The 288358-nt window shown below is 41.0% G+C and overlaps 13 protein-coding genes across 35 annotated transcripts; 3 read left to right on the forward strand and 10 right to left on the reverse strand.

The window, feature by feature from the left end:
- Positions 1-1542: 1542 nt before the first annotated feature.
- Positions 1543-14752, reverse strand: kansl3 (KAT8 regulatory NSL complex subunit 3). 7 transcript variants are annotated; one of them, XR_015842803.1, is made up of 23 exons: positions 14337-14475; positions 11830-12104; positions 11400-11570; positions 11226-11316; positions 9919-10104; positions 9710-9838; positions 9512-9628; positions 9314-9412; positions 8055-8126; positions 7900-7974; positions 7652-7809; positions 7517-7580; positions 7223-7411; positions 6658-6811; positions 6301-6378; positions 5461-5634; positions 4588-4675; positions 4240-4367; positions 3799-3905; positions 3337-3541; positions 2727-2822; positions 2525-2640; positions 1543-1752 (listed from the first exon to the last, which is right to left on the reverse strand). XR_015842803.1 is itself a non-coding variant. In XM_088292849.1 (22 exons), exons 2-22 carry the CDS (start codon positions 12039-12041, stop codon positions 1750-1752), a joined length of 2616 nt encoding a protein of 871 aa, XP_088148975.1. In that variant the 5' UTR covers positions 12042-12104; positions 14494-14752; the 3' UTR covers positions 1543-1749. The 7 variants fall into 7 exon arrangements, 6 of the variants coding, with proteins under 6 accessions (XP_088148975.1, XP_088148967.1, XP_088148984.1 ...); XM_088292849.1 differs by lacking the exons at positions 2727-2822; positions 14337-14475 and adding an exon at positions 14494-14752; XM_088292841.1 differs by lacking the exon at positions 2727-2822.
- A 681-nt stretch (positions 14753-15433) lies between these two features.
- On the reverse strand, positions 15434-31865 carry camsap1b (calmodulin regulated spectrin-associated protein 1b). 2 transcript variants are annotated; one of them, XM_088292904.1, is made up of 19 exons: positions 31427-31865; positions 30712-30875; positions 28037-28299; positions 26827-26988; positions 25387-25467; positions 25149-25181; positions 23564-23705; positions 23214-23353; positions 23008-23104; positions 22764-22887; positions 22296-22381; positions 22130-22217; positions 19107-21402; positions 18743-18879; positions 18452-18669; positions 17667-17766; positions 17479-17591; positions 17282-17400; positions 15434-16830 (listed from the first exon to the last, which is right to left on the reverse strand). In XM_088292904.1, exons 2-19 carry the CDS (start codon positions 30872-30874, stop codon positions 16534-16536), a joined length of 4659 nt encoding a protein of 1552 aa, XP_088149030.1. In that variant the 5' UTR covers position 30875; positions 31427-31865; the 3' UTR covers positions 15434-16533. The 2 variants fall into 2 exon arrangements, with proteins under 2 accessions (XP_088149030.1, XP_088149037.1); XM_088292911.1 differs by lacking the exon at positions 25149-25181.
- Positions 31866-34169: 2304 nt separating this feature from the next.
- On the reverse strand, positions 34170-35539 carry LOC148344090 (beta-microseminoprotein-like). Its single transcript, XM_088292923.1, has 4 exons — positions 35384-35539; positions 34798-34882; positions 34588-34693; positions 34170-34516 (listed from the first exon to the last, which is right to left on the reverse strand). The coding sequence occupies exons 1-4, from the start codon at positions 35402-35404 to the stop codon at positions 34387-34389; spliced, it is 342 nt and encodes a 113-aa protein (XP_088149049.1). The 5' UTR covers positions 35405-35539; the 3' UTR covers positions 34170-34386.
- Positions 35540-36510: 971 nt separating this feature from the next.
- On the reverse strand, positions 36511-37708 carry LOC148344091 (beta-microseminoprotein-like). Its single transcript, XM_088292935.1, has 4 exons — positions 37611-37708; positions 37371-37455; positions 37149-37254; positions 36511-37060 (listed from the first exon to the last, which is right to left on the reverse strand). Exons 1-4 carry the CDS (start codon positions 37611-37613, stop codon positions 36931-36933), a joined length of 324 nt encoding a protein of 107 aa, XP_088149061.1. The 5' UTR covers positions 37614-37708; the 3' UTR covers positions 36511-36930.
- Positions 37709-38717: 1009 nt separating this feature from the next.
- LOC148344092 (potassium channel subfamily T member 1-like) lies at positions 38718-100094 on the reverse strand. 13 transcript variants are annotated; one of them, XM_088292949.1, is made up of 36 exons: positions 99843-100093; positions 95238-95286; positions 93836-94003; positions 73594-73632; positions 68243-68322; positions 67440-67545; positions 67224-67289; positions 66429-66477; positions 65891-65950; positions 65010-65084; positions 64777-64860; positions 63186-63280; positions 62043-62223; positions 61800-61964; positions 61571-61707; positions 59950-60013; positions 59658-59766; positions 59115-59223; positions 58286-58435; positions 57885-58120; positions 57704-57724; positions 56263-56476; positions 54256-54361; positions 54008-54180; positions 53557-53628; positions 52892-53026; positions 52695-52806; positions 52514-52615; positions 52034-52117; positions 51824-51952; positions 50829-50849; positions 50420-50720; positions 47498-47560; positions 47263-47313; positions 42160-42244; positions 38718-41754 (listed from the first exon to the last, which is right to left on the reverse strand). In XM_088292949.1, exons 1-36 carry the CDS (start codon positions 99907-99909, stop codon positions 41634-41636), a joined length of 3879 nt encoding a protein of 1292 aa, XP_088149075.1. In that variant the 5' UTR covers positions 99910-100093; the 3' UTR covers positions 38718-41633. The 13 variants fall into 13 exon arrangements, with proteins under 13 accessions (XP_088149075.1, XP_088149094.1, XP_088149103.1 ...); XM_088292968.1 differs by lacking the exon at positions 50829-50849 and having other exon boundaries at positions 99843-100094; XM_088292977.1 differs by lacking the exon at positions 73594-73632 and having other exon boundaries at positions 99843-100092.
- A 195-nt stretch (positions 100095-100289) lies between these two features.
- On the reverse strand, positions 100290-134157 carry LOC148344093 (uncharacterized). Its single transcript, XM_088305765.1, has 8 exons — positions 134084-134157; positions 109512-109648; positions 107619-107802; positions 105024-105167; positions 104635-104768; positions 102705-102916; positions 102492-102598; positions 100290-101502 (listed from the first exon to the last, which is right to left on the reverse strand). The coding sequence occupies exons 2-8, from the start codon at positions 109615-109617 to the stop codon at positions 101445-101447; spliced, it is 945 nt and encodes a 314-aa protein (XP_088161891.1). The 5' UTR covers positions 109618-109648; positions 134084-134157; the 3' UTR covers positions 100290-101444.
- On the forward strand, positions 123902-126502 carry LOC148344094 (ribonuclease inhibitor-like). The gene is made up of 4 exons (XM_088303652.1): positions 123902-123921; positions 124104-124297; positions 125112-125335; positions 125932-126502. The coding sequence occupies exons 3-4, from the start codon at positions 125121-125123 to the stop codon at positions 126500-126502; spliced, it is 786 nt and encodes a 261-aa protein (XP_088159778.1). The 5' UTR covers positions 123902-123921; positions 124104-124297; positions 125112-125120.
- A 5699-nt stretch (positions 134158-139856) lies between the features above and the next one.
- Positions 139857-191559, forward strand: LOC148344095 (uncharacterized). The gene is made up of 61 exons (XM_088293100.1): positions 139857-140199; positions 142492-142550; positions 144890-146142; positions 149819-149872; positions 153134-153187; positions 155268-155321; positions 156810-156863; positions 163558-163602; positions 165637-165690; positions 166973-167017; positions 167390-167443; positions 168802-168846; positions 170272-170325; positions 171650-171694; positions 171789-171842; positions 171950-171994; positions 172773-172826; positions 172951-173004; positions 173461-173514; positions 173627-173680; positions 173756-173809; positions 173887-173931; positions 174335-174388; positions 174473-174517; positions 174597-174650; positions 175429-175482; positions 175643-175696; positions 175879-175932; positions 177387-177440; positions 177811-177855; positions 178137-178181; positions 178263-178316; positions 179073-179126; positions 179201-179254; positions 179539-179592; positions 179676-179729; positions 181445-181552; positions 181629-181682; positions 181866-181973; positions 182066-182119; positions 183360-183413; positions 184120-184176; positions 184479-184532; positions 184623-184676; positions 184754-184807; positions 184923-184976; positions 185836-185943; positions 186019-186126; positions 186239-186346; positions 186421-186474; positions 186649-186711; positions 187334-187387; positions 187466-187501; positions 187916-187933; positions 188038-188073; positions 188150-188176; positions 188260-188325; positions 189622-189793; positions 189879-189988; positions 190109-190327; positions 191049-191559. Exons 1-61 carry the CDS (start codon positions 140153-140155, stop codon positions 191193-191195), a joined length of 5037 nt encoding a protein of 1678 aa, XP_088149226.1. The 5' UTR covers positions 139857-140152; the 3' UTR covers positions 191196-191559.
- A 185-nt stretch (positions 191560-191744) lies between these two features.
- Positions 191745-196974, reverse strand: LOC148344096 (uncharacterized). 2 transcript variants are annotated; one of them, XM_088293086.1, is made up of 9 exons: positions 196845-196974; positions 195893-196066; positions 195644-195822; positions 195481-195574; positions 194647-194716; positions 194536-194572; positions 194395-194458; positions 192301-192468; positions 191745-191760 (listed from the first exon to the last, which is right to left on the reverse strand). In XM_088293086.1, the coding sequence occupies exons 1-8, from the start codon at positions 196866-196868 to the stop codon at positions 192310-192312; spliced, it is 801 nt and encodes a 266-aa protein (XP_088149212.1). In that variant the 5' UTR covers positions 196869-196974; the 3' UTR covers positions 191745-191760; positions 192301-192309. The 2 variants fall into 2 exon arrangements, with proteins under 2 accessions (XP_088149212.1, XP_088149203.1); XM_088293077.1 differs by lacking the exon at positions 191745-191760 and having other exon boundaries at positions 192165-192468.
- Positions 196975-198990: 2016 nt separating this feature from the next.
- On the reverse strand, positions 198991-203420 carry LOC148344097 (uncharacterized). Its single transcript, XM_088306266.1, has 8 exons — positions 203345-203420; positions 201683-201856; positions 200175-200353; positions 200006-200099; positions 199743-199812; positions 199623-199659; positions 199481-199544; positions 198991-199381 (listed from the first exon to the last, which is right to left on the reverse strand). The coding sequence occupies exons 1-8, from the start codon at positions 203369-203371 to the stop codon at positions 199211-199213; spliced, it is 816 nt and encodes a 271-aa protein (XP_088162392.1). The 5' UTR covers positions 203372-203420; the 3' UTR covers positions 198991-199210.
- Positions 203421-204945: 1525 nt separating this feature from the next.
- On the reverse strand, positions 204946-208874 carry ppil3 (peptidylprolyl isomerase (cyclophilin)-like 3). The gene is made up of 6 exons (XM_088305469.1): positions 208602-208874; positions 208364-208438; positions 207432-207525; positions 207278-207345; positions 206413-206531; positions 204946-205233 (listed from the first exon to the last, which is right to left on the reverse strand). The coding sequence occupies exons 1-6, from the start codon at positions 208602-208604 to the stop codon at positions 205107-205109; spliced, it is 486 nt and encodes a 161-aa protein (XP_088161595.1). The 5' UTR covers positions 208605-208874; the 3' UTR covers positions 204946-205106.
- Positions 208875-209617: 743 nt separating this feature from the next.
- On the reverse strand, positions 209618-225916 carry lrrc8ab (leucine rich repeat containing 8 VRAC subunit Ab). 3 transcript variants are annotated; one of them, XM_088293121.1, is made up of 4 exons: positions 225765-225916; positions 224781-224906; positions 212750-214868; positions 209618-212289 (listed from the first exon to the last, which is right to left on the reverse strand). In XM_088293121.1, exons 3-4 carry the CDS (start codon positions 214859-214861, stop codon positions 212014-212016), a joined length of 2388 nt encoding a protein of 795 aa, XP_088149247.1. In that variant the 5' UTR covers positions 214862-214868; positions 224781-224906; positions 225765-225916; the 3' UTR covers positions 209618-212013. The 3 variants fall into 3 exon arrangements, with proteins under 3 accessions (XP_088149247.1, XP_088149238.1, XP_088149258.1); XM_088293112.1 differs by lacking the exon at positions 225765-225916 and adding an exon at positions 225412-225574; XM_088293132.1 differs by lacking the exons at positions 224781-224906; positions 225765-225916 and adding an exon at positions 224196-224422.
- Positions 225258-232346, forward strand: hscb (HscB mitochondrial iron-sulfur cluster cochaperone). The gene is made up of 6 exons (XM_088293143.1): positions 225258-226028; positions 228548-228644; positions 230836-230925; positions 231024-231168; positions 231923-231970; positions 232131-232346. The coding sequence occupies exons 1-6, from the start codon at positions 225664-225666 to the stop codon at positions 232223-232225; spliced, it is 840 nt and encodes a 279-aa protein (XP_088149269.1). The 5' UTR covers positions 225258-225663; the 3' UTR covers positions 232226-232346.
- The last annotated feature ends 56012 nt before the right edge of the window (positions 232347-288358 follow it).

The following is a 288358-nucleotide window of genomic DNA, read 5'->3' on the forward strand; positions in this document are numbered from 1 at the left end:
GTAGCATATTTGAACGTATTGCTAAACGTAGGCTAAAATCAGCATTTATTTCCCCAAAGTGCCACAGGGTATTGAATTCCGCATGCACACTTATGCTCACGCGCAAGTCAATACCCTGTGGAATTATGGGGGGGGGATGCTGTTTTTAGCAATTAGCCAACGTATTACCAATACGTTCAAACAAATTTTCCCATACATTTAAACGACTTTGCGGTATGTTGGAATGACACTGCCCAGTCCAAAATGTTTGACTCACATTGGCAGGACAACGCTTCTGTAATGTAACGTTTACGGCTGTTCGATATTGGAAAAACATGCCATGTGGATGTTGACAATAGCAATATCAATATTCTTGGGATATTTAACATGTACCTAAAGAAGTAACATTTTCATCACCTAATGAAATTTTTTTTTTTTAATGCGGCAAACTAAGCAAGCTCAATGAGTTCTTAGATAATTAATGCGCATTTAAGTTTGCATCTGACTGGTCAATTTCAGATAAAGGCACAATTCCATAAAAAATACTGCATGTCTTTGCGTTACGCATAGGCCATTTTTGTTATATATATTTTCTTAATGTATTGTGCAGCCTTACTAGTTATCCATCTATCTATTCGGGATGGGCGACTATTGATTCCAAATATCGCTATCAAACTGGTACTGCCCTTATGTTATCGGCTGGTCCTGGAGGCTAACGACACCAGCCACAGATACTTAAGGCAAAGAATTAAAAATCTACCATTGAATAATTCCTCAACTGCAGTAGTTGGCACGATACTGCGGCAGTTTTGACACATCGTCGAATCATCAAATGCGTCAGAAATAAAGGCTTTGTTCACAATTCTTTGTCATGTTCAATAACATTTTATACATGTAAAGTACTAGAGGTATCATCAGTAGTCACAGTGAAAAAGTGGAATTGAACAACCCTACTATCTATCATCAGGTCAACCTATAGTATACTTTGGAGGTTTCAACGATTGCTTTGTAAAACCAGAGCACGTTCAGCGATACAGTATACGGTTGCGTGTAGGCCTCTATAGATTAAACTACAACAGAAAACAAAGATGCTTTCAGTAATAAGAGAGGCTTGAGACGTAACTGCCAGCAGGTTTGCCAGCAGTGACAAACAAAGCGTGGCTTATATAAGAGGGAAGGCACTCAATCTTCCGAGCCTTATCTGCGTGCAGAATTTAAGACAGGATGTCTGCTCAGATGAGTGGGCTGTATTTACGCTGCTGTTGTAAACACGCCACTTGAGCATTAGATCAGGCTTGAGGGGAAAACACACAGGATGGCCTATGAAGAATGGTAAATAGTAGGCCAAATTGGGTGGGGTGGGGTGGATTTTTACTGAACAGCAAAAAACAAAGTACATATGTATGCAGGATTTTAGACAATCTGTATTAAAGAAATAGTAAGAGTCTTCAGTGAACATAACAAGCACGTTGCCACTAGAGACAAATATTCTCCTGTTTTTAAATGACAAAAAAAAAATGCTGTGTAGTCAGGCAACATAAGTTACACCACACAAAACTCCTGTAAATGTGACAGGCTTTTAATTGTGATTAAGCTTACAATCTACATAATCGTCCACTACAGTTGTGACGTTTCCGGAAGCTCAAGTGAAGCTTTTTGTATATGCAGACAATAGCTTGTTGAAAGAACGCTGTAGCAGGGGCCCCTCAAGTACATCGGTCCCGTTTGGGCGCTGGGGTCACTTGTAGGGAGCAGCAGCAAAACACTTGATTACTGCAAGAAAAGAGTATCAGAGATATGAATTTAAATCACCTCATCTGATGCAGCAATACTCTGGGCATTTTTTTTTTTTTTTTTTTCTAAATGAGCATTTTAGAAAAATCCCACTAAGGTTTTATTTGCAATTAGGAATGAATGGCAAATCAAAGGTTCTCCATTGATTCTGAAAACAAGGCAAATTATTTGTATCCACATCATTCAAAAAGCTTCCGAGGTACAGCTCACAACAGCCAATTAAGACAAGTTCAGATAACATTTAGCTGAAGCGATTTTTTTACTTGCCATAATTGTCTTTTTTTCCCCCCGCGCATCATAATTGCACCCAGCGAAACAATGGCAAAGAGCGACTACATTAGCACTTATCTGGATGTTTTAAAGCACACATTTTCTTTTTGCCAGTGAAAAATAGCAACACTCAGTGAGTGTCACTCACATTGTCATCCGTGGAAGCCCTCATTTTGCATTTTTCTACATTCCCGCACGCCTCTGTCCCATTTCTATAGGGTTTGTCCTCATTCGGGTCATCTGGTTTTGAGAAAGAGGAGGACCGATATTGACAAACCACCAATCCACATTTACGCCAATGGACAATTTAGTCTTCCATGAAATTAATAATTATCAAGAAGCCAGATTGGACGCAAAAGTCTGGGGCAGTGACCCCTACCTGAAAGGGACTCGCTTGCCACATTAACAATTTTGTTGTGAAGAGTAAACCGCATGTCGGCAACCTTATTACTTTTGAAGACATTCAACAAAGGAGACGCACCTGAGACTCAGCGTTCTGAGCAGGTGTCACCCCAGCAGGTTGGCTGAGCGATCCTGCTCTGCTTGCAGACTGCGCTCCTCGAAGCATCACTGTTATGGATGTGGGGGCTTTCTGCCCTAATGACAACACACAATAAAACATGCTCAGCACAAAATGCAATCAAAATGCAAGTGTGCCAATAAGAGGACATGAATGGTCTTACTGTTCCATGCAAGTCAAATTGGGAGCTTGACAAAGAAATGAGGACTACAGCAAATGTGTCGGGTTTAGTTTAGGGGGATGGCAAATGCAGTTGAAACTGAAGACAAAAGTGGGGGAAAACAGAAGCATTTAACAGCCAGTATGATTCCAGTTTTTATTGCAACAGCCACAGAGGTCGTGTCATGTCAATACATGTCAGCATTTGTTGCATTGATGGATATTACATGCGGGTGATTGAATGGAGCATTTACAAAACAGTATGGCATGAAGAGACAAAAATAAAATGGCAGCTTCAACACTTAGGCCAAGATCTAGTAGTCTTTCACACACCAAAAACAGCTGACCGACTTGACACACAATTATTTTCCATCATACAACTTAATATATTTGTACTATCTCCCAAAACAAGGCATGTAAAAAAAAAACTCTGCAAAGTGAAGACTTTTTGAAACGTCTCACAGTACAAATTGTATTGTACTGCTAGTCTTTCCCCAGATGTTGTCTTGGTCGCCAGAGCTGCCCTCTTACACTAGCATCCTCGCTCAGCGAGTGTTGGCTGAACACTGCTGCCAGTCAGCGTGGTCGTCGCCCTTTGGCAGTTCGAGACATACCAGCGCTCTGGTTGCTGATGTGGGCCAAGCCTGGCAAACTGCTGGCAAGCTTGGCCAGTCCGCCATTTGTGAGCAGTTGGTGGATCGCGTTGGTTTTGGCCACGCCACCCGCGGTGACCACGGGCACTGCGCGGAGAAGAGTGCTGCTGTTGGTGGTGGTGGAGACGGCGCTCAGGACCTGACCCTGCGGCTTGCCGCAGAATGCCTGGAAAAAAAGCAGTACAATGATGATTGTCTTCATGTACAGTACACATGCCGGTGTAGAGCAGTGACTGTTTAAGTGTGGGACATGAAAAGATCCACAATCCGCAAAAAATTCAGAGAGCCTCGATTGCAAAATGAATATATAAATATTGTCATAATCGATTCATCAGTTTTGAGATCTTGTTTAATTTGAAATTGTCCAAATCCTCAGAAGTTCAGCCTCTCTCCAGTAAATCTCAGATTTATACCTTGACATACCTGTGTGCTTCCAGCGACGGCTTCCGCAGACGGCAAGCTAGATGCTTTGGTGACGATCTCCTGAAGACTGAAACTTAGGCCTTGTAGCAAACTGCTGGCGGAAGATGCTGCACACACACAGGCACAATTATCATTATCTATCTATAAAAACTATTCCCGCCCCAACCCATGCGGCCCTCTGGCAGGCAACCTCAAACTGGGTGGACACACACAACACGCACCACATGTCCAAAGAGGTAAATTCAGGACAAGTGACAAACAGTGATGGTGTAAGAGGTGATCGATGACATTTGCTTAAAAATGCTCTCACACACAGCTCGATGTCAGAGGCGCTTCTGGCGGTGAGGATGCTATAGCACTGCGCGGCAGAGGCTATAAGCGGCACCGTTGCGAGTACGATCAAGCGTGGGGGGGGGGGGGGGGGGGGCAGAGCAAAGATACCTTGGGCAGTAGCCGGAGCTTGCGCTTGGATTGGTGCGGACGACCCTGACACCATGCAAGGCTGAGGGCTGTTGAAGGAGCTGGAGCCTGGGGACAGGGCACCAGACACCTCTGAGAGACTAGCAGACCTGCAGTGACACACATAACCACCAGTCTACTCAAGAGCCACCTCAGAAAGGGCTCTGTGGTCAAAACTCTCAGTTTTCTTAATTGTGCGCTAACAGCCCCTTTTGCACCAAAGAAACTTTTTATTTTCCCCGACTAGGTGGGAATGGGACATGGGTGTGGTTACGGGTTTCGTAGTATATTGATTATTATGGCCATTTACAGCTGGGTAGACGAGCTTACCGTTGGCCTGTTAGAAGTCCAGAGAGCTCCACTGCGCCGGCCACAGTCTGCCCCATTCTCAGTGCTAGAGGCTTTCCAGAAACACCCACTGCAAAAAGACAATATGCAATGTGAAAAATTCGATTGGTTCAGCTGCACACACAAGATTCACAACCACTTATGTGTGGCTGAAGAGGCAAATAATGCATCTTTTCTTCATTTGCCGATGACATTAAAGTAATGTGACAGGATCTATTAAATGCTCTTCCACCAGAAACTGCACTTAAGGTGGACCTGCTGCTATTTATGCAGCAGATTAAGTCATGGCTCCCTGTGAGTAGAACAGTTTTGTGTAACTGCTTCTTTTGTGACATGTTTTTTTGTTTGTTGTGTGCATGCTGGAAAAAAATACATAGAGGAAATCCACACACTGGGTTTGTGTGTTATGAACTGTCCCTTGGCTGTAGTTCCGCGTAACTGAACTGGTAAATAAATAAATAATAGGCTACCAAGGTCAAAAGTGTTTTTTTTCCCCTTTACAAAATTAATCTCAATAGTATGTGGTCAGTGTTATGGAAAAATATGCAGCCTGTCAGAGTTTGTCGCCAAAGGTTTAAAAATTCAACAACAAAATAGAACAATACTTATCTTAACATATTTTCTTTTAATGAGAAATAATACTATGACAGGGGTAATGACAAAAGTATCATCCAAGAAGCAGTATTGAAGAGAAGGTATCAACATCGGCGTGTTTATTGCACAGTTTGGATCGCTACCCAGAGATAGCCTCAGCGTAATAAAAGCTGGACAACACGATCTATCTAATGTGTATATTGTCTCTATTCACCGTCTCATACAGTATATAATATAAGCAAAGATAATGTTAATTTGTACCTTCCTGTACAGCCGGACTGATGGTGGCCCCGCCCGACTCGCTTTGGGAAACAAGCGTGACCTTGATTTTGGCCCTCTTCGAGGCTTTGCTTGGGGTAGGGCTCGGGGTTAGTCGCCTCTTGCCGCGAGCTCTCAGTTCATCTCTGTCCAATGCCTCCATCTGATCACTTGTCACTGGAGAACAAGACATGGTGGGTTCATGAAGGGATAACATTGTAAATATTTAAAATTTAAGTCAACAGAATGGATATGAATAAATCAAATCGGACCAAACAAGATTCACAAAGGAATGGAGATTTTTTTTTTTTTTTTATGTAATGCTGTTGGGGAAGGCAAGGCAGTGCTGATATATAAAATCTCATATATATTGAATGATCATACATTGCATCATAACGTGGAGCAATTATACACTGTGCTCCATCATGTTATGTTGTATTGCAGTGAGAGAATTACATTATAGTTGAACTCCATGTGTCATGTCAAAACGTATTGTACAAATACATCAGAAATAATTAATTTAGCATTGGATTATATACCTACCTAGTGGCACGACTGCTTTTTTGACGAGGGAATAATTGAAAGACGGTGGTCTATTAGAGCGCAGGGTAAGGAATTTCATCTCAACTCAATCACTACCAGCCGAGTAAAAAAATAAAAAAAATAAAAAATTCGACCTTTGATGTCTTTAACCGTCAATGGCAGTAAATGAGTTAAGAGTTGATATTCACTGACATGTTCTTGTCTTTTTGGAAACAGTGGGGCCCTATGCGGGCATCGGAAGACAAAGAGAGGAGGGGGAAAAAAGAGAAAACAGAGAAAGGAAGAGGGATAGCCACTTACCAAAAATACAAGGAGGAGTACCAGGAGGAAGGTTTTTCCTCACAAGCATGTTTTGTTTCATAAAAGCAGCGAACTGAGCTGTGAATGAATCGGGAAAAGAACGGGAAGGAGGCCACAGAGGAAAGTTGTAGAAAAGGAGACAAAGAGTATTTCAGTCACGCTCCATCTTGCCCCATCAAGATGTTGTGACGTTTAGAATATTTATACACAAATCACGCCTTTATTGCTCTTTGCTTTGACAACATCTTCAGTTGTCTACCCAAAGTTGCATGTTTATAATAAGAACTTGGTTCAGAGAGAAAGAAGAAGCTCTGCATGTGTGAGAATGTGCTTTTTCACTGCAGTTTCTCTTCTAACCTTGAGCCTGCTTGTGTGACAGCACGGTGCCAGAGCGTTGCATGTGGGTCTTAAGGAGCTGTGTGGCTGTAATCAGACTGGATTTCTGCGCTGGAGAAAGACCAGTCTTGGTTTTGGGGCTTGAAGTGGGACTGCTGCAGACACTGGACAAATCCTGTAAACACAAGCGAGAGGACATTTACTGCACAGTGTTCTCCATATAATCAAGTTCTACTGTCATATCTGTGACTTTGAGTGTGCATGGCTTTAAAAGGATAGGCCTGGCCGTGTGAGCGACGTTGGCATCTGCGAAGGACAGTGTAGAATTGGATGGCTGTCAACTGTCAAAACCGTTAGGCAGTGTGCGCGCGTGCAGTGACTCGGCGTGAGTGCTAACCGCTAGTCCGCCTCACTGTACCACAAAGTAACACATCTTCTGAAAAGCATCGACAAAAACTGCCATTGTACAGCACTGAAGGAAGAACTTTCATTACTACCCGGCAGTTGGGCTTTTCTCTGCCTGTCCTGAAAATCCTCACCCCAAATTAATTTTGGATGTACACTTATGCCTTGGTCATTAACTGACCTCTGAACCTGATGGAGAGATCGGGAGTCTGAGCGCAGGCGAGGAAGGCCGTCCTCGCTCCATGTCAAAAGGGAACTCTCGTCGAGGTCTCCTTTTTTTCTCTGTGTCTAGTTCCCTCGTTTCCCCTGAGCCATGACTGTGGCTTTCCGCCCGTGTGAGGACACCAGACAAGAAGTCTGCAATCTCGTCCTGCGGATCAGTGAAACAAAATCAAACAACAGTGGCAATTTGGGTTTACGTTTCACCCCCCCCCCCCCAAAAAAAAAACACAAGAAAGAGATTTCAAGCACCAACCTGAATGCAGCGGTCAACCATCGTCTGCGTCAGCCCGTCTGATTTCATCTTTGCTGAACTGATTCTGTCAAGAGAAAATTGATTGAGCGCACATGTAAATGTATTTGACGGCCATTGAAGGACACCAAGACTCACCTGACATTATCATCAGCTCCTCCAACGACCACCATGCTGTTATCAGTCCTCAGTTTCTCTCGGAATTCCTCCATTCCTTCCACGGTGCACTGCAGAGCGTGCTGACCAACCACGAACAACACTGGGGTCTTCATGTCCAGCAGCGGGTCATCTACATCCTGTAAGTCCCAGACACACATCAACTATAGACTACAAGCAATAAACAGAAAAAAGCCAGAAATTATTCAACAAATTCCGTGAAGGCTCACCCCTCTTGGACCATTGACTGTAAGCAGGGGGAAGCCGAGACAAACAACGGCGGTCAGGTACTCCATGAGGGAAACCTGTCGATTAGTCACCATTAAATCATCCATCAACCCACAAAAGCAAAACACTAGAACTTTAGAAATATGGGAATCCTTACATGACAAGCTATGAGTGCACCAGCGTTCCAGCCAACCAAGATGATGGGTTTGTGGGGGAAGTGCCTGCGAACCTGTAAGTTTGAGTGGCACAGTCAATCCTCTGGAGGAACATCGGAAGTGTACGCGGTACTACTTTTTTTCATGTTGGCATTACAGCAAAGTCTGGACTAGGGCTAAATAATTCATTAAATTCAAAAACAACATTGCAACAAAGTAGAACACATTTTTCAATTCCACTCTGCTTCATTTCAGTCAGTTGGTCGACTTGATAGTCGATGCATATTTTATGTTAATTTCAAAAGATACATCTCTTGATAGTGTTTACATTATCATTGTTTCATGAAAGTTGAGAAGCTCAGCGTATTTTCACGACCATAATGGATGGCACACCGGGCGGCGCGGCGGACCTAATGATGCGACGCGCCTAATGTGCGCAACGAGTTCTAAAATCTGTAAAAGTCGTGTGACTTTGATGACCGCTCTGCTTGACTGACTGGGAGCATTTCCTGCTGACACGCGGCTTTTATTGAAGAAATGCGGACGTGACTGAAGGCGTTAAAGGGGGAAGGGTGCGCATGAGGATGTTGGACATCAGTGTAAAACGGGCATTCAAAGTGGAGTTCTGAGCGGCGTGTGAGCGAAATCAACTTTACTAAAACTGGGAGGCAGCGCTCATACTGTATATCGTAAATACAGATTAATTTATTTTTTGCGGTTGTTAAAAAAAACTAGAAGGGAAGATGACCTTGAAAATAATACAAGACTAAATCGCAATAATTCACATTTGGAATAAACTCATGAGCCTTAGTCTAAACGGCTGAGGAACTAAAATGATTTCATATTTCATCTTTACATTCAAAATCTTGAGGTGGGATGATGCAGCACAAAAATTACATTATTGTAGAAAACTAATTTCGTTCAGTAGGAATATACAGAGGTACCTTGACAAGGTGGAGTTTAAGTATTAGCATTGCAATTAATATGAGCGAGTCGGGGCAGCGATCTTTTTCAAATGATGATTCAAAATGATTTTGAACAATATTTACTCAAGCTTTATGTATACAATGAAAACAAACTCAGAGCAGACACTCATTTTTAATGATGACCATTTTTAAGGTCATAGCATAAAACAAAGCAAAATATGTTCTGAAAATTGTGTGTGGTATAAGAAAACTACCATAATAGTGATAATACTGACATTAGCACAAATTGAAAACCGCAAAAAGAATTAAAATAGAGAAAAAAACATGCCCTCTACCTCAATGACCTTTGCTCGAACGGTTCCCAACATGTGCTCCAGACATTGGGTAATGCCAATATTGGCACCGCTGGTGACATGAGTGTGTATGGGAATGACCTGACACACAGAAACAGCTGTTATCAGCAAGGTTTGGAAAGACGACAAGAGCAGAATTACTCGGAAACTGAGTAACAAGTAAGAATATGCATGTGACACCTTGCCAAAACAGGAGAGCTGTGACTGCCAGAATCTCATTCGTCGTGATGTTGACACGGCTGGATTGGTCGGGCTTGTTGGTGCTATTAGGATGAGGGGTGATCCAGGGAGCTTGCTCTGAAACATTGAAGGACAAGCAGTATGTAGTTATTTTTCCATAGCGCACTACAACGAGTTTTCATAAGTGTGTAATCGTACCGGTTTGTTTTGAGCGAGAACTCCAACAGCCGGATCCCACGGCCGCTTCAGTAGCAGTGAGAGGGCCTCGGCACTGGGCGAACCCGTCTTTGCCGCCGGAAGCAGCATTCTGTCGATCAGCGACGGCAGCTTCACGGACAGAAATGAAAATGACACGTCGTCACAAATCCAATAGCAGAGAGTCGTGCCATCGTCTGACATGAAGTAACCTTGCTTTTGAGAGTCTGCAGAACATCCAAGTAGGCGGCCAGCATGGCGAGACTCAGCGACTCAATCAGAGTGGTGTGCAACCACTGCGTCAGCTTGGTGTCCCAATTCACACTGGCTAAGGCGTGCCGCACCCTTCTGGCACATTTGTCCACTGCTATCCTGCGCAATATTGGCTCATTGGATGCCTTTTGAAGGACGGAACACACATACACAAACACATACAGAGTTCAGCTTGAATGAGTAGATCCCCTGAGAAAAGTGAGCTTTGTATATATTTCTCAGTCAACATAGATGTTTTTTAAGAGTTAAGACTCGGCTCTGGTTGAATTCTGACATTTGCTCTATTTATTACTCATTGTGCCAACATTAACTGAAATTTAAATCATCTTTTGATCTGAGCACTACTAATGGCCCACAATTGTGGGAGATTTTTTTTAAGTGTAAAGTACAAGGTGTCCATAAAGTATTGTCCCAACTTAAAACAGTTATTACAAAAGCAAACGGCGAGACAGCGCTGTGGAAACAATTACATAATTTAAAACCCATTGTTTTTCCTTGCCTTTCAACTCAGCATGAGAAAATGGCTTTGTTTAAACTTTGTTCTATGTTTGATTTTAATCAATAGACAGCAATTTGTTTGAACAGCTTTGGATTTTTTTAAGTACTCCATAAAGCTGAAGTTGAGATGGGAGTACATGTAGATGTTTACACATCTACCAAATATGGGCACCATTAGTTGCTTGAATACAAGTCGGAGAGCTATTAAACCAAACTTTACAGACATTCTTTATAACATGGAAAATGCTGATTCTGGGGGGAAATTATTTTATATATTTAACACTGCACATGTGTAATTTTCCTGAGGGGATGAATAATCTATCAGACTTTTGCAAGTTTAGAAAATATGTCAAACTGACGATACACAAAAAGTCCACAATAGGTACTTAAAAGATTCAGCGGTTTAGAAGTGAACTTCTCATATTGTCCTGATCTTGTTGAGCACTATCAAAACCTCAATATGACATTGTGCATTTCAACATGACTGCAAACTCGGAAACTACGATAGGACATCAAAATATTTTTGACAAGGCCACACAAAAGTGAACATTGGCCTGTTGTGTAAAGTATGTCAAAAATGCAAGTGTACCGAATGTACTGTCTGGCGAGTGTTTTATGTCAAGCTGGACCCACAACAGGACTAAAATGTCAACAGTGATGACAGTATGTCACTCTCTCTAGAAAACAGCACAGTATGTGTTTCAAATGCATTGGCGTCGGCCTTGTTTTGAATGATAGCTCAACTTACATGTTCATTGGCCAAGCGGGCTAATCTTTCAGCCTGAAGTGCTTTGAGGACCTTATTGAATAGCTTGGTCTGAGCGACGGACCACATCGTCCTAAAAGAACAATAAGGTTGTAAACACACACATTGTGAGAGAGATGCTTTTTGATGTTGACATGCTCCATGCAGCTGCCTTACTTGTTTATATGTTCCTCCCAGTCATCAGGAGGAGGGGGGCTGTCCGCAACAGTGCGAGCAAACAGGACGTGCCGCTCGCACTCCTTCATCACGCTCTGAGCTTTGTGGTTATCATACAGAGGAACTGCTGTGGGGGTGACCGTCTCCACATCGATGACAGCTTCTGAATCTCTGCAACAGGAGACAAAAACAAAATTTAAATTGTTGATGACTGTTGAGAACACCGTTTAGCGTTACCGTTTGTTCAGGAGTGAGATTAAAATTGCAACAGCTTGTGTCTACCCTGGACTAACTAGGCTACGTTAAATTAGCTAATGACATTTTACTTAGCCGTGTCTTGGAGTTCATAGACATACTGCTGTAGTACATGAGTTAGTTCTGCTTTAAACTACAGTAGACACGATACACCGTTCTAACAAGACTAACTCACGGAGAGACTTCTGGCTGGCGACGAGGGGTGACAAACAGTGTTCTTGTGGGCCGTGCGCTGCTGGCGTCCGGGTGAGCATTCCATGGTTTGGCGTAGCTGTGGTCAAGACACACCAAATCCAGCTCCCGATCGTGAGCCGACAGCTGGAAGAGCAAGGATGTCCCCATCTTCCGTGCCGAAATCTGGTAGTCCTTATCCCAGCCGCGATGCATCCTCCTCCTGGGCCCAAACTGACCCTGGGAAGGGCTCCAAAACCTCTTAGGCTTGAAACTCAACTAAAGGAGGAGTGACGAAGCATAAAAGACTAGACTTGGTTTACGAGGTTTTGATGTGACGAACACAGCGTGATGAACTAGTTTTGCATCACAAGAAGACACGAAAAGACGAGAACTGCCAAACTTGGGATTGGCAATTAATCAACTATACGAATTATTTTTTGTCAGTAAGGTTGCATTGGGATGGAAAATTCAGGCAAATTTCCATGGGAAGTTAAGAGGTATTTTGGAAAAATTTATAATTTCAGATTTTTACATGACTTAACTCGAAATTCAGGGTAATTTGATATTAATGTAAAATGTAAAAAAATATATATAACCATTTTGTTTTGTCATTAACAGCAATGCTATAGAGCTAGCTCTCTTTGCCTGCAAGCATACATGGACATTACTAGGGCTCTAGACTAACATTTTGCACTGGTTGCATCGATGCGCGCAACTTTTTTCATTTGGTGAACTAGCACAAAAGTTAGGTGCACCCACATTTTCCATTGCATCACATTCAACATCACAGCTTTGTAAGTTGATTTTCTTTTTATTACTTCTTCCTGCACTTTTAAGCAATAGCGTGTGTTAAATGGTAAACTAACAATCTGGTCATCATGAAGTTCACAATTCCAATAAGACAGGCGACTTCTTAAGGATTGGTGCCTGAAGAGCTCTGTGTCAGACTGTTAGTTAAGACTTTTGAACATTTAGGGACTCATCCGGCAGTATTTTCACACTATATCGGATGGGCGTAGGCCACTCACCTAGGCTGGTCCCAATAACACATTTTAGAACAATATGTTTTCTCAAAAGCTATCACGATAAATAATAATATCGCTAATATTTCTTTTTTTATATGTTGCTAATATTATGACGGCGCATCTTAAAGCAAGTATATCCTTTTTAAGAGGATGGATTTTTTATTCTCAAGAAGATTGAACATTGCCATTGAAACGTGGAAGAATAAGTAAATATCTGAGATCACTAAAACGTACCTCCCCCCACCCCTGGAAGGGACGGTTGCACCATGGCAACCTCTTATAGTTTTAGGCAAACCATTAAGAAATTAGGGTGGCTGGGTGCCTAATTTGGTCTCAATTTAGCGCCCCGATTACAGTACATTAGCATTGGGAAAGCTCAATTTCAAGTTCAGCTCACAAATTTATGAATAAACTAGTTCAGTTCACAGTTCAAACTTCAAATTACTGAAGTAAATGCACCATAACAAAAATGAACGAATTCAGTTCATAGTTTGGGATTATAATTTTAGAACACTACTGTTTAAAAAATTAACTAATTAACATCGTTTGTTTTTTCCCCCCAAATTACCCTTACAATATTGGCATTTCCCCATTTTTGCCACCCATTTAGTCCACATTAGAAGCCAATTGCAACTTTCACTTCTAGAGAATGCACTAGAGCACATAAAAATAGGTGCTAATCAGTTATGTTTTAGGGACGTAGAGTTGCGATATGAATTGCATTGGAGGCTCGCAGGCTGACTGCAATGCCAGCCATTGTGCAGTTAATGTTACACCGCCTCCATTTCTCCTAGGGATAACAAGAAACCTAACGCAAAGGGTGAAATATAAATTATGGGAATATTGGACGACGCCATCCGCCATTTTTTACAACACAATAAACCTAGAAACATGTCCAAAATGAACAGTTTAGTGAAGAACACACGTGACGTCACAGTGATTACGTGGAGTGGTTCAAAATGTCTAACATGGGTATCTCATAGTTTTGATACTTAATTGATTTAAACCGTTTTGCAGGAAATTATATGCCATCGATGTTTGCATTTATTCCTTATACACACCAACTAATGGAATACAGGAACCGGTGTGTTCCTTTAAGACATCATTGACTGACAAAACAAACCTTCAATAACATAACAGTAATTACATTATTAATACTGGGAATAAGGACATTTGAAGGGATTTATAGTAACTACCGTACTTGCCGTCATCAATTTGTGAACATGACGCAGTTGTTTGTGCATATATAAATAGTTCATATTAAAAGGCAATGCAGTACAAGTGTACCTATGAATAAAACAATTATATGCATAAAATATAATTCGATTAAGTAACAGAGGATGGAAAACATTCACGTTTGTGAGCTATAATCATCAAAAATCCATCTTTAGAAGCTATGCAGGTGCTTTGTCTTTTTTTCCGAGCACCTCCCACGCCATTCGAATTAAGATGTTACGTTAACTCTTTACGCTCTTTAACGTACATCGCAAGGCATCACTAAATCAGACAGCTGCCTTCTATATGTTGCTCAACAGTCACTAACCGCCACAAAGAAGTGTCTGTTGTGGGTGGGCTGGCCTAGCATGCTAATGTTAGCTCGGCTAGCTAAAAGCTAACAGAAAGCAGTTGACGTCACTCACCTTTTCCCCTATCGATCCATATATAGGCGTAATGGTTTAAAGTCTTCTTGCGCGCATAACTAATACGAGCCTGTACATATTTAGGCGCAATTAATATACGTTACAAAAATCGACACAGGCAGTGCGCGCTAGCTTGCCTTCTTGCTTTTAGTGTATGATGTGTTGCCATATAAAAGCGACAGTCCCCCTTCTAGGTTTCGTGTGAAAATCACGTTGGCTAATTTGGCTGCTTTCCGACAAAACTGGCAATCCAGATTATGGCGCGTAAAAGCTACCGCAAAACCGGGACTGGATTTCACTGGAATGGAGTAGAATGTGCTCTCCCCGCCCCCAAAATACATTTTACAAGAAAGACGGACAAAATGTGGCGCTCAAGGGCTACATTTGATTTTTAAAATGATATAATTCGTAAATGCCGTTAAATATATATATAAAAACCTTCAGCCCTTAATCACACTGAATTTGAATTCAAGTAATTGTTGAACTCTACTGTCAATGTAAAAAAATATATATTTGAGAGCGTTTGTGATCGATAATAGGTCATCACCTGGTTGGACATCCCTGGCACACCAGCACGTATATTTTAAAAAAATTCAGAAGCATTTAAACGTACCTTTCTTGGCGGATGAGATGCAGGTGCATACCTGGATGTTATCAAGTAGTGAAACAGTTGCCATGGGAGAGCAGTGGTCACCATGTTTACGGGAGGCAGCACGCAAGCCGCTATTCTTGTTGGTGGAGGTAGAGAAGCTGAGGATTTTTGCTTGCACAAGATTGTGAGAAGACAAATAAGGCAAAACCATTTAAGCAAGCGTGAGGAATCTTTTCAGTCAAAGCCGTGGGCCATATTCAATTGTTTTCAGAATTTCATGGTACACCGTAGATTCCACACCCTTGCTCCAAACCATGTGTGTGACAAAAGCAAACGGACAAAACAAGCCATGAGAAAAATAAAAATGTGACTTTAATTAAATTTCAACATGCTAGCATATCAAAATAAATAGATAGCATGAGCTCAAGGATGAAAATCAAAAAGCAGGATGAAAATAAAAGAAAACCAGTGCAACACAAATGGCGAACTCATGCCCATACAATCCGTTTCGAAAACACACTTGCAGTAGTGCGAGACCTCTTGGCCTCTCTAAGTGTTTGATACAAAAAAGTAAAGTGCTGGTGGTGGTTTGTTGTCAAGTGAAGAAGCACTTATAGAGACAGACGACCACGTGGCAGTGTGCGTCAAACCTTGGAGGAATGTTCTTTAATGGCGGCGCTCGGTGGTTTACATTGCATGGTGTGTTCGTATGATTGTGTGTGCACCTTTTGTCTGGGTGTGGCCCGGTGGAGAGGCGACAACTACGCTCTACACATCAGACATTTGTTGTAACGACAACACGCACATCAGTTCAATTTTGACAGCAGCCACTTTGCAAAAAACAAACAACCAAAACAAATCCCCCCCCCCCAAAATGCATCATGTCTGCACTAAAGATCCATAATCTCCCTTATTAGACACCCCATGTAAAAAAAGGGATTCTTGGATAAATAAAAGTAGCTAAAATTACAGTTGTTTATGTCTTTTCTTTGCTATACACACACGCACACAACCAGCGGGCATTTTAAAAGGCGGTTTGACCGGTAGACGAGAAGTACCACGACATGTTCAAGGCCAAATAATTCCCAGATCCTGTTACCAAAACTAAGAAGCATTTCTTTAAAGTACTTTCTGGTTTGACAGAAGTGTCGCCGTGATTCCATGAAACAGGAAGAGAATGTCCAATTAAGACTCAGTGACCCTCTTTCCTTCAGTGCTCTGGCAGAGCTAATAAATACGCAGTGTAAACCACGCATGTGCCTGAACGCATCACACAAGGCAAAGAAGCCAATCCAGGTAGCGATTCTCTTGTTCAGCAAGCAAGTTGTTCCTGCGGACTCTCCTTAGTAAAACCGTGCACGCCGGCGAGCTGCAAATGTGGGAAACAAAGCAAGATGGCGCAAGATGATTTGGGGTGAGGAGTGAGGAAGGATCATGGGTCCCGCCTGCTATTTGGCGCTTTTCTTAGACGCCGCACTCCTCTTGGCCTGCCACAGGTGGTTGTGGATGGTCAGAGCGTCCACGCTGACCGACACGGTCTTGGCGGGGATGACGGTGAACTGCTTGCGGTCCGAGCTGTACTTGTACAGTTTGTCGATCATCTTCTTGGTGATGCTCTTGGGCCCCGTGCCCGTCAGTTTGTGGATCTCCTCCGTGTCCGGGAAATAGGAGTAAAGTGCCCGGAACTGGCAGCCGCCATCACGGAAAAGGATCATCATGTGATTGGACTCGCACTTCTCCAACTCCTGCAAGGAGAGCTCAGTTACAACGAACACAACACAACAGGCTTTATATTAAGGTAGCGCGTGGTCATCGAGGCTGCCGATACCAGCCGCTGATACTAAAGGCAAAAACAAAAATGAATCTGATATCGAGTAGGTCCTTCTCGGCAGTAGTTTGCGCTATATTGAGGCAATTAGACACAGCGGCGAATCATCTGCGTCAGAAAAATCTGTATTTGTTCACAATTTTTTGTCTTGGTGTTAAATTTCATATTAAACACACTACTCGATATCGATGCATACTCAGAGTGAATACTCGTACTGGTATCTGTCTGAAAAAAGTGACATTTAAGAATGTTCTTGTCTTATTATAAAGTTAATAAAGGTTTTACGATTGTGACAGTTAGAACCTGGTACACATTAATTCCCATTTTTGATTCGTATCGTATTAAAATGAGACGAGAAGTGGACTGACCTCGAGGATCTGATTCTTCTGCGGTTCGTTAACTTTTCCGGCCAGACAGCAGTGTGAGATGGCGTTGTGGATGATTGGCTTGTTGGATTTCGCACTTGGCTCCTTAAAAAGTTTTGGGCCTGAAGGACGACAGTTGAGAAGAATTAACACCATGGGAGAAAGACTGGATAGGAAGAGGATGAATAGTATCGACTAACCAGTGTACTCAGCCAGGGATGCGATGGAAGACGCAGTGGAGCCATTGTCCCAGTCTCTTTCAGCAGCCCGACTGTGGTTACGACTTCCAGGGAAAGACTCCACGGAGTCACAGCTAAACGCACAACAATAATGACTGTAGCGTGACGATACAAATGCGAATAAACGTAACTGAGGTGGAGCATTTTACCGGTGGGAGCCTGCGCCGGAGTTGACACTGTCAGCCTCGTTGGTAGCAGCGGAGGCCAGTGACAGACTAGATCCGGATTGGGCCGTGCTCAGGTTGTCGGCTGTGAAAGAAAACAGAAATTTAACTTCAGGAGTGACGTTTGACTATTTGGCCAAAATGAATTGGAAAAATGAGATACATCCTACTCACAAAACGTTTGGCATATAAGGCTTTTCAGGTGAAAGTTCATGATGAAAATTATGTCGGGATCTCAACGGCCGTTGAATGTTTTTGAATGTTTGCAAAATTAGCAAATTTTGTCAGGGTTTGTATATTGGAATTTGTTCACTATGAAAATATTTGCTCACAAGCTAAATGTAAAGATAATTTGGGGAGCAAAAAAAGTTCTCAATGTACAGAATGCGTACGGAGAGATTTAGGGATCATACTAGGGGTTACTAAAATGAATACAGTCAGTATGTGAGGAAATGTAATTTTCCCATACTTTATATCATCAACAACAAAAAAACCAAAGTCAACTCAAATGTAAATGTGCCACTAAGATATATGTTCAAAAACTCTCATACAAAGGTAGTGGAAACAATGAGGACCAGAGATGAGATCCAATTAAGTAGGTTTAGTTGGCATGCTTAATAGAAGTGTGCGAAGGTGTGTATCGCATTAGTGTTCAATGTGATGTAATGGACTGGACACGCCACCAGAGGTCAGTGTCTACATGTGGTGGTTGGTGACGCCAAAAGGAAGAAGAGCGGCATGTACTAAAGTGAAACAGGAGTCAGTCTTACGCGTGGAAGAAGAGCACTTTGAGACGTTGTCGCTGGACGACTCCTCCCTGAGGATGGTCTTGGGTCTGTGTTTCTGCTTGGGTATGGGAGTCTTAGGCTTGACCAAACCTTTCTCCTCAAAAATCTCCTGCTGCTTCCTCCGCAGGTACTCCTGCTTTATCAGCTCTCGCCGCGTCTTCTCATCCTCCTTACGCAGGCGATCCTCTTCGGCCTTCCGCCTGGTGTTGATCAAACGCATATCAGCGGCTGTTTCGAGGGACAACGCAAACAACTGATCCGGAGGAATATTACCTGGCCTCGTCGCGCTTCTGCTCCGACTCTGCTTCCAACTGCTGCTTGCGGAGACGGGCTTCCTCTGCTTTCTTTTGCTGCTTCAGCAAGAAAGCCGCCCTCTTCTTGGCAAGTTCATCCTCTGCTTTCTGCTCATCCTGGAATGTTGTAAGAGAATGAGAGGTGAGCTATTAGGAAATTGTATTTTAAATAGTACAATTTAAAAATAAATAAACATCGCAATTAATCCAGGCTAATGTTGATATCAGCATTCTTAAACAAATGTAAACAAAATGCATGCAATGGTAACTATTGGTTAGCCTGTAGTATAAATATATATATATTTTTTGGGGGGGTAAATATCACTGTTTGTGTCGGTAGATACCTTGAAGAAGAAGCCCATGACAGACTTTTGCTCTCCATCCCCTTCATCTGTAGTTCTGTCAGTAGCCTCCTCCTCCTCGGGGTCCTTCAGCTCCGACATATCGACCTCGATTAGGTGAGCTTTGCTGCGCTGCATTTCCTCCGACGGCATGTTCTCTTTCCCCGAGCTGTCTGAGGAGTTTAGCTGCGAGTCTTTCAAGGTGCTGGACAGGCAGTCGTCGAAGGACACTTCAGGAGCAGACAAAGAATTCAGGTCCACTCTGGTCGGTAGTCGCATGTTGGCATCGTCATGAAGCCTAAAAACCGTGCTCCGTGCCTGGCTTGAGGCCGTTTTGTTGGCGATCTCTCCCACCGGAGCGTTTCTGAGGCTTTGTGGATCGGGATGCTCGTACCTGGGGGACCTGCTCCCAGCTGATTGCTTCGCATGCATTTGTGTCTCTGACAAACTTTGGGATGGGGTCATGGTCCTACTAGCATGCCGGCTTTGCTCTTTGCCCGCCTTTGACTCTGTCGGCTTGGATCTGGAGCTTCGGCCTGAGCTCAGTTTGGGGGGTTTCCTCGTGGGGGCGGAGCCAGAGAGATGTTCCGCATAGTGTGTAGTGTCTCCGGCTTTAGTGTCACTATTTTTGTCAGTTGAGAGGGAGTGAGGAGCAGCACCGGGAGGGGACAGTACATTCTGCTTCATCATCATTTCCTGCTGAAGGGACAGTTGCATCATCTGCTGCTGGATGCTGCCAATAGCTTCATGTAGCAACTCAATGGAGCGGTTGCACTCATTGAGGTCCAACTCTTCTTCTTGGTAGAAGCTGCCATTGTTTCCCTTCTTGTCTGCTTCTAAGGCACCTGAGGGGTTGGGTCCCTCCAGTTCTTTTTCCCCTCTAAGGGCATCAACACACATATCGTCTTTCGATGACGAAGTTACTTTCTCTCCATTGAGCTCGTCTTTGGTGGGGTCAGCTTTAAGTGGATTGGGCAAAGTGGCGCCCTTGCCGCCGCCTTTCTTCACGATATGGAGGAAAGCAGCCTTACCAAGCTTCTGCCTCTGCCGGGCTGATAGCACTTCCATTTTCTTCTTTTGATGCTCGATGGCACGGCGCTTCTCTTCTAGCTGCATGCGCAGCTGTACAATTTCAGATGCAAGGACATTGGCACCGCCGCTCCCATCTCCAGCACGAGCGCAACCGCCCAGGGGTGATGAGGGACTCTGGTCTCTTTTGAGCCTCCAGGATGACGACAGGGGCCCGCTGCTCTCCGATCCATCTGGGGTGGTCCTTTGCGAGCTGGAGGCACTGGAGCGTAGGTCGTGGTTGCTGCCGAAGCGCTGCTGTTGGGCTTTACGCTCAGCAAAAGAGGTCATGCGCACACTTCCGCTGGCCACGCTGCTGGCCTGCGAGTAAGCACTAAGGCATGGGCTGGAGCGACCACTGCAGCCATTAATGTCTTTGTCCTCGTGCTCCTTGACATTCATGTCCTCCTGGAGTTTGGCGGATTCCTCTTCATGATCCTCAATGAAGCATTTCCTTGGCCAAGCTACATCTTTTGTCGTAACAGCCTCATCCAAATCCTCATCTTCTTCGTCCAGGTCTTCAAGATCCTGATCAAGGCTTGGGCAAGGCTTTGTCTCCACACAATCTGAATGCAAGTAGAACCCTCCACTGAGCTCTTTCGATGAGGGGTCCACACTGCTGCTGGCAATGGGTCTGAAACCTGCCTGACCCTGAAGAGGCTCATCTGATAAGTCAGGCTCGTCAGCCGTGGAGGTAAATGTTTTGTTCAGGCTAAGGGGAGCTTTCTTATGAACTGCAGGAGAAGATCCATCTCCCCTACGTGAAAAGCCCTTGCCTGAGGACCGGAGCGCCTCTCCACTCTCCTCCTCCTTGTTCAGGCATACAGACTTCTCTTTAGCTGGTTTCAGCACAGCAGGCATCAGTGGTTCTAGGTAAAAACCATCAGGCGCAGGTTTGGACTTTGACTCTGGTTCCACTGCGGCAGACCCTTGGCTCCCATCAGGTTGTTTGGGGATGGAAGCAACCTCCGTCCTGGCCACTGCTACCAGTGATTCTTCTTCATAGTCCAGGTTAGCTTTTCCCAAGAGGCCATGACCATTAATTCTGCGCATTTGGGCTAGCGTGGGTTGGTGAACTGAAGTCTGGTGTTTTGGCGTTACGTTGATGACGTTGGACGCTAGGCTGTCTTTACTTATTGAACGGGCAAGGCTGACACTGTCACCGGAAGCAACATCTGCATCGCTGTCAGCAGCAGAATGGCACATGAAGGGGCTCAGCGTGGACACTGGTCTGAAGGAAAATAAAATACATTTTTAATTTGAAGTATTTCTAAAAGTCTAGTGGTGCAATAGATCATCTTTGATCCATAACAATCAAGCACCACAGTTTGGGCCGGGCACGATTCACGTAATGTTTGGGGGGGGGGCAGGGGATAAATAAATAACTGTGCTCGTTCACATTGAAGTTAGAAGGGAATGTGCCTTATTTTATGAAAGACTTGTTCATTAAATACTTTTAAGAAAACATTCCACTCAAAACGTCTGGCAGGATACCTTATTATTTTATACACTACACCACATATGAAAACAGAAAGTATCCTGCCTTATATTGCGTTCTTAAATCCTTAACGATTGTATTGGACATTGGGAATTTTTTTTTTTTTTTTATACAGGCAAAACCCTTTTATAAATTATATAAAGACAAACTTCTATTTATCTTTTTTTGTTTGCTGATCTGAAAAACAATCCAATCTGTGACACCAAATCCGTGATCCGATCCAAACCGTGACTTTATGTGATGCGTTACAACACTACTTCTGACATTTTATACCTCACTTTTTCGTTCACTTTTTTTTTTAAATCTACTACCGTCACTACTGTTAGGGTAGTATGGTTATGTAGTCTATATATAGTATATAGTCTATATGTTAAGATAAGGACAGAGATATATAAATTCTCAACGCCTGATACATCATGCAGGAACGGTGCTTGACAGTTCAGAATTATTTTTTATTTACCTCTTTTTTTTATTTTCAGGCCAAGCGACACCAGAACCTCTGGCTTGTCTGTCCATTTGCGTCAAGGAGTTGGAGCGGTTCCTTAGACCTTAAAGGAAAATAACAGATTTCAAATGTTACAAAGAGGATTCTGGCTCTCACCAATTCTATAATGTAATGCTGTTACCTGCGCTATCATCCCCTTGAGGCTTCTGTTGTCTGTGGCGCAAAGGCAAGAGTGGATGGGAAGGACTAAAGGATGGACCTCCTCGACTGAAATAAATACATAGATCTTTTTTAGTTTTGGTATCAGGCAATATCAATTAGTATAGTGTCTGGATAATCCAACAAAAGCCGCGACAGAGCTGAGCAAAAAGACAGAGGAGCCTAAGGTTCTGAGCTAAAACTTTTCACTTTCAAATGTCTTCTACAAAAATGTCAACAAAATGAACTAACGTCCGCTATCTGATTCTTATTGCGAAATATGACAATGTCTAATGGAAACAGCACATAGTGACAGTGCAAGTCCGCTAAGAAAACAACGAAAGACTAAAAGTGATCCTGGCAGGTTGAAACAAATAACTTTACCAGCGATGAGAACCTCACTCCAGTCACTTAACACTCGCCAATGTCAGCAATCTAATGTTGAGGTTACCTGCTACAGATTTCGGTGCCGCTCTGATTTTCCGACACGCCAGGACTGGCAAGGAAGCTCCGCTTGGTGGCATTAGAGATGGGCACTGACGGACGAGAACTCTTTGGCTGAGCAATGGCTCGAGCTACAGGCATTGGCATTGAAATAGTGGTTGACTTGCATTAGTAACGTTTAAGGTTAAGATTACTTCTTAGTATTGATAACATACAAAACACTTTCACTTGCATCAATTGGTCAAACATACCATCTTTCGACTCTTGCAGATCCCTAGGTAGGACAAATTCTGGCTTGACGGTCTCAAACCACCAGAAGAGTTCGGCAACGAAAACCATCACATTGTGCTGCGTGCAGAAGTAAGAATTACTGTAGGCGGCTATTTTTTTTTTTTTGCTGCAAGTTTGATTCTTTTATTTTATTGTGTATGTATGTTAAAACAGAGAGTCGTTCTACCTTGAGCACAGGAGGCGAGTAGAGTATGTCTTCTGTTGTCAGATAGAAACTTTTATTCAGATACTGATTGGCAAATTCTCTGAGCAGCTGGATGTTGTAGAGGCTATCGGCCATGGAGGGAACTTCCTTCAGGCAAATATCTGATCAGACAGGAAAAGAACAACTGAACGGCCCACTGGGAGTTTATGTCACGCTTCTGGAAAAAAATAGTCTTGTCGAATAAACAAACGCAAAAAAAAATCATTTTGTTAAACACAATTTCTCAATTTTGATGTAGCCAATTTATAAACAGTGTGTGTCTGAATGAGTCTGAATTAGCTACTGTATATGCCTGTATGTTATGGACATACCCTCCAGCTTCATGAGGTCTGGACAGTAGTAGTGGACAACCGTGAGCAACGCAGCTCCATCACAGACATCTCTCATCAAATCTTCTAGCAGCGGGAAGAAGGGAAGATGGCGGCCGGATGCATGCTCTCGACGATACCGTACCTGAACATAAGATAGCCAAAATTGAATCAAAAACAAATACTACCACAATACTACCAACGGAAATATGATCACAATCGCAAAGAGCAAATCCTTTGCACTAAGATGCTAGTCAAAGCACATTTGACTCAAGGATGTTTGACATGTTTTGTCTGAAGCTTTCTAGTTAAACATCCTACCAAGGTTCTCCCTTCCAGAGCACAAGGTTTAAATTGTACTGTATTTAAAAACCATTGAAATTCGAGGATGTCGTTAAATGAAAAGGCCCTGTGGCATCAGTTGAGGGAGAACCCTGAAGAGAGCAGGTTGCTGATGGTGAGATGGAGGAGTTAAAGCAGTGAACAAGAAGGGGCCTTAAGCTTTTGCGAGAGGGTGGCCGGTGATGGAGCCCAGTCAAAGACAGCAGAAAAACAGCATAACAGAGGCAGATGGGTGATCACAAGTCCACTTATGTAAAACGAGTGCACAGTTTCAACTTAAAAAAATATATACATCTCTCAGCTTCACCTAACTGCGGTACCTTCAGCATGCAGTGAGACTGCAATTGGAAGATATAAAGGGCAGAATCAGCTTCCAAAGGCATCAAATACTGTTTATCCAACTGAAAAATCTTTGTTTCAAGACAAAAATACCGATCCATTTACTGCCATTAGGTTTTAACTGCACTTACAAAGGCAATGGGATGTAAAGATAAGCAACTTCAACAAAATACAAAGCAACCATAACCTTCTGGTAATCATTGTAAATATACAGTATGCATGTTTACATGTTCAGTGTTAAGACAAAGACACCACCCAGTGACACCCTAAACCCTAAAGGAGATAATTTTGTTAAAAATGGTAAGACATCTTCAAATTCGCCCTGTTACTTGTTTGCATTTGATCTCATCATCCACCATACAGACGTTAGTCTTAAATTAATTGTATCCCAGACTGCCACAGTCAAATCTAAGATTCAAGACATGGCCAGCTACGAACATTCGGATCCAACCAGTCCTGAAATTCTTAATGAGCAATTTATCAATCATGCTCATGCCAAAATAGTTAAACTCTGATCAGTAGAAACATTGTGTGAGCAGAAAAGTGAGCGGTGATTACAAATTAGGTCAGTGCGAAGGGTGTACTGCAAAGAAAAGTAGATGTGCCAGCAATGGGTTTTACCAGTCTACTGAAGCAAATCCAAAAGAACAAAAAACAACAGGGTTAGTTTAGCTGAAGCTGAGCTATCACACATCGCTTCCTTCAAATAATGTCATAAAACACTTTCCTAAAGGTGATTTTGAATTTTAGGGGGGGGGGAGCTTTGTACCTCCTTGGCTGAAAGAAGCATAAAATGAGCTTGGACAAGCCTTGGTGAGGTGCACACACATCAACACAAAACTATGCGTGCATGGGGGGGAGAGGGCGGATGTGTGGAGGGATGGGGAGGGGCCGACTTCCAACTTACAGGGACAAGTTTCCAATACCATTTGGAGGGAGACTATCCAGTTTGCAAGGATAAGAGAGGGAAAGGAGGTATAGATGGGGAACAGGAGCAGAGACATTAATAGGTCAAAGGTATTAGACAAAGAGCAGGCGTTGCATCCAAGTTGAAAAGAGAAACACAGAAAGGGGTCAGAGCAACACTAAAGTATAGTTAAGGAGCTACATAAATACTAACTCCTATTTAGGAGACCCTCGTTTACCTTTTGGTGACTGGGGGATTCCAGAAGGTGGTGCTTGACTTTGTGCTCCTTCTCGCTAATTTCTCTCATTTTAGTGTTTACCTGGAGACATTGTAAATCAGCAATTAACATGATTTGAGAAAGAGTTGCACTCTGCTCATGTGTTTGATATCACTCAAATGCACCTGACAGATTTTCTTTCACACTGCAAATGTGTCAGATAAGATTTTGTGGCTGGCCAAAATGGTAAAAATTTTATCAGAGCTGGTCACTTGACCCTTTTTTGTCGGTGTGTCCCCCTCTGGCCTCGAACCTTATTCATAAAAACTGCCGACCCCCCCATAAAAAAAAAAAAAAAGCGACGATGCATGACGCCACTGCAGAAGTTATGCAATCGGCAGAGGTTTATTGAAAGATTGTTAGCTGGCTAATGTACTTTTCAAATGCGTTTAAAAATATTTTGGGCTTATTATGGTCTTCTTTGTCTCTTTTTTTATCTCATTCTTCTTCTCCACGAAAGTGCCCCCCAATGTGTCTTGTCTTATGTTGATAAAGTCAGCCAATCTCACATAGGTCGTGCTGCCAACTGCACTGCTTTATTCAACTTCTCTGTCGCAACTACTGGGCATCTCACATGGAACAACATAACATTTCACTCAACCCGTAACATGAGCATGTGCGCTTTAGGGACCACACGGAAAACATAAACTCAAAGAGTATTACCCAATGCAAGTCAAGTGGTAGTGGTGTTTTTGACGCAATTTTTGTCGGGAATTTGGAAGCGGCCACATTACACGCCCGAGGGTCGATTCGTGGGCCGGACTAAAATCCACCTACGGCCGTGATTAATTGACCCCCCCCCCTTTTTTTTTTCTTTAATTTGTCAACCGCGCCCCAAAAATGTCCGCCCGGCCGAGCCAGAATGTTCCGGCCCCGTGACTAACTGCCCAGCTCTGTTGTTTATTTCAAGCCAACCTGATTTCTCATAAAAATCTTAAACCAGCATTACAACCTATGTTTTGGGCTCTTTAGAGAGAATAAGTGAGCATTATTCAAGGTGAGGCGGTGACGAGGACAATCATGAGTGTAGGTCAAAAATTGCAGATAATTTAACAAGCAGACCAAAAAAAAGTGCCGCCTCACACAAGCTATGAACCCATTATTCACTTATGCATTTGTGCTTGGAGTGCGCTTATTTTGATGGTTCGAATGTCAATTTGCTTATTCAATTACATGGCTGTTAAACATCTTGATGTAATAACTTTTTAGTGTAATATATGATTTAAGAATTTTTTTTTAAAATAAATAAATTTATTTGGAAAAAAAGAAGAAAAAAAGAAAAAAAAGAAATGGTGTTTATTTGAGATGTGCTGATCAAAATGGGAACACCGCTGCTTCAGTTTAAGCCATGAAAAACCTGGTTAACGTGTGCCTTCTTGTGCGACACAGATTTGTTTCTACCTTATTGATCCAGAAAACCATAGCATCCTCCAAGTCAAAAGGGAGCTCCTTGGAGGGATTGAAGGTAGAGAAGCGCTCCACAGAGGCTACTACTTTCTCGATGCTGATCATCTCCACTGTGTAGGCCATCATCAGGGCATCAATCATGGGTATGTGGGCACTCTGGATGAGGACGAGAGGAGCGGCTGATTATTTTGCGTAGTGTCAAACACACAGTGAAGCCAAGCAGAAGGCTTGCAAGTAGCTGCTGTGGCACTAAAATGCTGACAGGGGGACTGTGGGCAGGAGAAGCTCAAAGTGTCTTTCAGATTTCTATGAACATGCTTTGTCAAGTCAGCAAAGTGGGAGGGGCTTTGAATCCGATGTGGGACAAGCGCTGTCCTGCACAGGATTTTCCATCCTCTCACTGGGCTTTGTGTCTGGCTGAGTGGATTATTACATCATGCCGCAAGCAGCAAAGGCATACTCACACTGGTCTCCATAGTAACAAACAGCAAGGAAGAGTGCTCAAAGCAACTGAGCTGGTGGTCAGTATATTCCATTCTGTTCAGTGATGAATTCCCTTGGCTTAAGACAAAATTATGGAACCTCCACAGCCGATCTGAATCTAGTTTCGCGACGCGAGCTGAGTTTCAAGTTAAACTAAGATCTTGTTGAAACAAAACAACCCATACGAAATAATGCTGAGTGAATTCATTTGTTTCAGGCTCAAACCAGGCTGCCATAAACGCTTTCAACTGCACAGGCCATTTTAACTAACTTAAAACTCCTGTCAAGCGTTAATTCTGATTTATGCTGAAATTCGGGTTGTATCACCAGCATAGAAAGAGAACTCATTCGCAGCCCGAGGAATGCCTGCAATAATAAAACTAATAAAAACAAAACAGCTTAGAAAAAAAATAACTGCTCTAGAAGCTAATTAAAAGTGAATATGAAAACCAAGTCCAAATGAAATAAACCATCATGAAAACTGCAAAACTGTTATAAAAGTATAAAGTTACCCACGCTATACAACAAAATAAAGTAAAACTACACCTCATAGCAGAAACAGTAAAGAAATGGAATTTTGCTCCTCTGATCATTTCCATGCTGTAATTAGCCTTTTGTGTACAACTGTGTGCTATAGGTACAATCACAGTTGTGCATGGATCAATATATTTGTTATTGTATCGCACAGATGTGATCAACTTTTTCCCCAGGTATTACTCACCATTTTAATAGGCATACCAGCCAGGTCCTCTTCAGTGACTGCCGTGTCATCGCTCTCCACAACATAAATGCCTTTCCTGTCCAGAGACTGGATGACGGAGTGGTGCGACTGCAGCGATGCGGCCTGTTCTGTCTTTAGGATGAGGGCGCAAACACGGCAGTAAAGCTCGCAGGACAGCAACAGGTGGATGACGGGGGGCTTGATGTGTTCCTGGTCATACTGGTCGGTGTAGAAGGGGTCCCGTAAGTCCTCGGGGATATGGTCTGAAATTAACAGACAAATATTAGTTTGGATATGTTTAAATAATGTTAGATTTATAAGAGCGGTTCACAGTGCAGGCGGAAAAAAGGAGACAGCACTTCTCCACCAAGGCAACCTGAACTGGAACAACTTGTGTGAAACAGCTACAGAAATGCAACACACTATGTGGCCTTAATGAGCAATACTTGTTCACATCCCATTTCGGTTTACTCAGAGCAAACAAGTGCAAGTTGCAACTCAAGTGACGTTTCAATTTTGCTCACGATCAAAACAACTGGAAACATAGACTTAAGAATAGATTCCATTCTGTGGATGTAAAGTCACACAAAATCCAGACAACACAACCTTATAAGGAGCTGGAACAAAGCATTGGACTTTGTTCTGCCAAAACCAAATAGTTAAACTAAACAGGGACGCTGTTGGCCCGTCTATTGTGTTTAGCATTGTGTGTTAGCATTAAGCTAACAGACTTTGCCCGGGCACAGTTATGTGGTTATTTAAATACATAATGTGTCATTCTTTGTTTTGTTTAGTTGTACAGTAAACTACAACTGCAAATGGTAGTGGCAATTAACAGTTTGAAGGCTCCTTTTTGAACGATTGTTCACTATCCACAAAAATGCTGCTCATTGTGAAGCAACTTGAGTTTGCTGCACTCGTGATTCCAAGAAAGTTTGTATGTCTATAAACACTGGACGTGTGTGATCGATGTATGCGATAACAAAGGAGTCTAGACGGGAAAGTGTTTGACTTAATTCCATAGACGATGACATTGTGTGGCAGCTGCACCCTCCCCTTTTTGATCCCATTAGGACGGCGCTGAGCTTAAAGTGGAGCCACTAACTGGGATGGGGCGGAGCACAAGATGCGCTTCATGAGAGGTAGCCAGCCGTATTAAGAAGCACAAGCAGGGTACAAGCAACAAGGCTCTAAGTGTGACAGGTGCACACTGTGCCTGACACCGTGCCTGGCTGTCTGCCACTCAGGCTTGGGAGCAGCTGTGGCAGCCTGAGGGCCAGCCAGACAACATGAGTACACGAACACTCAAATACAAGTTACACACTGTTTGTTCTTAAAAGACACACAGTATCATCGGGCACTACAATTTACATAAAGGAAAGTATTTCTGCCCAATGGGATCTTGCTCAGCTGTGTCAAGAAAACAACGGGCATGTAATGGCGACTAATGACATTAACAAACGCCACATGAGCCACCAGGTGAAAGTAAATAAAATATATATTCAGTTCCCAAAGGAGATCACTAAAGCTCCAAGGGGTACTGTAGGCTTTTAAAGTCTCCCAAACCTGGAGAAAAAAACTAAAACAATTGCTAAATGAAAAATGCACTAATTTTAAGGAGAGAAAAATAATTGCTAACTCATGTCATTTGTTATGGATAGCCAACATAAAAAATACCCCCCATTCCTATAATGTGTTAACTATGCTGAATATGGGTATCCTTCTTATTTGTCTCTTCATCAGCCAATCAGAAAACTTGGCAGGTAAGGAGGTTTTGTTGCTATCAGACAAGAAGTAAACAGCATTCATACAGGTCCACGAAGACACTCATTGGGACTATAGGAAAAGTATTCATTCAGTAGAACAATGGCTACATAGTGAAATGCTATGCAATTTGATTGGAAATTCTGGCAAGCAGTCAATAAATATCACTGGTTAATGGGTGAATGTGTTTTGTCAGCAAAGGCTCAGTAAAAGTAGGCTAGCTCATTCTCACAATAGGTTGATTTTCCATTATTATTGGAATGCAGGTATAAAAAATGCTGCTCCATATTGCGCTTGCCACATTGAAAAAGAAAATTGTGTTGAGGCGACCACTGCGTTTTATTGATGTTTTGTGTTAATGGGACAAACAGAACGGTGGAGCAGCTCAATTTGCACATGGATAGATTTTTTTTCCAATTTAATTACCTCGTACAAAAGTCTGCTCAACTGTTGCGTAATTCTTAACCCGATTTAGATGAAATTCCACTGACCATGTTACAAGTATGAAAACATTGCCAGCCAGGCATTGGATGTTTCAGAGGGAAATAGTGTTGGCTGCAGAGTGTACACATAATTCCTTCCATTGTACTCTTGCTGTCAATGTTTCACGAGTGAAGCTCAACATATTCTGCTGACTGCAAGTGTCTTGAGAAGAGCGTTTCTATTGGTCCAACACCAACGCACCGGAGTAAAAAATGTATGAAATTGGACTAAACAGCTGTCAAACCCAATTTCCAAGGCTATGTGACACTTCTACACCGGACGTGAGAATCATATTAGTCGTTTGCTCTACTAAAGTACAATTTTAAGCCTGTGAGGACACACTGATGTTTCAACGGGGAGGAATGCAAATGACAACACAATCTACATGCCAGTACAATTTGGTGTATGGTGTATGGTGAATTACCCACCAATGCCGTAGGCTTTAGCAAATAGCCACTGCAGGTTGGCAGCTATTTTGGCTCTGGCCGAGTCATACATCTCCAAAGGAATGACATCCATGGTGCCTTCTGCAGACCCGGTCAAGTCCACCTTCCTCCTTGTACTGTCCCCCGCACACAAATCAACATCCATCCTTTGGAATAGAAATGACATTATCACAGTTATGCTAAACATACTTAATCATCAAAGTACTTTGTGAAAAAAATGAACACTGTTGTAACGTCTCAATAAAGTTTATAAATCTACTTGTAAAAAGTAGATGACAGTAGTATGATCATTAGAAATGGTGTGAGGTGGTGCAGAGTTTCAATAAGAGCTAATTTAGGACACATTAGGATCATGTCAATGTCCCACAATTGGTTAAGTCAAACCAAGTTCCATAACCTGTAGCGTAAACCCAACCCAACCCAACCCAACGTATATGTTACCATGAACGGCCCACCGCTAGCTTGACGAACAGGTTGTCATTGCTACGGAATTAATTCAGCAAAACATCTAAGCATTTGTGTTTTACCTGAATTCTGAGACGTGCACGGATCTTTTTACCGACGATACTGCAAATTGGCTAACAACCTTATTGGCAAAACATTCGCATGCATGCAAATGTGCGGCTAGCTAACGCAGCTAACCACAATGGTGGCTCGTTAGCGGATATTATATTTTAAAAATGTAACAGTATTTTACTTTCAGACGTGAAGCTCCAAGTCACCCTTTGATCCAATTGGGGTCAATAATCAACCAAGAACCCGCCGCGCTTTCCAGTGGGCCGCTGCGTAGAAAAGCCCCCGCCGCTTGCAGCACATCGTAGCCGCTAGCTAATGGTGCTAACAGGGGAGGCAAGTCAGAATGGTCTCCCAGCAACAACACCCCATTCGCGGCCTTATTGACAGCGACTCCGCGGTAAAAAAAAATGTACGATGAAAAAGAACCGCAAAGCAGGAAAAACAGGGGCACGACTAACAATGGGCTCAAAATCTAGTTTTGAGAAAAACGACGACGCATGCTAGTCATTAGGCAATTTGTGTTCACATAACTTGAAGACTGGGGTAGAGCACAAACACAAGCCGTAAAGCAGCAGGGCGTTCGCGCTCTGCTACTGAAAAAAAAAACCGTTATCATAGTTGAAACTGCGCATGCGTGATGATTACTCCACCGACTCAAAATGAGCCACGATATCACATATTAGTATAGTTAGTAGTAGTTATCAATCAAGGACTGAAATACACCATTAAGTATGCAGTTAAAATTGTAATTAATTAATTAATTAATTGTTTTATTCGTTCATTAAATATGGAATTAAATATGAGCTGTCACTTGTATAGCACAATCAGATAAATAAATGAATAAATGTACCATTAAATAAAAAAATAAAAGTGTCATTAATTAAATGTTTCATTTATAAATTAAATGTGGAATAATATAAATCAATGTGTCATTAATTAAAATTGATTACCAATGATTATATACATATTATATAAATATATTATATTCGAAGGTTCTCGACCTGTCTGTTACATATATCATAAACAAAGTGAAAGAGTTATTCCAAATACTTCGTAGTCGTTATCCATGCAAAGGTTTCGTGTTATCTTATTTATTTATTTTTGGTAAAACAATTTTTTTTAATTCTATTGTAATCCATTGCTCTTCTTGTGAAGGCTCTCCCGAAGACGTGTTTCGTTTATTTTCTGTAAAGGTTTGAAAAGATATTTCTAATTTTATCTTTGTCCTGATGGAAACACTCTTTGTTTAGAAAATAATTCTTTGAATTCAGTGGTTATTTTTTCTGAAAACAAAAAACATTTTATATTATTAATCATTTTGTATTGTTGGCTGAATGGCATATTCATAGATTCATCAATACATAATCATTCACATTCTTATTCACGCCTATGAAGTGAATCAAAGTCAAATCAGACACTCACGTAAAACCCGTGTTAACTCTTTGAGCAATGTGCCTAGCTACATTTTAGCAAACCACCGTACAAGTATAAAAATAAGTAAAACAGTAAACGTGTAAAAATACAACAAAACACCAACATGGGATGGAATGGGAACAATGTGTTTACATAGAGCAATACTGTCATCTTGTGGACATTGGTAGAGTAGGTAAACATGAAAATAATAAAGCCTTCCAATATTTTTCGAAATATATTATCGGTAATACTTTATAATAAGTACACACTAATGGGCATTAGCTAAGCATTTGTAAATAAAGTCATTGAAGTCATCATTGAAAAAATCATGTTTCAGACATGAATAATCATTAGCATTTGTAAAGACATTATAAAGTGTTTTTCGTTATTTATTGTTATTTTTGCAAGGTAACACCTTTTCCTGATATCCAACGACAGTATACAGCTGCACATTGATTTTTTTTTATCTTGCAGTTTTTAATATGATGTGAATCTCAGCATTACCTTTGTTCTGTTGATACCATTTATCTAAATGACAAATGAAAACACTTTGAATTAAGTCATATTAGTAAGGTATTTACAAACTATATCCAAATGATTATTCATGTCAGAAACAGGCTTTATAAATGATGAATTCAGTATTTACAAATGCTTAGCTAATGTTTATTCGTGTGTAATTATTATAAAGTGGTACCAATATTATCTTATTAAACTAGGAGATATTTTAAGAGCTTTAGTTAAGTTGTTTTAAGATGTAAAAAGAAGTGAGCAAACAATTCAAGGTTAAATGAACCCCACAATTATTGAGTAACAATGAGCAAACATTATATGACTACATCAAGCATCTTTCTTACAATATGTAGAAGTAATTGTGTTCATATTTAAACTCCTCCTCTTTTTTTAGCCACAAGTTCACATTTTTTGTCTCCCTACACTGTCAGTCAATAACAAAGTCCAGAGAACAGGTAAACAAAAAAATCAAGGTGATTTGAAAGAGCACTCCAACTAATTTAAAAAAGTAACGCACTTGGTGATGCAATTTGTACAAAAACAAATCAAAACAACAAAAAAAAAAAACACAATTAAATACTGTATCAGTTACATGTGAACAAGTACATTTGACATTTCAAAGTTGTTTCATAACTTCAAAACATGTTTTACTAACTTTTATAACCTTAAATTTAAGTCATTTTTTCCCGGTTCAAAACTAGTCGGAAGAGATTTATGAAATGTATGTGCAGGGCTTTAAGTGGTCGCACTATATCAACTTCCTGCATGAATAAACCTTGACTAGAACCCAGATCTACAACTTTGCTCAATATATTTTGACCAAATGATAGTTGATAGTTAACATTTATAAAGGCAAGTCTTGCATTCAAAGTTATGTGAGGTAAAAAAAAAAAAAAAAAAAAAGATCAGATTAAAGTGTGTCAACAGTCTGAAAAAAAGCTCAGGGTCACAAATGACAACAATGGAAGAACCTTTGGAATTAAATACGATGAGGTCAGGGCTGGTCACCAGGTGGTCATAACCTCTTTATGAGCAAAAACAGAAAACATCACACATTATACAACATTTCTGGCACTTGATTAAACTGTTATTAACATTTAATACAGTAAGGGATTGCATGATTTATTCATTTCCACTTTCAACCTTAAATGTGTAAATACTTACATGAAATGCATCATGAGAGTAGCATTGTATTTTATTTATTTATTTTTTGCATCATCACTTTCCGACTAAACCTCTAAATGGACACTCAACAGTCGGGTCGTCCCTCCTGTGGACTCTGTACATACATGCCGGTTTGTTAAATACAGCCACGCAGTCTTCAGGGAATCCTCTGGGCGTGCCAAACCTATATTAGACATAAGCACGCAATCATCATTGAGATTCAAATGCTCATAAAAGTGTGACGTGTCAACTCACGCAGCGCAGCAACGGGTGCAAGTACAATCCATGCATTCACTGTTCCTCCAAGATGATCCGACCGGGAACCATTTATTATCAGTCTGGTCCAAGCAATGTGTCGCGCCTGCATGAGTAGAAAGAATGAAGACAATATGACCAATGTGTTTTGAGTCACAATTTAGCATGTGGAAAAAATGACCATGAAGACATTTCGAGCATTGTCTTTACCTGGTTCCAACTCTTTAGAAAAGCATTGACCATTTGTCAGGGACAGCGCTGCACATAGAAGCATAGCCAGAGACACGCATGTTCTCTAAGAGCATCAGAAAACAATGCAATCAGTATCATTTGACACAAAATTAATAAATGATATTTAATTGCTGACATTTTAAACATAAAAATGGGATATTTGCCATTTTAAGTTATTCATGGCATGAAAAATAAATACAAACAACAACTTTATAGGAAAAAAAATAAGGACGAAGAGTCAAGATTTTTTTTTAGGCCGTTCTGATATAGAGGCAGGATAAAAATTCTGATCCACGATTAATCAATCGGTGATTTAAAAATGTTTGAAGGATTTAAATAACTTGTTTTTTTGGTGTCTTATGCCTACATTGAATTTTTTTTTTTTACAATACTGAGTCCTTCAGTATTTCATTGTTTTAACTTGTTTAACAACAAAGAGGTATTTTCAAGTACTAGACTACAGAACCCCCCCAACAAAGCAGGAAATTATTCATTTAGCTTTAGACTTCATTAAAATATAATTGGTTGGACGCTAAAAAGACACACACACACAAATCCAACTTACCATTTTTGCGACAAGTGTCATCAGATCTAAAAGAGGCTCAGGTTACAAGGCAACGACAGAGGAAGAACAATCGGAATTTCGGTAAAGCTGACAATCTCAGGGTTTTTATCCTGGTGGTCACTGACTCATTTAAAAATAAGCAAACATTGGAGAGATTGTTTTGGAATTGGTATTCCAAAGATTTAGAAATAGCAAGAATCAAAGTCCCTTTGGCTGATAATTAATTCTGCATGGAACTTACTTGTCAATACTGGTAGTAGTACATTAACTGGATACCTGAGTAATTTAGCAAAGTTAATATTTTGTCTATCATGAATTTGACAACTTCATTACTTTTCCTGACAATTAATACTTTTAAAAACACATTTTGCTACTTGTTGTCGACTGGAAATGACATCTCAAGTGTTGAGGGCTCAGCTAACACGAATTGTGGCTTAGGCTGTGACACCTAGTGTACGGGATATTGGCACATAGGCTCACGAACACTTGAGAAAACCATTGTCAGTTCATCGCTACATCTACGAATGAAAGTTACAATTCTCCAACTCCCAGAAATACCACCAGCATCTTTGCGGGTCGAACTCATCTGAGTTGGGCTGGTGCAAAGTGGAAAAATGTGTTGTGGTCTGACGAGTCCACAATTTAAGTTGTTTCGGGAAATCATGTATGTCATATATTGCAGGCCAAAGGGGAAAAGGACCATCCAGATTGTTATTAGTGCAAAAGTCATAAGCCAACATTTGTTATAGTTTTAAAACCTTTATTTGGTATGGTTAATAGGAAATGTGATACAACCCACTGGTAAACATGCCCTGTCAGAGCTTTTTTGGAACGTATTTCGAGCACCAAATTCAAAATGAGTTTATATAAAATAAAATAAATGAACATAGCATTGTTCAGTTTGAATCGTGAACATCCTGCCATTGGAGTGTTTTTCATATGAATACACGAAAAGGATTTACAAATCAGTGTATTCTGTTCTTATTTGCGTTTTGCAAAATGTCCCAACTTCAATGGAATTGGGGTTTGTAAACGTCTGTGTATACTTTATCCAAATAATTTATTTCAATCAAGCAAAGTCTGAAGGATCTGTTTCGTGTAACAAAAAATGAATACAAAACACAAAACACTGTTGCATGTTTTATTCCTTTCCATGTTTGACCTTGTGAAAATATGTCACCTTCATTCATTCATCTTCCGTGAGTTCAGTTCCCTGCACTTCAAATCTACTACAACTATATTGTTTATATATTGGTCATTCTTGTTGGTTTTTTTGGTGTGGAATATCATTGCTCACTTATTGAAAAAGAAAATAGTTAACTTTTCAGCTGCACATGAGTAAATTGTGTAAATGTTTCTGATTTGCATTTCTTGTAAATAGAAAATACAAACACAGACTTGTAAAGCTATTGATGTTTCGTTTGTTTGACTTTTGACTTTGTAAATATATACTCATTTTATTTTTCCATTATTTTAGCAAACATACCACAACTATTGCATAAGTGACGTTGTTTTACGAGGCATCAGTGAGGGATGTCATTGCTCGGTCATTTTCCTGTGGCACCATATATTGGACATTCAATAGATGGGTCATCCTTCTTGTGCACTCTGAATTTACATGCTGCTTTGTCAAACACAGACATGCAGTCATCAGGGAACCTTGTGGGGGTGCTATACCTGCAAATAAGCAGTGCACATGAAATAAAAGCATTTTTTAATACAAAGATATTATAAACGCAACAAAAAATGTGATCCTTCAACTTACGAAGAACAACAACCGCTGCATGTGCAATCCATGCAATCACTGTTCCTCCAAGATGATCCCACCGAGTACCATTTATTATCAGCAGAATCCAGGCAATGCGATGCGCCTATGCAATGGAAGAAAGAGTTAGAACAAATATCACCTCTCAAGTTTGGAAATAATTGGAAAACGAATGTTGCTTTGTGAAAACAGAGCCACAAAGACTGACAGTATTGTCTTTACCTAATTCCATTTGTATTGGAACACAGTAGCTGTTTGCCAGGGACAACACTGCACACAGCAGTAAAGCTAGACACAGGAATGTTCTCTGAAGAAAACAGCATGAAAAAAAATATATAATTGCATTTGTTAGCACGTTTCAAGGGCAAACATCATGGCAGTCATTTAAGGTTCAGAATATTGTGTAAAAAGTAGAACAAACAACAATAATGTATTCTTTTAATTAATGTAAATCAAACTTACCATTGTTGCAAAAAGTTTCACGAAACCGAAGGGTCCCAAAAGGGAAGGACAGCTGAAGAACTTTATAGGGCGAAGTTGAAGGTGTTTCTGGTCACCACCTCTTTATGTAAATAAAGCATCAGCCACTGGGCAGCATGTTTGGCAATAATGTCTTTCGTGTAGTTGAACATTAACATATCATTTAAAACGCATTTTCCAACTATTGAAAAATGATCGCGTGCAATGCAAGAAATTATTCGAATTTCCATCCCCCAACGTGATTTTATTTGTTCGACTAAACATATACTACTTACCAGCGGCGAGTCTTCGCCATCTTTAGTTTGAAGACGACTTCATGGGGGCCAGTGACGTCACGCACGCACTGCATCGAACAGCCACTAGGCGGACCCAGCTCCCGAAAAAAAATCAAGTTTTCTTTTTCGAGGCCTTTTCCTTTTTTTTTTTTTTTTTTTTTTTTTTTTAAACCAAAGTAATCATTGGAATCTCGTGCGTACTTTTTACAGTTTATAGGGAAAAATTTCTTTCGTTACAACACACACTATAATAGCATATTGATAAAGTAAAGTTTGAGTAATTTGAGGATATCCTTTTTACATTTTTAAATGGAGGTGACCTAAGATTATTCCCAAGCAAAATATGTCACACATCCATATAAGTTGGGAAACACTGCACTAGTAGAATTAATTTTATTTGCACATTGATCCCTCTATGGTAGATAGGCGACCCCCAACGCCCAAAAGAAAAATCAGCAAGACCAATATCACTGAAAAGGGCTGGGAAAAAAGGGGAGAAAATAATGTTCATATTTGGTCAATATGTTAAGAATTAAGGAAGTTACGAAATATTAAAGACTCAGAACGTGGGCAAAAACGACCCATCCATCCATCCATTATCCGAGCCACTTCTCCCTATGAGGGTCGCGGGCGTGCTGGAGCCTATCCCAGCTGTCTCCTGGCAGTAAGCGGGGTACACTCTGAACTGGTTGCCAGCCAATCGCAGGATACACAAAGACAAACATGGACTTGGCCTAAAAAACTGTCCAGGCTTCCACGATTCACCAAATCAAATGTGGAATTTGTGCGTGAAATAAAACCATATTGACTGGACGTGGCTGCATGCAGCTTTTATTTGTTCATGACCTTCAAACTTGACCTTCCCATCATAAGAAAAATAGTACAAAATGCATGTAGTTGAACACTGAGGTGGCAAACATGACACGCAGGCTGCTGATACGTAAACAACATGCTTGCTCCGTTCATATAAGAAAGACGGCGTATCAAATGGTGGTTTCGACATTGGGTAACGGGTACACTTATTTGTTCTTGGCAAGCTTGTCTATAAAAACTAAAACAAAACAAAATAAATAAAAATAAAAAAAACATGCTGTTTGTTTAAAATCTCTTGAACATGCCCTTATAAGACTGTGGAGAGAAGCACAGGTGAAGTGGATCACTGTGGAATGTTGGGAGGATTTCAACCCCTTCGGTCCCTAAACTTCGGTTAAAATGCACCCACGGACAAAGTTGGGCCTTTTTCCAAAATACAAAAAAATGAAATAAAAAGTCTCACATGCACGCTTGCGTGTTTGTCGCTGCTCACATTTGTCTGCAAAGGAAACTAAATGTGAAAAATGTTTCACAAAGGACCACAGTAGAGATGAGTTGGGAGATTAAAGGGTCATGCCATAAATATTCCATTAGTGCAAAAATAGTCATCTTTCACGTCTCATCGCAGGACAAACGGGCGGGGGTAGGGCATGAGTGCGCGCATCAAGTTAGGTACACACACAAAGAAAGCAATCAAGGCTGAGATTTTGGAGAGTGTTTCATCACAGTAAATAAGACTAATATGTATATCTTTCACTTTTTTTGGGACTACAGTGGAACCTCAGAAGTAAGAAGTTCTTCTGTCCTCCACTGCAGTTCAGCGCCAGTTTGAGAAGCCACGAAGGTCATTGCCATTATTTGAATATGAATGTTTCTGGATCCTTGTTTCGATTCATGTTCTCTTAAGGCATTAGGCTAATTAAAAAAAAAAAAAAAGCATTTACATATGCTCGAGGAGTTTGGTTGTTTCAAGAAGGGATCCTGTTTCGAGAAACGTGCCATGGATAGTCTAAATTGGAGCTATGTGGCATCCATGAACCTTTTCAGAATACAGCTGAACTGCAGTCAGGGGAAGAGAAAAACATCTTGCCTGGTGGGAAATTTAGTGAGTGACGAGCAGAGAAATGATATGCTTACAAAACTGTGAAGCCTAAAGCCGTCAAATACAGATGACCTCACGCATGTCACAAAAGATGCATGAAATGAAAAAACAAGGCAAGCGTATAGTGACTTGTGGGACACCTTGTACTTGTAGGATTGAAATGAAATGCTACCTAAAATATTGCCGCCAGTTAATAGTTTTTATGATGGTGACAATTTAGAATCTGGAACCAGTTTGAACCTGGAATGAATGACGTCACATTCATTTTTCCATAGGAAACAAATTTTAAATTATAGTTTGGAAGTCAACCGGCTAAATTAAACATGAGGTGCGCAACTTCAGGGGTTCCACTGAATTGATTTTGGCCAACTGTAATGGCGATAAGGAAAAAAAAAAAAAAGATCAAGAAGCGGGCCTGGCCCTGATATTTCCAAAAAGAGAGGAGAAATGGAGAAATGGCACATAGTGTACAAAAAAGTATTTACAAATAAATAATGGCAGAAACAGCAGATCATTTGAGGACACTTAAAACATTGAAATCAATAAATGACCTTTTTTTTTTTCCCTCGGCACAGCAAAAAAATATGTTTAGAAACACTTAAAAAACACACAAGATGGCTGATAAGCGCCACTTCTTCAAAAGTCTTTCTCTCAGACGCATGCATTCTGATAGCCAGCGGGGGTTTGCTGAGAGAGTTCCGTAAACATTTCCAGTGCTTCAACACCGCTCTTGTCGGGAGTCGGTTACAGCAGGTTGTTGCCGTGGCAACCAGTCAGTCAGTCACCATTGTATCAATTCATGGCACATAGTCTAACAACCTGCCATGACATCATGGCAGCAATGTCCACTTCTTTGACGGTCAACGGCGCCCCCTACAGAGAGGTGGCGTAAGACGCTTGTGCTCCCGAACCGAAGTGCTTACGACAAAGCAAAGTAATCGTTGCAATTTTAATAGAAACATTAGCAGAGAATGCAGGAGTGTTAGAGTGAGTGAGTTAGGATGTTGGCTGCCCTGATGGTTGCACCACCAACACAAGGCACAAGGGCAAAAAGTGTGCGTGTGCACTCGAAATAAATCTAATATACATTACTTACAGAAAGGTAGCGGTGTTGGACTTTTGGGGGACATTTCAGCATGATGCACCATCTCGACTCATGTACATAGAAACTGTGACAGTACTCACAGTCATGTATTCTTTATCTTTTGTGAAGTACAGCGAATATTAGCTCCGCTCTGAGCGGAAAGAGTTGAGTTGGGACATGACAATAAACAGTTTATCCATCTGTTTGTGTGATCCTACCCCCTGGGTGGCCAATCTTGGCACACCAGAAAGAGCAGCACAATTCATTGCCATTAAATTGATGCAATGTGGAAAATATTTTGAATTGTTTTAAAATTCTAGTTAATTATGTTATTACTGTGTTTTTTGTTTTTAGCAAGTAAAATATTTTTGGAGTGTTACAAATAGCCCAGTATCTCTAACCTTGTGCGAGTAGTGTATATTGAGGAGCGGTGTGTGTGTGTGTGTGTGGGGGGGGGGGCTTTTCATAACAGTATCTCTGAGGTTTTACTTGTTTTTCGAATAGCACGGTGGGCCAGTTTAAATGCCGCATACAGCCCACGAGCCCTAAATTGCCCAACCCTGCTGTCCTCCGGTGTTAGTTGGCCATGTGAAGTGTGTTAACGACACGTGAAGATAATGAGGCACTCTTCATGCATCCTCCCGCAGATGTGTGCGGCGGCTCAGTGGAAACAAGCGGCAAACGTCAGACTGCCACGTGTGCGCGTGTGTGTCCGTAAGTGTGTGTGTGGCTCATAGGTGCGTCTCGTCTCGGGTTTCTGAGACAAAGTGCATCTGGTTCCGAGTGCTCCGACTCTGGCCCACTTGAGACTCCTCGGGCATGTGCGCCAGCGGGTCAGAGCGGATGATGTACCTGAAAGACACGTCACAACACTCAGTTTGGCATGGATTTAAAAAAAAAAAAAAAAAAGAAAGCCCATGAGTTGTGCTCAGAATTGGGAGGCCCATGTGCAAACCACCATCTCACAGGGCAGTGTTTATCTTGGTGGAATATCTGTTAATATTTCTTGAATTGTAATAATATTTGTGCAATGGTGATGAGATGATTTATCGCCAAATAATTGGAGCGGCTAACCCTTCGCATAAATTCAGAACCAAGAAGTAGAGAAGTAGCAGCATGAAGTACCAACAAAAAAGGTAGTGGTACAAAGGCTCCCTCAAGTGGTATGTGAAAGAGAACATCAAATGAAATATCCAAACTGTGCATATTGTTACAATGATTACAATATGTAAAAGCGGAAGAGTATTCGCTTCTTACACAATGTCGTTGAGCTCCAGCATGGTGTCCGGAGGCGGATTGATGAGCACGTAGGACAATGTATTCTGGTGATCATTCATCTCATCTGTGGACAGAAACCCAAGACAGGTTTTAGGGCTGGGTAGGGTGGTGTGGGGAAGTTTTGGGGGTTCATTGCCCCGCCCCCTTCCAGCTCGAGAACAGTAATGCTCGTTTGCAACATGACGGTGCAAATAAACCAAAGTGCCAACATTCTGCCATTAATGAACCTAACTAAGGAGTATTAGAGAGTACTTCACGGAATGGCAATATCACAAATTATTTTTTTCAGAATATTCATTCATATCAGGGTGGGAAAAATGTGTATTTAAAAAATAAGAAAGCAAAAAAAGTCAATTCAATAACAAATCAGATTTTCTGATAATGTATCATCAGTTTTTTTTAAAGGTTTATTGCATTGTATTGATTTTTTTTATTGGATTTATTGGGATGCTGTAGCTTAATTTGACGTTATTTGATTGTTTTATCGGAGTGGAAGGAGCTTCTCTGAACGTTTTCAAGTGTGATTTGCCATTTTGACATGTGTCAAGTTGGTTCCACGACAACCCACCTGCTTGTGGCTCTTTACAAAGACAAAAGGTGTAAGGGGGCGGGGTGGGAGAGAGAGAAGGGCCAAGCGTTACTGACGGGCACTGTGACGAGAATGGGGGAGCTGGGGTGGGGATGGGCGAGAGGGATTCGGAGGCGCATGCGCAGCTTCAAACATGCACTTAGCGCCTGTAGCCGCACAACATCGTCATCATCGTCATGACCTCCTCGGCATTCCACGCGAGACCCGACTCCAGCTGGTGAGGCAGGAGGTTGCCATGCCGACACAGCCGACACACACTCACGCGCACACATGTAGAGGACATGCTCCAGCATCCGTCAAGACTGACCCAAACGTAGAGAGCGGCTCAAAACACAAGCTGGCGGAGCAGAACGCATCTGGAGTGCGAGGGCTGAAGACGCCGTGTTGGACCTGAATGTGTAACCTCAGTGAGCCGCACGGCTTCCACCAACCACAACACTAAATTGGTTTGATATCAAACCGTTGTACCGAAAATGGTCCACTTACAACAGGTTGTTCTTGTTTTGCTTGTGAATTTGGAGATGGGATTTGACAATTTTAGTAACATACAGTGCCAAGGGGGACCCCAAAATCATGGACTATTGTCCTAGTCACTGTTGATACCAAGTGAGGTTGTAACAGTTTTTCAAATTAACCGTAAAAAAAAATACAACTCCCTGATGGATTAGTGATAGTGTGTTCGACACATTCATTCACTGAAATTCAAAAGTTTACTGCTACCGTTAACAGCGAAATCGCAATTTAACGGACCTGGAACCAACGGACAGAAAACAGTGTCCAGCCCAGTGACAATTCCTAGCTGTTTGAGTCTGTTCGTTCCAGAATTAGACGCAATTTACCGTCAACAGACAGACAGGTAATAGATTTAGGCCTCTTTGGCACATAATTGGATGGTGACTACATTTACATTGATTTATCGCTGTGACATTCCCTAGTTTGCAACTTTTCGCATTGATTATTAAAATACTAATACATTGTTTAGGCTAAGTCATCCCTTGCGTGCGAGTGGCTAAGACAGTGCAGTATTTGGACATTGAACAAGGAATCATATCGGACAGGTTAGACCTCTTTCTGCACCTGAGTGGTCGGTAAGGCTCCACGGCCGTGTGCCGATCTTTCTGGCCTCATTCAAATAAATTTAGGAGAATACACAGAATATAATAGCGAATACACCGTTTGCTGGTCGTTAATGTTACTATAGCAGACGTTCAAAGAAAAGATCCAGAAGGAACTTTACACGGGTTGTGCTGCTCTCGTCATAGATAAAGAGACTGACGGTAGACGAGAGCAGGTTAAAATGCGCCAACGTGGCGGTCATGTTGGCAGGGGCAACCTTCCCATCAAAAGCAAAGCATGGACATAAGAGGAGTGGCGGCCATGTTAGCAGGGGGGAGAGTCCCTCCAAAACTATGTAAAGCATAGATTAGCGTTATCTTGGGCACACAGCTCAAAAGGAGCATGTCATATCGAGCTTGTCGTATCTTAGGAGATTCTTTTTACTCAGGCACTACTTGTGTACTTATGTTTCCTGAACATGCTATTTTTGGTAAAGTGCACAGTTGGTTTTTTTTTGTAAAGCCCTTATCTATGGAATACATTTAAATGAGATTATATAAAAAAAAGTGCACAGAGATCGTGGCTCAAGAGTCCAGCTGCATGCCAATAATGCGTTTTGACTGATCATAGTGCACTAAAATGGCTGGCAGTGAATGAGTTGACAAATTAAAGTTAAAGAATTTAAAAGTGGCCTTTGTATCCTTCAATTTTGCCGTCCTCAGAGGAAAAGTTTTGACACAACATTATCAAGAGTCTGAAATGTCTGTGTTCATTTACTGTAAAAAAGAAAAAAAAAATGCCTTGTTATTTTTTTCCCGAGGTGAGAAGTGTGTTTATTTGGGTTGTGGCGTAGATTTATCCCGGTGGATGACCACCTCCTGTGTGTATATGGCATCTCCCCGTACTCGTGTGGAAATTCTCCAAGAACTCCGGCTTCCTTGCACTTTTCGAAAACAGGACTTAAATTGCCCATAGGTTTGAATGTGAGCATGAATACTTGACGGAAAACCAGTCAATGCATGTTTGTGTATGAGATCCAAGATAGGCGCCTCCATCCACAGACAATTATGCGTTCTGCTCCAGTAAACAAGCCAAAAGGACGCCCTGCGGGACTCCAGCTTTTTCTTTTTTGGGGGGGGGGAACGCCACCTCACTCAAGTGAGCACGATGCAGAGAAGGCCAAAGAGAGAAAACGAGAGAGTGACAGGAGAGCGAGAGGCTGGCTGCTGAGCTAACTATGAAAGACAATCGGGGACATAATTCAGGATTACCTCTCAGACACACGACTGAAATGCTTTCACACACACACACACACACACACACGCAACTAAAACACATTTTCAGTATGAGCGCATTATGACAGCAGTTCAGTATGACGTGTGTGACGTATTTCAGAGGTAATTGAGACAGAGCTTTTCATTCCTGTGTGTGTTAGGGTGAATGTTTTTTGCGTTATCGCATATTTTATTCTGATAGTATTGCAAAGGAATTGTTCCACAGTGTGATCTAGGTTTGGGCCATGGTGATGAGAAGACCCTCAGGAGATGAATGCAGGAGGACTGGATCAAGGCTGCAACAAAAGAATGTGGCGAAGACACCTCTGAAACAATGGATTTTTGTGCTGAGACTACAAAAGTCACGCTGTCGGCTCACATCAGTCTACGAATGCCATTTGTTACGCGTTTACATTCATGACTGCCATGATTACATTATTCCTACCCTTTATCTTTCGGGCAAATACATTGTTTAGCTAGGGATTCACCAATAAAAAGAGAGGGTGTGACAGAGTGGGTTTCAGAGCGAATTGAAAATTTTAACTGTATGCACTTTGTTCTCCTCATGAGAGAAAAAGATAAACTCTTGCCTTTCTTTTATTTATTGTTTGTGTTCAGAAACGCTTAGGTGATTAAACCTGACAGTTTGCGAGTGAAAAAAAATTCCAATTGCACAAGAGCATTTTCAGACTGCACGTGAGAAATTGCTTTCTGTTGTGTGTGAGTGCATTTCATTCGTGTGTCAGCAAAATATGTCGCTAAAGTGTGAGAGAGCACTTCAGTAGTGTGTGAGTGTTTTAGGATCTTGCCTGTAAACAAATTCAGTTGCACGTGTGAGAGCGTTTAAGTAGTATATTTGGGAGTGTTTTTGTAGTGAGTGTGAGTGTCTCAGTCGTGTGTGCCAGCATTTCAAGTTTGTCTGTGAACAAATTCAGTGCAGCATGTGAGAGCTTATAAGCACAGTTTTTGAGAGCATTTTAGTAGTGTGTGAGAGCGGGTTTTAAGGTTTAATAAAAACATTAAAAAATTATTTTACTCATATGATTAACATAAAAACTAGCAGAAGAGAGAAACATTCCTTTTTGTATTCATTTATGGTTTTATTGTTCAACTCTGTCAAGTGTATAGTTTTTGTTTCCATTTTAAAAATATTGTGTTAAATATTTGAAGCGAAAAATTTTAAAGCCACACTCAGTATTGCCTTTAATTTAAGTTGCATCATCATTTATAAGCAAAACCCTGACCCGAACCCCACTATGCTAACACAAGTGGCAAATTTAATAAAAGTTGCATATAGTATCATCTTAATTGTCTTAATTTTTATTTCACATCCATGAAAGTATGGGTGTCAAACTTATTTTCCTCACAGGCCACATAGTTTCGGCTTCTTTCATTGGGCTGTTATGACGGAAAACCAAATGTTTAATCATCTAATCATATTAATACATTGATTACTAGTTTTGAAATAAGTCAATTTATTAAATAGTTTTTGAATTGTTGACTGATTGCTGAAGTTACTGTGAAAAAGATAACAACCTCTTTCAAAATTCAACATTATTTATTACATGTAATTCAATTTTTTGGTGCAGATTTAAACAGGGATCATGGAAGTTGACACATATGATTTATTTTTGCGGACCACATAGAATTATGTGGCTGGCCAGCTCTAGGCCCGCCTTAAGTTCGATACATATGTTTCAAAGAATTCCATTATTTTTCTAATGACGTTTATTCAAGACGAGTGCGATATGCCGCGATTGACATACTGTATGATCCGATCAGTCAAATCTGTTCTGACTAGTCGATGAGCAAAACACTTATTTGTGGCAGTCTCGTTTGAAATAATTTAAATAATGTATTTGAGAATGTTCTAAGTAGTGAGTGTCGTCGAATTTGACAGCGTTCCAGTAGTTTGCCAGTGGATATACTCAGTTCTGGTGTGAGAGCATTTGAGGATTGTGTGAGTGCGTTTTAGCTTTGCGGCAAGAATGTTTCAGTAGTGTGCCTGAGTGGAAAAAGAACATGTGAGGGGTGACCCTCAATGATGTCCCCGATTGCCTCTCACATTGTATCGAACACTCATCCACATTGGACACACACTGACTCTCACTCACGCTCACGCTCTCACACATGCATAACAATAGAGCGGATGGACCGGCTAACCTGACGGCCGGCTCCCGTCTGTAAACGGCTGCTCTGATATGTCCTGCAACTCTGAGCAACGGTATTCACGGTTAACTTGACCACACAGTGTCAACGTGAAGCACACACATCTAGTAGAAAGGAGGATGCTGGTGAAAGGACGAGCTCCTTTCGCCCACACGCCCGTGACCTCAACAATCACGCTGCAACGCACCGACTGGACAAAGACACACACGCACGCACGCGCACACGTTACCTTGCAAATATCCTAGATTTACTCGATTCATCACATCGCTCGCAGTGAGATTAGAAACATCCTCTATGAGCCAAAAGGGGGAGGAGAAAAGTAAGAGAGAGCGAGAGAGAGAGAGAGAGAAAAGGAGGAGGGGAAATAGAAATAAAAATCAGGCAGGCAGCGAATGCATTTGCGCTTTGACCAAAAGAAATGTTCAAGAGGTGAGAAGATGCAAAAAAAAAAGTGAGAAGAAGTCATGCTTTCATATGCACAATAACTTCCAAATGATTCATCTGTGGTGGATGCTCACTCAGAAGGTCAGGAGCGTTTGGGCTTCTCCCTGGAAGCAGTGTGAGCGACACAAGTACAAAAGATTCAGCCAGCGCAACACATCGGGATTCGGAGTCTTTTTTTAAATTTTTTTTTTTAAACCTCTTTGGTTTGGAAGCGTGACGTGACAACAAGTGAAAATGTGAGCAGATGCAAGGGCAAAGCAAACAGAGCGGCATGAGGCATTCACATGTTGCAGGGTTTCTACAGGTATCAGCGGTGGAAGATATTTTCATTTTTAAGAAATTGTCAAATGTTCTACATTGCAGGTCAAATTGACCCAAACTAAACTTTTGTTAATAATTATTTTTTTATATTTGCAATGAAAAGGTTATTAATAAAGTCAATAATGAGGATTCGGCCAGCCCTGTTTCCGAGACTTTTAGATAACTCAACATGCCAAACTTCAAATTTACACATTGACATTTTTGCTTACTTTATTGCGTTTCTATGTTCGTTAACTAATACAAAGCCCCCTAAGCACAAATCACATTTAAAATGAGACAGATGGTATACATTTTGTTTTTTGTTGTTTTATAAAAAAATGTAACAACATTGACTCAAACTACCAGAAAATACATATGTTGCTGGCATTGGGATGGATCATATTATGCATTTTGTAAATTCCTATTTTTCACAAATCTATTCAATTGGTCAGTTCATAAGTGGGAGTGTTGTTTTAAAATGTATTTTATTATTATTATTATTATTTTTTTTTATAAATTACTGACCAATTTAAAACGGCTTGCTCTCTTTGACGATGCCATTTTAATGATTGAACAAACATGGCATTTTTGGAGTCTCCTGAAAAGTGATGACTTTGGAAGTACAAGAATTATACCATAATACACAATATTTGTATCTAATCCTTGTTTAATATTTTGAGGTGTTTTGGTTATTCTAAATGAGTCCGGTGCCTTTTGATAGGCCTCTGCGATAAATTATTGCATAGACCTGCCAGCAGAACACATTTTTTGTTTTGTTTTGTTTTTTTTCATTCAGGTGTGTAAATCCCAATAAAAACATTTGTTCTAGTTATCACAATGTATTGTATAGTATTTCTGTTGTCTTGCTATTCTTGGAGAGAGGAACCAAGCAGTGGAGAGAAAAATTGTGAGTAACTGACACCCACCAAAAAAAGTAAGGTGGAGTTGGCTGCACTTGCCACTCATTAGAATGAAGCTCCTCCCCTCATTTCAACATAGTTCCTTGGCCCCGAGATGCCACCGATTTGATCCGCTTTGGCCCGAGCACAAAAGCAGTGAAAAGTTAAGTTTTTCTGGAAAATAACAAGATTATTTTCCCCAAAAATCTGAAATTGGTCATATTGTGCAAATGCTGAACCACAAAGTTGTAGGACTTCACTGTTCAAAGTGTGCATTCAAATTTGAGTCTCGAGCTAAAACATCACACTTTACATATAATAGTCCAGGCCTCTCATGTATCATCCAATTAGTTGTATTTAAACCCATTTCTAGGCATAATCCTCAGATTTACTTGATAGACCAGTGGAAACCCAAAGTGGACATGATCTTAATCATGTGTGGCAAATGACTGCAGTCCAAACACATTTTTTTTTCTTTGCAGGAAATGGGGTTTGATGAAATTGATGCATGAGCTTAATGTTGGTGGAGTATGACTGTGTTTTATAAAGACACACAGTGGCATGTCCAACCAGGCCATGAGATGGGACAAACACAAACACAGATTGGAGTTCCGCGAGATTACAGAAAAACAAGAAGATTGGTTGACTACTGTGGGTGGAGACTATATTTAATTTCAACTACATGAATATTTATTAAGAAATTTACGGCCCTGTTTTAGTGTTTTTTTCCTGAATTTGTAGCTTCTGATGTGGCAAATCAAAAGAAGTTTGTTAACACTAAGCAATTGTCAGTCAGTTTTACAGGGTATCTGTGGATTTAAGGAAGTCACATGCAAGGCTTAAGGTCTTTTTAAAGGCCTTCACTATGAAATTTAAAACCTCTCCCTAACCAAATGTGACCACAAGGAGTGGGCAATAAGGTTAAAAGTTATTGCAATATTTCAAGAAATGATCCATTCATTTTCTTTAATATTTGTCCCATCTATTTAATATCTTAATTAAATTGTGAAAAAAAAATAAAAAAAATATGACATTTATATTATTTCATCCATCCATTATCTGATCTGCTTATCCCCACGTGGGTCGCAGGCATGCTGGAGCTTATACCAGCTGACTTCCGGCAGTAGCAAAGGTACACCCAGCCATTGTGAGCTGCCCTGTAGATAATATATTTTTGATTGTTAAAGTAATTGTCAAGGCTTTCATTTTGTAACATCAAATTACACATCAGCGGATCTCTATTCACAGCTTAAAATGGTACATTACAATCTCCAAAATTTCCTTTAGTCCAAATTTTTAGACCCCACCCTCTGAGAATAAAGTTCGCTTTCTTGTCTGAAACTCCAATCTGCAATGAAAATCTATATTTTAGTTCCTGAATGAGAGTTCTGATGCAATGGTGAATAATGTGTAAACAAAATCAACTACATGCAGTACTTAGCTCAAATTCACAAAATGAATTATTCTGTGTGCTGTATTCCTATAGTGCAAGTGGTGGCTCTACTGACCGTATCCCACGGTGGGAAGGCCCAGGTGCTTCATGCGGTTTTTGACCAGCTCAGACAGCTCCTGGCGCTCAGAGCGTCGGTACAGATTGAGGCGCTGCTGCGAGATACGCTCGGCTCGGCTGGAGGGCTTGTTGGTGTTTTTCCGGCTCAAGCGCCGCGCCCACTGCATGCTCTTCTTTCTCAGCAGCGGGTGCTCTGACTGCTCGCTGGCGCTGGAGTTCCGGTGCGCCGTCTTCTCCTTCCATGACTCCTTGCGGTCGCGGTGCTCCTCGCCTTGCTCCACGTTGATGGACACCTGAGACTGGGATGGTTAAGGGCCTGTTAGTCATTATGGGACCCATGTGATGGTTATAATGTGCAGGTATTTGTTGTATGCTTTGAGCAGGGTCGCACAGGGTGACAATCTTACCTGCACGTAACTGTTCTTGCACTGGAATAAGAGCAAGACAAACACACATCCAAACAAAAGGAAAAGATGGGTGCATAAAAAGCAAAACAAAAATCATTAAAAAAAAAAAGCATACCTGAGAATAGTAATGGCGCTGCTCACAAAAAGTTCATGAAATTTAGAGTGCCACAAAGAGTCAGATTGCAGAGGTGAAGAGAGACGGTTTTGTTGTTTGGTTCCTTATTAAGAGAAAACTGCTAAAACTACTAAAAGAAGATCAAATTAAGGTTGCCTCTAAAGGTTATTCTTTAGATACCACAAAAATCACTTAAAAGCAAGTTGATCATAAAACTTCATGCTTCTAGCATGAACACAAATATATATATATATATATATATATTTGTGTGTATATATATATATATTTGTGTGTATATATATATATATATATATATATATATATATATATATATATATATATATATATATATATATATAACTAGAGACGGTTCACTGTTCTGCTGTTTTCTGGTGGATACTGTATATGTGTTACCATCATTAAATTTAAATTACTGCTTTCACAGTCTTTATTATTAAAGTATTGCTATTTTATGTTATTCTCTATGTTAAGTGCTTTGTTACAACTGCAGCTGTTGCGTAATGCGTTATAGAAATCAAGTTGCATTGTACTGTAGAGTAGACCACACGGGCTATGCAGCGGGAGATTAGCACAAATATAGTTTACTTCACTTTTACTCCGTATTGATCCATGGACGCAAGGCCAACAGAACAGGACGTGAAAATACACCACCAGATGTAAATTCACAAATGGTGAACAGCAAATTTGTATTTTCACGAGAGTGGGCTCATATTGATATTTCCCTAACTTTTTGTGAATAGTGTCGGATATGTTGTATTAATTGGCAAGCAATATTTGCAGACACAAATGAAGATCTTTTGCAAAGGATGGCAGCCAAAGCAAACACAAGCAGTCAGGTGTCAAATCATAGCTAACTTGCCTCGGATGTGGAGAACATGTGTGACTCGGTGCGGTAAATCCCAATGGGGATCTCAGCGCTGGAGGAACAGAGTTTTTGAAAGAGTCTGCCGTACGTTCTGATCCACAGGTCCTCCTCTGTGATCTTCATCTGAGAGAATTCGGTGAGACACAAGTTGCTGCACGTCAACCTGAAGAATATCTCCTTGGAAGCGGTGATAGTTGTACTTACAACGCATAGATACCCGGAACCCGGTGTCGTGTCCAGACCAAGGAGAAGCCTGGCAATAGCTATCATGTAGTCTTTCACGAATGACTGTCAGAGCAGACGGAAAGGAATGTTAGTAGATATAGAAAGAGAAAACAGTACAGCACGAAACTGCCAAAAGGTATTCGTCAAGCTTATACTCAAATTTAAACCTGTGGCCAATTTAGTCATCAATTAGCCTAATGCTACGTTTACGCAATATGCCCAGTTGCCACGGCAGCCGCTTGGGATTTTGACTCCCTTTGTTCCCTTTGTATTCAAGTCTTGCAAGTCAAATAGAGGAAAATTAATTGTGGCCTGGAGGCTTGAAGGTGCGTTAGGGTTCGGCATGCGGTCGACCACGGATGCCAGTGTGTTCCATTCCGTCCGGTCTGTCATGTTCAGAAAGCGACCGTCACGTTTCTCCTGTTCTGATCAAGGTCAGAAGTTGTGTTGTCGTCGCACCTGGTAGAGCAGCGTATCCAGCATGCTGATACTGAAAACTCTGCCCGCTGCAAACGGCAACCGGAACATGAAAGCCAGATTGGAGCCCTTATCTCGTTCTATCTGCAAAAACATGGACAGAGAGAAATTAGATTCAACTGTGAGGATTTTTAGATGTCCTGATTTTGTTCATGTTGCTCACCTTCTCCAGTTTGGAAAGAGCGAGCGAGTAGCAGTCCTTGGCTCTGAACTGCATGAACCTCATGTTGGATGGATGCGTGAGCTCTGTGATGATGCTGAGGCTTGGGAACAGTCTGACAACATCAGATCATGTAGGTGAAGCGTGGCAGCGTAGACTTTAATAATTATTATATTCTATATATTATCTTTTCACGCTACCTAAACATAGTCTGGACATTGACGATGGTCTTGGCGTCGGCCATGTAGTCTTCTTCTGCACTCATGGTGCTCTCTTTGTCCACAACCACCAAATTGTCAGCATAGATAATTCCACACTGCAGCAGGTTGTCCAAGCTGATCCGTGACAACAACACACAAAACGTGTTTTAAACAGCATTTTACATGACTTAATTTTGTTAAAGCTCATATTGTTACCACTTCCAATGTTTTTCTTTTGCAAATATGACTGTCTTTATTTGTACTTTGTACTTGACATCCCGCCCCAAGCTAATGCTAGCTCAGTCCTACAAACGCTGGCTGACCAAGTAAACAAACTAAAGCACACAGAGACTGGCTGACGATCTGAACATCTTCTCCTGTAGATTTAAAAAGGACAACTACACCCGCGTACCCCAACAGCACATATTTAATTCAGAACCCAGAATAAAAATTAAAGTAAATAGTAAAAGAAAAGTTTCTGTAAAATGTTAGCGCTGACATATCTGGAAAATGCGTGTTTGAATGATTGTGTAAATAAGTAAATGGGTTTAAATGGTCCACAATAACTGAAGTCAGGATGGGCTTTTTGCACTAAAGTGTCATGAAACAACATGTTTTCACCGACATCATCATCGAATGAGAGTGACTGGGATTCCGCCACATACTTATCGATGGTGCCGGCCATGAAGTACACCATCGGGAAGCAGCAAATGGCCTCTAAGAAGTGGTTGTCTGGCCTGAGGCAAACAAGAAACATCACCAGTTAGCAAGCCGCATGGCACATGGATCACTTCTGGAGAAACGCAGACACATTTTGAGAGTAACTTCCGGAATATTCTTACTTTGATCAGAATATGTATTTGATTGAATACAGTGAATTTGCGTTTCAACGGGGAACAGGATAGAATAGCAAAAATCTTCTTATGATTGCCTATAAATTCCAAAAGATTGAGGCAAAAATTAAGCTCCTCAACTCAGCAAAGTTCTTGGGCACCCAGATGCCTGAAAAGCACTAGTTATGAGGAGAGGTACACCCTGGAATGGTTACTTGCCAATCGCATCAAGAGATAAACATTCATACTCAGATTCAGAGCTATGGAGAGGAATACAACTTACGGGTAGTCCAGCAGAAGTACAATGGGGTTGAGCTCCTTCCGGGGTCGGTAGTACGCTCTCAGGGGGACGATGAAGTTGTACAAACCGTTGCCCGCCGTCTCAGCAGACACGATAATCAGCTTGTTCTTAAAGCCATACGCTTTGGCGTCTTCGAAGCTGTTGTGTGTACAGCCCTAGGTGGGACCATCACATGGGAAGTGGACGTTTAACTCAAATGATCTTGTTCGTGTGAGTGACGAGTCGCTTACCTTGTCGAGGCGCAGGCAGCAAAATGGCGCTTTCTGCGGAAGGAGGTGGCACAGTGTGGGAGAGCTTCCAATATAGGGAGAGTTGGGAGGGTAGCCCTTCACAAAACTGCCAAGAAGAATGCAAGATGATTCAATTATTTGAGAGTCGGTAAGATAGTATGCTCCCAGAGCTGCACAATTTGGGAGCTCAATCCAAAAAATCTCTGTGAAAATGTATCTCAAAAGTCACGCAAAACTCAGTGAGCATGAAAAGTTTTTTTCTTTGGCTTTTTTTGTGATGACATCACAGAGGGGGAAATAGTAAGAGGCAAGAATAATGAAGCAAAGGCAATAACATCGGGAAGTATTAATAGCTGCTCAGGACAATGTGAGTTATAGGTTTATGAAATAATAATTAAAAACAACAAATAATTAAAAACATATAAACAGAGCTAAATTTTTACATTTAATGGTTCAATTAATGGGGAATATTCTTTTAAAAAAGAACAACATGGAAGTAGACCAGCTCCACATAATGGATTATTTGTTGTTTGAAGGTTCCACTGTAATTGAAAAAAACATTAGGAAGATTTATACCTAACATCCTGTAGTATCGGGAGACTTAATCGACTCTTTGATCAACACACGATGGCACTGTGGTGCTTTCAGGCATGCGCGCATAAAGAGAGCTCATGAAGATGAATAGCTATCCAGGCATCAAGAAAATTAATAACCAAGAAACTCCATCTACTATACTTGAACTAATAAATGTAATGAGGAAAAAGGGTTCATACTCTTTACATTTAATTTGATGTATGGCCAACCAGACGAATAGCTTAGGATTCAATTATGCTGTCAATGCGGTATGACATGAACCCTTATTTAGTGCTCATCAATTAAAGGCTGCACTTTTTGCAACTTGAAGGAAGTAGAAGACATACGGTTCATTGTGGCGGGCTGTGTGTGTGTGTGTTTTCAAAAAATTATATTGAACAACATATTAGGGCCTTATGCGCAACAGTTTTTGTTTTTATAACGGTGTTGAATGTGCGACAATTTTTAGACATCATGGGATACCGTGTCACAGAAATTCCGCTCAACCCTAGCATGTATGTATAATGTATATGTAAATTACGTCATTGCTTCTACTACCGCCATCTTTTCCCTCTGTTTAGACACTCTTTACAGTAGATGTAAAATGACAAACACTTTGAATGATAGCAAGTTGCTTCAGTTGTAATAGTAGAATTTTGAGAGGTCCGTCAAGGATTGTTTGGATATTTGGCGATCTCATCCAAAAGAAAGTCAATGCTGCAATAGTTAGTTTTTTATTTTCATTTTATTTTTTACCTTCCCAGCTTAATAATCTAACTTGAGTTGGCCGAGACTTTTCTCCGATCATTCCGGTTAAATAAAAAACAAAAAAAAAAAAACATAGGCAGTTTTTGGCTGTTTTAAACACACATTGTGAACTGCTTTATTTATGTTTAATTTGATGGTAAAGACCTTGAAGAATCTTTTTTTTTTTTTTAAATAATTTAATGATTTTTTTTCACAATATGCCAAAACTGCTGATTTGAGTTCAGACACTCCTTTCTCAAGGCACCACTGTAGTTAGTAGCTTTATCCATATGATGGTTTTAGCTTGAGTGATCTCAGCAACAATGAGCATGGAGAGCGGAGGTCTTTCTAAACTGCTGAACTCCGCAATTGTCTAAATGTTTGCTCGCCTAATAAACGACCACCGTGAAGGCAAGTGTGCTGAACTTGTGAATGAGCTGCACGCGTGATGGAAAGTGCTGGTCCTTCCCTTCATGGCACACATGTTCATCATTGTCAAGTCCGCGCCTTTCATCATCATGCCAAGCTCATCTATCTCACCTTACCGCCCCCCTGACACTTGAAGAGGTGGAGAACATCAATCCTTAAGAGTGTCTTTTATGCTAAGGCGAGGCCATTGGTACTGAATGGGCAGATGTAGTGGGTCGGATCACAGCAGGAGAATTTATTCCCAACCGTGTCACTTACTCTGACCCGACGGAGCCCTCCTCATCCGATTGGTTGGTCTCATCCTCCGACTGGTCGCTAAGGAGGTCGCACGGCAGAATGGCGGATGAGTCTGCGATCTCGAGGACCGGTGCGATGCTTGGCCTGCGGCTTCCTGCGCCGTTCTCCGTTGGTAAGGTCAGCTTGCTGGTTTCTTCGGGGGGATCCGGGTTCTGAAGGTCGATAGCCACGGTGCCTGGCCACAACACACACACACACACACACGCATACACACACCCACAGACACACGATGGTAACTACTTGGTCACATCCCAACATGTGCTTGACGGTCTGTCAACGTCATTAACCCACAGTCATTTAATCTCGTGAACTTTGTCAACCTCAAGTCTCTCCTTCTTTTCGAATTCTTTGTACATACAAATTACTCAGGAGCAGCGATGTAGCATGCAAAACATAATGTCTCTTATTTGTTAATAAATATGCCGCCGACATACTAATTTATACAGCAAAACAGCCATATGTAGAAATGATGCATGATATATGTATGGCCAATACACATCACATATCTGGTATATAGAAACACAACATCATTATTGGCAATTGCAATTACATCAATGCCATTTTTTCACCGCAAAGTATTGACATAAACTCTTCCTAAGCAGAGCGTACCGCGACGCGGAACGTTAAAAAAAAAATTAAGAAAGAAATAAATAATAAGGGTGGGGACATCCATGCCCGGCTGCTGGCCGACTCCAGAGACTTAAAAAAAACTTTAGCGGCGCAAAATGCCCAGTCAACAACAACCATTCGCCGCTGGGGCGGGATACCTGCTCTTGTACGCTTCGGCCTGATTAAGTGAACAAGCAACTGGCACGATGTTTTTTTTTTAACTTTGTGGAGGTGATCATGGTTTTTGCTCACGTTTGATCCAAAATATTGTGCAGAAAGCTTTTACTGTATAATGTGCATTTGGATTTTGGTGGCGATCAAAAAAATGGAAAAAATAACAAGCCCAACTCCAAGAGAGAGGGTGTCAATTTGCCGTAAATCTCATCCGCAAAAAGCCCTTAAATCACTACAAAGTCTTTTAGGGGGGTGACTTTTAGGGAGCATATATAATAATATAAGTGCTAATGTTCAACCGGATCCAGTGTCCCTTTAAGGCTACCGAGGAATTAGTCACCAGATTATCAGTATAGCTGTGTTTATGCATGTTTTTAGTTTTTTTTTTTTTTTTTTTTTATATAGGAGGAAACCGTTATACTCTATGTTGCGAAAACACACACGAGCATGGGGAAAACATGCAAACACCACACAGCGATAATGATTCGAGATTTCAAACTAGAATCCCGCCAATGTGAGACAGAGCGACCCTTGAGTCTGTACCGAGCAGTAAAAAAGTGGCATTAAAACAATTACAGCGCGACAGCTGTAGGAGGTGATGTGTCATGCATAAACTTACCATATGAAGTGGCCTGATCAACTTTTACAGGTCAAAGAAAAAAAAAAGCACAACACAGTGAAGTCAGCCAGGAAAGTAAAAAAGCAGGTAAGGAAAACAATCATGCACGACTGAGCGAAAGGATCACTGCTTGCAGCCGCCATTCACGAAATCCAAGCATCAATGTATCATGCCTTCTCACCCATGCTGGCAATGATGCTGTGCACGGGGAGCCTGGACGGGGCGTCGTAGAGACCGGAGACGGACAGGCTCTTGTTGTGCTTCTCCTCCTGTTTGAAGATGAAGGCCGAGTTCTCCTCCTTGGTGATGTTGATGTAGTAGCAGGTGTCGGTGGCGGCCATGATGTGACGTGGACCGGGGTTCAACAGGATGCTCTTGTTGTCCTCCCGCTTAACGCCGATCAGGCACACGCCATACCTGGCAGAACATATGTGCAAACATATGAGCGCCAGGGCACCACTGCCAACTATAACCAGAATTAAAGCTGCAAGTGGTGTTTATAAATTGAGATTGGGGTGATTGTATAATCAGTACAGCATGGTATTTAAGTGTAAAAATGAACAAGAGAGAGGTTTTCCTTACTTCTTATGCGCATGGAAGGAGGCGTAAGTGAAGCTCTTGCCGTCATACTCCCCAAAAAACTTGCTGTCACACAATCGGATGTGGTAGACCTCGTTGCCGGAGCAGCGTCCGTAGATCCTTTGCCACTGCTCCGGTGACAACTGCCCTTCCCTGCGGAAGTATTAGCAGAATGATGACTTCAGTGATCCTTTCACAATGATTGATTGGTGAATCAATTCAAAGGGGGGGAAAAGTAAAATGAAGAGTCATCGTCAAGTCGGCAGAAGTTAAATGAATCTTTTTTTCCCAGTGGATGACTGATAAGATATATAGTTCATTTTGAGCGTGAAACACAGCTGGATTTAGAACCCAATGATGGACATTGGAAGATTTGCAGTGATAAGATTCTGCTGCTGTAATGAATAGCTGTCATTGATCGCTAACGGATGTCACTGTGTAGTAACGAATGTGCCTACTGAAACAAGAAATCAAACTGTAGCATCTTGCTCAGCTATAACATAACACTTTTTAAATACACCAATCTCAATAGTCCAGGCAGCGTTAGGTGAGCTGACTTTGCCCTTTGAAGCTTGTTCCAACAGTGTGATCTATGTTAGAAATGGGGCAACACAGTGACCGAGCGGTTAGCGGTTTACATTGCAGTCAAAAGGTTATTGCTTTAAATTGTCCAGTGTGAAAATGTATGGGAATGCTTGTTTGTCTATGAGCCCTGCAGTTGCCTGGTGACCCCGCCTATTACCCAAAGTCAAGGGGTCAGAATCACCTTAAGACAAATATGGATAAGTGAAACTGAACATATGCGGAGTCAAAGAAGTGTTTGCATACTTACTGTCCTCTGGAGGTGTGAACAAGGAGCGTCACTAAGGTGGACATGGCTGGACACACGCAGTTCAGTGCAAGCATGGCGTACTTGAACTCCTCTTCACATACGACGTGATCTGGAAATGGAGGTTTTGCATCAATATATGAGCTAAAAATGGAAGAAAATAGTAAGTCTTTTTTCTCTTTACGTTGCTCTCTGCAGATGACTGTCAACAAATTTAAAAACTTCAAATAATTAGGGGTTGGAAAATTTTGTGAATTTTCAAAGATGATTGAGCAATCAAATATTAAAAAATGTAAAAAAAAAAAAAAAACAACAAAAAAAAAACTAAAAAGTCGCGTTTTTTAATTGTATGTCATAATGTTTATATTTGAATATGTGACCTTTCTAAAATTCCCCAGTTTAACTTCCATAAAAATGTACTGAAAACAATCCTTAAAATTTGCCAGATATTTTCCACCCCTTTGCAACGCCACTATTTATTGATTACTTTCTTGATGTGTCCGCAGACATTAGTCCATAAAGCGTAGGAGATCCGTATGTACTTACCCGCAAATTTAACATGGAATTTGTTTTCCGGCTTGAGAATCTGTACGTATAGTGGACAGTTCGGAGCAAAGTCCTTTGCGGCCCAAGCCCTCAAAATAGTCTGATGATCCTATGGAGGAGATGCACAGCTAATGAGTTAAGCAGCAAACAGTAAGGAATAATACTGTAATTGCATAGACCAATGCTTTCCTTTGAGATGTGAAGATACTTTTTCTAGTGCAGTGTGATGCAAAAAGTGCTCCATTATGTGGTGTGTCACAGATTGTGTTTGACAAATGGTCCTATGACTTACTGCAGCAGTTCGGTCACCCTCATTTCTGCTGCTGAGGATGAAACACGCCTCAGCATCGTCCATTCTGAAGCAGATGAAGACATTGTCAGATGCGGCTTACATCTGAGGCGGTTGACAATCATAAAGGCAATAAATTCTATATCACTAAATTGAGATTTCAGTGGTGCCAAGTTTTCCCCAATTTAAAGACCAAGTGTGAAGTAAACTTGACCAACCGAATTTTGAGTATATATTTTAAAAATGCTCACGTTAGTTTTTTTTAATGCAAACGTCCAAGATTCATAGTAAGATGCATAGCAACTCCCGGATCCCCTCAGATACGTTTGAGATTTTGCTTTGTGAGTCAATTTCTGACTGGCTTACTACACTTTCTATGTTGAGCTCTGCCATACTTGTCTTGGAATAACATCACACTTCCGGGTTTGTCGCTCGGCAGAATGGCACTTCGGGAAAACGATTTTGTCAATAATTCCAAATAAATAATATATTTTCATGCTTTATTATTTGTATTAGGTGTAATTACTTTACTGGGGACGGAAAAAGATTTAAATTGCCATTTTCCAAACTTACTTCACACAAGGTCTTTATTTAGTTCCGTAACCATGCTTGGAACTCAAAACAAAACTCAAAATGTTCCCCATTAAAATGAATGGAAAAGCCATTTAACTGTTCATGTTCCCAAGAAAACAACAAATATTAGTATAGTAATATCAATAAATGCAAACAATAAATAATAGAAATAAAATAATTAGATCGAGTGTAAATAGTGTGTGAATCATGATCCAATGCACTACTTCTTCTGGTGTGTGCCATGACCACTAGGGGGCAGTATAACAACCATTCATCCATCCAGTATCCAAACCGCTTATCCTCGCAAGGTCGAGCAGATGATTGATTATCATTATCATGACTGATAGATTATGATTTAATTCTACCTTGTGAGATTATGTATTTTTTGTTATACATTGGACATTGAGTCCCTTGGAATATAGTTTTTGTTCAAATAAAAAAGGGCATAGACTTGATGAACTGTAGCTTCAACATAAAAATTTGATTGGCTTGTTTCGCTGAAAAAAAACCCCTCTGTATTAACTGTTTTTTTCCTGATTGAAGCAGATTGAATAAATTAACCAATCAAATCAATCATCAAGGGCGGCACGGTGGTCGACTGGTGAGCACGATGGCCTCACAGTGAGAGACAGCATCGTTCATGAGTTCAATCCCGGCTCTGGCCATCCTGTGTGGAATTTGCATGTTCTCCCCGTGCCTGCGTGGGTTTCCTCCGGGTACTCCGGTTTCCTCCCACATTCCAAAAACATGCATGGCAGGCCGATTAAACACTCTAAATTGCCCCTAGGTATGAGTGTGAGCGCGGATGGTTGTTCGTCTATGTGTGCCTTGCGATTGGCTGGCAAACAGTTCAGGGTGTCCCCCGCCTACTGCCCGAAGATGGCTGGGATAGGCTCCAGCACACCCCGCGACCCTAGTGAGGAGAAGCGGTATTGAAAATGGATGCATGGATGGATCAATCAATCAACCATTGTTTGTTTCATCCTCTGATAATTTGATATTTTCAAAGATAGGTAACATGCGGCATTCTTGTAAGAATGTGGTCACTCACTTGGCCCTCATCAAGTCCTGGTCTTTGAGTGCGGACCCTTGAAGGTAGATGACCCTCTGGGACCACAAAGGTATTTGGAGGATGCGGCGAACCTGAATGTCTATATCGGTTGGACACAGGATCACCACATAATAATCCTGCAAGACAGAGAAAAGTGAAGATGCTGTTAATAGTAAACTATCATATAGGAATGTGCAAAAAGACAAAGCATGCTCTCTCTAAACATTACCTGCAACCTGGGATGAGCATAGAACTCATTGAGGAAATCCATCAGCAGGTCTATCTTCAACGAGCTGACACACAACACCACGTGCTTCTCCGTCTGTGCACGGTGGCGGCTGTAGTTTCCACCTAATTTCTGGCTCTCCATCCACAGGTACGCAAGTTCTTCAAACTGAAACACCAAAGCGATTTGAAGCTAAAATCCACAAAAAGGCACAGTGTCTGGAAGCCTTGATTGGCGCCTTGTTACCTGCAGCGGGAGCACCACCAGGGCCACGCAGATGAGGATGACCACCAGCAGCTGTGAGGGCCAGATCTGAGGCGTCACATCTCCGTAGCCCACGGTGGAGAAGGTCACAATGCAAAAGTAAAAGGAGTCAAACAGGGTGAGGTTCTTTCCAGCTCTCTCTAGATGCTGGATGCCACAAGCCCTGCAGACAAATGGAACAACATCAATGCGTAGCAAATAAAGTGGGAGGAAGGAAGTGACTGTGTCATTTACAACTTGACTGCTTATATTTAGAAAATGTTGGTATTGCTATGGGAGCGTTTTAATGTGTGCGATGTGTGAACACCACATCAAAGCCAAAGGAATTTGTCATCTGCACATATTACTTCACAGATTTCAGTGGTTACCCGCAGTGTAAATCGGAAGCTATGCTTTCTAGTTTAACTTTCGCTTTGCACAATAACATCAACAAGGACATTTGGATGAAATGCAAAGCGGGATTCGAAGCTGTTTTAAGACAAGCTTTAACACTTTAACATTTTATTTGCAATGTTTTGTTGTCCTTGGCATGCTGAGCAAGCCGTGCTTGTCGGATGGCTGCGCACGCTCCCTTCACAGGTTCTAAACACAGCTGTTTACTATCCGCTTATCCGGCTTGACTCTGATTACTGAACGGCACATTTGAATTATGAGTGCCAGTGGCTATGTACAAAGTTTGAGTCAACTAATCTCTTTGAAACAACGCATCTTTCCGCAATATGATTGCTGATATGGCAGTGTTTATTATTATTATTATTTTTGTTTTTTATGAATATTTTGGAAAAATCCGCAAAGCTCTGAAGGCGCAAAAAAAGGAAGCACAAAGTGGTGAGGGAACACTGTATTTACTATTTTTGTATTCTTATTGACGGCTTCATATTCACCAAAGTATTTGTAAGGTTTAGCACTGAAATAAAGTTGAAGGTCAGACGTCAAAATAATAAATGTCACACTTGTTGAAACAGGTTGTTATTTTACTGACATTTTAACAAAAGAGCACAATCAATTTTCTATTATGTTAGTCCGTCAATATATGCAGTTCTCTCGTACTTTTCACCAAAATGTGTTCAAGTTTAAGACAAGCACACCATTGATTGTGGTGTTCTCGAGTAGACGCATACTCACCCGGTGAAAACCAGACACAGTAAAGTGCAGATAAGGATGAACACTTGGTTGAACATGGCTGAGTGTGTCCTTTGGATGGCACGGTGGAAGTCATTCTGAGAACATGACAGAAGAAGTTAGTGTTCATTGCTCATCCGCTCCTAGGTGTTGTTGTCCCCCCCCCCACCCCCGTTACATGAATGATTGTTGTTAACAGTTGTTCCACTTTAGTATGCTTCATATGTCACCACCTGTCCGGCGTGGCCTCGCTCGGCTGGTCTGCTTGGCTGCCGATTACACCATCTGGCTGACTACATCTTTCTTACTCTGAATCTCAAGCCATTTTTTATCTAGTTATCATCCTGCGAGTAGTAGATTGATGTGCTACCACCAAGGTTGATTTTCAAGCTTTTGCAACACCTTATCTTCAACAAATAAATACTTACATCATTAGGTATGGGCATTATAATCAATTTGCTGAGCATTGAAGGGGAAGTGTTTGTGGAATATGAGTTAAGCAGCAAAAGCCACCCTGTATTTATCTATCCATTTTGTTTTGTACTGGCAATTTCTGCGGACTGAAAATGATATCATAGCGCCTCAGGGCTCTGCTTGTAAAGTCACATGACCAAACCCAGGTGAGCTGTGACGGTCGTTACTTGAGCCCTTAGGACCTAAGCCTTAGGCTTAGGTACTTGTGATGTCAGTGCCTGAGATGGAGAAAACCGGGTGGATTTTGCTGCTTAATTTGTATTCCGAATATGCAAAAGTAATCAGAATGCCATGTTTAGACTAGTAGGTGCACATAGAACTTACAGCCATGTTTTATTAAATTTCTTGTCATGATAATGTTTGTTGCCACCAAACGTGCATCAAGTGACTAAGTAACACAAAAGAAAACTTGGAATGCCTAAAAGCACAGTTTTTGGTGGTATAATGCCATAGGTAATTATGTAAGAACTTGTGAAGTGATTTTGGTGATCTTCAAGAAAACCTTTAGAAAATGTTGAAGAGTTAAAGAACCGTAGTTACAGTCGTAACTTTTGTTCTACTCGTTCCTCATCTTTTTGTTTTATTATTTCACATTGGTTTCTGCACATTGGGGAAGCTAAAATTAATTTCCGTAGACAAATTGGGCTCGGAAAAGCCTTCGTGTACACATACTTTGCAGCACTTGAATAAAAGAATGTTTTAAAATATTTTCATTTTTGTGTCTTTTGAGTCACATAAGAAAACATCAAATTTCACGGTGACCGAAAAAAAAAAACATTGAGAATATTCTGATTACTAACAAACATGACCCATTTTGATTGGACCCAAACATTTTGTAAGTGTTAATAATGAAGCCAAAGACCCTAATTTATGAGGACACATATCAGTCAAAAAAGGGCTGCAGCAGTAGGAACATTCTTTTACTGAGACAGATTCTTTTAAATTGCTATACAAACGCGCGGCCCGCCTCTGTTGCTGAGCTTTGTAATCCCCATTCTAAATGAGACTTAGCCCGGCTAACCTGAACAAACAATGTCCGCTGTGGAAAGCCAACTCATTTACTGCCATCATCAGAAAACAGATGTCACGATGTGGCTCCACATCTCAAACAGATACTTACAATCATGTTTTCCAGCGCTCCTTTGGCTAGCCAGCAGTTAAGAAAAACAGGAACAAATATGTTTCGTAAAGGAGGCCAGAAGATCTAGAAAAAGCACAGGGATATATCGAGTCAATAGCACTGATTAACAGGAATATGAGGAAGGTCAGTCAGTCAGTCAATGCTGGGATGTTTTCAATCACTGAATTGGCCGAATTGATTCAGTCAAAGAAAGAGCTACGCTCATTACTTACTGTGATAATAAATGGCACCGTATTGATCATCTCCAATATGAAGGATATCTGGAATATCTGCTCCCAAATGTTGCCCTGGAGAGAAAATTGATGAGTAAATAAATGTGGGGTGATCATTTAAAAAAATGTTCTACCTTTTGCATTTATCCGTGATGTCAACTGTTAATATAATTACCATAACACAATTTCTTCCGCATAATTTATATACCAACAATCCACACTAAATTACTGAATATAGTATAACTTTAATTAATAAGGCCAAGAAATGCAGTATAATGTTGTTACTTTGAACAGTCCATGATAACAATCTTGTGAAAAAAAGAAACTTTTTAAATATAGTGGAACCCAGACAGGGGGGGAGACATTTGAACGAGATGGTTACAGCAAACTTCTGAACAAGCAGCAGTTAGGCTGATAGTGAATAATTCTTCAAAAAATGACCAAAACAAAACAAACCTTAAAACAAAGAGAATTACACCTGGTAATTAAAGCTTAATGCTATCACACAATGCACAACACTCTGGTAGCTATAATCCTGGGCTTAACAAAAAAAAAAACGGTGCAGCAAAGCATGTAGATATACAAAATATTGAGTTTCAGTGGTGAAAGGGGATCTTAGATACAAGTGTCTTGAGTTAGGAGTGTGGAATTGTGTGAAATTAAACTCTTAAGTCAAGGCCCCACTGGACTCTATGTGCACGAGTGGAGCGCAAAAGTCACTGAATAAACGAGGAATGAGCAAATCTGAAACTGAAATGAGTGCCATTATTTCGAAATGTGAAGTTTTTAATTATTGCTCTTGTAATAGTCTGAGTAACAAACTTCGAGGCAGGCGTCAGGACACTTTTGTAAGCCAATGACGGTGAACCATGTTTCTTTACCTTGTAGCTGAGATATGTGATCAGCATGGTCTCCAAAAAACTGATTAAAGCGACTGTCACCTGAAGTGGAGCAGAAAAGAGTTTAATGAAAATTTGGCATTGTAAAAACTTGCAGGGCAACAACTCCTCTTCTCCTTCCGTTTGACCTAAGTTGTGTACCAGGACTTGATTTATTGTTTCGGCGATTCTGAGCGAAGGCAGATGGGACTGATTATGCATTGTGAATTTGTGAATAAAAGTCACCCTACACAGATTCAAGAGAATGTCAAAATTAAATATGATCAATTAATTGAATATATCCATTTAGTTAAGTGCTTGTCCTTATTAGGATTGCAGTTGAGCTAGCTGCTTGGTTGCCAATCAGTGGCAGGGCACATTTAGAAAACAGGCATTTATGCTGACAGTCACGCTTATGGGGCATTTCACATCTTAAATTAACCAACCAATAAGCATTTTAAATGTAGCGGGAAGCCAGAGAAAAGCCAAACACGGGGAGACACGATTTTAAACCATAAACTAAACAAATAGATGTGCTCACCTGTATTGCCCACAGTGGATCAGGTCTGGTAACCCAGAAAATCAACTGCCTTTTAAAAATCACAAGTACATTAGTGCCAGGCATATACAGTAGATACTATTGATGACCAATGACAACAATGACATGTCAGCGCCTGCAATAAATGACAAAGTACATGGTTGTTGGATGGTGACAATATGGTCGTTTGAAAATACAGTTGGATCTTGACTTGACTAAAAGTACAAGTTTTCATTCTTTTGAGCTGTCTCTGTTTTGATGTGCAGTATTCTTTTCTAACCATCGGTCCAATGAAAGTGAGCACTAAGAGGAAGAATTGGATGATGTCTATTGATTTAAAGCTTGAAATTATAGAATAATGTGAGAGAGAGAGAGTGTGTGTGCGTGAGTAGCCAACTTGGTAAGGAAGTACGTGCGCTGTACTTCTACAAACTATAATAAGGCTTGAGGAGTCGATAAAGGCCAGCTAAGGGTGTATAAATAATTCCTAAGTTCTCTATGAAAAGCCAAAGAAGCTGCTGAAAGTGAGGTGGAAAAGGCAAAAAACAGAGCATAAGATGAAGTGAGTGAAAGTGAGGTTTCTGTATTTTATATACTGCCCTCTGGTGGCCAAGATGCACACACAAAAGACAATGCCGGCTGAATTAATGCATGAAATTGTGATGCATAAATTGGTGATTAAACATGTTTTGTGTTCCTTCTTACGATTTTTATTAATTGTGTTTATTTGAGAAATAGAATGAATTAAACTCGAAAGTCAAGGTACCACTGAATGTGGTAGCTCAAAGGAGAACGTACCAGGTGATTTCTGGTGACTCCGCTGCTGAATTTGGCCAGCTGGCGTTCCGAATGATTGCACTGTGACTTGGGAAAAAAAAAAAAGAGCATGAATGACTCATTTCAAGGACGACTGGTTAATGTGTGCTTCTTTGAGCTGCATGTTATTACAAATGAGCCTTTTGTTCAGTCAAATCCATCAGTGTAAAAAAGTGATGCAACTTAAGTGACCCTCACCATGGGTTGCCATTAGTTTCCTTGGGGTCATCCAGGGTGACTCTCACTGTGTAGAGGACACAGGTGAGGATCTTCAGGGAGAAGTTGAACAGGCGGATCCTCAAGCCTGTGGAAGCGAACAAACACTTGACCGTGCTCAACGTTTGGCCAGTTGAAGCTGGTGTCAGCTGGATTTCAGGATTTTGGGCTGTGCATTATTTTGTCGCGCGGTATGAATAATGGACCTCCCAGCTGCTCTTGCACTCCTTCGCCACTAATTTCCCTCAGGAGAATAGCTTTCAAATGCCAAAAGAATAACAGAGCTTTCACTGTTAGAAAACTCCGATGATTAATGATGATTAATCAGAAGCTGGGCTGCAGTGGCACTTGCTGACCAAAAAGAGGTGCCAGCTGTGTTGCTCGACTCCCGAGGCAAGTAAAAGGATTCGGTACCAGCTGAGCATCAATCTCTAACAATGTTGCCCTGCAGCAAACGGTGACATTTTCATTAATTTCTGCCGCCTTTAGTAGAAGGGCTGTATTAATGGAACAACTTAAGGACAGTGGCTCCTGAGAGTTTTACCGAAGGACATCGGCGTAAACCGTCAAAACCGAGCATCTTTGTTGGTTGCATTTCCTCATTAGAAAAATCTGCTTTCTTTCCTCTCAATCATGGATTCGAGCCACCGTGTTCAATATGAGGCCTAATAGGCGGCCTAATATAATTATCAAAACCCCAAGTGAGACTGAGATTGGATGCTTCATCATTGAGGGTATTTTCCTACACGATGCAAATATTCATTGTGAGCCAGTCTGGTACTTACTTGACCTTTGGTTTTTGATGAAGAAAAGCTTCAGCCTCTCCTTGAAGGTGTTTTCGTTCACATAGAACTCCACCTGCACCCTGTTGGGACAACAGTTGCATCTTATCTGAAATGTTCAAATTCACACGCAAAGGCAGGTACACTCTCTGCCGTTCCTGCAAACACACTTTAAGCGACATTGCATCCAGCCCTACTAAAAGTAAAGGTGGTTTCCTCCAACCATATTAGATACAAAACAGCTCTTTTTTGCAAAGAAAAGGAAGGTGCCAACAGTATCGTTATTCTGAATATATTCATTTTGAGGACAAAACAATCCAAAACTGCACAAGTCACGCCTTCTGTCTCTGGTTGGATGTTATTCTTCGAGTGCGGGGGTTTCCTGTCCATTAAATTAAAGATAAGATTACAATGAGGGCTGATTTTTTTTTTTTTTTAATCACACATATTTTTCATGTCCTACTGTCAAGTCATATGAATGACCGCTTTTGAAAAGAAAAATCCCAACGTGTTTATTTTACAATGTCCAACTAGATTCTGAAACACAACAGACTAGATATGAAATAAGAAGAGCCCCAAAAAAGGCACAATTTTGTAGTCTAATAACACAGCCTGTGTGCAAAATGTATTTATTATATGCAAATGCACCCTTCATTTATGAAGCTTTGTGAAATCGGCCCTAAAATTTGTACTTGTTTGAATATGCTGTTGGAAATAAATTCTACTTTTTAAAATGAAGCCAAATTCATTTAGCTTTCCTAAGACATGTACTCATATATTCATAATTAAAATTATTTTTGGGCACCCCCTGTATATACCAGTGGCTGGCATTAGATTATATTTTGATAGGCCATAAGTAAAATTAACAATAAAATAATGGAGTAAATGTTAATCTTTCTCTCTCTTTTTTTTTTAAATGACGGGAGGCGTTCTTTCAGACTGTTCGGATCTTCAGTTTCGATGCCAGTGGTGGTGTTGTAGGCAGAACAATGCTTCCTGGGGGTGTTGTATCAACTGAGTGGCAGCGCAACTTCCCAAACATGATGTCATGTTCTTGTTTGGACCACAAACGAGAGGTCAGAGTGAATCAACAGCGTCCTTGATGATTGCAGCAGAGTCATGCACTCCATTTTGCTTTGAGTGCTTCAAAACATAATTACTCAAGACTCAACAACAATTTTAGCAATAAATGAATTGATTGTCTACAGTATGTCAAAGCAAATAATTGGTTAAAATAGTTTTTTTTTTTTTTATTCCTAAATCTTTGAATCCGACTCCTGTGTTTTCAGTCATGAACAACAAAAATCTAAACGGAAGAAGATAGAACACATTTTAACGACCACGGTGCAGCGAATGCCCACTTAAGCGGTGATGATGATGTTGAGCACAGCTCCGATAAATGTAGTTTCTGTAACGCAGTAAGGCTCATTGTCGCTAATGAACACAGAGGGAGTTATTAAAAGAACACAGAGCTGACAAGATGAATAAAGAGCACAAAAGAGTCAGGGAGGAGACATGAGAGCAGTAGGGCAATTGCCGCCGCCGACATGAAGAGTAGGAGGAAGACAATAAGAGATGCAGCATTCCCCTCGCTAATTCCTCCGCTTGCATCCAATTGGCTCTGTCGCCATGGATACAACTTCCAGGGCAGGAAACGCTCACTCACGTGTCGGCGTGATTTCAGAACATGGAATTAACCTCGAGCTGGCAAGATGAAACCCACAGAGCTGGGCACTCCGTGCTAGGGGCGGAACAATCTCAGGATGCCCATTTTTGGGGCGGGTGGGTGACAACTTTTTAAAAAAAAAAGGGTTCGATTAACAAAGGTTGTCTTTAATACCACAATCACTATAACACCAACTGTGCGTACTTACTTGGATTGGGCACGTTCATGGAGAAGAAGAAAGAAGAAGAAGGAGACGAACAAGACCATACTAAGTCCATAATAAAGTCAGTGGATTTGAATAGTAAATTAGCCAGCTAATTATATTTAAACAAACCTCTGCGGTACGCATATCTCTCGTGCTGGCGTCATGCACGGACTATTTTGTTGGGGGCCGACAATATTTATGAATAAGGCCGGAGGGTCGACGCCGGAACCATAGAGAGTTAGCGGCCGGAGGGTGGGGGACTGACCATCAAAAAAGGCTCAAGTGCCCAGCTCTGGAAACACACCCCAGAGATTTCATCCAATCCAAACAGTTAAGGGTAAAACAAGTGAATCACCTGCATGGACCTCTGCTTGATCACACAGTGAATCAGATCAATAAAGTATGTAGACCAGATGGACGCTAATGAAAATAGTTGTCAGATTGGACATATGCTGAGGCGACAGAGGCGGAGAGTTTACCCAGCTTTGCACACAGCAGCGCCAACGTTCATGCAGCTACACACGAGAAAGCACTCCAAGTTGAAATCGGACTCCAAAATCAACTCCCATCTAAGAATAATTGCTGTGATGTCACGTTTTGTTTGAACTGGCTCGGACATCGTGCCGTGTGTTTGTCTCTCCGTGTGGGAGGGTGCGATGAGAGTAGTAGCACACCACAATGGATGGAAAAAAGTGCTTATTGTTGTGTTACGTTTCAAATGGGAAAGAAACATTGGGATCCATCCATTTGACTACATGTTTTTTCCTGTACAAATAGACTGACTGTTTGGCTGCTCATAAGTCAAAAACAGAGCAAATGTGAAGTAGTAATGAGTCGAACTCGCTATAGTCAGCTACATGCACCGCTACTCTGTTAGTTGGAATTTTAGTAATAAACGAGTTGAGTCCATTCATACCAATGAGCATTCCATTGTCTTAAAAGAATCTAACGTGCATGCGCGTTCTAATCTAAGACCTTAAAACCGCTTGAACACCAGGTTATGGACGACAAATGATAAATGGTGAAGTCCCACAAATTCGTAGTACAGCCCCTATCCTCCGTTATTTGGTTGAAAATGTACTAATAAAGACTAATATGCTAACTAATGCTATTGATGAGCCTCACGTGAGGTTGCTTTGCTTGTCTTGAATAATTTAACAACTAAAATATTGTCCATGTCGCATGGATACATCGTTATGAACACACCAGAAGCATGGTGTGGTTGGTTTACGACCCTCTCTGTTTCAAGTGCTTTGACGCCAGGGCACAGGCCAAACCTCTTGGCAACAGTATGATAAAAATATTGGATCAACACCAAATTGTAATAGGTTCTTCCTTGTTCCAAATATCCTTAATAAACTGAGGGGAATTAACATTTAATAAATGTTTCATTTAATCAGCACAAACCTAATCTTGTCCTAACCTTCCACACGGTTATATGGTTATTGATTTGTCCGTTTTTTTTTTTGTGTGTGCGTAATTCTTCTGACAAAATGCAATTAAAATATAAGCTGCTTGGTAAAGGTAAATATCTCACAGTGAAGACATTTCCAGATCAGCAGTGCTTGTGTACGTGTGTATCTGTGTATTATATCTCCAGCCGTAGTGTCATAAATGACGGTATTATGAGCGCTATTTATTCAAGTTGCACTAAGTAGGACTTCACTGAAGGCCTAGGTGTGGAATGCACTGCCCGACACTGTTATTTACTGTATATTTAGGTTGCACAAGTGTCGCGGCGCAAACATTAACTGATAAAAACTCAACAGTGCATTCATTCCAATTAAGATGGAAAATAAGAGCACCTCTTCTACTGTTAGTGACCATTAAACTGCAGCCTGGCGTCACCAATCTTGCCGTGACAGTTTCCAGTGGTGTGGTGACATTTAATCCGCTTAAGTTGCCTTGTAAGCATTATGGAAGCCGTACAGCATCAGTCTTTCTCCTTCACCGCTTGGATACAGTTGTATTTATACTTTGTTGTATTTCTTCTTCATTGAAAGCAGGCAACATACGTCAGAAGTGATATAAAGGCTGCAGCTACGCTAAAAATACGCTTCGCTGTCCTGAATATTCAAAAGGCTGTATTGTCTTTTCTCATATCCTCCTCCTTTGTCTTCGAAGAAGATATTGTGGAGCTGGCTTGAGTCCAGAATACTTAAGAGGGAAGTACATAGGTTTGGTATAATCACTAAAATGGGACCTTATTGGACAGCAGCCCAAGGAGATCAGGAAAGAAAATGCAGGTGTCAGTCACTTTTGGTCCTCTGAGTCATCATTATCTGCTGTAAGAGACTATAACAAAGACAAGGGAGCAGTGGAGATATTACGAGCATCGATGCGAACACACACACACACACACACACACGCAAAATGCTGAAGCACCTGGACAAACCTGCAGAATTATTATTTAAAACTTTTCGCAGAGGTTTCTTGATGACTGTGCATCTCAAATAGGCGGCGTTGTCAAAGGTCTTCCAAGATTTGTTGTGCTATTTGGTCTCCAATGAGCAGACGTAGCATGAAAACATATTGACCAGACGATTTTAGTATAAGGTCGGTATGCAAAAGTAGAACGTCAGTGGTTGAACACAAACTGCTTTTTGGAACCGTGCAAATAATCTCTGTGATACTAAATGACAGCTGACACTTTTGATTGGCTGCCACAGGAAATACAGAAAGTGTGACAGCAGGTGTTTGTGGGTCCGAAAAATGACCACAACACTGTTCAAATATTTATGCAGATTGATTCAAGTGTTTTAGTGACTCCTCTCACTCAGAAAAGGAGGTGCCAATAACTGAGCCATTTGACAGAATCAGCGCCGAGAGGATATGGATGAAGGTAAAGAGTGCATGTCAACATGCTTAGAGCTCAACACTTAGTATGCCCCCAGAGATCGAAATGCATTTCCAACCAGTGGTACAACATTGTTAATACCTGAATAGTCAGTGGAAAGTGCACATCAGTCACGGGTATGAGGACTCAACCAAAATGCTGCTTAATTTGAGTATGACACGGGATTTGTAGCATGCAAAGTGCACACAACTGTGTGCACAATCTCTTAGAAATGGATCATTGCTAGGTCATATTCACAATAGAGATATTAGGATCCACTGAGAGACAACTCAAAAGGAGTAACCCATTTTTGACATACATGCTGCCTTTTCATCATTTAGTGTGGTGTTATTGCATTAAAGAAATAGCAGTCAATTTGCTTTTGTATGCTTTCTCAATCGTGGAGGTTTTGTCACCACAAAAACCGTTGAAAAGGTATCCCTTATTGTGCCGCAATATCAGTGCTCAGGCAATAATCATGAAGCCACAAAAGATGGTCAGGGTGATGTTTGCATAATCGTTGTACAAAAGTAAACATTGTGACGTGTGCCTCTGTGTTCTTTCGCTAGTGCATCCTTTGCTTTGTGCCGTAAACCCTACAAGGTCATAATCCATGCCATGCAAGCATGATGCTGCCAGAGACTTACTGGGCATTTGTTGAGTCCATACTGTACTCCTCCTGATACCTGGACGCAGCACACATGGACACAGATAGGCACCGGTTAGGAAAGAAAGGGGAAGGGAAGGACATGACTTGACAGAGAGAAAAGGATTCCAATGCACCTCGCTTTGGCTCGCTGGCGTCACGTACACTTTCAACAAATGCTGATGGTATGTACTGTATATTTAAGCAGGAAAAACACACTTAATGCAAACCATGGGAGACCAGGAAACACTCTTGGGACACAGTCCCAATATGGATGGCCGGGAAGAAAAGTGGGAGTGCTCAACACTGACATGCCAGGAGGGCAATTATACTGACAAATAAGAATTGAAATCAGAGGAAATAGATTTACTTTGAGTCCACTAAAGCTGATTGTCTGGCAGTTGCGGCTACACAGTTTAAAAAGTTCCTGACAAGGAGTCAACGCATTGACGCCTCCCTAAATGGGCTAATGGAGCATCCATTAAACCCAGGAAGCAGCTAGGTCACAAGAGAGGACCTGCACATATCATTAATATGATAAATCTCGACAACTGCTCAATTGTGGCTGTTCGTGACCAGCATCAGCTTTTAGTGGCGTTTCTACAATGTTGAAATGTACACAGTTCTCAATCGCTTCCAATTTGTTCAATCAATTCACTTCAGTCACTTTCATATTGACGTCAACGGTCTCGACGTGAGTCGCATATGTAACAAGCTAATTCAGTTCAATTGATCCTATCAAGAAACAAAATTAACAAATATATAATTGTTAATTTTGTTTCTTTATCTTTATCTTATCTTTAACAAATATATAATTGTACGACTGATATGGTGACAGTGGTCTTTTACATGCTCCATGTGGACAATAAAGCGATCAGTAGGTTGTTAAGACAGCCTGTCAGGGATATGATAAATAGCAACAACAAGGACTATGAGCTCATTGATGGCAACACTTGTCTTTGTAATAGACAGCTGGCAACTCATACGCTGGAAAGCAGCATTGCTATCTTAAACAACATAATCCATATTCATGCAGTTAGCATCTCCGTGCCCTTCGGATATCACCCCTTTGATTTGAGATGTTCAGTGAAGCATACAACGCTCACCTCACCTTTGTGTGGCAAATGTAAAATCCCAAATCGGAGCTGCGATAGCGAGACAACAAGTGGAAGGCAGCACTTTGGAAGCATGCTTTCAACCACATTCCCTGCAAAGGACGAACGGATCTGTAGCGGGAGGCTCGCGCACGAGCATTAACTCTGCAGCAATTTCAAGGGCAAATGGGATTTGTAGTTCCATTTGTGGGAAGGATGCCACTACTTCATGAAAATTTGAGCTGTCAGTGCATACTGAAAGAATACGTTAGTAATTATATTCATATATTACTTAAACCATATTTTGCACTATACCATGTAGCGATTATCATAAGGTTTACATTAATTAATTAACAGCGGCTGAATTGTATTGTCTGCAGTACACACAGTCACCACTAGGGGCACCATGTGATTCTGTTCTATTTAGGCCTCTGTGGCTCTAAGTAGATAGTGACTTGAGCAAGATTAGTTTATTGCTGTGACCTTCTAGTTGCAGGTTCTGCACTTCCATATCTTGGCACGTATCTGGACACTTAGTTTCCGTAAATTAAAACCAAGCGTCTCGCACGTCGCATTATTGATTAGGTTATATGTCACCCCTTGTGTGGGCGTGACCAAGACAATTCATTGAGCAGGGAATCGTTTTGGACAGGTTAGAGTCCATAGGTGTCAAACTCCGGTCCTCGAGGGCCGCTTTTGTGCATGTCTTCCATCACTCTTTGCTGCAACACACCTGATTCCAATAATCAGCTCATCAACAAGCTCTGCAGGAGCCTGATAATGATGTTGATCATTTGAATCAGGTGTATTGCAAGCTGGGAGAAAAGGGAAAACATGCAGGATAACGGTCCTCGAGGACCGGAGTTTGACACCTGTGGGTTAAAAATTTGAATATCGTCCGCATCTGTGTGGGCTACCAGGCTTCACGCGCAGGTGTCAATCATTCGAGGATTTATCTTTTTGGGTATTAAGTTTGTTCGAGATTGACTTGCAGTCCTCTGTCTTGTCATTCATAGTATAATGAGTATTAAAGACAAAAAAGCCTGCAGAAGTTTGGGTGGAAAGTAACGATTCCTTAAGAGCAGATGGTGAGCCGCTGATTGTTTCTCCTCGCATCTCTAACGGATTTTGGAGGCTACATTCTTAGATAAAGTCAACCGAAGGTGGCAATGTGAGCTTTATGCCAGACTCCTTAACTCTGCCCACCAAATAGAACATCCGTTCTGCCTTGGCATCACTTTAAATTTCAATACAATTTCGAATTAAATTTTCTTTTTCCACTCTGAAATACTCTGCACTTTCTGAATGTGACAGAGGTAAGACGGACCAAAAAATAAATTTCAAGGAGATGATCAATAATTCTCACTTTCCACCAGCCACCTAAATTAATCCCTGTAAAACATTGGATCACAAGTGAATGTTTTTATTGCTACGCACTTATGTGCGTATCACAATAATTTGAGACTCATAAAGCTCACTGTCACGCATGTATTTGTGGATGAATTTACTCATTACTTTTTTTATAGTTCATTTTAAGCCATTCTAATCAAGGAATTCTTTAGTGCTGACTTCATTAAAGATAATGGCAATGCAGGACACCATATAACATAATCAGAGGACCGCTTGAAAACAGCTCATTAATACCCGGGGGATGAGGTCAAATGAAAGTGTAATTGTTCTGTGATGGGCATGGGGGCACAAATGAGCAGAAGAGCGATGAAGTGAGACTTTGTATTACAAAAACAGTGGAATCAATTGAACAGAAGCATTGACGATGACTTGTTCTGATACCCGTGCATAATAGACATTAAAACTTAGGATATTTAACAGAGGGACTTAATACCGAAAGTCATAGGCAACTGAATTATAAATTCGTTAACATGTTTACCTGCTTGGCTTACAAATAATCAGAGCTGGGCATTTGACCCTATTTTGCCGGTCAGTCCCCCGCCCTTATTAAAAAAACCCAGGTGACAGTGTTTCCTTATTATGACAACACAATCTGTGCCTCCCACCTGCTACCGGGGCATACCATTACAAGAGGGGGAGGGGGGTCAATACAACAATCCCGATAACAAACATTAGCTGGCTAATTTAATATTCAAATCTGCTTGGGCTTATTATGGTGGTAAGTGTTTCGTCAAACTGAAATGGGTAAACGGTTTGACTTCCCCTCTGTTCTCTCTGTCTGTGGTGTTGCCCCTCTCTTGTAATGGAGTGCCACAGTCGCAGGTGGAAGGCGCGGGTTACGTGATGTCAGAAGAAGGAAATACAGGCACGCTTGAACAGACACCGCGGCCTCACGTCTCTTCATGCACAAACAGTTGGTAGTGACGCCTCTGCCGCATTCCAAGGCAATTTCTGTTGTTTGCCCGTTTTGTGAGTAGGTTCATCACGCGCATGAGGGCTGATTCGTGGGCCAGACTAAAATAAAACTCTAGCATTTGTTAACCCTTTTTCTTTTTTTTCCCCGTTTCTCACCTCCCCACCCCAAAAAAGGGCGTCCGGACGGTCCGGACCGTTCCGCCCATGGGACGGACTGCCCAGCTCTGCAAATGATAGCTCAATTGTAATAACCAATGTATGACATTTCCCTCTGGATGGACCTTTTTTCATTTATAGATACACACACAAAGTGTGAAATGACAGAATCAATCCATCAAAACGTGACAGCATGATAAAATGTGGTTGCCACAGAAAAGAATACAAACGGAGAAACAAATAGAGGAAGATAAAGAGCAAAAGTGTTTCAAACTGGCAGCCTCGGCTGCTCTGTGGAAAGATCAGCTGATGAGCGGGATGTGTTTCAGCTCTGCTCTTTATCAGATTGGGTCTGTGTTGCTGGCTGTCGGCTCGCTCAAGCGCTCCAATCAATCTGTGGAATACGCAGACTGACCATTCAAATTCTAATATTTTACAAGCCAAAGATCCCAAATGGATTCTTCACAGCATGGCAAAATCTGTTTGGACCACTTCCAGTTGGTGAAGATCCGCCAAGACTCACTCAGCACTGGCAACACTGAGCAGTAAAATACTGCTTAGGTTTTTGTTTTTGTTTTATGCCACAGAGAAACAATAACACGGTGAATGATTTATGTAAAAATAAATGCATTCAGCTGCTGCATAAGATCAGTTTAGAAATCTTCCTGCCATTATTTTTGCAAGCACAAATACTATGGTGACTCTATTTCATGCGAGAAATAGCCCCGAATCCGGTCAATATTCTGTGGCTGGGCTTTCAAATGAAAAGACGGAAAGCTGAAGCTAAGCGAACTCCTGCAATGGAAATGGCATTGAAAAAAAAATCAGTTTGGCTACTGATTCATCTAAACAGTAGTCGCCATTAAAAATGTTTGTCATAATGCCAGGGCAAATTCTCAGCCAGGGGTCACCAGCCCTTCTGAAACTAAAAGCTACTTATGATTCATGCAAAGGGCGACCGGTTTAATACAGCATGCTGAAATAGCAAATTTGCTCAAATCTATTTGTACGTTATTAATCTATACGATGAGTTGAGAAGGACACTTCTATAAATCTCGGCAAGTGTTTTTCAAACACATTTTCAAATAGTCACTTCTTCAACATTCCTAGGAAATCATAATGTCTCACTAAGGAGCTATTTTTAGAGAACAGGCTCACGGGCTACACATATGGGCCATTAGGGGGCAATCTGGTGACCAACGGAACCATGTTGCTGACGCGTGTACCAAACTGTGTCACTGCAAACAGTAGCTACATACAAAGCAAAACTTGTGAATGCAAAATTTTTTAGCTTGATCATTAATGTTACATCACATGAAGCCATTGCAAAGACTCTTTGCTACATTGCTACCATTCCATTCCATGTATAAAAACGCCAGTTTTGCTACATGATGACCCCACCCGACCCAAAAAAATAAAATCCAATAGAACAGCTAAATGAGGACACCTTAGATGTCAAGCTCATTTTGGTCACGGGCCACATTGTATAGTTTCCCTCAGAGGGACATTATGACAGTGAGAACCATAAAAATGTCTAATCACCTCATCATATTAAATGTACAGTGCACCTTTGCCCCCACATTTGATTGATATTACAGCGGTGCCTGGAGATTCGAGTTTAATTTGTGTAATTTGGCCGTGCTTGTAACTCAAATCCTCTTATTCCATTGAACAGCATAGAAACACAATCAGTCAAAAAAAAACAACGTTTTTTTTAATCAAGGGAAATATCAATATAAAATTCTGCCTTTTTCTAAAACATGGAGCAATAACATAGTTAAACAGAATAACAAAAATTAAACAGGTTGTGAATCATGATTTAATGCTGCAATCTAATTGTGTTGCTCCTACTGGTGTGCCTGCATTGGCCACTAGGAGGCAATATAATACCACAGTTACGTCGACTCAAACGAAGAATAACACTACGACTGCTACAACTGTAAATGACAACTTAAGATTTGTTCAAATTATTGATAGCTTCCACAACCACAACTATAGATGCTAATGTTAGCATGTTAATGCAGTTTCCGACTGTTTGTTAGCATTAAGCTTTCCTTTAAGGCAAACCGGTTTGCTTTAAATACACAAAGTGTATTTTTCTTTGACAGCAAACTGCCCCTGGGAGTGGCATTAAACTCAACGCAACTTTATTTATAAAGCACTCTAAGACAACCAGTCGTATGCAAAAACTTGAAGATGCTTTTTTTTATGCTTATTTTTTTCAAAAACAAACACTTAAATTTGAAAACAAAAGTCTTGAGATATAGTGCCAAATATTTTAGTATCCAACTATTGTGCTATTGATGTTAATAGAGATCGGGAGTAAATAAATAAATCAGAAATAATGCTGCAAAGTTTTGCGTCAGTTCAGGCACCTGGTCTAGACTTTGACAATTGCGCTCATTTTACGTGGAAATTAACTAAGACGACTGCAATTGGCTGTCGACCAGTCCAGGGTACATGTGCTGGGATTGGCTCCAGCCCATCTATGACCCTAATGAGGACAAGTGCTATAGAAAACGAATAGCTTGTCCGATGAAACAGAACTAATGTATTAACATTAGAGTTAACTCAGTGAATCATTGCAGCATGCATGCTTGCATATACAATGAGACAACAGCAGTGAAATCAACACTGTTAAACAGTAAACACTGAGCGATTCTGGAATGACTCCAGACCCACCACTGCAGTAGCAGAGTTGTGCAGAGCTCTCTGTAGCCCAAAAAAAAACCCTACATTTGTGTTTTGTGCTGCCAAACTGTCTTTAAATAACCTCCAGTGTTTGAGTGAAAATGTGATTGCATCAAGTCGTTTTTTTGTAGCCGTCAATCATAATAGTAAATCAGCGTCCTCAGTCCAAAAACTGCATTAGTTGTAATGTCAACATAATCACCCATGGTTTGCATATGTATATATAAAAAAGAAAAAACAAACTTTCCCTTAAACAGACATTCGATCCCAGAGGGAATGCAGCATTTATATGGAATTATGTAATCACCGAAGCCAAGAGCTCGTGTGATGCTGAGGTGTTTTAAAATAAATGACAGCAGGTGCCTTTGCAATCTGTCATGAAATTGCCTCACACTGATGCTGAGGCCGTTTTGACGAGCCCATGTTCCCCTCCGTGCGCAACCATCACGGCGCGGGCAGGGGGGGGGGGGGGGGGAAATTGAACATTAAACGGTCATTTAATATCGATCAGCAGTTCAAGTTTGGCCGCGAGATGTTTGCGCGAAAATACGAACGTATGTAAGCATGTACATCGTCGTGTTCGTATGCTGCTGCAGCTCGATCTATACCTTTGGCCGACATCGCTCCCAAACGAGTCCATGCTCCTCAGAGGGTTGGACGTGTGCACCCAGGTGGGCTCGGGGGTTTTCCGCACTTCGGTCTTGACGTCTGGGTCGATTTCCGAGGGCGAGGGTGTCAGCTTGGCGCCCGCCATGCTTCTCTGTCGAAGCGCCCCCCCCACCTTGTAGGCACACGGTTTGTTCGCTCAGCGCATCTTCGTCTCACTCAAGTAGCACGGAGGAGGCGCAGGAGGGCGAGATGGTTCCTCCCTGTCGCATCGGCGGGTGTTCTTCAGAGAGAGGCTTTGAGGAGCTCCGGCTCGCCTCCTGCTTGTCGAGAGCTTCTCCATCCCTGACGGAGAGGAGCGCAGTCTCCCTGCGTCGTCAGGACGTAACGTCAAAGCTCCCTCGGCCAACGAGTTTCTCCGTCTTATATAACTTGGAACTGTTTCCACGTCTTCGTTTTGTTTTTTTTTTAATTATAAAGATTGCTGCATAGCTCGCATCCCAAAATAAGATGTTTTGGACCTGCGCGCGTGTCATCCACATAAATCTAAATGATTCAAACAATCCAAGCCTTTTGTTGTGACGTGAACGCAAATAAGCAGGTGATCTCTTCGAGCACGTTTGCATGGCAACGATATGAAAGCAAGTTGGCGCAGTCAATGCCAAACTCGTTATTTATTTATTTAGCGTAGGCCACATTAGGTATAAAGGGTAGACCAAAACACCAATCAATTGCCAGGGTTTTGTGATCTAAATAAAAGATAATTCCAATACTTTCCCCATCAAAAACACACAAACTCTCCCAAACCCCAAGTGAAAAAATGTAATTAACAAAAAACAACAACACTCAGTGGTGTCCAAATAATGGCTTGGGGGTCATTTGCGTCCTGCCCACTGTTTTAAACAACCCACATCATACACTAAAAATAACATTTCACATGGCCTGCAGTGATTTTTTTGAAAAAGAAAAAGAAAAAATTAAAAGGTAATTTAAGACCACAGCTAAATAGTAGTCAAATTTCGGTGAAAAATAAAGACAATAGTGTCAGAAACCAAAATGTTTTTCTTCACTTTCTCCTCAGTGTCAAGGTCCAATTCATCACTATATCAAGTCTGACCTCAAGTACGGTCAGCATACAACAAATGGTAAGGTATACCGTATATCGTGCAGAGTGGGCTTAGTACGTGGTCAGTTTTTTTTTTTTTAATTTACTAATTTTGCTAGCTTGTGAGTTTAATATTTGCATTATGCATTTCATTATTGCATCCAGCCAATCGCAGGGCACACATAGACGAACAACTATCCACGCTAACAAGAGAATTTATTGTAGCTAAATATGTTATAGATATTATATTCATTTTGTTTTTTATCTTCATGTAGTTGCATCATTGGGAAATACTGCAATTTGCATATCACAGGGGATGGGCGGAATCCTTGCACTTCCAAGAAAAATGGCACGTTTATTCCACCATTAACATTGCATCATTCAGGAGGGCAAGCCATTGTCAACAAGTTAGATGAGAGTGGTCAAAAATTTCTAAAAAAAAAAAAACACCCACACATGACTGACCAATAGTAATGGTTTGTGTCCAGTGAAATTCACCAAATTGTTACTTCAGACTTTCTGACACCATCAATATTAAAATTGACATTAATGCCCTACTAAAACCTAAAGCTACACAGTAGCTGACTTGTTTGTTTCAATGAATACTTACTCAAGTAATTATTTGTAGTCATACTTCCTTATTTTCATTCATATAAAGATAGTCATGTTTATAAAGTTAACACCCCTAACTTGAGTACAAATTTCAAGTGTGGACCCTCCCACTTGCTTAAGCACTTGAAGATCCACGTTCATACTTAGTGTCTCTTATACAATTTGACCTGCGTGTTATTGACTATAAACAAACAGGCTGGTTCACTGTATGCACATAGTTGGGTATACTTCAGTGAATTGTATTACATTGTATGTACATAAGGTTTCTGAAAGAGGAAATAGAGATGATCATGAAGTAAGAATACAAGAAGGACATATGACAAAGCATTCCCCTTGAGGAGATATGAACAACCCCTGTTTGGATTCAAGAGCGACCCCCAGGTTTCTTTCATAGTATGCTGTTTGTCAAACATTGATACTGACTGACCTCTAAAAAGAAATTCAAAGCCTAGGTGCGCATTTGGTTGCAAACGATCAGTCAAACAATCATATACTGTGCATTAATAATCGTTAAACACCATTAAGTACAAAGAAACTGCTCAATCAAATGAACTGGCAGAGAATGTTGGTTTAGTTGGATTGGCATGGCAGACAGATGCACTGATTGGAGACGAGAGACATTTAGTGGCGTGATGGGGAACTGCAGATTGAGAGGCACTCAAGAGCATCTGATTAAAAAGATGCTCCTGAACAGACAAGACAGGCTTAATGCATTCTACTGCTCATGACGCAGGTGGCAGTCGAGACTCTGTTTTTGCAGGCAACCAAAGAAAACAAAAATAAAAATACCTCACATAACTATGCCTGTTAGATTCTCTGGATAATCCACCCAGCATGCATCTAAATAAAAAAAATAAAAAAACATTAAGGAAGCAGTTTGCAGGGACTTTTGAGCACACTCAGCAGTGCCTGACTCGGAATGTTGTAATGTAGTTTTTAACAACACAGAATAATGTGACATAAGACAATGACGGTAGGGACATGACAGGAACTAAAATACAGCTGACTTTGGGCAAGGGTTCACCGGGATCTTGTCGCCTGCTTTCACACTCAAACAAACTCAAACATTCCCAGTCAATAAAACTAACATGCCTGTTCTCGGGCAGACACAGAGAAGCAAGATGCGATGACAAGGAATTTATTATTCCGACTGGACAAACTATTTACAGAAACAGAACTATACAAATCATCACGCGGAGCCGAAAGTACAACAGATAGTGCTGGTGGAAAACTCACACCAGGAAAACAACGCGAAAAACAGAAAGTGCTTGCAAAAGGCAAGAAACATAAAGCGAACGAAAATAGCTTACCACGGAAGGGTAAGTTGAGCCAATTGGCGAGCAAACACGGCCGAGAAGGACAAAGGCTAGATGCGGAGTCAATGGAAGGAAACGAGGTCGAGAAACACGTGAAGCACATGACAAGAATGGCGAGAATAGACACTTGGGACATGAACATGAGCACAAGGAATAATCCGACGCCGAGCCGTCAGCGTCGCGCGTTTAAATAGCGTGGTAATCATAATCATCAATGGGTAACAGGTGCGTGGCAGGTGGGCGCGTCTCTCCAGCCGTGACGACAAGACAGGAAACTGGTGCTGGAGTGAACGCCCCCACGTCAGCTGGGCAGACAATAACAAAACATGAAGCATGGCAAAAACGGATCATGACAGTGGGAAGAAGCCAGTGTACCGGAGAGCAACCGTACAAGCACGGGAAGAGGCTGGTATCTGTTCTCACCCATCCCCACTGTGTATCAAATTGAAAGGACAAAACTATCTTCAGTAGCAACATTATCATTTAGGCAGCGACTTTGTTTCAGAGCGGTACAAGACTCCCTTGACAAAGCTGTGATGGGTCCAATCGCAACAAAAGCTGAGCAAAGCTCCTCATGACAGAATGCGGAAGCAACATGCGTCATGCAGCAGATGGGCACTGAGAGCTGCAATGATGCCTCTTGTGTCAAAACATATTAAGGCAGCAAGCTGGCGCCGCTGTAGGCGAGCAGCAGAAGTCTCGCCAGTGCCACTGGCTACAGCATGCACATCAGACACACACACACCAACACACACGCAACTCCCTCCAGCGGTGCGCAAACATGCTGTTATGCTATCAGCTGTTCTGTTTAGAAAACGGTCCCACAAACCATTTTTATTTGAGACCTTATGTTCTTTTTTGAAATGGAAAACGCTGGAAGCAAATGCTCAATACACAAAACTCAATTGTAATTCAAAACAAATATACAAACCAAACCAGAGTTCCCAAGTGTATACATTTTCATCTCCCAAAAACCAACTCAGCTATTTTAGCACTTTGACTTAAATTACACCAGTCATGCATTTAGACATACCGGGAACAGTATATTTACTTAGACCATTTTAAAGCAGAATTTAAAGGCTTCTAAAGACCCTTTTATCTGTCGTTTTCAAGATTATCACCATGTTTAAGGCTTTGAACAAGTAGTTTAAGCGCATCTGGCTCATAGATATTGGATTTGAATTTTGGCTCAGGTTTTCCTGTGTGTTATTTGCATGTAGGTACTCCGGCTTCCTCCCACATTCCATAAACAAGTATGGAAAACTTAAAATTAACCCGAGGCGAGAATGTGGTTTGGTTGAACCATTTAGTCGACTCGTCGACTTTACTACTCCAAATCAACTTTTAAAGTTTGAAGTCAACTAATTGCTAATTACGTCTTATCGGACAATTTACAGAGGACTTCTGACTTGTCCATCTGCTACTGTCGCCGGACTATAACATCTTGTGGAGCGGCAAAACGTCTGGCCAGCAAGACAATGTCTTCATATACGTCTGTGCAGGTCCAAGAGTATGAAAGTAAGACGGTAAAGAATTAATTAATGTTCTGATTGCCGCTAGTCTTCAACGATTCATACCAGTGGGACTACGGAAGAAGGGTTAAGCTATTTGAAGTGAACCTCGATCTTTTTCACATCTGTGCAATTGTGAATGTCATAAAAATCACACTTGGGTTGCTTTACGATACTGGGCTGTAACATAAATGGCCATACTATCCTGCAAGCGTGTGGTTTGCAAAAAATGTTAGACTTGCATTGCAAGTCTAACCTCAAATACAATCAAAACACAAAGCGCCAGAATTGTTTTTTTTTTAATTTAGGGAACATTGTAAAAATTTGCAAAGATGATTAGTAGACGTTATAGCCACAGTGTAGTGTGTATCCGTGTTAACCTATGAAATTATTACATCTTAATCAATTATTTGATTTGAGCATCTAAATTGTTGGTCAAATAGGATTTTCTCAAAAGGGTTGTTTTTAAATGTGCTTAAATTACATTTGTTTGTTGATTAGAGGCTTTCTGTTCCACAGTTTCTTTTTTTTTGCATTCAATGGACACTTAAGGGGGCGGCACGGTGGGCGACTGGTTAGCACGATGGGCTCACAGTGAGAGACGGCATCAGGCGTGGGTTCGATCCCGGCTCCGGCCATCCTGTGTGGAGTTTGCATGTTCTCCCCGTGCTTGCGTGGGTTTCCTCCGGCCGATTGAACACTCTAAATTGCCCCTAGGTATGAGTGTGAGCGCGGATGGTTGTTCGTCTTTGTGTGCCCTGCAATTGGCTGGCAACCAGTTCAGGGTGTCCCCCGCCTACTGCCCAAAGATGGCTGGGATAGGCTCCAGCACCCCCCGCGACCCTAGTGAGGAGAAGCGGCACAGAAGATGGATGGATGGATGGACACCCAAGGATTGATTAATTATCGATCATTGTACCAATTGCTTTTTCCTGACCAAACCCAAATGGATATATCATCTTACCGTCTGTATGTAATATGAATAACAATCATTAAATATGTGCAGATTTTAAATCAGCATTCCAAAACAGACACACCGCTCGAATGCAGCTACGAGCTTTGTTATTAGTCTCATACTGTTATTCCTGCATAATCCTCCAAGTGACGCTGCATACCTCATACAAGACGGGAAGGAGCCCCCGTACACACACACACATACACCTCCTCGGTGGCCTCATTCAAATGGCGGCATCATCACAGCTGCTAATCAAAATTTAAGGAGCCAACACCCCCCTGATGCAAATTAGGTAAGAGAGACAAAGCACGGAGGCTTAAGAATAAACACAGGAGGGGTTCTCAGAGCAAAGCTGTAATAGCTCAAAAGAATATTATTTCTCTCAGAGCATCCATCTAATCGTCCTTTCTGTAGTTTATCTTTAATTGTCTGCGCTGTTTGAGTCCTGCGTGCTTAGTCATTATAATATTCCGGATAATTTCAAGCAATAAAAGTGCTGCAAGAGAGATGAAGGGTTTATAGTCAGACCTTGCTTATTCAAGATGTGACATGCAGACTTATACGGGGATGTAACAAGAGATTGAGCCCTGGTCTAACGGCTCACTTTTCTCACTATATTACAACGTTTTGGGATTACAAGTGGTGGCCTCATGGAATGTGAAAAAACTGAGAATCACAATGTTTGCATTCTGCACTTTGCCACGGCAATAACAAGAATCAGCAAGCTGAGAGCACATCACAGCCTCCCTCAAGTCAAGCGCCCCCCCCCCCCCCCCCCCCCCAAGTGTCGCCCACCCACAAAGTGCAAACTTGGTTCAGCGGACTCGGCGTGTCCCTGAGAACAACACGCGATCTGTCAGAATGTCACGTCAGAAGATCATTTTAGGAAACCGTATCAACAGAAGATTAGGAAATGAGTCATCTGAGTGGACGTCCATTATTAAAAAATCTATTTAGCGTGTTTCTGGTTACAGTAAATACTTGACAGTTGCTAGCAGGCTTCATCCAATAGCAAACATGAATTTTAATTCCGTATAGCATTTTCTGTTACTCCTTCTTCCTTTTTGTTTATCAGGCCATTAGTCAGCATCTCAAACCCGCTCAGGTAAAACCATAATACTGACAATGCCCAAAGGTCACCTCGGCCATAAGTAAGCAACAAATGGAAGCATTATTATTCATTGCTCAGTGCTGTGCGACAAGGAGGTGGTCAAGGTTTCACATTCTGTGTGATGGCATAAATGTTAAACACTGTCAAGTGATTGGTTTCTAAACACATTAAATATATTTGAAGATAAGTGTTGTAAACGTCCATAACAATTTAGAATTGAATTGTTGCGATTTGGCGCAAAACACCTTCTGCCACATTCCATTCACCTGCATTTTTCAGGAGCGGCTAAAACAGAGCACACGCTTGAGTGCCGACATTCCATCAGCGGTTGTCCGCTACAATTGCTAGTTCCTAAGAGATAACTTACACCACGGCAGCATACAGTTTCTTACTAAGCTACAGGATGCTAAAAACGTGCATCTTACCTGAAGTGTTCCGTGTTTTATGCTATTTGGGCTACAGTGTCTATGTTGTGTTTGAGGTAAATTTGGGACTTTTACATGCGCCTTATGGCTGTGAATATACGGTACATTAAATTCCAACCTTGGTCTGTCTACTGTGTCAAAATTTTGCATCCCCAAAGTGACCTACATGCGCAAAAGAGACGACGTCACCCATGACGTAATGTTTACACAAGTAACTGTAGTCCAGCGTGTTGGGGCATTTCTACAGTGGAGTGATTCCATAGGAGGTAGAAATGTATTTTGGCGTATTAATTGTGAGGAGAGACTTTTCGACCACATTGCATGGAAACGTCATTGCCGTGTCGTATTGGCTGACTCATTAAGTGCGTAAAAAAAATTGTGGCTGAATTATTACTATCACCATAACTTAAATGCCCACTTAATACTTCATGTTCCAAGTGGGTTTCAATTAAAGTAAAATATAAAGTCAATACTGTGACTCAAAAACAACTTTGCAGATTCAATCTCCCAGCTGCCAGCACTCTCCCTCCGCCCACACGAGGTGCATTTTGAGCTCCGAATGACATGAATGACGCATACATGAGACCTGGCCGGTCGTCTGCGTTTGCATTCCCAAAAAAATCCATGCGTGTCCAATCTACGACAACATACAAAAGTGGCTCAAGTTGGATTTGGGGATAAAAAAATAAATAAAAATCATAATTGCCGTTCAGACTGTCAAAAAAATACAATAAAATAATAAGAAGAATAAAAATAATTAGATTTGGGTCACATTTGCTTGCAATATGACATGGTCGTCATAAAGTTGAAACGTCGTAGGTCGAGTACATAATGCAAGGACTTCCTGTCGCTATACTTTTCGCTCATGCTGGCAGTTGCAGGGCTTGATATTTTTTGAGATGGTGTGAGAAGCACTAGTATCAAGTATTCCGTCTCAGTGCTACAATCATTAGCTTTGACTTTCCGTCACAGAGGATCTACTTGTACAAGGTGAAGAGGAATTTAAAAAGACGAGTTAAACACTTTCAACAGAGTACAGTCTCCCTTAAGATGGGGATTTCCAAGTGAGGGGACTATAGACGAAGCAGCAGCCAGAGCAGTTTAGGCGGAGGGACGCCTTGGCAGGGATCAGGAATAAAAATGGCACCTCTCCAGCAGCCAGTTACAACTTCTTTTTTTGGACTAGGACCAGCAAGATGTCCAAAGTAAAATGCCAACACACTAAATTACTGGCCACCCTTAAAAAGAAACCAACTTTGACTGGTGTCATGCATTTGAGTCACAGGGAAGATCAAATTAATAAAGAACTATTTTAATAATTTATTAAATGTTTAGAGCTAGTGTTTAAGTTAAAATGGTAAAAAATCCTCAATTTCTTTGCACTGAAACCGATTCAGATTTTTTTCTTCATCTAGCACATCAGGGTTTAATAATAATAATAATAATACATTTAGTAATATTTATGAATTAAAGGTTATGTTCGGCAGCAGGGGGATTTTTTTCTGAAACGTAATGGCTAAAAATGACAATGCATGGTAAAATCCATATTGCGCAAACGTGTACTTAAAAGTATATAAAATCAAACTCGTGTTTGAAATTTACTGTTGATCTTGTCTTTTATGACATTGGCAAGCACTTGCTTTTACTTTGCAAAACGATGATAAACATTTATCGTTATTTTGTGACGGACCATGACAATAATTGAAAACACCATCAATGTATGGGACAAATTATAGTCAGTTGAACCTATTACAAGAAAAAAAAAATTTGCAATCATAGTATGAATAACTTGTAACTGACATCTACTTAAAAATATTACAACCAGCCTGAGCTGCACTCGACACTGACTGCTTAGCTGCCATAATCCTTGTGAGCAAAAGGATTGCCCAAGTATGATTATGCTTTGATTTTTTATTTTATTTTTATTTATTTATTTATTTTTACATTTGCAGTAAATTCAATTTCAAACAATGGAGAACTTTGTTCTGGAAGTCCACCCAATCTAAGTTCAACCAGTGTCACGGAATGAAATGTGGTCGAAGGTACCACAGTCGACTGCACACAGGCTTGTCACGAAACACGTTCAGCAAATGGGCGCTTTGGAGCTCCACATGAGATAAAGACTCTCACTATTCACAATACCACAAATGTTTCACTGCTGGATCACCCATTCTGGACACGACTTCTTGACTCACGGGCAGGCGTTAAGAGGTGATTTAGTTGCCAATTAACACTGCTCATTCTGTCGACATCTCTCCCTTCTGTGCGCAGTCTCAATCACATTGAGGGGAAAAAAAAACACCCAGCAAGATTATACAGAGAAAAAGATGGATGGAACCAATTTTCCACCCGCAGTCCTGAGTGTTTCTTTTGCCTCTCTGGATATATAAGAGGCTCGCTTCTATTTCTGACGGTGGTTGAGACAAGCCCCCTTTCACTGGGTGACACGTTGCGAAATAAACCCACACACTCTCCAAGGTATAATCGGAATGACACAGGTGCTCACTCAGACATACAAACACACACTCATATGAGCCTGAAAAAAAAGATAAATCACTCACACAGTCGCAGTCGTTACCGTCGCCAAACACTAGACTTTGGAGATAATGACATCTGTGGAGCGAGACACTCTCCCCTCTCCCCCGCAAACACACACACCCCTACGTCCACAGCATAACACACATTCAATCTCTCCGCCACTCTGCAAAAGTGGCTGAAACAAGGGTTTACCAACTTGAAACAGCCACAATTATGCTCATTTACTGAACTACACTTTCATTCTGGGACTCCACTTGATTCACATTTATAAAATCCTTCATTTTCTGGCCCTACAGTTCATCTCCCGGCTGCTATATTAGCACCTACTTCATTAAGCCCCCACATCCGTCACTAGAAAACTCCTCCACCGACACCCCCTCCCTTTCCTCTGATTAGGTGACTGCTGAAAGGCTGTGAGTCGTGGGTGCGCTGGGCATCAAGCTGATGAATTTATAGACATCTGTGACAAGTCCACTTTTACTTGTTAAAAGAGCAGTCTGAAACTTTTCTTTTCATACGTCAACCTACGTAATAATTAGATTCTGGTAATACATCAAATGAAATGAATTGGAAGAGGAAACCCTTGCGCCATTGACTTTTAGATCTTATTGGAGGACTCCAATAAAAGCATTCTCAATAAAGAGACAAGGAAGTATTAACTCACCGAAGAGCATACAATTTAGCTAGAACAAAGTACGCTCTAATCGCTATGCAAATCAAAATGGACAAAAGTAGTGGAAAACATCATCCTTATCAAAGCCTATCCCAACTGATTTTGGGTGAGAGAAGGAGTACGCCCTTGACTGACCAATCACAAGGCACTAAATTGTGTCATGTCAGACAGACAGATTTTTCGGATTGTAAGTCGCATCTGTCAAAAAAATTCTACATGAAGAAGAAGAAAAAAAAATTCAGTCGCATTTTTTGTGAGTAATCTATTTTAGAGAGTAGCGCTCTGACTCCAACCAAAATCACCGTTCCCTAATGATGGATCAATTGGGTACCGTTTGGTTATTCAGAGTGCCCCAAAATGGAGGGCCAGAGCCCAGTGCGTCACACAGTACAGACAGAAACAGTTTACAGTATATTATAGACTGTGTTCAGTAATTCATGAGAGGGAAGAGTGCTATGCTTCTCCAAATACACACACTCATAGGTTCTCTTTTTAGTTAAAAATCCCTTACCATAACGAGAATCTCGTGCCGTATTGTGGTCAAAGGTAAATAAAATCATGGTGGGTTATTGGGCCTTTTTTGTAAATCCTATTTGCAGCATAAGGAAGCAGCATGCTAAACTAGCAATGTGTCACCATGACTACTACGACTGCTACTACTACTAGTACTACAATGTCTTCCATTTTATTTTGGCAGTTGGTAAATATTTTTGGTGCATAACGGCCACCTTTTACTGAGCATGCTAAAAAAAACTATTACCACCACCACCACCACCACTTCTTTCTTTTGGTGGTTGGCAAATGCTTCTCTTCCATTGACAGCAACTTGTATCCACTGGTGGTAACCCACCACAAGTATTTGCCAAAAGACACAAGAAAGTCAACACGATTAGGGAACAAGGTTTTTGGTGGCAAGCTACATAGTTAAAAAAACATTGGCATTTGTAGTTGGTGGCTGAAGTTCAAGAAGAAGGAATAATTTTTTAGCTTATTGGTGGTGCAAAGTATAAATATAATAGTGCTGGTTGGATGGGCTATATATATTTTGTTCAAATGTCATGAATATACTCATAACCAGTCAGCAGCCAGTTGCAGGGCACAAATAGACCACAGATTCACACCTATGGACATATTACTCTTCGATAAACAGAAGCAGAAGAACTTTCCACAACACCAGTAGGCTGCTTTATAAACAATCTCTAATGCATATCTTACAAACGTTTTCATGCCATTACTTTCTGCTTAATAAGTAACAAACTGCGATGCACACTTTAAATAAAACTGCCACTTAGTTGGACTCGGGGTTTGCGTTATCTTTACTCCTTCAAAACTTCAGTCCACTGCAGTTGAATGTTACAGTCCAGTGCATGACAAATGTCAGCAAGCAGTCGCCAAAGGCCACCAAGGCAGCAAAGGGGGAGACTGTGCATCTCCCTCTGGGGGCTAATTTGTTCCCAGGCTTTTCACTTGATGAGATTTGAGCGTAGGAAATAATTAGGATCAAAGCGTGAGGATATGGTAGATCAACTAATGGCGGGTCCCTGAAGCTCAGTGACATCATTCGCTTCTACTCAGGAGCTCGCAAAACCAGCAATTACAGAACCGCACCATCAATAGCAGTGTCTACCACTACTCTGGCATCTTCAGTTCATAAAGTGCAATGTGGAGAGGGAGTGCGCGTTATATTACAGCTTTTATTTGTGTTGTAAACGCCACAACTGCCATGCGTAAACACAGGCAAATGTAAACATGCGCAAATGTTAAAGGCATTCACATTGCTAATTAGCTTTTATGTATTAAGCAACAAAACCTGTCAGGATGTACTTTGGCACAAATGTTGACAAGATTCAAATTAACATGTAATGAGTCTGATGGTCTTCTATGTTTTATTTGTTTTTGGCGCAAACACTTTCTCCTCTTTTCTCCCAGCAATCTGGTTTTAAAAAAGGCAGTTACAGGAATAAAAGAAAGCGTTGCAGTCCAATACATCCTAGACCTCCATGGGAAAAGCCAGCATTACATAGGGTGACCCTGTGGAGGGCAAAACTTTAAAATGCTATGTGTAGACAAAAATAATTCCCCATGACGCAAATCGCAGTGACAAGAGTGCATAGCAAAAAGCCCCTGAAACCGACGGCAAGCGCAACCGGATATGACAACAGCGAGTCAAGACAGAAAGGTGAATGATGGTGACAAAGCAGAACATCTTATTTACAGTCACGTCACATGAGACTCATCCCCCACGTTGGCGGGAATAATCTTCACGTTCACACATGCTCTTGATCAATGAGCTAATTGCGAAGCACAGCAGCCATCCAAACAATCTTATTGATTTTTGCTGGGATATTGTTGCATCTACAAGCAACCAGAGGCCTGAGTTGGGAAAGATAACACAGACAACGTGCTGCCTGTTGGATGCAGTGATTACATTCTGAACCAACCTGGTTGCTATACAAAGGTACAGAGATGCAACCCTTTATTGAGCCAAATCTCATATTAGAAAAAAACAGATACAGAGATTTATTGCCATCTTGCCACTACATTGCTGGCATTGAAAGACGATAAAACATTAACTGTAGTCAATAAATAATTTTCGGGATGAAACTGGACAACTTCCTATGGCACACCTGATGATCTCTTTTGGCACAATAATGTGCCGCGGCACACTGGTTGAGAGTCATTCTAATATATCATGCTCAGACAACAGGTTGCCAGGCAATCGGCCAATATAAACGGACTACATCAGATTAAGAAGAGCCAAAGTTTCTTAAAAAGTTTAAAAAGTCATGATAATTAGCCTCATGGTGGCTTTTGCTTTAATGCAGCTGGCAAAAGCAATAGAAAGGCAACGGTCCATTTGCTCTGCAGCAGCACTGAAATGATCCTAGAAGCTTTATTTCAGCACCACGGAGAGCGCCGCAGACGCTGGGCTGGTTCTTTGCCCTCCCGGGCCTACTGCAGCATCTGCTGGTCGTTCTCTCAAACCTGGGCAATAATTCAACCCTTAGGAGTCTCCCGAATGCGCACGCCACTGCAGCGGGGGATCGTAAATGTATTTATGGACGAACACGCACACGCACGTACACTATATGGGCAAATGTCTCTTATAAACGTTTTTACGCTACCTGTCATCATTCTGAAAGGTTTGGTCCCCCAGCAGGAGGTCCCTGAAGCGGTAGCGAGGTGGAAGGGGAGGCACTTCGGTATCCACTTCAGCCATCTTGAGAGCTGAAATGTCCAGAATAACACCAGAGTTGCTGCTGTTGTTCCTCTGCAGGTTCTCAGTAGAGGGCCTGTTGGATAACCAAAGGAGTGACTTTTCAGCATGCTCATTTGCTGCGGAAAAATGTTTTCCTCCAGCGTTATGACACAGATTTTTTTTCCCCAATTGTTTTTTTTTTTTTATATTTGAATACATTTTTCAATATTTCTTGAGGGATAAATGTGATGCTCATGGGGGGGGTGTTTATGACATCAATCTTTGATGAGCAGATGCCATTTCATCAACCAGGATGAAAAAGAGTATAAAACACAAACAAAGATGTATAAAAGATACATGTAAAGAAAAAAAAATGTTGAGATTAAAGTCATACAATTATAAAAATCAAAGTACAGAATTGTAGCAATTTCACATGAAAAATTGTAATTTTACTTGATTAAAATTCGATTTTAGGAGAAAAACAAGTACAAGAAACTAATTCCTAATCAAATCAAAATGTTATTTCACTCGACAAAAATGATCACTTAAATTGTAATTTTATGAGAAATACAGCAAACATTTTAGAATTATTAAGATATCAATTACACAAGAAAGTGATAAAAACATATTTCAGACAATAACCTTGTAGAATGATGAACTTTATTTTTTTTTTTTAAATCTGGGCTTTATTCTAGTTCTATTTTGAAATAATTATTGAATAAAACCATTTATTGTGACTGTTGCATAACACCATGTTAACTTCATAAACTTATAACTACAGTACGATACACAGAAGAAAACTTGAGGTATTGTTCAAAACGGCAGCTCACAAATTACAAAATTTTTTTTTGTCTTTTTTTTATTTACGTTACCTATCAGGATGGAAATTTTCAGTTAAGTTCTGGCCATTTACAAAGACACGGCACATGTAACACTTTGTCCTACTGAATCAAAAACACATATAGTAAAATAGTCATGTTTAAATCACATTAGTGAAAGCGTTTTGAATCATTTGCTTGAGTGGTAGCTTCAATACATGTTTTGAAAACATAGACAGCTGTGTGAATAATACTGCATCCCGCTTAGCAGAAAGTACAAAATTGAAGAGTAAAACAAGACTTTTTTATAATTGCTATCTGTTGTTATTAAAATGATTGTAACAGACACACTTGAGAAATTAAAGATGCATGGACATGCACACACCTGAAATGCATGTGTGCGTACTGTACACTGACAGTCGTGGCCACACATTGCTTTACAGTATCAAGTATGCACTTATGCACTCTAGTGGTCACAGGAAGGGGGATGAAATGCTGCGGGGAAATTACCTGTCGCCATGGGAACTCGATGATCGGCGTGGAGGGCTCATGGCTGCCTCTTGCGGACCATTTCAGAATGATGAATCCAATGTCAGAAAGAGAAACAAGAAGGGTTGTTTTGAGGAATACATCACAGATGCTGTAATGTTATTCATTCATGCGTCGTCTGCCTAATCCTTGTTGATCTTATTTTATAAAAGGACTTCACATGTCGGGCCTCGTGATTCATGTGTAAGGGCACCCTGTTTGGATTCCACTCTGAAGCCCCGACAAAGGTAAGAATAGTTTGGGTAGTGCATTACAGCCTTGTGTTCTGAGTGGCTGCCACAACATGGCGTGGGCAGCTTTGCGGGGGCTTAATGGCACCCGGGGACAGGTAGAATAGGGCAGGTTGCATGTTTCTTCACGGGGAGCACAATTACAAGATTAAGCCCTACAAGCATGCCAGTGACCAGAGCAGTGACCCTTATGTTTTCAAGGGAAATAAAAGATGAAGCACAACTGGTAAAAAAAAAAAAAAAATGTGTAATGGAAGCAGAGCAGAGTGCATATTCGGGTAAAAAAAAGACACAAGGGAAGCAAGCAAGCTCTGGTTTGTGGATTAATAAAACACTAGCAAGGATAATTTAATAAGTTGCCCACTATCCAACCATGCATGCGTTTCCAATCGCGACCTGCCTCATTCGGGTCATGGATGAGCTGCGGCTTCTCAACTGTAAGGCAGACATGCTCACCATTACTGCACCGCCCATTGCGGCACTAATAAAGGCTTATTGTGCCCTGTTCTATTCTTTAAGCAAAATACGCAAAGCTATGCAAACAAATGCAATTGTTCAATGACAAAATTAACTTATTAACTACGTTCGCAGGGCTTCCCCAGTCTAGCCGTTTCACCTCAACTATAAAACTTGAAATTTGATTCGTGAATTTGGTTCGTACTGTGAATCGGTTTAATCTTGTTTAGTGCTAGTTTACTTAATAAAAAAAAACCATAGCTGCGTTATTACCGCTAGCAGTAGGCATCCAATGTTCAAGCGTACAAGTTTCATTTTGCAGTAACCAGTTAAAACTTGATTTTTGTCCTTATTTTAATGTAAAGCAACCCCAAAACCTTGACATCATCTTTCTTTGCTCCATAGAAGGCCAACATTGGTTGCCGAAAGAGTGCGGCCGTCAGCAACAAATGTCCATGCGATAAACACCAAAGTGGCCAAACATTGGTTCCGGAATTCACAAATAAGGTTTTAAAATTATGCATTATAGTTTCGAGGAAGTTGTATTTGTGTTGAACAACCTTTGTGCTCAACTCAAACAAGTTAGTCTATTTTTTATTTTTTTTGACAGTCTGCTCACCTGTCAAAAGCACAAGTTAATTTAAATTATCTGTCTCTTTCTAAAATTGACAAATTATCTGGGAGTGAGCTTGCTGCACTTCTGCATGGCTAATTTATATTATAACAGCCACCACATGTTTTTCTGCCCAAGGCTAGAGTTCTAAAGCTGCCACGGTCAAGTTACAACCCTGTCGTGGATTTGCACAGGCACAATTCATTTGTAGTCTGGACATGGAGGAGTGAGCATTCGATTCTCTGAAGGGAGTTTCCAAGTCTCCAGAAGTCAAACATAACTTTATTTATTGGTTATGAGGCGATAATTTGGAAACAGGGCTCACTTTGGGGCACGTTCTAGGCCAGCCTAGCCATTATGGTCATGAAAGATGCACAAATAAATTTCTACGACCCAGTGTCACAACCAACAACAGCCTGATTTAAATAAATAATTCTTAAAGGTTTGTATATTTTGACCAAAGAATGTGTGCTTTTACTAAGATTCCTGGGAATTGCTTTGAATTGTGAAATAATTGCATAATATGTAATTAATTGTCATAACAATGATTTTAAACAGCACAGAATACATGAATTTAGAACATCAGGAAATTGAAGAACCAAAGCAGGTCTCACAGAGACGTAAAAAAGGTTTTGTATTATCTTTCCATAATTTAGTCAAGGCAGCCAACAAAAAACAACTCCGGGTCCCATTTAAGCCCCTGAGCCAAGTTTGGAAAACTTTAAACCATTATCACAATGATGTATTCCTTTCATAGTTTTACCATAACTCAAGCAGAGTTAAAAAATAGTGCAAATTAAATAACTACAACTGAAAATACAATATATCTTCCTCAACCTCGTATCACAACCAGAAGAGCATTTGTTTAAGAAAAGAGCATGTCGAAGGGTGGCCTTGTTTTCGCTTCATTTACCTGCCAGCGTCCCCGTTCCTAATCGGGGTCCCATCAGGGTAAACTTGCTCTCCGGCGTTGCTTCTGTGACAGAGGGTCTGCCACCCCACCGTGTCCGTAACAAACCCGGGTCATCTCTCCAACCCAAAAAAGAAAATAACTTCGTCGAGAACACAGACACTCGAGGGTCAAGAGGGGGTGACAGAGTTTGCGTAACGTGAACGCGACACGTCTCAGTCAAGCTAGGCGTCTGCTTGTAGCAGTCATTCGTTCGATGTTTCGTTTTGTCCAAGGTGGGCTGTGACAGCCCCAAAAAGTAGTCCGTCTTCTTCACCTTTGATTGGCTGACGCGCTATTCCGGAAAGATTTACAACACACCTGACGGCTAATTTGAATATCAATCCGCCAGCCCAACCCAGCTGCGCGCCAATGCGGAGTGACTCGCGTGTCCCTTAGCAACAACTTTGTTAGCTACTTGACCCAACTAACATTAGCCTGCGTCGCCTGCTTACTTCCCTCAAATTCCTCTCTGTTGGTCTCTTAGCAAGCTACCGACCCAAGCAACCCTTCTTGTTGTCGACTAGCTAAACACGCGAGCGAGTATATGCTGTTGTCAGCATCAGCATCTGTTCCTCTGACTGGAGGACACCAGATGAGGAGGACGAGGAGGAGGGTGGTGGAAGAGGCGCTCATGCCTCAACCTGGAGGCACCTATGAGCGCTACGCCACCTACCGACCGAGTAGCGACATTTTTTTTGTGGACGCAAAGTTGTCACAAAAGGGGTATTTCGGTCTGTAAAATACACGGAATCACTCACTGCGTCGCTATTAAGCAAAAAAAAAAAATGGGAATTTCCCCATAAATTTATGAGAATAAATCTGATTATATTATGTAATGTAATCTTAGTTTTCATGTGGATAAAACCTTTAGTTTGTGTTGTTCAAAACATTTTTATAGAATCTGGATAACTTTGGTCATAACCCCCACATAAAAAAAACTAATAATAATATTCACAAAACAGTATTATCCTGTTTCCAACGCGGGGAATGAGTTCAATGTGAGTTTTGGGAAGAAAAGGTAGCAAAATTTAAATCGGTCAAATAATCAATTTGTATAATTTTGGGTACTCAATATTTATTGGACTGCATTTTGCACGAGATTTATACATCTGTTACAGTGATGAAGAACATAAAGTAGAGCTCCGTACAATTCAATACAGTAAAGATGAAAAATCATGGTTTTACTGTATTATCCACAGAAAATACTCGATCAAAAATTTTGATCTTGGATATTCCATTTCCATTATCGTATTCAACATGTTGCACATGTCCGACAAGGACACGTTGTTGTCCATCGTGTCATGATGGGGTGACTGCCCCTTTAAGAAACCCTCGGATTTTCAGTGACATCACGAGCAGCATTATCACTCTTCAATGAAGTCTAACAGTGCATGGCACAATATAAATTTACATATACTGTATGTTTTGTAAAATTCATCATATGATGAGTGCAGCTGGAGGTTGTCAAGTTCAGCATCTTCATTCTGTCGTTCGTTAAACAGTACACAGTAGGCTTGCTAACTGAATCGTGTTACTGAGTGAAGGTTCACCAGTTGCTCATTAAATGTATTTATCTATTCATTTCACCTAAAGAAAAAATATAATTGAAAAATTGAGAATCGCTAACATTGGCGGAAATATGCACCTTGTCAAAAAACAATGGAAAAATCTAAACTTTTTGGTGTCCCAGCTTGAGTGACATTGTATAACTTTTGGGCAATTGTCACATAGTATCAAAAGGTTATAATTTTGTTGAAGACATTCGTTTTATAAAAATGCTTAATGTCAAGTCCAATGCTCTCAAGATAACCAACGGAAAATCCCCACAATTTCTGAGCAGAGGCAGACAGCTAAAAATGGATGGAATCTGGAAGAGCAGATCATCTTATGGATGGTCTCAAGTGCATTGTAATTTCTATCTTAATAATAAAATCGATTACAAGATGGAACTCATTCCCTGTCTGAGCTGTTAGTCCTTGCACAAGCTTATCAAGAAAAGAACTGGGAAAACTATATCCCAAAGTCACCTCATTGTATTATTGCCTCGATAAGAAGTAGAATGGAAAAATAGCATACACTATACTTCCCACATCAACAAAACATTGTTAGGTTCCACGAAGACTCAAAATTGTCTACAGGTGTGATTGGACCTGCCTCTTACCCCAAGTCAGGTGGGATAAGCTTCAGTTACCAATGAAAGTAAAGAGGAAATGCATGAGAGAAAAAAGGATGGCTGGGTGGACATACAGACCATCTAAAAAAAAAAAAACTTCAGATGGAATACGTACGGAGCAAATTTCCAATTTCCCACATACCTGGAGCTGCTCTGTCCTCTACCATCTGTCTCACAATGGACCCCCTCAAGTTGAAGAAAACATTCATCGTGCACGCCGTCGATCGGGAGCGGGGCTGGATGGCCGACGTCTCCGGGAAAGCTGTTTGCGGCTCCGTGTGTGTATTCCTTGTGCTGAGCCAGCCTCACCGCGTTTCAGCCCATTATCCTCGAGGGGCAAGAGCGCTCGGAGCGTCATCGTTTTTAAAGCCCACACAGCCACTTATGGTGTGCCGTGCTGCCGGCGCATCTCACTCACTCTCTCGCCTCACACTGGAGCATGATTTCCTCCTGATTTGACCGAAACTTGATCTGTGTGAGCCTTGGGTTTGTTTGCTCAAGAAAATTGTGAACTGTGCAATATGAGAATAGAGAAGCACAGGTGCAATGCAGTAGGATTGGAAGGAACATTATATTATATACAGTACAATATTACAACAATTGACTAGAATTGCATTCTGAATTCTCTCTGTATTTTTTGACAGCTTCTCAAAACCTCATATCTCATCTTACTATCCAAAACCATTTTTTACTCCAATCTTAGCTTCGACTGAGATGCCGTCACAATGGAACACAATCTGCATCATTCAGCACAATAATCAGCATCCAATTTGCTTTTTTTTCCCCAACTCGTAGGACAAAATGGGAAGAGGAATAATTCATTTAAGGTCCAATTATCAGCATCATACCGCACAAGTTTGAAAACAGGTGTAATAAATTAAAACCTCATTCATCACTCACATTCACAAACAAACTCTCACTCATGTTACCTTGAGGATGATCACGAGGCATAATGGAAGACCAAGGCCTAACCCTTTTGGTGCTCGCTGAACTGACATTCAGTCAAATAAGAAAACATCCTTCATGAATTTGTTTTTATGCTACCTCTATAGTCCCTAATTTCCCCCCCAAACTCCACTGTGAGACAATCAAAAGATTAGGCCAGTGATTCTCAAAGTGTGGTACGCAGGCCCCCTCTAGTGGTGCACAAAAAAAAAGAAATACTGCCTAAATAGAGTTCAATTGTATTTAACTTTTTAAGTCCATATTTTGCAAAATGCAATCCTAAGGCATAGCAGTCGGGATGAAAAACTGCCCAACTGTCCTTGAATCATTAACCGAGCACCCCGTCCTTACTGTTAAGAAAGTTTGCGTCTAAATATTAACTTCTTTGTAAACTTCACTCTCTCCACTCACCTTCCATTATTTCTGTTGTGAAAAACACCCGAGAGGTGCCACTGTACTTTACATAATCCACACAACACTTTGTCGTCCCCACTTATTGCGTATGCATGCATAGACCACCTCCAAAAGATCCATTTTTCGATCAAGCAGAGAACATAAAAATAGCAGCGAGGTAACCTTTTAGCCTAGAATGCGCTTCAATTGAATGCGTGGAGTTGTTTTGTACTAGCGGTTTACTAATGCAACTCATTTTTGAGCGAACTGTTCAATTATTCAGTCATTATGTTGCCAGGGCTTGAAGCTTATCACAGCATGTCCTGGAGCATGGCACAGGCATCCATTAGCCTATCTTTCCTCTACCAGTTCTGTCCCGCTCATGTAATGGCGCTCCATTGTTGTCTCAGTAAAGCACAGCCACTCTGCCTCCGGGATGCTTGTTCTTCATGCTTCCAAAGTGTCTAAAAACAGAAAAGAGAAGGGAAACGGTCAGACAGCGAGGATGCAGCCTAGAGGCTTATATTGGAGCCTGGCGTGAATCACAAAGTCGCGCTGTCTCGACGCGAGTCTTGTTCGGGCCGTTTTTATTTGAATGTCATTGAAGGTAGCGCCCAAGTTCGCGGTTTCACAGTTTGATGAGCTGATCTGGGAACTCTGTCAACATTTGACATACATTTCGAATAGTTTGTACCTGTCACAAAAAGATTGTCTGTTATGATATTTGTTGCTTCACTGCCTGTCACTATTTACAATTTTATGCATTTCCAGCCTCGGCGTATCTGAATGTAAATGACAAAAGTGAATGTTGTTTTGTTGTTAAATCACAAAAGATTCACTGCTCATGCAAATGACATCATTAGAAATTCATGAGCTCCAATGCAATCACATTTGACAAAAGTCAGTTTTGATTGACATGTTTCTGCTGTTCTCGGGCCAAAGTATTAGAAATCTTAAAATGATGCAGTACAATTTGACACCAAGGTACATTATGAAATCTACAATCAAAATAATAAAAAACACTGGCACAGGAAAAACTCTCTCTGTGTATTGTCTCATTTAAGTCGGAACTTGAGGAAAAAAAAAAAAAGAAAACATCTATTTTTAATATTAATTCTTGGGGTTTCCATTTGGTTTTGCTTAATCATTAAAATTTCCAGCTGCCTGCTTTTTCATTAGATTTTGTTTTATAACCCCTCATGTTCTCGTTTTTGTTTATTCATGTGAGAGAATCCACTCTCTTCATTTCCAATGTTTTTTTTTTATAATACTCCCCCCCCACAGAAAGTATAAAGCAATGAAAAACTCATTAGACAAATGAAGCAAAGCATCTGATCGACAACATTTAGGCCACACAGAATGCAAGGAGTGTGCAAGATTGATAATTATAAGACACAACTTCCGACAGCTCTGAAATTAAACTGAGAGGACTGCACACTTATTCTCTTCTTACCTCCATGTGTTGCTTTCACTATTGTAAACCTCTATTGTTTTCAAATCGGAGACTCCATCAGTGCCTCCCGCGGCCAGCAAAGCACGGTTGAACACCACAAGAGAAACCTGCAACACATTTATAAAGCTTCATTCACAGTGTCTCCTTTGAAAGAAAATGTTCCCGTTACCATTTCAGAGGGCCTGGCCTCAACTCTCACGGACAACTACTCACATTGTCTCTCTTGCTTCTCATGCGCTTGACAGGCGTCCACCTCGTGGTGTCCGGGTCGAGGCGCTCCGCTGAGCACAGACTCAAGCCGAGGTCGTCCCTGCCCCCGGCCACGTAGATGTGTCCCAGGTACACGGCGCATCCCGCTTTCTCTCTGGGGGTGGACATGTGGGCACATACGGACCACGTACCGTCTTCAGGGTTGTATTTTTCCACTGTGGGACATTTAGCCGTTAGTGGAAGGCTTCATTCGCAAGTATACTGTTGTACATGCATGCTGCAACTCTAATACGGTTGCGCAGTTAGTGTACAAAAAGAGTCCCTATTAGCCCAGTGATGTGTATTTTTAAATGAGCCCAAGTTATTGTAGAATACTTACAGTAAATGAAGAACGTAGACCTTGAACTTAACCAAAATAGGTTGTGGGAATATCACGAGCACGTCCTTCTCACAGACGGAAATAGTAAAAATGGGTGGCAGCACAGCATAACTGTTGTTTATCTTTTGTAAGGTCAGCCTGGATTTGTGTGCGTGTGTATGAGAGAGAGTGTGTGTGAGCGTGTGGTCATGTCCACACAACGTCAAAGTAAGCAGACTTAAAGTAATAAATTACACAATGAAAGTCATAGTTCATGTTTTGGGGTTTTGTTGCTCATCTAACAAAGTCTGTGTTTGCCCCTCCTATGAGAAAATGGCGGTCGGGTCAGAAAAAGTCAGAAACAAGAGCATTATTTTTTTTAGGGCTGCAACGAACGATTATTTGAATGATCAAATAATCTGTCATTTTTTGAGGAATCGATGAATCGTCTAAATAAAGTTTTAATTTCCATCCGTATAATAAAGAACAGAACTTGTTTTGAAATTTACTGTGAAAACACGCACAAACAAAAAAATGTAAATTAATTAAGGTTCAGTTTTTTGGTCTGTGAAAATAGCCACAGTAAAAATAAAATAGTGAAGGACTACAGTCACAACACATCCATTTTCTATAGCGCTTATCATCATCAGGGTTGCGGGTGAGATAGAGCCTATCCCATTTGATGATACATAGACAAACAACCATTGATACCGGGGCAATTTAGGGTCTTCAATTCACATAACTCATGTTTTTGGAATATGAGAGGAAACAGAAGTACCCAAGCAAGCACGTTGAGAACATGCAAAGTTATTAGTGGGATGGCAAGTTCTGAGATTTAAACTCAGGACCTCACAAATGTGAAGCTGATCACTCCTTCACTATGTGGCACTGCTCAAGTAGAGTGGAAACTGTGACGTTAAACATAATATGTTCCAGGAGTATATTTGTTTTAGTATGAAGACATTTTCCCAGAGGAAATAACAGCAAGGGTCAAGCAGCCTCCATCATTAAAACTTAAATAACTAATGTTTTAAGTATTATTAACCTCCTTAGCCACCACAATTCTATTTAGTGTCTCAAGTAATATTGTGCATAATGGTGTTTTGAACGCTTTATGCGGCTTGAGACACATTCAAGTTGGTCAAATTACAAATCGTCGAACTTCAGGGGCATTTCACTTTGCTGGAGGAAAAAAAGAACAAAGATGAATATTTTTTGTTTTTTTGCATTGTTTGTTTTTTTTCGCTGCAGGGCTCCCTCCCTCTAATGCCGTGAAGTGCCATCTACTTTTATGATACGAATAAATAGATACTGACACCAACGTTGCATTGGTTAATTAAGAAAAGCCAAGAAGCCAAGTCAGTGAAAACCCATTTTTTTTGCGCTTGGCATCATGGCCAAATGTGTATTATGAACATTAAATGTTTTGATTCATCACATTTTGCTCATTACAAGCGTCCCAATGATTTTTAAGGCTAATATTTTACGATAGATTCTATTACATTGCCACTTTCAATGCATTGACTCAAAACATGGCCTTATGTTGTGAGCCCATACAACAAACATTGAAAATACCTGAATTGAGAGTCAGGATTCCATCATTGCCTCCAATCACATACAACTGATCACCCAGCACGGCAGCCACAGCTCTGGCGCGTCTTGTCAGCATGGGCACCTGCTTGCTCCATACATTCATCTTTGGATCGTACCTGCAGCAAACAGACAAAAGAATAACAACACCTATTCAAACACCTACTTTGTTAGTCATCATCAGACAGTGAGCATTTGTTGTTTTTTTTTATTGTCTTCAACTCTGTTACGTAAGATGCATTTGAGGAACGTCAGAAAGAACATTCTGACAACAACTGCACCCATAGCATAGAAGGCAGTGTTTCGGTATCATTCAGCACAGTCTTTAATAATGTATTGATCTTTAGTAGCCTGTAGAAATCCTGCCGCAGTACCTCTCCACGGTATTTATGGCTGCAATACCATCGTGTCCTCCAATAGCATACAAGTATCCGTCCATGGCCACCACGCACACTCCACTGCGGGGGCTGCTCAAGGGTGCTACATCCGCACTCCAGCTGTCTGTGTCTGGGTCGTACCTGCAAGGGTGGGTGGTCAGGGGAGTGTGGGTTAGAGGAAATTTAAGCAGCTTAGTTCCAATTAGTTTTCCAACGATAATGTCGTAAGTAACAGATAGAGTATGTGCAGTATTCATGGTCTCAACTGATAATTGATCATTCTTTTTTTTTTTCCTGGCGATATCGCATAATTGTGCAGACACCTGTTGCTAAGCAGAATGCTTGGCGCAATCGGATGCAATAAAAGAAAGGGCTGATGCTCGTCACGCACACTCGGCTGTTTGAATGACGAACAAAGCAAGTCAAATAGACATTATGGAAATGGTGTCCAAACGGAATATAAAACATTCAGTCACAGTACACATTAACTTTGCAACGGAATGGTCTGTACTAAATATACAATCAGAATCTAGGGGGAAAGGTATTGGAGTGAAATGAAACATTTCATATGGGAAATATAGTGGCATAAAAGCAAAAGCTGCCATGAAAATAAATGAGTAAAGTGCATATACATGAACATTTTACTTAAAGGGGAAGTCAAGTCAGAAAGGGTTCTTTCCAATAATATATGGTTTCGCAGGTGTGGGCAAACTACGGCCCAGGGGCCACATGTGGCCCGTTCAACGTTTTAATCCGGCCCGCAGAACTTGAAAAAAATTAAATGAATAAACCTTGGTAACGTTTTATTTTGTAAATACTGAGGTTTTTAAAAAAATATATATTGTTTTAATGCTTTTGTTGACTTTCATTCAAATTAAATGTATTTTTTTTCTCCGATGAGGTGAGGTTACCAAAACACTCCATCCATTTGCTCCTGCTCCAGCCCCTCTGTCAAATTTAAGAACCCATTGTGGCCCGCCAATCAAAAGATTTGCCCACCCCTGCTCCATAGGCTAGTCAAAACAAGGTATTCTGATTAATATTGCATTTATGCAATATGAATTAATGGAATGGCTAAAAACAGGTTTGGATTTTGCTGCTTAATTTTTACTCCACAACGCAATATGAATCTGAATTTTATGTTTAGACGAGTGGGGGCACAGAGAACATATTGCAAAGATTCATTTTGGGAGTCAACTTCCCCTTTGTGTACCATCAAGTTTTGGCACTATGTTACATTACAACACGAACCATATGTGTAGTCAAATGTCCCAATGATGAATCAGTGACAAATCCGTGTGAGCAGCGAGCGGCCAACAGTCGTATTTGTTTGTATATAGTATCAGTTTGGCATTCTTAGCTCACATAGTAGGAGAAATAGTACCTTGTAGTACCGGTTTTGCCAATGGAAAAATCTCCATATCCAGTACCGAGCCAAGAAAGGGGAAAAGGAACATTTTTGTGTTGCTGGCATGTGACATGGGATCCAATTAAATGCCTTATTTACCATCACCCGAGACTGACTGGAAAGTCATCTGTTATTTATTTATTTTTTTTTGCCCAACTGTTAGCTGGCATCAGCGTCAGAAAATGTTGCACGCTTGAGCATCTTCCTCATTACACTTCTATTAAATTGATGTTTGGTTGAAAGGGACGCACGCAATCCCCCAACAGCACTCCAACCAGCCTTCAGGGAATGCCTACACTCAGGTAACTGTGACGATAGCAGGCTGGAGACTCTGGCTCATCATTAAAGCTCATTTTATCAAGAAGTGGTTCTTTGTGGGAACTGGAGGGAAGCCAACTGCATCAAGTTAGCTGATAGTGTTGGAGTCGAGGATATAGCGTACATATTCGTGTGTCCTTGTGAAAATGTACCGAGTGACTCGTGTTGTCCGCACAGATACAAATAAATTTGGCCTGAATGCTGGCCTCTGCTGTTCACAGACATGTCTAGCAACATATATCTGGAATGGAGGGGTAGTTACAGTTCTGTCACACTGAAAGCCATGACACAGCCATGTTCGTTGTGTCCGAAGCAGTTTCGATATTATTGATCAGGCAGCACCATTGAGCTAATTTTCTCAGAATTCTCAGCAAATAAAGCATATATGAAATGGGAGGATTTACGCCAACATTACTTAACCCGTAACAACAAAACTTTGTGAAGAAATGTAAAAATAAATGTGTCAAGCAAGAACCTTTACACTTTGGTGCAGATTCTGATAATGGTGAATATACTGCACAACAACTCATTCATATGAAGGGAGTGGATTGCTCCAAAATGACCTTAAAAGCTTTCTAATTATTGCTAAATTTAATCGTATTCCCAGCTTGCTTGTGCAACATGGGAACTGGCCTCACTTAAAAGCAAAGCATTAACTGTCAACATTTGGGATGAGCATAATAAACTATTAGCAAAATCTGGCAATAGACAGTCGCAACCAACTGTGGCACTGTTGAACTAGTTTATGGTCTAAACAAAAACATATGCAGCATTATTATGCAAAGTGAAACATTACTATATAAAAATCTAACAATTAATGGACTGATAATTGTAAACAGGATATCACCCAACACAAAGGAGCTCACCTCTCCACATTATTGTAACATCGGATGTTGTCTTCCCCACCCACTGTGTATATCTTGTCATCCAGAGTGCCCACGGCCACGTCACCCCGCTGCTTGACCATGCGAGCTGCTGTCTTCCATTCATTATACTCGGGACAGAACTGCTCGACGGGACAGGAGTGGTCGTCCTTGGTCCATCCGCCCACTGTGAAAGCAAAACAGCAAACACTCTATTACATTTCTCGTTAAAGCTACGCCTTCCTAGCTTGTCCCACTAAATACAATGTTAATGTTGCAAAACAAATTTGGTTGAATGAGCAGAAGAAAGTTTTGTAAGCGTATACAGCTGAGGTTTCAAAGTCAAACACAATGTACTTTGTGATCTTGGTTGACTTCTGAGTTGTTCTAATTTCATGTTTTTTTTCCCCCAGATAGTAATGTGAAATGAATTAATTAATATGTTACCATTATAAATAATCCTGTGCCGTCAATTTTATAAGTAATATTTCAACTGCAACAGAAGTCAACCACTGTAAATCAAATAAAATACAATTAAAAGTGCTCAACCGTTCAGGGATGAAGAACAGGGATACTGACACCTAGTGGCGTTCCATAGTCATTAATGGAAGTGAAGTGTCGTGCAGTGGTTCTCAAATAGGGGTACGTGTACCCCTGGGGGTATTTGAAGGAAATCCAGGGGGTACGCCAGATTTTAAAATTTATATTTAATTTTAAAACAAACAAACATGTTGATTCTTTGGTGGACAAATACAAATGGATTTTGAAAGGTTTTGAAGTTTAATAAATCAGACATTGATGACATTCATCAAGTCTTTTATTTTATTTTTTTAATTTTACCCAATATGTTTTGCACTGGTTAAAAGGTACTTGGCTGAAAAAATATTTCACAGGAGGTACATGACTGAAAAAAGGTTGAGAACCACTGGTGTAGTGTATTGGATGCATCTTTCATATTGTACAGTTGGAGCTTAAGGTAGGGTATAACCTTAATCACATCAAATCAATCTAACCTGCATGTTTCTTGAATATTGTGGAAGACAGACTACCTAAAATAGAAGAGTAATCTGGCGTGTCAGATGCATGAAGGTGATTACACATGTTTCATTGTGGCAGCTAGTAAGCTTATGTTTTATAATTTGATATATATATATATATATATATATATATTTTATATATATATATATTTTTTTTTAATAATGGCCTAATTCGAGTCACACAAACAACAAAAACAAAATACAAACATGGAAATGAAATGTTTTTTTTTTCATTTTGTATTTTTAATCCGAACCTAGAAATTAATTATAAATGTTTTTTTTTAAAGATTAAAAAAATCTTGTCACCTTTCTTTTTTGTTAGATCTAAAAACAATTCTTGCCCATTAAAAATACAACTGATTGTGACATATTTTTACATTAAATTTTTTTTTTATCAATTAGCTAATTCAGCAAATATTGTTGTCATTAGCTGTGAGTCCTGGTGCAAGCTATCTCTTGATATTAAACTACTACTTTTATTGCAGTAGAATCAGTACTTTTTCAACATTCAACACAAATATTTATACTTCTACTTGAGTAATTCTGCCAGTTTTAATGCCACCGTGATCTCAACAAAAATCATTGTTATTAAGAAAGCTAACAGCAGGCTAAGCACGGTAGAAACCTCCATGTTCCCAGAAACAATAACTTTTGTTTATATTCATCTTTTTGATGGAGTAGTCTGACAGAATGTGTCGCCGATATGAAGCAGAGTGTCTCCCTCGGTAGAGACGAACCAGCTGGCGCCATCATGGCGACGTTAACACCTACTGAACTTTCTCCCATACGTCTGTGGCTGTTCAATCTGGATTTAATCTTCTCCTTCATAAAATGTCCCATTACCCGAGCAGACACTGACCCATAAACATCACGTCAGTGACAACGTCTTTGGGAGGAAGTCTGCTTTGCCGTGTCGACATACGGCGGTGGGCTGCGGCGCCGCCTTTTCCGTCCTTGATGACCATGTTCTGATTTTCTGTCTCCTCAAAGGATGCACTGCAAAGAGAAAATAACGATAAAAATGACATAACGACGTGACCTGAAGCCACAACCATGAGGACTACTTCGACGCAAAGCCGACTCAAGGCTTAAGCAAACTACAGTAAACTCACTTTATTGAAGGCCAACAAAGTGGAAACGACAAAACTGAGGACATTGTAAACATCCTTTAAGTTATACAGCTTCAAAATATAAATTATTAACATTTATAGCAACAATATTAGCGCAACAAAGCAAGTTGTTTGTTTTTACTAAATTATGTTAATTAGTTCTATTAACTCTTGATTTTCACATTCGCAACATTTGAAATATTTAGTTGAATTGCACTACGTGAATAGTTATTGGAGTTTGTTGCCTTGAACTGTTGAGTTCACTCAAATTGCCCAACCCCGCCCGCCTCATTTCATTATAATTAAAGAATGAATTCATAATATAACTCATGCACTGGATCTCATCAGATTGTGTATACGTACTTAATGTTATCCCGGCGAGTATTGAGGGACTTGGCTTGAATATCTAATTGTTAAAGGAAGCTCAAAATGATCATTCCAGAAGATAAAAAAATCAAATTACTTTTTCAGTGTGAAGCAAGCGACAATGTTTTACCAAACAATTAACTCCGCGATTTGTCGCAGTCGAGTGAAAAAAAATTAACATGTTTTTTATTTTTTTATTTTATTTTTTTTTAACTTTAGATTAAAAAAAGAAAAAGATTAGGTGCTGCAGTATCCGTTTTAAATTTGACAGAAAAGTCAAATTAAAAACAGATACTGCATTGAAACTTGCAAAGAAAGTGAGAATTGATTTTTCTTCGACTGACATGATGGAAGCCAATGACAAAAGTGCACAAAGTAGAAACCCTTACCCTTGTTGATTGTACACGCCCATGTTTTATCTCCTTAATAAGTTTCTCCGTGTTTCGACTTGCACCAGTCTGTTTGTTGTCTGCCCTAAAAAAAAAACAGCTCCTACACTTTTGTACTCAGTGCAACTTCTGTCACTTCAAGGAGAAATTTCCCCCTCCTTAACGATGCAACCCCAGTCAAGTGACTCACCCTCCATTGCTGCAGCTTGAAACCCCAAACTCCTCCTACACATTTTATTTGTCAACTGTCACGCTGTCGGAATTCTCGGCATGCTCTCACTTTTAGACAGGACTCCATCACTTGTTACTTGGACACCGGGATGAGTTTAGACTTGGTGTGGGGCGCATACCCTTCCAAGTTCTTGTTTATGTAAGGTTCATATGAAGGAGCATTAGGGACACACTGAAAGAAAACCCACCTACAAATCACCTACATATTTCAACAATAGGTACCGTATTTTTACGGCCATAAGGCGCGCTGCATCAAAGGGCGCAACACCAGTAGAGGGTGCTATTACCAGATTTAATGCATATACTAGGCGCGGCGCAGTACAAGGCGCTAACTCAGTGCTTGCGTTAGCACTCCGAACAGCCCAATGAGTAAAAGGGTTGATGGTCGAGAGTGATGCTTAGTCCATATAATGGGCGCGTCGCTTTACAAGGCGCTTTGTTTGTTTTGGGGAAGATTAGGGACTTTAAAGAGCGCCCTATGGCCTGGAAAATACGGTATATTTTTGGAGAAAATGTATTTTTCAACGATGGCATAGTCTTTAAAGTATATTTTGTAGGCATATTTGTTGGGCCTGATGTTAGTAATTTCATAAAAAAACGCTGGCTGGCAGAACTGAAAGAGGGAGGGCTGCGCAGATGTGGGCATGGCTACAGCTGACTTTAATCACATTCCAATGACAACTCATACACTAGATTATTTGTGTGCGTATATATATATATATATATATATATATAGATTATATAATACATTTCACCATAACGTCACACATACTTTGAGGTGGCAATAGCTAGTAATTTTAATTTTTTTTGTTGCTCGGATGGACGGCACAAACATGCTCTTTTTCATGGTGAAACTGATAGTGTGCCCCAGAGCTGCCATTAGCTGGCACACTTACAATTAGATTTCACCAAATTACTCAAAGACAACGCAACCAAAACATGATTATACGCGTGCCTGTGAGAAAATGTGTTCCACAAGCCCAATGTTGGAGGTTTGGTTCCCAACACTTTGCAAATTGCTACTCAGCCACAATATGCAATTATTTGATCTTCTCTGCACATTTTGAATAATTTACATCTGCTCAATTAAACCTCCTCACTCACATGCTCCAAAATTGGAAGGAAAAAACTAATCTAAACCCTATCTGGTGACGCATACCACCATAACAGCAAGTTTTTGTCAACATTTCAGTTCAAGTCAGCAGAATTCAATAAGTTTTCTGCCGCCCGGAGGAACTCTGGTTCATATCGTCTCCAAACCTTATTTAATATTTCCATGACAGCAACATCACGCTAAGCCCTTCACATCCAGCCGAATAGAAGGAACCAATCTGTGCAGCAACACCTCACAGGGCTGGGTGCAAGAAAGACATCGCATGGCATGTTTAACGCCTGCCTGCCAGATGAATTATGCGATTTATACATACTGATGCAGAATGCTGAATTTTTGCATTTGAAGCATTACTGCATGACAAATGTCACAGTGAGCCAAAATGCAAGAGGTTTTTCAGTGGACCATGTCGCAACCACAGTGAGTAGTTGGTATCATCCTGCTAACTAACAAAGTTGCATGCAAATATAACCACCCTTGATAAAAATCTTGATCTAACACATGCAGTTAAAGGTCTGCAATGTAAAATACTGTAACACAGGCTACATTCGTCCTCTGACTCAAACTCAGCTGACTGGTACTTTCAGTTGGTTCAAAACGGATCCCGACATCAGTCAGTGGATGAATGATGGCGTTGACAACTGAGTCACACTGAAGGTGTTAAAAAAAAAAATAAAGCGTATAATGTGCATTTCCAAATTGTGCAAAATGACCTTGCATCACCGAACAGTTTTATTGACTCATTCTGCTGGAATGCTGTGCCAGTTCACCTAAATGCGTTATCAGCTGTCAATTTAGTCTTAAATCCGTGTTTGGCAGTCCTTGGTCGCGTCTCTAAAGTTCAAGCTCCACAATGATTCATTTCCTGACTCATCTTATTTAAAAAAAAATGGATGGCCTAAACCCTCAATAAGCTACAGAAGCAGCCGGTGTGTGAAAATTAACCAAACAATCCGCAAGTAAAACTGACCAGGCAGAGAGAAGACAGATCCGTCTGATTATCCAGCTAGAAGTGGCTGAGATTTCCCTGGAGGACCGCTGAGATGATCCAAGTTTGCCCTCCCAGAATCAACAGGACAACACTTTGGCTGGGAGCTTTCATTTGGTCACTTTATGAACTCGGCAGCTTTTATGCACCCGCCCGGAGGCAATCCGGTGTAAAAGGCCTCATTTTCACGAGGTCAAGGGGTTGTCTGAAGCCTGGGAGGAGTCCCAAAAAAAAATAAAAAATAAATAAATAAATAAAAAAACCAACAGCTGCCTTTGGACCAGAACATTTTATTAAGGGTGTATAGCTTGATATACATAATATTTTTTTTCAAGTGTCAGTATGAATTAAGAGCACACATGGAGGGTAAGGCAAGCTGTGGATCACGCGCAGGAGCTGGTGCGAAGTAGCTGATATTTCACAAGAACAGGTGGACGCTCCATTTTTATCCCTGTAACTGCCTCGCGAATCGATGCCATCACGGTAGATGATGTCATCTCATGATCCAGCTGACAACCATCCAGAAGTTGCACAATTTGGAATATTTTGGGGAACAGTGTACGGCATCGCTAATATCGAATGTCATGGTACTCAATTACAACACTTTCACGAGCATTCATTTTCTTTGACCATAATTAAAAGGAGTCGTTGACTCAACAAGGGGTCAGGACAAGAGGAGAAAATACACAAATTCTGTCATCGCCCCTCCATCTCGTTATTCATAAAAATAATCACCGTCCATGCATTTTCTCTGTCTGCCCCAGCTCCCCCAAAAAAATAAAAGCATCCACGCATGTTGACGCTGTGGGAGAGAAGCTTAGGGCAGAGGTTTCACAATTCATTTCTAAATATTTTAAAGCTCATTAGCAGGCTAATTTCCTATTCACATCCATCATAGTTTCCGAACTACAAAACATACCAGATTAAAACCCATACTAGCTAAATTAAGACATAAAAACGGATTTGTACATACATTAGCTGATTTAGACGAATATCCCCCGGGTCTCCACGTTATTAAATAGGTTATTATGTATATGACAAAAACAGGGAGACACGTTTTACCCTCCAAACAACGGCAATTGCAGCTATAGTTAGAGAGCGTACCGGAACCTTTCTCAGACCCTTGTTGTCACATGAGGCAAATTCACAGATGAGTTCAAACCGGGGTCGTGCGGCAGAAAAGATGGATTTAGTGCACTTGCTCACTTTGCTAAAATTAAACGCAACTTAAGATGCATATTTTGGCTGTCAATTGCTTCTTCACACAGCTGCGTGTATCGCTTCCACGTTTTAGCGCATATAATGCACTCTCTTGCTCCCTCTCTCTCAAACTCTCATTTGAAAGGTTCCACGCACCAGTATTTCAACATTTTATGCTCCGAGTGCAAATATTTTAAACCTATAAACGCGGTACTTGACCCAGTTTGGGATGAATAAAGGGACAGATGAAATCCCACTTCCACGCATGCTTAGTTCATCTTTTTTTTTTCTTTTTTTAAGGAATTTTGCGTCCTCCATGCTCCGTCCCAAAAATGGGCCCTGGGATGAACGGACAGGCCGTTCCAATCCTGGGAAGAAATTCCCATCTCAGTTTATTACTCATGGCTGACAATTTTTATGCCTAAGTGTGACGTAAATGGCCGCCATCTATTAACATTAAAGGTCAACCTCGCCATGCAGTAAAAATGGAAGACCTGCCATTTAGTCCTGAATGGTGGATCTTTTTATATGTGTGTTAATGTTTGAGCGGGTGTCAGCATTCAATTGGGGTGAAGGCAAAGTCCTTAAACTGGGGTAAGAAAATGTTTGTAAAATCTCTTTTCACTTGTCTATCCCAAGAAAGTGAGCCCCCATGATTACAGGAAGCAGTGACATAATGCACCTTACAGTAGATTGTCATGTGAGGGCTGTCCTCTGGCAAATGACTTCTCAAAGTTTTGGGACATCTCGCATACCAGAGAGCTGCTAGATGCTAGCCAGCCGGCCAGCCCCTGAAACGCTAAACTTCCTGCAGCTGTTCCCCTCGCAAACAGATTTCATAACAATAAAAGCAAGGCGCCAACATAAGTAATATTCAACCTGAACTTGTCATCAAGTCATTCCCTAGAATGTGTCAGGTGGTGGCGGACTGCAAATGTTGCTTTAGTATTTTGAGTTGCTGGGGGATTTTGGCTGGCCTGTTTTGGACAAAGAGAGTGTAGAAGACATATCTGACTGACAGTATGTACTGTAATCATGTCCTGTACTTACATAAAGCTTGTCATCGTCTGAAGACGACCCCGTTGGGCCAATGACGTCACGCACACACTGGGTCAAATTTGCCGGGCGGCCAGTGTCCGTTCCCGGCTCACAAAAATCTCAAGTTTGACACATTTTTCTCGGCTTCTTCATTGCGTTTTTTACTAAAATAATCCTTTGAATCTTATCATTTGGACTTGTACTACTCCTTGATAAAGCTTTTTGGCTATTTTTTGTTTTCTTGTCCCGCACACTTTAAGCAATGGCTGCTTGAATACAAACGGTGCAGTACCAGTTGTAGACAGGCTTACAACAATACTTACAGGCGCATAGTCTTTAGCCTCTGCAAAAAACAACATATTACTGCAGCTAACTGAGTCACAGTAGAGTGAACTTCTGTTCTCTTTAGGTATGTTATTTCTGTATGTGTAAGTACAATATTATAGTCCCCGTACTTTATTTCATGGCAGGGAATCAGATTAATGGCATTTCCATTCATCTCAATGGGTAAAGATGATTTGAGATATGAATTTCAATTACGAGCATAGACACGGAACAAAATAAATTTGCACCTCAAGGCACCACTAGCTTCGTTTTTCAAGCAATGAATTTCAACAATTGAACAGTGTCATACTGGAGTGGGCAGACACCATCATTGACTCTGCTGAATAATTGAAGAACCATAATGTAGACACAGTTGTGATACCAACAGGATGATAAAAACACTTCCATAAAAATAAGATACAAGCAATAAAATATTTTTTCTTCCACTCCACATGTGACAAGTAGCACATCTGCCTGTATCACGGTGTGGCTTCATAGTGAGTGTGCAAATCGAAGATATAAATGTGAATGCCCTTCACCAAGCTTTTATGCCACCCACACACCATGTGCTGCACATTTGAAAGGTAAGGAAAGTGTTGATGGATACAATCGTAAACATGCAATGTAAGAAGAACCCACACAGAAAGAGGTACGATGAGGGACATTTAAAAAGACGAAAATCTAACAACGTTATGAATCTCAGAGACAACACAAATCCTTTGGGATTTATTCTAAAACTTGTAATGTCATTAACAGGTGTTGCTAGGTAGAATCCACAGGTCTCAATCATATACAATCCAAAGGGCAATTCCAAAAATAATGCATGGTGCCCCTGGATATACAACCGTATATAAAATACATCTTGAAAATGAAGGGGAAATGGTGAATTTGGTTATTAAATGTTAATGGTAATTTATTTCAGAACATTTCCACACCAAAAGGCCTGGAATGTCACACAAGCAACAAAATATGCTCGTGCTTTTGCATTAGCTGAGGAAAAGGTAATAGCAGTGTGACTCGCATTGTAAGTGAGAGCTTTTCTGCTTGCGCAGTTGTCACATGCTTGCTGCCATATTAAAAGAAAAGTGCTGTCGTGGACACAAAAACCCAAGTGGGGGTAAACTGATATTGAGGTCAATCAAAAGAAAAAGAACACATGTACTGCAATATTGCCAGCTCTGCAACTTCACTCCATGATGATTTGGAGAGATGATCCAACTCAAAGCACAACGGGGGCTTTAACAGTACAATCTAGTACACATGACATTGATTTTCAGTCATTAATGTTGCATATACTGGATTCCCTTTAACGTATGCTAGCTTGTTTGGATATCACGTCGTAGTCAATCATTAAACTAGACTAACACTTTCGTAAAAAAAAGTTCTCGCCATTAAGCCAAAACTATGAAGCAATCAAATGAAAAACGATCGTAACAATATCAGAAACAAATAGTTTAGTAGGTATTGCAGAGGGACAATCCGAGTTGTCTTGGATTTTTTTTTTTAAATGAGTGCCAAAAATGAATGCATTCTGCCAATAACAACCCATGACGTATATCAGAAAACAACAATAAACAATACAATATAACCCAAAGCAAAAAAATATGTATATTTTTTTTCCTGTCAAAGCAATGACGTGGTGACCTTGATGATTAAATTCCTCCCATCATCCGCTCAGACTGTGTGAAAAATGAAATAAAGGCGCTATGTGAGGATGCCACAGTGTGACAAATGGAAATACTCACCCACAGAGGCAGACCTTTACGCACCTTTTTTTTAAAAAATGTGATATGACTATCACCTTAATACACTTAGTGCAGAACACAACATTTTCAATCACTTTTTTTGTGCAGTGTTAGAAATAGTAATATTATGATGGCTTTTCCAGATGTGCAATCATACATTGCCAGAGTATATTTGTATCATGGCCACCAGGGGGGAAGAAGGGTAGAGGTCAGCAGTCAGCAAAATGAGTCCTAATATGATGAAAATGAAATGTGACATAGTGCTACACTGCAAATACTTAATGACAAGTGCCTGTGTGTGCGTGTGCGTGTGTGCGCACATGTGTGTGCGCGCGCGCATGCACCAGCGGTGAATTAAGTGTGAAAAATCAATGTGAAATAAGCATAGCTTTGCCATACTGTCACTTTCAAATTAGGTGAAAATATATATTGAGGCTCCCATGATATGTTTTTAATACTTTTAGGAATGAATATATGAAACCATAAAATGGAAGGTAACATGTACCACTGGTGCTTTCAAGCATTGCATGCAGCATGGTCTAGATTTTGTCAACAAAATTAACAGATTAGCTTCAGGTGGACACAATGTAACTACAGTGTCCTTTTTTTTTTTTTCTACCAATAATGTTTTGACGACAGTGATACAGCAGTCTACTATACTGCAGTGGTGACAACGCTGCTCTGTATTACAATTTAGATCTATTGAGTTGATGTGATAAACTGCTCGGTCTTGTTGCGCCCTCTAGTGTCGGAACCCAGATTTGCAAAGCCAACTCAAAACAGCAGAGACAATTGAGAATCTCTTGTAGGAGTTCCCACCAGGACCCACTTCAAGGACTCTGAAAAGCCTGAATACTGGAAGTCTCTCTATAGTCTTACTCCCAACGAGCCAGGGGTGGGCGTGCGATTAGCATACTCACATCTGCTCAGTGCAAAACCTCTCAGGTGGTTCTGGAGACCAATCTGTACTTTGAGGCAAGACAAAGTCAAAGCCTCTTGACCTCCCACACCTGCTCAGGAGACATTCTAGGTCCCTAGTGAGAGCTTCTGCAGCCAATGATCAGGCCACTAAGGTTCCCACCTTGTCTGCCGCCAAGCTCGCAACGCACCTGACCCGCTTTGCTACTCCCGCAGGTGGTGAGCCCTTGGGAAGGAGGACCCATGTTGTCTATTGAAATTGCACCCTTCTGGGAAACATGCGTGCAGACCCTGACCACCTGGAACTAGCCTTTGAGCCCCACCTCCAAAACGGACTCCTTACTAACAGTGGAAAACATCATTCAATAATGTTGTTCTACCAGTGGCTGAAAGGCCCTGACTACTGGGCTCCTATTGGGCCACACAAAACCCTCCATTAAAATAAGGAAAGAAGGGGGCAGTAAAATCAATTATGAAAGACTTAACTCGTTAAACTCCGCCATGAATTCCAGCTTTACAAATGCCAGGCAGGGTGTGCTAATGACACTAAGTGATAGCAGTCAAAGTCAAAAAAAGTGTTTACAAGAGCTGAGGCACATATTTGTGTTTTTCTTTACTGCGTTGTTGCTCCCAATATTTGGCTTACTCTATTGGCTTCAAAGAGAGTGCAGAGTTGTCGAATGCTGTGAGCTTTGTAATTATATCCAAACAACACATAAGCAGCATGTGAAGGTTAAAGGTTAGGGTAGACCATTTGAGGAAGTGACAGCTTCTCAGGTGTCACTTGTTGGAAAACTAGAGTAGCGGCAGTATAGCAACACGACCTGACAAGACAACGGGTAGGTTTCCTTTTAATGAGGCTTGTTTAAAAGTCAAACTCTCTTATATAAAGATTTCTTGGGGAGTTAATGCTGGTATTTGAAGCATGCTTTATGTTAAATAATGTGAATTACTTGGACCTACTAACAAAAATAATGATGGAGTGAGATGTAAAGATTGAACGTAGATCCAAGTGATAAAATAATGATAGGTCGTGCACGCTTGCAGGCAGTTAAGGAAACATATTTGACGTCTTGAGCTGCTTTCATTTACCGCAACATGCCAGCTTCAAAACATACATTGTAATTAGTTACCACTGGATCATAACCACTCTCTGAAATATGTGATAACACAGACGCTGGAGAGAAAAAAAAGGCTTTTAAGGAATAATGACAACCTTAATTGACTGCAAAGGACATTATGACTTATCCTGTTTTTCCTGCCTATCCATTGGCCATCTGAGGTGTACTCGTGCATTCAGTGTACATTAATCTGCAAGCTGACTCGTATAGTAGAGGCAATCAGCCAAGCAGATGACAGCGATTGGGTTACACTCGGTAATTCACCAACAGGCCTCCGGAGAAAACAATGGAGGCGTGTGAGCATGCAGTGGCAAAGGGAAGAAAAAAATGAATCAAAGATCATTTTAACCTAGTTCCTCAGGCTACATTTAGTTTTCTTATTGTAATCATGCTTGAGTGAGAGGCCGTCTCTCTTTACCCAGCAGCTCAGAGACTCAAATACGAGGAGGTCACAGTTCAGACTCAATTAATTGAAATGTACAGCTTGTGTAAAGTTTAAATAAAGTTTCTTCTAGTTGAACAGATATTAAACTACATTTCAATGCATGGAAGTAGACAACCACACTGGTCTTGTTTTTTTTAACAAGATTAAAATCTGCTGTTTGAAATCTAGCGAATCTTCGGATCAATTTAGGGAAATTGGACGATTTCCTGTAGGCTTTCACAGTAAATGAATGTGCCGTGACACAATAGCTGGGAATCACGTCACACCAGCTACCGATGGTGACGTCATCACGGATCATAGCTACCGATCGTAGCCAAAAGTCTGTGTTTAGAAGCTTGTTACTGTCGCTAAATATTTCCTTCAGAGGTCTTTTAACCTATCACCTGTTCGCTTTTGTCAGTTGGCCTGATGTAATGGAGTCATACCACAAAGAATCACTGAGACGAATCAAGCGAAACAGCCAAATGCTCCTGCAGGATCTCTTTTCATTCCACAGAGGAGGCAGAGATACGCCAGTAAGTGTTCTCCACATCCTGTCAGTTGTCAGCTCTAAAAACAACAACTTCTAAACTACTTTTGATATGTTCTTCAGATCCCAGTTCAGTCAGGTCGAGATGCTAAAACAACCAGTCTGCTCAGTGCAAAAAGCAAACTCCTCTTTGATGGTGTTGGGTTGATGTAATACATTTTCATTGCACGTTATTTATATAACTTATGAAACATAAACCTCTAGGAACACTCTCTGCAAAGAACGTAATCACTTAAGTTATTTCTTTCCAGAAAATGGTACAAATAAACATGTCTATCAATGCAACCTCTGAGAGTCTTTATCTTGACCTCCAAGTGAATAAATCAGGCAATTCCTTAGTCGAAATGATGACATTAAACTGACAAAAGCCTAATTTGTTCTGGTTGCTGCTGCATGTGTCCCCATAGCACGACGATCTAACAGTGCGCTCTTGCAACGCAAACAAAGATGACGTTTACCTGCCACCCACCATCAGGAAGGCATCAAGTCTCACCTCAATCAGAGGGAATCTGAGTCAGTCCTGTCCTTATCTCAACAACAAAAGAAGAGGATCCTTCTCTTCAGTCAGCTCACAGAAAACTGGAGGTCACAGCAACAAACAGGTAGTCTTTGTAAAAGAAAGTGAAAATCAAGCCTCCACTTAGCTCACGTCCACTGTGCTTTTAGAGCTACCTCAGTACGCAAAGAGAAGCAAAGAAATCCAACGTCAATGTGACCATGACGTACCTCGGGCAAGGCCAACGGGGTTCATGGCTGAGGTCAAGTCAAGATGAACTTAAAGTGCTACAACAAGTCAACGGAGGGGAAAACATCTGCGTCTTCAAAGGCTTGGTGACTCCAGGAGGTACTCGAATTGTCGTTACGCCCGGGCTTAAAAGCCTATACACGAGGGCCGTCAGTACACGCAATGTCGTAAAGTGGAAGCCGTTCTTGGAGATGTGGGGACAAAGGATTACTGTCGGCTGTCAGCTAGCGAATCAGTGCACTGGACAAGAATGGGATGTGATGAAAGCGGACAAAGAAGGGTCAGGACTTACGTCCAAAAAAAAAAACAAGATAGCCCAATTACTACCGGATCATTGTTGTGCAATAGCATCTCAGTTAGTCACAATTCTTCTAAATTAAATTTATGAAGTTCAAGTGCCAGTGAACAATGAGCACTAATGCTCAAAATTGGTGTGTGCCTTTATATCAGGTTTCAGCTAAATTCAATAGTACAGTTAGTTTTGTTGACTTTCTTTGGATGAGGAGACTCGATGACGGTGGATCGTTGCCATCCGGAGGCACAATTTTGAAATGACGGGTGTATAGCCAGCATTTGTGGGAGACAAAATTGGAGACAGGAAGGCATTTTTTAAAGAGAGTAGCTGTCTGGAGTTTGAATGGAATAATTACTCACTTCCCAAGTGTTATATGTGAATATAAGTACATTTTAAATCCTTTGTCCGTCTTTGAAGAAAAGGTGGAGGAATTTGCATAAATTATTTGACTTACGTCAGTCAAAGAACAATTAGGTAAATTGAGCAGCGATTGCGTGAAGAACATTTCACGTGTATATAGACAGGCCGGAAATTGGGTCATTTTATCTGGAAGTCCGTGGTATATAGCGCATTCCTCAACAATTAAATCAATTTCGCTCATTTTTCACATCTCCTCGATGGATATAACAGCTTGTTGGCCAGAAGAGTGCGAAGATGAAGTAATCACTGTCATTAAATAAAGGCGTCGTTATCCAACAAAACCTTGAAAGGCCGCCGATGGTATGGAGGGGAACTACTTTGCAGGAATGCGCAGAAGGTTCTGAGTAGTTGACATCTCTGTCGGCTTTTGCGGCGTGTTCTTTAGTCATTTTCCATTCGGACGTGTTGATTTCTAGGTTGACACTACTGTTGGCCACGACAGCCGACGTCAGATTGGTGTGTAGAGGCCTTAAGGGCGGCGTGGCTCCGTGGTCGTTTCCCAAGCAAGAGATTTGTGTTCGATCCCCGGTGATTGTGACCACGTCAAAGTATCCTTGAGTAAGATAGTGGAAACCCCGCTTCCTTCTGATGGTACGTCATCATTAGATAGATGAGGTAATAAAGCGCTTTGAGTACCGAAGACAGAAAAGCCCTATACAAGTGACAGCCCGTTACGATTACCATTAAGAGTTTAATCTGATTGGACGGAATGGAAGCGATTCAACATATTTGTCCAATTACTCTTCAAGTTCTTTTTGAAAACCCATGTTTAAAACAGGCCATTTAGTAAGGCCCACTTGGTATTTCCAATAGACATTTGCTGGCATCACTTACTCGCTACATTGCTCAGGGAACCTTCCTGACTCCTTACAAACTTTCAACTTTCAGACCAGTTCAACTTCATCTCTCAAAGACACAGAGGCTTCCCCTTCAGCGCTTCTTTGTATGTTAACGGCATCAAGGTGGCCCGAATCAGCTCCTGCTGTGAGTACCGCTACACGCCCGGCTTCCAGCAGGGCAAGAAGAGCTGCTTTCGCCTGTCCTGGCTCGCTGGTGGGAAGCCTTGCCACAGGTATGATTTTCCTGGCTGAAAATTGCACATTACTGTAACAGCAGAGACAAAACATTGGGCAAAACATCCACTCTGCAGACAGAATGCATTGTGAAGGGTGTAATTGGACACACACTGTATGACATAAGGAGCTAATGTATGAGGCAGTATCCATTTCTTTCCCAGATGCACGAGTCTTCGAAGCAAATACAGCTCCTGCCAACAACTGAACAACAGCACAAATGAGAGCTTAGTTCTCCCTCTAGTGCACCACTCAGGCAATGGTATAAAGCTGGAGAAAAACAAGCGCTTCCATTTCTTCCTAAATCTTATTAATCTCCTGCTCTTTCACATTGGGCCCAATCATTAATTTATATAAAATGTGCAGCACAGCATTATATTGTCTTTATGTGTTTTCTCCAAGGCTCTAATGTTGCCGCAGTGGAGTCGTGTCCATCATTCCCCCTGTTTATCCCGACCAAACCGGAGAATAAGTCTGATAGGGGGACAAGAAGACATGTCAAGGACAAGGCTGGTGCATCCACAGACGGCGAGGACCTGCCGGCTACAAACATTATAGAGACCTCCAAAAAGAGAAGAAGAAAGGGTCAAAGTAATCAGAGAAATAGCAAAGGCAAGACGGCCACAAGCACCAGACGGGACAGCGAGGGATCCCGGGGGTCGACCTTATCCCAAAAATATGAGGGCCAACTTTCATCTGCCAGACAGGAGCTGGAGCGCAAAGAAACGACTGGCACCGGTGAAGTACAGGGGATACATAAGCTGAACATCAACAAGACAGGCAATATGCTTGGTGAGACCTGACTTAATGAAGTCTTGCTGCATCTGTATGTGCTTTCTGCATTTAACTGTCTTTGTGGGGATAAAACACTTAAGATCAACAGTGGTTTGGTTTTCCAAGACTTGTTACAGGATGAGGAAGTACTGACTAAGCAGAAACGGGAGAAGCCGAGGGAGTCAAATAGGCAAAGCAGAGATGGGGACGGACAGACGGACTTCTATGACCAATGTGTGCAGATGAGTGCGGAGCTGGAGAAGAGCCCGAGCAAGCACAACTGGTTCCAAGCAAACGGTGAGCAAGGAAACTGCAGCCAAGTGGAAAGAGCTGGAACATGACACAATTGTGATTTACATAATGGGCGGAGAACGTTAAATGTGTAACAAAACGCTATAGAAGACATTGGACTACACTACCATTCAAAGATTTGGAGACCCTTCCTAATGTTAGTGAATGAGACGCTCCAAACTTTTGATTGGTAATCGAAACTTAAGAAGTTAATCTAATCGGGGGTGAAAAGGTTGGCATGATCATAATGTGAAATTGATAAATGCATTTCGACTGTTTAGAATAATATAGCTAAGGCAATGATAAAAAGAACCAATTATTTGAGTCCTTTGTGCAAAGTGTTCCAGAGGTGTCGGCTCCGAAAGAGACTTGAATTGGGCCACAATGCACCAAGCTCAGACGTGGAGCATAGTGAAGAGAGTGATACCATCATACGACCAGATGGAGAGCCTGACAACGGCGAGGAGGGCAAGGGAGAAGAGGAGAAGCCAGGCGAAGAAGTGACAGGTTTTGAACAAAACCTGCAAGCTCAGGTGTGGTTACAACGCACGTAACTTTCTTTGTGGCTCCCTCACTTCAGCCACGTGGACGAGTGTAATCAATAGTAGAGATTTTTTTCCATTCATTTTGGAAGCATTTTAACCTTGCAGATTGCCAGCTAATCTTGTAAATACAGAACTAATCCCATGATGCTGCATTTTGACATTAAAGTATAAATGAAATGTAGGCGTGCATTCACCAATTTTTTACTTAGCGAATTCTTAAGAAAACGATTATTCCATAAGAAAGCAAAACAACTGGTATTGAAAAGAAAGAGCTGTCACAAGGACTCAGGATTTCCTGCATCAATAGGGGGCAGTATATTATTAGGAAAAGAATGACCAGAAACTGCAGTCTATGCAACATTTACATTTAGAGCAAAACGCCAGTTTTTGGTTATCTAATTGTTTATTATGCATTTGGAAAGAGAATTATGTACTTGGAGGTTATTCATTTGTAGTCTGGGAAATTAATGAGAAATTCCTCTCGAGATAACAGTTTTTGAAAAGCCACAAATGTAATTGCAAATGCATTTCTATGAGAAAGATAATGATTTTTCACCCTGCGGTTAATTGATCGGAAGTCAGATTTCGATTACATAACTCGTCTTCCTGCATTCTCAGAGGGAACTGTGACCTACATTGTGAAATTGCTCAAGCTCGCTTTCAATTCCCCCGTGACCTTCTGAAAATATTAAACAGCTCAGTACTCATCATATATCCTTCTTCCAGTAAAAAACAAAACAAAACATAAAAACATGGTCCCATTCACATGTTCCCGTGACTTTCTCCTGGTTTGTTGCCATAGCTGGACGCCATGATCACCGTGCTGAGCACATCGGATGAGGTGGAGCAGCTGGTTCTCAGGAACACCGACCTGACGGACGAACTGCTGCTTACGGTGGCGGGCGCCCTGAAGAGCAGCTCGTCCGAGGTCGCTTTGCTCAACCTTAACCTCAACCTCATTGGCCCGTATGGTGCTCATATTCTGCTGGATGTCCTGAGGGCAAAGCCTCAGGTTCAAAGTTTACAGTAAGCGCTGACACTCCAAAGTTAAATTAAATATGAGGATGGCCTGGGTCAGAGGATTTGAGTTGAGTTTCATTGCAACCAGTTGTGGAACAACTACACAAAACCATGACTAATAATTACAGTTGAGAGATGATTTTAAAAATTTTAAGTTAAGCGCTAAATGATGAGCCGATTATTGAAATAGTCAATTGATTAATTTTGCAACCCCCAGCCACGGAAATCACAAACAGGCTCGCTTTCCTGTATAATTCATTAAGTACTGTATTTCCTCAAATAATGCCTGGGAACATTTATTCATTGGTCAATGGTTTAGTAATGGCAGGAAGTAGGCCTTTATTTTAAACAAATGGATTTTCGGGATAGCGTCGAAAAGTTAGCAGCATTTGCTTGGAAATGCTCAGCAGTTTCTGAGCTTTTTTTTTTTAAACTCCACCATGAATGTCAGCTTTACAGATGCCCTGTGCGTGTTGCATTCTGTTTGGGCGATGAAAAGATTATATAACAGCAATACCAACAGTTATTGTGTTGTCTTTGAAATACCACTTAACCTCCTCTACTTCTGGATGTGCGATCACGATGCATTTTCTTTTCTCTAGCTTGTTTGGAAACAGACTACGTGACCACGGAACACTGACACTTCTGACTGGCATAGCCGAGCTGCAGGAACAAACATCGAGCGCCGCCACCATTCAACAGCAAGCAGTGGCCAACCTCACCACTGGCTGGAACGAATTCAAGCCACTTTTGGAACTAGACATTGGGGGAAACAATCTGAGCGGGATGGGGGTGAAAATGCTAGCGTCCTACATGAGGCACCATTCACACCTGCAGTATTTAGGGCTGGCTCAGACGGGCGGTGCGGACCTAGCGGCGTGGAAAGAACTTTTCGACAGCCTCAAAGGAAACAGCTCGCTGACTCAAATCATTTTAGATGAGAATAACCTGGGCGACCCCGGGGTCAGGCTTCTGGCTGACGTGTTGAAAGCAAACACCTGCCTGCGGATGGTTGACCTGGATGGGAACGACATCAGTGACGTGGGAGGAAACGACCTCATGGCGGCTTTGCTTTGCAGAGGCCAGTTTCCGATGAGGCATCTGAGTCTTGAGAAGAACAAAATCAGCCCTGGACTCATGGGTAGGATAAAGGAAGAGCTGAAATACAAATGAATTATAAAGGAAATGCGCCTTTTCCATATCATTGTTTCATGAAAAGCCGCAGATTTGTTCGCATTATGATATATATTCTAGAATTTAGTGAAGTTGTTCTAGTAAATGCTTCATTAACGCTGGCTGGCGTAAATGGTCAGACTTTGAAAAATTCAGAGCACCAAAGTTCCAGCAAGGAGGCCAAGTCCACAGCTGAGATTGGCCGCACTGGACACTTCATATTTGGATGAGTGGTGTAGACGTAGCCCCGAGTGCCTTATATGAAATAAAATTAAGTTAGGCTAATAAAAAAAATTTACCTTGAGAAAAACTTCTCGGAATGCATTGCGTTTAGTAATCTTGATGACCTAATAAAGAAAACAGACGAGACGTCAAAAAGTGCACATAAGCTGTTCTAAATAATTTTTTTGTTCTGTTTTAAGTCAGCCATGGAAAGGCGAATCATCTCGTGACGTTTTGAGAGGTTGAAGTGGGCCTAAGTCAGTGATTCTCAAATAGTGGGGCGCGCCCCCCTCACGCAGTACTGATTAAAAAAAGCGTCACCCTGTGACGCAGTACTGATTTAAAAAAAAGCGTCGCCCTGTCGCTCGTTGACCCGGAACTGATTTATTTCGCCGCTACTTAAATGCACCGTGCCAAGCTATCTTGCGCCGCAGCAGAACGGACTTTATTTGAACTATATAAAAGTCCGCGCACAGCAGAAGCAACAAGCTACGTGATGGCAAATAAACGACTCCACAAACAAGTTGCGTTCTAAATGAGGAGGCGAGCAAGGAGGCGCTAAGCGCGCTAATCGCTAAAATGAATTGCTTCGATGCATGCTCGACTTTTAACAGAAGTCTGACTCGAACCGCGTTTAGGCGGAGAGCCAGCAGCTATGAACAGAAATGTTGTATTGCAACCATTACGGATCTAAACATAAAGTAAGATGACGGCTACTTTAGCAATTTAGCAGACGCTCACAGGCTGGAACACGGAAATGGCTGACATCATCACAATGACGAGGTTCGACGTCAAACATATTGTAAACATAAAAAAATAAAATAAAAAAAAACGCATAGTAAACATTAAAACTGTTGCTTAATGTTATTTATAAAGAATTTTTGTTTAAGATTCCACTGGCTCTTTTTGTCTTTTCTATATTATGTACGTATTAATAACTGTTTGGTTTGTTCATGTTAATAAAGTTAAAAAAAAAAAAACGTATAGCAAATATTTATCATCTCATCAATATTTGCAAAACAGTACAGAGTTTCGAGATCCTCACAATAATCGTTATCGATTGATATTTTTTTTATCAATTTAGCTTTGTTAAGGGATATTTTATTGACAATCTAACATTAATATACAAAGAACATGTACATTAGTATGAAATGTAAAATTTTTTTTTTTAAAAATGGTGGTGGGGGGGGGCGCAAATTGTTTTCTTCTTGGTCAAGGGGTCGTGACAGGAAATAATTGAGAACCACTAAGTAGAGACGTCCACATACATTTTCCGGGCGCTTGGTCCCGTTATTTTGGCATTATTAGCAACATATATACAATGATATTGAATGGCCAAATTGTGATCGGACTCTGGCGTGACTCCCGCCGAGACATGGAGGGGGGAGTGGGGGCGTGGCCATACCCTTATTTTTAGGTGTTGGTTTTCATATCATTATTTATGCACTAATTTATCCAAAGCAAATTTATAACACAGAAAATGCAAGCTAATATTTTCACGCTAAAAGAATACATACATTTAGCTTGTTATTGAAAAATGGACCATCCTCAAATGCAAGTCTTTATTTGGTAAATTTACAACTCTAAGGCTTGTCATTATTCAGAATTCTTCTGTTCTAACTGTACAGTTCAGCACTTCTGAAACAGACCTGTACACCTTTAGAGATCCAAGTGGAAAATGGACTCATTTGAACTTCAAAACACGCACACAAAGGTTATCTCCTTCTTATAAGTGGATGGACCTTTGAGCAAATGTAGGAGTTACTGAATGCTGCAAAAAGATCACCTTGTTTACATTCACACTTATTTCCCCTCTTTCTTTTCATCAGTAGACCCTTGTGGCTCCACACTTTGAAACCTATCTTAAACTCTAGAACTATGTACTTCTTGTGATCCCTCCCCCACCTCACCCAAAAAAAAAAAGACCACAACCACAGTGACTCATTCCACCCACTGCAATTACAAAAATCACAGATGACTAACCAACAACCTTTCCCCTTCCCTCTCCTCACAGTAGCCGTCATCAGATCCTTGCTATGGACAGCTAAGGCAAGGGCATTCACTTTGGCCTTCCGGTCGCTTCATGACAGTGCAGCTTTTCAAAATCCAAAGAGGGTTGAAAAAAAAAAAAAAGTCCATTTGTCGTGCTTTCAACTGAGGGAGAAGAGGAGCTGTGATCAAAGCTTGTCAAGGTGGTAATTATCTCGTTGTCTCGGCAGTGAGCCTGCTGAAATCAATCCTTAGATTTGATCTGATGGTCTTTGAGGGTTCCTCGCTGTGGAACGCTGATAAAGATGTTCTCCAAGGATGACAGGTAAATGACGCCGGCTCACCCGGAGATAAGATCTGAAGGAGTTGTCCTCATCTAGCGCATTATGACGAACATTTAAGTCTACGCAACTGCTTACGTTTTTGTTTTTTTTTTGCCATCAGCATAATGCAGTGGGGTGTTTACTTGCTCGTTGACTGTTGATCTACGATGATCTCAACAGGTCCATTTGTGCCCGACAAAGCGGTGGCTGAGCTGTGATTCACATTCTCCTCTGATAACGCCGTCTCTGTTACATATAAATACATCAGGATCAGTGACCCCCCCCCCCTCCCAAATGTCCGCCCACTAGTGTAATCTTTAGCTGGCTGGAAACAAATCCCGCTCCCCTGCTTCTAGCCTGTTTAGGTCCAAAAAAACAAGGCCTTCAGTGTGGAGCTCCATCTGAGAGGAATTTACAGAATTGCTGGAGAGTTTCACCTTTCAGACCTTGTAGGCTGCTGTGCTGCAGCTCATTTATTTTTTAACCCAACACTAGCTTGCTAGTTGATTAAAAGTGCATCCATTTATGTGGTTGAAGAGATCTTAAGGAAGGAAATTAACATTTGTGTTATTTTCCAACAAAGCATGCCTATGCTTTAATTATTTACGACTGACTTTTAAGGTAACAATGTCATATTGATGAAAATGATCATTAAAAAATTGGCTTCAATGTTAAAGGTTTTATGATAGGACATTTCAAACCTGGAACACATTTAATTGGTTCCTATGGGGGAAAAAAATCTTTACATTCTGAAACAAAGATGGAATGTGTTTGACATCAGCGGTTTGACTGTATTCACATTTTTCAATGAATATGTTTTCAGGGCGCCAATCAGGGCTGAACGATTAATTGCAAAGGCATTCATTTTGCCACCGCAAAGGCTGTGGTTTAAATGCTCATTACTTTAGTGACATGGATGCAATTTTAGAGTGTTGCTTTTCTTATTATTTCTGTTCTTTTTCTCTTTTTTGTCTTTGTCCCCTCACAAACGGCTGTATTTCCAATAAACATCACAAAAATAAATAACCACAGAGGGAGTATTTCAACTCCCCTGTTGCACAGAAAACCTGTTTCGGCATAAAAAAGGAATACAACGCCGCCATTCTGTGTGACCATGCTGCTAAACAGCACAAAACAAGAAAAAAATGCTGTGAGGAGCATATGGTTCTTTTGACCAGTAAAGCATCCCATGCCAAACACAACTTCAGAAGCTCCCACAGGCTTGAGTGGAGCACTCCTTAAATTAGCACCAAAGAGAGCCGAGACCAAGGAAGTGAACAGAGGCCCGGTCAGCATACATGTAACGACGCACGCAAATAGATTCTGGGATATTTGTGCACAGTGGACCTGTTCCCACCATTAGAAGCTGAGGTGGTGTGTTTTAGGAAGGCCAGGTGGGAGCAGCATACCTTCTGTTGGGTCCATTTCCAGGCGCATTTGTTTAGTTTCCTCCTTATTAAAGAAGTCCGGTACACTGTGCACCATAACCAATGAAGCCTGTTTATGCAAGTGAGATTTGCACTGTATAATCAGAATTACTGTGTGTGGCTTTGAAGCAAAAAAAAAAAAAAAACAAAACATCTTATCGGGTTAAATTTGAAGCCTTTGTTGTGAGATTTGGATCAGAAAACAGCAACAAACGCGTGGGTGGAAAAGCCCGGCACCGCATGAAATTTGGCTTTCCAGATGTGCGAGATGTAGCACTGCCTTGGGATCTCAACATAACAGATCCGCTTTTCTGTGCCCGAGCGCAAGAGCAATTTATAGACAAGATCAGACGTGGCCATCATGACCCATGCACAAAAGCGGCAGCTGAGAAAAAGATTCACTTGAACACAACTATGAGTCAACAACGCCGGATTGTGCTGACAATGCAATGTAAATTTAAGATGATATATTTTCCTAAAGGTGGCAGGAATAAGCATATCAAATCATATCCGATACGGGGGTGTTATAACACTTACAGGAACAGATTAAACACAAACGGTGCAGCAATACACGGAGAAAGGCAATATAACGATACAGGCATATACAGTAGTTTCCTCCAAAAGTATTGGAATGGCAATGTCAATTCCTTTGTTTTTGTTGAAGGCGATTGCTGAAGACAATTGGGATTCAGATCGAAAGACGAATATGAATGAAAAGTTGAAAATTCCAGCTTTTATATTTCAAGGCATTTACATCTCGATGTGTTAAACAACTGAGGTCACAGCACCTTTTTGTTTGAAGCCACGCACTCTTCAAGTGAGCAAAAGTATTGCAACATGTGGCTGATGGGTGTTTCTAGTTGCTCAGGTGTTGCCTTTTAGATTGATTGGTTTAACATTAGATAGTGTTTGTTTTCAGCTTTGGGTTTCACCGGTGAAATGCATTTGAAGTTAAGCAAACGCCAGGACCAGAGAGCTTCTCTATGGAGGAAATGCAAACCATTTTGAAGATGAGAGAAGAGGGAAAATTGATCAGCGCCATAGCCCTCGCATATTCAGCACAATATGGAAGATCCTGAAAAAGAAAGAAACTCTGCACAGAGCAACAGCTATTGAACAGGTTGGCCAAGCCAACATCAGTTGATGACAAATAAATTGCGAGACACCAAGAGCTTTACAACACGGCCAGCCACTACAACAGGAAAAAAAAACAAAAAAACATGACCAGGCTTGGAGACAAGTGAGCGATGAACTTGGCGTGCCTGGTATGTTTTTACAGCTGTTGAACTTTACCAAGACGGACCTTAGTATGTCCTTCTTATGTCCCAAAGAGTACATAGTACACTCAACTAAATGTTTCGCTTTTTCAAAAGCAGCTACCTAACACAAACATATCTAAAAATATGCAAATCTAAAAGCCCTTGGTTGGGGCAAATGCTGAATTAAAAACAATATATAAAGATTAGAAATTCAAGGACATTGGATTAGCGGTTTGTGAAATGATGCTCAGTAAAGACCGATCTGTTTCCTTCATAAACACAAACGTGTTCGGTGCAAGCCACATGGCCACATAAAGTATGTGATGCGGCATTGTGACGACGGTAAATGAAGACTTGAGAGTTGGCTCCGCTAACAATGGCCCCCACTGCTGTTTGACATTTGGCAGGAAGGCGAGCTTTTCAATATGGATTATTCATCAGCGGTTTGATCCTCCGCGCAAATGTCAGCGTAACAATGCTTCTGACTTGGCAGCAGTTTCCGTCTCCCCGCTGCTCGAGGGGGGGGTGAACGTTTGACAATAATGACCCATGCGTTGCAGTTTATTAGAACAAAACATCATTGGAGCCAGTTTCATATTGGATAGAAATTACAAGTGGAACTCAGACAGGCCCTGTGCAGGAAATATGAGGAGTGAGTCTCAGATGACTGATGGCTTGAACAGACCAATAAATGTTTGTTTTTAGTACGCAGCTTCACGGCCAATCAAACCGGCTGAGGACCAATACAAAAACATGCACACCAATCACAAAAAAGAGAACTACACTATCGAAGTATGACTGGCGGCGAAAGGTTGTCTTGTCTGACTTATATAATAGGTTTGCATATACAAATGAAATCAGGACTAAAATGCCCCCCCTCCCCTTAAAAGACACTGTAGTGATTTAAGTTTTTTTTTTGTGATGAGATTTACAACAAATTGGCACGCCGCCCTATTGAAGCTGGGCTTGTTATTTTTTTCCGGTCTCAGCATCTACATCACAGCAGGGAGGCAAGCAAAGTAATATTGCTCACTTTGTCTGTTCCGTTGTCTAAAACGGCGACCAATCGCCACCAAAATGCAAATTCACATTACTACTCTTTTCCACTTCTGTGAAGGTATAAAAGCGTTATGCACAATAGTTTGGATTTACTGACATCAAACGTGAGCTCATGTGATCCCCACCACAGAGATCAAAACTACCGCGCTTATCGATTTCCCACTTATACAAGCTGAAGCGGACAAGAGCAAGAATGCACACACGAATTTCGACTGGTTATATTTCAGACTTTAAGCTACACTAAAGTTGTGTCAACTCTCAAGAGGCAGACGGCGGCTGACAGCGGCCAGCAGGCGGATGTGGATCTTTATTCCCCCCGATCCCCTTCCCTCCCTGGCCAACAGGACGGCTAATAGCAACATTAGATTAAGTCTGTTCAACCAAAAGGCGTTAGCGCAACAAAAATTAGCCCCTTATCCAGTTTGCGTAGGTTGCCTCCCAAGCAGTTGCATGCGTTGTCCGACACTGCTTGCAGCCGCCATCTTAGGTGTGAGAGTGAGTGTGCTTCGATTTCAGAAAAAGACATCATCTTTAACGGTGCGCATCATTGAGGGGCATGACGTTTTAGCTGTGGCCGCGCGTCATGTTTAAATAAACAGTGTGTGCTCCTCCCTGCAAACATCTATGTACTTCTGCTCACTTCCACAGTTCCTCATTCTTATATAAAATCAGCCACGGGGAGGTTAATCCTTTTAATATGTAGAAGTGGTCATAGGTAGGCATGTCCACATGAATTTTGGTGCCAATTGATCACTGAAAGTCCAATGATTTCCAATGGAGAGTTTGTAATCGGTCCCTTGAACGACTCCAGCGAAACATGGAGGGTGGTGTGGCCATTAAAAGCAGCCGTTTTTCAAGTTGTCACTTATATCCTAATTTCTCCAAAATGAAAGGATAAAAAAGAAAATGATAACTAATCTCAGTTTCCTGATCAAAAAATACAGAAATTTAACTTGTTAGTGAAAAACAGATGATTTAGCCGCATATATCTGTTCTAAATGTACAATAAATAAATATGTCTCAAGTTTTTAAAATACTTCATGCAAATATATTTATTATTGCAGCATTTCAAATTCAATCCCAACAACAAACAAAATTACTGTAGTTGGTACGCCGACTTTTACAAATCACACAACAAATAATTGCACAACTTGTACATTTCAATTCAACACAGCTAAAATCTGACACACAAATCTTGACATATCTTTCAACACCATTGAAAGTACAATATCTCAAATGTGATTTTTTTTTTATGGTAGATAGATATTTGGATATATAAATTCATAGCACCGCTGTGCTTACCTGAGGGCTCCTTCATATCCTCATGTGATGCTGTTGCTGTTTTCAATTTTAAAAGAATCCACGGAGCCTTTAACTTGGGAGACTGCGACCTCTTCTTCTGGTCTTTGAATCGCCGTCTTCTAGGTGCGTCATCTGCATGTATGCACTACACTGCCCCTAAGAGGCCAAAGCACGTATAGCAAGAACAGCACAGAAAACAAGACACAACAAGACAGTACAATGCCAATTAAGGATCATACGTAACAATAAAAGGTCAAGGCTTTAACTCGTTAAGAACTCATTAATTTTCCATTTTAGTCCATTTTATAGTTTTTACATTTTTACATCAGCTACAATTTCCTAAAAAGCCCAAATATCAATTTTCCTGATCAATTGAATTTGATTTACCCTGGGACATGGTTAATATTAATATAAGCGTTGATGGAATAATGGTTAGAATAGCTGCCTTCTAAGCACTTGATCTGGGTTTGATTCCCAGCCAATGCAAAATTTTGGAAGTTAACATCTGCTAGTCTACATCCTGACTACAACACAAGTTACTTTGAGCAAGTAACTGGTAATCAGAAGCCCTCCTGGTGTTTCTCCTTGCAAGTGTGTGGTGTGCAAATAAAATATACTCCAGAATGTAAATTGGTTCTTCCATTATCATAATCAGTGTAATACGTAAGAGCAATTCAAATAGGAAAAAAAGATTCCCCAACTATGGAATATCAGGGACGAGCTTCTGCATTCTGTTCCTAATATTTTGCAATTAACGCTGCCAAAGTATAACAGAGAGCAGATAAAAATGACTTAAATCAGAAATAAATTAAACATTCAACCATTTCAAAACATTGCATCACATATCACAAAAAGATAAATATAAATATAAACATATCAGACTACTTTTTTTTTTTTTTTTTACTAATCAGCACTCGGTTGACAGGACTGACCAACTATGCGCCATTAGCGACTGATAATCAATCATTTAAAACAACTTAAATTTCTCATCTGGGAGCAGCAGCCCTTTTAAGCAAAGCCCGCTATTAAATTTAGTCATACTGGAGTCCACTGGCTGATGTTAAATTTCCTGTTGTAACGTATGGAATGAGTAAACAGTGCCGGGGGGCATGCTCTTATTGGAGCCAGCTGTTTCTTGGCTGGGATGAAGCTTGCTGCAATCAGATGGCCTCAATTCCCAGCGACAGACAAAAGGCGGTGTGTTTAGGTGACGGGCTTCCATCAGCAGCAGACCAGAACACCAGTGGATCTAGACTAAAAAACAGACAGGAACCAGAAAAGGCTCACAGTAGACGTAGATTGAAGAAGTGTGGTTTGCGTATCAACACCCGTGTTGCCACTCTTTCCGTGAAAAAGTAACTCAGTTACTTTACTGACTACTTGACTTTACACGTAACTCAGTCAATAGTTTAGATCATTGGTGGGCAAACTTTTTGATTGGCGAGCCGCAAAGGGTTCTAAAATATGACAGAGGGACCGGACCTGGAGCAGATGGATGGAGTGTTTTGGTGACCTCACTTCATCGGAGAAAAAAAATACATTTCATTTTAAATAAAAGTGAACAAAAGCATCACAACAATATATATATCTCACTGAAAAACCACAGTATTCAGAAAATAAAACATTAACAAGGTTTGTTCAATTAATCTTTTTCAGGTTCGGAGGGCAGAATTAAAACATTTAATGGGCCGCATGTGGCCCCTGGGCCATAGTTTGCCCATGCCTGATTTAGATTGACCGCATTTCATATAGGTTTCATATTTAAGCACATGCAAGCTAGGTTAAAAGATCATTTTAATTAGTCCGAAGGTGTAAATGTGAGCGTGAATAGTTGGTTGGTAAACAAAGACTACTCATGAAGAATGAAACTGCTGCATATGTTATAGGTAAGGTCGGTGATGATCCAACCCACCAGAGAATTTTAAAAACCTTTGAAAGCCCCCAAAAAATAGACCACAGAGACTGCTACTATATCACAATAATTTGATTGATGGATTTGATCACAAATTTCGTACGACGTCATCCAGACTTCTGAAATGCTTAACAACGTCTGACTTCACTTACCCAGCAACCGTCTGGAGTCCACAGAGACACCTGTCAATATTTATGCACAAGGAAGATGGACGGTATGTCGCTCACGTGTGATTTAAAGAGAAAGTCAACTTGTATCAAATAAATATGCTCATATTGAATAACTGTTTAGTTCCTCTCCCCTCTAGAGTTTTTGGTTACAGCCAATGGTTTTTCGCTTGGATTAGACCGAAGATGGCCCCGTGGGCCAACATGAAAAGAGATGTCACGTCAAGACCACCGTGATGATACGCATGAGACCACAACCCCCTCTCTACCACTGACAGCAGGAAACACATGTTAAGCATATTTTGTAACCTGCTCGTCAAATGGGGAGAGACTGAGTCCTCTGCTGGTGTTGTGTACTTGAGGTCAGGCCACGTTTAAGGAATAGACAACAACTGGACTGGAGCTTGCAGGTGGTGGTATGCGTGGTGAGCAGAGAGCGACAAAGACATGCTGGGATACGAGAATAATTCATGACATTTAAACGCAAGGTAAAGAAATAAAAAGTGGTTTACTAAAATTGTGAAAAAAATGTACATTGCAATGTTGATTTTTCTAAAAAAATCACTTTAGAAGTGCTCTAAAAGATCTGAATCATAGATATGGAGGGAAAAATTTGTATGGATTTAAAAGCATCTTCCACTGGTGTCTAACTTTAGTTCTGTTGGCCTCTTATTCAGTTTGCATGCAGCATAACAGCTAAATGCCAATGCACCGTGTTTGCTTTGAACTCTTTCAGAGAAATAATGACTCTGATGTCCTCCAGATGTTGAATGTGCCACAGTCGTGTGCTGCTTTACAGCATATTTTCTACCGTATTGGTTTCTATTTATAGTATTAAGAGGTGGATTAAATCGTATAAATCCCCACTGAAGGCCCAGGTACCGAATGCACGGCCCGTCATTGTGTTCCAATAAACTAGGAATTTGAGGCCCACAGGAAAATACTTTTTTTTCCAGTACCCTGTCAATCACAGGACCTGAGAATCAACAACACTCTTCTCCCATGCATATACAGTACTTATCGCTCTTGGGTCCCCCACAAGATGAAGTACGTGGGAGGCATTCTTTGAAGGTGACAGGCATGGTCCACCTTCCTGGGTCACAGTGGTTGCACGGGGAGGGGAGGGGCCAGGCCCTCTGCATAGAGAGGCGGGATCCAGTTGCAGGCAGCTGAATCGGCGCTCTGTTGGGTTTCCCCTCGGACGCTGTCACAGCGGGTCAACGAGGGCTTTCTCCTGCGGAGGAATTTCACAGCACACGAGCGGGGCCGCGCTGGCCTGCAACACATCTCTGTCACTGCGGCAAGAAAAGACGTGTTCTGGAAAGAAAGTTGCCATAAATAGGCAGTCCATGCGTTGACACCTTGTGATGTCATTTTTGAAACGGTGGTGCAAAATGAGTAAGTGGACCTGACCGCAAAATAAGTGTTTGCAAACGCATTCATCTGTCCAATAGATCAAGATGACAAATGGCGTGTCCAGCCACAAGAAATAAAATAAAATCTCATGCATACTGTACCCAGGTTAAGAAAGTAGCAGTATGGGTTCACCTGGGCCTTCAGTTAAGTCCTACTTAGTTACTTAGTCCTACTTGAATAAATCCCCCTCATAATACCGTCATTTATGACACCACGGCTGGAGAAATAATATACAGACGAACACTTACGCACTACTGAGTGTTGCACGACCAAGCTTCTTCTTGAAAGTTCCGTCTTAAAAATGGCCTCGCAGGTGTGTCTTAAAAAGCAAGAATAAATTTTTGATTTTCGAACGTTCGACAGTTCTGACTGTTGATTCCGCATAGCGCTGCCCCCTCACGAGTGAGTATCCAATCACAAAACGCGTTCATCGCCTTCAGCGTAAGCCCGGCGAGAACGCGCACTGTAACCAACTTGTGATCTGATTGGCTATCGCAACTGTCTATCAAATCTGTAAGTCTTGACTTTGAAAGAAGAGATGTCGGCACAATTGCATCTGAAGGCCTCGGAAAGAATAGTGCGCGCTACTGGTATTGCGAAACCTGCCTAGCAACACGAGCTAGCGGAATTCTGATTGGACAAAAACTCTCACCTAAAAATACAGCGCTATGATATAATATGACATCAATGTGAAGAATATGATAATTTTTTTTCTTGATTATGTTAGGCCAGCAGCGAAAGCGTTGAAGGCCACAATATAATATGTGTCTGTGTGTGTGTGTGTATTATTCTTGAAGACATTCATTTTCTATAATATTCAATGAGTACCTTTCAATAATATAACTTCAACAATATTAATCCCTCTCAAGATTTTTTTAAAAATATCCTTTCAGCTGGACATCTTGGGGAAATTGTGGTTTTGTGGTGCAGGATGTAAAATGTGCAAGGAGGTTTGCACAGTAAATGCAGCTGCGGTCAACTCAGTCCAAACTTGTACGAATTGCACTGAACCTCAACCACTAACATTGTTCGGAAAAAGCTAAGACAACATATGCCAAATGCAATATAGGCTATAATATGTGTGTTTGGCTCTTTGGCTCACTTCGCGGACAATTGCAGCGTGTGAGAACAAGACTGACATCTAATGTTCTCAAGTGTCTTACAAGTACAAGTGTAAAAACAAGTTTGCTTTGAATATGACTCAGCCAATTCGTATATTCTTTTCACTTCTCGTCTTCTTTTTAAAATAACTGGAACAATCCACAAAAAAGCCAAAGAAAAAACAAACTGCAATCTCTGCCCTAAACATCCAATCTGGTACATTATAGTACCCTAATTTCTCATTTTATCAATTTGTTTTAAGACTGATGGTATTTTTATTTTATTTTTTTTTATAGGTTTGCCCCTCCAGTAGGACCCTGATCTGATTTACTCAAAATAAATAACAATAGAAGAGAAGATAAATAACTTCACTGTAGGGGAGGGGGGTTGGTGGAGGGTGCAAAATTTTCAGTTGCACAAGATTAAAAAAGTGGTAAACGGTGATAATTTGCCATCCGTTTAATCACAAAAAAATGTAGTAATTAGAAATTAGAAGTAATTATTTTTTTAAGTCATTTGTGTCCCTTATGTCATTACAACAACCCTCTTTGATTTCAAATAGCTTCTGAATACTATGGCAGAGTTGCTTATTGTATGCTTTTTTTCATTATTTGAGATGTTTTAAATTCTACCAAGCCGTGAAATTCAAGAGTGTTTAATGTGTTAAATAATGGATTTGTTGGTTCTATATAATTTGAATGGTTGATAATTCGTATAGGTTTTTTTTTAAGTTTATAGATAGTCTGTGTATTTGTTTTATATGTATTTCCCCATCTCTCCATGCAATAGGTCAGGAATGGCAGTAAAAAATGTGTGTAATGATTCCCTTTTTAGGAGGTCCTATAAATGGTCTATAAAGGATACATACAGTTTTACTTTAACATTTTCTATTTGTGCTTACCACCATAACTTGGCATCTGTAACAACGCCAAGAAATTCAATTTCAATTGCATAACTTGATGATGAGTAACCTGAGGTCTTTATGGGTTTTGATTCATTCATCATCCTCGTTGAGAACCCGTAAAGACACTTTTTGTAAATCTACACTCACAAATTCAAGAGGAGCTCGGCGAGCCCCCCAGCAGGAGTTTGAGGGGGCTGCACACTGCATGAGGGAGGAGGACACACCTTCAAGTCCCGGCTGCAGCTCCACAGCGCGACAGAGGGAGGCATCCCCCCACACCCCCGACACACACACGCGCACTCTCTTCTCCCCCTCACTCACACAAGAAACTTTCATTTTCGGGAAGCCTGCACGCTCACAACACACTCAGGCGCGCGCAATGCCGGCGTGACTGCGATCCAAAAAGGCGCACGGAAAGCGCGCAGGTGGAAGAGTGACAGACTGCGTTTATCATGCAAACTTGAATTAGATTTTTTTTTTTCCAAACAATTGCAACCCGGGATGGAAAGAGCTCCTCCGTCTCATCCGGACAGGAGTGAAGCCCCCCAAGAAAGAATGAAGTAACCGCAATGGAGCCGGACAATGCCCTGCACTCCGAACTCAAAGGAGCCGGGGGGTGAGTCACTGCCGCACTTTTGTATCTTATTTCCGCTTGCATGAAATACAATGAACCTAATGGATATCCACCATCACCTCTTATTAACTTTAAATAATATGAACTAAGCACACCGAACTACTCTAAAACCTCAAGTAAATGTCAAATGTGGAAAAAGTTTGATTGGAAGTTGCAGGGCAGTTTTCAACGTCCCGTTTTGGCAGCTCAGCTGGGAATTTGTGTTTAAAAAAAAAAAAAAGATGTATGAGAGGAGGAGATAAGCTCTCCTCATGTCTCCTCCCACGCTGTGCATCATCTGTTTATTGGCTACCCTTCTCCCTTCAAAAAAGGGAGGAGAGAAGGGGGAGAAAAGTGTTGCATCATATCCACTCATCATTAGTGTACACTACTGTACATACAGTAGGAGTGGAGTGCACACCCACTTTTCTTTTTTCATTTAATATAGCTAAGAAAGAGAGAGAGGGAGGGAGAGGGATTCCTGAGTTCAGATTTACTGCCAGTGGAGTGGTTTGACCGCTGGTTTGCAGCAGCTCTCTGGGAAAAACCACAAATGTAATAAACTTCCTGCATTACAAGTGCTGTTAGCGAGCCACACACAACCACATTATCAGCCACGGGACTGTAAAAGAAGCTTTAAAAAAGAAAGAAAGAAAGAAAATTGTGTGTGAAGCCAACACCACAGTTATCACCTAGCATGGGAAATAACTAAGCGAGCAGCATACTGCTGTTGACTCCTATAAAACATAAACATTAAATTGGAGGTTGAAGTCTGTCAATGAAAGCAAGCGTATTGACTGAAATAACCAAGATGATTGTGTTCAGTTGTTCACAGTCTGGGGGACGGTGCTTTTCAGGGATTTTACGATGAGACTTAACACGTCTATCCACTGGCTAGTATTTGTGTAGATGGTAGCGTGATTACCATCTGAGATTATTTTAAATAAAAGCAGCAAGGGATCTTCTATTGTTCACAAGGGTGTCAAGTCAAGTCACATTTATCTATATAGCCCATAATCACAAAAAAGTCTCTTCGGACTTCTCAGGCCCACAGGAGTCATCCACTGATCTTAACCCCCAGGAGGACAAGGAAAAACTTAAAACTCCACCTGGAGAAAATTCAGAAACCTTGAGAAGGGACCACCGTGATGATCAGGCTGCAATGGATGCCGAGTGCGAAACATTTGTCACAAATTCTGATGCTATACAATGTTAGTTTAAATAATGTGAGAATCAATCAAATGGAGTGCGGTAGAAGTGGAGGGTGGTGATATCCCATAAGGAGCTGGCGGTTCTGATGAAATTTCAGGAAAAAAATGTGTCTGAGCAATCTGGATGCTATTCCGCATTGAGACTAGTCAGATGAGGTAGCTCAGGCATTGGGTTAGGCTATCTCCTGGACCCGCCTCCCTGATGAGGTTTTCCAGGCACATTCTACCGGGAGGAGACCATGGGGAAGACCCAAGATACTCTGGAGAGGCTGGCAAGGGATTGCCTCAGGATCCCACAGGAAGAGCTGGACAAAGTGGCCAGACAGAGGCAAGTGTGGGCTTTCCTGCTTTTGCCGATTAATCCTTCTAAGTGTCCAATGAGGAAATGTCCACAAGGATTTTTCGTTCAACCGAAGTTCTCAAGCCACAACTTTCACATGAGCCACCACCACCGAAGGCAGATTGCCATTCCAGGAGTCAAACAGAGGCCATCTGGGTGAAAACATGGATCCATAATCACTTGACCCCATGGGACACTAGCCAAAACTTTTGATGATCAGATTGATATTTGATTATCCATACTATTACTATGAGAATGTCCGATCACATCAGATTTCAGAAGATAAGCAGGGTGAGAACTGGTTAGTAGTCTGATGGGAGATCGCCTCAAAATAGCAACGTTGTAATTTTACCAAAATGCCCGTCCATTAAAAATAAGGGTGACCCCGAGCCTGGAAAAGCTGGTAAGGTGAGGAAGATGAGTCGATTGTTTGGCGATCAATTTTCCAGAGTATTTATTCTGTTCAGGGAATGACTAGACTACACCCTGGGCCGGTCGCCAGTCAATCACGATCACACAGTGTGATTACTTACTTACTATTTGGAGTTTGTGTACACTCTCAGGTATGATTCTGACTTCCTGCTTGGTCCTCAAAACAAAAACTCATGCATGATTGATACTTTAAAGACTGTAGAATGACCATAGGTATGCATGAGTTTAAACTCCAAGCTCAACAGGTGACCAGACTTGGATGAATGGATGATTTGTATTAAAAAGTTTTTTGTTTTTTTTTATGTGTCCTAGAAGAGTCCTGATTATTTGGGTGATTCTCTGTTGTACCTGCTCTCTCACACTGGCCCAAAGTGAGTATTTCCAGAACAAACACGTGTGTTTTTATTTTGATCATGAATGGAAACAATTAGTACAGACGGGGCAACAAAACACCATACGCTATGTCTACATGACATTTACATTTGCCTGAGTTCGGTGCAGGTGTCCTTCTTCAGTTCCCACTCAGTGACGGTGTGAATGTGAAATGACTGGTTATTCACCGTTATGTGCCCTGCAACTGACTGACAATCAGTCCAGGGTGCAGTTCACCTTTCGCCTGAAGTCAGCTGCGACAAACTACGGTTCCCCTCTACCCTGGCTGCAAAAAAAAAAAATGGACCCGTCGGAGGATTTATCGAAGCAGTTTCAATTTTCTGATTACTCTGATTCCAATTCAGGCTCCAGATAACACATAAAGAAACTGTTTAACCGTCGAGATCTAGCTGAGCTATCCGGTTATCTTGTGTAGCACTCATCCCGGATGAGCTGGAGGCTAACCCAGCTGATATTTGGTTTATCTACTAAAACGGATATTAAAAATTCACTGTAGTATAATTTAGACCAGTATACGGTTGTAATCAAATAAACGTTTTTTAAACAATTATAAGACAAGGGCAACAAGAACGTAACGGTAATGACAATGACATTAATGCCAGACTGATTGTTTTTAGTTAAATGAAGTTGTTGCCTGTTTTTTTCTTCTTTTTATTTTTGCGGACATTCCCATTTCTTGTGCTTCAGCAGGAGGTGGAAGGAAGTCTCAGGCAGTTCACTACACTGGCAAAGCTGTAAAAGTAGATCATGGTGGATGATTGGATAAAAGACCAAATGTATTTGAATATTAACAATTCAAATCTGTACTTCGTTTGAAATATGCAAGGCTGTTTTTCTTCTCAGTTCCTGTAAGATATGTATTTTTAATTGGGGGGGCGACTCACCTGCTGTCTGCACACGGTGACTGCGCATGGTTTCCCTTCTTCCTACTGGGACTACATTTATTTCTCCTCTGCTCAGCTCTGAATTTATTTTTTAAAGCAGCTTTCCCTTTGCATTCTCCGGAGCGAAAACCCACGCATATTTTAGTTCTTTATATGAGCTTGGAGTTGCGGCACGGCACGTACCGAGTGGATTAGCGTACAGTATCCAAGATGAGCTGATTGGCCCTGGATGATTTTCCGACCTCTTGAAGCTAAACACAGCGCCTTTGTTTGACAGCACCACACCAGAGGCTACAGTTCCATGCTGGAGACTCAAATTTTTTTATGCCAGACTTTTGAATACAGTATTGACTGATGCGTCAGCTTTGAAATTGAAATCAGATTTTCAGTTTTTCTTATTATGACGGTTGGCAGTTTAGTCATTAGTTTGGGGTTGATGACATTATTTTCCCCAGTATTTATACAAAGAGGCATTGAAATTCTTCCATAATTTTACAAGTGAACATTGAGATGTCGGAAATGAAACTCACCAGGGAATAATTCAACTGGGGCTAAAGAATATTCGACACACACAGGATGTTTCCAGATGAGGATGATGAATTTGATCAAAATCTACAAAACTAACGAGCAAGATGCAGCCTGATTAAATGCTGAAATATGGCACAATTACGCATGTCTGCCTCTCATGAGATGCCAGTGCCACTGAAGTCCGAAAATTCAGATATGTTATAGTCTATCATTAACGTAATCTAACTCGTTAGAAACTCATAACAGTAAACCAGTTATAATCGCGTTAGGACTCTGAAAGAAAATCTAGCAAGTGAAATTGCCATACCGCACTTTTTCCGGATTATAAGGCACAGGTCTATTTTGGGGAAATTTACATATAAAGGACGCACTGGGTTATAAGACGCATTACTTGACATTCAGGGAAATCAGCAGCAAATAATTCAAACTTCATTCCAGTTCCACCTGACATCCATTCATAAGGCGCAGCCGATTATAAGGCTCACTGTCGATTTTTTAGCAAACGAAAGGATTTTAAGTGTGCCTTATAGTCCGAAAAATACGGCATACAAAAACTGCTTAGCAAGAAAAAATATTGAGGCAGACAGCGAGCATATTTGGCCTTGTGTATATATATTTAATCTTGGTTAGATTTAGTTTTTTTACAGTGTGACTTTTATAGTAACTTCCGACATCTGTTTTTGGTGGTGGAACTGAGTCATTGGACAGGAAAGATGCAAATAAACAAACAGACCATCAGGATATTTATAAAGCCCTCTGAACTGAATATTTTCTGGAGTTGCAGAATACCAAACTTGTATTCAGTGCATGCAACAGAAAAAAAACAAAAGTTCTCCTCTTGTGTTTTTTGGGTCTGATGTTTGTGGTATGAAGTCGCTGACTTCTCCTCTCTGTATGTTTTGAAGATGTCGATATTCTGCAGCAGCTCAGTCTCTCTGGGCAAAGGGCAGGCGGGTCGACATCTTGGAGCGCTCCATCCATCCCGAATGGAGTCATCCCCTTCAAGTCCGGTGTTATTCTCACCCCGAGGGCGCGCATCCAGGTGCCTCTGCGCACTGCCATCCCAGCTTCTTACACCACCGCCAATCTCTCTCTGATTCTCAGTCTCTCTGTTCACCGCATCAACAGCGCCTTTCTTTTCTCCGCTGTGTCCAAGAGAGGGAGAGTGCAGCTCGGTGTACAGTTCATACCGGGCAAGGTCCTTTTTTACGCGGGCCACAGGAACTCTGTCGCATTCGACTATGATGTTCATGATGGCCGGTGGCACAGTTTGGCCTTGGAAGTCAGAGGCCACCGGGTGTCCTTGCACACATCTTGCGGGAACAGAAGCCTTCATGCAGATTTCAAAGCCCAAAAAGTGGAAAGGCTTGATCTGGAGGGCTCGTTCCTACTCGGTAAAACCAACCATAATGCGGTGCCGTTTGAAGGCGCCATCTGCCAATTCGACATCTATCCGTCAGCAGAGGCAGCTCATCACTATTGTAATTACATTAAGAAACATTGCAGAGAAGCCGATACGTATCGGCCTGTCTTTGCACCCCTGCTACCTCTGATGTCCATAGATCCAAACATAACTCATACAACAGCTCTGGCATTGACAGAGTTATCCCAAACTACTCCAAAACCTACTTCCTTCTCATCTGAGGGATTTGTTGCTGTTCCAAGTGATCATTTGCTAATTTGGAATGAGACATCTATCTATTGGACTCCTGAACCTGCTGTTGCTGTCAGTCAAGTGGACCATCCAGGGTTGGAGAGACCCACTGAAACCTCAACTCTTTGGACCAATCCGACACCACCAAATCGGAAATTACCTTTGCAGACAGGCACCGACACAAAGCAAAGAGAGGTCCACTCCTTTGGTGGGCACGGATTCACAGATGTACCAACCTCTACTAGACTACCGGAGCCCAAACTTCAGACCACAAGCGAGACCACACAGGCATCCTCCTCAAAATCCTACTTTCTCCAGCAAATGCCCAACGTTGCGCCCCCAAAAAATGATCCCAAAGTAACCAGTGTGCATGATAACCATACCATGCCAGTTATTCCGGTCACTCCTGCAGCCATAGATGACGTCCAAACATTCGCCCTTGAACCGACCCTCGTCTCACTGTTGGCAGGACCACCTGGACTTAAGGGAGAACCAGGACCTCGGGTGAGTGTGTATACAATAAGTCACTTCTTTCAAACCTGTGTGTGAGAGCTCATGGTACAGTTCTGTCAGCGTATTGTTTATTTTACAAATGATTATGATTAATTATACCATTTCATAACACTTGGCTGCCGTGTCCATGCGGGCTAATCCGTAATACGACTTTGGTTCTCATTCGTAAGCAAGACCGAGCTCAAGGCTTTAATCCTGTTGACGTGGATATCGAACATGTCTCTAGTGTTTGAGGTTTTATAAACCTGGGCCGCTCTATGATGATATGTCCAAATTAGAACTTTTGCTTTCCCTCACTTCAGTTTATTGTTCTTAATTACGTGTAAGATTTGCCAGAAATAGGCACTCTTATAAACATCCTTGGCATTTCTATTACCTTAGTGGCTGTCACTGAGGTGTTAGATTCTTCCGACTGACTGTGTGATGAAATCCTACTTTTAGAACGAATGCACAATTGAACACTTACACTGAAAAATATCTTACAGTTTCAGCCAATTTAGAGGGAGCTACAGAGAAAAAGGCATCGCCTTTAAGCACACTGGCGGCATTACTTTAGGCATGCCAGTTGGTGCACACTGTAAAAATACCAAGAATTTTTTTTTTTTTGTAGAAATACTTCAGCTATTATTTGATTGGCGAAATAAATGTGCACATTTTGGAGTTGATTAGGCTTTCCATTTTCTTTTCCACTTCAAGCACCTATAAGAGCTGGTTTAGCACTGCACCTTAGGCCGGGTACACACAAAGAAAATGGTGCCGTTTTTGTCTTTTATCTCTTATAAGTCACATATGTCATGTAAGATTACAAATTTGGTCTGAGGTGTGTTAAGTGGATTTGTCCTAATAATGGGGTTTGAAACCGCATAATCTCTGTGTTGAGATAATTGGAGCACCCCATACACAATATGCCAATATTGTCAAATGCCTTTAAATCTCTACGTGTAGGCTCTGTCACAGATAAAAAAAGAAAAAAACATATAGCCACACCATATACATACACACTAAAGAGCTAGAACAAATGTCATGCATTTACTATGGTAAACATGGAACAAAATGTTATTTGACACAAAAGTGTCAAGTGTTTGTTTAGTTATCAATGAAATGGCCTACTGTAAGGCAGGTACGCTAACTAGTGGTTAGCACATCCGTCTCACAGTTCTGAGGGTTGGTGTTTCAATCTCAGCTCAGGCCTTCCAGCGTTGAGTTGTTCTCTCCGACTTCCTCTCCTATTAAAAAAAAAAAAAAAAAAAAAAACATGCTAGTTATGCTTACTGAAAACTCTAAATTGCCCATTGTGTCAAAGTTTGTTTGCCTATATGTGCCCTGTGACTGACTGTCGACCAATCCAGGGGGGGCACTGGGATAGGCTCCATCTCAAAAGCAATCCTAAATACATGCTAAATCCACAATAAATAAGCCAGAAAGCAACCTTTGAACTGCAAACCTCAGAACTGTGAGGGAAAGATACAAACCACTCGTTCACCGTGCTGACCAACTCAACCTTTCGCCATACCAAAATTTTCATATAAATATTGTAAGCTACCTGCACTACATTATAGGCTATGTTCAATGGCAGGGGAAAAATACAATACAAACTCACATGACAAAATTGTTGATTCAAAGAAAAATGCCAGGGAAATGAAAAATCAAAAGTAAAAGTGACATAGGCACAATCATGTAGCAAAATGTAATGAAAACCAGTTGTTACTGAGCATAGCCTACAAATATTATGAAATTGGTTTGATTATAGCATCGAGTTAATTACTGCAAATGACTTGTCATTTTGAGAACAAAAAAATAGCTGGTGTGGTTTTAGTTCTCTTCCGCAATTCCAGCACTTGTTCAATTTCTAGCTAGCATTAGGATAGCCTTAGCTTCCGGTTCTCATCTTCTTTTGAACTACAGACTCTTTGGACATTATTTAGTCATAGATTTGATTTTAAACAATGCTACTCAGCATATGAGGTTTAGATTAAAGATTAACTATAAGTGCGTTTGATATTCACTTTTCTCTTTGCATAGCTTTGGAGCGTTAGCATTTAGCTGCATCAGCATGTTCCCCCTTGACATTAATAAGCCCATTGCAGTCTTGTTCGCTGCCTCCCCGCGATACAAAAAAACGCTTACACACATTTTCCATTGTTGAAGAGACCTTCCGTGCATTAGCACGTTTGACCCAAAAAAAAAAAAAGGTCTGAAATAAATCTTTCCTGCTGTGGTGGTGAAGGAAACCGCAGCTCTACGCGCTACTCAGACTATTTCTATAAGAGCAAAATTCACTGCCAATCACCTGGGTGGTGAAGGTCATCTTCCTGATGCTTCGCATGACTATGTAACTCGCTGACATCTGCTTTTATGTAATTTACACACTTCCATGGCAACTGTACAATTTGTCCCAGAAAGCTCTTGACACTGCGTCTGTTTCACTACTTGTAAATTGAACTAAAAGAAAATAATTTAAATGTGTTCTGTCAAGACTGAGTTTCAACTTTTCCAAAAATCCTCCAACTTTTGCAGCAGTCTAGCTGAAAGTAGCACTGCTACACTATCATTTTTCCTTAAAAATATTTTATACTCTATAATTATAATCATGTTAAACTTACATCATCCTTTATCGAGCCCATGAGGGGAAATTCAAACCCACCAAGAGATGTCACATAGTGTGTTAATAAAACTAAGAAAGTCATTGATGATAAGTGACTTTGATTTTGGAACCATAATAACAGCAGTACAAAGTGGTTAATTGGTGTGCCTCACAGTTGTGAGGTTCTGGGGTTGAATATCGGCTCCGGCCTTTCCAGCTGGCATGTTTTTTCTGGCTTAGCCCAAAGTCAGTAAGGGACAGGAGTCAATTTCTCATTTACCAAAGTCTTCAATTACAACTAACATGTATGCAGAAAGAGGGGATTTAAAACTGTCAAGCAGTTGCTATGGATAGTGTTACATTTAAAAAGTGACATCACCATTTTTGGTGAGACATGCGCATTTAAGCATTTTCACACATTTTTTGCCGATTGCAGTGAAACTTGAATATCAATTTGATTGCATGGAAAAGACAAGCCCTAAGATACTCTCAAACACACTCATTTGATAGTGGGTTCAGATAATACTATTCCCATAAAATCCCTCTTTCAAACAACACAACAAACATTTTTAGTTTTGTGCAAAGTGTATTTCATTTTGTATGACTTCCTATTGTATTTTCCTGAGAACAAGCGTCCTCTTCTTATTGCTAGGGCCATGGGGAAACTAACCAACACCGCTAGCTTCTCAAGCGAGCTCATGTTCCTCAGATCCCTCATTAGGTTTGACCTTTCCGAGCCTTGCTAATCCATGTATGAAATTGTTTTAAAGCAGGCCAATGGCCTTCATTAAAGCGTGTTGCTTTGCCTGTTCTATATGTCACAAGCGACTTTACTACCTTGAGGAATATTGGCTTTGTAAGGGTCACTTGCACCCTTAATAAGACATTTTCTGGCCTGCCAGTATTTCTCTCTACCACAGTCTTACCTTCTGGTACTTACGTAATAGCATTTAAATAACTTAATAGCTTATGTGACATTCATTAAAAAACAATCGACACCTGATGTGGCATCATTTCACAAGTACATTGACAGGCTCATAAAGATGAAATATACAGGAACTAATATGACATCATTCTTTGCAGGGATTTCAAGGACTTCCAGGTTTGCCAGGAAAGACGGGGAAGCGGGGTCCACGGGTGAGAGAAGGGAACACTTCAATTACACATCGCAGATCTTAATGAATGAAATATTCCTCTCAAAATTGTCATTATTTTTTATTATATAGTGTTAATTGTTAACGTGTAAGATCATTAACCGACTGATCAAAACAGAAACGCGATCACAGGCTGATCTGATCCATGAACATTTGCCTGTATGCACTCACTGTGATGTTAGGGCATGCTAAGTGACTTCTTTTGTGCATGGTTGGCATGTGGGCAAAGAAATAACTTATTCAATTGTGGTGTGTGTGTATAACTTCCATGTGTCAGTATGCAGTCCCTGTGATGTGTGGGCATGCTGAAGGATTTCCTATGTCAAGGTCAATACGGTCAAGGAAGAACATTGTGTTTCGGCGTGGAATTTGAGAGGAGTGTTTATACACTAAATGTGTTGTTGTGGTTTGAGTCACTACATCGTCAAAGGAACCACACATGGCATCCAGAATCGAAAATGGCAGCAGTTGTCTGTTCACAGTCTGCTAACTAACAAACTAATGAGCAAACAACAAAATTTGACCTAATTTGACCAGAAATCAAATTGCATTGTGGTCTTTTGCTGAGCTGCTGGATGACTTTTGTGTCCTACTTGTGGTATTGGGTGAGAATGCGCAGGGGTGGGAGTTTGTATGAACTCCACCTGCCCATGAGACTGCGTCCTGCGGTGGGACCTCAGTGAAGCTGAGCTGTTGCAGCCCAATCCCTTTAAAGAGCAAAGAAAGAAGTCTTTGTCCTCATCATATTAAAGCGTTTAAAGACCCCGTCTGGAGATCAGCAGTTGCTCACCAACCACTTTGAGGTTCATTCATCAGTCAGCACCGGAGGCCCAAATGTAGGCCACTGACACTCCGTAGGCCACTTTTTATGGCCCAGCAGAAATGTCCAAGTATAGTTGGCGCGATTAGAGAGAAATGGGTTCGATTAGAAATTATTACCTCACACTTACGCAAGTAGGCCACTCAAGAAAATATGAAAGAAAATGCATTCATTTTTCTCACTAAAGTGGCCTGTCTATTAAAACGGAAACTGTTATATACCATAGTTACATGAAACACATTTGCAAACCTCATCATCCAGAAATTTTCTCTTCGACTTATTTTGTTTAGAGTTGAGCCAAGGGGTCAGCGACCTTTTTGAAAGTAAAAGCTACTTCTTGGATACCGATTGTGAATGCTTTGATATTGGCACAGCTTATCTCAAATTCCTTTTACTCATATGTATTATTATTGAGGTGTAAAGAAAACCGAACTGAACCGGAAAATTGGTTTTCGATTGAACCAGAGAAAATTGTTCAATTTCTAAATGTGCCGTCCTTGAATCGTATCGCACCCCATGTATTGACATTTTGATCAAATAGTCTTTTATGAGAGTTCAAGTTGAAAATTTACCATTCTTGAACGGTATCGAGATACATATGGAATCATCTCGTACCGTAGACATGCACGCCTCTTGCACAAAGCCAAATGGGTACGGCTCGACGTCACTCGCTTCGATAGATTTGCAGTGAATAAAACAACTTGAAAATACCACTTTTTGATTCCAACTATATCCAAATGCATTTGTTTACGCTTGTAATAGGAGCGAGCCTTGAACATTTTTTTTAATTTCCCTGTTTTTTGCTGATTCATTACAAACTAATGAAATCACATTTGAAGTTCTCTACAGAAAGGGAATACTTAATGACGGAAAAATATTTGCACGCTGTAAATTATACAGTGTTTTAGTGCCTGATGAAAAATAGTATAAGCACCTCTGGTGTGTGGAAATAACAGGTTTTATATTTTACATAAATTATAATCACAGTAAAAGCACAGTTAAGGTGTTAGTGGGTCTGTTGTGCACTAATGGCCCATAAAACCAGTTGTCCCTCCTGTAAAAGTCATCGGCACACCTAGTAAATGTGCTCTCATTTTCGATTTGCAGGTGCCCTCCGTCTAAAGATGTCAGGTGTGTGTATGTGTGGGTACCTGTAGGCATGTGTGTTTAACGTCTCCATTGCAAGCCCGGCATTTTAGTCATCAGTGGAGGCTGCTGCACAATCGGCAATTTGTACCTCCCTTTCTCTGCTCCTTATCTGCCAGTAATGACTTCCATACGTTTTAATCTGGAGCATAAAAAAAGGGGGAATTCATTGAAACAAAATGAAATCTGTGGATGAGCTTCTGTTAAGTGTCTCCATATGTCCAGTGCGCCTGCAAGAGGGAGGAAGGGTCGAGGCCTTTTTTTTTTTTTTGAGTAAGGAAAAGAGGCAAGAGGTTCTTTTGACTTTTTTTTTTACTTCTCCCCCACAAGCTGACAAGTGAAGACAGATAAAAAACAGAGATGTGGAAAGGATCACCCAGGTGGAATCTGATCCCCTTTCTTTCACCCCCGGTGCGAGCCGGAATAAGTCAAAAAACGGGCAGAAGATACAGTGGCTTCCTGTTCGGGCCTTTGAATCAATTTTAATGCTATATATTTTGCGTTCTCAGCACTTTCTTGAACAGTAGGATCCCTTATGGTGCTTTTCCAGGCGGCCCCTCTTTGTACTTTGCATAAATTTATGATCCCATTAATGTTCAAATGTATTTTCACTTTTGTCCACCTGGTCTGACTTGCTTTTGTTAAAACATTTGGCGTGGAGTTGCGCAAAGAATTACAACCAGGCAGGTTTTAGATCACATGCCTACAGTTTGTGGCGCAAAGCCACTGGGGGAGGGGGCGATATGATGTGATGGATGAGTGGCCTTCACATCATGGGACCCCGTTTACCAGTGGAAAAGTGGAGGGGAAAGGAAAATAACCTACGTTACGTGCGGAGGCAGGAGACACATGAGGGCTTGCAGAGCACCCGTACACAAACAGTGGAACACAGGGGCCGTGCCCCGGACCTCAGACAGCCGCAGGAAAGGGAAGAATATATATCCACATGTGCTAGCAGTCATATAGTGGAACTTTAAGGGCCATTCTGGGATTCTGGGTAACCTCTGATTTATTCTAAACATTTTCCTCATAGGAAATAATGGAAATAGTCATTCTTGATCATAAAACCTTTATTAACTGTGCAAGTAATGTATCGTAATTTTTTACATTGTCATACAAAAAACATTATATTTTTTAATATATATATATATATATATATATACATGGAAGTTGACCTTGAATAAAATAATCACATATTAAATCACAATTGCAACGAAAAAACTAAATAAATAAATGAATTTAAAAAAATTCAAAATCTATTAATATTTCTGGTTTCAGGGTCCTGTTGGCTCACATGGAAACCCCGGTCGACCGGGACCACCTGGGTTGAAGGTATGGCATTTAATGTCTTACATATTCTTCATTACAAAAGCTAAAGGATGAAAATTATATTTGTAGTATTGTGGTTCATATGGTTGATTTTCATCTGGCTTGTGATCAATTTTCTCTCCATTGCCCTGTGGCTAAATGGGCATTGACCAGTTCAGTCAACTGGGATCGATTCCAGTTTCCCCATAACTCGGAACAGTAAAATCAGTATCGATATTGGACAAATGGAGAATCAGATAATAATAATTACTAAGGAAACCGAACAAACTTTACAAACAAGCCTTTTGCTACATTGGGAACGAGGAATCCTTTAGCAATGATCTGGAAAATCAATTGTTGATTAAGTGTTCATCGTCTTGTTTAAACCCAAGAAAAAAAAGCCTGAAGTTGTTGTCGTCAGGATTAAATATGCAATCATCATGTGAATATACCCTGGTGACTTTCGGTTCATAACCAGAACACACTGTCTGCCAAATTGCAGAGGAATCGAACTCCCACCTTGGGGAACACCACTCCAATCACTGCCAGTCAGTCCAATGCATAACTACATCATTATTTTTAAATTCCAAATTGTCCCAAACGGTATTTCACGCACTGATGACTTCCCTTTTCAATTGCTATGTAGGTTGCTAAATAATTACATCATCGCCACAATTACACACAAAACAGAAACTCAATTAAACATATCTATCCCCTACTGAATAGTTTTTAACTCCAGGTAATAAAGCCAGGATTAAATTCACTGAAAAATGTTTGAAGCCATTCAGCATTCATGTCATGATCACTGCATACATGCGGCAAAAAAGACGCCTCACAATAGAATAAAGCTACTGCTTTGGTAATCGGGAATTCTTCACGGTAGTCCACTTACTCCTACTTAGATCAAATCCTCCACACTGAACAACTCTTCCCGCCTCTTAAAAAGCTTCTTGTTTCCTTTCGGGGTGAAGCGAGCTGTCTCAAATGCGCCCAGACAAATTTAAAATTGCTTGACATCAGCATGTGTTGCAGCTTTGATTTGTTGAGAAAGCAGCTTGCGAAGAATATGTCAAGCGGATGACACGGGGGGCTCGTGTTATGTTATACTTTCCTGGAATGAGATGTGATTCTACGTCAGGTAAATCGATTAAAACGCGCTGCTTTTCCACATATGCCACCGTGGTCATTGACACGTGCCATCACGCCATAATTCAATGAGCAGTCAAACCACTGACTCCGCAAGCGAAGAGTTGCTTGTGTGCTAGCTGAGGTTTGTTTTGCGTATGTTATCTGATCTGGATGTAATGATGATAAATTGCGACAAGACGATGTTCAGTCACTCACTACTGTGAACTGTCTGACCATTACATTTGACACAGGGAAGAAAATTGAGATAAATAATGTCTGGAGAGTAGACTTGCAGTGAGCGCTTAAAAAGAAGTCAGCCATTTTGCATTGAAATCTTTACATGATCCAGTGGAAATAAAAAAAACACTATGATGTATGAACAGTATGTTGTTTCTCTTGGCTTGAAATTCACTACTCGTGCTGTTAAGCAATCAAGCTGGAGAAAATTCCCTCAGACGTTTCATGGCTGATACGGACATGTAAAGGAAGCGGTACGGTATTGGTGTCAACTTGTTCCACCTTTGATTGGACTGCCCGGGTTAAAGTTGCCACATGTACACCTTAAAAAAAAACAACCAAAAAAAAAAAAACAAGTGAACGAAATCCATATCCAAGCCAGTGAGTCAGTTTTTCCCTGTGGATACCCTGCAGTAGAAATGTGCAGACTGTTTGTTCACTAGTGCGATTAGACACTACACGCTGACCCAGAATGCACCGAGCAGTCCCACTGCCCGAAAAGGGAGAAGAATGTTCCGCAGTCACTCCTTGAAACCTCCTTGGTGTAAACCAAGTTCCTGGAGGGCAGAAATGGCCGCACGCTTGTGTAAATACACCAACAAGAGGGATGATCTCATTACTTTGCTGATAGTGTGAATGCAAACAAAGTGTCTCTGGGCCTTGGGAATAAGTTGAGTGCTTTGGTGATGTAGAGAAAGTGCCATGCAATGTATAAAACAACTCCAATTTTCTTTTCCAGGGAGAAAAAGGTGATCCTGGTCTGTCTCTTGGTCAAGCCCAAGAAGGACAAAAAGTATGTTGCGCCTTCTAAAGTGATACATAGAGTAGGGTTTGGCAAATTAAATGCTGGATGAGGCCACATGGGACCACACACTTTGTAAATAAATGTAGGAAAAAATGCTCCTTTAAATATGGACAAAATAGGTGCACACGTGAACATTACATGCTCTTAATATATTTTGTTATTTCAATGCATCTATGAAACATCCAATATCATAACCTAGCAAATATTTTGACGTAAACAGCAGTATGAATATTACAAATACTGTATGTGCATTTCTAGTGTAAAGGGCTCAGTTGCTTAAAAATGTCCATTTAAGGACTGCTTAACAACAAACCCACATTAAATGTGGGAACTCATTTTGTGTATTTTTGTCGCAAAAATCACCTTACTCCAATGGAGTGATTTTCTTTACCTGAAAACAGATATTTAATGCTTAACAGTGCAAGGCTTGAAATATGTTTTTTCTTTGCACAGCAGTTTGCGAATCAACCAATTCATTTTTTTCATTCATTCATTCAACTTTCTAACTGTGAAGCATTTTTTGCAGGTTAGGGAACTGAACCAAATGTTTGGTTTTAACAATAAAAATATGACAATAAAATAAATTAACTTATTAATTAATTATAATTAATTAAACAGTTGTTGATTTATTCAATTGCCATAGTGTGGAACAGTAAAGTTTATATTCTACTTTAAAAGAAAATCTAAATTGTTTTTTTAAAAATCGGTGATGGAATATAATTTCATAAAATACTGTTTATTAAATGTATTAAAAAATAAGATGTTTTTTTTTATTTACTCTACATAGAACAACAAAAGAAGTAAAAAAAAAACATAAAATAAACTGCATCTAGATAACATTTGCATTGTTAAGATTGGATATGAGAAAAATTTAAGAGCCTCTGCTTTGAGCACCTGATTCGTCTGTCCAGATATAACTTGTTTTCCTCCTGTCCCTAATTTCCGTCACTGTTTCTTCCTGACGTCGTCTCCCCTTTGTGAGCTCTTACTGCCACGACTTGGGCTTGTGCAGTCACTAACTAATTAACAATTAGTCTCTGACAACTATTAAATGACAATCTTGTACGGGCTCTTTCAAGTAAACGTCACGTGACCTGTCATGAGAACGGCTCCCATTACACATCACTAGTTTTGACAGTCGCCGTTTATATATTTCATATATTAATGAGACGCAAAATATTATTTTTGACACAAAGTCAGCAATACGAAACCGCTGTCACAAGCATGATGAAAGTAGAGCATGCACGGATGATGACTTAGATGTGGCAGGACTTTCACAAAACCTTGACCTCAACTGCCACTGAACACATCTAGGATGAATGGACAATGACACACCAAAATCCACCCAAACATTTTATATAGCGCTTGTCAATATCAGAGCCGCAGGAGGCGAGGCATACATTATTTATCCTCTGCAAAAAGCGCCTGATGTACCTGCAGCCGTCTAAGATTGTGTGACCCACTTTGTTCTTGCAGGGAGAGCCTGGTGTCAAAGGCCATGCTGGACTGCCTGGCCAACATGGGCGAAAGGTAGGACGCATCTGTTTCATCTCACAATCTGTTTATGTTTGTGCACGCAATTAAGTCTAAGCAGGAAGACATCTGTAACATGTTACAGGCCCATATGTGCGATATTGAGTCTTTCAAGCAGACATCTGAATATCAAGTCATCTCCGTGATCCTTCTCCTCCTCCTCCTCCTCCTCCCTGCCCTGATCTGGAATGACTATTTCAGAGCCAAAAAGTGGATGTTAGGCTGTTGCTTGGAACGTAGCGCAGGCATCCAGCAGTACACCTGTGTTCTGGATTCACTGTAGTTTGTACATCTGCAAGTCAGATTTCAAGCTCACGGTGTTGTAGACGCTCCATTTGACTTTGTGACATTAGCATACGCTATCTCGAAAGAAGTTCTCAGTCCATTTCTAGTGCCGTCCTGCACGCTTTTTGCTCAGGCGTGTGATTCTTTACTTGCTATGTGTCAACCTGTCACAGTGATGATGATGAGCAGCGAACTCTTCTGTTCAAGACCTTGTGCTTAGCAATTTTAACCTTGGCCTCTTCCGTGAACCCTGGTATTCTGCGTTCTGGAATCACGCAGCCTATGTGAATTCTAATGCTAACCTTTCCCACAGGTTATCCATTGATTTGTTTCCCAAATGCATAGCGAAGGAAGTTGTAAATACTGATACCTGTGTTGAGGCAAGTGCATACTAGGGCTTCTCTTTGTTGTTTAGGAAGCCTTGAGCTATGCTAGGGTAAAATTACATAAGCGTTTGATTTACTTGCAAGGATCAAAATCAACATTGTTGTGGCAATAATTCTATATTACTGCAATAAAAATAGAACAACTTTGCATTGCTATCTTAACGCTAACAAATTATAACTTTATGTGGACCAGTTAAGGATGACAAGGACAATCACGGTGTTATGATCCGAGAGTAAGATCTCCACATCAACAATTTCACAAGGCATATATTCCTGATCAACAAAAAAAGGCAATAATCTATACAACAGAATCCAAACACGAAATCAACAATGTCCCCCACCCAATAATAAAAGTAACTCATGATGAAAGGAAAAATAACGTGAACAGATTACTGTGTCTAGTGTTAACAGCAACATGAACAAACCAAGACTGAAAGTAACTAGTGAACTAAATACAAGCAAATTGACGAGACAACAGCGTACACAAGGACCAGGGCTGACGAGAACAGGCGGGAACCAAAACCTAGCAAGCATAAAAAAAAAATCGACACGGGAAAACATGACAAAATATGAAACGAAACAAAATCAAAACAAAAAGTCAACGAAAACCGATCGTGACACCATCCACAACGCATGAGCTCATGTTGCAACTACTGAATCTTTTGATTTGTTGCTCCACTTGGCCCCAATGCAAGCAAACCTAACCAAACATTTGACAACCAACTGATTAAGCCTTTAGAATAGTGCAAACGATTGCATTCATTATACACATAATTTTCATTTCAAACCATTCCATGAACATCTCTAACACACTTTTTGACATCTTTTTCGACTTTCACCAGGTCACAATAAATTTAGGCTCAACGGTAGTCATACATACATGATGATTTGCACATTCTGCATACTGTACGCTTTCTACACCCATCCCACTTATTTTCCATAACACTTCTCCTCATTAGAGTCGTGACTGAGCCTTTCCAAGCTGCAACTAGCGAAATAAAAGGCACTCTACATATGCATTGCCAAATCACATAAGTGGGGCTCGTTTAGCTAGCTAAATTACAGCTGAATCAAAAAGTGCTCAACACCAAGAAATAAACGTGTCCTTTGCCATAAACCCCCAAGAGTCCCAGTTGATCCCCATTGGCTCCAGGTGGAATATTATGGCCATCACCTCCAAATAATGTAAATTTTCACAGATGTTTTTTTTTTTTTAAACATAGATTCTTAGAAACAACAAGAAAACCATAATGGGTCAGTGAATGCCAAAATTGTTGAAATTGATCTGACATTATCGGCATTCTTGGGCGGAACCCACCCTAAATGTACTGCCTTGTGGAGCAAGAGTATCTTCGGAGATTGACAGTAAATGGGGAAGCTGTATTAGCATTGCTTTGATGTGTCACTGCGTGCACGGTTTCATGACAAATTAAACAAGAGTCGAGCTGCAAGAAAGCGGCAAAAGGAAAAAATATCTTTTTAAATGTGTGTCTGTGCTCTCCATGGGGATAAAGATTCCTTGTCGATGCTCTAAAAGGGCACACCAAGGTTAGGGAGTCTGCAGGAAAAGCACATAGTCACATGACATGAATCATTGAAGTGTATATGTAAATGTGTTATGTAATCAAATAGTGCAGACAGTGAAATCTCCCCCTCAAAAAAAAGAAAGAAATATCTCTTCTTTCCTCATGAGTCACAGAACATGTAGTCATGGGAAAAATGCTGATCGACTTCCTGATCGTTTATGGTAATCTCTCATGCTGGCCGTTGTCTGACAGTGTGGCTCAAATCCAGACACATCTGGGTTAAACATTGTCACGCGCGTTCATGCTGCAAGTGCAAACAGCGTATTAAAATTCACACTTGCATCCAGTGAATTAAAGAGTTGCGATCACCTTGGCTCAACTCAAGGCCATCAGACACCTCATCGCACACAGCTGCACTCGACTAACTCCTTTTACAAATCATCTGGGTCATATTCCTGCCTGGGGAGCCAGAAAAGAAAAAAACATACTCAGCACTTTCTATTTAAATGTCACAAAAAAATTTCTTTTCACATCCACTTACTTTCTATACACTCATTTTCAGTGTTGAACGAGAGTCTGTCACAATAAAGACCAAAGACAACATACTGGATTGGTTGCCATTCAATTGCAGCACACAGACAGAAAACCATTCACACTCACATTCACTTCATCACTGAGTGCAAATAGAAATAGAAATGTACTTGCAAGGAATTATGTTTTTTGAGTTTCACGAAAACAGTCAAATATGTCTTATACCTACGCCCTCCCAAAAACATTTTGCTCTCCATTGACTACGAAAACGAACAAGTCACATTCAATTACTTTGTACGTAGAAGGCATAAGTAGTCAGGGAAAAAAATGTTAGATTAACTAAAAAGTATATTTCATGTAACTGTCACATAAGAAAATGGATTGCACAAAAAGTTGAATACTAATGAGATTTGTACAAGTGGAATTGTTTGGAGTTTGTTTAATTTCATCAACTAAGGGACAAAGAAACAGACCTGGCAACTATCAGCAACAGCTCTTGCTCTTGTGTTTCGCTAATTCCTTCATACAGCCTTTTGAATACTTAGAATGTTTTCTCCTATCTGCATTATTGTGAAAAGTAAACGTTCTGCTGGATATTATGTGATTAGTTAATTAATAGGGATGACATATGGATGAAAATCAGCACCTCCAAATCTGAGACCATGGTCCTCAGTCGGAAACGGGGGAGTATCCTCTACAGTTCGGGAATGTGTTCCTGCCCCAAGTGAAGGAGTTTGAGTATCTTGGGGTCTTGTCCACGACTGAGGGGAGGATGGACCGTGAGATCGCCAGGTTGATTGCGGCAGCGCCCGCTGTTATGCAGAATCTGTATCGGTATGTCTTGGTGAAGAGGGAGTTGAGCTGATACATTTACCGGTCGAGCTATGTTCCTACCCTCACCTATGGTCACGAGCTGGGGGTCGTACAAGCTGCCAAAATGAGTTTCCTCTGCACGTTGTTGGGGCTCTCCCTTAGAGATATGGTGGGAAGCTCATCCAGGAGGGACTCAGTGTCGAGCCGCTGATCCTCCGCATTGAGAGGAGCCAGGTGAGGTGGCTCGGGCATCTTGTCAGGATGCCACCTGGACGTCTCCCTGGTGAGGTGTTCCGGACATGTCCGACATGGAGGAGGCACTGAGGACGACACTGGAGAGACTATGTCACCCAACTGGCTTAGGAAGTCCTCGGGATCTCCCAGGAAGAGCTGGATGAAGTGGCTGGGGAGAGGGAAGTCTGGGCTTCACTGGTTAAGCTGCTACCCCGGCGACCCGACCACAGATAAGCGGAAGAGAATGAATAATTAATTAATGGTTAATTATTTATCCAGTCGCGCAAGCCCTGCGGCTGCCCTCCAACCTTGCTCAGCACCGAAGCCACCTTCAGACTCTGCTCCGGTGGCTCAAGTTCTGCAGTTACCCTCCGACTCTCCTACAGCAACGCAAGCCCTGCGCCCACAGTCAGACTCTGCTCCGGCGGTGCTAGCTCTGAGGCCGCCCTAAGACCGTGCTCAAACTTTCTGGCGACGCAAGCTCTGCGGCCGCCCTTGGATTCTGCTCTGGTGGCACAAGCACTGCAGCCGTGCGCAGACTCTCCTCTGCCGGTGCAAGGCCTGCAGCTGCCCTACCACTCGCCTCTGGCAGCGCAAGCCCTGTGGCCGCCCTACGACTCTCTTTTGTGATTAGTTTTGTTGATAACAAAACATATCAACTCTGTATTGTTTCCTCATGTATGGATCTCAAACAAGAGTGTGTTTTTGTACTGGATTGCATTATTTTATGTGTCATCACAATCAAATGCAATTTGAAGTTGAGCAACTTTGAATGAGGAAATAACCAAAACAACACAAATGACACTAGAATTTTATCACTCGGCAGGGGTCACGCTCTGTAAAACGATGACCTATGTTTCCCTGACGTATTTTTGCCAATTACAAATTTTTTGACCGACTGGCTGTCACAGTGCCAGAGAAAGCCCCTCAGTCTCTCCAGAGAATGTGAAGGTTGCCTGGGAGACAGTCAGCGCTGTAAAGTGACACTTGAGTAGAGTATTCGCAGCTCTAGGCTGCTGTGATTTTTCCTTCTCTTGCCAGCTCTGAGTATGGCGGACCACTGGAAAAGAAGCTATTAAGGTTTCTTTCTTTGTGGTGAAACAGAACGCTCACAAATGTTATTTGCTGAGTATGCTTTCCCTCTGAAATGGGAAATGGGAGCTTCACCAAGAGGGAATACATTCTTGTGAAATAAAAAAAATAGAATAAAATCCACGGAAATAACTTTTTTTTTTTCCTGCCGAACAATCTCTGTTACTTGTTGTGGTCTTGTTGTGCGGTCTGAAGACAAAGCCCTTTTTCAAATACTTCTTATTCTACGTGCAGGATAGTCTGCTGACTAATCTTGCTTGTGGTTATTTGGCTATCTCAGACATTACATTTTGACTGTCAAAGTCTTGATTGCGGATTCAAATAGAGCGTGTGAAGGATTTCGATGTGTACTCCCTAATCAGTTTGTTGCGTCACTGGGTGTCAAGATGGTAACTTAACACGAGCATTAGAATCACTTCAGTGATTAATTAAGAGTTAGGAATTAGGTCAATTGTGCGGAACGGACTGTAGATTCATTGTGTTTTGAAGCAAATGTTAGCAAAATGGAGTGCAGTACTGTTGATTCAGAAGAAAGAACAACATGACTTCAGCGGTGAAGTTGAAAGATGTCATCTATTCACTCCTTTGAAAAATCTTAAAAGTAAAATATTAATAACAATGACAGGGTCGCACGCTTGCTATGAGAGAACGCAGCTCTACCTACATGTGTCGTGACAATAATGACTTTGACAATATCATGCGTTTAGTAGTGCGATGTTAGATAGAAGACCTTCCACAGGGTGTTCTTGGGAACTTTAGTTCTTAAGATACTTTGAGTGAAGAGTTCGAAGATTGAATGGTTTAAATTGGTCAAGAAATTTGTGAGAAGAAGGTACGTGTGTAAAAGTCTCTCATTGGGGAATTTTAGTCTCTTAATTTGGAGAATCTACGGCCACCCTCCAACTTTCCTTCAGCGACGCAAGCCCTGTGGCTGCCCTCAGACTCTGCTCTGGTGGCCTGCAGGCGCCCTGCGACCTTGCTCGGGCAGCGCAAGGCCGTAAGATGCCATCCAACTCTGTTAAGGCAGCGCAAGCCCTGCGGCCACCTTCAGACTCTTATCCAGTGGCGCGAGTTCTGCGACTGCCCTCCGACTCTCCTCCAGCGGTGCAAGTCCTCAGACCATGTGGCTGCCCTCCGACCATGCTCTGGCAGTGCATTCCCTTCAGCCGCTCTTATCTCCTGTGTAGCCCCTGGGATAGCCCCCATACTGGCCACACCAAGAATCTCTCTTCTGGCCTCAGGATTTGTAACTGGTTATTCCTTGACTTATCTTGATGCATCATTTGCAGGTGCTGTTGTTGTTCTTGTTGTTGTTGTTGTTGAGCAACGAGATTATTCGGGCCAATTGTATCTCATTGTTGCCAGGAACTCTTCGTTGGGCCCAACACCTCGTGAAGGTGGTTCCTGTAGTTGGGCTGCAGGTGCTGTTGACCTTTTTATGCTTTGTTCCTCCATTACGTCATCTAGGCTGATGTCTTAAACTCGAGTTACTCAGTGACACGTTGCCCATGGCTTCTGATTTTACATAGAATTTCTGTATGTAAAGACTTTTCAACATCCATCCCATGTCTGCTTCTGGGTCCAAATCCTGCTCCTCACATGACAGCAAGAACACTATTGGTCTTAAAGGCTGTTCAAGCCCGAGACGGCTGACTGAGCTCAGGTTTAAAGTCGTATCAGTGCATATTTTATTGTCAGTGCTCTGCTCATTTTATCAGGAAATAGCAACATTGGGAAATTCCAAAGAGCACAGGTCACTAACATACCGTTGCACTCAAATTCTCAACAAATTCTAACTGTGCGGCTGTGTTTTTTGGTCAACAGGGGCAAAGAGGTCATCCTGGTCCTGCTGGTCTGCCTGGGGAACCTGTAAGTATTTTTTTTGTAAGTGGGGTATAGACATTTTTATCATCTTAACTGATGTGCATAAGACAGGCGCAAACTTTACTATGCACATAAAGAGATGCAGAATCCGATCTACTTAATGGGCACAATCGGGTTCACATCTGCCAAATGTGTTAAATTGCAGAGAATTTCATTCTGTGCGTTGTGGGCGCAGCATACAGTATGTAAATAGATTTGTTTTGCGCGATTAACATGAAATAACGTGGCTCGGTTCAAACCAGCACACAAGTTGGCGCCAGCGTAGCACAGGCAAAATGAGCGACAACAGGGATAACTTTTACCCTCGTGAAAAAAAAAAATTGAAATGCCAGAAACAAAGATGCATATATTCTTGCGACATCCGATAATCGGGACAATGCTTCAATTAGGTCCGATGTATAAAGCTGTGGAGTGCTTCACATATATATATATATATATATTTTTTTTTTTCAATTATCCTCAAAAACTCCCCTTTCTATAAAGAAGACTATGCAGCACAGAGTCCTTGGATGTATTTTATTTATAGATACAAAACAGGATGCGCACTTGGATATTAACCTAGAAAGATCAGGTATCAGTGGTTCAGGAATCTTGGCGCGAAAGACAGACACTGCTGGCAAGCACACAAGTGGGCTAAATGCTTTGGACACCGGAGGCTATTTTCTGCACTCCCACACTCCCAAATCTTGTGTCTCCATGCAAATGAACTTCCTGTCTCCGGCATTGGATGCACTTATGAACAACATTCTGATGCCTTTATATGTATTGCATGAATCCAATAAGTTTTCTAGTTTATATGCCAGATCTCAAATTGAGTGCCAATATTGTGCATTGCTTAAAATCTCATTCAAGAGTACCCCGGCCAGAATAAGTGGGAGCAATGGCACCAAAATGAGATCTTGGCCCTGCTCAAGCAGCGCAAGAATCTTTAATTTGGTGTTAACATGTTTGTATGATAAATTTTAAATAGCTTTTTCGACTACTGACGACCGATTATAACATTCCTTACTTTTATTGCCACTCCCTTAACAAAAAACATGGCTGTCTACTGTTTGTCGCCACAAAAATGCATTGTTTTTTTTTTAACATAATAGATTAGCAAATTGCTCTTTTTATTGTATAAATTCCATTCTTGCTCGACTTGTGGCCATTTATTAAGAAAGTTTAATAAACAGTAAAAGCAGCCTGTGGTGTATTATTCATGTAACAGCTTTATTACGTAATATCCTTGGAGGTTTGCAGTCCATTCAACAAGAGCCCCCTTGTTGAGGAGAATTGGGCTAATTTATGCCCACGTGAAATTTAATTGCTTAAGTATTTATCACAAATCATCAATAAGTAGCAAATGAATTTCACATTATGTCACATCTAAAAGATCAAATATTTTACATCTGAGCTGCACAGGGTGCATATCCATGGGTACTCATTCTAATATGTATTGAAAAGGATGTCATCACAAAAAAAACCCACAAAAAAAACAAACATGAACAAAGCATATCTGACAGTTTAGATAATTTCTGAAGCAAGATGCGAAGAAAACATCACATAGAATCGACTATGCACCAAAAACAAAACGAGGTACAAAATCTAGCATTATTATCTTTGTCAAGGCAGAATATTTGAAACAGGTCGTGTTGTTCATGAGCTATCAGGTGAGTATGCGTCTTTAAATTGCGATGAACCAGCGCTTGATGTTTTATATCCAGTGATCACAGGCAAATGTCAAATTATAGTGCAGTAGCTCTTTGCTGAGCGTTTCGAGTGTGACGCTGCCTCAAGCGACACTCGCCCGACTTAACAGCACGGCTTTCATGATGCCATTTGCGTGTCGATCCCTAACCGCTGCAATTGTTGTATTATTATAAAACTTTTTTTTTCCCAATCCCGTTACGCCAACGAGTATGCCTCCAATTCAAAACACATGTGCGTTAAATAAGAGGATGCTTTCGAACTTTTACTTGCTTGTGCCTCTTTAGTTTTCTTTTGTGCTGATCTGTGTTTCATTCCTACTCTCCAAAGGGCAAACGGGGAGCAGACGGAAGCCCCGGGGTCAAAGGTTATCCTGGCAGGCAGGTGCAGTAAATCTAGTCTTGCAGGGTTGGTTGAGCAGGGCCCCACACACACACACACACACCCCCACACACACACACACACACCCCTGCACAAAAGCATATGCCCGGAATAGTAAAGTAATGAAGAAGTAGCTGAGATGGCAGCGGAAATAAAAATCAAACCATAAGCCGAAGACGTTAAACTTTACTTAACCTCTTAACCAGACAACTGTTTCTCCCATCTGTACGTTTAAGATATCATGCACGGGGTCTCGCCATTTACCTCCTGATGAGCACTTATGTCAAAAGTCTGACGCCTGCGGGCTGTTGGTTACTGTTGGTGATGGATGAGGCTTTAGCAGCCCCTACCACGTCCAGCTTGGAAATGGGCCACACTTCAGAATGTAGTGGCCACGTCTTCCAAACTGGCAGACGAGCTTTATCGCCGCAGCGATGCGTTCACGGGCATTGAGTTGCAGAGTTACACGCAACGTCGGCCAAAATACTCCTACAATTTCAACAAGCATCTTTATGTATCCCAACGGAATGCAATGGATTTACAGTCTGCCACATCCATAAGATATTTTTGTCGCATGCACATTATGTGTACTTGAGATCAGAACATGCCTGAAAAAGTGTCATAGCTCCTTTGCTATTGACAGATTTATGACAAAACTGTCGGAATTTTAGCGCGTGGTGGCTGCATGGCCAGCAGCGACGTGTTTCTCTACTCTATCAAGACCAAGTTAAAAGCACATCACGAGTGCTACGGTAGCAGCTTTCACCCAGTTTCTTTTTAGAAAACCTTCTAGTCACCCATGATGATGGCGCCACGGTGGCCGAATGGTTAGCACAATGGCCTCACAGTGAGAGACAGCATCGGGCGTGGGTTCAATCCCGGCTCCGGCCATCCTGTGTGGAGTTTGCATGTTCTCCCCGTGCCTGCGTGGGTTTCCTCCGGGTACTCCGGTTTCCTCCCACATTCTAAAAACATGCATGGCAGGCCGATTACAGGGACAACGGATGCAAATTAGCCATTGGCTATAATCTGGCATATTTACAGGAAACTGTTTGATTAATATGCACTGTCCCTGTATACTTTCAAAAATAAAAACAAATACAAATACAAATACAAATACAAATTTACAACCAAGTAAAAGTTCCGAACAGAGTTTCTCTGCTCTATCACGCTTCATTATTTGGACCACTCATTTACATGTTCATGGATTTTCCCTCATTAACGTAAATGGGAGATACCTTGTAACCACAAACACACGTTTTTTATATTTTCTTTTTAAATTCAGGGTTTACCTGGGCCGATAGGTGATTTGGGACCAAAGGGAAGCAAGGTGAGTTAAACGTCAGGATCAAACATACACTATTACATTAAAGACTCATATTTTTGTAGCCTCACTAAAGCTATACTATTGATCTCAGATATTGCATGGCGCGAGTTTCTTGTAATGTTTGTTTCTCCATCAAGCAGGTCGGGCAGAAAGTTCTTCAGAGATTCTTGATGCAAGGGTATGTGCCCTTGGACTACATCGTGGAAGCCAGCACCATGCAGTCCATGGGCATATACACTGGCCTCAAGACCTGGCTCCTCTTTGTGCAAGATTTAAAATTCACAGCTAATGTCTTCAATGATGTCTTTCCTTACTTGGGATGTTTACGGCCCCGCCACCCGCCTTTCATCAACCTTCCTGTCCTAATCTCTTTAGGGGCACGTCGGCATCCCCGGGCTCTTTGGCCTTCCTGGTCTCGATGGCGAGAGAGTGAGTGTCAGGGGTATTCCTTCAAACAAGCCAAGCGATTCAATTCACACGTTTCAAATTCATGAAATTGTGCAGGCCAAGTCCAGAGGTGCAAATTAGCACAGTCCCTGGCGGAAAATTGGATTGAGTGTGATCTAAACCTTTTAAAACCCTTCTCAATCCATTTGCATGAATGAACGTGGACGGTAGACCGGATTGGTGGTGCTATAACACAGTATACGCGTTCACAGTCGATTTGACAAGATTTTGAACCATCGGTGTAAGATTGTTAATACCTCAAAGCACATCGTCACGATCTAGTGTGAGTGAGTCATATTTTTCATTGGCATCGCTTTTCCAGGAATCTTAAAAAAACGAAATTAGAAGCACAGCATTTAACGATAAAAACACATGTATACAATTAGATCTCAGAGGTGAGAGACAGGACTGTTTTTTTTTTGTTTGTTTTTTTTCTCACAATTTTGAAGCCCCATTTTCTAGATTTGGCAATTATTTTATTCATTCACATTTATCAGGTTTGTTAACGATACTCCTCCCGGCAGTTTGTCAATTTTAGAAGATATTATATTTTCACTTTACAGGGTCTTTAATATATTTGTTAGTCCTTGGAACATTATGCACATTTAAAACATTAACAGAATGGTTAAATCTAATCAAATAAAAAACTTTCTTAATTAAAATGCTGGCTTATTTCACAGTACTTAACCAATATACTCTACTGAACTTAAAAAGAAACAATAATAAAGCCGAAGCCGCTGCATCATTACCACAGCTGGGTATCAATTCAAATTTCCAAAAGCAATTCAATTCGATACACACGGGTCCGATTCAATTTTCCATTTATGTGGATTGATTTTCGATTCAATGAAGGATTTCACGCAGTAGCAATTTTACTTTCGTATGGAAGTCATTCTCAGAAGAACCAACGTTGCAATTAGTACAAACTGCTCTCTGTAACTAGGTGCATTAGTAAAAATATTAATATTTCTACTTATAATTGAAGCCAATGCAGTTACATTAATCATGTACGTTTTATTTAACATGACCTTATCAAAACAAATACATGTTCACTGCTTCCGCCATTTTGTTTTGATACGCTACTTTTCGTGGCAAGATCTCCCGTGAAGGCATGTACATTTATTGGGAAAAATGATTACAGTTATTGAAAGTATCGAAATATGGTTTTATGAGTTGATATCGGTCTATGAAAAGGAAATTGATTAAAATCGATGTATCGATTTTTTTCAACCTAGCCCTAATCATTACTGTATGAACGGTTTCTAATTCTGTGATTCTTGTGTGTACCACTTGAGGGAGTCCATTTCGCTCAATTGTGGTTTTTGTTTTGTTTGTTTTAGGGAATTCCGGGTGTTCATGGGAAGAAGGGCGAGATGGGTAGGCCGGTAAAGTTTTCTCTCAACACACTTTTCATCATCCTTATTTTCAGACCTTCATTTCAGTAAAGCCATATATTTAAGCTTCGTGAACATCCAACGTCAACACAATAAGCGTCTATTTTATGGAGAGAATACAAAAGCGAATGCTTTTAATCGTACTGTCTATTGTTTTTCTTTTTTACAGTGGAGTTTAGTCACGCTTTTTCTGCAGTGTGAAGGCACTTAAGGAAACGCAGGACGTCGTGCTTGTTTTTCATTAGCATGCTTTGCTAATACAAAAAGTCAGTTGTGGTTTTGGCCCTACTGCACTTCGAGCCACACACCAGGCAAAGTCTATCGTTAACGGCGCCTGGAAGTCACTCTTCCATCCGCGAGGGCTTACATGGAAAATGGTCATGCTGCTGCTCATGAGCGCTCGTGTCAATGTGATCGGTTCCAGCGGGCAAGTCAGGTCGTACGTTTCGACAAGAACACGGCGGCCAAAAGTAGGCGTCCTCGCAGCCTAGTCATGAGTTATTTCTCTCACAGTGAGCTCATTTATTTTTACGTAATGTACTTTTATTTTTCTTCTCTGAGTCAGCAGAAGTGAGCGGTCTGCACAGAAGACACAAGCATGTACAAATGTAGAGTAGATGTGCCATTCTAAAACGATCACAGTTGTTTTACGCTAAAATGTCTGCTGTTAATTCAATTAAGTGTCCACATAAGAGACTGGCTGAAGTTTTTTCGACGCAGCCTCTCATGAAAAAAAAAAGTCTGTCCAATTTGTTAAAGACCTTCATGTGTTTCTAATCAAACCAAGACATTTATTGGCATTTCTGGAAAGAGACAACATTTTCCACATTTCCTGTGGGGTTCATGTTGCACCAATTACTGCTTATTGCTTTATACACATTAGCCAAATGTTCTAGATTAGACGCACAAAGAAAATCGAAGAAGAGTGTATCTTTGGGTGTTTTAAATTCATTTAAACTTAAACACCAAACAGAAGGCATTTTTTAAGTCATCATTTTCATCTTCCACAGACATGTCTTCCTGTGATGTGCGTGTTGACCTTGGCGTGCTGACAAACATGCGTCACTTTTTTGTTCTCTCTTCATAATGGAATCAGCAGCACGAGCCACGATTATTAAAAAAATAAAAATAATTGAAAATAGAAGCTGCAGTAAGCATTTCATGGCTTCATGGGCCAAGCAGCTTTACTCAACCATGTGGGCAAGTCCTGGCGGCTTCTGCCGCGCATGCTATTGGAATTTCCTGCCCGTCTGTCAGAAATGAAGCGTGGGGAGCGGATCTGACGGGATCTGCTCAGATTTAATTTGCAGACTTCTTGACATTTAACGCGCAATTGAATGAAAACAAAACAGTAAGAACGTGAAAAAGCCACTCAGTTGCGCTCTACTTACATAACTACCTCGTCTGTCTGCTTAGGGATTTCCTGGCGACTTTGGAGAACGAGGACCCCCTGGTCCTGACGGCAACCCTGTAAGTACATGACAATGCTTAATGTATGATGAACCATTTACATTGATAAAATGTGTTACACTTTGTTAATCAACGGGAGATAAACAGAGGGAGCAGGGCTGTTCAAAATACCAATCCCAGGGCAGACATAAAAAAACAACCGTTGACACTTATGAACAACTACTCTTCAATGAACCTAACGTGCATGTTTTTGGAATGTGGGAGGAAGTGAGAGTAACCTTAGAGCGCAGGGAGAACATGCAAAGAGATTCAAACCCAGAGCATCTCGATTGTAACGCAGACATGCCAACCTACCAACAGAGCAAACATACTGTAGCAAAAGTAAAAGCAAATCAAGCTCGCTCCAAGGCTTAAGTCTTGTCATTATAAAATCTTAACTATGCAAAGGTATTTTAAATTGTTGGCTAGCACAAAATTCTTGTGTTGATAAAATCCTCAACTGGAAGGGTTCCCGCTCAGGGCAATGAAAATACAGGATACAAATGGGAAGCATTGTGACCATTAGACCAGCGACCTTCATTGTCTACTTGAGCTGATAACTATATTTAGCTCTTAGGAGTCTCTGGCTTTCTTCTCAATGGTCGAAAAAATGCTGGTGAAATTTGTCCTTTGGGTTTGAGTTCTTTGATAGGCCGTCTGAGGTGTGTCCAGTGCGAATGACCCTTGCAGACCCTAGAGATGAGTAATGGGACACCTGTGTAGGAATTTGTTGATCATGCAATGGCGGTATCATGGCAAACAGTCTATGTAAGTGTTATGGTCAACGGAATCATTTTCCAACTCAAAAGACCTGAATTGAGGGTTACTACTCCTGAGTTCCATAATTAACTAATGTGGTGGATCAGACCTGGAACCAAATTCCCTGTGGACATTCAGCCTCATGCGGTCTACATCCAAAGACTCTCTCATTCATCTCAAGTCGAAGATAGCATCCTAAGGTTCAGTTGTTGGGATCAAACGCCATCGTCTGATTGCTGAGATTTTCCCCCCGGGCAGGCTTTTCTTTCTATCCTATCTGGTGTTGGAAGTAGGTCACATTTGGGTGCTTTCACCTCCTGTCGTCCTTTGGAGAACCAGAGGAGGTGACAGGTAGGCCACACTGAGCTGCTTATCATCCATCCCTCCGCTGGCCGTGAAGCTGGGAGAGGATGTGGACATGGCATGCGGCCGCCGGGTTGATAACCTGGACAACAGAAGTCTCTGTGTGCCGCGCGCCAAGCACTCAGTCAGCGGGCTCAACTGAAACAAAAAACTTGCACAGAAATGCGCTGGATTATCTTGCGTATCCTACGGTCTAATTTCTTCCCTCCCTTTTCTCTCAAAGGGTGACCTTGGATCTCCTGGCCCACATGGAGTTCTTGGTCTTCTCGTGAGTATTTCAAGTGGGCTGCCAGCCAATTTAAAACTTGGGAATTGGACTGCAGGATTTCCTTATCTGTCTTTCATATGTCTTGTTTGTAAAGGGCGAGATGGGTCCTATTGGCATAATGGGTTTACCAGGACCTCCAGGAATCAAGGTAAACAATTTAACTCATCTCCATGGTGATGCGATATGAAAAGCGCACACTTTGGCCTGTTATTTGTTACATGTTATTTCTTAGAAATGTCTCTTTCCGCTTTCAAGGGAGTGCCGGGAAACATCGGTGAACTTGGACTGAAAGGTGATAAGGTGATCTGCACATGTATTTCTCAAGACTATTAGTCCTCAAAAACCAATCAACTAGCCTAGTTTTCCAAACTACCATATAAACTACCATAAACTACCCGTTTATTTGGTGGAGTAGACATTGCCATAGTATTGCTTTTCTCTTTCGTAAAGTGGTTCTTGTCATTGCGGATTGTCGTGAAAGGCAACTCCAATCGTCTTCCATGCATCAACTAATATTTTGAAGAGGTACACAATACAGTACCAAATCAAAGCAGGCTTCAGTTGTTGCACTTGTCAATGTTTTCAAAAAGCAAGACTGGTGGATAGATATTGCTTTTGACATTTTTGATGACTTGCACAGAGGTTCAGACTGTACTAGTATTATTTTGCAGCCACAAAATAATCATGCGGTGTTTGAAGTGTTGTTGAATCACCGTTATTTGACTGTTTGCAACTCGCTTTACAGTGGTTATGATTTATAGTCTATTTGACGGTGATGAGTTCTGTGGCTAGTGATGAGACAGTGTCCTTGATGCGGTGGTTGTGGCAAGTTGTAGACTCAGGTCACTTTGAGTTGATTGACAGACTTTGGCAAGCTCTGAAGTTAAACCACGGTTCCCGTTGGATATTTAGGCAGGCTATGAAAAACGTAAACTGTCTAATTGCGCGTGAAACGGGCTTAAAGATCTGAATCAAATCCTGCATTTATCTTGAATTGGATTACAAATACAAAACTTGCATGCTACTTGTATTTTTTAACGGTTAATGTTTTGTGTGTCATCTATGATTTGCCTTTTAGGGGGACGATGGTTTGCCAGGAGAACCAGGAGAGGCCGGCTTTAACGGGGACAAGGTAAGTTTGTCCTATGTAAGCTCCACTGGGTTCATGGTTCGATTCAGTAGATCTTTTTCTTAGTGTCAAAATGATCTATATTGTTAATTGTTGCTCTATTTACTCAAAAGTTGTACTTTCACAGGGCATCCAGGGATCACCTGGTACACCAGGACCATCTGGAAATCCAGGACCACAGGTGAATCCCTTAATTTGGTAACAATTCCTCTACAAAGTCGTTGAAACAGACGAGTGCATTGTTTTGTTATTTCTGTGTCTTAACTGTTTTGATTTCTGAACACTGGGTTAATTGTTGTACTTTGCCAACTACAAACAAAAGGATATAGGGGGGAAAATATTTTTACATCCAGCATTAGATAGTACCCCTGGTACATGTCTGTTGAACTAACGTTACAAGATTTTGTGTTATTTTGCTGCCAGAAAGGTACCCAGAGAGTTAAATAATTATGCCAAGGCCATATTTCTGTGCTGAAACGCCACGCAGTAATTGGAGGCAGATATGGTCTATATCATTAACACAGTTTGATGTTTTCAAATATGCAACATATACGTGGAGAGTGGATCCAATTGCTTTTGGGGATAAGATACATTTGACTTTTGCGATTACTTAAGCGATCATTTTCATACGTTTTAGGGTCATCCTGGTGAAAAAGGCCCTGATGGTTCAGCCGGTCCTCGTGGCGTAGAGGTAGGACATGTTCCCATGACGTTTTGAAAAAAAGCAGTATGAATATGTCAAGGAATAAAATTATGAACGTCAGTATAATAGTGTAGATTTCACTTCATGGGGATCGTTTTAGGGTTTCCCAGGTGACATCGGGCCGCCGGGTCAAAATGGCCCAGAGGGACCAAAGGTTGGTCGAGTGTAAATGTAAAGAAATGATGTGGAAAATGTGGCGAAGGTTCACTTTCAGTGTTGTCATTCCCAGGGGAGGCAAGGCACACAAGGGTTTCCTGGTCCACAAGGAGCACCTGGACTCGAAGTGAGCAACACTCATTCTCTTGATTAAGAATGGATGATTGTGTCTTCTGCTCAGTTTTGATACTTTATTCTCAAAAGGGTGATGAGGGGCCAATCGGGCCAGCTGGGCCAGCAGGAATTGAGGTGAGTACTGACTGGAAGAAACCCATAACAATCCATTGACCCACTTTTTATATGACTTATCCTTATAAGGACCGTGTAAATCCTGATACGAACAATATCCACCACTAAGTGGATCAAACAGTGTAAATTTTTTTTTTTGCCTTTATAGGAAAATCTGTGCCCCTACTAAATTGAACCAGGCATGGATGACAAAGACCCTATCATATTTGCATCGCAGGGATAAAATAACTTAGTCAATAGAAATATCCAATGCTCTGAGATTCAATTTCAGATGCAAGATTCTGATTTATTTTGCACCGCAGTGGCAACCACATCGACCAACATCGCCACTTTGAACTGGACATTTGTTGAGTGTTTCTCATTCCGCAGCACATTCGCTGTGTCACTTTGACTTTGTGTTCAGGGCAGGCCGGGGAGGCAAGGATTCCCTGGACTTACAGGACTGGACGGACTCAAGGTCAGAAGGACAGAGCGCACACGAACCTAACATTATCGCCTGGCTTCACACACTCTCAAATGAGACATGCTTTATTCTCTACAGGGTGAGACCGGGATAACCGGTGAGGTCGGGAATTTTGGCGAGAGGGTAAAAATGCTTCCCTCCTTGTGGATCTCAGCACGTCTCTGCTTAGCTAGTGATTTAAAGTGTTCTCTTATTCCATCAGGGTTTGCCTGGCTTCATCGGGTCTACTGGGGTGATTGGCCTTGCAGGAGAAATGGTTTGCATGGTTTTTTTATTGTTTTTTTGTTTTTACTAGTCACATAATTTGCTAGCCAAGTTCATTTTGTTTTCCATGCTTTGGGGCAACGAGCGGTTGTTCGTCTATGTGTGCTCTGCGATTGGCTGGCAACCAGTTCAGGGTGTACCCCGTTTGCTACCCGAAGATAGCTGGCATAGGCTCCAGCACGCCCGCGATGAAAAGTGGTTCGGATAATGCATGGGTGGATGCCTTGGCGCAAATTGAATCAGGGTTTATTGTGCAATATGTATATACATCTTTGTCAGAAATTGGTGAATTTATAACCATTGTTTTGCATTTTAGCATAACATAAATGAGAATGAGCAGAGCCGCCAGCAATCATCGCAAAAATAGAAGAGATATGATCGTGAAATGTAAAACAACCCAATATTGAGAGCATATGGGTTACTCTTTGTGGTCATGTGAGCGAATGAGCAGTGTTGAATTTGATTGAAGAGGCCCTAAAAAGGTCTTGAACCTTAAATTCCTTCCTTAAACCATCTGATACGCTGCAATTTGTATTTTTTATTTTTCATATTAAACACAGAATATAGGAAATGCCTGTGAACATAATCCATATAAGTAATCCATGATTTGTGTTTTGTTCCACTCCCTCCCTGTTCTTCGGAATTAAATTTGGCGTGCGTGATTGCTTGATAAAATGTGACTTTGACTTTTTTGGTGAAGTTTTAGTATGACTAGTAAAGTATTTATCTGTCATCTATATATGTTGTAGTTATGACATATCCTTCCACAGGGTGATCGTGGGAAAACAGGCACTCCGGGACCTCCGGGGGAATCGGGGCCAATGGTAAGGAGTAAAGTCAATTGTCTTGTCTCTTCTCCCGAGGGCACTGAGTGCTTTGTTAGCGACGTGCAGCTTCAAGGGAGTGCGATGATGCAGATTAAGCCACTTTAATGCTGATGTCCGACACGTTAGTCGATCACCGCTGTTCCGTTTGTTCTTTCAGGGTCACACTGGAGTACCCGGAGAGACGGGCGCTCCCGGGGCAGAAGGAATCCCAGTAAGTCAACTAAGGCGTGAACCTTGAACTCATTGATGGGTTTGAAGGTTTAAGAACGGTTGTAATGTGATTTTTAAGATGAGAGCTGGAGCTTATCGCCGATTAATTCGGGGTACACCCTGGACAGGTCGCCGGCCAATTTCAGTATTTACAGTATGCGTATCGTATATTGGTGTTTTTAGGGCCCCACTGGTTTAAGTGGATTAGGTGGCACCAGAGGACCAAAAGGCATTGAGGTAAGTAACTTAATTTGGCTTGAGAAAAAAATGGTTAGTTTTTGCAGAGAAAATGCAAATATTCAATAAATTCTGAGATATAATACGATACATGCATTTCATTGGACATTGATATTATGTGTCTGCCAAAAGATAAAAATGAATTTCGTTGAAGGAACTATGTCAGTGATAAACTGTCACAAACGTGGCGTGGAAAGGAGAGGCGGTTGAGAGCAAAGTTTATTGCCTTTGCCATAATTCAACTCATCTAATGAGATGCCGCACAGAGAGACGGGTGGACTGAATGAACAATTGAACACAAGCGCATCTAATGAACGCATTTCATTTTGTAAATTAGTTTAACAATCCTCCCCTGATACCACAAATGTAATATCTGATAACCATAATCGTTGAAAATTACATCTAGTACTTGGAAAATGGAATTAAAACACCCATCTCCTTAACACGCTGCCTGAAGAAAATCCTCATTAACAGTTTCAATTTTGAAGCGATAGCAAAGGCTTCTAGAAAGAGAATTTGAAGAGGCCAGCGGTTATCTGTATGTGCCATGATTCTTTGCTTTTTAGCAGTTGTACGTCGGCACTTATAGGCACATATGGCAAGTGATGTTTCCATAGTACTGTGGAACAGTTTTCAACTTCCGAGGATTGTGAGCCATCAGCATTTGACAACTTGGGCCAGGGGTGTCAAACTCATTTTTGTAGACGGGCCACATTGAAGTTAACGTTTCCCTCAGAGAGCCGTTATGTCTGTGAACGCATATGAATGCATGATCACCTTAAGTTACCACATACACACAACAAATTGATGGAAAGCCAGTTTTGAAATCAGGAGTAATTGTTTGTTCAACAATTGTTCAATTTAAGGGGAGGATTGGTAACACATAAATGGCAATATCTCATAGCTCAATGTTGATAAAAGTGAAGAAAGTGTTCTAGAAACAGGAATTTGACGCACATGATTTGCCCTTCGTGTGCCACATAGAATTAGGTCGCGGGCCAGATCTTGCCCCCGGGCCTTGAATTTGACACCTGTGACTTAGAATTTGCAGTTTCTGCTCGCAAATCTTCCCTGGCAAGCTAGCGTTGCAAAATTGTCGATGAGCTATGCAATTGAGTGTCTCCATCGCATGTTGATAATTGTATGCATTGACGTTTCAGGAGTTTCCTTGAATGCATTGAGTTGAACTGCAATATTCAACAAATCAGGTTAAGATGGCATTCTACAGTACACTGTATATCTAGAAAGTAACCAGTCTTCATTTGAGTGGCTCCAAAATGGGATAAATTGCAAGAATTAAAAATGGAGACAGTCTCATAGGGATGTCCAAAAATGAAGATAAATTGCTCTCACTCAATGACTTCATATTTGAGACCACATCAGTCAGGGAACTTGAAAGTCCTCATTTTCCTCACATGAAAGCTTTATTTAGATTTTTTTTTTCTTTTCTTGAGGGTCCGAGGGGTCCAGATGGCGTAATAGGGGAAGACGGTGTTGCTGGACTAAAGGTGAGCACCTTAAAAATTGTCCAACGTTCTTCAAATGCTAACTCATGTCGATTCAAGTGTTTGCATTTTAAACTCCATTTGGAGCGTGCAACTCTTTAATTGGACACATCAGAACTGCCCCACTGTGGAAAGCTTGGACAAAGATCTTTGTCGATAAAGACAAAGAAAATGTTGCAAAAGTAATAATAAATAGCACTTTCATCGGTTTTCTTTTTCTGCCAGTGATTATTCTTAACATCTGAACAATTTTATTCAGCGAGGCTCTTTGTTGGAGAAATAAAATGCAAGTTGCTAGTTAGCACTTGGCTGTCTGCAATATTTTAACTGTGGGGGATTTGGGGGGAAACTCATTTGAATCTATTCTTTGCAGGGCCTTGATGGTCCGCCAGGAAAGGCAGGCCTCCCTGGCGATGAGGTACAGTATATATATAAACTTCTGCTAACTTTTATTTTATTTATTTTTGTATGTTACAAAACGTGGTTCCTCATTGAATACAAGGCAATGCCACATATGCTAATTAGCTATTTTCAGCTGAATTCTGATAAATGAATGTTAACATTTATTGGACTTATAAATTATAATATACATAAAGTACATCATATACCTTATATGCATAATTAAAAGCACTGGTTACAAGTGCACTTAACAAATTTAACAAACCACTTAACACTTAACAAACCCGCATTTTGTTACAGGGAAAAATTGGCGAACCTGGTGAAGCTGGGCTGAATGGATTTCCCGTAAGTGGCCATTCTTACCTCGTAATAACTGAAGACCTTTTTTTACTGAACTTTTTTTTTTTTCATGGGGCCTTATTTTAGGGGGTACAAGGACACTCTGGTCCTCCAGGGGACAAAGGATTTGCTGGGCACACAGTAAGTCATATTTTTATAAATTCTCTTTTTTTTTTCTGTTACAAAAGAAGACTAATATGGCTTTCTAATAATAGATTGCACAATCTGACTGATGGTACTTGGACAAATCTTTCTGTTGCTGTCATAAAATGGTTAAATGTACAGATATTGTTTGACTGTCAAATGAGTCACTTTTCACTGTCGCAGAAGTGCAGGAGTAGCTTCCGATTAAAACACAAAATAATTTATATGGTAATTTATGACAGTTTCCCCAAATATTTTGCTGATATTCTGGACTGTTTGACATCCAAACAACTATTAGTAAAAAGTAGGTCTGACTAAACTAAGAAAAAAAAAGGGAAAACACCATTTTTTCCCGCTGTTGTGGAAACGAACTTTAAAGTATTGTAATAGAAAAACACTGAGCAGAATAATCCTTTTCTTCCACCTGAGTCTCTAGACGCCATTAGACAAGTAGTGAGACGATGAGTCACAACATCCTATACCTGGAGAGGCAACTTTACAGTAGGCCTGACTGTGTTGCCATAGCAACTGGCTCATCTCCATCACTTACAAAGGCTCTGCATGGTTTTGAAAGCACTTTCCATTGCAGATTAATTTGGCGCCTCAAGCCCACACACACACACGTCATCTTTTTTATTTTCACACATTTATTTCCCTCCTTTGCTGTCACTATCAGAAAGTTGTCAAACGCTCAGATTCATGGCCTACCTTTTGTGTGTGTGCGTGTGTGTGTGTGTGTGTGTGTGTGTGTAGGGAGCAGCCGGGCCTCCAGGAACGGGTGGGCCGCCGGGGGAGATGGGACCTTTGGTGAATATGATCAAGCAACCGGCTTCAGAACGACAGAACGCCAACGACTGAAGTTGTTCTCTGTTTCCATACAGGGCCCGCCAGGCAAAGCCGGCGATGGAGGACTGTCTGGTGAGCCTGGAGACAAGGTATACATATAAGCCCCTTTATTAGGTACACCTTCACACTATGAGCGAGAGAGATATTAAAATTGCAGTATTTATTATTGGGGTTATACCAGAACGTTTGTTTCACAGTTGTCATGTTTGGGATTTGAACACTCAGCTCACTCATCCGTTGCTGCAATCTGTCTCCGTTAGTTTACAGTGGCGGAGAAACAGTTAACGATATTGTAATAACAATAATGTGCATCAGTGACACTGTTCATATCAAGTATTTGGACCTTTGCTGAAGGCTGATCATTCATTCGCAGGGCGACATTGGCCCACCTGGCAACATAGGAGAGCAGGGCGACATTGGCCAGAGAGTGAGTATCATCTATGCAGTACTATTGTGTGAAAATCTAAACGTATATACCGTAGTTAAATGAATGAAGATTTTGCCCTTCAGGGTGAACAAGGCATCGATGGTGAGGCTGGACCTAGTGGAGCTGATGGAGTTAAGGTAAAGATTAGAAAAGAATAATGGAACTTAGTAACTTAAATAATATTCTTTCAAATGTTTATTTAAATCCTAAAATGAAAATCAACAATTTTAGCACAGGTTTTCTTAGTCCAAGAAATCCATGAAAGACCACCAAATGAGCTCGTCATTTATTCTGATTAAAGTGAGAGAGACGTTATGTGCGAGCTCTTGGAACTGAACTGTGGCAGAAGCAGACAATGAGACTCTTAAAAGCTATCATGGATGGAAAGTATTGCAAAAAAAAAAAAAAAGGATAAAAGATTGCCAAATGAAACCAAGTCAAACAAACAGAATTAAGAGACTCATTTTGGCTCCGTGGTGTACACAACATATTTTTGTCAACCAACAGAGTCAAACAGTGTACATTAAATCCAGTGTAGCTTTTGGATAGAAAACAGCAGCTCACCAGGCACCAGGGATTTGCAGCATTAACTGTTCACTGTTGAGAGGAATAAAACATGTTCCTTGTTTCACTTCATTCTTCCATTCTGGTGAAAGACAAATGGAAAGTCAGCAAATTTTGACTGCCTCTTTGCAGCCATGTGCAGCGCCATCAACCCCTCGGAAAAGTATTAAAAAGACATTTGGGGACACTGACGCTGTGTATTTATTGACTTTTTTGACCCCTCTAGTCAGTTTTCCAAATGTGACTAGCAACAAATGAAGCCACTTGTGTCCAACTAACCACCTCGCTAGATAGCTCACTACCTCGATAATCAACACCAACACATTAGATACTGTACTTAATCAACTACACACCAGGTGTTGCCAACTTTGTGACTTTGTTGCTGTTTAGTCAATTTTCTGACCCGTCTAATGACTATTTTTAAAAAAACTGAGGGCTAGCTCGCTAACTACAAAAGTAAAAATTCAGCTATGTAAAAATCAATAAATTAATAAATCTGCATAATGACGAGTACCTTCATACACTGCGGTGCCCACTGAGTGAATTGACCTGCTATAAAGATATTTGGAAAATTAACCAACTGAAAAATTAATCAACCAAGTAACTCGCTTGCAGAGCTGGGCACGTGATCTTTTTTTTGCCGGTCAGTCCCCCGCCCTTCATCCGCGATCTCTGTACAGTTGCGGCCTCGACCCTCCGTCCTTGTTCATAAAAATCGTTTGCACCCAACCCCGGTCCAACCCCCGCCAAGCCCTTGCCACCAAAATAAAAATAAATTAATTAATACATTTTAAAAAATGAAAACGTTGCGGAAGTGATGTTAATGGCAGAGGCTTATTTAAACATCATTAGCTGGCTAATGTACTATTCAAATTCACTCACCCTATTATGGTCTTATGTGTCTCCTTCTTCCTATTAGTCTCCTTCTTCCTTCTTCTCCATGAACGCACCCAATGCAAGTGACTACGTACAGTTGGTGATATATGGATTGTGGTATTGCCCCCTCTCGTAATGGTATGCCCCAGTATTAGTTGGGAGGCGCTGTTTACGTGATGTGACAATAATGAAATATGGTCACTGGCACTTTTGACGCGTTCTGAGGCAATCTTTGTCGTTCACCTATTTCGCAAATACATCAGACGCACGAGGGCCGATTTGTGGGCCGAATTAAAATCAACCTAAGGCCTTTGTTAATTGAACCCTTAAATTTTTTTTCCAAGTATTACTATCCTTTTCCGCAGCATAAATCGAAATGAATTCTTCCACTTTTACAATTATCTCTTTTTAGGGTGAGAAAGGGGATGCCGGCGCAGAGGGTGCCAAGGGAGACAAGGGTGAAATAGGCCAGAAAGGAGAAGATGGACCCTGTGGCCCTCCAGGACTGTCGGGGGTGAGGGTAAGTGTCTATTGGATTCTCTTACTAAATAAGACATCTTGTTTTTGGCCACTTAAAATCGTTCTACTTTGAAAAGGGTCAAGAGGGGAAACAAGGCAAAATTGGCGAAAGAGGAAAGGCAGGAGACAAGGTTTGTCCACCCGTCACGTTCCCATTCAGTCTATTTGCTATTCCCGGTAGGGGTGATTGAACACTTCTAAATCAAGAGATTACTCGCTGGAGATTCTCTCCGATAGAAAATTGGAAATTGCCACTGAAGTCATTGCAGTTTTCACGCCCGCTACATACCTGCTTATTGACTGCCTCTCGCCAGGGGAGCAAAGGACACCAAGGTCACTTGGGTGAAAGCGGGTCATTGGGCGAGCAAGGAGGGACAGGATTTGTTGGACTGAAGGGAGCAAGAGGAACCATAGGCCCAGTGGTAAAACATCTGTTTGCTTTTAAAGCCTCTTTTGGACTGACAGACATAATTGGATTTTGGTAAACACGGACTAAATGTGTTTATTTCCCCAGGGTGCTCCTGGAAGAATGGGCCAACTGGGAGACCCGGGAATATCAGGCTATGAGGTGTGGAATAAGAGCATTTTTTTAAAGGAAATCCCCTCCAGTAAGGTGATAAAACAATCACCCCAAGAGTGGGATTTTGTTAGATTTCTATTATTGCTGGTAGCCACGGAGAAAACATTGTTCTGCTTTGTGGACGTCACAGTCGCTACAGTCCAGGAGGATGAATCATTGCAGGCCTCCAGTTTGTGAGCATACAGGAATTACCTGATCCATTTGCCCGTTGAATTGCTATTATCAGACCACCAAGGACGTTTTTTTTTCTCCTCCTTTCTTTTTATTGGGAAAAAGATTATACACTATTGAACGTTGTTAATTATGTCTTTGGAATTTTTACAGATTAGATGTCATTTTTAAGGATATTGAATACCTCAGTCCTTGTGGAAAATCAAAGTTAAGACTTATTAGGGTCCACAAACAAAATAGTCTGTTTATAACAAAAAAATAAATAAATAAACTGAGCCAGACAGTGTAAAAGCAAGCTTGAAAATGTAATTAACCCTTTATGGGGGCATCCATTAAAATTATAACCCCAGAAAATGACAGGCAAAACATATTGAATTTACTTGAGTAACTTTTTTGTGTGTTTTAGGGATACACAATTAGACTGTAATTTTATTTTCTAAATCTTTGCAGCCTGGGTGGGAGAAATCACATTTGAACTGATTTTTGAGGGGTGCTTGATGTTAATTGCACTTAAATTTAAATGTCCTGATATGGTTCGTTGGGCTTCTTTTGTTACCAGATATCTTCTGATCAGGTTCAACTTTATTCTGTTCTCATTTCGAATTTGATTGCAATTTGGCTGGGAGCATTTCTCCTTTGCCAAGTGTCCGTCACATCAGATACTGACTGCTTCTCACACCCAATTCAGTGAGACTGGACATCGTAGAGGCCTTTTAATGAGGCCAGCTATAACCCAAGGCGCACCTGTGCAATAACCAGGCTGTCTAATCAGCATTTTGACATACCAAATAGGCGTATGGATTATCTCGGCAAAGTATAATTCCTCATTGACACAGATTTAGACAGATTAAAATATGACCTTTGTTTATGTATCAAAAGTCTTAAATCTTTTGTGTCGTGCCCAGGAAAAATGGAGGCAAAACCCAAGATGTTGCGATTCTATTTTCATTCCAAATATAGAAGGATAGTTTTGACTCATTCAATTCATTCCAGCAGAGGAGTAATTGATGGCAAAGGTGATCTTAGTCTGAGTAATGGGGTGCTCCTCGTGTTGTAGGGTCACAAAGGACTGCAAGGCTCACAAGGACCACCAGGACCAAAAGGTGAAAAGGTACATTGCAACACGATTACAGCTCCCAACTGTTGTCGGTTAAGGTGATTAGATGATAGAGGATTGAAAGGAAGCAGGGCAAATCGAATTCACTTTGTACTGTTTAAGTGTGCAATCAGCCGAGTAACTGGATTCTTTTAGTCGTAATTGAAGCGATACAAAGATTTTTGTTTATTGGACAGCACGCAGCACAACACAATAAACTAGATAGGGGGGGATTGAGCCATCTGGATGTGCATACTTGTATTGTTGTCAGAAAATAATAGCAATGCTTGTTTGCTAATCAAAATCATTCCGTCACATGTGAACTGATGGACGAAACATGCAGCTGCTCGGATGATCGGATCCATACTTTCACTATCGTTCCATTCAATCTTTGTGTTCACTAATCATATCATATACCCTTTCACCATTCCTAATTATTTTCTTGATTTTATCATCATATGCTAGTCATTTTTGAATCCTTTCATTTGACACATGCAGAACACAGGACTGATAAAATCCTTCACACGTCTGTTATTGGTCAATTAGCGTAATAAAGCCCCAGAGAGAGCGAGACTCATTGCTCCACATTTTAGCACTTGGAAGGATGAAACCACCTGCCCTAGGAATTGGACAATGATTACGGCATTCTATGAAATATATATATTTTTTGCAGTGTTAGCCGAAGGGGGAATTCTTGCTTTTGATAGTTTCCGCTTTTTAGGGTGGACAAGGGGAGGACAGCAAGACAGAAGGCCCCCCAGGTCGCCAAGGTGACAGAGTGAGTTTTTCTTCTATGGTTATTGCTGCGCAACGATTTCTGGGCTCCGGCCATTCTGTATTCATCACACACTCCAAAAACATAAATGTTAGGCTCATGGAATACCTCAAGAAAGATGGCAAGTATGAAAGGATGCCAGTTTGAGACTATGTGCCGCAATGAATAGTTTAGTGTCAGGCCTGCTGTGATATGTTGGTGGTATATTCGAAAGTACGCGAGGCCGCATCTATTTTATGTTCTCTTAGGCGAAGCGCGCTGTACCACGTATTTATGTCGTTTTATCTCCATGTGCTCCTTGGCAGGGTCCTCCTGGTAACAGAGGTGATAGAGGGGAAGCAGGTGACCTCGGACACGCTGTAAGAGAATTTGTTCCTCAGCCGTTTCAGAGCCAAAGATTTCAAGCAAAATTCTGCATAGTGTAATGTATGAAATGATGAATTTTGCAGGGTCCAGTAGGTGTTGATGGCGAGAGAGGTAAAGCCGGCGCCCAAGGACTTCCTGTAAGTATCCCATTGGTTTGATTTAAAACCACACCAAGCTTTGACATTCCTTTTTCAAACCGTAATGGTCATTTCAGGGACATCCAGGGCCCAGAGGACAACAAGGACCGAAAGGATCCAAAGGTGAACAAGTAAGGACTTAACTCAATGTAATGTAGAATACCGCAGGCGGTGTGTTGCTCTATTCCAAAAGTCGAACATGCGCTGATGATTGGGTTATAAAATATTTAATTCTTTGTGCTGCAGGGTCAGAAAGGAATGTCTGGGCCGAGAGGAACATCTGGGAGAAAAGGACCATCGGTGAGTTCAATGAATGCTCATCTTAGTCCAGTGGTATTGTCAGTAATTAACTGTTAATGATTAAAGTTGTTGAAAGTCTTCAAACACAAACCTCATGATAGAGGAAGGGCATTAAATATCACACAAATGCAAAGTGTATAAAATAGAATCCCTGGAGCCCCAGACATGACATATTTTTTAAATTATTTTTATACATACCATACGTTCTTCCACCAGCTAATAACTTTAATGATTACTCTTTCAGTTCTTTTAGTAATCAGCGGTAGAGTATTGCTCAGTTTTACAAAATGCAATCACTTCTCACATAATTCAAAGAAAAATCTTTTTTTTTTGTCTGAACAAACATGCTAAGCAGAACAGTGACTTTGATGCTAATATTTTTGCTTTTGTGACACCTCAAACGTCTGAACTGTGATCGTTTTATATAATTCAGGTCAACAACATGGAATGGATATTGATATAAACATACTACACTATTCCGTGATATACAAGTGCTGTGAGTAACACCAACTGTTATCTGTTAAAACAACACACACAAAACATTCTTGTTCACAAGTCAAACGAATATAACAGCGAATCAGGCAGCGGCTAGTCTGACAAGCTAATGTAGCATTCTAAATCTTCACTCAGTTCTCTTTCTTGTCAAACCGCATAAACAATACAGTACTCAAATGCGTAAACCGGTCACACCAAATCATAGTCCAAACAAACAAAGTAAAGCAAGCTTTTTGACCGATCCATCCACGCAATTACTGGCGGTCATTTCTGACTGAGCTGAAACAATCGTGGAATAAAAGTCCCTAAAGACTCAAAGTGTGTATCCATTTGCTTCCTTGATAAATGTATTGTTTTTGCCAAGGGGCCAGACGGCCCCCCTGGCCCACGAGGTGTTACAGGAAGGGAGGGCCTCGAGGGGCTTCATGGAATGGATGGATTGCCGGGTACAGATGGAAGCAGAGGCACCAAGGTAACGCATTCTGTTTGATCAGGGGATTATTATATAATTTCAACTTTGGTTCACCATTTAAATATTTACATTTAGGGGGAGCAGGGAGAAGATGGAGGATTGGGCCTCATGGGTAAACCTGGGCTGCAGGGTAAAAATGGTGAGACGGGTCTCCCTGGATCTCAAGGTTCTTTTGGACCAAAAGTAAGATTGATTTTATTGGCGAGGACTTTGATATCTCACAACTGGTACCAGTGTGTTGGTGTACCTTATTTGAAGGTTTGTGGGGCATATTTACTGTTTGTGTGTCCTTCAGGGTGAAAGGGGTCTCTCTGGCCAAACTGGACCGGCAGGAATTAGGGGGACCATCGGTGGTGTGGGACTGATAGGAAACCAAGGCGTGAAGGGCTCCAAAGGGCAACCAGTAAGAAGAAATACTGTAGTGGTCACTTAACATTATTTTGAAATAATTTTACAACCCATCATATCATATTTCAGGGCGACATTGGTGAACAAGGATTTGCAGGGGTTCTAGGTCTGTTTGGACCGAAGGTAGGATTCCACCAAGATCTATTCAGTGGTTTTTAGTGCCTCAAACTTTGACATTTTACATGACAGCCTTTGGAACTTTGTGTTTGTCTTGAGATTACTAATGAGTCAACTCGGCGTTTTGCTTTTCTTTCTGATGAATTATAACACGGCTGTAAAGAATTGGTCTCTCACCAGGGACCCCAAGGAGACATGGGCCCAGCGGGGATACAGGGACCAAAAGGACCAAGAGGACTGGTGGTAAGTAAGTGTAGATATTCTGCCTTGATTTTAACCCAAAACATAACTCTATGTAGTGCTGTGCGATATTACGATATATATCATAGTGTGATATAACAGTGTCGACCGTATGATATAACCCAGTATTGCTTACATCAAGAGGTGGGCATTTCATCAAAATGACGGAACAGTCAGTCAGTCCACCAATGACAGACGCCCGTTTTGCTGGCAATTGACGGGACATGTCGGAAAAATGACAAGCTAACCACTGACGGTAATCGTCGTTAATCACGTCTGTCCGTGACAGACTGACACTGACGGATCACCGCTATGCTAACGTTTTGTTTTGGTTTTTTTTAGATACGGTGGGTACACTGACAAACATCTGACGGACTAACTGACGGACTGACCAACTGACGATTACAATTTGGTTTGGCCTGAAAATAAAATGATGGAGTGACGAATGATGCACGGGTACCGAGGCCGCTGACGAATGGGTGGGTTAGTTTGCTCATGTATGGAGAGCGGGGCGCAGGTATGATGCGCTAATGAGGCGAATGCTGTATTGCGACTGGCACTGTTCCGCAGACCAGCGGTTGGCAACCGCTGCTCTAAATCACTCAAACATGTCCTTGCTTCCCAGGGTACAGACGGAGCTCTGGGCCCTGTTGGCATCATCGGCCCCAGTGGCCATCCTGTACGTACCCGTGTAACACATCCTGACTTTGACAGTTTTATGGTCCATGGAGTGACCCCCTGCTTTCTCTCTCGTCAGGGACTACAAGGTGACAAAGGAAGTCGGGGGGACGCGGTGCGTGACAAACTTTTGACAAATCCCTTTCTGTCTGAATTGTGAGTGCTGGATAGCATATTTAGTGTGGAGGCTACACACACACACACACACACACACCCGCACACACCCCCACGCACACACACACTAATGCCATTTGGCACTTTCCTATTGCAATAGCCCCAGTGACACTTGGCTCCAATGAAATTGTTGTCCTCATATCAACCCATTTAATAGCTTTATTGATATGCGTCACATCTTAACACCTGAAAATGCACTTATGATGAGAAGGGAGTTATATCTCCGAATTGGTTTGCAAAAGGGTAGAGCAGATGTTTATTAAGCAGGCAGCACAAAAATGTTACGGCCGTCATCCTCATTCTGTTATTCTGGAATTGTCTGCCTTCAAGTATTGATTTATTTCATCCTTAACAGGGCTTGCCAGGACCAAGGGTAAGTAATAATAAATCTTCTCGGTGTTAGTCAAAGCAACGTCTGAAAAAAAAAAACAATATTTGAAAGCCTAATGTGTTAATGGGATTTTTTTTTTTTTTCAGGGATCTCCCGGTCCACGTGGCCCACCAGGACCTCCAGTAAATTCACTTCACTTTTCATATGACTTATGTGTTTTGCAATTCAGCAATAAGATAATATTTTTGTATTCCGTAGGGTCGCACCAGTTCTACCATTTCTCTTGTATGTATATTTCTTTTTATAGTCAATTCAGTTCTGCACCAAACTATGTGTGCATGACTGATGTCTCTGTTTTATATCTGTAGCAAAACGAGGCACTTGGTGCTTCTTTTCAAGTCATCCTAGATTCGCATGCTCCACTCGGGCCAGAGGTGAGTTCTGACTGGATGAAAGCCTGTGAGGTTTAACCTTAACATGTGGAGCCCTTTGAGACTCTATTGTGAGTGAGTGCTAGATAAATTAATTTGACTTCGAATTGACCTTTCATTTATTGAAATAAATGGGAATTTTACATTTTAAACTTACTAAAGCTGTGTTGTATACTATAATAATTTAATAACTGTTCAACATCATTATAATTACATAGCACCATTTTCCATTGCATTGAATTTCAACAATTGACATTAATCATTAACTATTTTCCCTTATTGGCTAGTATAAATCACATGGTTCAACAATCTTCTACCAAAACACAGTGGCAGTTCTACAGCAATTCCACTCGGACAAACTACTGTACATGATGATGATCTCAAACTGCCTCTCTGCACAATCTCACAAATTGATAATAAAAACTTGTGAGTGAGCAGGGCCAATGTAGCGCCAAATTCCTTGAGTCCAAAAAAAAAAAAAGGTGCAAAAACGCATACATAGACGACACACACACACACATATATACTCACGTCTGGGGAGTTCTGCAAGGAAAATGTGTCTGAAGGGTTAGATGGGTCCTCATCAGACTCGAGGACCACGTCTGTGGCTGCTTTGCAAGTGTCTGACTCATTTGGGCCAGTGGGTTCTCCAGCCCCAAAATGTTTCAGAATCTCACCTGAATTTACAATGAAGACACCATTCATAAGTGACATCACATATGCATAAGTTAGCCAATTAAAGTTATCATCATGCATATTTTATTAACATTTGTTAACATCCAGGACGTCTGCGTCAATTTGCACTTGTTGTGACTCAAACAAACTAGACCAGGCTGCCTATGAGTGCATCGAGTTACATGACATGATGCCTCAATTCTAATAGTTGCTCGTTCAGCAAAAATAATTAAGCAGAGCTGGGCACGTGACCCTTTTTTGCCGGTCAGCCCCCGCCCTACAGCCATGATCTACCGTTCCGGTCTCGACCCCCCTCGACCCATCATTAGATGGCTAATTAACTATTCGAATCTGCTTGCCTTATTATGGTCTTATAATGGTCTTATTTGTCTCCATCGTCGTCGTCTTTCTTCATCTCCACAAACGTGCCCAATGCAAGTAAGGACGCACAATTGGTGCTATAGGGATTGTGGTATCGCACCCCTCTTGGATCAATGTCCTGTAAATGAGTGTATCTTTGTCAATAAAAAAAAATCATGTTTTACAACTACAGGAACTGGAACTGAAAATTTTTACGTTTCAAAAAACACTGACTAAAATAAAAATGTCGTCATCTGTTCAAAGCTGAATTACCACAATGTGGAACTTCCCATGCTGGACCAGGGAACGGAGATCATCAGGACTTTGGAGCATCTCAGCTCTCTCATCCACAGTCTAAAGAACCCACTAGGGAAGCGCAACAATCCAGCCCGCATCTGCCGAGACCTCTACAACTGTGAGCAAAGGATGTATGACGGTAGGGTTCCAAATAACTGGACAGATGTTTACGCTTGTGCCTAGTTTTTTTTTTTAGTATTCACAATCCGTTGCTGCTTATCCAGGTACTTACTGGATCGACCCAAACCTGGGCTGTGATGCTGACACCATCGAGGTCACATGCAACTTCACCGCTGGAGGACAAACATGCTTGAAACCTATCACCGTCTCCAAGGTTGGATCAACAACAATGCGTACCTAAAATCCAATGCATAGCAAGGTTTTTCCTGGCTCAAAACTGACACAGATGGAAAATATGGCAATCAAATCAAGAGAATGTTGATTCACCTTCCAGGTGGAGATGGGGGTCGGACGTATCCAGATGAACTTTATCCACCTTTTGAGTAACGAGGCTGTGCAACACATCACAGTCCACTGCCTTAACACGCCCGTTTGGGCAGCGGGACCCTCTTTGCAGCACTACAACCAGGCTGTGAGCTTCAAAACCTGGACAGGAGAGAAGATCCAAGCAGGCGATCTTCTGGAACCACTTGTACCCAGAGATGACTGCTGGGTATGCGCACACTCCACTCCACTCAAACTTGTCAAATCTGAATACTTTTCGGTTGTGTGATTCTAATCGTCATAGCTGATAGGAAGTCAGTTTAAAATTATGGCGAATGATGCAATTGCAGGGGGGAGACACATGTGACCCTAGGGAACATGATTTGTTTGCAGTACTAAAATAAAAGTGTAATTGCACATCCACTACAGTGGGTGGCAGTGGCACTCTTATTCACACAAAGTGAGTACAAAAAAAATGCAATAAAATTACAAGTTTATTTAGATAAATGATAACACTGAAATATTTTCACGCCAATATTTTCCCTTTTACTGCAAATAAATATCGGCGTCAAATATCTGTTATCGGCCTCAACAGAACATATCGGTATGGAATAGATCATTTACTTTCCCCCCAACCAGATGCGGACCATCTGCACAGATAAAATAAATTTGGATGGAAGGAGAAAGGGCAGCAATTTAGGGAACTCAACCACCAACAGCTAACTTTAGTGTTGTTCTATACATTAGCACAAATTAGTCCAACTTTCCCCCTTTTTATATTTTGAAAGCATATCATCAGCTATCATTCATCTTTAATTCCCAATGCAGGTGTAACATTTCCGGAGGAAAAAAAAATAAATGTGCATTTTTAGATCAGCCCAAAAGCTTTGCAGAAATGTGGTGATAAATGCTTTTCACCAGACCGTGACAGTATCTATTTTTTGACACAGATCAAGGACGGCCGCTGGCATCAGACCCACTTTGTGTTTCAGACTCAGGAACCAAATTTACTCCCCATAGTGGAAATATCCAGCTTACCGACCTCAGAGCCTGGATCACGTTATCACCTTGAGATTGGACCGGTTTGTTTCTTATAAAAGCTCAGTAAACGGGCATCCTGACCTCCTGACTAGGGTGACCTGATGGACTATTGTGGACTGCAAGGAACTCTCATTACGCTCCAAAAACTATGCTTGGACTGCAGGAACAGAGGCGGGAACATTTAAGACTTCTGGCACTGATCCGCCTTTGGAATAAAATGACTATGTTTCCTCTCCAGTGACTCGCTACACGCTTTGAATTTCCTGGATTGAAGGAAACGATAAGAACATTTCATTGTTTTGGCTCTATCAAACTCTGGTTGTACAGAAATAATGAAGGTACATTTATAAATGCGATAATGTATTATTTATAACTGTGTATATGTGCTGTATGTTGTAATATAAAGTGCAATAGCTGTTACTGTGTGCATCATATCACTCATTCAGATGTCTTCACACAAGCATGTGAGAAGATACTACCTCGTACAGCGCGTCTGAGTAGTCCTCATTAGGGTACTCTCACTGGACACAACATTAGGGACACTTGTACAATCTAATGAGATGATGAAAATTCTGCCTTAGCGAAACAGATTTCCGCAAAACGCAGTGCAGTAATGCGTCACTGTAAAATAAAAACAGAATTGACAATAAAAAACATTGCTCATTAAAATGGAATTACCAATCCTTGAAAGGCAAATGTTTTGTTCTCAGTTTAATGGCCTCTAATATTTGTCAAATAAATAACACTGTTTTCCTAAAATTGGTCAATCAAAATGTATATAGTTTTTCCATTGATCATTTGTCTCATTAAATAATTGAGTTATTGTCAATTGTAAACAAATATATTCAGAATGTATTTTTTTTTTTATTTAATTGCTTAATTTGTCAATCGAATTACACCAAAATGTTTCTTTAAAATTGAAAATGAATTATTTAACGTTAGACTGTGCAAGTGTACCTAACCTGGTGCTACAACTGCTCTGTACTCAATGGGAATACAACAAAAAAATATGCACGCTGGCCACATTTGTTCAATAAACTTTATTTTGTACAGTTACAGTTATCATTTTTTTAATATTTAGCACCATGAAACTGTTCTTTTAAATTTGAAATAACTCAACCATTTAAATTGTGAAAAGAAAATGTATCTATTAAATTATACCGTGAAGTTTTATCGTGGACACATAGCATGGCGGCCCCCATCAATGGGGAGGTTGACTCCGGTAATGAAAGTAGCGGCATCCGATGCCAGGAAGGCAATGCTGTGGGCCACCTCGTCCACTTCGCCCGGTCGGCCAAGTGCGTGAGTCTGCTTGCACTTTTCTAGGAACTGAAAGGAGAAAAGAAAAAAGACTGAACAACAGCTGGATTTTTTTAAACCATAGTGTACAGTACAGTGCTTCGCAAAAAAAATAAAATAAACCATGGTTATCTTCCGAAAAACTATATTTAATATTATAAATGTAAGCCACTGTAACATTGCCATTGGGATTAAATATAGGACAAGTGAAAACAAACTGCTGAAATAATTGCTCACTTACAATGTTGTGGATTTATTTACAAGTTTACTGACATAAATGTTTACAAACGTCTATTAAAGATCAAATGTAAATGTATTGAACTTACCATGTTAAATGAAACTGAACGGTACAGAGATTCTTTCGTGAACCACTAGAGGGCACCCACAGTTTCAGGTTCGCTGGTATGCGGATAAATTCCATAAAATTTTGTCCATAAACATCAGGCCAATGAGGCAATTGACCTTTTGAATTCCAAAATGTCCTAATTTCCAATGCATATTTGCCATAGAAATAATTGAATTCATCAGTTGTCGGCTCACTGACACCGTCATAAAAGTTTAAGAAAAAGAAAAAAAAAAACAACTGTCATTAATAATATTAAGTGTAAAATTAAATTAACTATGGAATAATTAAAGAAAATAAATCTGGCACATTTTAATGATTAATTTAAATAATTTTTATTTCTTAGAATGATTTTTTGGGGAAAAAAAGATTTGGTAATATATATTTTTTCTCTTTATCCCCCGATTATATCAGTACAAGTTGAAGAAAGTAAATGCTCTGGGAAAACAAGTTGCTGGTACAACTTGAAGCTTGTTTGATACAAAGAGAAATAAATCAAATCCCAGAAGGGAAAAAAAAACAAAAAACAAAACTTGTTTTGAATATTCTGGGGGGGGGGGGGGGGGGACTTGTTTTAAATAATGTAATCAGTATTTGTCTCTCTCTAAGGCCATAACTCACTATGCGGCGAGTGTTTGTGCATGGCCAGAAAATAGTTTGGTTTTTTTTGTGAGGGAGACGGCAGGTGTTGGCCACATATTGTACAGAGCGGGCTTCGTACGCGAGATGGTTTTTACTCATTTTGTAAGATTGTGGGTTTAATATTAGCGTAAGGCCGCCAAGACAATTAGAACCTTTACATGCGTCAACTGCAAGTTTTTATTTTCTGTCATCTGTGCGGATCGCCGCTCACGGGCCGCGGGACAGTGGTTGCAGACCACAGGGGTAAAAACACAGTGACATTGATGTTAGTTACAATAGCCAGTCTCCATCAGTTTTTATGACCTACATAACTGATGAGGATCATCGTCCCCATCTATCATTAAAAATAAATAAATAAATAATTCAAGGTGCCAGTGTACTTGTTATACATGTGGACGAGATTTTTTGGTACTCCTCTGTTAATGAAGGGAAAACAAAGAGTGGAGAAAGTAATAATAATTTAAAAAAGGAAATAGACGGATAGATGGAAAATAATTTCACCATTCCCAATTTGTGCCCTCTGAATAACATCAAAGGTGTCTTCAAACTGGCAATCAGTCGGTCCGCCTATTGAAATCATGACAAGCAGTCACTCGTGCTGTTTGGTAACACGGTGTGTACCACACTGAAACATGGGACTGGAGGAAGTCAAGGACAAAGTAGTCTCAGGAGATTCGGAAGAAAAATATTGTCAGGCACAGTAAAAAGTCAAGATCATCTCGAAGAAGTTTGACGTTCCGATGACTACAGTTGCACATATCCAGAGATGTAAGATTCAATGGACTGTGGCCAACCTCCGTTGACATGCACGCAGGATGAATGAACCACATTCATCCAATTCAAGTTATTTCTGTGACCCCTGAGGGTTTTTCTTTCGTTAACAGAGGGGTACCAACAATGTTGTCCACGTGCAAACAATATGATGAAGTCGTGTGCTTTTAAAAATGACATACACATAATCCGGTCTTTACCTTAGCATACTGCTCCTCATCCAGTCCTGCCCTCTTGTGCACTTCTGTGACAATCACACCAGGACTGTGGAATTCAAATACACAGTGGATCAAAAAGTGTCCTCTGCTGCAATTTGAAAGACCACGAGGTCATAAACATACCACACGGAGTTGACTCGAACTTGCTTCGACGCCAGTTCTGAAATGAAAAGCATTTCCATGATTCATCTTTTTTGGTGCGTAGAGTATTGTTTGATAAAACAGCTGACTCACCCAGAGCGACACAGCGAGTGAATTGGTCAATGGCCGATTTGGACATACAATAGGCCAGGACGCCAGGGAACTACAATGACAACAAGACTGCAAAGATTGTACCAGATGCTTTGAACTTGGATACTTACTTTCACACTCACGGGACACTCCATTAGGAACACACTGTGTTAAACAATTGTGTCTTTATAAAAAAGAATATATGTTTTCACATTATCAGAGTATATTAATGTCGCAGTATGTTTTTATTGTACATGGTGTGAAATTCAAAAGCCAATGAGGTTGCACTGTTGCCAACTGGACCAAACTTTTCAGGAAAAATTAGTTCAAAATGGCGTTTCAATGACATCACCCAATAATTATTTTTATTGTGGCTGTTAAGAGATGACAAATGTGAAACTGTACAGAAGAGGTTAGGTAAACTGACTCCCATTAAAAAAACATGTCAGTGTTTGTAATCAAGGTGACGAATATTTGACCTGCGTCCAGAAGTATGATATCACAATTTGGAAAATTGACATAAGTACCACGCGCCAACATTTTCCACCCATGACTTCCAAAGCCACAGCGCGACTACACTGTCTGAAACACAATCACGGAGGTAGGCAGAGCTGCATTCAGTTTAAGTCGATTATGTTTGGATATGATTTATTCTGGTCTCATTTTTTTTTACATCACACAATTGCTGTCAAGCATTTCAACTGAGGTGTGAAGACTTTATCCATTTTCATATTTTAAATGTGTTGTGTAACTTAGGATTGACCCAAGTACAATGTGTGATGATGCCTAACGACATGGCCAGTGAATTAATTAAGACGATTTGATAAATATCTTTACCGATCTCTGTCCATTGACGCTTGATACGTTGACGATGGAGCCTTTGGTCTTGACCAGATGAGGCACACAGAGTTGGGTCATGTGATACACCGCTCTAGAAAACAAGTATCACTGAGTACTAACAGTGTGAACAGCATGAGTACGATTCCATGATGACACCCACCTGACGTTGATGTTCATCACCTTGTCGTACATCACCAGATCTGATGTCTCAATGCCGCCCATGGCCAGGATGCCGGCACTGTTCACGAGGACGTCCAGGCGGCCAAAGCGCGCGATGACTTCCTCCACCGTCTTCTTCACTGTGACCTCGTTCGTCAGGTCGCCCGGCACAAGCAAGGGCTGCGTAAAATATGAGTAACTGTGCTTAAACACTTTTATACCTGACATCAGTAGTTGGGCACATTAATACCTCAGTTCCTCCGCCACATTCTGCGCACTCCTTGGCCACTTTCTTCAGACTCTCCACATCTCTGCCATTGAGAGCCAGCACAGCCCCCAGTTTAGCAAACAGGACAGCCGTACCTGCACCGATACCTGAGCTGGCACCTGTGATCAAGGTCACTTTTCCCTTCAGGGAAGACACCTGAAACGGTTTTAAAAATGACAATTTGATTGCATTTATTTCAGAGTCTCCGAAAACAGCAGCTAAGTTAGCCTGTGAGGCTAAATACAAATGCATTGTATTCAGAAAAATACACGTCACAACATTTTGGGGCGTTTTTATTGTTGGTTTGTTTGTTTTTTAGAGAAGGCTGGAACAAATTAACAGCATTATTAGCTACTTTTATAATGAAATAATGGCCGAGTGGTCTAAGGCGCCGCGTTCAGGACCCAGTCTCCCCAGGAGGCCTGGGTTCGAATCTCGAATTTCCCCATTGTGGGACTAATAAAGGGAATATTATTATTATTATTATTATTATGGTTCCTGCGACCCATGTGAGGAAAAACGGCTCAGACAATGGATGGATGAAAATAAATTATGGTTCATTTGCCAAAAGTCACTCTGTGTGAGAAAGCGATGACATAGGATTAAGAATGTAAAAAATACTTAAGTGTCATTTGTTGCAATAAAAAGGAATGTTTAGTGACCAAAAAAATGAAAACGACCTCTTAAGCTCATTATGCAGCTGCTTTTTGACTTTTTGTGTCGTCCTAAGAACTGAATACTAGGCAGTAAAAACACGATGCTCGCATCTGTTTATATGGTCGTATTCAGTCAAACACAAACTTCACACCGTAAGCAACTGAACCGTGCACGTCATTAATTACTGCAATAATGAAATGAAATCTATTCCATTCTATTTTACCATTTTAGAGTGTCCCGTAAATATAACAAGCCGTGGAAGCGGAGCGTTACTTACTTTATATGAGTCGCCTGACGCCATCTGTGTGTAAAAAGTCAACCTGTACAAAACACTCTCAGGTTCAAGTCTAGTGTAACTTACAACCAGAGCCACAGGACAAGCACTTCCGGGTGGGGCTGAAACTCGATCCGTGATTGGTGTAACCGAAGTGACGTCACAACGCTAGAACATACTTCTCACAATGCAAATGTGGGGAAATTTCTTTTTGGGCTTTCTTATTAAAGGTAAGAATTGTTCTTTTGGGCGAAAGCTAACTGTGAGGTGCAAATACTAATACAGTACAGTAGAATTATTCTATATATAATTAATACAGTAAAATGTACTCGTTATAAAATTATTATATTACTTGAATGTACAGCATAATAGTTTTTATACCTTATGTAAAGCGCTTTGTTACAGCTGCAGCTGTCATAAAATGCGCTATACAAGTTTTCTTGTCTTGTCTCGAATATAATTTGGTTTATTAAGTATGTTTACATATAGACTAATGATGATATTGTATATGTTCACTAAAGTGACTGGGTCTCTTAAAATGAACAAGTCTCTGGGTTGAATTTTCAAAGAAAAGAGACACTGGCTTCCTAGACAGCAGGCAGTTAAACGTGTATTTGTAAGACAGACCTCTGGTAGTTATCAGATGTTCCCATGGCCATAAAGTCACAACAGAGAATCGCAAGGGGGACCAGTTGTCTTCAAAAGAACACAAGAGGGAATCAAGTCTGCTTTCCCCTGAAGGCTTTTGGCGGGAAACCAGAATGAATTGGTCAACATAAGCATGCATAAGTAATAAGTAGCGATAGACCGATCATCGGCCGGGCGATTGTTGGGGCGATATTTTGCATTTTGCCAATAATCGGCCTTTTTAATAACTTTCAAGATTGATAAATTAAAAGATGGTTTATTTTGGCTCACTGCTGCATACTTCTCTCTCTCAGCTGAGCTTGTCGTCTTGCCTGCAAAAGCAGATTGGCCAGCCCACAGCACCATCTGATTGTTGCCTTGCGCAGTGGGTAGCAGCCAGCAGTAAGCTGATTGGCTGCGGAACTGGGTCGGGGCGACAATTTTTATGAATAAGGCCGGAGGGTCGATGTCCGAAGGCTACCCAGATCGCAGCCGGAGGGCGGAGGACTGACCGGCAAAAAGGGTCAAGTGCCCAGCTCTGGCAACAGTAATGCTAAAGGCAGCAATTAGCTTTGGGTTGGTAAACAGATGAGGTTAGCAGAACAGCTTCTTGCCATCCTGAGATGCCGCTTTTGTAACGACGAGTACGTTCGTGTCCGCCACCGCACACGCGTCCGTCACAGTTGCAGTGCAAGTGGGCGTTGCTTTTGGATAAACAGCTCATTGACGAACCCTTGTGGTGGCCTTTTTGAAGGTTTCGCGTGCTTTTAGGTGTGCCCCTTTAGGATCATCATTGTTGGACAGCGAGCCTCATGACAATCGCGGCTTTCGTGCCTTGGTGAAAAGATGTACTCTGAAATCTTCCTGCTTGCCCGCGAATAACCGTAGTGAGGACATGAAGTGCAGAAAATGGATTGGTGGATGGACAGACAAAATTCAGAGCACTTAAGTTCCAGCAAGGGGGCCGACTCCACAGCCGAGTGTGGCCGAACTGGACTGGATTTTAAGTTGAGTGGTGAAGGTGAAGCCCTGAGTGACCTTGGTGGAAAAAAAGTAAGCCAAGCTCATGCTTATGAATGAAATTGTAATATAAAACGAACAATTAATGAAAAGTCTCTCATCATGCGTTTTTTCTGCGTATCTTGGTGACTTATTAAAGAAAACAGACATGTCAGAAACTGCTCATTGTTTCATTCTCTTTAAAGTCCGCCATGGAAAGGCGAATCATTTTGTGACATTTTCTGAGGTTGAAGTGGCCTTATGTAGACATGTCCAAGACTGTTTGGTCCCGTTATTTTGAGATTAATAATGTATTTATCCTTAGTCCCTGGCGTGACTCCCACCAAGACATGGAGGGAGGAGAGAGGGCGTGGTCAGATCTTTTATCATTAGGTGGCAGTTTTCAAGTCTTATTTTTGGACTGATTTCTACAAAACAAATAGATAAAATATGAAACACAAGCTAATATCATTTTTCTGAGAATAAGAAAAGAATCCACAAATTGAGCTTGTTATTGAAAAATGGACCATCCTAGCAAAATGATCCCTTTAATAGCCAATAACAACCAATACACTACAACTTTATTGATATAGCACATTTCACAAGAGAGGATCTTTAAACCACCCCTGAAAGGCTTTACAAAGATAATCATTGACACTGTCAGAAAGAGGTTTGTGATATTTTAAACTAGCCATATAGCATCTGCTTGGTGATTTGATCATACACTGCAAATTATTATATTGTTAGAGTTCCATTTTGCTTGGACTCATAAGACAATAGCCCCCATCGATGGGAAGGTTGACTCCGGTAATGAAGCTAGCGGCGTCCGATGCCAGGAAGGCGATGCCCTGGGCCACCTCGTCCACGTCACCCGGTCGGCCAAGTGCGTGTGTCTGCTTGCACTCTTCTTGGAACTGAAAAGAGAAAACAACTGAAAATTTAACTATACATAGCATGATAGGCAGGCCACCACTGAGATCAGACAGTAAAAATGGACTAAAAATTGTCTTTGCCTGAGCAACGGTCTCTTCATCCATTCCTGCTCTCTTGAACACTTCTGTTACTATCACACCAGGACTGTGAAATTAAAACAAACGGTGGTTTCAAAAGTGTCCTCTGCGGGGATTTGGATTAACACGAGCTCATTAAACATACCACACGGAGTTGACTCTAACTTGCTTCGGCGCCAGTTCTGAAATTAAAAGCATGTAGAGTAAAATATTTGTCTTTTTTTATGCATTGCTAGAGGATTGTTAAATAAAACTGCTGACTCACCCAGAGCAACACAGCGAGTGAATTGATCAATGGCAGACTTGGACATACAATAAGCCAGGGCGATAGCAGACTGCAATGACAACAGACTGAAACAGTTCTCTAGTTGAGGTCCAACATCGTCCAACTATGGAACCATTTGTGTTTTCACTATAGTCGTGGCAGGGCTCCGTCATTAATAGGGGTAGGGGTCAATAATCGATGACAGTAATCAGTTATTGAATTAAATCATAGCCACATGAATCGGCATCCAATGGAATCCATACCGCTGTCTGTCCAGCGATGCTGGATACGTTGACAATGCAGCCTTTGGTCTCGATCAGGTGAGGCACACAGAGTTGGGTCAGGTGGTACACTGCTCTGAAAAGCAAATACCGATTTGAACTACCTCCAGCACTGCAACCAACATGAGTATGTCTCCATGACGACACTCACCTGACATTAACGTTCATGATTCTGTCAAATGTTGCCAAGTCTGACTTCTCTATGCCGCCTATGCCCAAGATGCCGGCGTTGTTCACTAGGATGTCCAGTCGGCCAAAGCGTGCGATGACTTGCTCCACCGTCTTCTTCACTGTTTCCTCGTCTGTCAGGTCACCGGGCACAAGAAAGGACTGCATACAAAGCATAAGTATTGAATTGTATTGTAAATGACCTAATTTCAAAATTAATTTTGCCATTGTTACTTTGAATATATTATTATTAGTTGTAGTGTTCTAAAATGAATAACTGCACTACTTTCTGTAGTTCCCAATCATTACATTTTCGGATTAATTGCGTCACGCTAGTGGACGTTTGCAACAGCAGTAAAGGGATGAAGACGATCGAACCGAGTGAGAAACACAGTCAGTTTATGCTACATTCACACCAAATCCGTTGCGAGCGTTTTCGGCGGCGCGATTGAATTCAAGTCAATTGAGTTTGCGTGAGCGGCCGCGAATGATGCGTTTGGAATTAAGAGACCCGAAGCGCAGCACCGAAAATTCGCCCATTCGCCCTTTCAGCGCGGTTAAAAAAAAAAGAACTGTTTTTGCGTGTCGCCGGCCAATCAGATACTATTACGTCACACTAAGCGTCATGTACACTTGGCGGGTTGTTTGAAAAGAGAAGAAAGAAAATTATCGTTGCCGAATGTGGACATCCAGAGCTTTAAAACACGACCAGCTACTACTACGGGGACCAGGCTTAGAGCTAAATAAGCGACGAGTCTGAAATGTTTTACTTATTCTTATTTTTTATTTATTTATTTATTTATTTTTTTTTTACAGCTGTTGAACTTTTCCAATACGGCAATATTGTTTCCATTAGCTTTAGCACAGTGTCGGCCACTTGCAATTTCGAAAACTGTTTTAATTTGTTTGCTAACCAGAAACGCTGTCGTCCTCACAAAGCGAAGCCCCTCCCCGTGAGCGCGAATGAGCGGTTGTGTTGAGAACACCTTCGCGGTGAAACGTCAGCGAATTAAGCAAAGCAGAACGCTTAAATGGATTTGGTGTGAACGTAACATTACGGTGGTTGGAATTCACTGCAAACGAAAAGGTTATTTAATAAACAAATATAAAGCCATCAGTTGAAGACTCCACCATTCATCGGTAAGGATATGCTATACTTACTAACACACACACGCGGGAACTCAACATTTCTAGGCAACAAACTTCCATACAATTTTAAATTGGGCAATTCAACAAAAATCTTTTGAGTTTTTCTAATGTGTAATTTGGCTTCCCCAGGTTTTAAACGAATACATTTTTACAGACATTACAGAACTTAAAGATATCAGTAAAAATATCTCCGCAAATTGTTTTGGAGCAAACAACTTGCGCTAAGATTGTTTCCATAAATGTCAATAATTTACATTTTAAAGTTGAGCCAACAACAATTACTATGTTAACCCAGCCAAAATACTAGTTGTTGCAGGCATATGTATTTCTACACATGAATACCTCAGTTTCCCCACCACATTCTGCGCACTCCTTGGCCACTTTCTTCAGATTCTCCACATCTCTGCCATTGAGAGCCAGAACAGCTCCCAATTTTGCAAACAGGACGGACGTACCTGCACCGATACCTGAGCTGGCACCTGTGATCAGGGTTACTTTTCCCTTCAGGGAAGAGACCTGAAACAGACAGAGAACTTCAAAGTAAGTCACAGTCTCCAAACTATGAAATGACTTTACCGCCCTCTGATAGGGAGATGCAAGGCAATGTAACTTCATTTATGTAGCATATTTCATACACAGAGCAACTCAATGTACTTCACACAACCGAAAGCACATCATCTATACACATTAACAAACATAATAACTGAAGACATTCTCAGTGGAGAGACAACAAAAGTAGCTTATTAAAAAAAAAAAAACGGACAATATTTAAACAGATATGAAACTGAAAGATTTAAAGACATTTAAAAGCAACGAGAAAAGTGAAAATGTATCTCTCTCAGGTTACTAAAAGACTGTAAGAGTGAAATTTAGAAGCAAGTTTGCAGATAACCTTGGACCATGGACCTGCTCAGCAGCAGTTTGTTGAGTAATGTGAACACCTCTGGGCTGAGCCAGGAACTGATCGTCAGAAAGACCCAAAGAGATGGTGGTGACCTTCTCCAGAAAATCGAGAGAAGGTACCAGCTGAGCAAGCTGAAGTCCTCTATCAGCAACAAGATGCCAATGAAATTTCTTCACACCTTCATTGAGCCTGTCATGGTCCGCAGATTGCCGGAATAGTATCAGCAGGCCATTGAAGAGAACTGACAGTCCCCAAAACTTTCAATATAATCTGATTGCTGACAGAGAATGCACCCAAGGCTCCTAAACAGGCACATTCTCAGGCGGCAGTTCCTCAGCATCACCTTTTTGATTCGAGGAAATCAGGTGGTCATCAAAATAGTCCCCAGGTATTTATTCTGGAGAGGGTCACCATGTCTTTGCTTTTGCTGATGTTTACTTCCAGTCTGGAGGAGTTAATGGTGTTGAACTAACTGCTGCGTTTGAAATTTGCTGGGTTGAAGCCTAGGTTTGTGTCATTTGGACTGGTTGTGATCATTTAGGGATTTAAAAAAAAATGTAAACAGGTATAACGTACCAATTTCAAAAGACCTTTGCTTTAAAATGCTACATCTGATCTTGCCTGGTTGCAATTCTGAGCTGGTCTAGTCTCCCAGGAATGGATTGGTATTGTGCGATCATTTAGGGATTCATTTTTATAGTGGGTTTAATTAGAGTCAAATATGACACATTATTATTAGGAGCATTAATATGAAATGTAAACTCAGATGTGTAAATGTAGAACACCCTGGGCAGAATCGCGGGGTTATATAATCTGGTTTCGCCCAAATGCTCTGACAAAGTTCATTTTCCAGCCTGATAATAAAGACTGGACAGATCACTCATACAAAGTAGTATTTTAAATACAAAGCATCACTATCAATTGTCCATGTACTTATGGTACATTTTGTTTTATCTTGAAATAGGTCCATGCAGCATTGAGTGAGTTTTTTTTTAATCTCGTCAACATGTTCAACAATATGCAATATGATTATGGGGAAGGGTATAAAGTGGAGATCATAAAAATAAATGATGTATGAAATATCCGTAGAAGAAACCTACTTTGAAGGCATCACCTGAGGCTGACATTTCTTAACTTGCGTCCAGTGTCAAGCTGTCATGCAGTCAGCCAGAGAAATGGTGAGCTACAGGGGCGGAGCTACGTATTGGCAATGGCCACCCTTTGTCACACTCTGGCCACCACCACACTTAGTGGAAATTTTTTCTAATCAAAATATTTGTTGCCATTTTCACATGGATATAAATAATATTCTTAGATCCTGTGATACTCCACCACTTTTAGCTGCTATTTAAAGAATAAATGAAAAATGGATCTAAACTCTAAAAGACTGTATTAAATATAGGATATTAATTTCTTACAGTCAACACATAAAGTATAACTTTTACACCATAGCAACCAGCTAAAAGGCTGCGAAGTCAATTGTTTATCATAGCATTCACAGTCATGGTTTCATGAAAGAAAATGCACACATACTCAAAATAAAAGCAGCAATGAACCCAATACAACACAATACAACTATTTATATAGCGCATTTCACAACAGCTGGAGATGTACTTTGACCTACAGACTGCACAAAAGCACTAAAGAAAATGGCATTACCTAGTCAGTCAAGGTCAGCGAAACTTCGCTTTTTACTGAGCTTGATTGTGAGTGTTCTGCGCATAATTCTGGTAAAGTGTGGATTTTATTTCAGGAAACCCTTACTGTGGATGGTTCGATAAAGAATGATGCACGCACGCATACACAGCCACACCTCAATGATATTGTATCACCATAGCCGCTCCATTGAAAAGAATTCTGGCTATGCTTTTGGTTAGCTACTGTTTGTATTGAGCAATGCAAATATCACACTTACACAGACTGGGTGGAGCGGAGCGTTGGTTCTGTTATCAAACTTTATGGAACAAGTGCCCTGATAGCAGATGAAGGCAATGTGGTGGAGTACAAATGCTGTACATAATGAGTATTAATGAAATATGGAAGCATTGGTTAAAAAATGCAATACAAGTGTTGATAACTGTAAGTCTGCAGTATTTGAAAACATTGTCAGAAGGTGGCCATGTACACTTTTTGGTACGGGGTTTCATAAATAACACATCTGTGTGTTAAAAGTGACTGCTAATAGTGGAGGAACGTTAGAAACTTAATGTTGAAGTAGACCTTGAAGAGTGTCTGTCTAGAGCGCCATCTCCACTTTTGATGATAACAGTCTTTATTTATGCAGTACATCTTTGCAAACGACACCTTTGGCATTGTGTGACCAATAAACAAACCAATAATAAAATTCAAAGTATCCATCTTTCAAACTAAAATGGTCCGTCAACCTTCCAGTGAAGTTTTTGATAGTTTGTAAGAGGACGTCATTGAATGTGGACTCTGTATTATTTGGCTCCGGGTCACCTGCGACCCAATTGTTTGAATACAATAGAAAATGGATGGATATTTTGCTTGCATCTGAAATAGCTGCAATGTTTTGTTGCACAGGTTTTGCTCCAGTTGTGCTTTTAAGTTGGACTGACCTCGTCAACAAAGTAGATTCAGCATTTGGATATGGATTACTAACGATTATTAACCATGTATTTAGACGTTGTTACCTCACGCCACTGACCAACAATGACAATGAAAAGTAATTATTTGATTCCATTTTTATTTAGTAAAAAACATGTTAAAATGTACAGTTTATGAATTACAAACGAATGGGGAGAGTAGCACTTTACGATTTTCTTTCCCTAAATAATGTAATCTTTTTTTTTTTTTTTTAAACACACTGACAAAAGCTTGTGGGTATAACTATGACACTTCTTAACCAGCAAAAGGGTTAGCGTGAATGGTTACATCTTTAATCCGTGTTTCAGTCAAGGGTCGAAATGTCTTTTCATGCACGGGGAGTTTCTCCAGCTCATCTAGTGATTCCAGGCCATCAATAATCCTAGGGGGAAAAAAATAATGATAATAATAAAAATTCCTCTATAGTTTAAGGAGCATTTTGCAACAACATTTTGCACAATTTGTATTTGTACAAAGTAAAAAGGACCAAAATATTTATTACAAAAATATTATAAAGCCATATCGGCAGCCATATTGCGGAAAGAAGCATTATTTCAAGGAGATGAGTTGCCTCTGAGGCTTCGTACATACCCATGTGTACTTATATGCAAGATCGACCAATGAGAGCGAGAGTGAATTTATCCCGTGAGTCATTTGGCTGCGCATCATCGCAACCTCACCCAGCATTTTATTTTCCCTTGTATCTCACCGGTTTCCTCTTGGTTAATAAACAAATGGCACTTTTGAACAACATTCTGTTCGGAAACGCAGAACATTATTCAAATGTGCCGTTCAGTTAGTCAGAGTAGATGGTAAACAGCTGTGTCCGGAAGCTGTGAGCGGAGCACGCTCAGCCACCCGACAAGCACTGCTCGCTTAGCAGGACAAGGATGATGAAACATCAGCAAATAAAATGTTAGTGTTTGTTAAAGTTTGTCTTAGAAGAGTTTAACTTAACACGTTGCATTTTATCCAAAGGTCCTGGTTGATGTTATTGTGCAAAGCAAAATTTAAGCCACGATTACTTCGGGCGACAGTACATCTTCATGGGAAGAGCGAAGAAGATGGGAACAATGAAGAAGCAACAGCAGGAGCAACAAGAGCAGAAGTAATGACAGAAACTTTTGCTTTGCACAACATAAACAAGGGTTTAAAAGTGCGTTAATCCACCTGGATTGTACCTTTGGCTAAAATGCACCATGGGATTCTAGTTAAGGTTAGCTCATTTAAAGATAAAAATGAAAACTAACGTAGTTATTAGCCAACATTCTTTCACAATCGTCCGCTGCCAGACTTTCCACTCACAGCCTGCAGCTTGCCATTTATTCTTCATTTTGCATTTTTAAAGTTAAATTTGTTGTGTGACAAATATTCAAAAGGTTGTTAAACGAGGCGTGAATCCCACTCGAATCGGAAATAAAAAAATAATTAAAAAAAATAAATAAAAAGTCAACCTCTACTTTGTCCCCCCCCCCCCCATGTTTTGCAGAGGGTTCTGGTCCTCATTAACCGTGAAAAAAAAAAGAGAGATTACTGTATTGCCGTAGTGTATTGTACATACTTTCCAAAGACTGTGTACTTCATGTCCAGATGAGGCTGTTTGGCATAGGTGAAGAAAAACTGGGAGCCATTTGTATTCGGACCATTGTTTGCCATTGAGACCACTCCTCTAACATTATGCTGAAACAAACAAAAGATGATTTTACACAACACTGCTCATCATCAAAAGAATACCAAACCTACAGCAAAGCACGTGGTGGCAGTATCAAGCTTTGGGGCCGTTTTTCTGTAGCTGCAACTAGATCCTCAGTCTAGGAGGAGGAAATTATGAACAGTGCTATATTCCAGTCAGTGTTAGCAAAAAAAAAACATCAGCCTTCTCCTAAAAACAAAATCTAGTCAGGAAGAGCCTACTTGGACATCAGAACGTCATGTGGGGTCTTATCAGAGACATAGCAAATGGTTTCATGAGTTTGAATGTCATGTGTAATAGATATTTTTTTTTTGATTGAGTTGTCCAGATTGTAGGTCGCTTTCATGATAGCTACAATTGTTAAATTAGTTAGCATGGTCTCATTTATCTTGTTTTCAAGTATAAACCTACCAAAATAAAACCAGTACCAGGAGCTAAACATCCCTTAACAGAAGAAAAAAAAACTTTCTTCTTTAAGTTAGTCTCATTGATCATATTGTTCTTCTCACATCATTTATCTTACTTCCCATTGTTCTTGCAGGATAAGAATGGCAAAGAAACGCACGTACACAAAAAATCTGAAGTTTTTCCTTTGATGCTGGCTGAAATTAGATCTACTTGGCCGCAAGGATACTTTGGGTTGAACTCCAAATTGCATCAGCTTCAAGGTTTCTAACCTTCCATGTACCACCGCAATTTAAAATTTGAAAGAAACAAAAAAGGGCCCACCTACTTTTAAATGTTCGCTGAATTCATCTTCAAATTTACGCCCCCAGATGCTTGTTCCTCCTTTACCAGTGCCTGTGTGATTTTGCATCCAGAACAAATTACACAAAGGCCAAGACAACATTGCCATTGTAGATAATCTCGTCAATGTGGTTTTCTACCTGTCGGGTCGCCAGTTTGCACCATGAAGCCTTTAATGTTTCGGTGGAAGATGCATCCTTTGTAGAAGCCGCTGGCACACAGGGCGAGGAAGTTCTAAAAGTAAAACGATTTAGTGGTTTTAGTCTGTTTTGTGTGTCAAGTTCTTGTACAGTCAATAGTAAATCACAACAGTTAGTTCAATTACAACATTCAATAACTGACTCAAGACAAGCGGCTGAAGAACAATAGCAAAAGTTGTATGTGTGAATTTAGTCAGTTCTTTCATTCGTTCTATGACCACTTGACTGTGTCTAATTTATGTAGTATGTTAACTGATGAGCTACACCTTTGAGATTATTCATGTTTTTATATCATGCTGTCTGGTCTGTTTGGCAAATCCGGTGCATTTGTTTCAAAAACAGTACTTGATCATAACGTAGTATTTTTCTATTATTCGCAACAATGTATTTATTAAAAAGAAAATATTTTTGACAAATTGCACTCTATTTTCTTTTGTGCTTGCTTGGGATGGTGGGTGAGCTGGAGCCTGCAGGGTACACCCAAGTCTGGTTGCCATTCAATTGTAGGGCCCATTGACATTCATCCTCACATTCTCACCAATTAGCAATTTAGAGTCTAGCAAGTTTTTGGAACGTGGGAGGCACAGGATGGGAGAAGATAACTACCCCATCGAAAGGATGGAGCAGAGATTTGAATCTGGATCCTCAGAATTTGCACATTAATACCTCTTTCTCTGTGTAAATTAAACCTGATTTTCAAAATCACTCTTACACTGGGTCCCCTGCATTTTCAGTTTAAACACAATTTAAAAATGCATCTCTCCCCTCTCTATATTGTCCTATAAAGAACAAATTATTTACAACAAATGACCCCAAGCAGGAAATGCGCTGTAAAGTACAGGAAAACGGAAAAGATGTATTCTTTTACTTACCTCACACGTTTTCGGTGCGCGTTCACAAAATATTTCAATTTTGATGTCTCCTAAATCCGTGTGAAGGGTAACAGCCTGCACACATACACAACGCAAAGGACACAAACACAAGTCATAAAATCAGTCAGGTTGGCAATTACACACGTATAAAGAATGTAGTAATGTCCACTGGCTTAGTATAACATGTTTGGAAGATCTTAAATAAAAATAAAATAAAATAAACGGGGGGAAAAGTTACCATTTCAAACGTTGCGACAGTGCGTGGGTGCGTCGGCGATACGAGTCCGTGTGGATGCAACTACTGAGCGGAAAATGGTTCCGGACAATTATTGGCCCGACATACGACATTTGTAGTTACGAGAAGATATGTTTAGTTTGCTTGTTTTGATATTTATGGACTGGATTGGTTTTGGTAGAAATATTTATTGAAATTACGACCTTAATACTGCGTTCAGACTAAGCGACAGACGACACCACGTTCCAAATTACGTATAAAGTCCTCGCTGCCACATGAATGGAATTCTGTCGTAAACGTCGCCCCAAATCAACACGGCTAAATTGAAATAAGCTTGGCGTGTTAACATTTTAAAGTTTATTTGAGGATTTCAAAGACAAAACAAATAAAAAACCAACCACTGAGAAAATACAAAACTCACGGTAAACCCAGCGTCACAAATAATGTCAAATAGCCACACGCACTTGGATTTGAAATGGTTCGTAAACCTAAAGATTTTGTTTCCTAGAAGTAAAAATGTTCATGATTAATTGTATTAGTCATGTAAAAATATACTTATTTTTTTCTATGGAAGCATTTTCTATCTTAGCCTAAGTTTTGTAAGCAAGTGTGCGTGTGTGTGAGAGTATATTTGGAATACAGTTAAAGTGCAAACCTGTAAATTAAACTGTCGGCTCGAAGTATACAACTAGAATACTACTCGTATATTGAATGCGTATACTTATACTTTTAAAATCTTAAGTGTTCCAGTTTAGTATGAAAAACGTATTGAATTAGTATACCTTTAGTAAACTGCAAGTACATAGTCGAGAGCAATTTTTATATACGTATACTTATACTCGAGTATACGTTATGAAGTAAACTTCGTGTATACTACCTTTCTTAAGGGATTACATGGGTACCATCCAGTTTGCAGCAAAATATGGGTGCAGCAATCCTCTTAGGTTAGTGTATTGTTACCCTGCCTAGAACTATCTAGGAAATGAATGATGGCATCAATTAAATATTTCAGTCATTAGACAAGTCACGTTTTTTTATTTGCAAAAGATTTTTTATTTGATTGATTTTTCATTTCACACACCCATGACTCTCTCATTACCAAAACAATTATATTAGGAAATATCTAAACTTAAGTTTGCAAAGTAATAACAGTAACACACTATTTAATCATTAAAAAGGAGCATATACTCTACATCACAACGGTTCTCATTCAACTTTCCAGTTAGCTCGGATTGATTAATGATCAATGCATTACAAAACATTTACAATAAAAGACACAAATGTTTTTCCCTTTCAGCTGTGATAATTTGGAGGCAAGTAGTCTTCCACATTAGCTTTAGTACGTGGTCAAGTGTACTAAGTATTAGACTCGCAATAAAAAACAAAAACTGCAACAGTACACAAACTGGAGTGAACTGGGGTTAAGGCAAGTGGCCTGCACACGCAGGTGATAAAATAGAATCCCACCGCCTCATCATTTAATTTTTTTGGGGGTGATTGCTATCGTTTTTAATTGACAAAAATTACATCAGCTCCTGTTTATCAACATAATTGTGCGTATCAGAACATCTGCGAGGAAGCCAGCAGATTTACACAACAGTGACAAAACTCACCATTATATGTGCGTTTTCTACAATGTGTTCAGTGGGTTGGGTTAGGTGGACCTTAGTAAGTCAGCATGTTTTTTTGTGTTACTTTGCAACATAGACATTATTTGACAATATACCCCATAAACCTATACTCCTATTAGGATTTAGACGAGGCGTGGGGGAAGTTCCTCACATCGGCGGCCATTTGATTTGTATAAAGTCCTTCACTTCTGGAAAAACAAATCTGAGCTTTGTTTTTAGAATTCCATGGTGGGCTGCCCTTGATCAAATACTGGTAGGTCACATTCCCCAGCCCACATCTACACCAAGCAAGCCATTACCGCACATTATAGTCATTCAGAGGACTCTCTGACATGCACTCAAACACATTTCCTCATATATTAATCAATTTAGATCACACCTTTCACTCATATTTTTTCTTAATATTTTTACAGTATATGCTTACAGGTCTGGAATTCAGTACTAGAACGGGCAAAAAACAAACAAAGTAAATCCGGGTGATGGAGCTGGCACAAAATATTCACTTTCAAACCTAAATGATTGTCAAAGTGACAGTGTACTTGTACTTTGTATGGTTGTAAATATATGCAACATATAACATGATATAATGAGTCCTTTGAAAAATTGACTCGTCAAGGAATCCAACACTAAATCCGCTGGTTTGGATACAATGACTTAATACAAAACGAAGACCATGCAGGGTCACCATGGCATCTCAGTGGCTTGATGACACAACGACACGTTTAAGAATGTCCTCTTTCGTGCTTAAGAATTATTGAAGAGAAAAAAAAAACGCTCAGTATAGTTGGCCTATCATTTTGCATACTTAAAGGTCTCCACCATCATTGAGATGCATAAAATGTAAACAAACATCACAATGGCACTGCTTCTCCAAATTTCCCTTTGGGATCAATAAAGTGTTCTCGTATTATTGCTAAATAGCCTGATGAGCGGGTCAGAGTGCATGTCCAAAAATCAGTTGGGAAGCTAAGTACTAAAAAAACAAAAACTGTTCCAAACTGGTGAACACACGCCCTTTCGTATTGGCTGTACATGACGCTATCCCATCTCGGGGTTGGAGCGGTCGCTTCTGTGACTGGCCTCCCAGGTAGCGAGAATCTTCATACTCGCGGCAACTAGGGATGTAAAGATTCACTCAAGCCCGATTCAATTTGATTTTCACTTCCCAATTTCGACTTGATATATATATATTTTTAATTGCTACCATGATCCTCGTCTTTTCCAATCTAATCCATTTTTAATGTATAAGGAACTGAAATCATATGAATAAAATTGGGGAAATGCACTCTGTCAAAGAAAACAAAAATCATCTCAAGAGCTCAAAACGCAACACGCGCTGTGTGGTCGTGACTTAGCACATGTGCTGCTTATGAGGATATAAAAAAAACTGTATTTTGGTTTTTGATACTCTTGAGTTAGCATACCACAAGAGGACATTGCGTGCAATGCTCCATCAAATGCACGCGGTAGCCTGTGCATGCTAACTATAGCTAACTTTCAGACACAACAGTCCCTATCGTAAATTATATCGGGCATTAGGCGCTACGTGCTTCCTTTTTAAGGTGCTCATTCATCACCGCTGTGCTGCTATGAAAGAGAGGTTTTACATCGTATTAAGTGATTGTGCGTATGCAGCTTGTCTACAGCACAGACGAGAAAAGGGCTCTGGTTAACATGGCGTTACGAATCATTTTATTTATTTCATTATATTGATGCATATTTTGAGCAGTTTATATCGCAATTAAATCGATTTTGATGACTCTTTACATCCCTAACTGCTACGTTCAAATCTGCTCTTTGTCCGTCCTCCACAACTGTTCTTTGACTTCCGTGGGTAAAGTGTTGAAGAGGTCCTCTTCCACAATGAGACCAGTTCTCTTTAGCTGCCGACACTCCGCCAGTTCCACGGGCAGACACTCCAGACGGTTGCCTCTCAGCTCGAGTTGCGTCAGTCCGGTCAGCTCGCCGAAGCGTGACGGCAGAGACTGCAGGCAGTTGTTGCCCAGGTTCAATGTGCGCAGTTTCTTGCACTGGAACAGCTCATTGGGCAGACTCTCGATCTGCATGTCAAGAGGGTTGATGGGGTGGGGTGTGGATGAAAGCGGAAAACATTACAATTTGATGGTAAAACCAGAAAAAGTGTGGCTCTAGACCAATTGTTTGTGACAAAAGAAAGCCTTCATGTTAAATTTAATGCCAGTTTTACTGCAGGTAAAAGTTGAATGATTGGATCTGCTATGTAACTAGCGTAACAACTCCCAATGATTTAATAAAACGATAGCGGTATGGTATAGTATGGGAATGCAGCTGTATTAAAAATGGAACTTGCTTTAATTTCTCAAGTACCAAAAAAAAACGTTTTTTGTTTTAACAATATTTAGCACTTTGTTCCAATTTAACTGATAAAACTCCAGAATAACACCCAAGAGAACAGACCGCGGAACCGATTATATTACTTTGGGACCCTGTTCAATCAAAATGAAAATACTGAATGGTAGAAAGAAGCAGGGTTATACTCACTCTATTGGCAGTCACAGCAAGGTACTGAAGGTTCTGCAGGGATCCAATGTCAGCGGGGATATTGGTTAAGTTGTTATGGCTCAGGTCCAGAAAGCGAAGCTTGCGACAATAAAACAACTGGCCGGGAATCTTCTCAATCTTATTTCTGTTCAGGTACAGTTTCTCTAAATTGATCAACGTGCCAATCTGAATGGGAATGTAGGCAATCTGATTATACCAGAGTTTAAGGCAGACCAGCCTGTGCAGGTGCTGGAAACTGATGATCTCCTCGATAGTCTTCAGGTTGTTGTCCTTCAAATCAATCTCTTGTAAATTGTGCAAGCTGAAGATGGAGTGTGGTATGCGCTCGAGATCGCAGCGGATCAGCTCCAGTTCGGTCAGGTTGACCATTTTCTTCAGGCTGTTGAGCACCATCAGCTTGGTGCCTTCGTTATTGACGGAGAGCTTCTGGAGGTGCATGCCAACGTCGGTCACCACCTGAGGCAGCTTGGTGAGATTGCTCTTTAAACGAAGAACCTTGAGCCTTTTGAGCTCCCTTAGCCCATCGATGACGATGTAGCGGTTGTTCTCAGCGCTGAGATTCCCGGTTAGATGAAGCTCACTGAGATTCTTCAAACTATAAATCCATAAAGGAATCTCTTTGATATCTGTGAATTTAATGTGCAGGGACTTCAAATTCTCCCGCAGAAACGCCAAAGCCGGAGCTTCAATTTTTGCCGGGGTGTGGTAAAGCCACATCTCTCGCAGGTTGACGAGCTGAGCAATTATCGGCGGGATGGTCACATCCGGTATGAGCTCCAGTTTGAGAACCTCCAGCTCCATCAAGTCAAATACTGTGTCTGGAATGCCACTTAGCATGAAAAGGTGCAGCTCCAGCTTCTCTTGAGAGTTCTTTGTTATCCTCTGCCTGAGCTTGTCCAGTGTCCACTCATTATTGAGGTTGAGCTGCCTCAGTTTGTTTTCGCTCACTTCTGAGAGGAACACAGCAAAGCGCTTGGAGTATAGCGGGTCATACTGATCTATCATATGCAACATGAACGCAAAGTCGTTCTTAACGTCGGGTATGTCGCTGTAGCTGCTCTCTTCTCGTATGGACTCGAAGGAATACTTCTTGAGAGAGCGCCGCAACATCCAGCACAGCGTATACATGCAGATGAAGCCATAGACGACTACTAAGCTGATGTAAAAACAGGCCAAGATCTTAAATAGTGTCGCCAATGGATGAGCACAGCGATAGATGCTGTAACCAGTCAGACTCTCGATATCAACATTACAGTCCACGCTGAACTTAATATCATTCACATAATACCCTGTATAGCAGATTATCAAAATGAATTTGATGACCTTGATAATAGTCTGACGGATGTACAGCCTGTACACAATGTCTCCTTCTTCCACATGTATTCGGAACTTCTTGACTTTTTCAAAGAGAGCTTTGGCCTGTTCACCTTCCTTCTTATCCAAAACTCCCGTCTCCGTTCGATCGACTATGCCCTGCTCGAGGCGCGTCTTTGTTCTCTGGAGCATAGGAATACTGGCTTCCACGTCTTCACTGATGACGGACTCCTTGTGCTCCATCGAGCCGTTCATTTTCATTGGTTTGGGATCACTTTCTTCAACCACCGTCTCAGATAGAGCCCTAGTGGTCCACGGCGAGTCGAAACACTTCAGTAAAATGGACACAAAGTGCTCTAGCTTGGAGCTAGTGCGGGGAAATTTAAACCAAAAGTTGCTACAGGCTAAGAAAATAAGGGTATGGAGTAACACCAGGTAGGGGAAATACTTGGCAAACCAGTGCAATCTAGTCTCGTAGCACACAGCGTCTACATAGTTATACTGGTGGCGGTCCAAATCATACTGGATTCCTTTGGGCTCCCATGAAAAATGTGAGGTGAATGAGGAATTCAAGTTCTTCTTGCAGGTCTGATCGACCACCCACTTGCAAGGCAAGCAGATCATCTTGTCCTGGGTGACTTGCAGAGTCCCCCCAAACACAGAGATCATGAGCATAACGATGGAAATGTAGTCCGTGAACACGTCCCACCATGGTTTCAGGATGCGGTAGGCTGGCTGTGTGTCCACAAAGTACCGCAGTTCAGTGATGGGGATCATGGTTTATCTGTGAGAAAAAAGCACAGAGTTGAGCAAACAAGTACAACGAGAATGAGATGCCCGATTGCGCTTGTTCCATACAAGTTCCGTACTTACTATGTTCTCTGAAATGAACTGTGGACGTGACAGTATTTCTAGGCTATATTTCACATTTCTGTAAAACCTTGATAAAAATGAGTCACACTATGTGATCAACGGGGAACCACGGCTTGAAGAATGTGTGAAAATAAGATTCCGGATTTTTCTGACAAAGCGTTTGTTCATAGACTTTACTATTATGGATATGGTGCTTTGGTTTTAATAGCTCTAATTAATCTCTGAAATGGGGTGCTATAATGCATGTGGGCTTTTAAGACAAAGCTCATCAGTCAATTAAATCTGAAGCGCAATTTTGGGGTCTTCTTATAGTCTTTCCATCATTTGGATTATCATAAATCAGAAGAAAACTATCTATAAAATTATAGCAGAGATGGAATTAATAAGGGCGGCACGGTGGATAACTGGTTAGTACGATGGCATCATAGTGCATAGGTCAGGGGATTGATTCCGATGGTCCGGCCTTCCTGTGTGGAGTTTGCATGTTCTCCCCGTGCCTGTGTGGGTTTCCTCCGGCTACTCCGGTTTCCTCCCACATTAAAAAAAAAAAAACATGCATGACTGGTTGATTGGATACTCTAAATTGCCCCGAGGTATGAATGTGAGCGCGAATGGTTGTTCGTCTATGTGTGCCCTGCGATCGGCTGACAACCAGTTCAGGGTGTCCCCCACCTACTGCCCGAAACCAGCTGGGATAGACCCCAGCACCCCCAACGACACTTGTGAGGAGAAGCGGTACAGATAATGGATGGATGGATGGAATTAATAAGAAATCAGGTAGTGGTAGGGCATATATTATATCTAAAGAGAAAATAAACAATTGAGGGATTAAATGTTAATTTTTAAGTATACTGGTATATATATTAGGAGTAATCTCCAAAAAGGAGGGGGGGTTCAATACGGCAATGCATCATTGCACATTCATCCATAAAGTTAACCGAGGCATCTCTGAAAGCTGCTCCTTGTGTGTGTAACAAGTTGAAATATTAAAGTATAAATAAAAAATGTATTATTTGCAATACGATAGGAATTTAAATATTAATTTTGTCTTTTGAATATTTCCATGCTTTTCACATTAGTGACGCTGTCGATCTGGGTTCTCCTATAGTTTGTAATAAAAACAATCTGAGATCGATTATGTCTGTATGCACCTAGCAGGCGGCCGTTGGAGACTTTCCTCATCCTAGTAAAGTCTACTGAGGAAACAACACACAACACTGTTGTGATTATTTCACCCTGTTTCAGGGTGTAACATTTTGGAGGCACTGCTGGGATTGCTGTTCAGATGTGCGGTGTCCACGACCAGTTCGCTGAATTCTGAACAAGCTAAATCCTTCAAACCACAACCCATGTAGATTGCAGGGGAAAATCGTTGCTGCTGAGGAGACCTGGAGACCGGTGGGTCACTTTCCTGTCAACTGAGGCCAATTAGAGATCATCAGAGGAAAAGGATAACCTTCCAGTTCAGCGTCTACTCCTGTCCAGCTAACTGATTTCCTGCACTGTCAGCATGATGGAGCAGCTACAAGAAGAGGTACTGGGAATGTTGCATATACTGACCAAAGATGATCTTCTGGAAATATGTGATTTTCTCAACATATCTGGAAATGTGAGACGAAAAACACGTATATCATTGGTCACTCACATTATGAATCATCTTGAAAGAGATGAACTAGAGGAGCTCGAGGATGAAGGCATGTCCCAATTATTGTTATTGAAGGACAAGATTTCACAATTGAAGTGTGGCATTAATAATGACGTAGTGCAAACTTCACAAGGCCCAGGTATAGGAGCTGAGAGAGAGACAGCAGGACTAAAAACTACAAGCGAGCAACAAAGATCGGAAGTCGAGCGGACAGTTAAGGATGTTTTGCCCCAAAACACCCCAGGTCCTCAAATGAACATTCCGCCCTTAGCCAACATTCAACCCCAGCTAAGTTCACTCTGGCGCAAAGACTTCAAAATTTCAGGTCAAATAGGTGATCCGGGTCAGAGAGATAAACTGACATTCTCCAGTCTTGCCTATCAGATTGAGAATGGACTGAACAGAGGATACTCTGAGATTGAAATAGTTGATGCTGTTATAAGAGCTATATCCCCGGTTTGCAGCTACGCAGCTACTTGGAGGGAAAAATTAACTTAACCCTCCCCACTCTTAGATGCATTCTGCGTTCTCATTTTCAAGAAAGAAGTGCTTCAGAGCTTTACAAGCAGTTCGCTTCCGAAGTACAAAATATTAGAGAGACTCCTCAAAGCTTCCTAATGCGAGTTTTGGACCTCAGGCAGAAAGTACTATTTGCATCCCAAGAGTCAGGATCAGGGCTTCAGTACGATCCAGGGTCAGTTCAGCGTATGTGTCTACACACAATACTCACTGGTCTCCTGAATGACAGTATCAGGATTGATATGCAGCCCCTCTTGCAAGATACTGAGACTTCAGATGAGCTTTTATTAGAGAGGCTCAATGTGGCATGCGCTAATGAGACGGAAAGGAAAAATAAAAAGAAGTTTAGCACCCCACAGACAGCGACACATGTAAGCTTGGTCCAATCAGAAGACCCACCAGCTGCAAAGTGCCCTGTGAAGGAAGTTAAACCAAAAGTATCTCCTGAAGTGTTAGCAGAATTAGCTGAACTTAAGAAAGGTGTTGCATCTCTTCAGGCCCTTAGTACAGAGTTAGCCCAGATTAAGGAGACACTACAACAGCCCATGTTTCAGCCACAGTCCTATGTCTCGCCTTCAGTTAGAGGACTCCAGCCACCCATGGCACAACAACAGTATTACCACAGCCAGTCCCCCGCCGCCGCCCAAATGCAGGTCCAACAGGCCCCCCATTGGGACAACAACCACCATGTTTACGCTCCAAGGAGATGTTTTGCCTGCCAGCAAGCAGGGCCTGATGTATGATGTACACACTGCTACCGATGCGGAAGTGGAGGACATTTCCAAGCTGGATGTAAAAAAAAGAGGCGCCAGACCACCAAGCGGGGCCCCTTTAAACGGTTAGTGGTTACCCCTGAGGGACGAGTGTTAACCATGAACTGCAAAAAGTCCCAAATATGTGCGAATTGTGACAGTGGAGGTTCATTGGAAGAGCTAAAACGATGTTCATCCTGCAAAGAGACATTTTATTGCTCTAAAGTGTGCCAAAGAAAACACTGGGCCAAACATAAGCAAGATTGTACTTACCTAAAAACTGGCAACAACAATGAGAAAACCTCTAACAAAGACAAAAGTGCCCTCTATTTGCCACCCCTTGTCTCAATGGGTCACCGCCGTAAAGTCACCTCCCTAGTTGGAAGACATTGTCTTGTGAAATTAGAATTAGAATTAGAAATCCCTTTATTGTCATTGTACTCAAGTGTGCAACGAGATTAGAGGGCTCCCCTCTCCAGTGCAATACAACAATAATACAGACAAATATATAAATTATATAAATAAATAATAATAATACAAATGTTATCTAAATGGTCACCAACTCCAAGCATTATGGGACACAGGCTCCCAGGTGTCAATTATTGATGAAAGATGGAAAGAAAACTTTGCGCCAGAAGCAAAACTGAGAGATGTTGTGGAAATTTTAGACTCACCAGAGGATCTGACATTGACTGCAGCAAATGGAACTGGAATGCCTTACCTGGGATGGATTAGGACAACGTTTCGTCTAACCTCAGAAGCAGACCAGATAAAACAACTGACCATCCCAATGCTTGTGACAAGGGGCTGCCCCTTGTCTCATCCCATTATTGGATTTAATGTCATTGAACATATCTTGACACATACTGAAAAGAACAAACAGTATGTCACTGTGAGGAGAGCCTTCCCAAGTCTAAAAAGAAACAAAGTGAGAGCTTTCATACAGGCTGTTAGTGTAGAGAAGGTTGACGAATATGCAGTGAAAACAAAGAAAGATAAAGTTTCCGTACCAAGACACACCTGCATTTCTATCACTTGTCGAGTGGCTACTCATCCTTCTAAGGAAGACCCGACTATGCTTTTCCAGCCTGATGTGAATCCCCAGTGGACAGATGGTCTTGAATTTAATGACACCCTGGTCACTGTCCCAAAAGGTGTTTTCCCAGTCATTACACTTGATGTCTCTAACCCCACTGACCATGACATTTGGTTGCCCGGGCGCTCAGTAATTGGCACAGTACATACCATCATGACTGTATTTCCCGCTGAGATTTTTGAACAAACTGCTACACCAGCTACGGTGAGCCACACCAGCATTCATGGACTATTGAATGCAGGAGAGCAGTGGGATCCCCCTGTAGATCTCAGCCACCTGACAGGAGATCAGCAGCAGGTAGTCAGGGAAGAGTGTCAATCTTTTTCAAGGTCAGATAATGACATTGGCTGTATTGACAGACTGCAAATGACTATCTCGCTCAAAGATCCTGGGCCAGTCAAACATACATACATGTCAGTGCCCCGGCCACTGTACCAAGAGATGAAGGATTACCTCCATGACCTGATAGCGCAGGGCTGGGTCAGGAAGTCGAACTCTTCATATTCCTCTCCGGTCGTGTGCGTCAGAAAAAAGGATGGCACCCTACGCTTGTGCATAGACTATAGAGGCCTAAATCAAAAGACGCGTCCCGATCGCCAGCCAATCCCCCGAGTTCAAGACATCATGGATGGGCTGGGTGGTAACTGCTGGTTCTCTCTCTTTGACCAGGGAAAAGCTTACCATCAAGGATTTATGTCTGAAGAAAGTAGACCACTGACTGCTTTTGTTACCCCATGGGGGCTTTATGAGTGGATTCACATCCCTTTTGGCCTCATGAATGCCCCAGCAGCATTCCAGCGTTGCATGGAGGACTGTCTGGAAGGACTTCGGGATAACATATGCATCCCTTATTTGGATGACACACTGGTTTTCAGTAAGACCTTTGAAGACCATGTGGCCAACGTGAGACAAGTGCTCAAGCGACTCAGAGAATATGGCATAAAACTCAAACCCGAGATCCGCTATTTGGGCCGTATAGTCTCTGCAGATGGTAGTAGAGTTGACCCAGCTGATTTTGAAGCTGTTCGATCATTAAAGGACATCAAGCCCCACACTGTTGGCCAGCTAAGGAAGATTCTTGGTCTCCTCACTTACTACTGTCAAAGATTTCGCTAGAAAAGCTAGTTGTCTGTATGATCTTCTGAAAGCAGACCCCACTAATGCCCAAGGAAAAACAGGCAAAACAAAGAAAGCTAGCCATGTAGTGCCCTCAAATAAGCCAATCATGTGGACTGACCAGCACCAGCAGGCACTTGAACATCTAATTGATTTTCTGCTTCACCCACCAGTGTTGGGTTTCCCAGATTTCACTCAACCATTCATACTCCACACCGATGCTTCACACGAAGGTTTGGGTGCAGTACTGTGTCAAAGACAAGATGGTAAGCTTCGAGTCATTGCCTATGGCTCCCGCACATTGACTGCAGCTGAGAAGAACTATCACTACCATGCAGGCAAGCTGGAGTTTTTAGCATTAAAATGGGCAATCACTGACAAATTTTGTGACTATTTGTTGTATGCTCCAACATTCACTGTATATAGTGACAACAACCCGCTCACATATATCTTGTCTACCGCAAAGCTGAATGCCACCACTTCCAGGTGGGTCGCAGAGTTGGCTGATTTTCACTTCACGATAAAGTACCGGCCAGGGCAAGAAAATGGTGATGCAGATGCTTTGTCAAGGATGCCGTTAAATGTGGAGTCTCTGATGGAGGAATGTTCAGTGGAGCTGCCACCTGATGCCGTCATTGCCATTATCCAAGCAGTTGAGGTACAAGAAATGTCTTTTTCAACCCTACCTTTCCCACCGATTTGTCTCTCAGTCTCAGTTGCAGATGAGGCAGCAACAGAATCAGTCAGTCCCATACCAAAGGAACACCTAAAGAAAGCACAAGAATCTGACCCATTCATCCGTCCTGTGCTACATTCTAAACTGTCCGGTTGTAAACCATTAACTGAGGAGCTAAAGTCACTCGACCCAAAAACAAAATGCCTATTCAGAGAGTGGGCCAAGTTGTTGATAGACAAGGAAGGAATTTTGTACAGAATCACCACAGCTCGAAAACAACTAGTTCTTCCTGAACAATACAAAGGAAAGGTACTGACGGAACTGCACAATAACATGGGACATCAAGGTGTCGACCGTACCGTATCACTGGTGCGAGACCGCTTCTTCTGGCCATATATGCAGTCTGACATCGAGCATTATGTGACGAAAACGTGTTCCTGTCTCAAACAGAAAAAGCCGTGCTGTGAACCGAAAGCCCCATTGACAAATATTGTGACAACACAGCCTTTTGAACTGGTGTGTATCGATTTCCTCCATCTTGATCGATACACAGGAGGATATGAATATATCCTTGTGATTGTAGACCACTTCACACGTTTTGTCCAAGCATACGCCACTACCTCCAAGTCAGGAAGGACTGCTGCAGATTTCATCTTTAATGACTTTGCCCTGAAGTTTGGTTACCCCTCTCTTATCCACCATGATCAAGGGGGGGAATTTGAAAATCAGTTGTTTGAGCAACTGAAGAAACTCATTGGCATGGCTGGATCCAGGACAACACTCTATCACCCGATGGGAAATGGTCAGGTGGAACGCATGAACAGAACATTGTTGCAAATGCTTCGAACGCTGACTGAGACGCAGAAATCAAACTGGAAGGATTCTCTGAACAAGCTTGTGTATGCTTACAACTGTACCCGTTGTGATGTGACAGGCTACTCCCCATTTTACCTCCTATTTGGGAGATCGCCGAGGCTTCCAGTCGACTTGCTCTTTGGACTGTGCACAGAGTCAGATACAAATGGCCAACGAGACTACGTGGAGAAATGGAGACGAGGTATGGAGGAGGCATATGCCATTGCAAATGAGAGCGCCCAGAAAGCAACAGAACGGAGTAAAAGTCTATATAATGCAACGGCCAGGAGTTCAACGCTCAACCCTGGGGAACGTGTTTTAATTAAAAACCTGACTCCAAGGGGAGGCCCCGGAAAACTCTGCGATTACTGGGAGAATACAATCCACACAGTGGTGAGACAAATGGGATCCGACCTACCAATCTATGAAGTGAAGCCAGAGAAAGGTAAAGGCCGTTATAGAATTCTACACCAAAATTTGCTCATGTTCTGTGACTATTTACCTTTTGAGACACAACCAGAAGTATGTCAAGGGAGCAAAAGGATACGGAAAGACAGACATAATTCTGGGTCTCCACCCCTTATGTATGGACACCAACAAGCATGAACTTATAGGAGGGACATGTTGAACGGAACTATGGACTGTTATGGACTGATAGGGACTGTTTTACCATTTTCGGCCAGTGGACATGAACTGTGAGGATTGGACGCCAATTGTATTTGATCTGTGACCATTTGAACTTTGTCATTTGACACTTGTTTGAGTATCAGCTCAGAGAAGGGGATTTCCGTCGTTAGGTTGAAGAAAAAAAAAACTGTATGTAACGATTGACAAGGAGAAAAGTTGTATAGATGTGTTGATGTCGGCACGACTTTTATTTTGCAGGGGAGAGTGTAACAAGTTGAAATATTAAAGTATAAATAAAAAATGTATTATTTGTAATACGATAGGAATTTAAATATTAATTTTGTCTTTTGAATATTTCCATGCTTTTCACATTAGTGACGCTGTCGATCTGGGTTCTCCTATAGTTTGTAATAAAAACAATCTGAGATCGATTATTTTTGTCTGTATGCACCTAGCAGGCGGCCGTTGGAGACTTTCCTCATTCTAGTAAAGTCGATTGAGGAAACAACACACAACACTGTTGTGATTACTTCACCCTGTTTCAAGGTGTAACATGTGCAGTAGGCATACATTGCGACCAGGTGTGCTGCTAACAGTAGATCAACAAAACATTTTTGCTTTTGAGAATTATAAAAATATAATTTTGAGGATACATATTTTTCCATGAAAATGTAAAATATCGGTATATGTAGCACCTCAAAGGCCCTGTATTAAAGGGTTGCTGGAAATACCCAGCCCTAATATACATATTTTTGAATGCCATATTAAATTCCTAAGCTATTCAATTTTTATCCCACGGTCAAACACCCAAAAAAAAGAAAAACAAAGTTTACATAGTGTAATAATAGTGTTGTTTTTGTAGTATTGAATATGGCCTTGTTTTTTTTAATACAAAGGTATTATTGTGTTATGTGGTACAAATTGATTATAACCCCCGATGAGAGAGTGGAACGCCTAATATTTGCAATTTTGCCTATTCTCGTAGATTATTTTGAAACGTATCCTCTGTTATTTGCGTAAAATTCTGCTTTTTCGTGATTTTCTGTAATGTAGCAAACAGTCATGTTTTTTCTTGGCAAAATACTGTTTGCAACTCGTATGTCATTTATTCTATCTAAATCTAGTAGGAGATGTGTTAGATTTGTGATTGACAATCAACGGAGCTGGATCCTGGAAATGTCTGCTTTAGTTCATGATGGTTTTGCAAAACTTGGACAAATGCAACTTCGAAATCTGTGTCATCCGTAACAACAACTAAGCTAGACTTCACGAAAGCTACAATATCTCCGACAGCAAGGGCTACTGACAGCAGATTTTTGCGCTAACTTAGGCCCCCCCCAGAAACGTCAGCACTATAAATGTCATTCTTGCACTTTTCTGTGCATTCAAATGTTCATTGTTTTACGCTGGACTGCACTGTTTAAGTAATTCTCGCCGTAAGCTTTTACAACACTGTAACGTTTAAAGTTCAGTAATTTGTTTTGATGTGTTTAAGCATTTGGAAAGTGTTTAGTTTCTGACAAAAATGGGCCTCAAATGTAAAAAAAAAAAGTAAAGTTTTATTGAATTTATTGTGGTCAATCTTTACACATGAACTTCTTGAATGTGACTTTTAGTACACACTTGCACTGTTTCATTAAAGTTGAAAGTATTTAAAGAGTGTTTATTGTTTTCATGCATTGCAGTGGAAAGATGTTACAGAAAGCATAGCCTGCAGTTAGGAAAGATTTTATGATGGTGCTCGTTTAACTCTGAAGGATGTAATTCAATTTAAATTCTGTCATCATTTTGAAACAAATCATAGAGGCTGAACTCGAAATAAAAAGTCATGCACAACAACAATTAGTGGTGACTTGTGATGTGCAAAACAACCACACACAGATGATGCAGTATATCATTTAACAAACAGACGATTATTCACGCGCATTACAAAAAAAATGTATTCTACTTACACATCTGTAAATCGCAATAAGCTCACCCGTTTGCAGTGAACAACATTCCACGTCAGCTCTTTTGCCGATGTTGTCCATCAGTGTTTTCAATCAGCCCGTGGCTTGGCGTGTGTGCAGCACACCCAGCAAGGGACTCCTCTAAAGATGATGTTCCGTTTTGGGATGTTTAACCCAAACAACGCGACGGCCTGAGGAGCCACCTCTCTCGCTAACTCTCTATTCTTAGCCATTTCCGTTAATAATACCCAGAGTATTGTCTGTGGGAGCCTTGAGAAGCACCTCCCTCGACCTTCAGCAGGAGAGATCCTGTTTACCTTATAGAAAGTGCTGTCTCCAACCAGTTGCCTCTCCGGGATACTCTACTGTCACCTTTCCCTCACCTCGCCAACACACCTACACTCAGACAATAAGAGGCAGGCGCTGGCAGTCATCGCGGGCGTCTACTTTGTTCGGAAACGATAAAGTCAGGGACACCAAGTCTGCGTCAGGGGCCAAAAAGCAAATTTATACTGGCTCAACTTCAGAGCTCCCCTTTTTTTCCCTACTAACATCACATGCCTGTGTATGTACAATCGTGGAACTTACCGGTTTCACTGTGTTATCTGGGCTCCAGTGCCTGTTGCTGTTGGTGACAGATGAGCCGTTTTCTGTGAGTCCATGAGCGTTCATGGACCATCGCCACAATCACTGCCATTAGCTTTTATGTGAAACCTATATTTAAAAATGAGATTACAAAAAAACAACAACACACACACAAACTGATTTAGTGCATCTCTCAGTCTGTGACATTGACGTACACGTGGTACAAAAATTCTGAGAAAGTAAAATTCACCGACGCTTGAGTGTAAGCATGTGATTAATATTAATTAGAAGTTGGACTCAGAAACCATCCAACATCGGTAACATTAGCACGAACGAGCTTTATCAAAAAATTGTTTACTTTACTAGAAGACATTTCTTGAAGAATAAGGGGTTTAGATTGACAAAATAGGCAGGATTTTTTTTTCTGACATTGTCCATGTGAATATAATATGCGGTCTACTTCAGCGCACTAGCCCATGGGTGCTGTTAGCCAGCAAGCTACCGAGCTACATGTTTACCACCCGGCTCTTTGTGTCATCTGGGCTCGAACTTCAATAGGGGGAAAACGCCGTGGCTAATATGTCAAGCGGGGCGACGACAGGTTGTGAGAAAACATCTTGAAGCGTCGACTTACTGTGTTTGAATGCCGGCGTTTAAATCCACAATCAATGAAGGAGCGTATATTTGCCCTTAAAGCTAATAGCAATAGCCGCAGTTTTCGGAGCTCAATCCAGACGCTTCAATCAGCATCCGTCACCGCCTACCGATAGGTGGCAGTGTGTTGCATTTTACTAAACGTAGAAGAAGACCCCACTTCCTGATGATGCTTCAGTGTTTGTTTATAGTTACAAAACAGCTTCAAATAGGGTCTTTCTAAAACTCCCAAATGGTGTCATTGAACATTTTGCGAACGGTAGGCTCATTCCGGACGCGGCCACTCACAAGCCGGCTCATGACGAGTCAACCGGTCGCTTTCAAAGCTGTTACCTGTCCTGCAAGCCGGTTGGTTGTAGAGTTGGCAAAGGACACATGGAGCAGCAAGACGACCATCAGAGCCTTTGGAATGGAAAGAGAGTTAACGTGCTGCTTCTGTAGCCTCACGACAATTAGGAGTTGCAGTACGTGTAGTGTTCAAATTAACTGCTGGAAGTGTAAAGAACCTTTTGACAAAAAACCTACATTCTTCTGCTCGTCCTGTAAAGTAGTCCAGCCTCCTCATGAGGGAGTGTCCTTCTTCAACATCATGGACTGGTGAGCATCTTGAAACTTTCCTGTCATACATAATCAATGGATAGATACAGACTCGAGCGGGGTTGGACAACAAGATACACACACAATACAAGAGGGAAGACGCAAATTTTCAATCAGAAATCCCTTTATTGTCATTGTACAGTGTTCCACGAGATTAGAGAGCTCTCCTCTCCAGTGCAATACAACAATTAAATATATAAATTAGATAAATAAAAGAATAAATAATGAGATGGAAAATATGAAATTGGATAAATAAAGTGTGTGTGTGTGTGTGAGAGTTCAGAATGGAGATGGCTCTCGGAAGAAACTGTTTTTCAGTCTATTAGTCTTTGATTTGATGCGCCTGTAGCGCCTGCCAGAGGGCAACAGGTCGAACAGGTGTGAGTTCGGGTGAGTATTGTCTTTGACGATATTGAGAGCTCTGCTGAAGCACCGGGTGGTGAAGATGTCCGACAGGGAGGGGAGAGGCCAGCCTATAATCCTCTGCACCGTTTTGACTGTCCTCTGGAGCCTCACTCGGTCTGCCTCAGTGCAGCCGCTGTACCAGGTGGAGACACAGTAGGTCAGCAGGCTCTCGATGGACGAGTGGTCGAAGGCCAGCAGCAGCTTCCTGTCCAGGTTGAATTTCCTGAGGACCCTCAGGAAGTGCAGACGCTGGTGGACCTTCTTTACCACTGCTGTGGTGTTGTGTGTCCAGGAGAGGTCATCGGAGATCTGTACTCCCAGGAACTTGAATGTGTGGACCCTCTCCACACACACGCCTTTGATGTAGAGGGGGGTGGCACAGTCTTGTTCCTCTGAAAGTCGATGACGATCTCCTTTGTTTTTGCAAAGTTGCAGTCTGTTGTCCTCACACCAAGCCGTTATTCTCTGGACCTCCTCCCTCTCGGCTGTCTCGTCACCTTTCGAGATCAGACCGACCACACGCATATGCACAGACATAAAAATACAATACAAAAAGCAGCGGTTACCACCCTAGAGGTTCTTTAACAAAAGCCATAACTTGGTAGCATTCAAAATAATTAAGCTGTCTCTTAAGTTGTACAGGTGAGACGAGGCAAAATATTTGTCTCTGGGATGCACATACCTCAAGGCAAAGTTTCCAACATGTAGCTAAATATCTGCTTTTGTGACATAATAAATGGGCACCATGCCTCGTGGCAATAATCAGCACGATTGACTGAGATTTCCTTCCACCAGGTTCTTGTCATAGGAAACAAATTATGAACATGATTCCGCTCATTGTCTCTTTCTCAGTGGCATTTTTTCTTGCTTATTTTTTTGTTTCCATACCTTGCTTATATTGCTATATCACTATTAACTTTTGTGGGGTTCAGTGTGTCACAAATTTTTCATTGTACTTATTAAGTGTCCTACCCCCCAAAAAATTCCTAATTTTAAAAGCAATTATCTTGAATACCACAAAGTATAGTTCATTGCAACGGAACAATTTATAGGTGTTAAACGTAATAAGTCTATTCTGGGATGGATTTATTAAGTGTTCAGTATGTGCAGCACTTCTGAAGAGGCACAAGTCAAGTCGGTGGTTTGCATTGAAGGCAGGCTGCACAGTCTTAGGTGACTGTGTGTGAGTATATTCCAAGACGCAAAATGACTTGTCTTTGGGACTGAGCGGTATGGCTCAACCTGAAAACGGAACTAAATTAAAACATTAATTAAAATTTCTTGAGCTTTTTCTACATTCTATAAATAATAGCCCAAAAATGATTTCATAATTTTTTTTGACAACCTTTACTTATACCTCCAATTCTTTGCTATATTGCAGGATTTTGCAGTGATTTTTTTCCCCACCAGAACTTATTGCAGACAGACTGTATGAGGTTTGGGAGTACTCCACATTTAATAAAAAAAAGCTTAAGTGCAATGTGCCTTTTGCAAAGTACTCTTTTCTTGGCTTACACAACAATAGTCAACATTGTTAGCTCATTGAATATAGCCTACCACCGCTAGTTTGACCAAATTCTAACCATAACAGGTGGTTAGAATAGAGGGTGCGCTTTCAATCGCTTTATTAAACAAATGGTAACAAAAATTACAGTTAACATACAAACATTCTAAGCCGACTTGATGATGGCATCAACTGTTGCCGTCACTTTACAGACGCTAAAGCCATTCAACAACCAGCCGATTGCACATCCTCCCTAATTCACTTCCATGTCGCTCGACATGCAAAAGGCAGGTACACGTTTAATGGCACAGATACTACAGTATAGAAAGAGAGGATGGGGACTCCAAAAGTGGTCACAAATTATACCTACACCTCACATGCATATACAGTATTTACAATAAATAAATTAAATGCTTAGTAGCTACTTTGTGTATTTTGTCTATTGCGTGGGTAACCCTAGCGGCAAACGGGGGATAACTGTTCATCACACTGTTCCTGGCATACAGATCTACCGTACTGCATGACTAAGCAGCTCAGCACGACAGGTGAAAGAATAATCTCCTCAGCAAATAATTAAATGATAATGTGCGTGACCTTTCTCCCCCTACAGTGAGGACACATTTGCACTGGACACGCACAAACTGCAGAAAAGATACTTGCAGCTCCAACGCTCCCTACATCCAGACAACTTCAGCCAGAAATCTGCGGTAGGCAGGGGTTTGTAAGTGGATAACCGCCCAGGAGCATGGTCCGTGAGTGCTCTGCCGCTTCCCGTACTGTACAGCCCTCAACATACATGACAGTTTCCTCGTGAACACAATAGCACATTTTTGAATCATTATGATGATTATTCTCTTGGGGTTGATTATTCCTTTTTTTATTTACCATCGAAAATGTTGCTTTTGAAGTGAAACTCAAGGTTTTCTGACAGATGTGTTAAGGTGTAATCATTCATGCTGAGCACCGAATGTAGTATGCTGGTTTTATTTGTTGTTTTTAAAATGGCCAAGGGCAATTAGATAACGTTTAAGGAAAGTAAAGGTAGTGTGGTTAATGTTGTTATTAAACATTCGTCTGACATTTCTTATCTATCTCTAGATAAGACAAAATACTGGTGTTTTCTATTGTGGTTGTAGTTTATAATTATTGGATTGCATCAATTGTCCTCAGATTTGGTTTCCATTTTCCACTTTTACATATGGTAAAAAGTAACCATTAGGGTTCTACTGATATATATTTTTTAGGCCGATGCTAATTTATGGCAGAAAAAAAATGCAGATTATTGATTAATCGGCCTATCAATAAAAAACATTTATAATGCATCAAATACATTTTCCCACCAATGCATTTCACTTTGCGTTAATTGTATGCAGATTTAGACTATTCTTGGGCTGGACTGTTTATTATGTCTTGACAATTCCGTGCTTATGTCAAAATGGCATCACAAATCAAGATGGCGGTCAAATCGGTGAAAACAAACTCTCCGCACAACAACTTCTGGGCATGAGTTTCTGCGAGCTTTATGTACTAATCACAGGCAAAAACAAGACAAAATGGTTGATTTTCACCCACTGAGGCGTATTCCATTGTAGGTATTATAAAGGTGCTCGGAATTGTCCATCAACAATCAACCACCACAGTGAACTAAGTTGAAGTGAGTGTTAAATTGAATGATTATTTTTTTATTTATTTTTTTAACAAAAGGGTAATTAGTCGTCCCGCCTCTCCCCCAAAGCCAGCTGAGATACGCTCAGGCTTACCTGCGATCCTTGCGAGGATAAGTGGGTAAGAAAATGGATGGATGGTAAACAAATGACCAATTGTGACCTTGTTGAACATTAAAAGGAAATTGCTTGACTGAAGCGTAATAGCCATTGTGAGCAACGAGTGTGTGAGGAGTGTGTTGCTCTTCTTGCGTACAATACACACGGAGCCTGAAGTCCCAATCTGCAAAGACGAGGAGGCTTCTATGTTTTCTTGACGCAGAGCCTGTGTTTTGGGTATTTTATTCATATGCCCCTCCGGCCATTTTTTTTTAAATTAGACATCTTCCAGCCTCGGGGGTTTGCATCACATATAGAAAGGCCGTTACTTATACAAGGCAGCCATCTACTGCATTGGTTGTTATTACAAACACAGCTCAACAATGACTGGCCCAATGGTGAGTCTATTGATTTTCACAAAGAGCTGACAGGCTGCATACACCTTCGTAGTACACTCACACGTCAACATTTTTTTCCCCCACATTTTCCATTTTGTGTTAGGAAAATAACCTGTGAATAGCTTTATCGCTTCATTTGTAAAGAGACCACTAATTGTCAGACGCTACAAAACTGGGTGGAAAACGAAGTTGAATTTGAATAAGAAGAATTCCTTTTAAGGTTTTGCTGCTTGGAACGTAACCAAAATCCACCAATCCGTTTTCTACAGCGCTTGACCTTATTATCGTCACGGGTGAACTGGAGCCGATCCCAGCTGACTTTCAGGAAGACGTAGCGTGTACCCTGGACTGGTTGCCAGCCAATAATAGGGCATATAAAGACGAGCTATTATACATCCACAATCACATTCATCCTAAGAAATCCACCGTAAGTGCCAAAAACAGGTCCTCACCTTCCTAAAATAATGGCCTTAGTCATTTATTTTCCAGAATACATGAAAAAGTTAACAAAATACTGATTAGTTAACATTTATTAATAATTTCATTCAAGGGGTAAAATTGAATGATCTGTCTATCTAACTTTAGCAGAGGTGACCAGCATTTAGATAAGGGGATGTTTAGGCAAAAAAATGTAATAAAATGATGCTAACAGCTACATTTTAGCTTTACAGGTTGCGCTGTAAATGGTTTACGGGTTACAAAAAGAGTCAAATCTAGCAGAAAATGTTCTTTTGCAGGAAGAACAGGAGTATTCTGAACATCAGTCAGCGCTTGTCAACAAAGCCTACAAGACTCTGCTGAAGCCTTTGAGTCGCGGCCTTTATATGGTGAGCTCAAACTCCCCTGACTCACGTCGTCTGTCTCAAAGATGCGGCATGTCACCATGTCATGCATAACGGCGTGTCGCCATCGTCTTGCGTTCCAGCTGGAGCTGAAGGGCATGCGCATCGACGAAGGCACGGATTCCGGGGCGGATGCGGAGTTTCTATTGGAGCTGATGGAGATCAATGAAACCCTCGAACAGGCACAGACTCCAGAAGAAGCTGATGCCATCAGCCAAGACATGAAATGTAAACATATTACTTCACGTGCGCTCAGTTTATTATGTGTCTCACGCAGATGTAATCTTTGATTCGCAGTTAAGTAAAGGTAACACTTGTAACCTGCGCTCTTGAACACAATGCGCTCTTCTCGACTTCTAGTGTACACTTTTATAGAGGACTGTAGTGTGGTTATTGGGAAGGGGCCTTGTACCACCCTACATTACAAATTGAGCCAGTAGCTTTTCTGGATTTGGAATGATAGGCAGGACAAATGTTTAACTTCAATAATATGACAATTTTGAGTGACTTTATTATTGTGAAAAAAGTACTCGCACTTATTGTTGGCTTTTTGTTCAGCGGGTTTGTGCCGTCCTTGAATGGCCTCTTCTTTAGTCAAGGGAGCCCTTTTGCACTTCAAAAAAATATATACTATGCGGTTATTTTGTTTTCTTCAAAGCCTTTGTTGCTGGGTTAGCATAATGAATCTTATGTGGATGTTTTGAGAACTTAATCATCACAAATGAAATATATTAAAAGGACGCTTGATTGACGTTAACATTGGCACTTAAATAATAGGTTTGCATGTAAAAATTACATCAGTACTAAAATGTTCACAACAAATTGCACTTCCTTTTGAGGAGCTTGAAGTGTTTTTTTTCCCCTTTCACAAAATTGACTTTGTTGTACTTCCCGCATTCACAGACACCCACTGATGCAACGAGACGGTCCTTTTTATGAACATGTGCACTTGCTGAACTTGTCGCATGCTCCTCACTTGCAGGGAAACTGAAAGGCTTGACAGTGAAGATAGACGGCGCCCTGCGCGCAGGTGAGACATCAAGACGTCCCTTTGAAACGTCTTCTACATTCCTCCCACTCATTGCGTGCTAGTTTTGTAATCTATTCCAAAGCTTTGTCGCTCAATGAGTCATCAGTTGTACCTCTTTTTGTGCTCCGTCTTGTCTTTATTATTTATTTTTTCCTGGCAGGAGAGCTCCATGCTGCCAAGGCACTGCTTGCCCAAATGAAATACTTCTCAAATATTGAAGAAAAAGCCAAGGAAAAACTTTCTGGATTCATGTAATTTTGCTTCCCTCGACACACTGGTATTATTGTGACACTTTGAAAAGTTTTGTACAGAGGCATCATGATGACTTTGCATTATAAATATGGAAGAACATTAAACTAAACTGCCTTTCATTTGAGCATCACTTAATTTATTTCATCAGTGTTTTTACTTAATTGCTCCTCGACGTTCACAATCAATGAAGCCTTCGCTTGATTGTTCGCTCGTCATCTGCAACACAAATGTCAGAGAGACAAAACCTTCAGACTCTTGGTTTTTATTACATTTTACCTCAGAATTAAAGCATGCTACAAAGATTACTCCAAGATAACAAAAAAGAAAAATTAGGTGAATGAAATAGCGAATCAAGAGGTTAAAATAAAGTGGCTCCTCTCCTTGCTTGCCTCACCACATAATTTCTTTCTGCCTTAAAGGCAACCGAAAAGGGAAATAGAAAGACATATTCTACATATATATCCTACGATATTTTATACTATATGAAATGTTGCACCTTTTAAACTGATCCACGCACACATTTGAAGTACAATTAATTATGCTGCTAACCTATTACTCATGGTTAACATCAATATTTCAACCAGTGAATATTGTAAAAAGAAAAAAAAAAAGCTTTTTTTCGATCACAATAAACATGAATCATATTTCATGCACGCATGAATTCACTTCATTTATATTTAGGCTTCAACAGCAACCTTACCCCTCATTAAATATGAACGCTATTTGTTTTTCATCTCATTGCAATTCTCCTTGGCGTCGTCACACGTTTCTCAACAACAGGAAAGAATATTCAGTACCGCAGGTTTCCTTTAGGTGGAGACATTACACCTGTGCAGCCGCAGCTCTTGGTACATGTTGTACAGACTTGATATGAGACCAATAGGAAGTCCTTTATTGCGGCAGACAACCTCTTGAATAATTCATGGCTGCCTCCTATTTGGCATCAACGCTATGATAATCAGGAAGAGCCGCTGAATGACGATTACCGGATGAGCCAAAGATCTGTGATCTGTGTGATTTCCACCTTATAAAATGTGCATCATAATGAAAATGGATATGCTTTTGCAGCAGAATTTTCACAACACGTAATCATCGCTCCAATTGCATCAAAGTGGCTGATCTTTGTGGTGTCGCCAAGTTTGATAAAGGAAGAGAGCTGTGATAGTTGGTGGCGTTTGTGACATCCTGGCATTAACAATACATCATTTTACATGCATTTGTAGTTTGATTCATGTTTGCATGCAATCCAGCGCGCATCCTCTCTGGATGATTTAGTCTGCAACAACAACAATTTCATGTATCTGAAGCTTTTTTTTCCCCCACTGGCTAGAGCCATCAACACACACATAAAAGGACAACGGATTTAATAGGGATGCTCATCCACCAGGAGCCATTATTATTCATGTGGTAATCAGAAGTCATCCCCGGTGTCTTTAAATTAATGAGAAAATATGATTGACCAACACAGAGGCCGCTGCCATCTCCCAGAATTCTTTTGAAATTGAGTTTGAAAGAAAACTAAGTGGAGAACTTGCTCTATAGACAGCATGGAAAATTGACTTGGATGAGGAGCTGGGCAAAAATCACTTATGGATACGTGTGATTAGCATGCAGCTTCACGGCTCAGCATCAGTATTTACGCCTTCTTTTAGTCCGTTTATTTTGAGTCGCAGGCTGGGATGACTCAAATATTCTTTTTCCAATGATTAATATTACATTGGAACCTCAATTTAACAGACGGATTGGGTGAAGAGGTTGCCCGTGAGAGCCAATTGTCCGCGATACAGAAGTTCTTTCTTCTGTGGCCTATAAACATCTGCCAAAGAAATAAATAATTGTTTAGTACATATATATATATATATCTATATATATATATTTTTTTTTTGACTGGGGCCACACATGTATGATCTTGAATTGATTTGAAAACTTAGAGCCTGATATAAATAAAAACATGAGCAATAACTTCCAATGAATATTGAATCAGGACATGCATTGCGGAGTGGGGAAACAAACTTATTTGCGTTAAATGAGGCAAAGCATTTGATAATCGTGTCACAACAACGTTCAGATTCTTTGAGGTGCTTAGATTGGCCTCCAGTCGTTTTGCTAATGGTGCATGCCCTAGCAGTAGTGTGAACATTACGGACTTAACATATTGAGACTAATGTGTCCTTTTGTCAAACAGGCTGACCGTAATGTTCACATAATAACATTAAGCCTGCCAGTGAACTACTCCTAGACAGCAGCAATGCCTCTGACAGCAACTGATAGTTATTCCACTTTATATGGTCCTGTGTTTAGACACTGCGCTCAATGACACATCATTAAGGTCATTAAGATAGTCGTCCTTGTATTAGACACACACACACCACCTGCGTACTGCGTATGTGTAGTGATGTCCCACCAGGTAGTCAGACCATTATCGGGTTCCCCCCCCCCCCAGTCATAATCTATGTTTTTATGTTCCTCTCATTCCTAAAAAGCAGAGTCTTTGCCTCTCGGAGGAGCCATAGCCTCAGCTGAACAGCGATGAATGTTTTAACTCCTTTTGGTCTTTTGATACAGTTTGATATTGGATCTGCTTCATGCGCTGTCAAATACCAAAAAGTTAAAGGCTTTGCAAAAGTGTCTCTTCACACACAGCATCCACTTGATGAGTGATAAGTCTGGCTGGCTGGGTGCACTCGGTCCTGAAAGAGAAACACGCTATGGTCTTAAAAAAAAAAAAAAAAGTGAGCCAGTGGTGACTTGGAATTTGTTAAATTTGATAACAGCAAAAAAAAATGTTTATTAAAAAACAGTAATGGAAAGAATTATGTCTTTATCTCCAATCAATCATCAAGCCTATTGTCAGTTGGGATAAAAACACACTTAAAGTCCCCACACCGCATGAACTAAAATCTAACCAGTACGCCTCTAATTTTGGCGAAATATGCTTGCTTTTTTCTCTACCAAGATTTTTGTTGATTTATTTTCCCCTTCCAAAGGTATTATAAATGTTTCAGATTTTACTACTGGTTGTGAGCAAGTTTACGGTTGTGAGCAAGTTTACTTGAAATAAGAAATACTATACAGTATTTCTTTAAGTGTAGGAATTATAAATACACTAGTTTAGGGATGCAAGTAATGGTTATTTTAATAATTGATTCATTTGTCGATTATTTTCTTGATTAATAAAAGTATCTGAGTTGTAAACAAAAACATTTTAATTTCCTTTTTTTTTTTTTAAATAATGGCAAAAAACCATCAGTCTGCCTTAATGGGGTGACAACAGAAATCTCATCGATTAATTTGATGAGCCATTAGTTGTTGGTTACTTTTTGCATCTTTACACTAATTTCAAGATATCAGTGGCGTGTTTTGATGCGAGTTACTGTTTGTCCAAAGTCAAATCTTCCCCTTTGATACGCGCAGATTTTGCTTAAATGAAGTAATCTTTTGCCCGATTCATTAAAATGTTTTATTGTGGGCAATTTATTTTGTAATTGGTCTATGGTGGGTGGTCATGACTGATCTTTTCAAATTCTTGTTGGGAGCCGCTGACAGCTTGAACAATACGTGATCAGGACAAGAATCTGGTCTTGTCTCTCTAAATTACAGGACCTTTTCTTACAAAGTTCGATCGAGGCACCTGGGGTTGAAATGACATTCAGCCGTTTGTCCTACTGAACCCGAGTGCAAATGCGTATTGAATATAAAACCATATTCTTCATGAATCCTAAATATGGAGTCTTTTAGCAGCAAGTCGTGGTCAAGTCTCCAATGGAGTGGTTAACGTGTCCAGGTGGCAGACTTGGAGGCCTCGTGTGTGCAAAGCAAGGCGAGGAAGTGAGTGGCTGCGTGGGTGATAATCCGTTGTCTGCCAGCCAGTGCTGAAAAGCATCCATTATCATATTTATTACTCTGAGCACACGCACTTTGATGAAGCCTAGGGTTCTTTTATTTGATATTTTTTGTGCTTTGTTGAGTATTTAGGTCATATTTAACATGGGTAAAATAGCCGCGTGAAACATGCAGTGCTTTTTGTTATAGATAATATGTAAATGTTGATTTCAAAAGCTGGCTTTACTGGGAGGATCGACGAGATGACTCTATGGTTGCATTTTGCACAATTGTTTGTGTTGGACAAAGATTCAAGCACATTTAAAGTCATCCTCAAGGAAGTAACTTCTCTTAATGTAAAAAAATTACAGATTTGATATTGTTTGTTAAATGTAATTTGAAAGTGGCATTTGGCATCAATGAACCAATTCCATTTCGGTATTTTAACGCGTTATTTTTATTTTCTATTACGCCAGGCAGCCGTAACATTATGGCTACTTGCACAATCTAATCCAATTTCATGAGCTTTATCATAAAAGCTGCTTTTACAAAGATAATGCTCAGTCTTTATTGACACTGCCAACGAGGTGTTAGTTTCAACCTTTTTATTAGGATGCCTTTTGCAGTCCTCTCATGAAGCTAAATAAGGTGTTAGAAACACCTCTGAGTATGAAATAGTCATATTGGTGTCATTCTGAAGATCTTTTATCGGATTGTTTGCTGAGCCAAAACCTGCATTAATTATTCAATTAGTATATGTTTAACATCAAAAGATAAGCCATGTGATATTTAAATTCCACTGTTCTATTGTCACTGAAGATGATGAAAAAGCGCTACAAAGGATGAGCACAGAACCGATGCAATCTTCTCGAGCCGGTGAATAAAGGGGCGGAAAAGAAGGTTTTGTAGCCTCCGTTTCAATTTCTTATTATGCATCGAATCAAATCACGCTAGCAGCCAAGACATATGGCACACACCAGGTGTCAGTGTAAATAAAACATTATTCGTGTGGAGTTACCTCTTGTGCAGAAGTCTCGGAAAACTTTGCTTTCCTGCTGTTTGGACTTTATTTTTGCACCGGTGCCATCATATAATGATGACATCCATCCTCGCTTGTTCTCAAAACATCCGTCTAGAGTGATTGCAACCCCGCTCGCATTCTCCACTTTTAACAGTTCTCTTTAAGACCAAAAACAGGAAAAATAAAAATAGCTCTCTTAAGACAAGCCTTTTTTTTAATCGTTTGAAGATTTTGAAAGAAAAGTGCCACATGCTGAGACACACAAACAACCAGCAAAATTCAATCTGACGACCTCAGTGACCACTTTGGCACAGGGGAGGTTAGAGAGTCATGGATGTTATTGGGCGCAAGCTCTCTCTCTCTCTCTCTTTCTCTCTCTCTCTTTCTTTCTCTCTCTCTCTCTCTCTCTCTCTCTCTCTCTCGCTCTCTCTCTCTCTCTCGTCCAAGCCCATTTGTGGATTTGCCTCGTGTGACAACAACAGTCTAAGAAAGGAGAATGCAGTCCCAGCGTTCTTTGAGGCAAATAGCATTTAAAATGCATGTTTTGATGACACCGTCATCCAAAATGGCACTTCCACTTCCATGCACCTCATCATTGAATGAACTTAACTAAATGTAAGCTAATTCTGATGCTTACAATAATATAAGTACAAATGTCCACCACTGCCTCGTGAGCGTCATAAAATAGCAGCTAAGGTAAGTACTCATTCATTTCTCAGGCTAAATATAGCCATTGTGGCTTTTACTCAGGTGTCTTGTAGCGAATATTGAACCCTCTGCCATTAGCCTCACTTCATGCATGAACATTATTTATTTTTTTGGCGCATGGAGGGTTAAATGCAAGGACAGAATTGCTTTAAAAGGATGATGACAAAGGGCAATTATTTTTATGAAAAAGGTCGAAAGTGTAAAGACAGAAGGGTGCCCAGGTCGTGGACTGAGAATGCGGAACAGAATATCAAAATAGGGTAAATTGCGCATATATGGCGGTTTCTATTGTACTTCTACAGACGCGCTGATCTTCCACATCACGATCAGATGTCTTGAAGATGAAAGTGCCGTGACAGATTTTGTCACAATAAAACTTTGACATGGAAAACTAAATCCACCACCACCACTCCGCTCTTTTGCTGAAGTCGCAGAACCATTCACTGCACGGTCAGCTTAAAATGCCGCCATTTGTACCTCCTCGGTCCCTCACCACTGCTCCTTGACAGCGCAATTACACGTATGGCTAAATGTTGCATTTATGTCTTTTTCACTGCTCTGACTTGAACGTTTGTTATCCATGTCGCCAGGGTACTTTGTACATATTGATGCTGATTGGCCAGAGCAGAACTTTCTTCTCCTGTTGCCTTGTAGTAGGTGCCCCTTCTGTCCTTTGTCGCACCATCTCAAACAAACCGGGGAGAAAGACGGCCCACACTGAGGAAGTTTGTGGTCTGTTTGTGTTTTTTTCCTGAGATTAGTTTTTTTCATGCCTCTTAGCCAAAAAGTCTTTGCACATGTAGTTCCATAATGCATTTTCCCTCCACATGTGTTTGGGAGATTTTGTTGTGGTCCAGTGAACGCAACTTTGAACCTTTTATTTAGAATGCAGCAAAGGTTTGTTTGGTGCAAAGACAACACGGCTCATCACCAAAAGAACACTAGCGAAAGTGGTGGTCGTGGCAGTATAATGCTTTGAGGATGTTTTTCTTCATGTGGAACTGGGGCCTTAGACAAGATGGAAGGAATGAAATTCTTAATAGTTTGAAGTAGCGGTCAGTGTTGAAAAAAACTCCAGAAAGCCTACTGGAATATCTATTTCAGTTGGTTACGTTTACTTTTCAATTCGGGAAAAAAAAAAACGGTACAGGTTATAGATCACATTAATGATGGATTTTTTTCCCCTTTGTAATAGGCTACCACGAAAACCTGCCATTTGATCAGGGGTGTGTAGACTTTTTATATCCACTGCATGCTGAAATCCACCGTCACAGAGCTTCCTTTTAAAGGATGCACTTTAGGTTTTTGATAGGGTTGAGGTCAGTGAACGCTTGTGGCCACACCATGAAATGGTTTGAAGGATTTGAAAATGTCCTCATGTAGTTCTGAGATCACTGCAAAGGTTTCGCCTTATGAGAGCAGTTACGGGAGGCCGAAATAGAATGTTGTGCATGACTGCAATCCTAGGGATGATCCTGCATGGAGAGATTCTTGGGACTCCAGCTTACAATCAAATCGAGTAAGCCGCATTGTCAATGTTCAATAAGCTCCGGTGTGAATATTAATGTGAAGCAGCCGGAGAGCCAGACAGGATGGAAGGTTGCATTGTAGTGCCGCTAACAACCAGTTCGAAAAGAATCATCCTTTTGTTGAGTTCTACGACCATACACAAATACAACAATGATTGCATGTATATTATCTCCACTTCGCTTACCTGTGGTTTTCACTTCACTGCATTTTTCCAGCAGCAGCCTGCAAGCTACACTAATGACTCTGCCTCACAAACAAACAACAAAAAAAAAAAAAACAGCAAATGGTCGCCACACTCGCACTGGCCACATTTCACATCACGACCAGACCACTCTCATTACAACGTGCATCCCACCCAAGTTCAGCAACAATCTAATTTTTTTTTTTTTTTTTTTGCTCCTGCTGCTGTTTCTATGACAACGAAGGCCGGGCTCCTGCTGCAACTTTCAAGCGAGATAAACACAGAATCCAGATAATGGATTTGATTGATCTGGCTTCTCTCCAAGGCAGTGATATCCGTGAACCTTGGCTCTTTAAGATGACAAGATTCCAAAGTATATCACTATGTTGTAAGGTGAAGGTTGAATAAATTGGGGAAACACAAATTGGGATGTCCCCTCAAATATTGTGATTGTGATTCGCTGTGTGATTTTACATGTATTTTTTGAGTTTATTTTCTTTTTTTTTTTTTATTTAACGATTGAGCCATACAACAAATAACAGTGAGGATTTTTTTATTTAACGATTGAGCAATACAACAAATAACAGAGGAATTAAAAAAATCAATTCAGTTAATTTTTATGTTGATAAATTGGCAAGCTGATTCTAAAACTGCAGTCATTTTTTTTAGCACGTAAAAAAATGTTTTCCATATCTCATCCTCAAGATAAAAAAAAAATCCATCGATTAGCTCTAGTAAGACCGGAGTCATACAGATCCGTGGCAACTTTTTTGTTCAGTCACAAATGCAGCGACAGTGCGGTGAGAGGTGTGTGCAGCTCCCAATTGGTCAGTATCATAAACATCTGCAAAAATAAAGCTAGCATAGGGTTAATATAGGTTGGCATAGGATATTAAAATAATACTGGATTTTCTGTGATTAGCTGGCAAACAATTCAGGGTGTTCCCTGCCCACTGCCCGAAAACAGCTGGGATAGGCTCAAGCACCTCCTGGATGGGGAAGGATTTTCACTTAACCTTGCAACAGATTCTGCACGGAAAACACCTGTCAGACCTAAATTTACAACTAAACTATTTCTTTTCCATATCTGATAAAACTGTTGTTTTAGAATGACATTATGTATAGTTTAGCCAGCCTAGGGTGTGATATCTTGACTGGCAGAACAATTCAATTGTTTACATTAGACCGGGCACGGCCCCGGTCTCTTTTTTGTAATATCAAATACAATTCTAGAGGTGCTTAACTGGGGCGACACAGATTTATGATGGGGCTAGCGTGTAGCGCCATCTCTGGATTAGATGGCAGAAAGTACAACCTGCGTATCCACTTTTTGCCATTCATACAGCACGATAAGTCATGACTTCCAGGCAGTAGATCAGTTATGTGTTGAGTTAAACAGGCCCAGTTTTCACACTGAGTAATGCCTGTATCAGACTACAAGAGAAATTTGCTCTCCCCCAATGGCACTATCAATGTCACACTACTGCCATAAACTCCTGCTTTATCTCAGTCAGAACACTGGCAACACTACACGGTATATATTACGATAACATCGTGTCCCGTCTTTTACGATCTTTGGGCTAATCTTGGCAAATCCATCTGAGGCAGACCGGAAAATGTGTCAACACTACCGGATATAACTGTTGCCACAGCGCCAACAACAATAATCCAATGGCGATGAAGGGAAGTGAGGCGCCGTTGCAAGATGTCATTCTTTTTTGGTGTCAAGGTGCTTTGTTGCACGGTTCCCGTTGATAAGTTGTACGACACGGAAAATATCCCAAAAATGAAACATGCTTCTCATTGTGGCGTCGTAAGGCTTCACCGATGGATTATATCACACAACAGGCAGTTTTGTCGTTCCTGACAATACGTTTCACATCGTTTGTGATAGCAAAATCGGCCAATGACCAGATTAAATCCTTATAGCCTGATTCAGGCATGAGTCCATTTGTGAGTGACGTGAGATCATTTTCATTTCCAGTAAATTTATTTGTTGACTTTTGAGGTGCACATCAGCAACTGCGAGGAGCTTTACTTCGCTTAACTGGAGTCCACAATGCAAATTTGCTTGAGTAGTGAATGAGTTTGTACTTCCACCTTTGGCCAAGTCTCCAAATTGTCATTTATCATATCGCCTCACGTTTGCATCTGCAATTGGCTCGCAATCAGTCCAGGGTTTACCCTGCTTCAAATCCAAGTAAGTTTGTTTACAATCCAGCTCACATACGAGCCTGATGAAGACAAGCGCTATAGAACATTAATGGATGGAAATTATGGCATATGCAATTATTGACTCCTACTATAATGACAGTTTTTAAAACCTTCAAAACCAATATACCTAGGAATATTGTTTTCCCAAGGAATACTTCCCTCGCTTATCAAAACATAGATGCATTATTGCCTGCAGTAGGTATTGGCTGTGTTCCTTTTATGAAACTTGGGTCAGAATCAACTAAACCTTGGCCCAGCCTCTACCTCGCTATCCTTATTGCAGTAGACAGGACGGTGACCAAGTAATTCAATCCTGTCATCAGATCAAATTGGGGCCCTTGAGAAAGTGCGCGCGCCACTGACCCACGGGCTCCATTCGCCAAGATCCTGTCAGCCGGCCACCCCGCCGCCGGCTCATCCTAGAAATGAAATGCTTCTGTAATCCAAATTCCTGGAAATAACCGTGTCACAATGATGATGCTCCGTTCTCTCGAAATTAATCACTCTTGTGCCTGCTGTTTGGCATTGGTCAGGAGAAGTTTGTCTTTGAGCCCATGTCAGTAATTTGGCAACGACAGTTGCTCTCATTAATTCATTGCTTGCACGTCCGCCAGGAGAGTGGCATAGTACAGATGCATTGACAGATTGATGGCGCTCGTATCCCGGCATTCCGTGGCCTTCAAACTTCACAATGAGGCATGCGTAAGAAGAATCAATACAGATAAATGGCACGTTACAAAATGTGAAGGTATACACTGTAGAAATCATTGTTTGGACACTTGCACAGAAGCTCGTAATAAAAGCCTGCATGTGTTGTATGAGAAGTTACACTGTATGCCATTGGAGGCTCGTTATTAGCGCATGATATGCTACTGGCATCACGTCAGCTTCAGGGCAACACTGCTCATGTACATCCAACTGACAAAGTTCTTCTCCGCAAGTATCCAGACCCCCTTTCTTTTTACACACTTGAGGTCTGTTTTAAGGAAAATGAAACTCTGGTTGATTCATTTTTATTTGACAGCTTTGCAAACTCTCAAAGCGCTAAATAATAAATAATGATGGTTATTTTCCTCACGGATGCATCAATTAGATTGACAAGAGGCATTGGAATCCTATTATGGGCGTGGTGGCGTTATCATCTCAATACAGAGAAACATCAAGTTGAAAAATAACCTTGGTTATCTTGTTTGATTGGTATTCTGTCGTGAACATGTGTTTCTCAGCTCCTACTTCTTTTATCTTGATTCAAGTGTGTACATTTTCAACAGGCAGAGTGATGACTAATGCGTGAAAGTGTTTTTTTTTTTTTAATACATCCCAGATGCTTGAAGATAATTGATGAAATAAATGAAATGAAAACTACACGACAAATTAAAAAAAAAAGGATGATTTTAGTCCGGCCGACGAATCCACCCTTGTGCGCGTAATGAACTTACTCGCAAAATGGGCAAGCGACAAAAATTGCCTCCGAAAACGTCAAAGGCACTACCAACTGTCTGTCTAGGAAGAGACGTGTGACACCACGAATAACACCATAATAAGGTAAGCGGATATGAATAGTAAATTAGCCAGCCAATGACGTTTCAATAAAACTTTGCCGTTAAACATCTCTCCCGTGGCGGCGTCATGCACAAAGGTTTTTTTCTTTTTCTTACCATGGCCAGAGTCCGGGGGGGACTGACCAACAAAAAAGGGTCAAGTGCCCAGCTCTGATGGTTACTGCTTTAACGAGGAGCGGTAGTCTGCGAAAGGCATACCTTATTCAGTCCAATCACAGGGCAATAAGCGGCATATTAAGAGTAGTTGAAAGCACAACACAATTCGACTTCCCCAGAATTGTCCCATTTTGGTAAAATTGTCAAAATCAATAGATTGTGGTCTTTGCAAAAAAAAAAAAAAAAAAAGCAGCAGCTTCTTTGGTTTAAAAATTGAGCTGTTGTTTTGTGTCTCTCTCTCGATTCAGTCTCGGCATCTGTCTTGTTTTTCAGAGTGTTTCCGTCAAGTCCTGCTTTGTTTTTGACAGAGCCACTCATGGGAAATATGATTTTTCAAACAGATGGTCTCATTGGCTTATCAGAGTTTCCCCACTTCAGTTTCCTTATCTTGTTTAATCTGCCTTCCCACATCAGGAAACCTCAGTTTTTTTTTTTTTTTACCTGCTCATTTCCAGCCTGTTTCGATCAATATCATCCTGCACGATCCATCAATAATAAGCCATTGTGAAATTAGCCTCATATGACTCACGTGTTTTCACTGCATGGCAAGTACTTCCCAGTTGATGTGAGAGGATTTTTATTGTTTTTATTTGATTAAATTTTGAATCTGTGTGCCATGTGTGAGCCCGTCATATCCTACTTTAGTTTTCATTTAATTTAGAGTTTCAGACTGTAACCATGGCAACCCCACTGCACCATGAACTGATCCCATGGTAAAATCTTTATTAAAGGGGAAACATTGTAATTTAATGTAATAGAATAGCTGTAATAGGATTATCCCTGCCATTACAGACATTCGCCTTATCTGCACCACTCCAAGTGTACTTTTTCCAACACTTCGTGTACCCACCCTGGCAGAACACAGTGGCATAGAAATCTCTATCAAAACACTAAAAGACTTCTAGGATTTTTAGTAGCCAGACTGTGGCGTATCACACTCAGTGGTTTCTAGCCACCGATTGAATCTAATCGGAGATTGGCAGAGTGTGGGCAAAGGCTACTTTACATGAGCGGGACAACATGTTGCTCACCATTTCTCTGTCCTGCTGGGTGGGAAGCTTATAGTAACTGCCTGCTTCATTAGAATCCGCAAAAAAAATTGCCTTGAACTGCCAAAGTGTATTTTCCACTGACTGCTCATACATATTTTAAAGGATGTAGATAGAGAGTAAGTTTGTCCATGGGTGAAAACCTGCTGGAGCTGCAATGTTCGATTGGCTAATCAAATAGGCTGAAGCCTTGGTGCAATTTGGTTGAAATAGAAAACTTCCAGCACAGGATACAATAAAAGCGAGACTACCAAAAAAGTTTACTGGCCAGCTTTTTGGCCACTTTTCATGAGTACGCAAAAGCTGTGATTGTTCAAAAAGCTCTCCCTGCAATTACAATAGATCTCATTCAGAAGTTTTTTTTGTTTGTTTGAGAATTTCATTCTGCACAGCAGTGTCCAAAGCTAGCCTTATGTAAACATGCGCTAATTTGACTAAACCTCTGTTTTCTTGGCCGTTTGATACTATTCCTGGAAGTTTTAAGAGGATAAAGAAATTATATTCACTTAAAGAGTCGCTGATTTTTAAAGGAAGATCACTGACTATGGCGATTCTGACCAATTGGAGCTACCAATCAATCTGGTCTCTGTTCAGTGTCCTTCGCTCTGCTTTGCTGAATGGTTGCTTGTCTCGTGACTTGTGAGATTTACTTTTCAAGAAAGCAGAAAACGAGATCCTTGAAAGCTTGAACTTTAGCTGCTTTTACTGATTGGCGAAAAGTTCACACCCGACTGCACTTGTAGAATGGATCCTTGCTCACTATTGCATTCATTGAAATGCATTCCAAAGCGATGCAAATTCTGGATGCCATCTTGATAATATAGCTCACAGGTGTCAAACGCAAGGTCTGGGGGCCAGATCTGGCCCACGACCACCTTTCATGCGGTCCGCGAAGGGAAAATAACGTGCGTCAACTTCTTGTTTCTGGCACATTTTCATTGTCACTTTTAACCACATTGAAATATGAGATATTGACATTTATTTGTTACCAATCCTCCCCCTTTTAAAATAAATTGAAAAATTGTTGAACAATAAGGAGATCATACATTTATATGCGTTCACGGTCATAACGGCCCTCTAAGGGAAACCATAACTACTATGTGGCCCATCTACAAAAATGAGTTTGACACCCCTGATTTAGCTGAACTGAGTTATATATTCAACGAGGTTAACAGGCCCGATGTCTTGATGAATAAACATGAGAGAAATAAATTTGTTCCCGTTTATGCACTCAAATATTTACACTTTCAGTACTAGTGGGAATGAAAGAAAATTTGCGGAAACCGCCCGTCTATGCTTTATTAAAATATAGATGATTGAACATTTCTTTTAGTTTGATCCCCTTAGGCTTGTTTGTGGCTGGAAAGCTCATCAATGTGAAACTTTACAATGAGTCTGGACTCTTGATTTTCTTGCACGATTGCCTATGTCCACTTAAGGCACATAATTGCATTTAATCTACACTTTAATTACTTACATAATTGAGTGCGGTTGCTGCACAGGGATGCAAACATTTGCTTTGATCTGACTTATGGCCGCTCTGTCTCTTTACAAGGCCCATGTGGTTGTTTTTAAGAGTGTATACAAAAAGGTTTGGTACACAATTCACTGGCATGATTAAATTTTAACGGTCTCGCACGAACAAACTCATGAGCTGTGTATCGCAAGCAACCTTCTGTAACCAGCTGCTTACTTCCAGCTGTGCATTAGATCTTTGTACAAAGTATTTTTACTTCTTTTTTTTCCAAATTAGAATTCACTTCAGGAGACATAGATACTGCTTCATTGCTGATCTCCTCCAAATATTTCACATGGTCCTGACAACACTACTGAGTTTTTCAAAAGACAATGAGCATGGTGTCCCCTGCTAGTTTAGTGTGGAGTGAATCAAATTAAAAAAAAATATTATGCACTGTGCTTTGTGTTCATACACGTTGGAATAACATGTATAATACAAACCCTAAGTGGATTACAGAAAACAATATAAATTCTAATACTTCTCATTTTGTAAAGGAACCGAAGCTAACATTGTTCAAAAGCAAATTTTAATCTGAGATGGCTTCATATGTCCCGAAATGACATTCATTTCAAGTTTGTCATTCATAGCTATTGTCGTTTGAGAGAAAAAAAAATCCACCTAACCCTTAATTCATAATTATATTTATTTTTACAATGATACTCTGACATGTTGTAGAAAAAAAGGACAGATTCATAATCACCACAAAAAAAAAATCATATTGAAGTTGGCTTGCATTTCGGATGGTAAAAATGTAGGAAATATTTTGTTGACCATTTCAAAATAATGCATGACAATTGAAGATGAAATCAGATGTTCTCAAACAAAATTTTCCGAGGACCTTCTCATAATCTTAACACCAATTAAATATAATATGTACCACGAGCACTTTTGATTGTCATAGGAATTAAAACGATGCCACTTTTTCTGGACCTTGAAAGTAAATTATTTTTATGCCTTTGGTCAGATTTTCAAGAACAAAGTCGGATAACTACAAAACGTGAATGAAGATCTATTTTCCTGAAATAAGGTTGTAATATTATGATAGTCCAAGATGACAATGAGAGGAGACAGTCATATTATTATTATTTTTATCATTATTAGTTCCTGCACCAAGGCCTCTTATGCGTGATGTTTGTTGGATTCATCTGCCAGCAAGTGACATAGCTTCCGTTTTTTTTTTTTTTTTTTGGGTACCAGCTTCATTGTATTAGCGATGCGTCAGCCCTGCCAGCACTGTTGCAATATCTTTAGGCTGTGTGGTGGTGATTCACACGAGTGGGCCATTAGGAAATTGATGTTTTTGTGACCCCGCGAGGCGGAGAGCGAGTGGGTTGAAAGTCGAGGCTGTTGCTCCTGCAAAGTTGGTGGCCACTGAGCGTGGAACGTATATCAGGCACTAAGACTCGGAAGGCGACATTCTTTAGTTGAATCATGTATGTAGCTGGAACGTTGGCCTTCTGTGTGGGAAAAAAAAAATGAAGAAAAAAAAAAAAACATTCATTTATAATGAATGAGACAAAAGGAGCTACTTCAAGGCTGTTGATGCTTCCCTTTACATGGATAAACCCTCTAACAAGGATTCAATTCAACATTGCTTGTTTGGCCATTGCTTTTAGGCATTTAGCCTGTTAAGAGCTCAGAGAAAACACTTAGACCTTGTGAGGAAGGATGTGTTGTTTACAAAACGCCTCGGCTTTTAAGGATTTTCTTTTTCCCCTTTCGCCTTAAGTCAAAGGAGCTTGGAGCACGGCACCGATCTTTTACATGAAAGTGCTTCGAAAGGGCATTTTTTATCTTGTGTTTTTAATTTATTGGAGCGTCTCTTTATGTCTGACTTCAACACTACAGTGTTTTCTGCTTCTTGCCCGATGACGACGACGAGCTGCGGACATTTCTCGCGTTCGGCGCCACATCTGTGAACTGGTATCCAAACAACAACACACTGCTGACAGCAGAGGTTTTCAATGAGGCTGACTGGTCACACGCCCGGGGAGATGGTGTATTCCTACCAACGTATCTTGCCCTGTTTTGCACTGTGAAGGCACATCTGGGCACTCCCCCTGGGCTTCATTGGCTTCTATATAGCCCATCGCTATGGAGATGGAGTGTAATTTCAGGGGCTGTTAACAGTAAATATCCAGGCATGCATTACAGGAGGACTGACACCTGAAGCTAAAGCTCATCTGCAGCAAAGTTTCCTTTTGGAGGCTGCTTTGTAAGTCTTTACTGTGAAACAGGCAGCCATTAACTGATTGAAAAATGGACATACTTGGGGGTTGGATGTTGCTGGGTAACATGTGGTGACCCTTTGAGTGCTCATCCTGACGGCACAGGTTTAATGGTACAAAGGATTAAAAAAAAAATTAAATAAAATAAATTTGTGTCAACTCATTATTAAGGAACTTGGGTAAGCATGCAGAAGAGTCTGAGCCAACTTGTCTGTGAAAATCAAGTTGGCAAACAACCGGAATGACAATAGATGGTGGCATTGCAGCACTTTGGATTTGAGATCAGTACAGCTTTTGAGGTGAGGAGAAAGATTAGGCAGTAAAAAGGTGTGACTACTCAAACCATGCAGTGAGCCAGCGATACTTTTGATATTTCGAAATTGTATGTCTGTAAATTGTGTACTATTTTGCCATTGATTGTTTTAGTCACTTTGTAGTTTGAAATGTCACAACAAAAATGGTCAACGTCACTGTTCTCATTTCTTTTAACACACAAAAAAAACATGTTGGTCAAAACCTGATGTTTCGGTCAAATAAACCACTGATTAAATTAAGAACACAGAAAGGTAGAAACAAATTTCCTGGTGAAAGAAGAGTCCACTCTTTCTTTTGGTAGGTTTCGTGCTTTAATGCAAACAACATTCTGCTGGTGAGTCAACATGCTCCGAAAACAACTATATGCGGTGGCCACCCAAAATGTCATACTGTTGCTACTCAACGCCAGGTGACTGAAACTTATTTTGATTCAGTCATACCAAACCAACTGTTTCTGAAGTGTTGCATTGCCCGGAAGATTTTGCACCAAGAATAACCACCAATTGTCCCACCTCCTACACGATGTGACTGCATCCACTCCTGACTCACTATTACTGATCCTAACACAGATTTTTCTTGGAAATTCTGCCCCTCCGAACCTGTGGCAAGCACTCCATAAGTTCCACTAATTGTACTGCCTGTACAGCTCTCGCTGATTGATTATAAAGAGAGTTCTTTTAATTGGGGGTGAGCAAACCAAATGTCCCACCTACTGACATTACTGTAATAGATTTTCTTTTGAATTTTGCACACACCTACTTTTCCCCCCGGTGCAACCATCCTAAAGGTCTCACCAACCGTACATGCCAACATTACATCACTACAAAAGGTGTCAATCCAGTCATCCTGATGGATTCCACCGCTTGTCCCACCTCCCACGCTATGTGACTGTCAGAGACAGTGCAAGTACTAGAGAGTTGCAAACAACACACCGTTTAATTAACAGTTTGGTCCACAGTTAGGAAGTCAGCAAAGGCAACAGTATCCAACAATGTAAAATGAAAAATGACAAGGTCAATGATCAAACACAGTCAAAGGTCACTTCGAGTCAGGGGCAAGAACAAAGAAAGCAGGAATGTGACAGCAAGGAAGAATGAGACACGAGGTTAAATACCTGAGGTAATCGTGGCTAACGAGGCACAGGTGAGATCAAGACAGGGAGGAGGGGCAGAACACACACACACGCACACACACGCCCATTGCAGAACAATCTCGTTCACAGCCTTTGTAAAATCGCAGTTTACCACTAAACTTTGACTACAAACGCCATAAATTGTCTTTAAATGTGAGCAGGTGTCATCCAAATCTTGTCAATCTGTTGATGCACCGGTAGCTTGATACACCTTTTAACCATTGAAATTTACGTTAGGTTTTTTTTTTTGTGTGTGCGTCCACAAGTCGTTTCATGCGATGGAAATTATGGATCACTTCCAAATCACATATAGAACTTAATCGGATTTGAGTTCTAAGCGAACAGAGGAGTGCACGTAGGCAATGATAGAGCGCGGAGAGCTTCCCGAGCAGCCGGAATCAATATTTATACAGCGGTGCAAGACAATCCTGATGCAGTAATTAAATTGGGGTGTCATATTTTGTTTCATTACTGGCCCAAGCTCCCATGCAAATAAGCCAAAAGGCCTCCTCTTCCCGCTTTTCATTGCTTTCTTGACAGTCAAGAGAATGGAGCCGGGAAGGGAAAGTATACATTTCTTCAGTATTCATGAGCTTATTGTCAAGAATTTGGGCAGAATTACAGTGTAATTCAGTCGCGTGTGTGAGTATGTGAGATACAGTCGTTTAACACTCCAACTGAGTGCCGGGGAGGGGGGAACAAATCAATCGAATTTGAATAATGATCTGAGAAATGAGACGAGGCTGTCGCCGTAACGCGACATTGTCCCGCCCACTCAACAGTTTGGGTTCCGGCGAATGAATAACTCACAGCAAGAATAAATGTTGCGTCAGGACACATTCTCACACTGCTGTAAGAAATCTGCCTCCTTTACTTACAGAACGGCGAGTTACATGTTGAACAATAGCTGGGCTGGCTTAACTACATCACACTGGCAATGGAGTGCACACCTTTGGGAGATTGTAAATCCTTCTGCCCTCACTGTTTACTGTAAATATTCACTATGGCGGCGCTCCGGCAAATGAAGGTTGGTAATGGAACAACAAAACACATCTGTTCTCCGCATAGCCAATTAAAAGTTCCCCTTCCATATATTTTGCCTTTCACTGTGTCTTCTCCTTTATCCGTTTTTAATCTGCGCTGCAATAAAAATAATGGATGTGGAGTTAGAGGAAAGCGTCCAAAGCAAAGCATCTTTTTCTTCCCTTGGCCGGCACATTAAATCCCCAGTGAGGGAAAGATGACCCTGACCCTGGAGCACAGCCACAGTCTCCAAATGGCAAACAAGGGGATGAAACGGCTCTGGAATGTCGCCGCGATGAGGGCACCGAGCTCTGCCAATGGCATGTGAAGAGCAGCCAGTGGGAATAACAACATTAACGACTATAACGGCGGAAAGAACAACAGCTGGCCTTCTGTGTGTTGTGTTTCAGTGCCAGTGCCCGACGGGAAATAAAGTGGATTTGGGAAAGTTTCCGTTTGCACTCGAGCTCCAACTGACACAAACACGGAGACTTGTGCCGCTGGTTCAGATGAGCAGGAGAACGCACCTTGACAAAATGTATATAAAACTGTTGCCAAAGCAAATGCTTGTGCTGCTTATCGAACAAGGACGGGGAGAAGATGAGCGGCAGAAAAGGGATTTTAGCAAGTGAAATGCATTTTTATCAGATTCGGGTCAGAGAGCAGTTTCGTCTTAAACTTGTCTCTGTATGTCATCTCTTATCCTAGGTTCACACCAAATCCGTTTTGCGCGTTTCCGGCGCCATGATTGAATTGAAGTCAATGGAGTTTGCGCGCGTAGACGCGGTTGAGTGCGGGGCGATGCAAATGATGCGATTGGCGCCATGGGACGCGGAGCGAAGCACAAGACAATTCACTCATTCACCCTTTTGGCGCGGTTAAAAAAAAAATGAAACGTTCTCTGCGTGTCGAAGTGCGGTCAAAACAGAACGCTTAGTCTGAACGTAGCACCACATGTCCCATAGCTCGGGACACCGTGTTTCTTATGGCTTTCTCCAATGCGAGCCCCTCTCCTATTATTGGAGGAGTTTGTCTGACATCACAGCGACGGATAATATAGAACAGCTCTCGAATAAAACATTTTTTAAATTGGATGCACACTGACGTGTGTTAAACGTGCCACCCAGCACGGTCCACTATTCCCTGCTAAGTGCAGTGTGAAAAGGGCTTAAGCCAGATCCAGCCGGCACAATATAAAGTATTTATATATCATTGTCATACATTTCCATTAATAATGGTAAATAAACTTGTAAAACTGTATTTTTTTCTGATTTCATATTTTTCATTTTTTTATTCCTCAGTATTTGTCTAATTATCTGCCATGCTAAAACAGCCATTTTTCAAGTGCCATTTTGAAACAAAAAAAATCATCTTTAAGCCATAATAGTAAACATAACCAAGATAAATAAACCAATTTCATGGCCATCTAATGCAAATGTAATGTGAACAAAAACATTTCTTAAACTTGTGTGGGGAAAAAATCACAAGGATTATTCCACTTTGTTAGAATGAGGACCCCATTGGAGGCAGGATCTGCGACAGCCTGACAACACTTTGTCTTGCCAGACTAAACGAGATACTGTAGCGGCACTTGTACAGTACAAATGTGCTGAGATAAGCCTTGCTGGGGAACATGCCAATCAATTCAAAATTATTTTAAAGACTTCAAGCGTTCAAAGAATGGAATTGAAAGTCACACTATCGGTCTAGTCAGTTTATTTGATTATCAAACCGTTTCATTAAAATGCAAAGGCAAATGAACTTTCAACACCAGAAGACTTGACATTACATTAAAGTATATGAGCACATTGGGTATGATAATAACAGCGTTATGTTAAATGTTTTTCCTCCCAAACAATTAAAGCGAGACAGTAAATGCAGCACGGGGACGTGAGCGCGGGCGTTTGTTGTCCTTTAAATTGCAGGGGAAAAATGCAAATCTGTTTAACATTACTAATGCAAAGAGGGATAATTACTGAAGTTTAAGTGTACCCCGCATTGTCATTATCCAGCCAGTCATCATGATATATTGTCTGAGCAAAAGAATTGGGACATCTAGAACTACACGTACAGTAAGAGAAAAGAGGTCAGTATATGTGTCTCTTCTTGCACATCTCAATATCACGCTACTGCCCAGAATAATATAATAATGCAGGATGAACAATTAAATACATCACACACATATAAATTTACATATATCTACATATGTGCACACTCAAATTTGTTTTCAGAAGCAGTATAGAAAATTGATAGTTGGATGGATAAAGAAAATACCTACCACAATGACAACAACTGTAAATCACTTAATTACAACATAATAAAATATGAGTGTGTTCTTAAACAAAAATGCACTGAACACATGTTCAAATCCACAATTACGTACACTATTATTTATTTTTTATTTAAAAAAAAAAACTTGACTCATAATTCCATTATTAGCGTGTTATGAATGTTTCTGCAGATCATCCCTAGATGGCACTGGAGACCCAGAGGAATATTTCCCCCAGTGTGCATGTGAGTGTGCATGTCTCATGGATTCAATTATTCATCATTTCCAGTCCAAATATGGTTAGGCCTTTCAACATCGTCTTCCTCTTTCTCCCGATTATGTTTATTATTTATCGTGCGGTGACTCACAATGTTTGGGTGGACTAGAAGGCCGGGTTGCAATAATGTCACTGCGTAGGTGTCGTAATTAAGTCCTGATGCAAAAACATAGACGTATGTATTGGCTGTGTGTGGTGGCTTTGCTTTTCTACACACATTATATGTCAGCAGGGATAGCCAAGGGTGTGCAGATGGTATTATTTTACCTCCGACTGACATGAATCTTAAATATTACATCAGTTTCCTCTCCTTCCATGGAATACATATGTCCGTATTTTATCCCATATGTTCCCACTGAAATAATTATTCATTATGATAACACACTGACATATTGAAGTGTTGTATTCATGGCATACCCATAGTAAATACATTTACAGACCAGATGGCTGTATGCAAATATTAAAAAATTATTATTTCTATTATTATGGTGATAATTTTACCAATAAAGAAGTAGGATCGTACATGTGTCGAGGACAAGTTAACCGCTGTTTTATATATATATATGTATATGTGTGTGTGTGTGTGTGTCTATTTATTTATTTTTGATTTGGCTGTAATTAAAAAAAAATGTGTCGCTAGGATGTGTCCTTGAATATATGCTCGAAGGAATGACAAATAGCATGAAATTGGTCGAAAGGATACGCCTGCTCAGACCATGTCTAAATGCTGGCGCAGGTAGTCTAACGTGATTAGACAAGATGAGCAAACTGACTGATTGGTATGCATGGCGGTCTTTTCATTGACCACACCTGTCAACAAGAACAACAACAACCTATGTTTGACCACCACCAGAAACAGAGGGACTCTGCACGCAAAAAGCATTTGGGATTAAAGACAAAACATCAACAAACAACAACTTGATTCAACCTTTTGGTGAATATGTAGGGGGAGACCAATTACTACTTTCCCATTAGACAGGACTCTAGTGCCATCTTATATAATTTTGGGGTGTTACAAAAAGAACATAAAAATACACAAATTAGTGAGTTTCACGGAAAGGTTCCGTCCACAGAATAATAAAAAAGTTGAATAATGAATGCATAATTGGGCTTTGTGAGGGCCAAGAGTTAAAAAAAACAAAGGTGAAATGGCTACGTTTTAGTAATAGGTGAGTACTTATGCTATTATACTGTCAAAGACAATCACATTTTCTGTTTGGTTATATGGAATTCTAGGTGAAATGTTTCATGAACGATGGAGTCAAAAAAAACAACAAAGACCAAACATAAAAAGAAAAAGTTGCTAATTAAAAACAACACCAACAATAACTGCTGTTGATGCAAATTCAGTATGTCCTGTCAGTGACCTCGCTATCATTATACTGTACTGGCTTGCGTCTTACTTACATTGTGGTCAAAGGGAAGCACTAATAAAAGTCTAGGAGCGACCTAATTACTGTAATAGTAATACTAAGTAACACTCGAGCAAAAAGCTGTAACTTCCTGTTTTTGCCCAGCTTTCAGATTCTTCCTCTGCCTCCTGGAGACATTTAACAAATCATCATAGCAAGCACTCTAAGTACGTAAGCACAGTTAGTAATCATACTGAACGTTTTTGCACCTCAGCCGCCGTCGTTCAGCACTAAGAAGCTTTGTGCTCGCTTTTAGTCTTTTTGGGGGATTTATTCTCATTTTTTCAGGCGAGACTCTTCAAGTCTTACACAAGACTCTAATTGACCGATTGAGAAGAAAATCTTAAATAATAACCGTGTCTGTTTGAATTTTGAGCCGCCAGGGGTTTGGAGGAGAAATTCATATATAATACAATTCTTAAAGCTGTCAGTCAAGGAGTCAGAAAGTCTTCTTACTTACTAAAATTCAGAACTCAGAAGGCGCTCTTGGGTTGGTTCTAAATTAACAGTTAGAATATTACAAGTTCAAGGAGTAATTTGACACAGTCGTAATGTTTTGGCCAGACTAGAAACAGTTCATTCCGGAAGTGGATTTGGGTGTTGGGGACATACGTTTATCAGGTCTTGCTTCAATACACACAGTGGTACAATGCGCACACTTTCAGCATTGTTTTGAGGGATTGTGCAACAACCAGCTTATGCAGAGTGACTACATTTTCAGGTGCTCCAAAGTGGTATGATTAAAAAAATAACAATAGTAGAAAACATTTATTATTCGAATGAAAATCCTTTGCCGTCCATAACTGTCTGATTCATCAAATGTGCTTGTTTCGTTGCTTCAGTCAAGGCTCAAAATAAAGTTTCCCATCGGTCAAAATTAATACTATACACTGCCGATAAAGAAAGTAGAAGAAGAAAAGCAACAACCGCGACGGGCCCAGATAGCTTAGCTGGGCTTGTGTCTTTCGCGGTTAGTCGGAGTTGGAGGGAATATCTGTGATACTTACGCAGAAGCAGCTAGCTAGCAATATCATTTCTGATATGTGTCATACTCAGGGAGGGATGACGGAGAAGCCATGCTAAATGCTACGCTAACTTAAGAGTGACACAGCATGCTCGTTTAACATGACAATTAAATGCTTGGGTGAGCGATAAGACTTTTCACAGACGTGTGGTTGGAACCGTGTTAAAACGTCCAATTTTGAACAGCAAAATAGCATGCAAATCAATAGGTGTCTGGATTCTGGAAAGAAAAATATACTCGTTAAAACGGAACCGGAAATGAAGTGACTTCTGTTGCGGTCTATGTCAACAAGGAGTAATGGGCTAGAAGCTGAAAAGTATTTCAGAATAAAATATTTGCAATTTATCAGTCATTTTATTTGCTTGTTTTCACAATCATGAGTTTTGACCTTTGAGATCTGCACAATAAAACGTCTCCAAGTTACATTACAGCAGAGCTTTTTTTTTTTTTTTAAATCACATTAGCTTTGTTTCTAGACAGGAAAAATATTTTGTTGTTATACACAATGTGTATTTAAGAAACTGTTGATTCTTTAAAAAAAAGAAAAAAACAATTGTTCATTCATTATATTGTCATATTTTTATTAAACTGTAACCATTTTATTAACCTAAAAAAAAAACCCTGCTCCACCAAGTAAGAAAATTGCTCCTCAAATAAACTCATTGATTCGCAAAACTGCTACGCAAAGGGAAAAAAATGTTTCGAGCCTTGGGCTCCAGTAAACAAAATGCATGCTTTATTGCCTAGACTTGATAACAATATCCACTTCAAAATCTCTTTTCAAGGAAGTTCTATGATCAACATCCTTTTTTCCCTCAGTGAAGACAAAACCTCATCAAGAGAAGTCAAGAATAAATCTGGAGAAGGTTGGCACGTCATTGACAAAACCCCCAATCAAGAGAAGTCTTTGAGAATGGAAATATAGGACATTTAGAATGAGGTGCAACAGAATTGTGCCGGGGAGCCTGATTAAGCTTTGTCAGAAATCATCTTCTTCACACAGAAGGAACAAGGTCAACCAATGTGAAGAAAAAAAATGCGGCAAAGGAAAGGAAAGGCCCGTGATCCAAAGCATATCAAATCAGTCGTCAGACATGATGCAGGACTTAGCATGACACTCACCTTTGTTGCCTGACATTAATGGCAATGCGGATACATACCGACTACTTCACAGTGTAGCAGATTGTCATTTCTTTTTGTTGTCTCATGAAGACATGATCAAATATTTATCCATCCATCCATTATCTGAGCCCCTTCCCCACACGAAGGACGCTGACGCGCTGAAGCCTATCTCAGCTGCCTACGGGCAATAGGTGGGGTACACCCTGAGCTGGTTAAAATCTGATTAGTGAGACCTATAGCCTAATCAACTCAATTGACCCCCCCAAAAAAATATCCAAAAGCTGCGGAAAAATCTTCTGGTTGCAAAAGTATGCACACCCTCTTATCACTGGGATGTGCCTCTGTTTCCAATGAACCAATCACATTCAAACTGGTGTTTATTGTAAGTCAGCACACACCTGCCACCATTTAAAAGTGGCTTGATTAACCCCAAATATAGTTTAGATGTTTAAGTAAGCTGACTTCTGTCTGGAAATATGAAGAATTTCCTCGGTTACATTAATGGCAGAAAAGGTTTTGAATTGATTTATCTTCGTCTAATTTATTTATTTTTATTAAACTGTAACCATTTTATTAACCTAAAAAAAAAACCCTGCTCCACCAAGTAAGAAAATTGCTCCTCAAATAAACTCATTGATTCGCAAAACTGCTACGCAAAGGGAAAAAAATGTTTCGAGCCTTGGGCTCCAGTAAACAAAATGCATGCTTTATTGCCTAGACTTGATAACAATATCCACTTCAAAATCTCTTTTCAAGGAAGTTCTATGATCAACATCCTTTTTTCCCTCAGTGAAGACAAAACCTCATCAAGAGAAGTCAAGAATAAATCTGGAGAAGGTTGGCACGTCATTGACAAAACCCCCAATCAAGAGAAGTCTTTGAGAATGGAAATATAGGACATTTAGAATGAGGTGCAACAGAATTGTGCCGGGGAGCCTGATTAAGCTTTGTCAGAAATCATCTTCTTCACACAGAAGGAACAAGGTCAACCAATGTGAAGAAAAAAAATGCGGCAAAGGAAAGGAAAGGCCCGTGATCCAAAGCATATCAAATCAGTCGTCAGACATGATGCAGGACTTAGCATGACACTCACCTTTGTTGCCTGACATTAATGGCAATGCGGATACATACCGACTACTTCACAGTGTAGCAGATTGTCATTTCTTTTTGTTGTCTCATGAAGACATGATCAAATATTTATCCATCCATCCATTATCTGAGCCCCTTCCCCACACGAAGGACGCTGACGCGCTGAAGCCTATCTCAGCTGCCTACGGGCAATAGGTGGGGTACACCCTGAGCTGGTTAAAATCTGATTAGTGAGACCTATAGCCTAATCAACTCAATTGACCCCCCCAAAAAAATATCCAAAAGCTGCGGAAAAATCTTCTGGTTGCAAAAGTATGCACACCCTCTTATCACTGGGATGTGCCTCTGTTTCCAATGAACCAATCACATTCAAACTGGTGTTTATTGTAAGTCAGCACACACCTGCCACCATTTAAAAGTGGCTTGATTAACCCCAAATATAGTTTAGATGTTTAAGTAAGCTGACTTCTGTCTGGAAATATGAAGAATTTCCTCGGTTACATTAATGGCAGAAAAGGTTTTGAATTGATTTATCTTCGTCTAATTTATTTATTTTTTTACCTGTTGTAAAACGGCACTTGTCCAGAGGTATGCAGACTTTTTTTCATATCCACTTTCTGTAACTCGACTCTGACTAGCAATCCATTCAGGATTGGATGTCTTTCACCTGAAGTCAGCTGGGATAGACGACAGCTCCACCGGATGCGTGATTTTCCTCCAATTTACAATAATTATTTTGTTCAAGCACTTTCAAGCCACAGAAAATTCTGGTACACTTTGGAACAGTACACAGTGAGAATCATTGTATTGTAATGAACTTTCAACCTGTTAGAATTCAGACTTGTAGTGTCACATTGAATCACTCTGTAATAAACATATGACGGAAACAAAGAAAAACAATATGAAGCCCATTTGTCCCTAATCACAGCACAAACTTCATCTTAAAATCAACAGCTGGATGCTCATTAAAATTATGCATCACAGTCAACGAGTCAAAAATTCAGTCTCACGAACAAAGCTGGTGATGTTTTCCACTGAATTAAATCAAAAGTTTGCTAATCACCCAAAAATCGGTCTCAGCCATTCGCTGGCATGTCAATACACCAGTGGGACATAGCCGTGAAGAAAAAGAAGAGATTGGCCACCGGCCACGGCTACAGTACACTGTTCCCTCTTGCTGTCGCTATGAGCATGAGGCTGAAGATAAGAGCCAGGTAGGATGAAGAGGGGGAGGGGAAATGGACTGGACATGAAAAAAGGAGCAAATGGAGGAAGATATGCCAAGAAGGAAATACCCGGACGAGGAGGAAGAAAATTGAGCCAGGCGAGATTCAGCTGGATACTGATTTAAATACAAGCATGTTTGACACCGTCGCGTCTTTCAACTGGGATCGAAGAAACTTCAACACTCTGGCTGAGTGCACGTTAAACTAAACGTAAAACAACGTGACAGTAGATCATTATCAATGTTCTGCTGTGGAAAAAGTGTCAGCTCCTCAAAACTTTGAGGCAGAAATGCCAACCACTTTGTCGCCGCGTTGCCCATTATAAAATAAATGAATAAATAAATGAAGGCAATAAATAAATTAGGGCAATGCTGACTAAATCCAGACATTTTTTCCCCCAAAACTCCAGCAGATTCAGCTCTGAGTAACGCTTTGAGCTCCTGGAATGACAGCAAGCTCAAGAAAAAACAGGAGACAACTTAAAGCTGAGAGTTGAGCAAAAGGTTGCCCGGCTGAGTCATCCTCTCCGAGGAGGCACTGCAACCATGAAGATTAAACTCAAGATGTGACGAAATAAGCTGGCGGCGAGGTTCTCTGGGCAGGAGCGTTTACTTTGCGCTTTAAGAATCACTCTGCAAAATCTGAAGTAGTGGCTGGGATGTTATCTTCTTGGAATTGGTGCTTGGAGTAAAAACCTGAAAGTGGTGAATCCTCCGAAATGGAAGTACAAAGTGAGAGTATTGAGTGTCTAAATAAGTCTTTTTTTTTGTCTCACAAAAGGAAAGATTTTCACTCTGACCTCCACTATAGAGATTCTATTTTTTTAACATCATCAACTCAGGCAAGTGCAAGTGCATTTAGGATTAATTGTTGGAATTAAATTGGATAGGTTTAAGACATTATGCTATGACTTTTTTTTTTTTTCAGAAATTACGATCTTATTCTCATATAATTTTAAGGAATATTAAAACAGACAGCAATGACATAACATACATAAAATGTAAACAATTAAAATGTGCGTTATGAATAATCTATAATGGCTCCCTCAGGTGTGCTCACCTTGGCCACCGGGTGGCAGTATAGCACAGTCATGCAAATACAAACAAAGAAGAGCTTCACAACTACTGTAAGTAAATCAGTAAACTACATTTCGCTTTGTTGTTTTTCAGAGACCAAAAAAAAACAAATGTCTGTCTACATTTTGCGGCACTGCAACATACGTGATAGATGCAACTCATGAGCCCATCTAGGGTCTTTACCATTATGTGTTAGCATGAAACTAGCAACGTTTTTGCTCACGTTTAAAAACAAACAAATCAGCCAGATGATGCCTCATATCGTGAAAAAGTCGTCAGTCAGGCCACACAAATCTTTTGTATAATTAAAGAGTAATATTTTGGCGCCATCTTGTGCTGTGTTGGGTGTTGAAATCAGGAGTATTCGTTTCATATAGGCTTTGCCGTCATCTTGGTATTTTGGTGATTTTATCAATGATGAAAAATACTTTTTCCTCACGAAATCATGACTCCTCAGAATATTTCAACATCATTCTTTGGGAATTTGGACTTCTTGGTGCAAATAATGAAAGCTGGAGTTTTTGCATTCACATGCGTTTTCTTTCAGGTTATTCAACTCTCGAGATTTTTGTTCATGTCAACATTTAGGTATACTGCCTCTATGAAGTACTACGATTGACTAAACCACTTAAACGAGTTTACAACACATCGACTACACATTACCAAAAAACTTAATGCTATTATTATTGTCAGCGATGCTCATCAATGCAGCCTCAGAGGTTAGCATTGCTATTGACCGTCTGCAGTGATGTGTGTGTTATACCTCTGTCATTTGGTCCTGTGTGTCCTCTGTGGGGGTCCATGCATCACAGCACGCCGCTATGAACCACAGCAAGAATACTACAGAGACCAACATTTGGGGTAGATGTATGATTTTCTTCTCCACGTGTGATGCGACACGCTGTGTTGAAAGGTTTAGCAGCATTTTCATAAATAAGCACTCGCGGGCATTTGGAGGCAATATCTCCGATGTGCACAGTGCAGCTGGATCAGTGTGTGCTCATCATCATGCGATGCAGATTTGGCTCAGGGTCATTCCGTACAGGGTCACACCGGTAACAGCAGCTCGAGGTCAATGTAATTAAGTTCATTTCTTGAGGTCTGAACTCCTCCGTTTTACAGTTGATTTTCTTTTGAATTTAAAACACAAAAACTGGGTACTTCAAATGCCATTTCTTTCTTCTGATCTATCAGGGTTTTTTTTTTTTTAATAAATGTTCTCGCTCTGCATTTTGACATTTAATTTGGTTGGGTAAAAACAGGAAAAGGGCAGTAACATGGAGTTGGGGTTAACAAGTGCATGTTAATTGAAGACTCTTGACTGTCAATAGGTGTAAATGTGAGGCAGAATGATTGTCTATACATTCAGTGTCGATCGAATATATTTTTTCCCCTGCCCCTTAAATGTTTAAGATGGTCAAATGAATGTCAGCATCAGAATAAGATAAAAAGAAAAAACATAGAAAATGCAGTTTTTCATTAATTGGTAAAAGCAACTATTCACTGCAACCGGTCCCCTATGCGAAAGAGTAATTGCTCCCTACACTTAAAAAATGCTCAGGCCACCCATGGCAGCGGCAACTGAAATCAGGCGATTTATTTAATTGGCATTGGCTTCCTCATAGAGATATTTAGGCGGCACCCCTCGTGGCAGAATTAGTTGGAGGGGTTTTGCACATGAACAACCTTTTTAAGGACATGCCACAGCACTCCAACCGGGTTCAAGGCTGGACTTGTACGTCAATTTCAGGTCAGAGACAGTCAGGAGAAAGTTGAATATTGTCCTTCAGTATTTTCTGGCAGAGAGCAGAATTTTTATCCAGCATAGCAAGTCGTCCATGTCCTGAAGTAATAGGGCAGCCCCAAACTACCGCCACTGTATTTAACTGCTGGTATAATATTTATTTTTTTGAAATGCTGCATTTCTTTTCTGTTCCTCTCAAAAGTCTTTAGGATCATTCAGTTCACACAATGAATAACAATATTGGAGTTCAACAATGTTTTTTAAACTGTGCAAATGCAAAGTGAATGGTGAAGTTCATGTCACTCTTAAAGATAGTTCAATTTTGTCACTTTTTCATTTCTGCGTGCGGTGTGTTTTAATGGCACAACGAACATAATGTTGCTGTCTGCTCGTGACATTAAATCTCCAACCTGATTGGTTTTAATGTCTGTGCAACAGAACACGAACAAATTAATAATTTGATTGATCATTGGCTGCAATTAAATGCTTGCAGTGATTGTTGTGACCCGCCTTGCATGCAAAGGTATTAATATGATGAAGCTGCACGGCTTTAATGAGCCTGTGTATGTGTGATTTAGATAGCATCTGAGGAGACATCTGCAAGAAGCATCCATCCATCTATTTTCTATATCCTCATTAGGGTAGTAGTGGGTGCGCTGGAGCCTATCCCTGCTGACTTTGGGTGTGAGACGGGTAAACCCTGGACTGGTCGCCAGTCAACCCCAGGGTACAATATGCTTTAAAAAAATTTTTTTTAACTTCTTCATTGTATTCTAATTGTGATACACCTGTACAGACAAACGATCATTCACACTCACATTGACACCCACAATTTAGTATTTATCGAGTTCATCATGCATTTTGGGAAATGTGAGAGAAGACATATGGACAATACAGTGATTCAGTATCACTGCTGTAATAAAAACAAGCCTTTATAAAGATATTAATGCCCAGTGTTGATTGACACTGATTAGAGATGTAGCTATGAAATCGTGAAATGTGTAAATATGCATTTGTCCAAAATAGTTTTGTACAGTGTCTATCTTCCTCACTCTTTTTGGATAGTTGCTGGTGCAAAATTGTCCAAATACACACCGTGACAGTTGTGTTTGGCAGCAGCTGTAACGCCAGCCAAGTGATTCCAACATCTGGACTGAGCAGCCATGCTTGTTAAGGACATCTGTGCCATATTTGCAATCCAAAGTGGGAAGCCTGAAATGTGATGCACGCAGAAGTTTTATACATATATATGTAAATATATATATATATGTGTGGGGGGGGTGTGCGTGTGTGTGTGTGTGTATAGGGATCACCAGACTGCAGCGGATGCTGAGTGGGCAACATGTATCACATGATATTGTGCTGTTCAATATTAGTTGAAACAAGATGAGTGTTCATTTAATGAAATAAAGCTCCACAGGCAGACACCTCCAGGGAGGCGGTTCTCCTCAGGACCTGCCCCGGTCGATCGATGAAGAATCCTTACAGCAACAGCCTTGCTTCGATCACTGCTATCAAGCCACCTGTTCGAGCAGGTGATGGAGAAAAAAACGAAGGGAAGTAGCAGTAAAATAGGCCCAAATCCAGAGGTCAGGAGGTGAAGCATCTCATGAAACTAATTACTAGCTTGATGTGGTTTCACCAAATGTGAGCGAGAGGCAACTGCAGTCTTTTCACATATCCAGTGTTTCATATCTCATATATTCATATAAATGCACGTGTCTTTCGCCGAGTGACAGAAATAGACAATGTGTCTTTGTGCACAACTTCTGATCGCATGAATATAAATATATAAAAAAGTGTGTCCAGAGGTTGAAGGGGTGCTCATTCATCTAAATCAAGACCACATGGTTGGGTGCAGAGCAGCATGCTGGGAGGGCAGTGGAGCATTGTGCTGCTGTGTATCTGACACTCAGCTCAGGGTGCAGCAGCCCGCGTTTTCTCCGACCTGACACTCACTCAGGTCGCCTTCAAAAATCTTGTTGTTATTCAGCCGCTTCCTTGTTGACCTCGATGCTAACAATATACTGTATGTCATGTATGCATTGTGCTCTCGTGTCCTTTATAGTATTTTATTAGGGCTATCATCATCATTCGACCCAAAGTAAGGTTGTTCTGATTTTCAATGTACATCCAGCAATGTAATGTTTTTGTATTGCACACTACGGTTCCAAACATTCAATTACACATAAAATATAACGAACGCTAAAGGTAATTCTAATGTTAATTTGCCCTTTGAGTTGTAGTGGGGCATAACATGTTTTGTTTATTGTGGGAAATTAGTATAACCCTAATTAAAAACTATTCATATTGGTGAGACATAACTGGTTAAAATGTAATCATTTTCTTTTATTTCATGTTTTTGAATATAAAATTGTGATGAAAAGGAATGTTATTTATGTTATGCTTTTTCAATTATTCAAATGAAGTTTTTCACAAAATTATGCCTTGTATCTTGCAAGTTTTTTTTTCTCTAAATAAATGCAAAAAACACAATCATGGTCCAGTAATAATCTATGGGACAAATGTCAAAAATAAATGACTGGCAGGCGACAAGTTCAGGGTGTAGAGCGCATTTCGTCCAAAGTCAGCTGGGCTAGCCTCCAACACCAATCCTCCCATTCTAAAACGAATGGAAGAATTGTTCAACAAACAATTGGCTTCTGATCTCAAAACTTTCTTTCCATCAATTTGTTGTGTGTATGAGATAACGTAAGGTGAGCATACATTTATATGGGTTCACAATCATAACGGCCCTCTGAGGGAAACCAGAACTACGATGTGGCCCGTCCACAAGAATTAGTTTGACACTCCTGCTGTACAGGGTAAGCAATGTTGATGATGACACATGACCAAAATAAATCCTGGACTATAAGAATAAATCCTTCCCATTACAAAGAAATCCATCCAAAAAGTTTCATGCACGTCAAGTAAGAAGTTTTGGAGCAATCCCGCTAACAGACAACAAAAAAACAGGGCATCTTTGCTGGTTGTAATGCTGCTCCATTTTGATTGACACTGTTGGGCAAGTATTGATTTAACACAATGTGGTGTACACTTCTAGTGTTGCTCTCATATATCTTGAATAGCCAACCAAAACAGAGAGTCACCTCTCAGTACGATGTAATACTTTTCAAACACACCCTGCTGCTTATCTGCAGTGTAAACAAACTAAAAGAAGCCGTGATGGGGTTCATTACAGACCATTTGGTTGGAACAACACTGGGACCAGCACATTAGCGGAAAGTGTGCCATATTTCCGAGGGGCTTTTTTTCCCTTTTCTTTCTTGCAGCCCAAGCTGAAATTGCTCAGCAGGATGACGAGTCCTTACATTGTATTTGTGTGCAATGCAGTGTGATGAGCCTCTGCTTGCCCCCGAAGACTCCAACCCCCAACCCACAGTCCCTGTTATATTTCCATTTGCATGAAGTGGCTATCAGTATTCACGGAAATTTGTTTTCAGCAAGGCTTTGTGTTGCACAACAGAATCAGAGCTCTGAATGTTTGAAAATGAACCGTTACTCGAGTTGTGGTAATTCTATTCCACTCTGTCGACAAATTATTCATTTATTCTCATCGGTTTGATATGATCATTCAAATGCACGCAGACGTTGTAAAGCAGTGGTTCTCAAACTTTTTACACCAAGTACCACCTAAAAAAAAACGTTTCTTCTTCTTCTCTTCAATATCGCAACGATTAAAATATAATGACATCCTATCCAATGTGCTGCGGCACCAAAATTGTCAGCACTCTTAAACTTCGGATCCTAGAATCACCCCTGATAATCACCTGTTGTAAAGCATTGAAAACTGCATCTGCAAATAATAAAGCAAATCATTTCACGAATATCAAACAGTTACAATACATCTTGAAGTGACAGGTGTCCATTAAAAAGAGATAAAGGTTCTCTGAAGCTATTTGACACACAGAGTGATGCGACCGAAACAAAACAACTTTTCAAGGCGGATAAAATGACGCCGCTGTGTCCCTGCATCTTATCAGAGTGTCACATTTTGAAAAAGCATACAGCAGAGGAAGAGTGATGCTGTAAAAGCATGTGCTTGTAAATAGACACGCCGCACTTGTCCTTCAGAGCAGACTCCTCTCGCCCGACCTAATTCATCCACGCCGTCGTCTGATTTACGAAGTGTCGCCGGCGGGCAATCAGGGTGCCGCCTTTATCTCTACCTTGTCTGGCTAAATGAATTCCAAATGGCACGCTGCCCGGTTGTTTGTCATCGCATTTATTATTGCAGACAACCGGGCGAAGCCCATTTTAAACAAATATAAATCCATGGAAAACAATCGCAGGAACGTGACGCAGTGTAACCTTTTGAAATATCACGCAGGCCATCACAATGCGGAGGAGATGATTTTCCTCCCCCCTGCACTTGAAATGTAAAAATCAGATGGCCACGTAAGTCATCTTGCAATGTACTCTTGTAATGTCACTAACTTGAAATACGGCAGGATAAGTACGCTAGTGTCTTCATGTTTGCACAGTGGTCCACTAAAATGAAGCACGACGGAACGGAACAGAGACACTCCTGGGAAATGAACATGTTAAGGATAAGGTTACAATCTTGGATTTTATGAGATAAAATTTTCTGGAGGGTATGAAATGTAACAAGATACATAAGCACGGGGACTTACATTCCAATATGAAAGAGGGATAAGTATTTGAACTACTTAAATGGTACTTTATATGTCAGATTCAAATTGCAGCCTATTGGGAAATCAAATTAGAAACTAAAAATAGTTTACATGACAGCTTCTGTTCCCGCATGCATGGACACATTGACACCGTCAGACATCAGAAATCATATGTACTGATGTATCCAATTGAAGTGCAACGGTTTGATGGCAGTCGATGTAATCTATAAGAGATTAATGACTGTAAAGTATTGGCAGGGGAGACTGTTGCCAGACAGCCAAGGATTGTGGCGTATAAAATGAGTCGCGGTAGTGAGGAAGATCAAGAAGACAAAAGCAGAGCAGACCATGTGACGGAAGCTGAAAAGGAAGAAAGTTGTGTGGCTTTTCAGAAAGATCTGAGAAAGGCTCTCTTCCAGAAGAGTGCACCACTACAGTCAAGGTGATTCCATAGACAGGGGAGAGTGTACTTGGAAAGTGTAAAAAAGAGACTTGGTGGTGGAACCAGGAAGTGCAGGAAAACACTCCAGGTAAGAAGAAGAGGGACACTGAGAGGAATGGTAGTAGGCGACAAGAACAATTGGAGATGTGACGTAAAGTAAAAGGTAGAAGAGCTGTAGGCCAAACAAGAGGGATATGATGCCATATATGAAAGGCAAAACATTTTTGGTTTAAAAAAAAAAAGACATCATGCCATCAGTGTCTGATTTATTAAACTTTAAGAACCTTTCAAACAAAAAAAAAAACAACAAAGTGTCCTCTTGTGTATCATAGAAGAGATGTTATCAGGTCTTAATTGAGCGATAGTGAATGGCTTCTTGGCTTTCGCTACGAGCAAAGACACTACATAAGACGCTTCCGCATCATATCTTGAGATTCAGAGTTTCCTCTTGTTCCCAACATGACGTCCATGTTTCATCTTAAGATGGCGCTGCAGATGCGCTGGCTTCATGCAACTGTTAGAAAGTTTGTCCCTGCAGACAAAAAACACAATGCCCTTTGTTACAACGTGTGGGTGTAAATCCAAATCTAATCTCATCTTCAACACACAACCGGAATTTTGCCGACTCCAGTTTGGCCTTCTTCTACACTTGTGCCTCCGTATTGTTCGGAAGACTTACAAGTCAACCACAATTTTATCGTTTGCGTATTCTAGTGGTTGACAGGTAACGAGAGGTGGCACGCAACAAGTTGGGTTGAACCATTCTTGTTTGGGGGAGAATCTTTGGTTTTTAAAATAATTTAATTGAATAACTAACAGAAAATAAAATGTGTTTTATGAATTTAGATTTTCTGGAAATATTTAATGAATTCAATGATTATTTTGAAAGGATTTTTGCATGTTTGAGAACCACTGCTTTTAGGAACTGATGAATAAGTAAAAGGAATATCAATGTTTTAATTCATTGGAGTTATCCATGTCCCTCAAGGGGATATTCACTTTCCACTCTGATGTAGACTTGGTGCTGCACACCTCACAGAACCAGATCACACAAATGCAGGCATCTAAGGAGAAATTCTCGTGTGAACGAGGTGCCACGCAGAGTGCGGTACCACTTGAGCTGGATTTGTGGAAATGATCCTTTGCTCATGGCCACTTCAACATGAGCCAACAAGCAGACTTGCGTCTCTCCAACGACTAGTTGCCATTTTATTTATTTATTTATTTATTTTTTCCAGTCCACAGTGGCACTTAACTCATATCATCCGACTCCAAAGCCCAAGTCCTTACAGACAAAGCTCAATTTTAACGAGGTGTCTCCAACGCTGACGCTAAATCATGTGATTGGCGAACATTCTACTTCAAGTCATAAACGTCATTGCAGTGATAAAATCGACATCGTATCACCGAGTTGATTCAACCTCTAGTTTCAATGGTTGCCTGTTCGCTCTTAAAGACTGGCATCCCACCAGGGCCTAGTCTGCCTGTGTCCCAAAATGCAAGCAGGATAGGCTCGAGCTTCCTCTGTCCCTGATCTAGGTAAGCATTGGAGGGAAAGGATGGATGGAATTGTGAAAGTCAACATAGTCGAAGTGGAACAACCATCACACAATTGAAATGTTCTTATCAGTAATTTTCAATACAGTGCGAATATTCTCTCTCCTGGCAGCTTAGTACAGTGTGACTCATGTGGCCCAACAATAATTCACTGTCCCCCCTGAGACTTAAATGATCCCTTAAGAGGTTAAACTCTGCAACTCCCCACTTGCCATTTAGAACTCAAGGGGAGTCCAGACTGAGAGAAATAATACGCAACAGGGTCAACAGAACTGTGTATTTTACAGCAGGCAGCCATGTTCTATCCAGTTTCCTGCGGTTTGTCAAGACAGCAAGACAGTCTTTGCAGCAGGATGCTGTTTTGTACCAGACTCGACTGCTGGCACCAAGCACTCCAGATTTCCCCCCCTCCCAAATCGTTTTCTCTGAACCTTTCCCAGCACCTGAAAAATCTGACTTTAGATCTTCATTACAGCAGCAATTCTCTGTCAAGTTTTACACTTGGTGAATATCGAATATTTTAATCCCGTACATTTCTCGCAAGGGGAAATTCAATTTACACTCTAATAAGAGACATGAGAGGGCGGGAACTGTGCTCAGGTGTGGGACCAAACAGCAATTTTGGCTTAGTGCGCTCTTGCCACTAACCACCTCCAAATTCTAGATTTCTGTCCACACAAATTGACCTGGCCATACTTTTAACTCATTCACTGCCATTCACATACTGTAACTTAAAGGATGTTTCTTTTGTTGAAATTGAAAATTGGGGGACAGAAAGAAATTTTGAAGTACATGGAGGAGTGGGAGCCACTCATCAATGTGCCTTAAAGTCAAGATGATTTGAAAAAAACATCAGATTTACCCTCAGATGGAATACGTCGCCATCACATCAACCACCATCCAAGTTAAATGTATAAGGCTGAGTGAAAAACAGAATGTAGAGTCTTGATGGGGGATGACCACACACTGGAGCTTTTGGAGATGAACATATACGGCATTTCATGATTTGCATCGATGGGTCAGTGCACGCTAGGCCTTTTGTGCAGCTCAGCCCTTTTGGAGTGGCCCCGGAGGCTGTGAGAGGAGGTGGAACTAATCTCATGACAGCAAACGGGGTCTCAGTCCGGAGGGTGCCATCACTCACCGGTGCATGCAGATGACACAAAAGGCACGTGGAGAGCGCACAAGCTGTGAGACAAGTCTAGAGGGCGAGGCGCCGTGACATTTTACCCGGGCGGAGCGTCACTCTCGGAGCGTGATGCGCTTTCACCGCGGTTGCATCACGCAGAATTCGTGATCAGTCGCCGCAGAGCGATCAAACCCACCGACGTCAACAGCGGCGAGCTTCCCCCCAAAGCGACGCCTTGATATGTTAAACGTGGTGGCTGTCGCTGTTCTCTTCCCACTTTCGTTGTTATCAAAGAATGCAGATTCCATCTGTTTAGAGTCATTAAGTTACTTAAAATAGCTCGATGTGACTGAAGGGACCACACTGAAACAGATACAATTGGGTCTAATTAAATCTTGTTAAGCTTCCCCTGTTTGCCAATTCCTCAGTAGCAGATTATTCTATTCGCTGAGTGGCTTTGATGATGCGGTATAAAACAGCAATCAAACAATCGAAAGGCATAATCCTATTCTTCTGAATTTGTGAACGGTGAATTCCGTCCGAGGCTAGAACAGATTCAATCCATAAGCATAAGATGAATTCCTCAAACTCATCCAAAATTAATTTGGGGAAAAATATGTGGCGCAGCACAGTGTTTCTGTTTTGAGGTTTGGTTTCAAGTCTCGGATCTGGCTTTTCTGTGTGGACTGATTTGTTTTTTTCTCAGACCTGTGGTATGTTATTCAATTTTGTATTTTTGATATGAGCCCAAAAAAAAGTTTTTTTCATGTGTTAGATTTAAAAAATAAGAACATATGTCACTTTTTTATAATTTTTATCTTTCAATTACAATTGAAAGAATAAATGATATCTGGAATGTTATGATCGCAACAAATCAAAGAATGACTGAGTTCAAATCTGAGGCATCGAATGAAGCAAATATCTGTGATTCGTTTCCGAATTAATTATTTTACCAAGATGTGGGCTCATTTCCCTGAGTGCAGTTTTTGTAACAGCCCTACCGGGGGCCTCTTTAACATGTTTTGCTGCAAGGTGTTGACCATTCAAGTTTAAGCATGCGTGGGAGCCAAAAAGCCCGGAAAGAATGCGAGAAGGACTCCATGCTGAGAACATGGCGCCGGCTCAGGTTCACAAAGGCCGAGTAAACAAGCGAACAGAAAGCGCCATTGAGACGAGAGCCTCTTCAAACAACACAACAGGCAACAAAAGCCGGAGTTTAACCTGGGTCCATATCAATAAATGATTACTGCTGCAGCACAGTAAGTGTTCTAGTACGATCCCAATTATTAACTAGAATGGCACACAGTAGAATGTGGGCCAGAAAATCCATCAGCACATATACAAAAAGATCCCGTGGCGTATGCTTCATTCAGTGCATGAGAAGAGGCGAGAGTTGCAGCTGCTTCAACATGACAAGCCGTTTGCTAATAATGTCATGAGCGTACCACTTTTTTTTTTGTCAGATCCCATGTTAGGTTTATGGAAGACTATATTCTCCATAGGTGCGAGGGAGAATTTGTTTGTTATATGACCTCTGAGATTGGGTGGCGACCAGCCAAGAGTAGACTCCGCATCTCTCCCAAAGTCAACTGGCGACGGGCATGACAGTTATTTTAAATGAACTGAATCATTGGAATCAGGTCAGCAAAAAGAATAGTTCCAAAGATTTGTATTGAACAGACGAGAATGGCAGTACTTTCACTCAGTGAATCGTCACTGAACAGGAAATGATATCTTGTTCGTGAGCTCCAATAGCGTGGCAGTACCTTCGGTAAAATCCCTCCGCCATCTGACACTGGCTGCTGATTGGTTGTTCGCGAAAATTGAGTTGAGCTCAAATGAACTGAGAACGACTCACTTGAGGAAGTGATTCATTCACTCACGTTCAATGAAAAGATTTGCGAACGACACAACACCATGGAGTACTCGTTTATCCAAGAGTGAATAGAAAGGGTTCTAAATTTGTTTGCGCGACTGAAATTTCGCGTAACTACAAAAAAAAAAAAAGTATTTTGTAAACGTCTGGACACCTATGCACACCAGTAAATAATGTTTGCTAATGAATCCCACCTGTTCAAATCTGCCACACTCACACATGTCTGGCGTCATTTTCATTGAGAAAAGCCTCCTGTTGACCATTTATAGTAGCCGCAATTGGAGGCGCACGTACTTAAGTAGCGATTCTGTGCAATGAATAAATCATACATTAATTCCTCCAGGTCATGTAGAACGCAGTTTATTTGTGCATTCAAGGCATAGAAAATAGATGGCTGCCTGTGGGTTTCCATGTGTCAGCCCTTGATTTGACAATTGATCATTTCAGGGATTACACGCCTCGCGTCTTCTGATGGACGGAAGCCCGTCCAAAAAGTTTGAACCAAGTCACCCCAACATGTCACGCACTCCAAAGCGCTAACAGTTTGTCCTTGTCGGATGTCAGTGCTCTACTGATTGTATTCCGGCCATATATTTCTTTATTGGCAAAGTGCCGCAATTTTAACACAAGCAGAAAAGTAGAAAATGTTAAAATGATAATATGAGCAAATTAAAATTCACTAGAAGCCAGAACAGGACGTTGGACGGAGATTGAACGCTCGCGGCGGTGGCAGCAGTGGTCATAATGTTCAGTGAGATGGGACTGAAACTGATTGTTAAATAAACCTGAGCTGTGGGCTTTCTATTTTTCCTATCAGTGTTAGGAAGAAGAAAGAAATAGGAACCAACAAAAGCTTATGAATGCTAGCTGTTCCTCACAGGTTAAATAAGGTTAAAGTTAAATTCTGTTGGATTTGCGAAACCTGTAAAAAATTAGATGCGTTTGACCCAGAACAAACAGCTTCTCCCCAAGAGCTGTCTCAGCACTAAACTCAAACCTGCACTGGATAAATCCAACAATCTGATGCATTTCTTTTTTTTTCTTCATTTTTTAAAAAATACTTTTATCTTGGTATTTATTACGTCTTATTTTGTTTCTGCACATTGAAGCAGCTATTCAATAGAGTTGCACTTTGACAACACAATAACAAAACCCTATTCTTATCATTTCTACCACAGAGGGGAGGTCAAACCGTTGACCCAGTTTAGTTTGATGAAACACTTCCCACCTTAATAAGACCATAATAAGGAAAGCGGATTTGACTAGTAAATTAGCCATCTAATGACTGTTATAGGGATTGTGGTGAGGGTCGAGGCCGGATGGGTACAGAGATAGCGGCGGAGGGCGGAGGACTGACTGACAAAAAAGGGTCAAGTGCCCAGCTCTGCTATTTCCATCCAGTTCAGTAATATTTCAATCAAGCACCATGAATTAGTCGTCTAGTCCTCTGCAGTTTAGTAAATGAATTCCTTTGGCTAATATGATGATTATGCTGTGTGTAATCTCCATATTTTAAAAGGCTAAAGTTACTTAACAACACAAAATGCAGTATATTTATTTGCTGACAGTATTGCTTTATTTATAAAGTAGCTGAAGCTATTAAACATGCATCTCCCTAACACCAGAAGTTTGTTTTGCACCAATTATGTCACCAAAATGAATAAGTAGCTTTTAGACTTGTTTGCTTGCTTGCTTTAGAAGCAGTTCAATCATTAAATGCTCAACAGGGGGAGAAAAAAAAAACAACAATAAAAAATTGTGATATTTGCTATATCACGGTTTTGTTTTCTCCTTTTTTTTTCATTAGAGTTGTCACTACTGGCACCACTATTGCCTCCACCCCCCACCTTAGTATTTCTTCGGCTTCTTTTGTGAGTTCCTTCGACTGGAAGTTGTCGCTCGAGATTTTCAAAGAGCTTCTGTCATGTTTATTAACATAAAACCATGTTAAAGTGCCCCAAAGTCCATACTAAACCAAGTTCATTAAATTCCAAGAATGAACTCATCATCAATATCAAACTGATTCATACCAATGTTTAACTAACCGTTTTTTGACCGGTTCAAGCTATATTGGAGAAGAAGTTGGTGCACTGATGTACTCACATCTTTCAAATCGGTTTTCGTTCCACCCCTACATTTTACCCTTCAGGCTCTTTCCTGTATATTTCCATAAACCCGAACCCAGTGCGTGAGTTTTAGAAAACTTTTGTTGGCTTGACAACGCTTTGGGTTTTTATAATAGATCCACACGGGTAATTTAGAAAGCACTTATTGTGTCCAGAGTGACAACATATAACTGAAGAAAAGTGCCACACTTTTCAACTGGCGACCTCAAGGTTTAACATAGTGGGTTATTTTTATTTATTTTTTGCAGTGACGGAGAGAGCAGAGCAATCCGCACAGGAAATATTTACCAGTTCTGCTCACACATGCGCAGCTCATGTTCCTCCCTGCTCAGTACATTATATTAGGCTTGATGAATGGAGGGAAGAAGATCTGGGGGGAATTAACTGCCGCTTTTCTGTCATTACGCCGACCCAATCGGAGGTGTTGCAAGTGAGCACTGCGTGCCGATCAGAGCTTCTGACTCATTCAGTGGTGTGTTATTGCTGCAAATTAATTGCTTCCTGTAGTCTGAGCAAATCAGAGACTATAGTGCACCGGGACACCTCGGTCAACTCTCCTGTGGGGCTGATTTTGTGGCTCACTCTTTGACTCTTTTGTATTTACTGACATTTATGAGGCTAATCGGTGAGAAAATAACTTTTATTATATAATCATTATAATGAAAAGAGTCGTAAAACTACAGTGGTGCCTTGAGATACATTGGGAGCGTGTGGACAGTGGTCCCAATCTACAAGTTGTGGAAAAAAAGAAAAGAAATACAAATCTGAGAATTTTCAAATCTGTGAGTGCCAAACCGCAAGTGTGCAGGGTCCACTGCAGTTTTACGTTGTATTTCACTTACACTGGGTGTTCGACTGTCATTCTCTACAACGTAAGTTGGCCGAATAAGTTTTGTAGAATTAAAATGACATACAGTACATTGGACCTCAATCACATGTGAATTTTGTTTTGGGGAAAAAATGCATAAAATGAGTCCTTGCACTTGGTTGGTTTGCTGCTCAGCAGTTTTGTGTTATCCTTGAATATGATTTTTTACGCAACACGGCTCTTTGCACTACAGAGAAAAAGTCACAGTATGTGGTTATTTTGTTGATTGCTTCAAACCATTTTTTTGTTGTGTTAGGATTGTGGGTCTTTTATACAGTACAATCAGGGGTCCCCAATCCTGTTCCTCGGAAGCCGGTGACCTGCTTGTTTTTCTGTCTCTCCCTGCTGAAACACACCTGATTCAAATGATCAGATGATCATCAAGGTCTGCAGACACGAGATAACGATCCTGATCATTTGAATCAGGTGTGTTGCAGCAGGGATAGATGGAAAACGGGTGGGACACCAGCCCTGGAGGAACAGGGTTGAAAACTGATTTGATTTGGTCCATTATTAAAGTGGCATTTTTGTTATAGATTTGTTTAAGAAGTGTGTGGTCCTATGTAGCTCTTCAGTAGGACTGATGAAAATGTATTTCTGTGTGGCTTAGTCGCTCAACTTCTGTGTGGCGCACTAAAAAAACTCCCGCTTACCAGCGACAAGCGTTTTTGAAAATGAATGGATATACACACATTCAATGGACATTTCATTGAATTGCTTGATATATGCAGATAATCTCCAAACACTTGCTTTATGCGCAGGGTCAATGTCGGGTCTGTAATGCGAGTCCTGGTAATGTTAATTTGCATGCGTTTGAGTCCTCAAAGATGAAGAGTTTGTAGTTTCACCTTTGGGGAACATTTTCATTAGCGTCAGAAGTAGTTCGCCTCAGAGTCAAAATATGAACTCTCTCTCCTTCACGTCACTAAGCTGAGAGGGTGGCACGACACACCGGGCTGCTGTAGTTGTGCATCCCTTTAAGCAAACTTTGTACTCAACTCATCTTGTGCACGCTTGAAGAGGCACCTTGCAACCTGATTCATTAAGACAGGTTAGCTTTGCGGTCCTGGTCATGAGTCTTCGTGTTAACGCATTACAGTTTTGTCACAAAAGCCGCTGCCTCGTGAGGTTATCATCATGCGGCATCATTTTTGAATGGATTGCAAAGAAAGGTATCGCGAGGATGTTCCGTCCTGCTCACTGGGGCTAGTAATTTCGCCACCATGGTAACAGGATTCTCATCAGGAAATTCTCAGGGGGGAGACAGGAGCCTTGTGAACCTGATGGAGCCCTGCAGAATACTTCCATTTTTCTTTGGTGGACATGACTTAGTGGAATTGCACAGGAGCAACCTCTGCAACGCCTGTTGACCATCTATCTGGGTCACGCTGATAAGCTCAATATGCTTTTTAGCCAGTGTAAGGGGGAATTTGTCATGAGGACATTCCTCAAGGAATTCAATATGCGCTCTCTAAAAAAAAACCCAAAAAAAACCCACCTGAACTCCGAAACTCAATTAACTTGTTGACTTACAAAGCAAACCGAATTAGTTTCAAGGACTTTAAACCAATTATTTTTTATTTTTTTTAAATGCTACATACACACATCATTTGTCATCTTGATTCTCATTCAAATGTGAAATACCTTCACATGATTATGAATTACTTAGCATGCAAGAAAATTGGGAGCAAATGTGCTATTCAGTCATCCACCGCACCATTATTAGAAAACCATGCTCCTTATAATTATTATAATTTTATTGACCAAAGTATTTCACTAGGTATCTGCATTTCAGAATGAGAAGTCGAGCCTTAAAAATGCCGGCTATATATTGACAGTTAGTGTAACTTGCACAATTTTACGTCGCTAAATAAACCAATAAGCAACTGAACTATTCTTCCTCATTCTTTCTTTGAGTGCATTTTTTCATAAAAATCTTTATTTCACTGTATATCTAATTAAGGTAAATAAATACAACACTAGCATCTTACGCCAGAACTCATTAACGTGTTTTGTTCAGATGAGTGACTGCACAAGTGTGCTTCCCTGAAACAACTCTTGTTTCCTCTCAATGTGGGACCCAAACACTGGGGAATCGTCTGAGACAGTACAGGAAGCTGCAGGCAGTAATGTCCGTGATTAACACACGCTGTAAAGGTTACCGTATGTTAGCATATCATTATACTGTACATACTGATGAGTCGGCCAGATTTCATCTAGCTGAGGCAGGTTTCATCTAGCTCATCAGTATACGATAAACACAAGCAGGAATGGTAAAAAAGACCACCAGAGCAGAAGGAGTGGAACGAGAACAAGACGAACACCATGACAGAAACTGCAACACAAGCTTGTATTTAGGGAACCACAGAGATGGGATGGAAAAAAAATAATGGAGGACACCTAGGTCTAGGTCGAGGAACAGCAGAACAACAACAGTTTCATGTTGAACAGGTGTAATGCACAGTGAATTTGCGTTTGTTGTCGTAGCATTTTATGAGTAAGCCAACATCAAGGCTGAAGGCCAGAAGCGGCCGGCCTTGGCACGTCACTCGCCAATCTGATCGAATAATGGCCTCAAGCTGCGCTGGATAAACAGGAATCATACGAAGTGAGAGATGCAAAGTAACTTGCAGCCTCTCGGCTAGTTAGGCGACGCCACTAAAAAAAAAAACATGAAATACTTTCAATGATGGACTTGACAGATGTCACGATGCTAATTGTTTTGGTCGCATTATGCAATATTAAATCCACAAACTAGCAAAGTGACTAAAAAAACAGCTCATGTACGAAGCCCGTTCTGCACAATATGCGGCAAGAGGTCCTTGACAAAGCGTTATGGTGCGTTAAATATCTTCATACAGTTGTTCTGTGGTGCCTTCTGTTGGCAGATTTTGGGTGGACGTTGCTAATATAGCTACATAAAATTGTGGCTTCACGTTTATTGTAATATCTATAAAATATCCCAGTTTTCATCATTATGTCTTTCTGTGTAGGAATCTGTTACGTTACAAGAGTGACCATATTAAGGTACATAAAAATACAATGCAATACAACTTTGTTTTTATAGCGCATTTCACATCAAAAGGAGCGGTAATAAAACACTTTCCATATGTTGTTATGAAAATTAGCAGGAAATTAGAAGACAAACTAAAACACAAACACATATACAATCAATTCCAGAAAAACAGCAGAACAACAACAGTTTCATGTTGAACAGGTGTAATGCACAGTGAATTTGCGTTTGTTGTCGTAGCATTTTATGAGTAAGCCAACATCAAGGCTGTAGGCCAGAAGCGGCCGGCCTTGGCACGTCACTCGCCAATCTGATCGAATAATGGCCTCAAGCTGCGCTGGATAAACAGGAATCATACGAAGTGAGAGATGCAAAGTAACTTGCAGCCTCTCGGCTAGTTAGGCGACGCCACTCTCCTCCCGGTCAAATGTTTGGTTTCAGCTAAGCTAAAAATAAACACAGGGGCACCACTGGGAGTTAGCAGCTTGCTTTTAAGAATTAACAGCAACATGGAGGCGGTTGGCAATTGACAGTTGTATGCGGTCAAAGCCTTCAAGGCCTCCACCTACATTTCAGCTTCTTTGTGTTGTCAATGGACTCTGTCCAGCGTCTTCAATGCCACAAATAACCACCGATTTCAGATTCACCACCAAGCAGAGCCTGCGAGCCGGCTGAAGCCGTTTCTTCCTCTCAAGAACACAGAGTACAGTCTTGTGAAGTCGGCAAGTAGTCTTCTTTAAAATGTAGTCAAGAACGTACCAAGACTGCTCGTCTCTTTGTAATTGGAGTGGCTGTGTACCTGCACCTCTGATATATTTCTGGAAATGATGAAAGGGAATGCAAAATTTAAAATTGTGAGTCCTCTACTCAGCCAGTTTGATAGTAGCCATTTGGAGGGATATAAGAATGGACAAAATAATTCAGATTTTGAAAAAATCTTGCAAGTTTTCTATCCTCTGATTGGGTGCACTAAATAGTCTTAGATGTCTCATCCAAAGGTTGATGTGTCCGTCGGCCGTCAGTTGTCCATGGTAGCTCACATTAACTTGTGTTGCCATGTATGCAGAGGAGAAGGGATGTCATAAAAAATCATTTTCAAAGGGACTTTTTTTTAAATAAACAATGTTGGCTGGAAAAGATTTATTCAGCAATTTCAGATTAATTCTACAGCTGTTTTACAGGCTGGAGCAAAGAAAGTGGGTGGAGTTCAATTGATGAATAACCAGCATCTCTGGGGAGTATGATGTATTTATTCTATTTAATGCTTTTTGTGATTTTAGTAGAATAATCTTGATTATAAACTGTTTCAAATAATATTGCAGTGTAAAGATTTGGAGTTGTTTCGAGGAAGATAAAATGATTAAATGTGGTGCTTGTAAGTAATCATGATATTTGTTCATCTCAAATATGTGTAATGACTCGCTGTAAAGCTGAACATTGTTCAATTTCATTTTTGCACATTATTTTGTAAAATTGTGATATTATACTGTTGGGATTAGGTCACTTAAATCTCCATTGAAGGCCCCGGTTTGAAATGGCACAACCTGCCACTGGGAATTAACGTAATAGCTACTAATTAATTTATCTCCGAGGCCTTAGGGGAGTAATCGGTTTGTTCTCTCCTACTCCAGCTGTCAGTCATCACCGCTGAGTCATGAATTGCAAGAGAAAGAAACAAACAAGAAGACAGACCATATCGGGTAATTCTGGTACATGCGTCAACATTTCCAGAAGTACAGTTTTGACTGTCCTAAATGAACTAACGGAAAATTTGCAGCCACCTAAGCAGTTAGGTCGCGTTTCCTCACTGTTCTCATCTGGGATGCCTGAAGATTAAAATTGGTGACGTTAAAATATACGCAGTAGTGGTCTGTCACGGCTAGGTCAACAACAGAGCACACATCAATGGACCCTAGGTTAAGGACAGGTCCAGGGTATGTCCTTTAGGGGGCGCTAGTGAGGAGGATAGTGCTGAGAGCAGCTGATATTGGCTTATATGTGGGTGTAGTGACATTACTATTGCGATGGTTAGCCGTAGAAGTAGGAGCGAGAACACGCGCTGAATGATTGGTAAACAAAAGTGAGCTGGGAGTGGAAGTGATGATGGAATAGTGCAGGTCAAGGGAACTCTGATTCCTCGAGTGCACAACGATCGAACAAGTTGCATAAGGTGTGTTTGGACTAGGGAGAAAGCTAAAACAGGCAGGCTATGGCTCTCGAGGAACCAGAGTTCCCTACCGCTGGCATAGTGGATGTTAGCTGTGAGAATCGAACTAACCAGATTGTTTGGATTGGTTGGTAAAAATACATCCCGCTTATCCAGCCTCACTGCCCTCAAGTTTTGAGCAAGTCAAAGCGGGCATGAAAGTCTCTCTTAGTCTGCTCCGATTGCCGACACACTGTCTTGTTCGTCCCTATGTGAACAGTCAGCCGGGATACGGATGGTGGAAGGGAGTCAAGAATATCAGGTAGGATGTTTACTATGTCCATAACTTTGGCTCAATAACAGCGGGTGAGGCAATTAATGTTACTGTCCCAGAGTGATGACGGGGTGGTTGGTGGGAACAGAAACTATGAAGAAGGAGCGCCAGGAGAACCGTGGACTCTGGGAGGAAATTTCCGACCGCGACGTCCAAAATGGAGCTGCCGAGGCCATGTGGCAGCTGAGGACGGCGGTGGTCATTGGTGCCAATGAGGTTGACCCTCGTGTACCAGGACACTGCGTCTTTGAGCAGTCTTGTGGGCCACGGGTGGACTTATCCACTCTGGAATTCCCAGTAGGATTAATCGCTCTGAGTGGAGGGGAATCCTAAGAAGCACGTGGGACCACAGCCCGAAGGTCAGATGCAACAGCAGACTTGCCCGACCGCTACGGCGCAGTAATGGGAACAGGAGAATCATCTGCCAGGGTAGAAAAAAATTTTTTAGAGACCAGTTGGGGGCGGGTGGCTGGTTCTCTACTGTTCTTGCTGCGGGACTCTACCTCAACACAGGTGGTACCATGTAGTGGTGTTGAGAAGAATGGCCCGGGGCAGGTAACTGGATCCCATCTCACCGTGCCTGTCAGGGGAGGCACAGTCATCCTCGCCGTTGTCATGATCCTGCTGGAGTGCTCATCCATGATGACAGCAGATAGTTGGGGGAGACGGGTCGTAAAGCAGGAGATGAGGGAGACTAGCCCCGGTGACAACGGCAGACTATCCAGGCAGGCTAACAGCGGTTAGTCTAGGGCCGGTTTAAGCCAGCTGTATGCTAGCTGACTGACTCACAGGTGGGAAAATTCACTGAATGCAAAAATAAAAAATAATATAAAATGGAATAAAGTAAAAGGTACCCAAAGCAGAAAAAAAATGCAGCAAGCATTTTTTTTAATTGAGATACCCGAATTACTTGAGGATTCGTTTCAGCCCAAATCGATAGATAGATTAAGATCATTGCCAGGCTTCTGCAGAGCTTGCTGATGAGCTGATCATTTGAATCAGGTGTTTTGGGGGAGGGAAACCTCTTAAACATGCAGGATAGGACCCCTCGAGGACTAGAGTTGGTGCCCCCAGTTTTGGAGACTCCACAAATGGACACCTTCACTCAAATCTCATTGGCTTCCATCTTACTCCAACCCTGCTTCACAGGAATATAACTTTCAGTCAGCTTTCATCTTGTAATTCTTGTCACCTCCACCTCATTTTCTTCATGTGAGAGCCATTGCTCATTTCACATAGTCAGAGAATTGCATCACTTTTATAAGTAGAAGGAGAGAAGGTCTGATCATGTGTGCGGAGCCCTCAGCTGCAAGTTAAAACAGCGGGAAGGCAAGGGCTTGGGGTGGAGGGTGTGAGGCGTTTCCAAGATGTTCTCGCTGGTGCAGCATGGGGAAGGATACTAGCCCGTGGGGAGATGTGTTGGTGCCGCCTTGACATATTTAGGGCAGCTGTGAGACTTAACAGAATTGCAGATGTTAGCTATTATTCTTTTCAAAATGAAATATAAAAAAAACACACATTTTCTACTTTGAAAAAATAAAAAGTCACAGGTGGTGTGATCCAGGAGCATCCAACGATAAAAGATATGAAGTATAAATATACCGCTCTGTAAGGTTTCTGTTTCACATTATGTGCCATACTCTCATTTTGAACAAATAGTCCCCTTATGAAAGATGTTTCATGTTTTGCCCAGGCAACCCCCACCCATCACTATTTTGGAGCCTTGTTTTCTGCATGAATAAATAAGTGAGGTGAATGTGCAAACATTTTCTTTGCACCCTGCAAGTTTGCAAACGAATTCCAAGCCAGGCGGCAGGCTGTCTTGTTTATGCTCATTCACCCACAAAGGTCTACAATACATTGCCGGTTCTGCCACTTGTGCCTCTTTGTGAGATTGTCACTATTGTGCCGCTAACATGTAATATGATAATGAGCTTCCAGCCATCATGTAAATTTATGACTCTGGAAAAAGACACCTGTTGTTTTCAATGCCTGCTAGTGCTTGACACTGAGTCATAATCGCCATCATCTTTTGGATCTTCAGCAAGCAAAATGTTTTGTGGTTACCAGAAATGGGCAGTCTAGCCTATTTTGCGGGTCCATCCTCCGCCCGCGACCTGGGCACCCTTCTGTCCTCGTCCCACCGTCCTTATTCGTGAATACTATCATCCTCCGTCCCCGTCCGTTGCCATTCTTTTAAAGCGCTTCCGTCCATAATTTGGTCGAGTTTGCGCCATTACAATGAATGAATGCTCTTGTTGGAATAGTGGGACCTCTGCATATTCAAGAAACTCCACAGGCTTTTCTTTCAATGCTGGTACACGACCGCTGGGACGTATGAAGCCACTAATCCTCAGAGTCACATGATGTTCCCCGCCAATCACTAAAACGCCAACTCACAGCACCTGTTTGATCAGATCAAGGAAATATTGTATTTCCGAGCTTTCTGGAAGTATGTAGCAGTGTGTGGTGGTGCAATATGATGTTCTGCCTTCAAGGGGTTGCTGGACTGAGTAAAAATGTTGATGTGATGTAATGCGCAGTAGTGATGATGTTAGCGTTGACCAAGCGATGGATGTTGTTGTATCGTCATACGCCACGGTATTCTCTTTGCTGCAGCAATCTGTTTGCTCTTCTTAATAAAAAACTAGTTTGAAAATTTCCTAGAGCTGCATGCCAACAAATTAGTATTATATATTAATATGTTCTCCCCTATCGTTGTTGTTTAGTTAGCCTGTTTTTTGCATTTCCAACTGTCATATTTTATAGAGGAAAACAGAAAGTCCCTAAAGAGCGCTGACTGTAGTGTGAAAAAGTAGCTGCGATTGGTTGCAGTTTTCCTGGAGACTCTTCACAAGATGGAATAGTTTGATCTAAATTTCTCTTTCTGATAAGTTTACATTCCTTCTGGATACTTGAGTAGGTGTGGTCCCTGCGGACTGCTTGTCCAAATCCCAGCGAGACAAGCATCCTGCTTTCGTTGACTGCGCCGAGCAGCGCTCCAACTTTGCGCCGTTTGTTGTGCAGCCTGGCAGTCTTGAAGCTGAGCGACAGCGCAATGCTCCTGCGTGTGAACTCCCTCAAATCGCAGGCCTCTTGTAGGTCGGCCGAAAAAAGACGATGGACAGTTTTAATAGAGCAGCAAGTGCCTGCTGGGAAGGTGGATGGAAAGCCCTGCAGATATTATGGGTGGCAAAATGAAGCACATCCATTTCTTGCAGCCTGAAGGATGACGTGACGACCGGGCCTCTGAAGAGGTTTGCTGTTGTCTTGTCTTGTCTTTCACATGTCTCCCACTGAATTACACAATGCCTTGAATCCCCAACCTCAGCGTGAGAGTGAGTCAGGAGCATTGATTTCATCCTTTCAGTCTCTTTCTGACTTTGATTATTTTTGCTTACAGCAAGCACACAATTCGACATCCATGCTGGAGAGAGAGCGCTACGTTCAAAGTGAAATAATGGTGGCTGTGGGGGGAGATGATCTGACTGCGAATGTGTGATACTACACGCTCCTGCTGTGTTTACACGCTGAAGTGTGAACTTGATCTGGACAGGTGACTGATCAGTGGAGAGGCAGCGCACACTTTGCGATAGCATAATGAGCCATTTTACTTCTCAGCCCGGAGGTTAAACCCTCGGGGTTTGAAAGAGAAAGCACTCAAGTTGACATGCACGCTGTCAAAAAGATCTCTTCTTTGACCACAAAGTTGTTTTTTTTTTGCTGAAGTCGTTGGAAGAGATGAATATAAATAAATGTCTTATCATGACTCGTGTGGTGCTTTTCTTTCTCTTTCTTTTTTTATTAGAGTTTTCTTGCTGTCTGTTTATGTGAATGATATTGTTAGCCCCAAGTTTGTCATTCAAACAGCTCTGTATGACTGGCATACAAAGGATATAAAATGTCTATACAAGCCTATTCAGATTAACCAGTCACATTAAAACCTGTGTTAAATGAGAATCATCACACACCTGTCACTCTTTATAGCGCCTTTGAATAACCCTAAATATTCATCTGATCTTGTAGTTGCACTGATCGCTGTGCTGTGGTGGTACAATCCTGATTTCCTTGACCTGTAACAAAGGATTTAAAGAACAGAAAATAGTGTGCAGTCCACTCACAACGCCCCTTTTGAGCAATACCTTTCAAAGTCTGTTCACTACAGAATTGGCCGCTATACGCCACAGCAGCAGGAAACCGAGACTAGTCACGTGTTTCCTGCTTGGGCTGATCTCTTCTCGTAGATCAACAGATTTACAGTAGAAATTGCGGCGGCACGGTGGTTGACGTCCGCCGAACAGTTTGGACGTGCAGGGTTCAGTTCAGTCTACGGTCTTGCTGTGTGCCGTTTGTATGTTCTCCCCGTGCCTATGTGGGTTTTCTCCGGAGACTCCCCCCCCCAAAAAAAACATGCACGGTAGGTTGATTGGGCACTCTGAATTGCCCCTAGGTTTGTTTTTGAGCGCGGATGGTTGTTTCTCTTTGTGTGCCATGCGATTGGCTGGCACCCAGTCCAGGATGTCCCCCACCTACTGCCCGAAGATGGCTGGGATAGGCTCCAGTGCGCCTGCGACCGTCGTGAGGAAAAGCGGCTCAGATAAGGAATGGATGGATATGTTAATTGCAAATGAAGAGCGCTGCTAAATCGAATCTTGCCTTGGGCACCACATTGGATTGTATTATACACAAGCTTCATTTTCCACTGACCCAAGGTAAAGACATACTCCATTTTTTAATGTGCGCGATATATATGGTGCAGCTAAAACAGGCTTTGAAATTGAGAAGATTTAACTGGGAGGATGTTGGGAGTAAAATATGGGAATTAGGATTAAAAGGATTCTATGGAGTGACGATCTACATTTGAGTATAAGCAATATGAAAACTGGAGGTCGTAAGTTAAAGTAAGTAAACAGATGCATCCAATTAACACTCGCATGTCTTTTTCACACCATCGCACAGTCATTTCTCCCATTTGCTCTTTCCATTTCAGTGCCTCATCCGCAACCTCTGTTATTTGTGCTGACTGTCACATAAAGAGCTCCTTTGACTCTTTGTTTCTTGGCTAAAGTGTTTTTTTCCACAATGCACCAACATTCCACACTTCAAGTCGCACGTCTTTCACACATCACTTTTGAATGGCAGCTCCAAACAAACACATTCACATCAACCACAATCAACATTTTCCTCCTTTATTGTCACCTATAACCTGTAAAACTCAGTTGCAAAATAATAATATATTTATCTTTTCAAAAGCAGGTGTAAGGATAAACAACAGATATTTTGCGCTTGTGTCTAGAGAATGTTAATTTTTCACTTTTTCTACTTTCATCCAAGTGAGACATTAATAAAGACAAATATTGTTTAGTTGGTTTAATTTAGAGTAGAGCTGTCCCCCCCATATTGTTGGTGCCTCAGGTGAACCAACGCTTCCCAAATGCGATGCAGGGCATGCACCCAATTTAGGAAACATTTGCATCATGTTTCTCATGTGCTCTGTAGCAATTTTTATTTTTTTTTCACCAAGAGTAAAGTGTTTAGTCTTATGCAACAGCACGGTAGGTGATCTTAATGAGGAAAATGTGTTCCTGTGTTTTTGTGTTCTTGTTTTTTAATCTGCAAACAACCGACTCCAAAACAAATCATGTCAAATTATTATACGTCAAGTTGAAAGCAAACGTAAGATTAATTTGCTTGGTGAAAGCCATCACATCATGGTAATAAAATGTCAAGGTCATCGCAATAGATGAAATATAATTAGGATTTAATCATCAAGTCGGTCAAGTTTGGAAAATTAAGCAAGGTACAAACATAGTCAGGCTGAATGCGAGCATTTTTCCTTTTGTTTTTCCTGATCATTGGCAAGAAAGGCCAAATTATTTAAAAGATAAATGTAGATTCATCATAGACGGTGACTACCACGGATTACAAATCCACGTGTGTGGACAATATGGAGCTCAGCTGAGTCACCTTGGGTGAGAAAACCAAAGCTTGAGCCAAGAGATGGTGTCAGGGTTTTGTAAAAAGGTTGAGGTGGCAGAGGACCCAAATGCCAGGAAGGGAGTGGTTTTAACAAAAAGTCTTTATTTTCCAAAAAATAACTAATAAAAAAAATGCAAGGGTTAAAAAAAAACAGGATCAAAGTAACAAAAAAAACTCCTAAACACTAACTTGAACACAGCGTAGACAAAAGGTACGAGCCCACTACTGACATGGACATTGAACTGACAACAGACAAGGAACTAAATACAAACAAACTAACAAGACAACGAGGAACACCTGGACAAGACGCAAAGGGATGGGGGGAGCTGATTGGTTCACACTAGAGAATGGGATGACAAGCACAGGTGGACACAATCAACATGACGAGACAGAAGACAAGAACAAGGCAAAACATGAAGTTAAAGTCAAAAGCAGTAAGAATACAAATGAATTATTTTTCTTCATGGGGTCTCTCATCTTCTAAATACAGGTTAAAATGCTAAAAAAAATTAAAGATGATTCTCTTCGCTCTCTAAAAAAAGTCACAGATATTTTTTACAATTGTTTCGTCACGGCTCCTTATTAATCGCTCATATATAATTTACAGGAATATTCACAATTCATTAAAGGATTTTGGCAGTGTGAGGAAAATGCGAACGTAGCCTTCCTAATTTCTCACCCCCCACAATTCTCTGACCAAAGTGCAGTCATAAGATCCTTTTGTTCTGTTTCTGTTTGCTGGTCTTATACGTAGTTGTCGATAACAAAGGATCGACATTTTCTTATTTTCCACATGCGGATATTCTGTCATTGTCGTGTCATTTCAGAAAAGCTCCTGAAGCCCAACCTAATAAGTCGTGGCAACGATGCGGTGGGGTGATCGCTATTTGTGTGCCTGCAAGTGAATGGCAAATGATAGACACATGATTGGTTTTTTTTTCTTTCTCTGCTGTTTTGTTTTTTCCCCCAAAACAAATTTTAGTTATCAAATGGGGCTGGAGTTGATTCATTCATTTATTTTTAGGTTATTTTACTGACGCAACTGTAACGAGTAACGTTTTTTCCCTAAAATTACAAACTCCTTGCCTCATGTTAATAATCCAATCAACTAACGATTTGGCCACAACAGGCAGAATTGCTTTCTAAACATAATGACTGCTGTGCAGTAAATACCAGAGCTCGGCACTTGACCCTTTTTTGCTGGTCAGTCCCCCGCCCTGCGGCCTCGACCTAGGTACGGTTCTGGCCTCGACCCTCCGGCCTTATTCATAAAAATTGTCTTCCCCAACCTTATTCCAACCCCCGCCCCCACTAAAATCCACCTCCGGCCCTTGGCTGAGCTGGAGGGCAGGACCATTTCGTCCCTGGGACAGACAGCCCAGGTCTGGTACAATTTTCACCATAGATTTCTTTGAACAAACTAGTCCATAGGTGCACATCCATGCCATTTCCCCTCCTGCTGCTTATCAATTAGAAGCCAGCAATGACTCATAACAACACCCTCCCCACCTCACTTGAACATACATCCATCTATTTATTATCCGAGCCACAAGGGAGCCCAGCCCTGCTGTTTATGGGCAGTAAGCGCGGTATACCCGAAATTAGTTGCCAGCCAATCGTAGGGCACACAAAGACAAACAACCATTCACACTCAGAGCATCCAATCAACTTACCATGCATGTTTTTGGAAACGCAGGCACGGGGACATTCAAACTCCACACAGGAAGGCCGGAGCCGGAATCAAACCCTGTACCTCTGTACCGTGAGGCCATCGTTCACAGTGCCGCCCACTTGGACATACAATTAACTGAATATACCCAGCCGATACCTTCATCCTAAATCTGCATGACCATTCTGAGGACAGCGTAGGTCTCTTGGGTTTATTTCTCAGATCTTCACAATCCCTTGCTTCGCCAAAGCAGGCCCCCTCGGGACGGTGGCGAGAGGAGGGGGAAGCCAATCTGGAGGAACATGTAGTTGTTGACTGCAGGATTGAGATGAGAGGCAGTAGGGAGGGAAGGGAGGACCAGTAGGAGGGCAGAAAACTGCCACTCCCCTCCGTGGTTCATCAGGTATTCACAAAGCTGGCTCACTCACGCCCACCTATTCAGGACGCTCTGTTGTGAGCAGGATGAAGGGGATCACTATCCCTGTCATACTTCCCCCCCCCTGCCGCTGGTTGGAATTCAATAAGAGGGGAATGTGGTTTAGATGCTTGTTTCCCCCGCCTGTTAACGAATGTTTTCGTTGGCTGGAAGTCAGCTTGATAAATTCCTGTTTGTGATGTGGGGAACAGCGAGTGCTGTTAGACC

The sequence above is a fragment of the Idiotropiscis lumnitzeri genome, chromosome 1 (assembly GCF_059441095.1).
Source record: "Idiotropiscis lumnitzeri isolate Australia: NSW breed Sydney's pygmy pipehorse chromosome 1, RoL_Ilum_1.0, whole genome shotgun sequence".
Taxonomy (NCBI): Eukaryota; Metazoa; Chordata; class Actinopteri; order Syngnathiformes; family Syngnathidae; genus Idiotropiscis; species Idiotropiscis lumnitzeri.

Bases quoted from the DNA above. Each gene is read 5' to 3' on its own strand.
- LOC148344090 (XM_088292923.1), bottom strand. From the start codon at position 35,404: ATGACACTTGTCGCAAAAATG. The intron at 34,694-34,797 runs GTAAAGACAATG...CTACTCATGCAG, and splicing joins TTCTAAAGAGTTGGAACCAG to GCGCGACACATTGCTTGGAC. The intron at 34,517-34,587 runs GTGAGTTGACAC...TGTCTAATATAG, and splicing joins TGCACCCGTTGCTGCGCTGC to GTTTGGCACGCCCAGAGGAT.
- camsap1b (XM_088292904.1), bottom strand. From the start codon at position 30,874: ATGGATGTTGATTTGTGTGCGGGGGACAGTACAAGGAGGAAGGTGGAC. The intron at 22,218-22,295 runs GTAACAGCATTA...TTTTCCTTTAAG, and splicing joins TCAAGGGGATGATAGCGCAG to GTCTAAGGAACCGCTCCAAC. The intron at 18,880-19,106 runs GTATCTACCGAC...ACAACATTCCAG, and splicing joins TCATGGGCTTCTTCTTCAAG to GATGAGCAGAAAGCAGAGGA.
- lrrc8ab (XM_088293121.1), bottom strand. From the start codon at position 214,861: ATGATCCCCATCACTGAACTGCGGTACTTTGTGGACACACAGCCAGCC. The intron at 212,290-212,749 runs GTGAGTATAACC...CTTGACATGCAG, and splicing joins TTGCTGTGACTGCCAATAGA to ATCGAGAGTCTGCCCAATGA.
- hscb (XM_088293143.1), top strand. From the start codon at position 225,664: ATGGTGTCATTGAACATTTTGCGAACGGTAGGCTCATTCCGGACGCGG. The intron at 226,029-228,547 runs GTGAGCATCTTG...CTCCCCCTACAG, and splicing joins TTCTTCAACATCATGGACTG to TGAGGACACATTTGCACTGG. The intron at 228,645-230,835 runs GTAGGCAGGGGT...GTTCTTTTGCAG, and splicing joins ACTTCAGCCAGAAATCTGCG to GAAGAACAGGAGTATTCTGA.
- LOC148344094 (XM_088303652.1), top strand. From the start codon at position 125,121: ATGATCACCGTGCTGAGCACATCGGATGAGGTGGAGCAGCTGGTTCTC. The intron at 125,336-125,931 runs GTAAGCGCTGAC...TCTTTTCTCTAG, and splicing joins CCTCAGGTTCAAAGTTTACA to CTTGTTTGGAAACAGACTAC.
- kansl3 (XM_088292841.1), bottom strand. The intron at 7,412-7,516 runs GTTGGTGCTTGA...ACTGATCCGCAG, and splicing joins TGGTTGACCGCTGCATTCAG to GACGAGATTGCAGACTTCTT. The intron at 3,542-3,798 runs GTATGTCAAGGT...CTTTTTTTCCAG, and splicing joins CCGTCGCTGGAAGCACACAG to GCATTCTGCGGCAAGCCGCA.
- LOC148344096 (XM_088293086.1), bottom strand. From the start codon at position 196,868: ATGGCGTCAGGCGACTCATATAAA. The intron at 196,067-196,844 runs GTAAGTAACGCT...AAACCGTTTCAG, and splicing joins CGTCAGGCGACTCATATAAA to GTGTCTTCCCTGAAGGGAAA. The intron at 195,823-195,892 runs GTATTAATGTGC...TATTTTACGCAG, and splicing joins AATGTGGCGGAGGAACTGAG to CCCTTGCTTGTGCCGGGCGA.
- ppil3 (XM_088305469.1), bottom strand. The intron at 207,526-208,363 runs GTAAGTAAAAGA...TTTTACTTTTAG, and splicing joins GCGCACCGAAAACGTGTGAG to AACTTCCTCGCCCTGTGTGC. The intron at 205,234-206,412 runs GTATGTACAATA...TTTTCCCCCTAG, and splicing joins AAGTACACAGTCTTTGGAAA to GATTATTGATGGCCTGGAAT.
- LOC148344097 (XM_088306266.1), bottom strand. From the start codon at position 203,371: ATGTCAGCCTCAGGTGATGCCTTCAAA. The intron at 200,100-200,174 runs GTGAGTGTCGTC...TTTGCTTTTCAG, and splicing joins ATCATGAACGTTAATGTCAG to AGCAGTGTACCACCTGACCC. The intron at 199,660-199,742 runs GTGAGTCAGCAG...TTTTAATTTCAG, and splicing joins CACTCGCTGTGTTGCTCTGG to AACTGGCGCCGAAGCAAGTT.
- LOC148344092 (XM_088292949.1), bottom strand. From the start codon at position 99,909: ATGAATGTTTTCTTCAACTTGAGGGGGTCCATTGTGAGACAGATGGTA. The intron at 94,004-95,237 runs GTAATTTCCCCG...GTTATCCAACAG, and splicing joins TCGAGTTCCCATGGCGACAG to GCCCTCTACTGAGAACCTGC. The intron at 66,478-67,223 runs GTACGTTCTCCT...GATTTTTAAAAG, and splicing joins GAGTCACCAGAAATCACCTG to GCAGTTGATTTTCTGGGTTA.
- LOC148344095 (XM_088293100.1), top strand. From the start codon at position 140,153: ATGGAGCCGGACAATGCCCTGCACTCCGAACTCAAAGGAGCCGGGGG. The intron at 181,974-182,065 runs GTAAAACATCTG...TTATTTCCCCAG, and splicing joins GAGGAACCATAGGCCCAGTG to GGTGCTCCTGGAAGAATGGG. The intron at 186,347-186,420 runs GTAAGAAGAAAT...ATCATATTTCAG, and splicing joins AGGGCTCCAAAGGGCAACCA to GGCGACATTGGTGAACAAGG.
- LOC148344093 (XM_088305765.1), bottom strand. From the start codon at position 109,617: ATGGTCATCAAGGACGGAAAAGGCGGCGCCGCAGCCCACCGCCGTATG. The intron at 107,803-109,511 runs GTCAGTGTCTGC...TTGCTTTCACAG, and splicing joins CACTGACGTGATGTTTATGG to TGGGCGGATGGACCAAGGAC. The intron at 104,769-105,023 runs GTACTGCGGCAG...TGTTTGCTGCAG, and splicing joins GCCATAAATACCGTGGAGAG to GTACGATCCAAAGATGAATG.
- LOC148344091 (XM_088292935.1), bottom strand. The intron at 37,255-37,370 runs GTAAAGACAATA...TCCATTGCATAG, and splicing joins TCCAATACAAATGGAATTAG to GCGCATCGCATTGCCTGGAT. The intron at 37,061-37,148 runs GTAAGTTGAAGG...GCTTATTTGCAG, and splicing joins TGCAGCGGTTGTTGTTCTTC to GTATAGCACCCCCACAAGGT.